Here is a 232,619-nt window from a genome sequence, read left to right on the forward strand (position 1 = left end):
GTTGGCAACAGAGTGATTAACATGAATGAGCCAGATGATTTGACAATATATATCCCGATAAAACAAGTAAATAAGAGGGGAAAAGAGATAGCAAAGCAGTTGTAGCCACTGATTCTAAGAGAAATTTTAGAAAATAGCACAGCTCCAGCAAAGAAACTAAAAATACACATAGGAACTCTTAAAAAGAGGCCACTCACCTTTCCTTTCCAAACGTACCTAGAAAGTTTGTAATAGGAGAGAAAAATAATGAATAATTAATTCCCATTCCAAGAGGCCAAATAGACCACATTAAGCTAAGCCTTAGAATGAGAGGGAAATGCCCCAGTATTATTTTTCTCCCTAAAGTGTTCCATGTTAGAATTCGTCAGCAGGTCCATGACTTCTTAAATGAAAGGAGCCATGCATAAATGCTGTATTGTTTGCTAGTCCTGCAGGTAGATTATTTTTGTGCTGATAATTTTACGAAAGCAATTATATTCTCCTGTTCTTACCATATCCTCTTCTCAGTTCCCTCATTTTCTTGTCGCTGGGCCAAGAGAACCTCAGTAGTTCACACTAAGCACAAATAAATAGGAACCTCACACAACAGCCACCTGCAGGAAATGGAAAGGAAGATGGTACTTGGTTTCCAAGGCCTGGCTCTCAGGAGGGATTGGCTGTTTCTGTTGGGGGATTGTTAGGGTCAATGGAGGAATGCACCAGGCTGAAAGTGGTAAGGCATTATAAATGTATTAGGTTATTTGAAAACCAGATGGGCTGAGCCCCAAAATGGCACCAGCACCCAGGGACGGGGAGTCAAAAATTGTAAAGGACTCTAGGCAGGCTTTTTCGAGTGGGAATTCTCTGGGCAGATCCGGATCCTGGGCAAGTCCAGAGGGGAAAGTGACTGGTCTTAGCAAATGGAATGTGGCTTAAGTGAAAGGGAATGCAGGTTGTGCGCACCAGCTATGCTCCCAGGGTAGCTATTGCTCCCTAATAATAGACAAGAAGCTTTCTTAAGGCTTCAGAATGGTTAATTAGGACTTAGGCCACTCCAATAAAAATATATCCTGAAAAGGTACTGTTTATCCTCAGGTACACACATCAACACACACACACACACACACACACACACACACACACACACACACACACCATCAGCAAGGATGCCTGCACGACATTGACTTCCAATCCCTTCCCACCCAGCAGCAGCGGTTACAGTTGAATCAGCCCACCAGCCACTGTTTGGGAGGAGTTCATAGAGAGGACGGGCCCTCCTGTTGAACCACCAGCTGGACCAGGCAATGGGGGCCTCCTCGCCCCCTCCCCATCCTTGGAATCTACATTCCTCCGACTGTTTCCACAGTGGGAGCCGTTTCTCTCAACACAAGTTGAGAGAGTGAGGTGTTGGTGAGACCATCTGGACTAAATCCTGTTAAAACCTGAGAAGAAACCCTTAAGATTCTGGCGGGCAGGTGTAGAGATCTTGTCTTGCGACTGCCTAAGACAAGCCTAGTGAGGTCCCTTGTTTATTATTACACCCGCCACCTCCCAGCCTGGATGGTCAGCATGTCTTAAGAGGGGAGGTGGGGGGCAGTTTCAAATTTAACCCAGGGAAATCCTGAGGTTGCAATCCAACAACCTATTCTGCCTCCTCTTCTTTTTATTTCTTTTTGGTCCTGGTTCTGCCTCATTGCACTTTAGTTTCATTCATGCCTTATTCCTCCACTCATTGATCATTAACCACTCATCAAAGGCTGCTTGTGAGGCTTATAGTAAGACAAGCAGGACTGCTTATTTCCCTCATGGTGCTTAGGTCAGAGACACCGGAAAGGGAATCTGAAGAAGGTGGCTGGGAGGGGGGGGAGGAGGGGGGCGGAGCATGTGCCGGGACCCGGGTAGGGAGAAGCTGGCCTGGCCCCAGAGGAAACCAGGAATGGTTCTGAATGAGGGGACAGCAGATGAGCAGGTAGGTGCTCAGAAGGGCCTCCTCTAGGTACAGTAAGGAGTTGAGCTTTGGGGCCATTGGTGGGCTGACTACAGGAGAGTGAAGTGGCAGGTTGTGTTGTAGGGAGGTGTTTCTGCTCAGTGGATTACCTGGAGCCTGGCAAAGATACTGGCACTTTTCCTTGTCATTCACTAAGATGGGAGAGGAGGAGGAGAAGTTTGGGTCACCCTAGAAAATGCCAATTGGGCAGTTGGGTACAGGGGCCTGAAGCTCAGAACAAGAGCTGGATGCAGGCAAGAGAATGGGCTGCATGAGAATTTGGTGGAGGGCAAGGTCCAGCCGAGTTCAGAGGCGTTGCACTGCCCAGCTCAGATCAACTGCAGGGAGCAGAGAAGATGATGAGACATGTGGATAAACAGACCATAGGGAAGAGTGTTTTGAGCATCAGTTGCTAATTTATGCATAATCTTAATGAGGGGGTGAGGGGGAAGGAGGGTTCCTCAAATTTGCGGGTTTCTTTGTTGTTTGTTTGTTTGTTTTTACCAAAGAAGTGACAGACTCCACACACCAGCCTCCTGGGGGCCCAGGAGCTAAGCTGACTTCCCTGGAGGGAGTGAGGGAGTGAAACTATCATGTGATTGTCTCTAAATCCAGGCCTCCGAATCAGGCCTCTAGTCTCACGGGTATTTTCTAAGTTAAAATTAGATTAGCGGAATAGGATGGAGTAGCTGGGAGAGTCCCATCCCACAGGCATCCCTTCAGAGTGTGTATTTGGCTTGTCATCTCTTACTAAGTTTAGTTCATTAGAAATTAGGCATAACACACTGGTGCCCCTTTAGGCTGGGCAATCAATGGCTGAAGGTCCTGTTGGGAACACACATTCAGGCTGTGTCACATGTTAGCCTCATAGACCATGCTTGTATGGCACAACCGGATGTTTATGGCACAGCCGGGTGTTTATGGCACAGCCGGTGATATTCATGGGGAACCCTTAAGCTTTGTAAGACTCAAGTATCTTAATAGAATATTAAGGTTCTATTTAATATAGTCCAAAGTTCAGTCTACAGGATGTCTTCACTTAACATTCTCAGTATGTTCTTGGAAACTGCAACTTTCAACAAAACAATACATAACAAAACCAAGTTTCCCGTGGATTAACTGGTATAAACAAGAGTTCAGTTCCTACGGCATATTTCTGGTTGCAAAACATAACATCATCAAACTTTTAGGTAAAGACCCAAAACACTTCTAATATTAGACAGTGCAATAAATGCTAGCTATTCTTACATTTAAGGAAGATGAATAAAAATAAGTAAGATCATTATTCCAACCATCTTATTCCAGCCTCTCCAGCAGCTCAGGGAGCAAGGACGGGACTCCCTTCCATCACAGGGCCGCTCACACCTACACTCACTCAGACTGGACAGCGGGCACACATCCGCTTGCCTCACATGCACACCTCTGGGACGTGGGAGGAGATCCATGCAGACATGGAGAGAATGGAGAATGCAAAAACCACACACACAGTGGCCTGGAACAGGAACCCCTCATTTTTTTCTTCTCATCAACATTATAGCAAAATGACACTGAACTCAACAACATATGTGAGGACCTGCTATATTTGTATGTAGGCCAATTTATTGAAAATTGATGGTTTCTCTTTATCCCATTTGCACTCATTCCTGGCTTAAATCCAGGTCCTCTGGTGTCACAAGAAGAATTAAGCAAAATATTTAAAAAAAAATTACAGACCACAGAGCTCATTCTGGGTTGCCAGTAAAAGCCTCTGGCTGGGACGGAGGCCTTTCTCCTTTCTCAATGAGAAGATGCATGTGAGTCAGGGTCCTACAGCTTCAGAGGCTCCTGCTTCCAATGCCAGCCTCCTGTGGGCCCTGAGTCCCCAGGTGCTGGGTGTGGATTTCCCAGACAGTGTCTGCCAACTGCTGGCATCCATGCACCTACCTCAGTTTGTTCTCCCAGTGATGGGGTTGCTCTGGATCTCACCCTCTAAGAAACAGAGGACAGAGTTGGAGGGAGGGGCTCCTTCCACAGGAATGTGCACCCCAGTGGGTCCCAACCAGCCTCCTGGCCCTAGCACACACCTTATGAATTAAGCCTGCATCTTACCCTATACCATATTGGGTAGGGGAAGGGGGAGTCTGATCCCTCACAAGCCTGATTGAGGAGGACAGGTAGGGGTAAAAAAGAGTGGCATTTACAATACAACTTCCCTGTCAGCTGCAGTAAGCCACAGTCCCCCAGGCAAGAAATATGGGTGTAAGTTTGCTTCTGGTCTCTCCTTCATTCTGTCTGCAGTAACCATATGTCAGGTTTGCCCACCATGGTCCTGTTTTATGGCTGCTGTCTGGCATGCTTATTTATAGCACTTCGCTTTTCCTTCTCAAGGATGTCCTGGTTTGGATGATAAATTATATGCACTCGCCATCCATCTCTAATCTGTTAGCAACTATGGAGGATCCCTCCCCTTTAACACTCCCATGCCTATATCCCTGTTCTCAGTCTTAGGACTGACATCGCTGTTCAAGCTTCATCACTTAGTGCCTGTCTAAACCGTGGCAGCCTCGTACCTCCTCCTCTTCCAATCCACCTTGCATGGCCCTCTAAAACAAAGTTTTCAGCCCTGCCTGGTTTGGCTCAGTGGATGGAGCTTCGGCCTGCGGAATGAAGGGTCCCAGGTTCCATTCCAGTCAAGGGCACATTCCTGGGTTGCTGGCTCAATCCCCAGTAGGGGGCATGCAGGAGGCAGCCAATCAATGATTCTCATCACTGATGTTTCTATCTCTCCTTCTCCCTTCCTCTCAGAAATCAATAAAAATATATATTTAAAATAATAATAATAAAACACAGCTTTCAACATGTGACACACACCCAAGTGTTTAGGACAATGCCCAATTACCTAGAGCAGCTAAACCTAAATAATTATAATCCGTGTTCATCTCTATCTAAAAGCTTTAATTCTCTTTAGGCAAATTAGCTCCTCCCTGTAGTCAGATTAGTTCTTGACTGAGTCCATACCCCAAGCAAACCCTCACATCCATACTTTTGCACACACTTTAAAACCTTTTCCTGTCTCTCCAAGCCCTGGCTCTCCTCTCAAGGCCTGCTCACTCTTCTTCCTCTAGTGGAAAGAGCATGGGGTTCATAGTCAGGAAGATCTGAACTTGACCCAAGTGTCCAGGTATTAACTAACATACCTGAGAATGAAATGTACTTTGACATTTATGGCATCATAGACCCACTAAAATATACTGGCACTCTGACTTTGTATTGTAACACTGTCTCTCTGAGTCTTAGTTTCTTCATCTTTTAAAACAGGAGTAACTCCTGGCCCTAACTTGGTTTGGCTCAGTGGATAGAGTGTTGGCCTGCAGACTGAGGGTCCCAGGTTTGGTTGCGGGCACTTCCCCAGTAGGAGGTGTGCAGGAGGCGCTGATCAATGTTTCTCTCTCGTCAATGTTTCTAACTCTCTATTCCTCTCCCTCTCCCTTTGTAAAAAAAATTAATAATATATTTTTAAAAATAATTAAAAATAAATAAAACAGGAGTAACTCCTGGTTCTCAAGACTGTTGTGGGAATTACCTGAGGGAAATGCAGTGGGGACCCAAGGGGAGAGCATCTCTGTGGGAAGCTGGATTCCATGCCCAGCCTTTTAGGAACATTTGTCCAGAATCTCCTGGGAAGACCTGCACCACATGGAAAAAGTGTTGCAACAGAGACCAAAATTTGTGCCTAATAGAATTACATACAAATTCCCTGCAGTGTGCAGAGAGAGAAGGAGAAACTGGTCTCACGCCTGGGTGGTTTAACCACAGCACTCCACTGAAAATTCTGTTCAGCTAAAGCGGACATTTCTCCAGCCGTAATGGGTGAAGTAGCTTTTTGTTGGAAATGGTATTTGCAAGGAGAAAACGACAAAAGCAGTGTTGTCCTTAATTTGTTCTTAGGTAGCAAATCTTCCAGAGCTAATTCTATGTCAGATGTCCACAAATAGTTTCCTTAAGCATTGGGTCAGAGCTGGTGTTTTAATGTTGTACAGTTGGACGATGGCCATCCCTTATGAGAAGTCCTTTCCTTGCTTATAAAACTTTGCTCACTCCAAGAGGCCTGGCAAGCCAGCTCCCCTGGGGCACGACCTAGCTAACTAGCAAGGGAACCTGCCTCTCTCTCAACCACATCAGCAACCCCACACCCAGATCATCAAGGCTGGTGTTTATCTCTCGCTTGTGGACCTAATGCTGATTCTCAGTGAAGGGCAAGAGAACATCGGATAAGGGAAGCGAAGAAGAACCCTGTGGTGCAGGGTTTGAATGGGAGCTCTCGGTAAGTATGAGATACAAGCTCATATACTAGCTCCGACAACTGAAAGAGCTTAGAATTCCTGACACCCCATGGCGATGAGCTAACTTGGGGAGCAGGTGCTGGTTTCTGGCTATTTCCTATCAAAAAGAACCAGGGCTCCTTAGAGAGCTGGCTGATTCTAGGTCTGAGTTAGGAACATTTGGTGTACTAAAAAGCAAAGACATGTGTAAAGATGATTCACACTCCATGCGAAAAGGACACAGAAGCCAGCTCAAAGGGGATCCCACAGACCAAATCTGGGAAACTTGGGGGATTAAAAAAAATAATCTTGTTAAAGGCTAATACTTTGGGTTTTTTTTTTTTAATCACAATTCTATAGTGATTAGCAAAAGAGAAAGAGGAAAAGTTCTGCTTTACAAAAGATCATTAACAAATACAGACTAAATTATAGATTTAGAAAAGCACCATTTTGTAACTTACGTAAATAATTGATTCAGGCAATGATCATCAATGAATAACATGACTTATTGGGGAAAAGACTAGGGAAGAGAGTCTCTACACAGCCTCACAGGTTACTTTGCATTGGAGAGCTGTCAGTCTCCCCTAGCTGCATCTCCTCATGCTTGGCATCACCACTATCGGGGCAGTTGGACCTTATGAGCTCCCTGATCTAATGCTAAAATGTATCGGGAACATTTTACCCGAATCAAATCCTGACAAATCAAAGGAATCCCGAAAGAAGGATGATCTGCAAGTCTATCGACCTAGACCTTCAAAGCACGTGATATCAAGAACAGAGGAAGAGTTTGAGGAGAATAAAGAGCAATAGCAGCCACATCAGTGCTTGAAATTTGATTAGATTCTGGGTGGAAGAAATAATAGCTATCAAGGACATATGGAGAGACATTTAGGAAAATCTAAGTCCAGACTGCACGTTTGATAATTTTGTTGAATTAATATTGCTTTTCTTAGGTGAGATAATGGTGCTATGGTGTTGCAGGAGAACGCCCTTATTCTGAGCAAAGCAAGATGCAACACTTAGGGGTGAAAGCCATGGTACAGCCATCTGCTTTCAGCAAAAGGGAAGTATGTGTATATATATATAGACAGATAAATAGAGAGAGGAAACGGGTGTGGCAAGATCTTGGTGAATGTATGTGAGGGGTATCCGGGTGTTCTCTTTATTTGCCTGTGGGTTTGAAACATGTTAAAACAACAAAAATGTTTTTAGAAGACTTAATGAAAGAATAGAAAATAAATTTCTTAATAAAAATATTTTAAAAGACAGTTCCCTTCAATTTATTTTTTCCTTAAGATATTTCTCCTTTCCATGAACTCTTGCTTGTCTTAAAATCATTGTAACACCACTTAGCACAGGAATGAAATGATGGTTGAAATACTGTAGCAACAGGAAATTAAATATTTCTATTTTCTCCAGAGAACAGTAACTTACTTCTTTAATTCAACCTTTTTATATTGAACATCATCTATATACAAGATACTATGAGAGGCACCATGAGAGATATATAGATGAACAACAGTATGGTTTTAGCCTTGAAAGACTTAAACTCTAACACAAAAATGAACTCAGAAATCATTTTCTGAGAGACCATTATGAGCTTCACAAAAGGCAGGACTAGAAATCTAATTATGTATAAAACAGTCCTTGCAATAAAGAACCCCTTGTCTTTTGGGAAATACAGACACACATTAATTTCAATGGAATAAGACAAGATCAGATTAAAAGGTCTGGTTCTAAAAATTATGATCAAGCAATCAGGGACAACTTCAGAACAAAGAGTACCTCTGATCTAGGGCTTTAAGGGTAGGTCACAATATTTTCAAGACGAATTGGAAAGCATTTCAAGCAAATGGAACAAAACGTGCAAAAAGCATGTAGGTGTGAAATAGGCATGGCATATTTGGGAATCTGCAGTTAAATATAGGCACAACTGAAATATAGGGTATTTATCAAGGAGTAAGAGAGAGGGAGCTAGAAATATAACATGGGCTACTTGATAAAGAGCTTGTACATTATAATAAAGAGTTTGAACTATACTCTGTAGGCAGTGAGAAAACTTTGGAGGTGAGTGACATGATCAGATTCTTATCTTAAAAAGATAACCTGGTGGTGGAGTGGCAGGTGGATTGGAAGAAATTGAGGCGGAGAGATAAGGTAACTGGCATTTGTAATAGTCCAGGTCAGAGATGCCACGACAGGGACATGAAGACAGGGTAAATGCAAGAGACATTTAAAAAATACATTTTTATTGATTTCAGAGAGAGAGGGAAAGGTAGAGATAGAAACATTAATGATGAGAGAGCACAGGGGTTGGGGGGATGAGCAGAGGGGAGGGTTCCTGTTGTGTGTGTTGAAAGGGAAGATCAGCTTCTGACCCTCTCTGAGCAGAAGCAGAATCAACAAAGCTTACCTGGACTTAATAATCACTACTCACACGAAGCCAAGTTGTGCTTCCTTACAGATACTTGACACATAGGTAATACTTTCAACAATAAAGATAGAAAAGAAAAGGAAAGAGAAAGTGGTTGCTGAGCCTGGAGCTGCATTTCCTGGCACCCATTGCATGTAAGTACTAGTGAGTAAGCCATGTGACTAGATCTTGCTGAAAGATTGTAAGCAGAAATAATGGCCCTTCCAGGCCGAGATGCAAGTCCTTATCCAATCCACTGCTCCCTTTCTGCTAGCTGTTTAGGCACAGGTGACCTTGGCAGCTAAATCAAGGGTTAAGAGAGAGGGAGCTATGTTGAAGGCAGAACGTCTGTCAGCTTAGGCCCTGAATAACCACAGGAGCAGAACCACCATCCTCCCAATATGGCACCATGTTGGGTGCAAGAAACATCTTTAATATGGTAGGTGGTTGAGATGCAGGAGTTGGTTTGCTAAAGCAGCCGAAGTTACCATAGAACATGTTCTCTATAAATTCAACATCAAACTGTTTTTGTCTGAATTGATTTTTACCAACTCTGAAGGTATGTTTGTGATGGTCTGACTTATAGAGTATAGATTGTGTGATTAGCCTGGATTACAACATTTACTCTGGGAGGCCCAGGATGCTTTAGAGCTAGGCAGTTATTCTTTGAAACTGAAAATGACGGGAGAGAAAAGGCAATGCTAATTCAATCAACTTGCACTTTTTTTTCCTGTCAGCTCCTTAGTATAAGCAGTGTTTTTTGTTTTGTTTTATCTTCAACCAGCCAGGCATTGAACCCACCACCGAGGTATGTGCCCTGACCTAGAATCGAACCTGCGAACTCTTGGTGTAGGGGATGATGTTCCAACCAACTGAGCCAGCCGGCCAGGGCTGAGCAGTCATTTTAAGTGTGGGCCTATGTACTGTGCACATCTTGCAGACCTGTTCAGGTTTTCTGGCCACTCGGGTCCAAGAAGGTTGGCGGACTCCCCATAGGCCTGTGGCGTTTCACCCTTGAGAAGTCAGGCTGCGTATCTGGTGTCTCTGGATCCTCCTGCCACAGACTTAAAGGAAATGCTCCCCTACAGGATGTGGGTATTAATTTCCTACTGTTGCTACACCCAAGTTACCACAAACTCAGTCGCTGGAAACAACTTAAGTGTATTTTCTTCCAGTTCTGGACATCAGAAGCCTGCAAAGAGTCTCACAGGGCTGAAAGGAAGGTGTCAGCAGGCTGGTTCCTTCTGAGGGTTTACAGGGAGAACCCATTCCTTGCCTCTCCTAGCTTCGAGGTGCCAGCAGTCCTTGGCTTGTAGCCCCTTTCCAACCTTTTTAACTTTTTATTTTTTATTTTTTGTCACATCTACTATGGAGTCTGATCTTCTGTCTCTCTCTTATAATGTGATTCTATTGGTCCCACATGGATAATCCAGGCTAATCTTAAAACCCTCAATTTGATCTCATCTGCAAAGTCTCTATTGTCAAACAAGGTAACATTCACATCTTTGGGGGCAATTATTCAGCTGGCCACCGTGTGGGTCATAGCTTCGTAGCACCAGATGACATGGAAATGTGAAATCTCATCTAGTGAAATTCGACCAATGGAAACAGGAGACAGGACCAAGCCAGGAAATTTATTTCCTTTCCTCTCTGGAGGACTGCTCAGAGACAGGACTTCACCACAGCCTGTGCAAGGATATCCCACGTGGCCACACACATGCTCCTGCTGAGCAACTGGACTGGGACTCAAAGCAGTGGCTGGCATGGAAATACATCACTTTGCATAGCTTCCTACTCTCCCTGCCCAGGAACTGAACTTCCCAAAGCATCAGCAGTTAACCTCCATTCTCTAGGGAATCTCAGCTGGGGTGACCCTCAAATTGAAAATCATTTATTTATTCCTCCACTTATTTAAGAAAAAAAAAAATTACTAGTACCTACTATGTTCAGACACAGTTCTAGTTAACAGAGCGACAGTAATCAATACAAAAAAATTGCTGCTCTCACCAAGCTTATGTTTTCATTGGGGAAGACTTTCAATAGACAATTGAACAAACAAGAAACATCACTTAGAGGCAAACATGGGGATGCGATAAAGACCAGCTATTTTATATTTGAGGGTGTGGAAGGCTGTTCTGGAGAGGTGCCATTAATGCCGAGGCCTGACTGACAGTCATTGCACAGAACCGGGGGAAGAGAAGTGCTTTTAATGGCAGGTATCAATTTGCAGCCGATGTGCTTCTCACATGGGTGATTCCAAGTCGTGAGCTCTGGTTGAACAGCAGCAGAAATTTACTTTTAAAAAATTCATGACTCTTCCAAGCAGAAGGCCAGATGGTTTAAAATACGAAATAAACATTTCCAGCAGAAGCTCTTTACTAACCCATAAATGGGACTTCCTTTTTGTCACAAAGGGCTGCATTTTGTTTTATTTTAGAAATTAACTTTTTACTACATTTACACTGAGCACCATTGATGAGGAAGAACCATGAACTTAGATGCTATATGTCATTAGCTTCCTCACTGGATAAAAAATAAATTGGGTTATAAATCCATTTCCTTTAAGCTGCAACATATTTTTGTGTGGTTTTTAAAAAATATATTTTTATTGATTTCATAGAGGAAGGGAAGGGAGAGATAGAAACATCAATGATGAGAAAAAATCATTGATTGGCTGCCTCCTGCACACCCCACACTGGGGATCGAGCCCACAACCCAAGCATGTGCCCTGACCAGGAATCAAGCCATGACCTCCTGGTTCATAGGTCAATGCTCAACAACTGAGCCATGCCAGCTAGGTATGATATTTTTTGTTTTTATAATTAACTGACATTTGTATCATAGTATTTTATGTTTCATTTCATTTCAATTGCATTTGTAGATCAGTTTACATCTTAGTTCCGACTGTAGCATACAGGTATCATGGGCTTTGATGTCAGACAATATCTTATTTCTTCAGATCGTCTCTTAGTTATCAAATGTTTTTTTTTCATAACATTCTCAAAGGTATCATTTAAAAAATTATAATTGGTTGTTGCTGCTATGTAGAAATACTTTAGTTTTCATTTTCATTTATTTACTTATTTTTTTAGTTTAAAAAGGCTTGCTAACAGACAACCTAGAGAATTAACATGCTTGTTGCTTTCGCCACTGAATTTTGGAGTAATTTGTTACACAGCAAAGCTGTCACAGCAAGTTAAATTTTCTAAATCTCAAAAAGCTATGAACAATAGGTGTGTTAGAACCTACATCATGCTCACCGTGAGAACACAATGAAATGATGATGGTAATGCCACCCCTGGGACAGCCTGAAATGTAATGTGTGCTGAGCAAATGCTAATCAATGCCGCTGGCCACAATGGAGAGATGGTCAAAGGAAAACACATGGCAGTTAAGAAATAATGCTTGGGAATCCACACTCTGTTCATTTTTGCCTCATGGATTTTCTTCATTTGTGCACTGGTGCTACCACTACAAATATGCGTTTGTTTTTTTTCCTTTATTAGCGCAGTATTCTCCTTTGAACTCCCCTCCTTGCAGAGGGTCCAGATATTTTTGCTATGACACAATCAACTGCTGGTTTCTTATATTTATTATCTTTTACCCCCAACGAGGCTCTAAGCCAATGGTCGTCAAACTGTGGCTCTCGAGCCACATGCGGCTCTTTGGCCCCTTGAGTGTGGCTCTTCCACAAAATACCACGGTCTGGGCAAGTCTATTTTGAAGAAATGGCGTTAGAAGAAGTTTAAGTTTAAAAAATTTGGCTCTCAAAAGAAATTTCAATCATTGCACTGTTGATATTTGGCTCTGTTGACTAATGAGTTTGCCGAACACTGCTCTAAGCAACTTAAAGACAGTTCTTATGGTTCATTTGCAAACCCTACAGAAATATATATTTTAAAAAGCTGAACGGCAAGAATTTAGTAAAAGTTAAATTGTTATGGTTGTTGTGGATCCTTGGAATTATCTCAAATAACGAAGCCTATTCAATTTCAATGTCAAGTTACAAAGTAAACTTATAGAGAACAACTCCCCCAAGAGATCAAAGTTATATGAATTGCTTTTCTGGCTGGGTCATGAGGAATCATGAGAACTCTAATCAGGCAGCCGGTTCCCACCAAGCAAACATCTGGGTGCCTGCGGGGTAACAGACCCTGTTTATGTCTCAAGCTGCAAATCAACTGTAATCCTGCTATTAGTTGAAAGAGAAAACAAAGTCCCTGGGAAAAATAAAGACAGGAACCAAGTATATACTTGCTGAAACCCCTTCAATTTTCTCATGTAGCTTTCCTCCCCACTCAAAGCACTTAAAGCTTTATGAGTGTCTTTTTTACTTTGAGGGTTTTTTTTTACTTAAGACATTGTCCTCTGAAGATGGCTTTTTTTTTTTAATTGAAAAATTACTTATTGACGCGACCTTGTGTGCAAGGCCAAGCTTTCACCAGCGATGGGTCCGACCACTCATCTTGTTCCAACTCTGCACACACTCACGTCTCCTTGAGCTTGAAATAAGCCATGGTGGGAACACTGTCACCACGACAACCAGCAAACACTATGAAGCAGGACTGTCTCCCCCCACCACACCCCCAAGAACCCCCAATGAATCCCTACCAGCACATCACTTCTGGAGCTCCAGGTTCCGGGGAATTACCCCTCTCATCTTCTTGAGTACAGACACCGGGTTTCACCAGGAGACATCAGTTACCATCCTCACTGCTGGGTGGCTAATACCCCAGTTTGGGGGGCTGATAAAATAAGGATGAAACGACAGTGTGTGCTGTTGAGTCAGTCAGTTTGGCTGGAGGAGGAGAGAGGTGGAGTGGCAGGAAACAGAGGTCGAGGCAGCCAGGGCAGAAAACCCAGGGTATTGTGGTGCAGATTACCATTTTGCAGAGAGAGTAATAGTTTTGAGTAGGAGAGGCATATATTTGGATTTATGTTTTATAAAGATCCCTTTGGGTGTCTGGTCTATGGAGAATAGCATGTATGGGGGCTGGGTGGCACGAAGGTGGAACCATGTGAGATTCGTGAAGATGCTCTTTGGGGCCATGGCCCTGACGCCTGCTGCATGCCATCTGCACCTCCACGCCCTTCTCTGCCATGTTGCCAGACCAAATCAAGGTCCACTGCCCGCCCTTCACCTGTGACTTCCTCGAACCCTGCTTTTGCCTTCTTGGAGTCATGCTCCATGCCCACAAGAGCAGTCGAGATACCCCGAAGCCCAAAGCCTTAAACCCCAAACCAACAACAACAATCAACAAGACCCCATCTGAGTTGAGAGCCGCTCGGATAAAGAAAGCACACTGTAAGATATCCGCTAACATCTTTTATTGTCAGACTTTCTTGCAGCCAACAAATGATTTCACTTTCACATGGCTGTCCATAGGGGATAAGGCATTATTGTTTTCTTTGTGGGTAGACTTAATTGGCCTAAGGCTTTACAACTTTTCCCTGTGAAATTAAAAGTCCAAGACTAGATTATTTTTCTCCCGGTCAGAAATGCTGACTTATTTACAGGCACCTTTTCAGACCACCGTGATAAACTTGAGATAAAATTTGTGTTTTATGGTAAAGCCTCAGCATTTAATGTCAGGGTGCTTTAAAGACTTGCACATGTGTTCACCTCTGGGGAGCACAGCCCTTCTTCTGTATTCAACGTGGTTATACTGTTGATCCACCCAGAGCCATATGAGCTAACTTTCAAAGAAACATTTTTTTAACTTAAATCTTTTAGAAACTCAAGACTCCAAAAAGACTTCATATAAAACAGCCCTGGAGCCAGCTGTTTAAGAGTGGTTTATAAATACAGTTATTTGCAGGCTGCATATCTGTTTATAGCACAGCAGACACAGAATGCAGACTTTGCTACATGAATAACAAAACTGAGTCCAAATGCCGCTTTTGAAATACAGCAAAGATGGGGGTGGGGGTGGGGAGGTGGGGGGCGGGGGGGAAATCCGGGAATCAGTTTGTTAATATCACCACCTTATAAAGTAAAAACTGGAGACCATAACTCTGAACTATTAAAATATACAGACAGACTGTTTACACCATTGCACTTCCTCTTTCCCTTTGCTTTTAATACTCTTGAGACAATGATTAAAGTGATGGGTTTATGAACACAGGCATGCACAAGCTAGCACATTATACTTAAAAGATGAAACAAAGAAAAGAAAAAAAGTTAATACGCGTCCTCCGGGAAGGCTGCCAGCAGCACTCCGACTAAATACACCGTCCCCTTGCGCTCCCTGTCCCCCTCCCCCCTCCCTCACCTTCCCTCAAAGTCAGGGAATCAGGCGGGGAGGTTAGTGCATAGTTGATGGATAAATGCCCCCCCCCCACACACGTCCAGGCTTTGCCAGTCTCTCCAGCAGGCTGGGGAGCGGTCCCCTCAGTAGCACAGTGAAGGTCCAACAAGTTAAGGCACTTCTGGCTGCTTTGGCGGCAGCGCGGGTATGTTTTCCTCTCTCTGTGTTAAGGCATACGTCACCTAAGAGTAGTAAAGCTTTGGAAATCGGGTTAAGGTTGACAGCTTCATACATGATCACTGAAGCGGGCGGGGCGAAAGGTCCCTCGGGAGACACCTCCCTTCCGGAGGCTTCCGGAGGGCTCGGCACGCAGGGGCCGGCCCAGGCCAGAGCCGGGCATGTCCCGAGACCGAAGACGCACGGAGTCCCGCCTGGGTTCACCTGGAGCTGCCCTGGCTGCTGACGGAGCGCGAGGTGCTGTAGCGCTTCTTCACGATCATGCTGATGTAGGCTTTCATGAGCTTGGCCACGTCCACCACCTGCCGGGAAGCAGATGGGCACAGGGTCACCGGCGGGCCCAGCCCCACAGCCACACGCCCTCCCAGGAAAAGCCAGCACCAGCCTGCCGTGCCAATCCACAGCCCAAGGTTTGTCTGAAGCCACACGTTTACCTGCTTTTACCTATCCCTAGCCAGGGAGCAAGGGAACTGTGGCTTTTCCAAACGGTGTGCACCACCTGGTGGTGCTTGCGTGCAAACACGACAATTCTGCTTAACGTGAAACTGTCGGACTTTGCATATTAAAAACAAACCAACAAACCCGATGATGCTAATGTTGGCATCGCTAGGACTGGGATTTCTCTACCCTCCTTAAAGGAAGGGTGAACAACAGAGCCCACAATCAAGGCTGTGACAGACTGGATCGTATAGTTTGAGTCAGCGCCTCATGGTGCAACTGAGAAAACAGAACTGAGACTCCGAGGGATGGGCAGAGAGCGGCAGGTGGCCAGCTCTGCTCCAGGCCTGTGCGAGCTCGAATCAGCTCCTCCCACCCCCCTTTGGCCCATGGCTTCTCATGGCTGGCCTGGATCCCTGCTAAGACATACTCACTGTTTTCTACTTCTCGGTTCTCTCTTTCCTGCCAACCAACCAATCCCCTCCCGCATCACTGCTTGTCCTTACTGTCCTTACTTCATGCACAAATATCTCAGAGCAGTTCCCCGCTGTCCAGTGGAGTCCACCAAACCCTGCAGCCTGGCACCCGAGATCCCCTAGGCAACGGTCCCCACACCTCTCTCCATCTCAGGCCGGCCTCCTCCGCCATCCTTGGCCTGACTGCTCCTTCTAGCCCCTCCTCTCCAGCACTTAACAGCCAGACTGGCAGCGGGGATTCATCTCCATTCCCTGCCTCCACCCGTAGGCAGCTCCCTGTGTGGAGACTTCAATGGGCTTCTTCTATCATTGTCATTATTATTATAGTGTAAGCTTTGGAGCGGACAGCACACATATTTCAGGGGTTTTTGATGACTCTGTGAGCCAGAATTAGCTCTGCCCAGGATGGCCACATCCCTGGCTTGCTCCTGCTCCATGGACACCACAGAGACGAGTGTTACTGCTGCCATCAGCATCCACTGATCTTCCCAGACTCTATCACCAAACGATGTTTTTTTCTTGGACATCCATATAATTTCTCTCTATTCCTTTCCTCCCTGATATAAGGAAACCAGGTTTCTCTGTTGCAGAGGCATACAGAATAAATTTGGGGTGATCAGATTTCAGCTGGGAGAAACCTGAAGCTGGATAGGGACCGTCACACTGTCTTTTCCCAAGCCTTAGTGAGAAATATCCAAATAAAACTACTTGGTCAAAGGCATCAGGAAGTGGCGTATTATTTTTCTACTTTTTCAAGGCCATGGTTTGCCTCTTACCTCGCTGGTTTCAAAGAGCAGCTCCCGCTCATCCACCACGATCTTGTATGTGTTGGCCAGGGGGGCCCCAAAAGAGAGGATGTGTTCATACTGGAAGACTTCTAAGGGCCTCCCCTCCCCACGCTTGTAGACGGAGACAGCGTCTGCGCTGACACCCAGCCACAGGTCCTGGGGGAAGCCGCCTTCCTTGCACTGGGGATGAGAGTCAGTGTGTGGGTTAGATCAGGAAGCAATTAGAAGCACGGCACCCAGAAAATGAGACAGGCTTTCAGGCCAGCCTCTGCCCAGAATATGAAACACAGGCAATGCACATTTATGCCAGGGAACGGAAACACGAGGAATGGCATCTCTCTGAAGAAATCTAGGATCACAGAGGAGATTCTTTACATCGCTCTGCGCTGAACAGTTTTGGCTCTTTGTGAACAACACGTCTTGACAGGGAGCGGAGCGGCAGTGACCGATCTCTCTGGGGAATGACAGACTTGCCCGCAGGGTTCAGGGGAGGAAAAGAGAGCCCCAGCGCAGGGAAATCAACACAGGCTGATCTGAACCAGCACAGTGGCACCAGCACACACAGGAGTGACACCAAGAGCAGCCACTAGGACAAAGCATCTGATTTATACTCAGAAACCAATGTAATTCAACCAACCAACCAACCAACCAACCCAAAGACAGCACCCCATGGAAAGCCATGAAGGAACCTTGAAATATAAAATCAATCTGTAGATGTTTACACTCTCACTTCGAGGTTATCAAATAACATCCTGAATTGTGATAAGAAAAAAACGGAAGCCCATCTGGTCCCAGGGCTGGTAAGCTTATGTTAAGGGACAGACAGTAAGTATTTCAGGCTTATTGGCCACATGGTCTCTCTCACATGGTCTCTTTTAATGTGAAAGTGGCCAAAGATATATAAAGGAGTGAACATGGCTGTGTTCCCATAAAACTTTATTAAAAAAAAAAAAAAGAGGCAGGCATGGTTTGGCCCTCAGGTTGCAGTTGGCCAAGACTGGATCTAAACCATCAGTAAAAAAAAAAAAAATTAAAAAAAAAAGGTCTACTTTCACAAAACAGAAAAATTTAATGGCTAGATTCCAATATGAAACAGAAATGCGTCCCTAAAAGTACTCATGGGGGGAAAAAAGGTAAAATAATCCAAGTATATACAAAGTTTTGAATATATCGTTCTAATTTTTAAAATTTACCTTTAGTGGGTGGGTGTTAAAGAGTAAAATTTGGGGGGCTCTAAGAAAAGAGGGAGCGGTGTTCCGACCCATCCTCCCTCCCTGCGCACTTGGCCATGGGTGCCCTGGTCTATGCCTGGTCCCCGAAGCAGCCACTGCCGCGCACCCGCCCAACAGCCGGCTCTCACCTCCACGTCAAAGAGCGTGGACCCGTAGCCGGGCCACTCCTTGATCACGGCCATGTACTTGGCCATGGCCTGCTCCTGGCTCATTCCCTGGAACTTCTTCCACTTGTCGATGATGCTGGCGCGGGCCGAGGAGACCTCTTCCTTGACCCACATGTCCAGCATCTGCTCCTCCTCCGCCTTCTGCCGGCCCCCGGCGCCTGGGCCCGTGCGGAAGCTCCGCCGGAGCGTGCCCTCCAGGAAGCTGGTCCGCCGCTGCCGCTCGCATGGGGCGCAGCTTTTGGTGGCCTGGCTGATGCGGGCCTTGAGCCTCTGCAGCGAGTACACCTCCTCGAGGGGCGGGACGGTGCTGTGCAGCGAGTAGTCCCCCTGCAGGTACTGCAGCCGCAGGGCCGCGAGCACCTGGAGGTTTTCTTCGGGGGCCGGGTAGTGGCCGTGGATGACAGCTTCGTGGGCCTGGAAGGAGCGGGCACAGCGTTAGGGGCAGGCACAGGATGCCCGCCTGGCTCACACCTCCTCTGTCACATGCCTCTCAACTGTCACCTTCTCTGAAAATGGTACCCTGACCCCGCTTCCCTGCTTCCCCAGCACGGATACCATCGAACACGCATCATTTTATTCCTGATTGTCTCCCAGCCGAACTAGAGCAGTTCCTGGCACAGGAGTTCAACTAAAATGGGCATAAGTTTCACCTACAAGTAGCTGACCCAACCCATGTGGGGAAGGTGACTGCCATGTCGAATTTTTAAGGATTAGCAGTCAATCTACAAAGGTAGTAGCAATGTGTTCCACCCCTGCTCTCTGATAAAGGAATCTGTGTCTAAAAGTTCCTTTTAGCCCAGCCAGTGGTTCAGCATCAACCAATGAGCCAGAAGGTCCCAGTTCAATTACCAGTCAGGGTATATGCCTGGGTTGCAGGCTGGATCCCCAGTACAGGGCGTGCAGGAGGCAGCCCATCAATGATTCTCTCATCACTGATGTTTTCCTCTCTCTCGCCCTCTCCCTTCCTCTTTGAAATCAATAAAAAAAAGAATATTTTAAAAGAAGTTCCTTTACCTGTTCAAACATAAACGCGAATTCCACGCTGTCTTTCGGCACGTTGTCCGTGTCCAGGAAGCAGTAAAGCTTGAAGTAGAATTTCCAGGGAAGGTCGCCCAAATCGGAGGTGGCAGCCAGCCTACAGACAGAAGTCAAGAGACATTCAGGAAGCAAAACGGGAGGCAGCCTTGGGTGACCCACCGGGAGCTGACTGCATTCTCTGCAAGGATGCAGAGCTCCTGTCCATGCTCAGACAGCCCAGTGGGCAGAGATGAGGATGGAGAGAGCGAGAAAACAATAAGAGAGAGGCTTATCGGAGACCTTTGTGATTTCTCCTGTACCAGTGCTGGAAGCCATGCCTTCATCCGGGTCTCACTTGAACACAGCAAACAGGCAGCCTTCAATTAAACAGTGCTAACAAGTATTTTTCGAGCGCCCCAGTCTAGTTAGTGCCAGCTAAGCTAAGCATTATGCTGAATCCATAGAAAGGAAAGAAACTAAGGTGATTTCTTCATTCCCAACCCTCAAATAAACTACAACATTTATACAAATCCACATGAATATCACGGAGGCTGTGTTCATATGGAGCAGGAATATTCTTTTTTGCCATTAAAGGGACATAAGAGGCACAGATCAAAATTAAGAGTTCCAAGAGAGAGATAAAGAGTTCTAAGTTGGCTTGTGTCTAACTAGCTCTGTTTCAAAGCTAAAGAACAAGAGAAAACCTATGAACCAGGAATACCAAAGCAATGAGTAAAAGAGGGAACAGAAGGAATGGGGCAAAGGAACAATGACAAACTGAACCATGTCTCGGACAGTGAGTGGCTTTTTCTAGGAATCAGAAAATCAGCCCGCCGAGATGAAAAGCCAAGCAAGCGTCAACACAGGTAAAATAAAACAAACTCTAGTGCACACCGAGGCCGGAAATGAAGTTCAAGCCCCCTACTCTTGTCCTTAGCTGCTTTTAGTTACTCGGCTGGCACTTCGGGAGAAGGAACTTACTTTTCAAACTTTGCTAGCACGTCGGCGACGATGGTCCGGCTCTCGATGGCCTTGTCAACTTGCCCGTTGGACTCGAACAGGGCGAACATGTTCCTGCTGTCCTCCATGGCCAGGCCTCTGATCAGCTTCTCCACCACCTGGAAGACACGCCGAGGCCGTCAGCGCCCAGAGCTGTGCTTCCGGAATGTGCCTTCCTGGGAACTTGGAGGGAGCTGCCAGCAAGTGAGGGTCCAAAGAGCCTCCCCAACCGTCCTGTGCGCCCACCCGGAATCCCAAAGGTGCCGTTTCTCTTTTGTTCTCTTGAAACCAGTTTCATTAGCTCTTTCTCGGCAAAAAGAACACAGGGAGGGGCAGACATTGGGCCAATGTCTTACAAACCCATACGAGGAGGAAAAACACATGAAAACGGAAGCCCTGTGCCTCAAAAAAACTCAGAGAGAGAGAGAGAGAGAGAGAGAGAGAGAGAGAGAGAGAGAGAGGGAGAGGGAGAAAGGGAGAGAAAGAGAGAGAGAGAGAGAGAGAGAGAGAGAGAGAGAGAGAGAGAGAGGAAATTTTAGTCTCCAGCATATCATCAGTTTGGCTCAAAAAAATTCTTATAAAAATTAAAACAACAACAACAACCTGCAAGACACAGCAGTGACTTCTACTGATGTATCTTCTATATAAGAAAATTTTGGCCTTTACTTAAATGTTAAAGGAGAGAGAAAAGCCGAAACCGGTTTGGCTCAGTGGTAGAGCATCGATCTGTGGACTGAAAGGTCCCAGGTTTGATTCCGGTCAGGGGCAAGTATAATACGTTGGTTGCAGGCACATCTCCGGTAGGGGGTGTGCAAGAGGCAGCTGGTCAGTGTTTCTCTCTCATCGACGTTTCTATCTCTCTCCCTTCCTCTCTGTAAAAAATCAATAAAAATATAAATAAATAAAAAAGGAGAGAGAGAGAAAAAAACAGAAAACAAAGAAAAGGTGTTCATTTGAGTGAATATTCCAGATATTCATGTGGAAATAGCAACACCTTATTATAGAAGTGTGAAACCCTTGCCATAGCGGACAGCCGAATCAGGGTGGCCATCTCTACGAGATATGCCAGTGCTTGTCAGATCAGCAGGATTGGGACTGTCACAGATTCACGGGCAGTTGATTTGCTGTCTCTACTCAGCTTCAATACCCATTTTTATCTCTTCACACCGTGGCTGGTTGCAGGAGACGTCTGTTTCCGTGTTTACTGAGCAGCCACACTATGTGAATCGCAACCTGGCACGACAGCCGATCTGACTGTGCACCAGGCACCGCATGGGCAGCGAGGCGGGCGGCCCTCACCTCGCCGGCCGTGGTGTGGGAGTTGATAGTGATCTTGCAGGAGCCGCCGCCGTGGCAGTACACCATGGACGTCATTTCCTGCCTGTGGATCAGAGCTTCTATTTCATCGCGGGAAGGCACAAACTCTCTGCACTTGGTTTTCTTAAGAGATTCGTAAATGAAGAGGGCGTATTTTTCCATCTCGGTTCCTGGAAACTGTTCCCGTATCCTAGGAGACAAGTACCAACTGTTAATTGCCAGACTGGGGACGACTGGCGGCTGGCGGCTGCTTCGAGTGGCGGGCAGGCACCTGGTGGTGAATGGAGCAAACACCAGCCACGTCCTGGCAGGGGCCCAGCACAGCCTGTGCAGGCTCAGTTAAAATACAAACAACAACCCCAAAAGCCAGTGTTTGTCAGAAAGCAATTTCCACCTCGGCAGGGCTGTTGCACTTGAGAGTGTTGCCTCGGATTGTCCTGTGAAAATGGTTTTCCACCGTTAATCAGGATCTGAACCAGTTTCTACCAGTGTTTCATCTGGAATGAGTACCTCAGTTCGGAGGGCTTTCTCTCTCTATGTGACTGTAGTCGTTAAATGTATCCAATGTTCTCTGACACTTAGGAAACTACCCTGAAGGCGACCTGGTCCCTGACACAGCCTCTGTGGCTTAGACAGACAAATGCTGTCTGTGCTCCCTCTGAGCTCACACCAGCCACCCACCGGTCTGACCCAGAGTCCCTGACCCCACTAGGTCGAGGTCCTTTGGATCCGAACCACAGTCCATCACACCACCTGCGTGAACAGCTCTGCCCAGGCCATCGCATACCTTTTCCTCATTAAAAATCATTTTTAAATGTTTAAATGTTAGTACACATCAATGTTCTATTCGTTTCAGGAGTACAGCTTAGCCGTTAGGCATTTATATACCTTACAAAGTGATCCCCCGGCTGCCCCCTGTAAGTCCGGTATGCACCTGACACCATTTATAATTATCACAGTATTAGTGACTGTATTTCCTGAGCTGTACTTTACATCCCCTGACTACTGTGTAACTACCCACCAGTACTTCGCAATCCCTTCACTTTGTCACCCAGGCCCCTTCCCCTCTCTTCTGGCAACCGTCAGTTTGTTCTCTGTGTCTATGGCCCTTTCTGCTTTGTTGCTTGTCTATTTTGTTTTTTAGACCCCACGCGGCAGTGAGATGCTGCGGTGTCTGTCCTCAGCTCGTACCTTTTCAGGTGGAACTTGAGGTACTTGAGGATGCTCCGGCTGGGCAGGAAGGTGCAGCTCAGACACGTCAGGATCTGCCAGCTGCACAGGTTGCCGGCGCTGCCCGGGTGCGGCACCTTGTTGGTCTGCTTGATGAGCTGGCAGTACAGCTCGTCGCGCAGCGGACGCAGGTCGTGCCCCGTCTGCAGGATGCCCTGGATGATGGGGATGGGGTCGGACATGGACTCCAGCTGCTGCAGGGAGTTGAAGATCTTGATGGCTTCATCCTGCAGGGTGGTGTAGCCTTTGTCCTTGAGCACTGGGAAGAGCAAACCGACAGGGGTCACGCCAGGGGGGCCAAGAAGCATGACGTGAGCAGCAGGTGAGAGGAAGGAGCGGGGACAGACAGCTACGCCATGACACAGCGCTCACTGGTCTTTGTAACTTTGAGTCGGCTGGAAAAAGCTGTTAAAACACAGAAGGGTGCCCTGGCTGGTGGCTCAGTTGGTTGGAGCTTCGTCCTGTTCACGGGTTCGTTCAAAATTCCCAGTCAGGGCACATACCCAGGTTGCAGGTCCGTGCCCAGTTGGGGCATGTGCAGGAAGCAAATGATCAATCTCTCTCTCTCTCTCTTTCTCCCCCTCTCTCTCCCTCCCTTCCCTCCATTTCTCTAAAATCAATAATAATAAAAACTATAGGGGCAAGTTATGTTCTGTAAATCACAACTGTTTATGAATTATATAATTACATAACTGTCTTGTTAGGTAATTAAATTACTTTATCGTACAAAATTCTTACTTAAAAAGTTAGTCTGTTGCCAATTGGTTCCATAATTGGAAAGAAGACTGTAGCATTGGCTCTTGGCGATATTACGGTGGCAACAGTCCTCGCACCACTACAACCAAGGGGTGCTGACATAGCGAGGGGGCTGACGGGGAAGCAGGCCCAGCGCCGGGAGTGGTAGCCCGGGACTCACGGTTGAGGTTGATGTCTCCGTAGGGCAGGGGCAGCAGCGGGGAGTGCAGCGGGTGGTGGGTGTGCCGGAGGATGGGGTTCCGCTTGTAAATCTGCTCCACGACGTCCGAGTTCAGGCAGTTCTCCTGGGCAGCAAAGGGGCTGTTACAGAACGCAAGCCAACGCATGGCAAGAAACATCACTGCACCTGTAGTCTCCTACACACCAATGTGTTCCCAAAGTCTACACCGTCCAGCACACCTGAAGAGACCCCAGTCTGTGTCTGCAAACAAGCCACAACCACACTGTGTAGACTGCTAAAGGGAGGGCTACGCAAACACAGAATTTACCAAGCGTTAGGCTCTGGTTACAGAATAAAAATGGAGCTTGACTAATGCTGATGCCTTGATGTGCTGAAGGTGACAATTTGGAGCGACTCTGAACCACCCAGGTGGGCTCGGAGGCGCCCTACCTTGATGTCCTGAATCAGCTGCTGGGTGGGCGTGTCGATGGGGGCCTTGGTGTCCGTCACGTTCTGAATGGCGCTGGACCACCTGGTGGCCTCGTTGAGCAGCTTCGTGTAGAGGCGATAGCAGTGCTTGCGTCCGTACACGGTGACGTTCCAGTAGCCTGCAACACGCACCGCACACACGTCAGCGCTGACCTCTGCAACCAAGGCCACGCTCCTGCACCTGCGTCCCAGGAGTCCAGCCGACGCCACCTCCACTGAGCCCCTTTAATTGCTTAGTGCAATAGTCACTGCTGAACTTGTGCAGGTGCCTGGCCCTGCCCTGGGCACCTTGGTATCCAAAAGGCGGGAGGGGTTCACAGTGAGAGAGATAGACGAACATAAGCTAAGTAAACCCAGAATTCAATGTGCAAAGTGTAACATTTGATCTGGATGGAAAATGCATAAACGAAGCCCCTTTCATGGCTCCTGGACTAGAGAGAAAACACTGCCCACAGCTTTCTCCTTCTCCCTCCCTGTTCTCTCCCTTCTCACACTCTCCCTGAAAACACCTTTGCTAATAATAAGCCGCTTCTGTGCTCAAAACAAGCTGTCAGTTGGAATAGAGTAACTAGTAACTAAAAACATACCAGTATTTTTTACATGGAATAGTTATATTTTTAAAGGAGCACAAAATCACACCTAGCAACATAAATCAAAATAAGCCTGGAGCTATTCTGTATAATACTGAAAAGAAAAGATAAAGGAAAAAAACCTAGCTTACCCTCTATTTTATTTAAGTTATGTTCACTGGCAGGGTTTACCTTTTTCCAGATTGCATTCTGACTATCTTGGCAAAAATGACAAAAACAATGAAACTCAAGCAAATAAAAATAAAGCTTCCTATAGGACAATCTTCATCGGTTTAACATGTTCCTGTTCTCAGAGGACTCTTTCTGCAACCCCATCCATCAAGACCTCTTTACGATGGTTTAAATACTAAGTGTTCACATACTAAGCACAGACAGCCTCGGAAGACAAGTCAGCCAGAGAAGAGCTTCTTTTTTTGGGGGGAAAAAAGCACACCCAGAGCAGACCCAGAACCCTTATGAGTTGATGCGGCCGTTTCGCGCCCAGCTCGCGCGCTGTGAGCACACGGCCCCGGTTACCTGTCTCTTTGAAAACCTTCTCGTCCGGGGGCACGACCGAGCAGAGGCTGTTGAGGACCAGGGTGCCCAGCTTCAGAGCGTTCTTCTCCGAGCTCTTGTAGTAATCCAGGGAGTTGTGGGTGAGCACGAACCACCGCTTCTTCAGCTTCAGCGAAGACACCTTCGGGCTGTTCTTGACTTCTTTGTGCAACCACCCTGGAGAGCAAGGGGAGAGTGAAAATCGAGAACCAGGAAGGGAAACGCCAAACACCAGGTGATCATTGGCTCCATGCTTACAAACGATTTGCTAGAAACGACCCTGATCGTTTCTGCCTTATCTCTAGCAAGTCAATGGTTTGGAAAAGCTGCTCAACACGGAAATAGTGCAGACGCCCATGCACATGAGAGCAGGAGTCCGTGAAAAGGAAAGTGTCGCTGGCAGTCACCTCTGACAATGAATTCCTGGCCCTCCACGCGGGTGTCGCCCTTGGACCGCTGCAGCAGTGTGATCCAGTGGTGCATCTCCTCCGGCGTGTCGGCGTTGCAGTGCAGGACCCGGTTGGCCGTGATGATCACAAAGGAGTTGGGCCTGAGCGACAGGGCGAGAAGGGAGTAAAGCCGCTTAGTTCGCGGTGAGCGAGATCTCCTCTGTGTAAACCAGGCCTGAATGCCCTGCTTCGGGCTTACGGGTCCATGGGGACAGACGCGGCCCTGCTATTTGTGTTTTAAGGTAAGGACGGCGAGCCTTGCTCATTTCCGAGGGATTTATTTTATGCATCATTAACCTTTTCACTTGGAGCGACACGTTCTGCGGGCCCTGGAAGGGAACATGTGTCTCCGTGCAAAACTTTCCAGATGCAACTGGGTTCCGGGAAGGCTACCTAGGGTGACCGTGGGGGAAAATTTTGTTTTGATGACTCTCCAAAGTAAATCTCTTCCTGCCTCTGGGGCCTGCCCTGGGTGATATTTCTGTGCGTCTGCAATGAAATGTCAGGCACCAGTAATAGGAGATCAGTGAAAAGGTGTAAACGGAATATCTTACACACTTCATTATGCCGGGCACAAAAAGCCACCTGGGTCCCTGTTTTCGAAGCAATCTAACAGGGGCTCCTTTCCCAGTCCGGGGTGGCATAATAATGGAAATTTACTTTTCCCCTTCCTCAGTGCCTTGAGCCTCTCACAGGTCCTTGGCTCATACCAATTCCTCTATCTAACCGTGTCAGCTAGGGACTGCCTCTCTTGCAAGTTCAAGTGCAGCGAAAGTTCGAGGAAAAGGAAGATTAACAAGAGTGTAGTAGGCAGAAAAAGACAGGTGCTCCTCAGCAATAAAGATTTGTCTATAGCTGGGAAGGGAGAAAAGGTGGGCAGTTGAGGAGGAGGAAGCCAGAGTAGAGATGGGAGTTCTAAGCATGGATCACACACCCCGCCTGAGGGAGTGAAGGGCTGGAGCAGACTGACACGGATGAGGCAGGAGTGCCACCGTCAAAGGAAGGATGTGGGCTCTGGGTATTGCCTGGCCTGACACGCGTGTGGCAGGTTCCTGAGCCAGGTGTGGGAAGGTGCAGGGAGAAGCCAAAACAAGACCTACGGTCCAGGAGAGCCTTCATCAACGGGGCCATGACGCTCCAAAACTCTAATGCTGCCTAGTGGACACTAGTTTTGTTGTCAATCTGAATACATTTCACTTTCTGTAGCTGTTGCTAAAGGTAGGAGCTGATCTGATTCTTACTCAGAGTTCACAAGCAGCAAAGAAAACCAGAGATGATAAAGGGAGAGGTCACTGGGACAAGGACTTCTGAGACCATCTCCGAAAAGAGGATAATGCCTTCAAAAACCAATGCTACTCTGAAGGCGCAGATAAGGCAGACATGCTGAGGAAAAGAAATACATGTGGTTTTATTTATTAATACTCTACATATAAATGCCAATCAAAATATTTTGAATTCAGCCCTAGCTAATGTGGCTCAGTGGATAGAGCATTGGCCTGTGGACTGAAGGGTCCAGAGTTCAATTTTGAACAAGGGCACATGCCTGGATTGTGGGCTCGATCCCCAGTGGGGGGCGTGCAGGAGGCAGCTGATCAAATGATTCTCAGCATTGATGTTTCATCTCTCTCCCTCTCCCTTCCTCTCTGAAATCAATAAAAATAAAAATCTTTTGAATTCATTATTAAGTTTAGAAAGGGGAGCTACACCCTTTCTGGAAAACTGTGCTAAAACACTGTTTTCTTGCACAGGAATTTTCCTCCTGTATGAATGCTGAGTTCATGCTGTAATCAAATAAAAACTATTTCTCCTACATGTGTTTTTTTATTGTTTTAAAGGACTATATACATTAGGTTTTCACCATCTCCCCCAGCGCTCCCAAAGAGACAAGAAGAGGAAATCTTTCAGATGAGGAAATCTTTCAGATGATGTAAAACTGGGTACCAAGAACGAAGACGGTGGATTGCTGAGGTTGACCTGGTGGGAACATGGGGCTCAGAGAATTCTCACGGCCCCAGAAAGAGGGAGGGGGCCCAGGAGCAGAGAGATGTGAGCGTGTGCAGGTGACCAATTACTTTTGTTTAAAGTCACTTCTGAGCTCACCTGTCAGGGCTGTCGGAGGCACACACGGAATCGATGAGCCCCACGTCCAGCGTGCCCTGGAACAGATGGGGCAGAAAGGAGAGGGCGTGAGAGAACCGTTCAGAGGCAGAGCTCGTTACCTTAATCCCCCCAGACCACGACCCTCCAAGCAGGCCAGCAAAAGGCTCCTAAGAAAGGCAGTTGGTGAGTACAGACAGCCTCCAGGCAGGACAGGTTTACAGTTCACTCATCAAAAACATTATAAATTAATCTTTCTGTCTGTTTCTTCTTAAAGTGCCTTCAGCGAGGAGGGTCTACGCACTTCTTTTGGTAATAGAAAGGTTCTGATTTAGACGAAGGTCCGTCACTAAATTTTATATTCATTCTGCTAAGAAACTTGGACGTTAATTTTTTCTTACGAGAAGATGAGATGTTATTTCTAAAACAAGATTTCTATGGCTCCATACAGACGAAGACAGAATACCATTCAAGATTCACTAAGTCCCGGTAGAAAAAAAAAGTGTAATGTGCTCCCGTGATTTGGTAAAAATTGGGATTTGTTGTTGTTCTTGTTCTTTTAATGGTTTGAAGCAGAAGAATTGGAACCTGTTACTGCTTCTAATGTATAATTTATTCTGTTCTTAGGAATGATTTTTTTTTAGCCAGAATATTCCTGTTTTAATCTTTAATTACTATTCTGTCCCTTTAAAAATAAAGATTGCCTAGAAATTCCCAGCTCCCTCGCCTCCCTCGGGGCATCGCCTCCCCGCCACGGATGCTCACTCACCACGGCGTTTTGCGGGTTTGCCTGCTCATCGTGCATCTCCCGAATCTCCTGGTCTGTGGATGCGTGGACCTGGCTCAGCACGCTGAACCACTGGCTGTGGGAAGGAGAGCGGCTGTCAGCAGTGGCCAGCCTCCGCATTTGCACAACAGCAATGCCCTTGTCCATGGAGGAAAACCACCGGGCCTCCGACCGACGGTGCTGTCCACTTGCTTACAGGTCAGGGCACATGGGGGTTTCCCACAACCAAGGAGCAAAGGTAAGAGAAAGAGCCGAAGTACCCATCCGTCCCAGCTATCGCACTTTCAGATCACTGGAAGGGCTTCCCTCCAAGTCCCACAGATCTTTACAGTCATTTAAAAACGACTATTAAGTTCCTAGAGAAGTTGGCAGAAAACATGAAAACCTCATTTTACCCAGAACACTTCTGTGAAAGATCCTGGTGGAAAGCCTGGGAATATTCAAGTGCTTTTTCATGTTTGAAAAGTAAACTGGAAGGGGAGAAGGCCACTAATGTAGGACTTTCTCAGAATGGGCACTTAAGTCCAGTTCCCTCCTCACCCTCAGGATGGGGGTTCCAACCATCGGGAGGATTCCTACTAACGTGAAGGAAACCACAGGAGAGATGGAAATAGAAAACATTGCTTGGAGTTGAAAATGGACATTCATTTTGATCATTCTCCATTTCGGAAGAGTTTTCTCGTTTCCACCAGAATCAGATAATAAAGGAAAACATGTCAACCCCAGGAAAGTCAAACAGAACAAAGGTTATGATGTAACTAGAAAATCAATATATGCTTAAGGAAAATCACCATGACTATCTCTCTGTCCATCCATCTACCCAACATTTATTAAGCAGCTACAAAATGTGGGCAGTACCAAACAGGAGAGAAGCTAGGACGCCCTCCTCCTGTAGGGGGTAAGTAGTCCTGGAAATGTAGGGGGACCCTCTGTAAAGTACATGACTGTCTAACCACTATGCTGTACACCAAAGTCATATTACATGTAAACTGTAACTGGAAAAAGAAAAGACATACATACATACTCCTACTAAATAAGGCAGAGTAAGTACCTAACACATGGATATTTAAGTAAAAAAGTAGCACCTATATATCAATATAAAGAAAAGCCATGGAAATTATTTATGGAAAAACACTAAAATCTATCACCTGGGATTCCTGCAGAAGAAAAATGTGACCATGTGCTTGAAAATACCACAGATTCAACATATACAGGGAGACATGGGCAACTTTGAGCATCAATTTGCTCCGTTGACTCTGGTTAACCCAGAGGCAAGATTGCAGTGGAAGCTCCAAAATATCCCAATTAAACACTAAAAACACATGCAAGATGGAGGCTGCAGGGATCACTCACACACACACACCCACACACCCACACCCCCCCCCCCCGCCACACACACACACAGCCCACAGAAACAAAATCGGCCAAGCTTTCCATCAGTACAGAGTAACTTGGACTCTGAAAGAAATTTTGAAAGATGTGTTCCACTGGTCAGAGGAAAAAGTCCTTGGCTAAAATCTTCCACATGTTAAATTTAGCAGGTTCATCATGGCACCAGACACACCGGGCAGCTGCCAAGTGCTGAGCCTGTAATCCAGCTGAAAGCTGTGGGCATTCCTTGGACTACAAACAAAAACAACAAAAACCTCCACACGTGGTCGCTATGCACCCCAGACAGAACGGTGGGCTACAACCCCAGGTTTGCTTGTTTTTCCAGTTTGTGCCCGAATCTGTGGATCTGGGCAGGGTTGCGTGTTGTCCCCGGGAGAAGAACTACTAGTGTTTTCTTTGCCCTTAATGCCGCTCGCCACGGTGTTGTGTCAACACAGAAGCGTTCAAAGGGCAGGCCCGGTGATTTGTGAGCTGGAAAGGGAAGAATGTCAGCTGAAGGATGTCACCCTCATAAACTGGAAGGTCTTTCTCTGGCATTGCTCAGAGTGGATGACAGAGATCGGCAGCATCACCCTGCAGGCTTCAGAATACGGCCTGAAATACAGTAAATTCTCTAAGCGTTAACTGTCTCTTCTGGCCTGCTGAATTCTTCCGTATCAAGTCTAAACACCTTCCAGATGTCACTGCACCCTCATCCGTCCAAACGGCCGGTGGCTGATGCTCCTGTCTCTTCAGTCCTTCAGCAAACACAATCTATTCCCTTTCAAAGCTCAGAAGCTCCAGGAGGGCGGGCTCTGAGCTGAGGGTTACACAGGCTGCTGGTGACACTAAACGCCTGAGCTGGGGAGACAGGGTCCGGGAGGCGGCTCTTGAAGCTGGAAATCCTGACGGGGTGCTATGCGTGGCCAGGCCTGCTCAGTGAAGAAATCCCCAGGGGACATGCACAGCAGTCTCTTAGGACGCAACAGTCCTTCACCCATCCTAACGGGAAAATGCCACTGAGCAATCAATCAAACCTTGTCAGAGCCAGCGGGGTAAGCAGTGATCTGGGTGACACCCAGGTCTATGGCGCAGGAGCGAGGAGGTAGTTACAATGAGGTCGACGCCACAGTGCCCGCCTTACCTGGCATCTTCGGGGGACTCTGCGATCAGGTGGAAGGTCCTATCGGCCATAATGATATCAATCCCGTTCTCTTTGCTGGTGTTATCTATGATCTCTCTGCAGAGGGGGAAGCGCCAAAAGCAAATCAGGAACACAGAATTCTTAACAATTGGTGAGAAAAGAGATTTGACCAAAACTGATGGTTGAGCTGCACACCTACTTAAGCCTCATATGGCCTCTAGGGGGAGCCAGACTCCTCTCTCCTGCAGAGGGGGGCAGGAGGACAACTGGCCTGGTCAGGGGTACAAGCTTCCCAGTCTTCTCTAGGGAGGGGCCCCTCTCTCCTCGCATTGGCATCACAGGGCCTGGCCCTCCTGTTTGACTTTCCACTTTTTCGGGAATCATTTTGTAAAGCTGATCATTCTGGATGGTTATTTTTAGGACTCATGACTTCAAGAGTTCATTTGATCTCTCTAAGCCTTTATTACCAGTTTTCTAAATACATATGGTTGCTCAAGTGGAGTTGGCTACAGATTATGATAAAGTTTTATGCTTAGCATCTAGTTTTCAGCTGCCCCTAATTCCAACATTTCCTGGAAATCTTACTTTTTTTTTTACAAAGGGGATTTGGAAACACTGTATGTATGTATGTATGTATGTATGTATGTATTGTTGTTAATCCTCACCTCGAGGATATTTTTCCATTTATTTTTATAGAGTGTGGAAGGGATGGGGAGAGATAGAGAGAAACACTGATGTGAGAGAGACCCATCGAATGGTTGCCTCCCGCACACATCCTGACTGGGGCCAGGGATTGAGCCTGCCACCGAGGTTGAGTGTCCTTGACCGGAATCAAACCTAAGACCCTTCAGTCTTCGGGCCAATGCTCTATCCACTGAGCCAGGGCTGAAAAACCTTACTTAATTTTTTAACAAAAATAATAGGGCTCAAATGCTTTGCACAAAGAGGGTGACAGAGAAAGGGGTCTTCTTGGGTTCAAAGACCAGCTCTGCTTTGCTCATTGCTGAGAAAGAAGATGGTACATATTTTCTCCATGGGAAGAAGACAAATGCTTCATTTCAGAAAACACCTCATGTGGGGGAGATGATCAGCAAGTACCAAAAAATGGGAAAGGATGGTCAAAAGTAAAAACTCTGTTGTAAAATAAATAAGTTGAGGGAATGTAATGTACAGCATGGTGACTACAGTCAATAACACATATTGCATATTTTGAAAGCTGTTAAGAAAGTAGATCTTAAGAGTTCTTATCACAAGAAAAAAATATATAACTGTGTGCTGATAATCATTTTGCAATATATACAAATACCAAGTCTCTAGTTGGTACACCTGAAACTGATATAATGCTACATGTCAACTAGATCTTTAAAAACAACACAGGAAAAAACACAAACACCTCCCGATTGGCAGTCAGCTCCCAATTCAGCACAGCTGGGAGTGTACAAGAATTGAAAGTGATATGTTGACCAATAAAAGGATGATAAAGAGCCAAAACCAGTTTGGCTCAGTGGATAGAGCGAGCACATCGGTCTGTGGACTGAAAGGTCCCGGGTTCGATTCTGGTCAAGGGCATGTACCTTGGTTGGGGGCACATCCCCGGTAGGGGGTGTGCAAGAGGCAGCTGATTGATGTTTTTCTCTCATCAATGTTGCTCTCTATCCCTCTCTCTTCCTCTCTATAAAAATATATTAAAAGAATAAATAAAGAGATTCTCAGCCAATGGTTCAACCATGATCCCTGCAAACAACCAATCACGGCTCCAGTGGGCTAGTTCCATGTCCAACCAGCATCGTGCAAACGAGAGCCATGTTTGCATGTAGCCACAGAAAGGGACCTGTTCACAGGTGAAGTCGCTCCCCTCATTTCCTCCCCAAGCACGCCACTGAAGTGAACGGTTGGGACGCACTCAACCCGTATGGAGCCCCCTGCCTCAGTGAGCTCGGACCGGCTGGCTTTGTGGCACCAGCAGATGATCCAGCTGCCCCAGAGCACCACCCACGGGGCCCCTCCAAGGCTCATCAACCTACTTTGCCGTCCGGATTTCCACGGTGCCCTTGAGCTTCTCCTCGCTGTCGTTTTCAAAGTACATCAGCTTGGACTGGCGGAGGACGAACCAGCGCCTCTTCCAGTTCCTCCTGGACAGCGTGGAGGAGCCGCCACCCTTCTTGTGGAGCCAGCCTTGCTTGAGGGCCTCCTGCTTGGAGCGGAACCACAGGAAGGTCTCGTCCTTGAGGACGCACCAGCGGCGTTTCCAGGAGTTCATGAGGCCACCTGTTCCCCGCAAGATCGGGAGAGAGGGGTTTAAGAAAAGCCAATCAAATGTAATGACAGTAGCAGTGGGTCTTAAGGCTCGGCCTGCCCTTTATTTTGCCACATGTGACCTGCCCTCAGACACCCCTCAATGAAGGAAGGTGGCATTGCCGGCCTGTTCAGGGGATGCTGCCTTGATATGACACTTGATATTGGCTGGATGACACAAGAATGTTGTCCCCTTCGTATGCTGACTGACATCGAACCCTGCAATGAGTCAGGGGCTTTGGGACGAGAACCACTTCTGTATGTTTACCTTCAAATGCCCCCAGAGGGGAAATCAGTTTAAAATGGTTTCAAAGTTTATACATTCCTTCCTGTTTGGTCAACATAACATAATATGACTTGTCGGTGATTTTGTAGGTTAGCAATAAATTCTAGCTTACAAAGGAAAATAAAATAGACATGGATATTGAAAGTAGGTATGAAGAAGTTATTTTTCTTTCACATATTAGAAATAAATGTAAATAAAGGACCTCAGATTAACTTCTTCAGTGATTGTAGATCTAGATCTCACATTGGAACAGATAAGGCAGTGACAACACTGCCATTGTCTGGTGTGCAGGGAGCACCTGCTTCGTTGAGCAACACAAACTGCCACCCTTTCCAGTATCTGGAGCACTGCTTGCTCACCTGGCTGGGAAGTCTTTGTGGTCATGCCAAGCTCCAGAGCCATTTCCTAACAAACAGCAAACTTGCCAAAGACTACCAAAACTTTCTTTCCTTTTTGATTTGTGACTTTAATCTGGGTTTCTCAAACAAGCCCAGAGGAAATGGCAATACAAAGTTATTCTATTATCTTATTGTCTTTAAATGATAAAGGTTATTCACAGTTGTTTCAAAGACAGATTACAACAGTCATCACCATAGCACTCACTGCCAGTGTATTCACTCTGTTGCTCTTATACTGTCAATAGGACTCATGCCCAGCCTTTCCTCTGCAGTTTTGTGTGCTCTCTCAACAGGCCTTCATTTAGAGAATTTGATGCAATGCTATGAGTTTCCAACTGCAAATACCTTTAATAAAAGAATGGGCTGGTGAAAACTCAATTTATGCTCATATCTGGTGGTTAATTTTCTTTATTAAGTAGAGGGCCAGTGCACAAAATTCGTGCACAAGTGTGTGTGTGTGTGTGTGTGTGTGTGTGTGTGTGTGTAAGTGTCCCTCAGCTCAGCCTGAACTATCTCGAAATCCGGGACCTTTCAGGGGATGTTCCACTGCTGTTTTAAACCAGCAGTTGGACATCCCTCTCGCAACCCGGAACCATTGGCTCCTAACTGCCCACCTGCCTGCCTGATCGCTCCTAATCACTCTGCATGCCTGCCTGATCACCCCCCAACAACTTTCCTGCCTGCCTGATCACCTGTAACTGCCTCTGCCTGACTGCCTGATCCTTCCTAACTGCCCACCTGCCTGTCTGATCACTCCTAACCACTCTGCATGCCTGCCTGATCACCCGTAACTGCCTCTGCCTGACTGCCTGATCACTCCCTAACTGCTCACCTGCCTGCCTGATCAGCACCTCAGCCAAGGCGACCCAGCACTGACTGCCGAGGGGGCTGCAATCAGGCCCGGATAGAGGCTGGGAGAGAAAAGCAGGGTCTGATTGCAGTCCCTGTAGCACTTGGTGCTGGGCTGGCATGGCAGAAGTCAGTCCTGCAGTCAATGAACATAGGATCTATTAATATCTCTTTAAAAGGAGTTGAGAATATAAAGTACAGTGTAGAACAATTACTTATATTATTTCACATAAAACTCTTTTCAACTAAGGTATTTTCCTTTATTTGAAATGTATCTTTATTGTTGAAAGTATTATAGATGTCCCTTTGTTTTAGTTTTTTCCCCCCCGTTGATCTCCTCCACCCTCCAACCGCCCCTTCCAGACCTTCCCGAGACTATTGTCTGTTTCCATGGGCTATTCATTCCTATCTAATACATATAAATCTAGAAAGATTTAGAGAAAATAAAATAAAAGATATGCCAGGTAAATATTGAACAGAAGAGTTGAATACAGTCTTGAAGCCAAAACACAACTCATGAGATAAAGTTAGTCATTGTAACATAACAAAAGGCTCCTTTCACTAAAGAGATAAGATGGTTCCCAATACTTATACACATAATAGAACAGTGTGGGGGTTCAGAATAAGCCTCACCAAGATGTCTCAGTGGTATGCATATTTTTGAGCTAAGAGCAATTTTAGCTTCATGTTCAAGTGAAAATTCTGCCCCTCACTTTTAACTACCTAAAAATTTTGAATTAGAGGCCTTGCCTATAATAACACATTATCCTATATAATAAAAGGCTAATATGCACATCGATCAAACAACAGAACGACCGGTCGCTATGACTTGCACTGACCACTAGGTGTTTAATTTAGGAGCTGTCCCCTGGTGGTCAGTGTGCTCCCAAGGTCCCCAAGGAGTAAGGTGCAGTGCAGTACATTCCAAGTTCAACGGCAATCCCAACGTCCAACCGTAACTCTCATCACTGGTAACCGTGGCTGTCAACTCTGTCCTAACACTGCACCAACCGAGGGTAGTCGGGGCAATGTTCTCCCTGGTGTTACCGTGTCACCCAGGTCACCTCATCATGGCATCCTCCCCGCAGCTAAGGACCCTGACACTAGGTGGGAGGCAGGGGAGGGTGGTATTTCCAACCCCCTCAGTCAGCCTCAGTGAAAACACAGCCTCCACACCCCCTCATCCCACCCAGACCCACGCGCCCTGGTGGCTGAAGCTCCTACCTTTCATGAACAGAAAGCTGTGGAAGTAAGGCAGCGTGACGCAGCTGTACACCGAGTCCCGTCGGTAGGAAAGTTCATCGTCCGTGTCGAACCTCGAGTCAAAGTCCTCTTCACTGTCTTCAAACTGGACGAGGAGGAGAGAGCAGAGGTGAGCGAGAAAACCAGAGAGCGGGCACAAGCGTGCCCAGCATCTACCGGCATCGAGAAAAGGAAGAACCACCGGCAAAGAAGCCACACACAGTTCATAACATTACAGTGGTGTGGTCGCCAAGACACTCCCACGGTCCCTTGCACGGATACAAAAAATGCTAGACATACTTTAACCCAAAAGCCATCTCCTCGAAAAACAACCCGGCTATTTAAAGGCCCAATTTTCATCAAACCAGGCAAAAGTTAACTGCCTTTAAATTACTGAGCTAAAAATATCGAGGCATAGAAAGTCAAGGCAGTGCTCAATACATGGCTAACACAGCGGTGGGGGTAGGGGTGGAGTTAAAATTAAGTGATAAATAGCCCTAGTCGGTTTGGCTCAGTGGGTAGAGTGTCCGCCTGTGTACTAAAGGCTCCCAGGTTCGATTCCTGCCAAAGACACATGCCCAGGTTGTGGGCTTGATCCCCCCCCCATCTCCTACCAATAGGGGGCGTGCAGGAGGCATCCAATCAATGATTCTGATCATTGATGTTTCTATCTCTCTTCCTTCATCTCTGAAATTAATTAAAAAACATACAATATACAATATATATTATATACATATAATATATATAAATATATATATATAAAACAATGTTTCTAGCTCTCTATCCCTATCCCTATCCCTTCCTCTCTGTAAAAAAATCAATAAAATATGTTAAAAAAAAAAAAAAAAAAAGTTGAAACCGGTTTGGCTTGGTAGATAGAGTGTTGGTTACAGACTGAAAGGTCCCGGGTTTGATTCCGGTCAAGGGCATATACATTGGTTGCAGGCACATCCCCGGGGAGGGATGTGCAGGAGGCAACTGGTCGATGTTTCTCTCTCATCGATATTTCTAGTTCTCTATCTCTTTCCCTTCCTCTCTGTAAAATATCAATAAAATATATTAAAAATAAATAAATACAAAAACAATAAAAATTTTTTTTTTAAAAAGTGATAAAATAAATGCAGACTCTGGAAAAGACATGTGTAAGCCCTGAAAGATGCTTCCCTTCCAACCAGAACAAGCTAGGACATCCTGTGATGGGGGCTGTGAAGCTACTGTGAGCCAAGTTCTCCAAAATGCCCTCGGCTCCTCTGGTTCCAATCAGGGCAGGTCTCGTTTCCCGACTGGCTGCAATGCAGGGACAGACACAGCCAAAGTCTCCTTAGGCTCTGGGCAAAATGCAGCGCTGGGCTTTGTGTCTGATCTACAGCAGACACATCCAAGTTCCATTTACTAACCCGACTGATTGCCTTGGGGAAGAGAGAAAGTGGTTTGAGATCGGCTTTAGGAGCCTGACTCTGAAATCCTGGCCTGTTCCAAGGGATGGGGCAGCGGGGCTGTGGCTCAGGACAGCTCCTATCTCCGTGGGGGGCCCCGGGGACCCCAGGGGAGAGGGTCCTCACCGAGGACTGCGCCCCTTCGGAGCTGAAGCGGTAGGCCCCGGAGCTGTTGTAGGTGCCCACGGAGCACCGGTAGTCGGGGGACCACTGGCTGCCGTAGGAGTTGGAGAAGGTCACGCTGCTGCTGGAGGTGACGGCGCCGTCCCCGTAGTCGTCCTGGTCGAGGTCGTAGTCGCCCTCCGGGGAGGGGAGGCCCCCCGCGTTCTGGGGCAGGCAGTAGGTGGGCTCCCCGCTGGAGGAGCTCTGCTCGGAGGGGGCCAGGAGCACGGTGCTGTCGGCACTGGGGCTGGTGGGCACCACCGTCTCGTTCATGTAGGGGTCCTCCTCCGAGGACTCGTCGCTGGTCCGGATGCCGCTCGTGCGCTGGTCCGAGTGGCCGTGCTCGCTGGGGTTGGGCGAGTCCTTGAAGGCGTCGTCCTCGGCCTCGAAGCCCTCGTCCACCTCCTCCTCGGGGTAGGGCTGGCTGAAGTTGAAGGTGGGCTTCTCCCCGCTCGTGCTCTCGGCGAGGTCACCCAGCTCCCCGGAAAACTCGCTGCCCACCGACAGCGAGCGCTCGATGTTGCGGACGCACTCGTCGATCTCGTCGAAGTTGAGCGACTCCAGGAACTCCTGGGCGGCCCGGCAGGCCTCGTCCTCCAGCCTCTTGAGCTCCTGGTCGCGCAGCTGCTGCAGCTTCTGCAGGGAGGCCTCGGTCAGGGACAGCTCCTGCCGCTCCTTCATGCGCTGCAGGTCCTCTATCTCCTTCTCCAGGCGGAGGATCTCTTCCACCTGCTTGTTCTCCTTCTGCTTCTCCAGCTCCCGGTGGAGTTCGGCTTCCCTCTGGCTCTTCTGCAAGGCTTCCAGCTCCTGCCGCTTCCGCTCTGCTGCCTCCTGGACAAAAGGAAAGGAGGCGTGAGGTGTCAGCCACAAGAGAACAAGCATGGCTCCTCCTCTGCAGTGACCAACCACCACATGCTGTTTTTGGGCTACAACTGTGATCACACACACACACACACCCCCAAGTTGATATGTGGAAGCCTTAGCTAACCCTCAGGAGCTCAGAATGTGTCTGTATTTGGAGACAAGAGCCTTGAAAGAGGCAATTAAGCTAGAAGAAGGTTGTGAGGTGGGTCCCTAATCCAATCTGACTGATGTCCGTGAGAGGAGACTGGACACAGAGGGACACCGGGGGTGCTGGCACAGATGCAAGACCTTGTGATAACACAGCAAGGAGGTGGGCACTGCCAGCTAAGGGGACAGGCCTCAGAAGAAACCAAACATCCAACATTTTGATCTTAAGACTTCTAGACCTCCGAATGGTGAGAAAATAAATTTCTATTGTTTAATCCACAGGGCTGTGGCACTTTGTTATGGTGGCCCAAGCACACTAACACAATAGTTTAGAGAAGTTACGCTGTCATGATTCACACTAACATCTTGGACATGCACTAATTTTCACCCAACTGGAACGGGTTAGAAATTGCACTGTAAACATTGCTCCTAATGTTCTTCCTACATCTCCGTAGGAAGACACTTTGAGTCAAAGTGTGTGAAGTGGGAAGGAAATGGACGGACGACATGCCACACTGTCACTGCATTTGTTACCTTTTGGGCATGGAGCTCGGCTTCTCTTCGTGCCCTCTCTCTTTCTCTAAAAATAATAAAGAAAAGACAGTAAAAATAAACAAACATGATGGGGGGGGAAAAAAATCCCAGAACCACTTGTCAGAGACTGCTCATTTTCTTTAAAAAGCTATGCTAAGACAACTTAAAAAGCATGATGGACAGGGCCTCTTCCTTTGGCCAGATACACCAAATGGCCAGATTATTATGATCTCTGAACGCATAATAATCTGGCCACTCAGTATATATCCTATATAATAAAAGGCTAATATGAAAATTGTCCCCTTGATCAGGAGTTTGACGAGCAGGCAGTCTGGCCAACCACCCATGCACGAATTCCTGCACAGGGCCTCTAATATATATATATATATATATATATATATATATATATATATATATATATAGAGAGAGAGAGAGAGAGAGAGAGAGAGAGAGAGAGAGAGAGGCCTATGAAAATTGTCCCCTTGATCAGGAGTTTGACGAGCAGGCAGTCTGGCCAACCACCCATGCACGAATTCCTGCACAGGGCCTCTAATATATATGTGTGTATATATATATATATATATATATATATAGAGAGAGAGAGAGAGAGAGAGAGAGAGAGAGAGAGAGGGGCCAGATTATTATGGATTCAGAGATCATAACATAATAATCTGGCCATTCAGTGTATTTACTCTGTGCATGAAATAAAAACACACACACAGAACCAGCTTCTCAATGCTACCAAGACATTTTACATTTGGGCCACCAGAAGCTATTGTTCCAATAGCAGGTTGGGCAGCACCCCTGGGGATCTCTTGCGGGGAGGATGGGTACTGAGCCTCCACCTCAACAGGTGTCCTCCTGTGTCATCCGAGGGCGCCATACCTTTCCTCTTGCTCCCGCCTCCTCTTCTCCTCTTCCTCCCGTCTCCTCTTTGCTTCTGCCTCCTGCTTCTCCGCCAGCAGCTGTCTGTACACCCGCCGAGCCATCTGACCTCGGACCTGCTTCTGGAAGACAATGGCTGCCCTCCGCAGGTGCAGAAACCGCCTCCTCAGCAGGAATGCTCTGTAATTCTTCTGGATCATCACCACGCAAGAAAGGACCTTCCTGTATTGCTTTCTGAAAACCAGAACAAAGACACAGCACAACAGAATAACTGTGGAGGCAATGAGGCTTCGAGGCCTTCCAGTGAGTTTCCGTTGATGCCACAAAACAAAGGAACTGGACCTCGTTTGGGAAGATGCTCTCATTATAGAGTCTGCCTCGAACAGGAGGCCCCTTTGGGCAAAACCAAGGCAGAAGAAAAACAAAAGAATAACAACAAACAAAAGAAAAGCAAGAACCCTATCATGATCCTGGCTGAAAATAAACACATCATCCCTAATGCCGACTTTGAGAAGTTCTGGCAGGAAGCTGGGTTGTAAACAGGACCAAAGAGATTTTTAAAGATATATTCCCCTGTTCCTACGGGGCGGGGGGGATGGGGGCACGACGACGATGACAACAACAACAAAAAAGTGGCCACAGCAGGACAGCTATGGACTGCAGAACATGTAGCAGCGTGGGGTCTCAGGTGGCATGCTGGTCCACGGGAGTGGACAGAACTCAAACGCACATGAAAAGATGCTGTCCTCTCTGGTAAACGCTGAAGGTGGGCCTCTGTGGACCCAATGAGACACCAATATCAGCAGCCAAAACACCAACGTTAACAGCCAGGCCGCCTCTGGCTTCCGTATGCCAGAGCGATGAACCTGGGAAGCAGTTGAAGCATCTCAGTATGGTCCCCTAATCCCAGTGCTCTAATGGAGAGGTTAGGGCCCCCTTTCCTACTCTCTGCCCAAGGCAAGCTAACTAGGCATCTGGCACTGGAAGACAGGAGCACTGACCTGGGACTCTCCTTCGCCTGATCCTAACCTCCCATCCGGGTCCCCTTTAAGGAAAAGCACTCGACCAGCCTATCCCACCTGATGGATTATATTGGGAAGGATGCATGGAACTTAATGCCTGCTCCCCTCTGATGCTTCTTACCGTGCCAAGTAGCCCAAGACGTGGGCCCGGATCACCATGGCTGCCCGGGTAACTTCCTCCTCCCGCAGCTTCTCCAGTTTCTGCTCCAGGGATTCTCGAAGGAAGACCTGTCCAGGAGGGAGTGACACGTCAGATCCAAAGCAGGTGGCTGGTAAAAGGCAGGCATCTCTGAGTCAGAGATATTGGGGGGGGTGTGTATGTTGGGGGGTATGTGTGTGTGGGGGTGTGGACGCACTAGGGGGGACGGCAGGGAGTCTTAGGCCTTTTCTCCCTTCGCCTTAACTCTGCTCTAAGCTCATACAGCCACACTTTACAGCCGCGTGCTTCCCCACTCCCCGTGGGGAAGGGCCTTGTTGTTATTATTACTTTTCAACAGAGGCATAAACTAACACATAACACTGAATTAGTTTCAGGTGGATAGCATCATGATTCAGTATGTATACAGTCAAGGAGGGAAAATTTTCCTCCCTACCCTCCTTTGTTCTTTGGGCTGATCTAACAATTAAACTGACTCAAGACAGATGAACAGGAGGAAAGACAAATATAATTACGTCCACATGGAGGTCTCACAGCAATGGGCCCTGAAGTGACCAGAGCAGGCAGCTTAGATGCCAGTTGTAGGCACAGAGACGATTTTACTCATGACGATTAGACAAAGCAAAGGAGTTTGTGTGTGGGGCAGCAAACGAAGGAAGTAACCAGTTTCTCCCTGCAGCCTTCTCAGCCTCGACTCCCGCCTCTGGCGATAAGGATGAAGTCATCCTCCTTGTACTGGGAGGACACTTTCACACGGGGAGTCGCAGCCTGCTTTCAGGGGGAGCGCGGGGGAGGAATCAGAGTGCCTCTTTTTTGCACAGCTGTTTCTCAAGTAACTTTAATAACTTCTGAAAAAATATTTTTTTTGGGGGGGAAAAATCCCTCAATCAAGATACCATTATGTTCTCTTGAGGGCACATTTTCCCAGAAGCTGCTCTGCCTGCTTCCGGACGTTGGGCCAGAAAAGGAACTACCGTATTTTCTGGCGTATAAGACGACTTTTGAAACGAAAAAAAGTCAACTGAAAATCGGGGGCAAAAGACCAAAATTGCACAAAAATTATCTGCAGATCTTGACGGCAAAGTAAGTCTTTTCTTTGAAGTGGGGTGTAGTCTTATACAGCAAATATAGGCCTAAACCCATGTTTTAACTGTAAAATTAGGGGGTCGTCTTATACGCCGGAAAATATGGGTAAAGAATCCGACCACCTGTGACCCACGGCCTTACCTACGCCTGCCCTGGGTTCCTCAGCATGGGTAAAACCACAAGTAACGCTCCTAAGTAATTTTTTTGTGCAGTCCTATTATTGCAGAAATTACAAGAAAATCCAGATGCTCATCAGAGGTTCAAGGCTTTAAATGCAAAGACATTCTGACAGCAATACCAACCGACACACACGCTAGTTGCATAATTAAGTCAAATGGTGGTCCGTTTAAGGTCAAAGTCACTTAGTGTACACAATTTACAAGCTCTGTTTACATTTACTCCCCAACTTTCTGTGAATTGATAAGCTTCCTTCCTACCTCTTCTTCCAGAGTTTTACCAATCACAACTTAAGTCTTCTTTAAAGCTCCACTTTTTGACTACTTCCCTGATCATGTCAACTCACGGGGAGTTCTTCTCTGGGGAACCTGTGTTCTCCTTCATTACAGGATGACTCTTCAGTTGCATGTGGATGTCTGCTCTCCCAGCAACACAGTGAACTGAGGGCCATGCCCATGTCTTTATGTCTCTGTGTTCCCTGTGCTATGCTATGCCAGCTCCACAAGAGATTACAACAGGGCCAAAAATGGGATGAGGTGAGATGACAGAGGAGGGGCTTCACCCAGTTTTAGGGTGAGCTTTTGGGATGGGGTACCCGAAGATTGTCAGAAAGGATTCCTGTTAAAATCTACATTTAAGTTGGTAAGTGAAGAATGAGTTGGATAAATTAGGAGAGGGAGCAGAATTCTAGGTAGAGAGACCCATAAACCTGTGAGGACACACCGGGAGATGACCCCCCTCCCCCCAATGAGTTACTTTGCTTATTATGAGCGGAGTGGGTGGAACCTGTGACTTCCTCTAACCCACAGAATATGGAAAAGGTGATGGGAAGTCATTTCTCTGAATATGTCCCCTTATATAAGACTCCATCTTAGGAAGGGTTGAGGAAGGGGGGGTCATGTGGTCAAGAACTTGGGTAAGGGGGTGTCTAGAAGCAGAAAGCAGCCATATGTGGTAGCCAGAAAGCAAGCGGGAACCTCACTCCCCCAACTGCAAAGAAGTGGAATCTGGTACCACGTGATGTATTGCAGAATTGTACACTGAAACCTGTATAATACAGAGGCAAAGGCTGCCCTGGAAGGAATTCTGCCTGCGGCCTGGAGACCCTGAGGGGAGCCTCCAGTACTGTGCCTGGACCCCTGACCCGCAGGTACTGACATAATTGTTTGTAGCCATTTGTTTCACAGCAATAGGTCACTGATACAATACCTCTGCACACCATCTCTACCCTATTAGATGCTTGGACCTTAAATAATGCCTGGCCAGTCAAAATAACTCAAGAGCAGAAGAGAAAAAATGTCCATTATATGCTTTCCCCCTTGCTGAGTCGCCCTGAGGTGATGCAAACACTGGGTATTGCCCCCACATTGGTCAATGTTATGATGGACTGGATGTCTGTGCCCCACCAGCATCTTATGCTAAAATCCTAAGGCTCAAAGTGATGGTATTTGGAGGTAGGACCTTGAAGAAGTAATGAAGTTCAGGAGGGTGAGGCCCCATGATGGATTAGTGCCTTTATAAGAAAAGGAAGAAAAGGGAGGTGAGGGGAGGCAGAAGGGAAAAGGGAGATAAATGGTGATGGAAGGAGACTTGATTTGGGGTGTAAACACACAATACAATATACAGATGATGTACTGTAGAACTGTATACTGAAATCTGTATAATTTTATTAACCCTAGAGGCCTGATGCACGAAATTCGTGCAAGGGGCTCGGCCCTCCCAGCCCGAACTTTGTCCAGAAGGTCAAGGTTGTTTGGCTGTGCAGTCTAATGAGCATATTATGCTTTTATTATTATAGACGTTACCCCAATAAATTCAATTGGGAAAACAAGAGAGAGACCAGAGCTCACTCTGTCACCCTCCCACCCCCATGTGAGAACCTAGCAAGAAGGCAGGCATCTTCTCAGACATGGGGCTGCCCAGCACGTCCCAAGCACCGAGCTGCCCAGCAACTAAAGTCTGCTGGCTGCCTGAGAGAATACAAACACAGAAACACTTGGGCCAATGTTTCATGGTGTGCCCCAAGAAAAACAGAATCCCTGAAAAGTCAAGGACTTCCCATAAATACTGTTTGGAAGACAAAAGATTAAGTCGGGCATGATCCCAACCATATCCTTCCAACGCAAAAAACAAGAGGCCAGCAGGACCATAGGACACGGAGCTGGGGGCTGAGAGGGAGGGGTGAGGGGTAGAGGGGAGGGGTTCCTTCCCTGTGGCTTTACCTTGGTCTTCCCCAGCTGCCACTCGCTGTGGGAGGAGTCATAGAGCTGCAGCAAGGCCGTGCACTTCCCGCGGATGTCCTCGGGCACAGCCACGTTCTGCATCAGCACTTTATACCTGCAACGCAAGGGGGCCACAGGGGCCAGCGTCACCTTTCGCTGCCCTCCCTCTCCTCCTGATCCCTCTGAAAAGAAAGTGGATCTATTCCGCTCCGTCTTGCCTCTTGTAAAAGTCCTGGAAGGGTCTCCGGACGGCATAGCCAGCCTTGCGGATCCTCACCGTCTCCAGCATCCCCGAGTACCGCAGCTGGTTTAGCACAACTGCCTGGTCAAACTGGTCTGGCATCTGAAACACGCGGAAGGTGAGAGATAAAGTTAACCAGGCCACCCCACCACTGTGCTACACACCCACACCCACCCACCCACCCCACACACTGAACCTACACCACAAACAAACAACAAACAAACAAACAACCGCCTTCACAAAGTGACTCCCACCCCCAGAGACCCATCTCTTTGCTTCAACAACCATCACATTCTCACCCCCCCCAAGCTGTCAATCCTGCCCATCCGGGAGCCCACTTACTCGTACCCTTGGATTTTTTTGGAAGCAAGTCCCAGCTATCACACTGCCTCACTTGTAAACATATCATTATCATTTTCTCATATCACAACCACATTATCATACCTTAAAAGATACCAATGATTCCTTGATATTAACAGCCATGTCTCAATTTCTGATTGTTTTACAAATATCATAAATGCACCACCATATTTAATTCTATGTTTCCCAAAGAATCCAAAGTGTCATACAGATATCCCTTTACTTACTTTTTACACTTCAATTTCAAAGCACTTAAAGACATTTCTAGTTAATAAATACAGTGACCCAGTGAGGAGGAGGGAAGGAATGGGGGGTGGAGAAAAGGGACAAAAAAGAAGAACTTTAATTGTCTCAATTTCCAGTCAACTACCCCATTTATGGAGAGCTCCATACCATGATGACTAAACAACCGAATCCCAGGACATGCAAATTCAAGACAGAGGAAATCAAACCAAGACCGAACATTCTGAAATGTATTCTCTTATCCATTCAGTTGCCAAACAAACTGGCATTGCTCACAGGACAATACAGCCTTTCAGAGTGAAGCCCAAAAGTAGGCCACTTCCATTCACAGCTCTGTGGGCAGTGGTTCGCCTTTTAATTCCAGCACGCATTCCCTTTCATTAATCTGAAGTTTGTTACCCTACACAACTGTGTGTAAAATGGCTGGAAAATAGTGCCATGGGCTAGAAGTACATTGATTAAAAGTGCAAAATATGGAAAGTGGCTCACATTTGCCATGAATAAAGTTGGTCATTAACATAAAATGAGGCTGAGAGCCATGCAATTCTGTACGCGTTCCAAACTAGCAACACATAAACTTAAAGAATGCTGCGCCAATCTCCCTCCCAGCTTTTGACGGAATAGCTGTCATCCTCTCCAGCGGCTGACTTATACTTAAGTTGACTTCTGCAAACACCGGTCAAATTGTCTTAACTCAGCAGTATTCTCCCTGGGGATAGCCAAGTTAGGGCAAACATCCCAAGAATTGTGCCTCAGAGGCTTCTAGTCTTGATTATTTCAAATATCCTTTGAAAAGTGGAAAAACATAAAAGTAAGAAAACACAATTACCCTTAGTTACTGTTCTTCCTTACTATTTGAATTAACAACACAGAGAGAGGCAAGCTGCCCTGAAGATATGTGGTTAAAATGCTTGCTTACATTTATTTGGTAACATAATCTGACCAGCTGCAAAGACTAGTGTAACGCTAATATAAAACAAACCCCAGATAAAGCCTCAGACCTAGTCAACTTTGTTAAAGTCGTAACCAGAGGAACCTCCACACTTAGCATGCAATCACTGGATGCTCTAAAACTTTTTAAATAAAGAATCTCCTTCAAGCTTTCACCATTCCTGACCCATACCGTTTCCCTTGCTTCTTTTCTGCCAATCTCTAACAAAGTCCACACAATTCCATAGTTTGGCACTAGTTATCAAAACATTCTAAACTGGATTGCTAAAGGGATGCCCCATCCAAAAAGTGCAGCAGCACTTACCATCATCCCCGTGTCTCCGAGGAGCATTCCACTCTGTTTGGCTCTGGGGCCAAAATTCATATGGAACGCGACGGCCGCGCTGACCTTTCCGCCACAGCCAAAGACACTGAACAATAATGAGCACCATTCCTGCGCTTTAAAAAGTGCCCGGTTGCCATGACAACCCCTTCCATTCTCGGGCTAATTAGTGTGGTGTGGTTGTAGGATTTCATATGGCCCAGGGAGGGGCTGGAGGGGAGAGAGAGAGCCGCGGAGAGTGGCCACTCCTTCCAGGCACCCACTGCGATTGTGTTTCTGCCCTTGCGCAGAGAGGGAACCGGGGAAAGGGGGGGTGGTGTCTATAGGCAGAGTGTTGCAAGCCACGCTGCCATCGTGAGGGGGCTAACCCTGTATTTCCACCGGTGGTTCTGTCTGGAGTTCCCACTTTCTCTTCTGGTGAACTTAGTGTTCGAAGATGACCCAGCTGAAGACGGGACAAGCCACAAACTGAAAGGCACGATGGATGCCCTTTAACACTTCAGAGTGCTCCCCAGGCTTCGCTGGTGAGTCCCTGTCCGGAGCTGAGCTGGCTCCCACAAAGACCGCCTGCAGGTACTCACAGTGAAGTTTGGATGGCGATAATTAGGGTGAATTTTGGGAAATAACAGCCTGAAGCCAGGGCAATTATAGTCACAGGAGTCTGGTCTTAATCCATTTACTGGATGCTAAATTAATAAACACCTCTGCATGCAAAGGTCCATGATTCATGCTTGGAAGGGGGCGGGATTAAAGAAAAGGTGGAAGGTAGATTTTTTTTTTTTTCTTGAATCAGCTCCCCCTAACAGCAAAATACATTTGTCATGTAACTGATAAACCTACGTCATTATTACCTTAGCTGAGTCCATAGTTTACTTTACATTCTAAGTCTGGGCGACTGTAACATGATATAGAGCCACCATTAGGGTTGCATTCAGAGAGGTTTCCTGGCCCTAAAAACTCGCCATGCTCTGCCTATTCATCTCTACCCTCCAACTGCTACTAGCCACAGATCCTTTTACTGTCTCCATAGCTTTATAAATCCTCACCTAAGGATATGTTTATTGATTTGAGAGAGAACAGGAGAGAGGAAGGAAGAAGAACGAGGGAGAGAGAAGAGGGAGAGAGGAAGGGAAGAGAGGGAGGGGGGAAGAAGAAAAATGGAGAGAGGGAAGGTGGAGAAAGAGAGAGGAAGAGGAGAGAGAGAGAGAGAGAGAGAGACAGACAGACAGACATCAATTGGTTGACTCCCACAAGCACTCGACTGAAGACCTAATCTACAACCCAAGTATGTGCTCTGACCGGGGATCGAACTCACAACCTTCCTGGTGTATGGGACCATGCTCCCACCAACTGAGCCACCAGCCAGGGACCCATAGTAGCTTTTTTCAGACTTAATTTCTTTTACAGTTTTAGATTTCCCATAATCCCCTGCCTCTCTACTCTGCACAAACCTCAGAGGGGCACAATTTTGTTTCCAGGGGCCCTGCATTCAGGATGGTGATGGGCACACCAAACATCACTACTTATAGAGTAGAAAGCCTAGTACAAAACATAGGAAAGATTAGAATGGACTTCCTCAGCATATCCCCAGTGGGGGGTGTGCAAGAGGCAGCTGATCGATGACTCTCTCTCATCGATGTTTCTAACTCTCTATCTCTCTCCCTTCTTCTCTGTACAAAATCAATAAAAAAAAAAAAATATATATATATATATATATATATATATATATATATATATATATAAAAGAATGGACTTCCTCGGGAATATAGGAGAGGAAAATATATATATATATATATATATATATATATATATATATATATATATATATATATATATATAAAAGAATGGACTTCCTCAGGAATATAGGAGAGGAAATACTAAGGAGAGGAAAAACCCCAAGTCCGATCCAGAGTTTGAGCTCTTCAAGCGCGGATGGGCCATTCCCCGCAGGGAACATAGCTCAAACGAGCACTGAGAGCCGGGAAGGAACCTGGCCTGTCCCACAGTCCGTCTGAGGGTGGACACAGGAGGTGGGGAGGGACCTGGGTGATGGTGGACAAGGCTCAGCCTCCATGGCCATTGTTTCCGAGGTAAAGGCTTGGAGCAGGGGATGAACATGGCCAGACTCTGCCGAAGGACCCCTTCCTGGCAACAGCACAACTGGAAACTGGGTATATTTGATATCATGTACATCATGAAATGTTATCCAGCAACTAAAAAACAAAAAAACAGTTCTGGCCAGTGTGGCTCAGTGGGTTGGGCATCGTCCCATGCACCAAAATGTCACCCGTTTAATTCCCAGTCAGGACACATGCCCGAGTTCTGGGCTTGATCCTGGTACGAGGCATGCAGGAAGCAGCCGATCAATGTTTTCCTCTCATCATCATTGATGTTTCTATCTTTCTCCCTTTCCCTCCCTCTCTGAAAGCAATAAACATAAAATAAATAAGGAACCAAGCACTGATACATGCTACAATATGGATGAGCCTTGAGGACATTACACTAAGTCAGCGGTCGGCAGCAGCTCTGTTGACTAATGAGTTTGCCAACCACTTGGATAGGGGCTTAATCACAAGGAACAACAACAGCCTATAATGACTGGAATAGAGTGTCTAGGTCAGTAGTTGGCAAACTCATTAGTCAACAGAGTGATTGGAGCTGCAGTTTGCCGACCACTGCACTAAATGAAAGAAGCCAGCTCAGAAGACTACATGTTATCTCATTTCGTTCATATAAAATGTCCAGAACAGGAAACCCACAGACAGAAAGTAGAGCAGTGGCCGCTTAGGGCTGGGGACAGAGAGGAGGGAATCGCTGGGAAGACGGGGGTTTCTTTCTGAGGTGATACTGTTCCAGAAGTCACTGTGGGGATGGTTGTGTGCACTGTGAACCACGGAATTGTACACTCTGAAGGGCTCCGTTGCATGGTAGGCGAATTATATCTCAATAAAGCCGCTCTTTCCTTTGTTGTGGTTGTGTGTGTATTGCCTTCATTTTTGAATGACTTTTGTTTTTTCACAAGACAATGTTTTAAAAGCCAGGGAGGCACGGAAGGATTCAGACTGGACGAGAAGAGATGGTACAGGACCGAGTTTGCATCCTGGAGACAGGATTAAGTATATTTGGTTTCAGGTAATTTAACTCCACAAAAAAAAAAAAAAAAAAAAAAAAAAAGAAAAACCTTTCCTCCCCTACAACCTGAAAAAGTAAGGTTTCAGGATGCCTAGACAAAACAAATAGAGCATGCTAAGCCTTACGGGCAAGCCCTGTCTTCTGCAGCTTAAAATCTAAATAAAGGGCCACAGGACAGCGGAGTGATTTACGACGAAAGGACGGAGAGGAGTCCATGTATGCTGCGTTAATGAATCTGATTACCCTGCACATCACCTCGCCTTCCATCATTTCATAAACTCGGCACACAGGAAGCAGGAGGTGTGGCCGCGGGCTTGGAAGTCATCGCCTGTCTACGGCGTGGGGACGTTCACGCTGTGCTTACTTAATTAAGAAAATAGAGTGAGTTTATCATCACCTTTGGACCCTGGAGGTTCGAATGCTCTTTGCTATTTGAGAGAAATATCTCACAGAAACCAACCAAGGCCCTGGGGAGCGGGGTGGGGTGGGGACCCAGCCTGCCACTCAGAGGCCAGTGGGGTTTGGTGCGGACGAGCCAGGGCTTTCGGGAGAAGGGATTTTTCTCTAAAATGATGATAAAGCCGAAACCGGGTTGGCACAGTGGATAGAGCTTCGGCCTGCAGACTGAAGGGTCCCAAGTTCGATTCTGGTCAAGGTGATGATGTACCTTGGTTGCAGGCACATCCCCAGTAGGGGGTGCACAGGAGGCAGCTGATCGATGTTTCTCTCTCATCCATGTTTCTAATTCTCTATCTCTCTTCCTTCCTCTCTGTAAAAAAAATCAATAAAAATATATTTTAAAAAATAAAATAAAATAAAATAAAATGATGGTAAAAGTCACCCATGCTGATGTGGCACTGTATTTGCAAGTCATGGAGCCAGGTGATGGCAGGGCAGTCAGCACTAGGGGTGAGGGGAGACCCCTGCCTCCTGGGAGAGTAATACAGGCCATTCGTCACTCTGAGAGAGGACACGCTAGACAAGGGCGTGGGACAGGCACATAACTGACTCTTAAGGCACTCTGCCATCATCCATCGTTAGGCAATATCACTTAACTGGATCCATGAGATTCAATTTTTCACAAATTTGGTTTGGGTCGGGGGACACCTCTCTAGAATGACATACTTTGACCATACATTTGTAAACTGACAACCCTATATATCACTGTAATTTACGGATGGACCATGTGCCAAAGGAACTAAGGTAAGGTAAACTGAAAATACAGCGGTAAAGAGGGAAAAGAGTAGAAAATGCACTGTGCTCCCCCTTCTGCCTTGGCTGACAGGAAGCGCAAAGTTAAACTTCATTCTCTTAATAACTGTCATTAACCAGGTATTTTATATTGCCTTCCTTTTTGAATGACTTCATAGATGTTAATCAACAGATGTCTCAATTCCTTTAAGCAGCGTATATTTTAAAGTCCAAAATAGCCATAAAAATATGTTAAGGACATTAATACATGTTTAAAAGAACATTTCTATTGTTCACCCTTCAAAGACTTGCTGTTGATTTTACACACAGAATTTCCAATTCTTGTGTAACAGCCTTGCAGGAACCAAGGCCTCTTTCGTTTATGTGTGTGAGGTACCAGCAGCCATCCTTCACTGCATACACCACTGGACCACAGAAACCTGACAGGGCTGGCTGCGTGGGAAACATTCTTCCACTTTGTAGATGTGGACATTGGGACTGAGCGAGGCTCAATGGCCTGTGCAAACCAGTTGTAATAATTTGCTTAACTCAAACCATTTGTACTCCTGAAAACATGTAAATCAAATGTGCACAGACCAAACCTATTTTCCTACTGATGTTATAAAAATTGGTGGCATATTTCCAAAGGATACAACTCTCAAAGCAATGAGTTGGAAACTTCTTTAGGGGAAAAATTATGCTGGAAACAAGAATTCTTTACTGTGATAAGCAAATACTGCAGAGCAGGGAGGGGAGAGACTTTGCAACAAGCTTTATACGGATTTAACGTTTTAGGTAGACTGTGGTTGCATTATCATTAGGGGATCTGCCTCTATCCCAATTCAACTTCAAATACAAACAAGAAAAAAACAAAAACAAACAAACAAACAAAAACACACCAAAAACCCTTACCTGTAACAACCCTTCATCAGCTTTATAAAGTCAAAGATTCCGAAAGTTGGTCATGTTACACAAGCAAAGTATTATTCCCAGCCCTATACTGATTGAGAAAGTTTTACTAATTAACAACAAAACAAACAAAAACAAAAAACTAATTAAAGATCTAAGGCCTCTCGATCCTTATTTGCTCTCTCCACTCCATCAAACTCCCAAAAGCAGTGAATACATTTTGGATAAGAAATGTATCAGGCTTTGAACAGTTTTCAAAGGCATAGTTACTAAAACACGATACGATTTTCCTGACCTTGCACAGGCAGCCAACAAAAGCCAACAGAACTGGCGAGGGAGGTTCCTCTCCTGGGCTGTGAGACACTGGACACAGTTCCTGCCACCTTGCTAATTCTCGCCTTTTGGTGGCAGAGGCAGAAACGAATTTTCCCTGGAGGAAGGGCAATGCCCTCCCAGGTAAGGAGCAGGGAGCAACACAGTTACACGACTGGCAAGACGGGCAAAAGCCATGAGTTAGTCCTGAAATTACTCACAACCCAAGCACAGCCTTCCCACCACCCCTGCCAGTCAACAGCTATCACCCTGAGCGGGAAGCCCCCGCTCTGGTGTGCTCGCCTCTGAGCCACTCGAACCCCACTACTTAACGGGAAAGGGGAAATCTGAACATAAAGTCTACGCAGGCACACATACCCATGCACGAAGACATCTGTCTGAGGCACAGCTGGTCCTGCTACTTGTGTTCCCAAACTCCCAGCACACCCACATCGAGACAAAAGCTTCAACTGCACTATCAAGGCCCTCCCCTAATATGTTCCCTCCCCAGTCCGTACACCCCTACGCACACCCTACGTTTGAGCCAGATTATAGATAACTATTTCTGGACTAAAATCTTCACTTCCTGCCTTACCTCAGCTGAACCAGCCTTAGTCTCGCCACCTCAAATGTTCTCCCGTTGTCTTTCCCTGTTGAGTGTGATCCGTTTCTCAGATGTTCCTTCTTCAATAAACTGTTCCTGATGCAGCCAACAAGTAATCCCCTTTCCCTGGGTTCTTGGCACATGAGGTGGCCTTGGCCAGGCTTTCCCTCATGTCACATGCTTGCATATCCATTAGACATAGGGGATTATAAAGTTGTAGAGGGCCCCCTGGGAAGGCACATGGGCATTCTTTAATTATTGTCAGCTGAACCCAGTGGTGTTGGCAAAGCCTTGCCCTGGAAACACACCTTGCCAAAAGGGCGAGGATGTTGTCAACTTGACCTTCATTTCAGCCCTTGGTGTGGGGAAGTGGGTTTTGATATCTAAATCCAGCTAGCACTCGGAATGATCAGCACCTACTCCAGAATGCAAATAATCTCCTTTGTCTTGACTTTTGGTGAAATTTCCTGGTATTTGGGGGAATAAATTAAACACGCTGCATCAGCTCTGGATCACTCTCTCTCCACCCGAAGAGGGCAGTGGTCTATTCAGCCCTAGCTTTTCTTTCTATCTGTGTGTTGCCTCTTTCTTTTCTCAATCCCCAGCCACCTCTACTCAGGAATTGGACCCACTCTCTAGCCTCGCTGGATGCGGAAAAGAGAGAAAATAGTTACATAAAGTCTTCCCCTGGCTGGTGTGACCCCGTTGGTTGGGCATTGAAGGGTTGCCGGTTCAATTTTTGATCAGGGCACATGCTCAGGTTGCAGGTTTGATCCCCAGTCAGGGGCATATGGGAAGCAAACAATCGATGTTTCTCCCTTCCTCTTTCTGTAAAAATCAATTTTAACATCTGTTTTAAAAAATAGCACTACCTACACCTTAAACAGGAACTGTTTCCATTAGCATAGAATTAAGCACTCCACATGTATGATCTCACTTAATCCTTATAACCACGCTATGAGTTACATCAGACCACGTTGACCAAATTGAACGTGTGATATAAGGCAAACAGAGCAACCATTCAGGAAATGCCATTAGCTGACATTTGCTCAGCACTTCACACTTTCTGAAGAACTTGTACTAGACATCATGTGCTCATCTCTACCCCCTGTGAGGTGCACAGGACATTAATACTTTTATTAAATAGGTCCAAAGAATGTGAGGGACCGACGCCACACCCACAGTAGTTACCAACCCATAGAAGCAACAGATGCCCACTTCCAACATCAGAATCCCTGCAGATTCTGTCAAAGCTTCCCTGGGACACTTATCAACAAGTTCAAGTCCAAAGTGACATCAGGTGTGCAGCTGCTAGGATCATCTGTGGATGGTTGATCAAGTCGGTTCTTTTCTGGTGCATGGATTGGCTTGTATTTATGAACCTCTGTGGCGGCAGCAGCAGTAGCATCACTTACTTATACTACAGTAGCAACAGTCCTAGTAACGGCAGCCACAGCAGTCCTAGCAACAGTCCCTGTTGAAGGCTACCATGCCCCTTCCGTACTTACTATATGCCAGGCACTATGCTTGCTATGCCATGCTGGCTTTATTATGTCAGCAACTCGGTATCAGATGGGTATTATCATCACCCCATTTTATGGATGTATAACCTGAGGCACAGAGAGGTTAATGACCTGGTTTAGGGTCATAAAGCTCATGCTTATGCCAGGCAGAAGGAGCATGATTCCCAGCCAGCACGCTGCCTGTCCCGTTGGGTGCCACTCAGGAAAAGGGGGAGGGCGAGTTCCCCCGGTTCCCAAGTATTCACCACTGAACAATGGAGTCTGTTTCCTGGTACACTTTTCCTGGATATTCTTGAATGAAACACATCACAATAGCTAACTTGGTAGTGGACGTTAGGCCCAAACAGAAATCAACTTCTGTGAATTAAAACGCAAATAAGACAATACATTGAACTCATTTCGTTAGAGCGGAGGTTGGGAAGGACAACTCCCAGCCCCATAGATTCTGCCACCTGTTTTTCTAAATAAAGTTTCCTTGGAACTCGGCCATGCATTGTCTGTGATTGCTTTCACACCACAGTGGCAAAACCTACAATGTTTACTATAAAAAAAAGCCTGCAGACCTGAATCAGAGAATGAAAGACAGGCTAAAGAATGCACTCAAACAGTGCAAATGGAAATTACGTGCTAAAGGTAATTATACAGCAGATTTGGGGGGAGGGGGGAGACACACAAAAAATAATTAAGTTATTTCATTAATAACTTTGAAATTTACTATGTTGAAATGACAGTATTTGGGACATACTGGGCTACAACGTATTTTTAATACTAACTCACAAAACTAATTCCTTTCTACACTTTCAAATGTGGCTACTGGAAGAATTTTAATTTCCTATCTAACTCACATTTTTTTAACTGCTAAATTAGGCTGAGCCTCTGGTCTACCTGGACCAGTGAACGAACAGCAAGCTTGAAGTTATAATTTTACTAGAGGTCTGGTGCATGACATTAGTGCACTGTGAGGGCAGTGTGTGCGGAGGTTTCTCTCTGCCAGACCAGGACCCCTCAGGGGATGTCTGCCTGCCAAAGAAGTTATAATTTTATTTACTTCGGTTTCATATTCAGAGAATGCTTTATATAAATGAACTGCAAGACCACTTTATTACTAGGCTTATATAGATACTAAAATGAAATATATCACTTCTTATGAAAAAGTTATCTAGCATTCAGAGATGAAAAACACCCAAAGGTGAAACAGAAGAGACCCCATGAGTAGTTTTCAGGAGACTAACAAACAGAACTCTAGACAAATGTATTAGGGCATGAAGAATTTCCATCCACTTCAAATCAAGACAGTGTTTCTCCAACAAAATATATTAATTTAATTTTTCCTAATAAACTTCTATTTAGTTTCCAGAGTCACTCAAAGATTCTTAGGATGTTTGTTGGCACTGAACTCTGATTCTTTAGCACCTATGTTAACATTGAAACAGAGCACCATTGGGGGAGTTGGTAAGAAAGCTAGACTGAAACGGGAATACACACTCTGATTCTCTCCCCTCCCCCACTCCCACCTCCAAATTGGCAAATCTATGCTTGGAAAGGCCAAGTCCCCAAAGTGCAATTCAAGCACTCTGTCTTTTAATTGCTTCCCTGGGACACAGACTCCTTTGAATCTCAGCTACCATTGTGCACATGTCACACACTTGTTTCCAAAACCTGCAAATGGCCTGAAAACCACAGTATGGAATGCTTCCGTGAGCTGCAAGAATGCAAGCCCACCCTCCTCCGAAGGTCTTTCTTCCATTCTTATTCCTTTCCGGTTTCCTGATTTTAAGGACCGCCCGAGCACCTGCAGCTCGGACTTCTCTTCCTCTCCTTAGAATACTGCACGCTGCTGGGCTTCCTTCCCTCCTCTCCTGCACGCAGCGGATGCAGAGGCCCCCAGTCTGCCTCCAGCCCATCTGTGAATCCCCAGGAAACTGGAGGAAGTTCTCCACCTTCATGCCTGCCCCTCCCCTCTGGGGGACCAAGGCGCCTGGGGCTTTCCTGTGGACAACCTCTGCCACAGGGTGTCCCTGCAAAGAGGGGAACCCCTGGATCGATGACAGTGGAGCTGGTGTTTAAGTCTCAATACTGAATTTAATTCCTTCCTGAATTAAGAGCGAAACAGCAGCCCTAACCGGTTTGGCTCAGTGGATAGAGCGTCTGCCTGTGGACTGAAGGGTCCCAGGTTTGATTCTGGTCAAGGGCATACCTTTGTTGCCGGCACATCCCCTGTAGGGGTTGTGCAGGAGGCAGCTGCTTGATGTTTCTCTCTCATCAATGTTTCTAACTCTCTATCCCTCTCCCTTCCTCTATGTTAAAAATAATAATAATAATAATAAAAATAAATTATATATATATATATATTTTTTTTTTTTTTAAGAGCGAAACAGCAAATAAATGGTACCTAATATTTAAATAGGGGTTACTCCAACCAAGAATTTTAATTAAATCTCAAATAATCCGATTGAGGCAAGTAGACAAGCCAGAAATATACATGAAGGAAGTGAGCAGATACAGTCTGAGTGACAGGCCCAAAGTCATGTGACTAGTAGGCACTAAGACCTATACCTAGATTCTGTGCTCTTCCTCCTCTTAGCAAAGCCAGAAGGGCACGACTCCACGTGTGGCCTGTGATGGCTGCCGTCTGAGATGTCTACCGAAAACGGGAGGAAGCACTTAGGAGCTTCACAGCAATTTGACATGGCTGCTTAATTTTTCTTGTATTCAAAAGTCACAGTGCACCACCAATTGGCAACAATAAAAAAGAATGGCTCTTTCACCACACAGTTTAAGAAGTGCTGCTCTAGAAGGTACCAATGTCAAACTGAGCACTGCTTTTTAAAAATATATATGTTTTATTGATTTTTTACAGATTAGAAGGGAGAGGGAGAGTTAGAAACATTGATGAGAGAGAAAGATTGATCAGATGTCTCCTGCACACCTACCAGAGATGTGCCCGCAACCAAGGCACATGCCCTTGACTGGAATCAAACCTGGGACCTTTCAGTCCACAGGCCAAGGCTCTGTCCACTAAGACAAACTGGTTAGGGCCTGAATACTGCTTTTAAGGATTTTTTTTTTTTAATATTTGTGTGCCCACAAATCTATTATTGTTATGTACTTTTAATTAATATTAAATAAAGTACCAAGCTCCATAGATAAATACTAAGCTCCATAGATAAGGAAAATATATTTTACCTAAATTCTTCCTCAGTACTTACAAGTGCGAAATGTCTATCCCAAAATCTGATATCACATCCTGACTAAAAGTTCTCCAAACTGCACACAAGATAAAATCCAGACATTTTTTTGTATTTCAATCTTTCCATCTTCATACCCTCCACTCCTCATCTAAAGTTGTGATACTGTTATAATTTAACCTAATGCTATATAATAACAGGCTAATATGCAAATTGACCGAACAGTGGAATGACTGGTCGTTATGATGCGCACTGACCACCGGGGAAAGATGCTTAACGCAGGAGCACCCTGGGGGTCAGTGTGCTCCCACAAGGGGAGCACCATTCAGCCAGAAGCTGGGCTCACGACTGGCAAGTGCAGTGGTGGTGGCAGGAGCGGGCCTAAGCCAGCAGTCGGACATCCCCTGAGGGTTCCTGGACTTCAAGAGGGCACAGGCTGGGCTGAGGGACCCCCCCCCCCAGCACACAAATTTCGTGCACCAGGCCTCTAGTAATTAATAAAAGGAAAGGAGCAAAGATAAGGCCAAATATGGGTTGCCCAGTAAAGTCTGGGTGAAATAGGAAATGTACTTGGCTGTCAGTTCACACCTGGGAACAGCTAATTGGCTGGAATGGGCATGACCACTGCAAGTGGGGGAAGATTTGAGATACCTAAACAAAGGATTTTGCTGTACTGCCCTCTTGTGCTCTTGCTCTCTTGGCTCCTGGCTTTTGGATCTCTCACACTCCTACATTAGCCCATGTGCACCGACTAATGGAATGCAACTAGCCTAATGCTATACTGGACCCAGCTCCACTGGGGAAAGAAAACTCCGGACACTGGCTTTGCTTCTAGCTCTACTGAATCCTCAACTGCACCTCTTCCAGGGTTGGGTTAAGGGAAATGGGACTTGGCAAACCCAGACTTGTAATTCCACGAAAATAAAAGCTTTCAACCACATATCATTCTCCCATGGGGAGGTTGGCGGCCTCCGGAAATGCTTATTCCAGGGGCACCCCGCTCCCAGGAGCAAGGGAGAAAGCCCATCCACGCGTTTCTCCGATAACAGTTTTACTCAACCCTCACTCGTTCATGGAACGCTCGCTGCACTCAGGGCAGCTGGCCTGGGAGTGAGATCACTCACGCCAACCCTGCAAGCCCCTTCACCTTGGCCAGATGCTCTCCCAGCTTCCTGCGGAGTGAGGCTCGGCCACGGGCCCGTCTGGGCCTAGAAACTGGGAAAGGTGAGGCAAGCCTACTCAGGGGCTCCTGAGAAAAACTTTTCCCTTCCTAGTAAAAGAGCAACCCACTGAGGCACCGCATTCCATTCATGGGTTGGTATTTACTCTCAGGTGCCAAGGTCTTTGTTTGCTTTATTCAGCAATGCATCCTCCCAGGCACACAACAGGTAGTCTTATTGTTGAAAGAAGTGACTATGGAAGTGCCGTGAGGATGGGATGGTTGAAGGACCAAGAGAATCACAGAGGCATCTATGCAAAGACCTGAAATCGCGGAGCCGCTTAAACAAGCGCTTAGTATTAAATGTGATACTTGTGTGTACAAGCTGTGTAGGTCACTGGTGGTCCAGTTATTCCATTTTTAAAATTTTTTTTTTATTGATTTCAGAGAGGAAGGAAGAGGGAGAGATAGAAACACCAATGATGAGAGAGAATTATTGATCGGCTGCCTCCTGCATGCCCCCTACTGAGAATCAAACCCTCAACCTGGGCATGTGCCCTTGGCTGGAATTGAACCTGGGACCTTTCGGTCTGCAGGCTAGTGCTCTATCCACTTAGGCACACCAGCCAGGGCGGTGGTCCAGTTATTCTGTGTCTTGTTGCTGAAGAGTCCGAGTCTGCCCAGAAGGAGACTGAGGGGTTAGCATGTGTGTGTGGTAGACAATGAAGAGATATCGTGGAAAAAGGGAAGGAGGGGACACCAATGGGGAACAGGCTGAAACTCCAGAAGACCAAGATCTGTGGTGATCATGAGAGGCTGGGTCTAACTTAAAACTGTATAGTGGTTAATGCTGGTTAAGTCTCCAAAGGCAATTCAACAATGGAGCAGGGGTCAGCAGTGGCCCTAGGAGCCGGTATATTATGCCAAAGCCAGATGAACATCACTAAGTTGTGGTCAAGTTCAAGTCTAGGTCAGAGAAGTGAGAATCAAAGACAGAATGCACGGGCCCACGTTCTGTTGGCCACAGTGAGAACCACTAGGTTGTGGTCTCACCTGAACCAGCCAAAGAGCCGATGGCCTTGGGATGGGGTCGCTTTAGGAATGCAGTTCTCAGAATACGGTGAGGACCTGCCAGAGGGAGGAAGACAAGGAGAAACAGGCACCTTGGAGGGCAGGTGAGCTGGCTAATGACAGATGCTCTCAGTCCTTCTGTGGATGGCACGGTGAGGTCATGCTGGAGTGGGAAGGTTGACATCAGGTTCTGGAGTGTGGGAAAGCATGGGGGAGTGGGGTGAGGGAGCAGGGAGGCCCCCTCCTCTTCCTAGGCTGGCACGAATGGAAACCAGGACCAATCAAAAAGCACAATGCTCGATGACTGGCAACACGATAGGACCTGCGACAGAGAGGGGCACGTGGGCACTATCCAGATAGGCAGTCTGGAGGGAGGAGAGGTCAGTGAGCCCAGAAGCCGCAAGTTCATGACTAAATGAATGGCTCACCAGCTCCCTGATCCGGGACATCGTTTTGTGTCTGGACTCACTTTGTGTCCATTCAAAGCTGGACACTTAGAATTTGATCACTTTTTAAAAAATAGGTATGTCGCCCTGGCCGGTTTGGCTCAGAGGATGGAACATTGGCCTGTGGACTGAAGGGTCCCAGGTTCGATTCTGGTCAGGGGCATGTACCTTGGTTGCGGGCACATCCCCAGCGGGAGGTGTGCAGGAGGCAGTTGATCGATGTTTCTCTGTCATCGATGTTTCTAACTCTCTATCCCTCTCCCTCCTCTCTGTAAAAAAAATCAATAAAATATATTTTAAAAAAATAGGTAGTTATGTTCCAATTTTATGAAGTTTTTAAAAGGCCCGCCAGTCAATGTAATTGAGGCAAGGGAATAATGACCTTCTACAGGGGGGTCATGGGGAGACCAGGAGAAAGGAAGGACTGAGAGGCCCGTGTGGCAAAAAGGAGCAAGTCCACCCCGATTGGGGAGTAAAAGCAACAGGAAGGTAAGAGGCTGAGTTGGAGAGACAAATTTAAATTTTGGATAGATCCCAGAAGTGTAACATTTGGAGTTCTCCGTAGTTCAAGATATTAAAAAAAAAAATTAAAAAAAAATTGATCCTGAAAGTCAATAAGTATGTGTTGAAAGAGACTCAGAAAAATACAAAGAAGAAGGGAGCAGGGACGAAAGGCAGGAACTAAAGACTAGTTCTAAATCAACCCAAAAGCCCAGGTAAAGACTGAAGGGCCAATCCTCGGTGTCAATAAAGAAAACAGAAGGTCCAAGCCCCGGCGCCAATCCCATCTGGCAATCCTTAGAGCGGCCTCCCTCTGGGACATGACCTATTGCCATTTTATTTAATGCTCGTAATTAAACCCTTTTTATCTTAGCGAAACCCTAATCTCACTCTGTTCATCATTATGAACATTTCTGCTTCTCAGTCCACCCTACTGAGCAGGTCATACATCGTCCCTTTATTCAGACTCGCTCTGAAAATCCTGCTGAGAAATACAAATTAGAAGAGAAACACAAATTAGGAGGCAGCTGTCCCTCTTTGTAGACTCCGGTAAGACATCAGTCATGCAAATGCTGAAAGGGCCCTGGAACTTTGCAAGTCACCTATGCCGGCACCTGGGCTCTGTGAGATGATAAGGATGTCGAGGTAGAAAATGAAAGGCAGGGGATGGGGAGGGAAAGAAGCAGCCAAACACTCTCCCTCGCCCACAGCCGGGAGAATTCGTCAAACATGCATTTTCTGTGCTTGGCCAGTTATTACTTCTATTTGAGGCCCAAGTGCACAAAATTCATGCATGGGGGTCCCCTCAGCCCAGTCTGCACCCTCTCCAATCCAGAACCTGTCAGGGGATGTCCGGTGGTTTAGGCCTGATCCTGGGAATCAGGCCTAAACCGGAAGACAGATATCCCTCTCACAATCTGGGACCTCTGGCTCCTAACCACTCACCTGCCTGCCTGCCTGATTGCCCTTAATGGCCTCTGCCTGGCTGTCTGGTCGCCCCTAACTGCCCCCCCTCCCCTGCTGGCTTGGTCACTCCCAACTGCCCCCTCACCAGCCTGGTTGCCCCATACAGCCTGCTGTTCAGTCGTTTGTTTGCCCCTCACTGCCCACCCTGCCGGCCTAGTCACTTCACACAGCCTGCTGTTCAGTCGTTGCGTGAGGGTGTCCCAACCAATTTGCATATTCCTCTATTATTAGTATAGACAAAGCTCCACTTCATCTCAGTTTCCTCCTCTATGAATGAGATGATGGGGTGGGGTCACTAGTCACCATGGCAGCACAAACCAGTTTACAGATATCACCAGGAGAGCATACTAGCATGGGTTCTTGCTTTGACGTGTTTGAATTCAGAGACAAAAATCCCTCCCACTCCAAATTTTTTTAAAGTTAGAATACAGAAGAAAACAATGTTCTCAGAGACAAATAAGTAAAAAGCCAAATTGGGAAGGAAGAGTTTGAACTGCCATGAAAAGTGTGAAAAATAAAATGAGCACCTCAAAATAAATCTGAGCCAAAAACCAAATGATGGCAATTATTAGAAACAGCGTAAGTCCACTGGATTCATGTTAGTTGAGAGCTGGAAGGGGCCTGAGAGATGACCCCATCCTATCAGCACCCGTACACAGGAAGGCGCTAAGATGAAGTGACCACTTTCCAGTTGCTAAAAAATAAAGCCAAGGCCCTGGCCAGTTTGGCTCAGTGCATAGAGTGTTGGCCTGAGGACGAAAGGGTCCCAGATTCGATTCCATTCAAGAGCACATACCTTGGTTGCAGGTTCCATCCCCAGCCCTGGTCGAGGTGTTGGTGAGAGGCAACCAACTGATGTGCATCTCTCTGTCCTTCCCCTCTCTTCCACTCTCTCTTAAAAAAAAAATAAAATAAAATAAAATAAAAAAAAATATATATATATATATGTATGTATACATACACACACACACACACACACATCTCCATCCTTGGGATGAGGATTAACAACGAAAATAAAAAATAAATAAGTAAATTAATTAATTAAATAAAGAAGGAGAGAGCTACCTCTTTGAGAATGGATATAGCTGATTTATAAATATTCATGAGTGTAGGTTGGGCTATCAGAAAGAAAAAAAATCAAATGGAGAATCTTACTTGGAAACTGCTGAAAGCGTCTGCCCTGAGAAAACTGGGAAGTATGGGCAAGCCCTTGGTGGATTCTACGTTCCAGAAGGAACAGGAGGCCTGGTGGGGAGGGGATGCGGAACGGCCCTGCTTTCTAGGACTCCTTTCTCTTGCTTATTCATGTATTAAAATGGACATTAGCAAGGCCTAACGGGAAATTAGCCAGCCCTAGATGCAGCCAATATCTGTTACGTAGAAATGAGGGACACCACCACATAGTCCGCTGAGCAGCTGGGAGTTGCTAGGAAACAGGAGGTCAGGCGATGCTCAGAGGCCAGGGTATTCCCAGCCCGGGCCTGGAAAGGACTGGCTCAGGCTGCACTCTGCGCATCGCAGATCAGAGACCAGGGTCCCCGTGAATGACTGGAACTGCCCCTCAGGGTGAACTGCTCGCTCCTCTGTAATCCCGCACTTTTCTTCAGGACACTGTGCCTGGACAATAGCATGCAGGAAGGAGTTTCAAGTTGAAGACTACTTCAGCGACTCGGCAAAATGGCACAAAATAAAAAACGATAGAGAGCAAACGTGCTCCTAGGTCCAAGACAGACAGGAAACACACGTGGGACAATAAAACTTTCTCCTCACCCGCCCTTAGAGGAACGGATTTCACCCACATCTTTAGTGATCCAACCGGCTTTACCAAACCCAAGTCCCCATTCTCGGGGCGAAGGATAGTCCCAGGGTTCTGAGCATCCTTTCCCCGTGAATTTACTTATCTTTCTCTACACCATCCCCCAAATGAATGCATGTCCCTCCTAAATCCTAGTGGAGGGTGAGGTGCTGAGTTCAGTCAGTGGGGAATAAGTTAAGTGACGAGTCCCAGGAGGAAATGACCTTTAGGCTGGGACAGCCACACAACCGTTAGCATCAGCCGTCTCTGCCCTGTCACATCCCTTGCCTCTGTCCGTAATGACAAGTATGATCGTTATTATGTATTAGCCATCATGACCATCAGTCAGAATCTGAACGAGGATCCAGACATGATCAGTTGAACCACCCTAAACTGGGTTCTTAAATGACAGAGCCGTGGCCCGTGAAAGACAGTGGTGCGGCATTTCCTATAAAACTTCACCCCGTCCCATGAGACACGCCTCCCGTGTCTACACCTTCATCAGACACTCAAGCCTGAGCCGTTTGGAGAACAACCCATCGAGTCATCCCATCAACCACACACTGCCTGAAGGACGACAGACTGCCTTCTTCCCCAGCAAGAGGCCACAACATCGACTTGTTCTCTGAGAATTATGAGAGCTTTATGCCCTGGTGTATGTAGAAAAGCAGCCCCAAGTTCAGTGATTGCTACAATGTCACTGCGCTTGAGGAGGGGGAAGAGGGAGGGATGTTGAATTAGAGTTTAAATTCTGTGATTCAAAACAAAAACTGATTAATCAATTAATTAATTAATTCTGTGATAAAGGCAATAAAACTAGGGGACCAGGATACACAGGACCAGTTGTCTATAAACACTGGTGAACTCTAAAAACCCCTCCTCAGTCTGCCTCTGCATTCCCCTTATCAGTGATCGAAGACCAGACACCAATGGATGAACAGAAACAGGAAAAATTCAGACATGATTGGTTCTTCTCTTCACTCCCTGGTCCATTTTATTAACTTGCACCCACCCCTCAACAGAGTTAATATTCCACATCAGAGGGTCTGGAGGTTTATTCCTTTAGACCTGCACATCGGTGCCCCCTCCAGGCTGTACCCGAAAGCCCGTGCTTTCGGCATGCTTACCAACACAACCAGAACAAAGAACAAAAAAGCCTGGGCACCCAGGCCAGTTGCTCAAGGCCCTGCCACTATTCCCAAACTGCCTCCTCAGCGGTTTAAAACCTTTAGATCAACATGCTGCAACAAGGAAGAGTGCGGGAGCTGTGGGCAGGCCAGGTGAGCCATGGGGAACAAGCGGCGATTGTCCCGCAGGCAGTCTGTTAAAGGAGCACGAGAAGGGGAAGGCCTGGACCGTGGACACTGGCAGGGCCGGAAGTCTGTGTAAACCAGGACCCGCCTCAGCACAGCCCCACCCAGAGTGGGCCCCTGAGCAGCAGAGGCCTAATCTCGGATGCAAGGAGGCTGGTCCCAGAGATGGGCAGTGACATCCAGCTTTGCAGTTTTTTAAACTTCCTTGCACACCTTGCACACCGCTGGCCCTGAGGACTGACAGGCTGTGTCCAGAATCCAGGAACTGCAAATCCAGGGATTCGCCCACTGCCCGCCCCACCTGGTCCAACCTGCCCTCCCACCTCTGCTTAGGACCGCATTCCCCTCATCTGCAAGGTGCCTCCAGCTGTGAGGTCCAACACGAATGGGATAAAGTCAGCGAGTCAGGCTCGTACAGGCCCGTGTTTCGTACAGGCCCGTGTTTCGGAGTTAACACCAAAACAAACACCCAGAGGAGGAAATGAAAGGGGAGCAGGCCAATTTCCCTTCTGCCGTTTCTCCAGCCACAAGGAACGGATTAAGCGAGTTTTACCTTTCGCTCTCATTATCTTCTGGGGTTTATTGATTCATTGGCTCAGCAAAACTGGTCCCGGCTTTCTCCTCATGTAATTGTAACAACCTTAAACCGTCCCGTCGAAAACAAGATCCAGGTATGCCTACAAGGATTTCCCATTCAAACCCTTGTTCTTTCCCTCGCCCCAAGCTTAGAAAACCAGCTAGCTCAATGTATGAAAGAGACTTTTCAAAGCGTCACCAAAGAGTACCTAACGCAGGTGCTGCCAGTGAGGTTTCCATCATAATAAATACGCAGAAGAGCGGGTGCGTGGGGGTGGAGATGGAACAATATTTTTAACTGGGGTACTTGTCTTCCACGTCACGGAGGCAAACTCGGAGTCTATCACACTGTCATTCCAGAGCCAAACAGCATTCCCTTTGAAGTCCAGTGCTGACGAGTGAAGCATGTGGCACCCTCTAATGAGTTGCTCTGTCCTTTCAGAGCGGCTGAACTAGGACAGCCATTCATTGGAGAAAGCGGGGAGCGCTGAGCAATTACGTAATCCTGCAGGCCATGCTGATGCTGAGGGTGCCCAGCCCCCGCCCCCCCCGCCCCCTCTCCACCACAAGTAACGTTTCTACTACCACTTACTAGGAAAGGAAATAATAATATATGTTTAACTTAATGACTCAGTCCATCTGGAGAGCGTTAAATGCTACTCAATTTTCTACTTTCACCCCATAGTCAACCGTAAGGCGCAGGGTTCAAAAGCCCTAACGGGAACTGTAATAAACACGGAATTGCATATAGATGCCATTTTTACTGAGCAAAGAAACAGGGGAGGGGGAGAGTAAAAAATAGTCAGCATTGACACCTTAACCGGGTGTGATTGAATCAGGGGCAATTGTGTCCCCTGGGGCATGCAGACACCCGGGGGGAGGGGCTGGTGCTGGCTCCAGGGCTGCTGCTACACAACCTGGGATGCACAGGAAGTGCCCCCAGCACTGAACCGGCCCGTCCGAAATGCCAGTGGTGCCAAGGCGGAGATGGGGTCACTCTATTGTGACCCAATAAATAAGAAAACGGTGAGAGGAGGCAACACAGAAAGAACGTGAGATAGAATTCTGAGCACATTTCAATATGAACTGCTGGCCAGGTGACACAGGCCAGCACAGAACTAGAAACTAAAAAAAGAAAAAGAAAAAGTAGGTTACAAAACTAGACTCCGAGGCCACCACGTGGAGAAGGGCTTTGGGCCGGAGAAACACAGAGGATCGGTACTCACGTTGGCTGAGGGTGGAAGGAGAGAAGCGAGCATTCCTTTAGAAACCTGACAGGTGCGGGGAGAAGCTGCGGCCGGGCCTCCATCCAGGGAACCAAGCAGGAGTGAGAGGGGGAGGGGATGCTCCGGCAGAGAGGTGCCAGGAAGGAGGCGGTGCCGGCAGAGTCACAGGCCCGGGGCGGGGGCGGGAGTAGGAGGGCCGGTGGAGAACACCGCACCTGGAAGCTTTAGCAAGACAGAGGCCCGGGCAGATTGGATGGCACAGCGTCCGCAATGAGAAAGAGGGCAGGGAATCTTGGTTGAAATGTTTGGTTGTGAAAAACGACTGTTCAAAGGAAAACCCTATTCACTCTCACCTCCCTTTATTTTATATATATGTATTATATATATATATATATATATATATATATATATATATATATATGTGTGTGTGTGTGTGTGTGTGTGTGTGTGTGTGTGTGTGTATTTTACATATATATATACACACACACACAGACACACACATATCTAGATTGATAGATACATAAGTAATTTCTATATTTAATATTACATTAGAATATTTAGATGTACTGAGTACAAAGAGAGTGTGAGCAAGGAGATGGAACCCTGGGAGAAGGAACTTGTGACAGCACAAGAGAGAAAAATCTGATGGGATACGGTCCCAGGGAGGCAAAAAAAAAAAAGCGAAATCAAGAAGACAGAGATCACCCATCCGAAAGGCTGCCACAATTTAATCCCCAGCTCCTGAGTGCATTAATCGTAGTTTCTTAACTACTTACAGACCCCGGAAGGGAAGTGTTGTTAAAAAGAAACACAGACCAACAGCCCGTCCAACCCTCCCACTGGCAAAGGTCTCGCACTATTTTAAGTTTCATTTATTGGATTATACCATTGACGTTGTCAGGATATTTTCCATTTGTATTTCACCAGTTTGGAAACTTCTCATTTATGTGCTTTACTCATTTTCCTACTAAAATCTGTTTTATTCCTTATTGATTTGTTAGGGCTCTTTATTTATTAAGGTTATAAATCTACGGTTTTAAATGTTGCAAAAACTGTTTTCCTGTTTATTGTTGCCTTAATGAAGAGCAGTTTGCCCATGTGTGTATATATACATCAAAGCCATAAGGCGCATGCTGACTTAGCAAATCGACTTCTGAGACTTTACCTAAGGAAAGATTCTTGAATGTGCACACTTACACACATTGATAATACGACAACACTGCTTAAAATAATTGAAATAATCCAACAATAGAAATTTGACGGAAAGTATAGCCACTAGCAGAATTCTAAATCATGAAAAAAAGCACGGGAATATTTTAAGACACAGTCATTTTTTTTAAAGTAAGTTACAAAAATCAAGATAGAATGTGACCCAAGTGTAAAGGGCGGAAAAAAGTCTATATAAACACAATGTAAATAGGATTGTCTCCAGGTGGTGAAATTATGGGTAATTGTAATTTTAAGGTTTTTGCCATTTTGCCTATTTTCCTGATTTTTATAGTCAACAACTATTGCCTTTTTATTGGGAAGGGGTGGCCACAAAACCCAGGAAGTCGTCTGGTTACTACCTTTCCAGCAGCACATCTGAGTATCAGGAAGAGCCCACCTGAGCAGGAGCAGGGCCTCCTCCAGGGTCAAAGGCTAGCGCAGGGAGACGCGGATGAGAAGGCAGGTGCTCAGGGCTTCCCCCAGGGAGTGAGAAGCCCCAGGGAGCTTAGGCGGAGCCCAGCACTATCTCAAACCTGCCCTTTGTTCCAGAGTAAAGAGGGGTACCCCAACTTTCCAATGGGACCTTCACAGACTCGCTGGGGGAGCGGTGGTGGGTTGCAGACTGAGGGCACTGACAGAAATCACCCACTCAGGAGGCCTGGGACTGCCAGTGGAAATGCTAGCACAGGGCCACTTAGGCTGGAGATCAACAACAACCAGGAGGCAGGCAGATGAGCTGGGGCTGGGATTCTATTTGGGTGCCACCCAGAGCCCATCAGGATCAGCCCAAGTACAATGCACAGCCCCAGGGGAGCCTTGGCTATCTACACAGTGGGAGCAGCAGAAAACATTAACCCATTTTACCAGCTCGCATCCCGGGAGAGAAGCGAGCAGGGCAGACTGGGTAGTGTCTTCTGAATGTACCCTTTAACATGCCATGGCACTCATCAGAGAGAGTGAAGTACTACTCACCAGAGAGTGAGTGTATCCATAGTCCAGTGGTCGGCAAACTCATTAGTCCACAGAGCCAAATATCAACAGTATGACGATTGAAATTTCTTTGGAGAGCCAAATTTTTTAAACTTAAACTTCTTCTAACGCCACTTCTTCAAAATAGACTCGTCCAGGCCGTGGTATGTTGTGGAAGAGCCACACTCAAGGGGCCAAAGAGCCGCATGTGGCTCGGGAGCCGCAGTTTGCCGGCCACTGCCACAGTCAAACCCTCTTGCAAGTCGCAATGGGATTATGGAACCAGGGACCCAATATTCAAACACAGAAATGAGGGCGAGAAAACGCTTTAGGAGAGGCAGAAATCTTTCCCAGGACTTTACTCTCAGCTTTTCTCTTACGTTGTAATTAATTTTATGTCAGAATAATTACTATTAACTTTTTAAAAACTGATGGTAAAAGTAAAACCATCTAACATTTGGTTTTCAATGAGCACTACAAATTATTTCAATAGAAGCAGGTGGTGCTAAGTAGCCGCCAGACACATTATTATTCGTTTCTTTTAAATGTAACTCCATTTCATCTGAAAGACCACCTTCTTCACATTTAAAACTGTGACTCCCTTAAAAAGGCACTTTTAGCAACTGAATAGAAATCAACTGAACACATTCATGTGTCCCCTAGAGGAGGGGATTAGCATTTCAGCCTCTCTTTATTATGTTCTTTTCTTTGGAGACATTTACTTTGGGAAATCAGGGAATCTCTACAAAACGTGCCTTATCAGGTTTCTCCAGGCAGGTTGCAAAAACCCGGCCTGTGTAAACTCGCTTAACAAGCACAGAATATTCACCAGATGACCATTCAGCTCCGGTAACTTCCCCCATTCCCGTACTGGTGCAGACGCCAGTTTATAAGGCAATTTACAAAAAGATGGTTATCCTTGTGCAGATTTCTTAGTCATACAAAGCACAAGGAGAAGCTGCAGGACTGTAGTGCATAAACTTCTGAAGAGAAATCTTTTGAAATAAAAGAAACCACCACTCACACCCTCCTCCACCCCCTCCCCACCCCCTCGAAAACATACCATCCAGATTTTATCTGATGCAATAAAACTTCACTCTCAACGCTTCACCTCTGGCCGACTGCCATTCAAAAATAATATGAAAAATTATCTTTCCTTCTAAGAGATGAATTCTTTCTCCAAAAACACGTTGCATGATCAGTGCCTTCTCTAGTAAGTCTGCCCTGTTCTTGATTTTTACAAAGCATGAGTATCGGTACACGTGATCAAAATCAGCACTTACCCATACGTTTGGAAACTAAATACGGTGCTCACAGTGACGGCAAAACCTGTTCCCGTGAGGTTTAAAAGGAAAAAAAAAAGCCCTCTGCAAAACGTTACACCATCGCATTCACGGCAAAGGCACACACAACGCTTCAGCGGTGCAAGTAAGAGTGAAACCCCTACCTTGTGTGTTGGCTCCCCCCCTTCAGTTTCGGTCCCCAGTAAATGGCCGCATCGTTAGCAGTCCGGACCAGGAGCCTGGGAGCCGACAGACACAAAAACGGGCTTTCTGCAGCTGGCCGGAGCTCCCAGTCTTTTATGTGGTGTCTTGGGCTCTGCTTGCTTAATTCATTCCTCACTCTCCTACTGAAAGGAAGTCCAGCCCGGCGAGGCTGGCGGGGGAGGTCTTGTCTGGGGGAGGAAAGCAACCAACCACCTTCCATGCACTGACAAAGGCCAGAGAACCCTGATTTTAAAAGATAGTGATAATAGTTGTTATTATTATTTCTTTCTTTTCTTTTTTGAAAAAAATAAAATAAAATGCTCCAGGACAAAATCAAGTCGGTTGTGACCTCAGAAAGTCTACCCTGAGAACAACACTCTTCCCTTGAGCGGAGCTTCACTGACCGCTATTTATCCTGGTCTTTACATAGCGCCACTGAATAGTTGCCATGGCAACTCAGTAAACAGGATTCGAGTGACCACCGAGGGGCTTAGTGGCATTGTCTTCTTGAGGGAGAAGAATGGTAGCCTTAAAGCTTCCTTTACTGAAATTTCATGAAAAAGCAAAGCTCCCTTTTCACAGGTCCTCTTCTCTGTACGTGATGTTCTCAAAAGTCCAAGATGCTCCCGTATCAGGACGACAGACAGCAGGAGTGGCAGTCAGGAAGACAGGAGGAATTGTGGAGGCTCCCCGATGCCAAGGGGGCACGTTTCAGCAAGGAGGCAGCGGACATGGAACCCTCTCGAATGGCTGTCAGGCTAACCGAACGCAGGGAGGAGGAGCAGGGGCTGATGATCCATTTGGTTCTAAGGCAATCCTAGCTCCCTGGGCTTTTGCCCTCCCCGTTTTTCCATTTAGTCTAAGTACATAAAACATGCCATCCACATTGTATCCGGTGCAATGAAACTTCGTGCTCAGTGCTTCACCTCAGGCCAATCACAAACTATCCTACTCTTATAAAAATATTACTTTGAAAGAGTTCATCCTATTGTGAAGAGGGTATGAAACACTGGGCATTTGGACACATCGTGATGGTATGCATCTGTCAGAGATCAAAGACCTGTTCCGCACAGCGGACCTCTGTGATTCAGTGAACTCTGTGATTCAGTCCTGGTCCACTAATGATAACAGAGGCGCCACACTAATTTGAGAAACTGTGTGTGTGTGTGTGTGTGTGTGTGTTGGAGGGGAGAGAGTGATTGATATAAGAACTCAACTATATCCTAAAATTTTCTGTACATTTTAAAATGTCTAAAAATAAAGTCTGTTACTTTAAAAAACTCGAAATAAAAATGTCCATCCCATAACAATGTCAAGGATTAGAGGCACCCGTGGTTAAAGATAAATACAACAATCTACTAAAGACATGTGAGTTAAAACCAAACCCGAAAGGGAAAAGACCTTAGAAAGATTTTCCACGATTGGGCTGAAATTAAGAGGTTAACCTGTGAGGACGCATACTGTCCACATTCACACATGTAACTCGTGTGTGATGTGTTTCACACCGTCAAATGCGGCTGGCTGCATGTCCACACTACGTCCTTTAATGCCTCCACCTGCTCCTCAGGGTGGGCACTGTCCTCACACACGCTGGAGGCACCCGGAAACAACCCCCAGGCCCCCAGCTGCTCAGTGACAAGAGGCTGGACGGAAACCCAGGCGCACACCTGTGATCCGTTTCTGGTTCGTCCCATGGCTCTGTGGGCTCCGCACATGCGCTTCTGCAGGGGCCTCCCACACTCACAGGCCTGTGGTGCATCCCAGCCCGCGACCAGGACCTCTCCTGCCCCTGCCTCACTGGGATCGGAGCAGAGCCACCATGTCCTTGGCAGGGAGCACGGATGACCTAGTTACCAAGGCCCTGCAGGTAACCCTGCATGAAGGGAGAGGGCTGGGGGCGGTGGGAAAAGTCACAGGGGAAGGAGCGGACTAAACAAACACGAATGAGGCGCACACCGTCAGCAATAAGACAAGCAAAGCCCTACAAACCCAGGTACCCCCAGGAGCCTGGAGATGTTGGACCATCGTGCGCTGATGTCTGAACAAAAATTCTGAGATAATGTAGGAGGTGTTTAGCAGAGCAGGGAAATGTATATTTATTAAGGGTTTAAAAATATTTGACTCATTATTTGTGGAATCTAATGAACAAAATGAATTGGCCAACAAAATAAGATGGGAAGCAGGGAAGGCGTGGGGCAGACTGGCATACCTCAACGGGGGGCTGGGGGGACAAGAAACCAAAGAACTTGTATACTTATATGCAGAGCCCATGGACACGGGTCTTTAAATCTTTATGCCTCTGGAGGCAAAAGGCTCACGTGTCCATAATGCATGCTCATCGTTGTAGATGCTCATCATTGTCACGCTGTGTGTGGCTGCGGGCTGTCTAGGGTGCTGTCCAAATGGGACCTAGTCAGAGGTCAACAGTACTAACGTTAAAGACAGGGATGCAGGCCATCATGGTTCATTTAAGTGTAGGACAGTGGCATTCTCCAACTTTCCTCAAAGACTGTGTGAGACCCTTGACAGCCGCATATCTCAGAGAGACAGAGCTTCCACAAGGGCCAGCCCTAGCTTGGCAGCTCACTGGTTGGAGCATCGGCCCATATACCAAAAGGTTTCGGGTTCAATTCCTGACAGGGGACATACCTAGGTTGCAAGTGTGATCCCTGGTCTGGGTGTGTATGATAAGCAACTGATAGATAAACGTTTCCCTCCCTCCCTTCTTTCTTTCTTCAATAAATAAATACTGTATTTTCAGGCGTATCAGACGATCGGGAGTATAAGGCGACCCCCTAATTTTACAGTTAAAACATGTTTAGGCCTATATTCCCTGTATAAGACTACCCCCCACTTCCGAGGCAACACCAGTTCTTTTTTTAATAGACCGCCTCTCTGACTCTGGTCAATCTGAGCAGGCTTTTTTTTCGTTTCAAAAGTCGTCTTATATGCTGGAAAATACGGTAAATCAATCAATCAATCAATAAACATATCCTTGTGTGAGGATTTTTTTAAAAATGGCAAGAGCCAAACCTTATGTCTCCAGCTTCACTCTCCTCTCTGACATCCCTTTTTCCAGCAATAGGACTGCAGTCTACCTCACAGACCACACAGGTCCCCTCCGCGGGGGCCTGGTCTCCAGCCCGGCTCCGGGTGGCCAGCCCTCTGCTCTCCCTTCCCCTCCTCTTTTAAATAAACAGCTCCGCTGGCCTGTCTCCAGCCCAGAGCTCCTCCAGCGACTGCAGGCCTGCCTTTGGGAAGACCTGACAGGATGGTTCAGGATATTGTCACGTGGGTTAAAAAAGGAGAGACAAAGCTGCTGAAATCAAACTGGTCCCCGCTAGCAATGGAGTGCTCCCCACCCACAGCCATGGGGGGAGAGGCTGCCAGTCCCGCTCAGTGGGAGGTGACAGCTGCCCGGCCAGGGTACACTGCAGGGCTGTGACGGCAGACAGTCCGTTCTCACACCTGGGAAGGCTTCCTGATGTGTATCTGGTCTGTTCCCTTCATTAATTCCGTCCTGCACCTCCTCAGGGTTTTTCTGAGGAATGTTAATGACAGACTTTTCTAACTGGAACTCATTTGCTAAAATACCTGGACGGGGGAGGGGAGTTGGTAGATCACAGGCCCTGGGTTACCCTTGGGGGGAAATTCTGAGGAGGCAAAGCAGGTTTCCTGGCATTCAGGTATCTCCTGGGCTTGTTTGGGGCACTTTCTGGCCAGAAACTGCTACTGCCCAAGCAAATGCAAGAGAAAATGCTAACTGGCCACACCCTCATCTAAAAGTCGTTCAATAGGGAAGTCTGCTGTTTGCAAACTGAAAATTCCGAGGCGCGTGGAGGAGTATATCCTTCAGGGCTGCCTAGGATAGAACACTGGATCCAGGGCTGTGCTTTTTAAAATTCACCTTCTAAAGCAGCACCAGGAGGACTTTCCAATGATGCCAGGCAAGAGCCTGACCTACAAAACATAGCATTAGCTACCAGTTGTTTGCAAAGAGAAAGAAGTCCACCTATTACTATAACTGAACTGACATAACTGTTCCATTCTCCCTGCACGCACCTGCTTTTCAAAGCAAAATACAAAACCTCGCCATACTCCTGCAAAGGAGTTCCAGATGCTAGAGGCCAAAGCACCCACATTGGGGGGTAGCGGGGGGGGGGGGGGGGGGGGAGACAGCCAGTCTGGCAGCCTGGGCCAGGGCTGTGTGCTCACACTGGCCCCAGGCCTCAGGGAGTCTTGGTTATGCGGGACATGCTGCTGAGAGCTCAAAGCAACTACTTTGCTTTTTCTAAGGCCACAGACTTGAGAACCGCTGTTCTTATTCTTTTCTGGTCACAGAATTGCCAACAAACAAACAACAAAAAACGCATTAAAAACCCACAAACAAACTGTAGAATCTGCCAAAACCCATGGTCCATATTCCAGAACAATACACAAAGTACCTTCATGCACATGTATTTGAATAAATGCTCTCAAGCCGGTGATGAACAACTCACTTGAGAAGGGTGGGAGGGACGCCGAGGGGAGGAGACACGGCCGCACCCCTCCTTCCCGGGAACCCACATGTCCCATCTTGGGGCAAAGGAAGGCAAAGTTTTCGCTGTGAAATTTCTAGAAGCATCTATCTTCGGACAAAAGAGTATTCATAAAAAAACTCCAAACGAGGACTGTGTACACGTCATGTAACCATCACCAGTAACACACCTGAATTTTCAGTGGAACCAACTGAAGGTTGAGCGAGGCATAATGTAGTATCTCTATATTCTAATTAGCATCGTTACACTTAAAAAATCACACCTTCATGTCAGGCCTCACAGAAGTTAGTTCTTGTGTCTATAAAATGTCACCAAGACATTTTTTTCGAAGTCTGTACAACCCGTCCCTTGGTGTGTTGGGAGTCTGTGTCTGCCGGGTCAGGAGAGGAAAGGGGTGTGAGCGAACACAAATGGAAATGTGAGCTTGAGCTGCATCTTTTTTTTTCTTAATTCCCACATGACAAGCCCATTTATATTGTCTTATAAATACTGCCCTTTGGGGTTATAAAGTGAAATAATAGCTTTTTTTATAATATATATATATATATATATATATATATATATATATATATATATATATAATAAAAAAGCTATTATAACTTAAAGGACTGTCTATTCTTACAACAATGCTGAGATAGTAAGTCCCCCATTTCATTGAATCTGAGATGCCACCGCTAAGAAAGAAATATAAATGTCTTAACTCATTTTTCCAAACTCATTATTTCAACCTAAAATATATATATATATATATATATATATATATATATATCCATATCCATATCATATCTCCAAAAATATTCCCCATTTTTCCTCCCTTCCCCCCATTCCTATTTTTCCTAAATGTCAAAACCAAAGCAACTAGACACAATCAAATCCCAACGAGGAAAAATAAACATCAAAAACAGAGTAATTTATTTTTTTACTATTCTGGCTGCAGACAATTTTCAATTCAAGAGGGCCTAATTTAAAAAGCTATCACAAAAATATGTATTTTTTTAAAATCAAAAGCTATTACAATTTAAAAGAATGTCTATCCTTAAAATAATGCTGTGCTAGTACGTCCCCCGTTTCACTGAATCTGAGATGCCACCGCTAAGAAAGAGCAAGGGCCTGCACTAAACTCTGGCTTGCCAAAAGCTGTAAATCCAGCCCGAGCTCCAAGACCTTAAGCTGGAAAAAACCATGCATGTTTAAGGATGAAATACAGTATTATCATCTCCGTTACAAAATCAGAAAAGAAATGCTGACAGGTGTTAAATAGCTCCTGTGGTTATAGACTCCACATGACAAGTCCATTTATACTGTCTTGTACATACTGCCCATTGGGGTTATAAAGTGAAGTATAAACCAGCTGGAATGACATGTGGTTATGTCTTAACCATTAATTTCCTACATAATGTCAAAAAAGCTATGTATTGCTTCTGTGTCCTTTTTTTTTTGTGGTAACCTAAAACACTTTTTAATGTAAATGTGAAAAATGTCAGAATAGATGCATATTACCGTATTTTTCGGACCATAAGACGCACTTTCCCCCCCCCAGAATATACTTTAAAAAAAAAGTTTTTTTACTTGCCCGGCTCTGTGTGGTCTCTGTGTGCTTGCCCGGCTCTAAAATGGTTCTAAATGCTGCTGTTTACTTTACAGGGTTGATTACATGTGTTTATGACTGTGATGTTGGGTTTTAATGCATATAAAATATTTTAGGACACTATTTGTTTCAGAATCTTTTTTTCTTCATTTCCCTTCTCTAAAAACTGGTGCGTCTTATGGTCCGGAGCGTCTTATGGTCCGAAAAATACGGTAAGTCATCACAGATCTTCTAGGTAAAACCAGTCTCGACCACCCTAATGCCTTATACGTGCCAATTCTCACCACTGTACTACCCAGTAAGGTAACAAAATGAACAGGTTATTCTTTAGTAAAGAGAACATACACTTCCGCCTTCCGAAAAGGCAGAGGATTCAACTCTAATTCTTATAATTAAACATCTTATACCATAAACCAGGAATCCCTGTAATACTAAGTCAAAGGCAACTGGTAACCACTATATAAAGATCTAGTCCCACCCAGCCACATTATCAGAATCTAACACAAAATTCATATGTCACAGTTCAGGTCAGGTTCCTTATCTTAATGCTTCTGAGGATGACACCTGTTTTTCAACACGAGGGGCCCTTGACATTACTATAATACTTTGTGGGGGTTTACCTCTCTCCAGTGGGGGCTACTAAGAGCTGATATTCGCCAAATCAAGATAATTTCACATTTTTAACAACACGCTAAGGCAAGTTGCCCAGTTGAGTCTTGGACTGAGCAACTACATCTATATCTAATGCTAAATTTAAATTTTCTTTGTTAAAATAGCTTTTCCTTTTAAAATTCCCATTATTTCTGATCAGGATATGGCCTTCAAAGCTAAAATCTCAGAGCCTACATAAGAAAACTCATAATGACAACCTTCCAGGAGTTTTCAAATTACTTACGACCACCTAAAGTCCTTAAAACACAGAATACAGACACTTCATCACATATAACAACAAAGCAAAAGAAAGCCAAACAGAAAAATCAACCACCAAAAATACACCAATGATTTCTTCTAAAATAGAAGCTTGCCCAAGAATTTCACATCAAGTGCTTAAGACAAAAAAAGAAAGAAAAAAAAAAAGTGAAGGCTTTACAGTGTTTCCTTTTCAGCTAGACTTCTTTAAAGCTGAATGGCATCATTCAAAAGCAGCCAAAAAGACCCAGGAGACAAAGGGAATCTTTCCATTCAGCAACGTTAGGTTATAATAATGCCGCATACATCTCCAACCATCTCTAATGAATGGACTTCGGAGAAACCCAATCTGTAAGTCACCACCCCAGGAGGCAGTGTCCTCAAAGACGGGGTCTCCACCTAGAACCGGCCCCTCTTACCTTCTGCATGTTGGGCTTGACACAGCGAACAAAGAAAGGATTAGAGGAGCTCAGGGTTGCCATCAAGGAATGCAGTGAGTCCTAATAGAAAGTCAGAAAAGTGCATGTCCATTTAGTCTCTTAGTATCTCGTTCTTTAAGTTTCTCAGCACCTTAGACACTTACCAGAAACAAACAAACAAACAAAAAACCCTTAATCATAGGAATAATAATGGTCTTTATTTTTAATTATGTCATTCTAAGATAAAATAAAGCGAAAATATAATTCACTGTCACTGAAATTATTGCACAATATAGTATACAAATTTTATTTGCTACTTCCTTGAAATAGAACCATTAAAAAAATAACATTATTCTGTTAACCAGCAAAAAAAAGCATAGGCTACTTCAATGGTTAGCATAGAAAACCTGAGAATTATGAGCTCTCCCACTGTAGTTATTTGTCCAAACTCATTATTTCCATCCAAATGACAGCCAGCACCTCGCAGGTCTTGGACCTACAATCTCCACTCTAACCTTCAATTTCTGTAATACTGTTTTCTTTTTTTAGTCTTCTTTAAGATTTTTTTATTGTGAATTTTTAACGTTTACCAAAGCAGACAGCATGCAACAAATACTCATCATCAGCTTTAGCTAATCCCATGTCCTCTGATCCCTGACTCCATCTGTACTATGCCCACCCCTTGCAGAAAAGTAAATCCAAGACATTGCTTATTTCATCCCTCAAAATTTCAGTATGTTCTATTAAAGGATAATCACTTTAAGAAATATATAGATAACCATACCCATATCATCCTAAAAGATTTACCATGAATTCCTTAATGTTAACATTAAAATGTGCAATTGTCTCATTTCACATTAAACTAGTCAACTGTCGCAAATTTCATTTTAAAATGCTTTGTTCTTTGAATTTGTGTATTGTAGTCGGTTGAAGTATCTCCTAAGTCTCTTTTAATTCATTGGGTGCCCCTCCCCCACCCCATCTCTCTTTTTTCTTCTTACAATCTTGCTGAGGAAACTGGGCTGTCTGTAACACTATGTTGATTAGTTACTTCTCTGCTTAAAAGCTTTACGTTTTTCACAGATGACAAAATGTCCTGGCTTCCATGCCCTTCATATCCTGGTACCAGCTTAAGTTCGTACAAGATGCCAGGTCAGCTGGCCTGTATCTATGCACAATCCTCCGGGACAGGGCTCATCCCACTCCTGCCTCAGGAGTCCTTCTCTCGCCCTTGTCTCTACCTGGTAGGTCCACCCACTCTTTCCCGTTTCCTTGATTCCTAGTCCAATTTAGTCCCCAAATATCCACAAAGCCTTGCAAGAACCTAGAAAAAGAATGTTCCACAGGGAGAGTAAAAGGTAGGTTTTAGAGTCAGACAGACTTCCGCTTAATTCAAATCCTGCTCAGTCCTCAGGGGGATTGAATGGTTCTCCATTTCTCTAAACCTCAGCATTCTCATCTATAAAATGGGGACAATAATGTATATTTATAAAATTATGAGAGAAGTGAACAAGATAATGTACATAAAATGATTAGCCCAATGCCTTGCATGTAAGTATACATAATAAATGGTAGCTATTATTATTCCATCTTATCTCACCCTCATTGCCAGCCATGTTGGGTGTATCTGGCTCATCACCAACCACATTGCACAACAGACCACACACAGACTCCCACTGATGCATCCAACCGTGAGTAAATAAAAGCCCCATAGAGGGCAGAAGTTCTAAATGTCTGTTGACTGTCCAGCTGGTGTGGCTCAGTGGTTGCATGTTGAGCTATGAACTAGGAGGTCACAGTTCTATTCCTGGCCAGGGTATATGCCCAGGTTGCCAGCTTGATCCCCAGTAGGGGGCATGCAGGAAGCAGATAATCAATGATGATCTCTCATCATTGATGTCTCTCTCTCTCTCTCTCTCTTCTCTCTCTCTCTCTCTCTTTCTCTTCAGTGTTCCCCCTCCCTCCTTCCCACCATCTCTGAAGTAAATAAAAAATATATTTTAAATGTCTGTTGACTGCTGTGCTTCCGTATCTCTTCACATTAGGATTAAACTGAAAAAATGGTCATCATATGCTCTACCTCTAAACTAAATAAAATGAAAATAAAAATGTTCCTTATTTTCCCTGCATCCTGAACTATTTTGACAAGGTAACTGATATTGATCTTATTTAAATGTGCACTTGGTTATTATTCCTAGTTATGATATTATAAATAGACCTGAGAAAAAATACAAATATTCAGACATGGGAAGAAACAGACACAATTTCCACATGATCATCTGGATACAAATCAGAGAGAGCCATGTGGCCAAACACAATCCCACAGGGCAATTCCTAAGGAATGCCATTTCATAATCTAAGAATAAGCAGCAACTTATTTTTTTTTTAACAGCGAGAAAACTATGTACTATTTCTGGTTTATAGGATGATTTACAAGACAAACACTGGCTCATGGAGCTCCTGTTCCTAACTCCTATTTCCAATTCTTAGATCACGGGAACAAGGAACCATCACAGCCAGCAGAGGACACTAACCTTGAACTGTGAGCTGACTGTGGGCCGCCGGTGCTTGCTTCCACATTTCAAGGTGTCCTGGTTATTGCGGCTTGAAACGTGTTCGAATAGGTCATAAATGAAGTCGAATCTGTGAGAGCAAAGAGCAGGGGACCACGAGGGACACATACCCAGTTATTAGGTGCTGGATTACTGTAATTACAATGCATTTTCCCACTGACGGTAACACACCGAGGCCTGGAAGAGCTACGACAGCTCCAAAGATTTCAAACTAACCCTGCATCAGGCATTGAAAAAAAACCTGGTCGCCTTCAGAGCTCTAGAGTCTTGCAGAACAGTGGATTGGATGAAAATGACGCAGCCCAGGGTGCAGTTAGGAGAGCACCACCCCAGCTTCTGCAGCCTCGACTTCCCTCCGGTTGGAGGGACATATTGTTTTGCTCATCTCAAAGTGTTGCAACATCCATGCATTTAACAGGTGAAAGGTGCTAACTCTAGAGTGAGGCAGACTGGGATGCGAATCCTGCCTCTGCTATTTCCAGGCCATGTGACTTGGGGAGGATGGTGGTCTCTCTCCAAACCTCAGTATTTCCATCTGGAAAATGGGGCTAATTTTAAAACTTACCCCATCACTCTGGGGTGAGAATGAAACGAGAAAATACACAAAAGGCTGAGCAGGGTGCCTGGCACATGAAAAGCGCAGAAGTTGATAGCTATTCCTGTTACTAAAATGTTGTATAGAATTCATTGTCCCTACTAATAAAGTAGAAAGAAGGCTTTTCAGTAACTTCTCTTTATCTTCCTTGCAAGGAAAACATTTTGGGCTATAAAGTGGGGCATTGGCGGGGGGATGGAGGGTGGTTTGGTGGCTTCATTGAGACCAGGAAAGATGGGGACAACGTCTAGGCATCCATAACTCCCAAGGTGGCAACGCCAGTGCTTCCTCTGTCACATCTCACTTTGCCCCAACCCTTTCTCAACTGTGTCCCCGGCTGCTACTCCATGCTCGCCCCCACATGCTTTGAGTGCTCTGAAGGAAAGCTCTGGTTCCATGACACTGTCACAGATGAGCTTCTCATTACAACAGAATGCTTCCATTTAACATCAAGGTGCGGCTTTTATTTAAATGCATCACAGTAACCCAGAAACCTCTCTGGTAGATCATATGCCATGGAATTTTTAAAACATCGCCGCTTTTACAGATCTAAAAAGCTCATCTAAGAGTAAAAATGGCGACATTGTGTAAATAGGGAAGGAGAGTGAAAACACATCTGAAGATGGACTACTTCCAATTCTGAGCTTCTAGGCTGACACTTGCCATGGCCTCCCTTCCCCTCAGTACTCAGCTATTTAAATGACAGCGTGGCCACCTGGTCTTGGCATTCCTAAAAGTATTACAACTTTAAAATAATTGGGCTACTTTCCTTACTAAGACATTAAAAATTTATTTGTGTTATATTCACTCAGGATCTGACACAGGTTCTGAAAGCTTTAACAGGCTTATTTTCCTCCCTTTTTTCTCTCACAAAGTCTCCTAGTTTAGTATACACACATAGCTACGCTAATCAACTATCGACTGAATGGTGTGGATTTATAATTCATACATGGATAACTGACTGTGTAATAAACTTATCATTTGAGCTGAATGGATACTGGTTTATTTTTTCCTGACAGCCTTTGCACTAACTACAGACACAGGGGTCCTACAGACCCAAGGCTGACATCAATTTAACCGCAGCCCTAAACTTGTCAAGAAGAACCTGGGTGATACTGGTTACAATCTTGAGTTCTTGAGCCAAGAAGACCAATCTAAACTGGTGAGATCTTGGGCAAGTCACTTAACTGCTCCACGTCTCAGCTTCCTCATCTGCATAAGGGGATTCATAATAGCATCTGAGTCATGGATTTGCTGTTCTGCCAGCACCTGATTAAATGGTAGTCACCGCTATTCATATATCTGTGGTCATTTTATTGATGAACTATTGCCCAGGGAAGAAGAGAACAGATTAAGTTGCTTTCATAGTCATTGTTCCTATATTTGTGAATTAAAAGCATTTGCACAAATATTACTTTGCTCGCTAATGATGTCTCAGGGAAGAGACAGACATACCGGCTTTCCCTGAGCAAGTTGAGAAGGTCATCTCTGAAGGTATCTCTGTTCTTCTCCAAGATGCCCCGGACATCGTACTGCACCTGATTTTAAAGAAATAAACGCGTGAAGGTAGAACGGACCAAAAGAGCAATTTCAGGGGATAAGCATGAAAGTCCCTTTAAAGACAGGCCCAGGAAGAAAAGTCCTATGAATATATTTATGATTGGCTTCTGGAAGTATTATTTCTCTTCATACCAACTGGGCCAATGTCAATAAGGATCTTAATTAAGAAGTTACCTCTCCAGCGTAGTGTTTCACTCCAAAATTGTTGACTGCGACTCTGGGCTTCACGTAAAAGTGGTTATTCTAATAAAACAAACACACACAAATGCCTACTTTTACTTACTGGTGTCCACTGAGTTCCAGAGGAAACTAACTACAGCAGCCAGTGAAAGCAATTTCAAAACCAGTCATATATCCACCTAGACGGTGATACACATAAGGTAAACCATGTCCCTCCTGTCTGTGTCATCACAACAGGCTAAAAACACAAAATTCTATACTCATAAACATGGGCATAATGTGACAAACAGCCCCAAATCTACCCCCGCGGCTTATTTTGATTTGATTTGGTTCTAACAATCGAAGAGGAACACCATTGGCTTAAGAGGAAAAAAAAAAAAATTATATGTGAAGGCACAAGGGAGGCCAAATCTACCCGTTTGGCTTATTATAACTTAGTTCTAGAAATCGAAGAAGCGCTCCATTGGTTATGTGAAAAAAACAAAATTAAATGTGGAGGCTCAAGGGGGCCAACAGTATTGAAATATCTCGAATGTCATTTTAATCCACAGATCTGCTATCCAGACAAAACTAAGAATTGGCAGGTAATGACATACAGCGTGTTGATTGTGTAATTTCTCCAATAAGGTGCTGTCCGTGGCTTGAGGGAAATGGCTTTCTTCATTGATCAGGGCCAGGAGACCAAGTTTCTAGAAGAGAGAAAGAAGGCTAAATGAATTAAAAGTGAACATAATATGCTTCAAAATATTTTAAGCTCCTTTCCTCTCTACTCTGTATCAAATAAATGGTTAAAAGAAAAGGCACAGCCCAAAGGTGTGGCTCAGTGGCTGAATGCTGACCTATGAACCAGGAGGTCATGGTTCCTTCCATTCCTGGTCAGGGCACGTGCCCGGGTTGTGTGCTAGATTCCCCATGGGGCTTGCAGGAGACAGCTGATCAGTGATTCTCACTCATCATTGATGTTTCTAACTCTCTCCCTCTCCCTTCCTCTTTGCAATCAATAAAAATACATTTTAAAACAGAAAATGAAAGGCACAGTAACTCTTTAATTGAAAAAATGCGAAATAGTACTTCAAAGAAATCCAAAAAATTTAAATGCCACATAAACATTAAAAAAAAAAAATTGAACCCACCACAATTTTGGGGACAAAACTCTTACAACTGGCTGGTCTCTTACTGGTACTGGCAAGGCCTTGATGCTGACTTCGAATCTATGTGAGTGAAGCGGCTCTGCCCACTGCTGATCCTAAAATACTGAGTTCAAGCAGACAATAGACTTGAAGCAGCCAAGTGTTTAAATCCAACCTTGCACATTTACATTTACTTTTCCAAATGGTCCATTGTGTTCTAAACATTCACATCTTTGATGTGCGTGTTCACACAAGCTACTTCGTTCCCATAAAGATGAATCAGCCCAGCTGGACACCCTGGGGACTGAAACGACTCTTCTCAACAATACATTACCTTCTCTATCAAGTCCAGGCATTCGCCATTGTCTATCCAGTCGATATCTTCCCACACTAATCCTTCTCTGTAGAAAGATTTAAAAAAGCTGAGTTATAGCAACCTGTACCTCTTTAATTTAGTGGCTAAGTAAAAATAAGAAATTGAAATAGAATTGCGTGAGTGCTTACCTGCTATATTCTAGTTGTTCTAAGGAAAAAATATGCTTGTTGAAATATTCCTGAAGTTTCTCGTTTGCATAGTTTATATTGAACTGTTCAAAGTGATTAACCTGAGGGAAGAAACCATTCAAAAGGTATCTTTAATGCTCTCGCTATTACATATGAAGAGGAAAAAGATCTCCAGAAAAAAAAAAAATCAGTGTTTGTTATGAAAGTTTTGCTGAAGATCAGCCAACAAGTAGGTAGAAAATAATGCATGTGTCCCACCCGTGGGAAGCATACCTCAAAGTTTTCAAATCCGAAGATGTCAAGAATGCCAATAGATTTAAAGTCGTCTTTGCCTTTGATCCTGCTGTTGATCTTCTTGATCACCCACTCGAAGCATCGTGCATAAAGTGCCATGGCCAGGGAGTCCCTGCTGTCTACTGCCTGGGGGTGAAGGTGGGGGGAGAGGAGACATGGTCATCATCATGTCCCTGACCAGGGTCAGCCAGCAGGCAGATCCGCCCCTCCCACTCGGGAGCTCTTGCGAGACACATGTGGCAGGGGTGGCACCATGCACCCAACGGCAAGTAAATCAGTGCAACCTCGGAAGAAAGGACAAACTGGAGCTTGCCTGTCACTTGACAATAGGACTCACCAAGGATACCTTTAAATACAGGCTCCAAAGTCAACTCTGTATGTTGAGTTTAGGTGAGAATCTGAGCTGATATAATAGGGTTACAAATTTTATCGGGTTGAAAACAATAATTAAGACTGTTTGCATTTTACCTTCTTCTATTGTACTTTATACACATAAAAGTTTCCTTAATGGGATATGGTTAGTAGTTTTGACTTATCTAATCAAGAAACAGGTATTACACGGGCTAGAGCATATAACTGGCTCGAGGCCATTACGGAGGCAAAAATAAGTAATACAACATTTGGTTGCATGTTTTCATGTACAATAACGTCTTACAGCTCATGTTTACTTAGTTCTTATTCTGTTCCAATCAGTAAGGACTGAGAATATACACTGCATGGCCAGATTATTATGATCTCTGGACGCATAATAATCTGGCCACTCAGTTTATACCCTATATAATAAAAGGCTAACATGAAAATTGTCCCCTCGACCAGGAGTTCGACCAGCTGGCAGGCCGGCCAACCACCCATGTCCCCTCCCCCTGGCCAGGCTGGCCAGAACTTCCACCCCCAACCCATGCATGAATTCATGCACCAGGCCTCTAATACACACACACACACACACACACACACACACACACACACACACGCTCTGAGAGGCCAGATTATTATGCATTCAGAGATCATAATCTGGCCATTTGGTGTGTATTTTCTTATGACCCTTACAAGAATCCTCTGAAATAGGTCTTACGGAGGAAACTGAGGCACAGTGAACAAACTTCCTAAGAATAGACAGAGTAGTGAAAGGTGGAAGAGTCAGGACTCAAACAGAGGCCATCTGCACCAGACCCAACCCTCCTAAAGAGGCAGCTACACGGTCTCATAGAAACAACTGAATAACTTATCTATTCCCCTCAAGGCGGACATCTTTATTTTGATTGTGAACCACAGTTACTTATCTGAATGAAAGCCATGGATCTGAAACCCCAGGAGTGTCATTCAAATCCAGCCTGGATAGCAGAGAGCGCGTACCTGCTGCACGCTGAGCGGCGTGAGGATCTCCTCCCCCCTGAGGAACATCGATCTCTGGGTCAGAGCGTCCGTGAGCTGCGTTGGGTCCAGCCCAAGTAACTCTGCAGACCTGCCCAAGGCTGGGGATGGAGAACAAAGTCAACGTGGACTCCCAGCCCCCAAGAGGACCAGGCCAAAGGGACGGCCAGGGGGTACAAAGCTAGCCACTCACAGCAACACATGAAAGCAGCAAGCGCCCATGAATCCCTCAGCAGAATTTATGGGACATACATTCTATTGTAAGTTTGTCGTTCCTTTATCAAGTCCTAGGTTAGTGGCAAAGAACCTGGAGCTTGGACCAAGTGCAATCCATAGACCCCAAGATTAGGGGGGTTCCCAAGACACTGTAAGAGGTTTGTGAAGTCATAACTATTGTCAATGGTAATATCAAGATGTCACTTGCTCTTTTATTCTCATTCCCTCACCAGTATACCAATGATTTTTCCAGGGATTACATGACCTGAGGTATCTCGAACAAAATAAATGCAACAGCAGATATGAGAACCCAACCGGCCTCTATTACATTAGATATTAAAGAAACTTGCAAAAATATAAGACAATGTCACTCTTCTTACTGATTTGTTTTTCTTGGAAAATAGTCTTCTATACAAATATTGTATTTTAATATGCAAAGGGTTTATTATGGTCATTTTGCAAGGCCTGCTTCATTCCTGATATTGTGAACACCACCAACAGGTAAGACTCACAGTTTTAAAAGGAGCTCTCTCTCTCTGGGGTTCTCCATCACGTTAAGATTATTACAAGGTGCTGGGGCCAAACAATTAAGAACTACTGGCCTGCAACCCTGGGCTCCTTACAGCCATTTGTACTTGACCTCATTAAGTTCCCAGCCTCCATGCCCTCTTATAGTGCTTCCATCAGAACAGTTTAAAAATAAATAGAGAAACCGCTCCAGGAAAATGACAACTGACACAGCTATGCGTGCGTGAACTCACTCAATCTCTACAACATATCCCCGAGGCACTTTACCAACAAGAAGCTGCTGGTGTTGAGGTGATCAATAACCCAGGAAACAGCCCGAGAAAAGGGGGCGGGGACAGGAGGGGCGACCTTACCCGTTTTGAAGGAAACCTGCGCCCCACCAGCAGTGATAAATTCTATGTTCCCAAGATGCAGTATGCCAGCAAGCAGCCTCAAAACCTCTCGGACTTCCTCCTTGCTAAACTGCATTACGTCCATTGCCGTCTGGAAGAAAAGTAACGTGTTTCATTGTCTATGTGTGTGTGTTTTTCATACTAAAAAAAAAATTTTAAAAACGCCCATTGCTCAACAAAATTACCAAGTAGTGTTCTAAAAGGCGAGAACATAAGAAATAGATGTATGACCAGTTTTAAAGATAAAGAAGAACATGAGGTTAGGAACTGTAGAATGTTGAGGAAGAGCCTAATCGATGACACAAAACTAAGTATCCGCCTAATGTACAAGCCTCTTAGTTATGCCACAAAAAATTATATTTCCCCCTTCAGATAGCAAAGCATGGTGGAATATTTATTTTCTTACACGTGAAAATAGGAGGGCAATTTGGGAAAGCTAAGCCTTCCTGAGAGTTCTGCAGGATCAAAACTATGGGGCTTGTCCTCATAGTTACTCACAGCAGGAACCCAAGGAGGTGGAATAAACTCTATAATGGGAGAGTCTTTGTATCCTCTTACTACAGATACTGGTGGACCTAGGCATGGACCTGGGTCTATCTGCCTTGGACATTCTTTGACATCTCTACTCCTCATTTCTCCAAAGGGTTCTTAAGGTCTTATCTTGGCCTCTGGGTAGTAAATGGAACCTTTCATAATGCTGTTTGGGGGGAAAATAACAATCAACAGGCATCTACCTACAGGAGTATTGTAACCAGCAAGTATCTAAACAACTTTAGCCAGGAGTCTTCTCGATCCCATCGAAGATGTGGTCATTTTCTATTGGGATTTAGGAGCTATATTCATGTCAGGAACTCTGCACTCACACCCACATCCACAACTGAGGACAAAATTGGCGACAAGGCTCCTGAAATGACCTACAAAGAGGACTTGGGCCTGGCTGGTGTGGCTCAGTGGTTAAGTGTTGACCCACAAACCCAGAGGTCATGGTGCAATTCCCAGTCAGGGCACATGCCCGGGTTTCAGGCTCAATCCCTGGTGGGGAAGGGGAGGTGCAGGAGGCAGCCGATCAATGATTCTCTCTCATCATTGATGTTTCTATCCCTCTCTCCCTCTCTGAAATCAATAAAAACATATTTTAAAAAAGAAGAAAAAAAGTGCACTTGGATCTGAAATCACTGCTCTGACCGCAGGAGATGTGGGAGAAGGAAATCATGAACCACTTTGAAGCAATAGAAATCACAAAAGGAAACAACTGGAGATTTTAAAATGTGAGACACATCATTTCTTTACAAGGAAAAAACAGTGAAGCTGAAACAAAGGGCAAAAACAATAGACAGGGAAACAAAATTAAAAGGGGAAAAATGCAAGGGAAGGAACAAGAGCTATATTGGGAGATACACACGCAACAAAAATAAAATAGGCCCTTCTTACACAGGAAGTGCAAATCCACAGAGAAATTAGTCTCCCATCTTAGAAACGAAACATGCACAAATTAAAGAAAATCGGGGATCATTTCTGTTACATTAGCAAGTCATTTCTGAAGAACTGACCTGACATGGTGAAAATGGCGTGTTTAGGCACTGGCCACTGGTACTATAAGTGAGTATAACTTTTTGGAAAAGGAGATTATGTGGCAGGATTGCGTTGGGCCACACGTGCATACACTCTTACAATGTTTAGAGGTTAAGGAATTTTCTCATGGTTGCATTAGCAAGATTCAAAGTCCAGGAATTTGTTATTTATTACTTTCCAAGGACATTTAAAAAAAAAATAATTCCCCTGTGTAATCTTCCATAACTTCAAAGATGAAAATTTGTTCCAAGGAAAATGTTGACAATAATAAAGTTTTGCAACATGTCACTACAGCATTATCTTAACACTTTCAGAGAATTCTAACGAATAGAGTAAATAACATTGTTAGAATAGTATATCGTCTTTAAAGGAAATTCTCAGCATCATGTAGAAACATGATTATATTTTGCTTTATCCAAAGAGTAAAAACTACATTTTTTAACCATAACTAATAAAATCAGGATGGGAAGAAAACTTACAAAATGAAAAATATGGTAGTATTGGTAGGCTCATAAACACTGTGTTGTATCATGTCCTTTAATGTTGTTGACATCTTTCTGAACAATAAATGAGACTATTATGCAAATTGCTCAAATGAGACTATTATGCAAATAGCTCTCTACCCAATGGCATACCACTCCCAATGCGGAGGAATGAATTGTGTTATGTGGGATATGGATGAGCGAAAGAAGGTAGACACAGGAGAATACATTCTGTGTGATTTCATTTACATAAAACTCTAGAAAAGACAAATCTATGCCACGTATGATGACTGAAAGATCAGTGGTTCCCCAGGCTGGTGGGGTAGCTGGGATTGTCTGGGTAGGGAACAAAGAACTTCTGGGGTTCAGAACTGTCCTTTATGTTGATTGTGGTTGAAGGCACATGAGTGTGCAAATTAAAAATTCACTGAAATGCATACTTTACATGGGAGTGTTTTATTTTATGTACACTATAGCTCAGTAAAGTTTATTACAAAAAAAATCAAAGACCATGAATTGTTTAATCAATAATGAGAAGACTCATTTCAGGGTACGAACAAAACTTAATGCAAAAACAACTATTAGTCAAGTGTTTATCAATAAATAGGCCTATGGAAAAATAATTATTCAAATTTATTTATTCTAAATGCAAAGAAATACGGCTAAGAAATATAGAACAATTTATTATGTCCAGGACTTTAAAACAGTGGTCAGGATCAAGTCAGACATCAGCAAAATAATTTTTAAAAATCACCTATGCTATGCAAAAGTTAGTATTTTCTTTTTCCATGATGAAAGTTTTCCTCATATTACCAGACACAGTCAATACTCTTTTGTAAAAATGTTCTAAGCTCATCTTAGAATGACCACAGAAATGAAAATATTCACTGCTTTAAGTCACCTTCCTGGACTTGAAACATCGATAAAAGAAAGAAGATTTTTGAAAACCAGTCTACAGTAGCAGAAAATTTCAAACAGTCAAATGAAAAATGTCAAAAGATGCCTATGAAAAAACTGTTGGCTGCCGAGGCCGGTTTGGCTCAATGGATAGAGCGTCGGCTTGGGGACTGAAGGGACCCAGGTTCGATTCCGGTCAAGGGCATGTACCTTGGTTGCGGGCATATCCCCAGTAGGGGGTGTGCAAGAGGCAGCTGATCGATGACTCTCTCTCATCGATGTTTCTAACTCTCTATCTCTCTCCCTTCCTCTCTGTACAAAATCAATAAAATATATATATAAAAAAAAAAGAAAAAAAAGAAAAAACTGTTGGTTAAGTTCTGAGAATACATACAATGTAGAAATGGAGATTCGAAAACAGATGGATAAAGTGTGCTTACTGCATTAATAAACTTGTGACTTCTTCACTTTCAAGTCCAACTCTGAGCGAATTAATTAGTGAGGAGTGCGGTGATAAGTGGTAATTGCATTAATAACTCTATGGGGTAATTTAATGGTTGCAACCAATTATCACCAGCGTGGGAGTGGGTGCCAAAATTGCTAGCCAGAGCTCCATCCATTGTCTCTTACTGTCCTATTTACGATATTTTTAGTAGCAATCTCCACCCCTAGGCAAGAGTAGCACTTTAAGGTTTATTATAATTATCTTATTTTCTCAACAATAGGGCTCAAGACTTAAAAAAAAAAAACAACCCTGGGAAATTCTCAGTATACTTTAGAAGCACTGAATAGCAATTTAGTTATGAAACTGGCACAGTTAGACAACATATTTTCAATAAAGTCTGTGCTAAGCCCATAAAAATTGAATGTTTGTGAAAGTGTGTGTGAGAGATGTTGGGGGTGATACAGTCCCAACCATGAAGGACTGAAGGTAGCGAGGCTGTCACATTAGAAAAAAATAGAGAAGATTGGCGAATTGAGGGTCATTCACTGCTAAAAGGTACATCTGATCTGCTCAGAAGTCAGTTGTATCCCAGGCCAGCCTGGTTTGGTGCTCACAGAATCATAGAGGTCTTTTTTTTTTTTTCTTTGCTCCATTGGTGGAGATTTCATAGAAGTTGCAGGCTGTCTTCCTTTTAATTTTTCCTCAACACTCTGACTTACGTCTCTCACCTTTGCTTTCCCTCCATCCCCTACCTACAACAGTAACTTGCTCCGGGCTCACTTCACTCGAGTGTCTAGGAGATCATGCAGTGCGTCCGCCACCAGAACCACAATTCCCAGCATCTGCTCCCTGCACTCTCAGTTTCTGCTTCCGGCCCAAGGCCCCTCCCTTCCTCTCCCTCAGTGCAGGGGGCGGGCGTGGACTCTGGGCTCCTGTTGCCAAGGCAATGCCGCCAGCATCCCTGCCCTTGCCACTATGGGCGCCACCATCTTTGTTGTGGAGTGATGGTTAATTTACATATTACCCTTTTATTGCATAGGATATGATTTTTAGGTTATCATAATAATAATTACAAAGTTGGGATGCTTGCTGTAAAAAATGTAACACAGAGACTGGTAAAAAATATATACTATCCTAGAATTCTGCCTCATGGGTGATATTTTTGGTATATTTTGTTCCAATATTTTTCTGCATATATAATTATTACCTATACATGACATACATTCAGGGTGGGGCAAATGTAGATTTTACAGTTTGTTTGTATGGAAAATAATACAATAATTAATAAATAATCAAAGAATAAACTCTGTTTCGCATACTCACAACTGTAAACTTACTTTGGCCCCACCCTGTACATATAATGCTTATTATTTAAATAAAAAGATTATAGTGCTACACACCACCTTCCTTAATATGTAATAAGCAAGTTTTCCCATATTATTAAATATACGTGAGCATGTGTTTTGCTTGTTGCCATGGCTCTTATTCTATGGATTTAACAAATTATTAAAGCCATTCTCCAATTCACGATTTTGAGAGTTTAGGGGAAAGAATCCTATTTTTTATCTATTTTATTTATTTATTTATTTATTTATTTATTTATTTTTAATAGATTTTATTGATTTTGTACAGAGAGGAAGGGAGAGAGATAGAGTTAGAAACATCGATGAGAGAGAGTCATCGATCAGCTGCCTCTTGCACACCCCCTACTGGGGATATGCCTGCAACCAAGGTACATGCCCTTGACCAGAATCAAACCCGGGTCCCTTCAGTCCCCAAGCCGACGCTCTATCCATTGAGCCAAACTGGTTTCGGCAGAATCTTATTTTTTATAGAAAAGAATATTTTTCCTCCTTTCTGAAAAGCTGTTCATTTATATTTCTTTTCCGACAACATTGCTTAGCACTTCCAGAAGAAGGAAACCACATTTTCCTGATTTCAAAAATCACCAGCTATATCGTCTTCGACATTTCTGACGAGTTCACACTAAAAGGTAATTGCAAAGTAAGTATTAGGATCTATTAATAGAATACTTTTAAGTTTGTTGTGTATGTTCACAAAGCCAAATTTATGTCTACACTTTTCTTCCTTTCTGGAAGACAAAGCCTTTCATCATAAGACCACATTTCAAATGTCAAAACCTATCATTTCAATTTAAAAATAAAAGCTACCAATCACTGAAACTAGGGCATGTTCCAAAAATTAACTTGCAACTAACAAGAACAAACAGTTCTGAATCAGAAAATGGTGCCCCAAGAGGAAAACCATCAGAGCACCTTCTCCTGTCCGGCACTCAGGACGAGGGCAGGCCTCACTGCCAGTGCCCCCTAGTGGCCAGTCAGCTGGTCTGTCTCACCTGCAGTGAAACTACCACTTAGATAAATAGGAGTCTGTCCGTAACCAGGAACAACGTCCTATCACAGGACATTGGGCAGCTTCAATAAATAAGCAAAATATTTTGTTGAGAATTTGCGCATCTATGTTCATTGGGGATATTGGCCTGTAATTCTCTTTCTTTGTGGTGTCTTTGTCTGGTTCTGGTATCAGAGTAATGTTGGCTTTGTAGAATGAGTTTTAAAGTGTTTCTTCCCCCTCCACTTTTTTGGGGGAATAGTTTGAGGATAGATACTAATTCTTCTTTAAGTATTCGGTAGAATTCCCCTGTGAAGCCATCTGGTCCCGGGATTTTGTTTGTTGGGAGTTTTTTTTATTACCGCTTCAACGTCATTGCTACTAATTGGTTTGTTCAGAATCTGTTTCTTCTTGGGTTCATAGGACTCTGTTCCCATATCATTGTTCATAGTATTTTTGAATGATTCTTCGTATTTCTGTGGTGTCCACTGTAATCTTTCCTCTTCCATTTTCCGACTTTATTTGTATTCTCTCTTTTTTGCTTGATTAAGTCTTGCTAGAGGCTTGTCAATTTTATTTGTCCTCTCAAAGAATCAACTCTTAGTTTCCTTAATCTTTTCTATTGTTTTTGTTTTCTATTTTATTTATTACTTCCTTCTGCCTTACTTTTAGTTTATTTCCAATAGCCAAGATGTGGGAGCCATGTAGGTGTCCACTAATAAAAAAAATGTGGTGTGGACACACACACACACATACACAATGGAATATTACACATCAATAAGAATGAAATCTTGCCATTTGTGACAACATGGATGGATCTAGAGGGTATTAGGCTTTATGAAATAAGCCAGAGAAAAACAAATACCATATGCTTTATTCACTTATATGTGGAATCTAAAGAACATAAATGAACAAAATAAAAACAGACTCACAGAAACAGAGCAAAGGGATAATCACCAGAAGGAAGGGGGGTGGGAGGATGGTTGAAAGAAAGGGGACTATAGTCAACAATATTGTGGTAAGTTTATACGATGACAGATGAATACCATACACAGTGGGGCGATCACAGTGTAAAGTATATAAAAATTTAATCATTATATTGTACACCTGAAATTAATATCACCAATATAAGACTGCATTTCAACTATACTTAAATAAAAATAAAATTTAATAAAAGAAAGCAAAAATAAAACAAAATCGGAAAAAATCCTGAGACAAATCTTTTTTGCAACTCATCAAAAATAAGAATGAGTTTTTTAATTTATTCTAATGTAAGATCTTTCGGCAAAGGGAGTAACGCAGTAAATGAATTGTGAATGGAGAAAAATCTGAGTCACGAGAGACATTGAGGGAGCCAAAATAAAATTGGGAAAGAAGAGAAATACCGTTCCTAGACAATGGTGCAAATGGAATTATTTCTGTTTTTAATAAAAGTTTTATTTGAAACAGAAAATAAAATTTGTTCTTTTTATGTCACTCTTAATAAGGGAAAATAAGAAAGTAACTTACAATTACTTCCCTAAAGGATTCCTGGTCACTGATTGTCTTGTCTTCTACGCATCCCGACTGATTCAAGTAGTGGTAGTTTTCTGGTACAGATAAATAAAATTCTTCTACAAAAAGGAGAAAACAAAAACATCAGTACTTGACTGGCCAGGATAAGACTGAATCTGAGTTTTTTACTTTGTAATGTTAAAATCAAGTACATAAATAATTCTGTGCTTGCTCTGGCCGGTTTAGATCAGTGGATAGAGCGTCACCCTGCAGACTGAAGGGTCTTGGGTTCTATTCTGGTCAAGGGCACATGCCCAGGTTGCAGGCTTAATCCCCAGTGGGGGGGGGGGGGGGTGCAAGAGGCAGCTGATCGATCATTCTCTCTCATAGATGTTTCTAACTCTCTATCCCTCTCTCTTCCTCTCTGTGAAAAATCAATAAAATATATTTTTTTTAAAAATGAAAGAAACTCAACATTGTCTATAGTCTCATACATTTTGAATCAAATGATGGAATATCAACAAAGTTCAAACAGATGTCTTCCCATTCCTGATGGTTTTTATAAAGGGAAAGTGAGTGACTCACCTCTCTGCTCGCCCTCCAGCCCTGCCAGCAGTGCATAGAATATGTGGTAATTCCGCTCCCCAGGATTTTGCCTTACTACTCGGTTCTGTGGAAAGAAATCAGATTTCTATTCAGAGATGTTTTCCCCTGCTTAATTAACAGAAAACAATAATTTCCGAAAATTGTAATTGTGAATTAAATCATGTCTACTTACTTTTTCTAATAAATCTTCATGTGAAAAGCAATGGCAAGTCAAGGAACAAAACCAGGATATGACCCGCTTAATTATGCTCTCATTTTCTGTTCTTTGTTACCCAAATAATTACAATTCCCCAGTCCACTGATATTGAGACTTCCAGTGCCAAAAGATAAGCCCTGAAAGCATAGACTATTTCACCTAAATCCAATTTCGAAAAATTGGGCAGAACTGATTTCAAACAACAGCTGATGTTTCATCAGAAATCCATTTTTTCAGGTTATGAACAAGATATCAGAGATTTCCAAGAGAAGAATGGTTCTTTATCCCCTAGAATAATTAATAGGTCAAACACAGTAATAATAGAGCAATAATTGGATAGGAAGAACCAGACAGAAATGTTTCATTCATATTCTTCATCCATCCCTTTGACAAGAACAGTTCCTACTTGTGGAGTCAAATACTGTAGACAAAAAATAAATAGATAACGAAACAGGATACAATCTACAATCCTCCCGCCCTGAATATTTCCCTTCTGGCAGATGTTCAGCTGAACGAACTTCCCAAAGCGACTGGAGTTGTTGTTGTACACGGTCTTTGCGTTGCCAAAAGCTTCCATGATGGGGCTGAAAAGAAGTCAGGACAGCAGCAGTGTTAATGAGGACAGAGCTAAAAAAAACAGCAAGGATAGTCCCTACAGACGTCAAAACACACAAGTGCAAGAAAAGTCTGAGATCAAAAGGACCAACGGTGGTTATGTTCCTTCACAGAAGAGCCCGGCTTCCAAAGCACTTACTGAAGTGGGTTTATCAAGAACATCCACCTTGAAGGGTAGCTCTCAGGGCTGGTTGTGAGAGTACAGGATGCGTCACTGAGTGAAGGAGGCCAGGAAGGCTCGTCCCTGCACAAATTGCTTGGGCTTATTTAAGCCAGCCAGGGATTGCACAGAAAAAGCTCCTTTATAATTCTAGGAACTGAATAAAGCCCATCCTGAAGATTCTACCCATTGCTTGTGTCTTAGGAGTAACTTCTTTGGGTCATCTCTAAGTGGTCAGGGATCAGTCAACTTTTTTCTGTAAAGATCATTGGGAGTCTTCATTCCAACTACTCAGCGCTGGCGTGATTGCTTGAAAGCAGCCAAAAATGAACCGTGAACGAATGTGTCTGGGTCCCAGTAAAATGTAATTTATAAAAACAGGCTGCAGCCGAAACAGGTTTGGCTCAGTGGATAGAGCATCAGCCTGCAGACTGAAAGGTCCCAGGTTTGATTCCAGCCAAAGGCATGTACCTTGGTTGCGGGCACATCCCCAGTAGGGGTTGTGCAAGAGGCAGCTCATCGGTGATTCTCTCTCATTGATGTTTCTAACTCTCTGTCCCTCTCTGTAAAAAATCAATAAAATGTATTTAAAAAACAAACAAACAAACAAAAAAACAAACAAACAAACAAACAAAACAGGCTGCAGGAGGGAGATGAAAAACATCCTGGAGCTGGATGGTGGAAATGGCTGCACAACCTGGTAAATGTACCTAATCTCGTACTTGGGAAAATATTTCAGGTTAGAAGTTTCATGTTATGTGTATTTTACTACAATTTAAAAAATAAGTTTGAATGAAAAAATAAATAAAACCCACCAAAAACCAGTTGCAGGATCTGGACTAAGTTTGCAAACTTCTGGACTAATTTCTAAAGAATCTTCTATATATATATATATATATATATATATAAAAGGCTAATATGCAAAGTGTCCCTGCAGGAGTTTGACTGGGATACCAGGAATTATATCACTCGCTATCATATGTGCTGACCACCAAGGGGGTGATGTGGAATGAAGGAAGGCCCCAGCTGGCAGCTGGCAGCCTCTAGAGACCCTATCTATGCATGAATTTCAGGCACTGGGCATCTAGTAGGATCTAAAAGTCTCTATAGGTTCTAAAATATTATAAGGCACAAACCAGACTCTGGGCAACTGCATATTTTAAAGATAATTCCAGATGATACTTCACCACACAGTCCTCTTTCAGTCATGAGGCTCACTGCCATTGGATAGATCAGTAATTTTCTGCCACATGAAGCTACAAATAAGCGACCTGCTCCCGTGGCACTTCCAGGGGCAGAATGCAGAAGAGAGGCTCATTTGTCTCCATGCTGAGCCCCTGTCCCCCAGTGGCAGGAGGCAGAAATTCCTGCTGATAACAAGGCCTCCAAAAAAGCCGGTCAAGGACTCTGTTAGAAGGAGGCCTTCCCAACTCAACCCTGGCCCAAGGATGGAGGGTCAGGTTCTGTTGCTTGGGTTTCTAGAAATTGCTATGTGCATGTCAAGACCTTTCCTTGAGGAAAGAGAAGTCAAAAAAGAGAGAAAACAGATCCACTAGTTTTAACTCTTCCTTAAAAAAGCCATACCCTGAGGAAAGTGAATCCTGTTTGCTGGAAACGAGAGAGATGATGAAGAAATACCTGCTTTCAAGAATGGCTTGTTCAACACAGGATGTCTTCTCCTTCAAAGAGAGTTCCAAAGACTGTTGACTGATGACCGATAAAAACTTGAGGATCAACTTTGTGCTTTCGGTTTTACCTGCCCCGCTTTCACCACTGAAAGACAAAACGTGAAAGTTTGTGCTTCTATAATATAATTTCCTTCACAAAAACCACCTTGGTCCATGTCATTGCAACCCATCCACTGAACAACTGGTGAAAGGTGGGAAGAGAGAGCTCAAAATGCCTGTTTCAAGAACTGAGTTGAATGAAAGGAGAAGTCCTTTGTCCCGCTGGCCTCAAAGGGCATATGAGGTCAACAGAACTACCTTTGCTAAGATAAGGTAATTAGATGGATGGTGCCCTTCATGGGAGGGAAGGCCTACTAGCATACCCCAGACACCTCAGCAGGGCCAGGCTGGTCACAGGCACTGGGTAAGACATTGCTAAATGAGTAAGCCCATTATCAGCGTGTTTCTGGGGCACTTTAAGCAGGTAAATGTGCATGGAAATGCAATCAGCCATACATATTATTGAGGGGATGGAGAATGGACCCTCAGGTACTCAACCCACACTAAGTCATTCTATTCCCAGGATTGTCCTAAAAGGGAGGCAGTAGTTAAGCTTAGTCCGAATTTAACACCAGATCTGTCTGTGTCCAAAGTCCTGGAGAAACCCTACTTTAATGTCGGTTAAGGAAAAGGTATCAAAGCAATACAGAAGGGGAGGGGGGTGGGCAATGGGAGAACTGAGAAAGGTACAAGCAGTACCCTAAAGGACTGGCAAACACCAGCCAGGCAAAGAGAAAAGGGGAAGGACTGGGTTTAGACAACCATGTGAGTGAGAGCACAGAAGTCAGATGACCTTGGAAAGGTCTACAAGGGAGTGCGGTTCTGGTTAGGTCAGCAGGACTGAGGAGAGGCAGTGGAGAGAGGGAGCCAAAGGATAGAGTTTGACCATTCAGAGGCACCTGCATGAGACAGAAGGCAAAGACAGCGCATCAGAGTCGCTCTGGAGTTAATGCTCCAGGAGAGAGGGTCCCTTAGAGAGATCAGCTGCCATAATAACCCAGGCGTGTGGTGGTAGGTCCTGGACAAGCCCATCTGGCTGGAGCCGGAAAGGAAGGTATGGGGATGCAAGGGATCTGAAGGGAAAACTTAATTTTGTTTAAGGCACCATGCTTGGTACAGTGGGAAGAGCAGAAGTAGTAAAAAGGCAGAGAACTTGCAAAAACCCAGGACATGAATAACAAACAGTACAGCAATGCCACCGACATCACGAGGCAGCATGCTGGGAACTGCTACATGGGCGGCATGAACAGATGAGCTCCATGCTCGTTGTAGAGAAGAGCTCTGTGAGTGCCAAAATCTAGGAAGTTATCACCAGAGAGGAATGTTGCTGAACACCTGGTGAATGATTAAGCGCGTGTAATAAAGGAGAGGAAATGACTCAGAAATGACATCTCTGTGCCCTGCTGGGTGCCATAGGCCCTTGGGGCATCTCCATTGGTCCAGGCCGGTTGCAGTCATTCCATTCCCTTTGCAGGCTGGCCAGGACAGGCGCCAGCATTTCAGCCAAAGAGCTGAAGTGTGCTGAGGGCTCCCGGGGAGGGCGGCATGCACACCAAAGAGAAGAGGTAGAAATGTCCTCCCACCCCCTGCTGGCTGCAGACAACAAGCACCCGGGAATCCACACCCACCTTGAGAAAGTGAAAGCCAGTGGGGGCAGCTGAATCCACAACCCTGGAATCACCCTGTTGTCTTGTCTGAGATAATAAGAGCCATACAAGCCAAGCCAACTGTGGTAGGGTTTTTTGTTACCAGCAAACAGAATCTCCCCAGCCCCGGACTTAGCCTTCCTCTTCCCATAGCTGGCCCCTCCCCAGCCCCGTGTGGCTGGCAGACCCGAGGCATTCAGCAAGGATGCACCGAATGAACAACACAGAACCCAAGAGAAATTTACAAGAAGAGATTTAAATAATTTGATAGTAAAACACACACTCACCTCTCTAGTGGCTGTGGATCATTGAATTATGTTAACAAAACAAACTCAAAGGCATGCGTTCTCTAGTTAAAACATGTAAGGCAGAAATAAAGTTATAATACATGTTCCCCAATCTCACTCCCCATGCTTCAGCTCACAGAAGGAGACAACATTTGCACCTCCCTGTGGTAAGAATGGCGATCAGCAACAGGGACCGAGTTTGGCCAACTCAACAACGGAGCAAGAGGGACATGTGCTGCTCCCATGTTGGTGGCTAACACCCCTGGTGGTCCTCTGGACTCTACCTGCCACCCCTGCCACCCAGGTGCCCTCAGGAATAACATGTCTCATAAAGACAAAGTAACACCGAGTCAAGCTGAGTTTCTTCGTCTCCCATGTCGGAATGGGAGATGAGCAAGAAATAGAGCATGCTCATGGTACACCCCTGAGATTCGGGGGCTGTTTGTACAGCAATCAGCCTACCCTGAGGAACACAGCACAGCAACAATACAATCTTGAATATATCCTTCAAACTGGACAGGAAAGACTTGGTAGAGAAGAAAACCCAGGACATTCGCTGCCATTAACCAATAACTGATATAGACCTACATCAATCTTCAGCCCCCCTTTTCACATTGGACCACATTTTCTGCAAGTGTCTCCTTTAAGTACACCTGTTTGGGTTCATCTGGGTGAATGTGGGAGAAAAACAAGCGTGGAAGAAAAGTAAAGCTGAGGTTTACGCCATGCTCTGCAAGCTCTCCACCTTGGCCGCATACTAGATTTCCCTAATATGTGGGTCGTGTTGGTTTGACCCTCAATAATTTTGCTACTGTTATGAATCGTAATGTAAACATCTGTGTTTGGGGGTCGTGGCATTAGAAAAGCTGAGAAGCACTGATTTAGATGGAGGGTAAGGATTCCGTAAACACCTCTCTGGGAAAATGCAAAAATATGCTCTGCGATTAACTGGATGAAAATGAAGAGAGGGAATGGGAAGGCGAGAGGAGGGGTCAGGATTTCAGCCAAAGGGAAAATAGAACACACACACACACACACACACACACACACACACAGCCAAATTAACAGGACTAATTGAACCCTCTGGTTCATTTCGTTTTGCTCACTTTGCACCCTGACTGCCCTATTGCTTCGGTTTCAGCGTGCGGAGCCTTTTCTACCACTAGGTTGTGACTCACTTATGCCACCCCCTCCCTGATTCCAGCCATGTAAAACAGTAACTCCTGCAACAATTACGATGCTATTTCACCTTCACTTGGAGCAAACCTATCACTTACATCTCCAGTCCTACTCTTTTCTCCTCAGCCCAGGGCAGTGAGTCCTAACCCTTGACGCCAACCCGACTGCAAACAGAAACATAGGCTTCCGCGAAAACGCGGTCACCCAGATGAACCCAAATGAGCTTATGCTTTACAATGATAAAAATGGGAAAATGAAAAAACAAAAAACCATAACCCAGAGTACCGACGCGGGCCTCGCAGGCCGTATCAGATGTTTTGAGAGTTTTATCACTGGCAGAATGGGAAATCACAAGACCAGTGGTAAGCAGGAGAGGGTCATGATCAAGTTCAAGGTTTTAAAGAATCACTGTGCACAGTGCGGAGTGTGGGAAATGGATGGAGGGAGCGAGGGAGGAAGTGGGAAACAAGATGTGAGAACAGATGAGAAGTGAGAGGCCCAGGACTGCGGAGGGAGAAAGGAAGAAGGGCTGGGGGCCACCCGGTCAGGAGGGGTGGTTGTAAGCAACAGGGAGCGTGGGAATGACTCCTGAGAGCCGGGAGCTTGCTAGCATGACCTGGGCATTGGTAACACAGGTGTGCACAACTGTCAGTACTCATCCAAGTGTACATGGAAGAGCAGCATGCGTTGCTATATGGAATTTTACTTTCTAGATCCAAGAATGATTTCTTGATCTCAGGCTTGGGATCTCCAGAAAGGGGAAGTCCCACTTGCTGAGGATGTAAAGCATGAGAGGAGAAACACACTTCTGGGAGAAAACGAGAAAGGATGTAGGACATGCCACCCGAGAGGCCCAAGAAACACCTGTGATGACACCAAGGGCTCATGGACGTGTGTCTGGAGCTCAGAGGAGAGACTGATGCGGGAGGTGTTACAGTCTGCGGTCAGGAAGATCTGAGAGGAAAGGCAGTTGTTGGAACAGGAGAAAGTGGAACATGACTGAGGGGAGGCGTGCCCACAGAGCCAGGAAGGAGCCCCATGGAGGAGATGGGGGGAACATGTGGTGTAACGGGCCATGAACCAAAGGTGCATGCATTTTAAAAAAATATTTATTTACTTTTTTTATGAAACACACTAGAAATTTTGGATGATGATGCCAAACAGCCAAAGCATCGGGACAGGCAGACTTCAGAGATGGAGGAGCGAAGTCTCCAGGGGAACAGGGGAGGGATCTGGACTACACAGGAACAAAAGGGCCTCTGCCACAATGGGTTCCTGTAGCCACCCCACAGGCCGGTTCTCAGACCAGTGCAGGTGTGTGTCCGAAAACGATGGCCCCCAAATCTCCTCAGCTGCTCATTTTTGTAAATAAAGTCTTATCAGAACACAGCCCGGCTGTTACTTGTGGACTGTCTATAAACACTTTCACACTCCAAGGGCAAAGCTGAGCAGTTGGAACAGAGTCTCGCCCACGAAGCCTGAAATATGTACACACTGGCCCTTTGCTGACATCCCAAAACATCTCCGTCCTGTCAATCAAATCTCCTCACTTCACATAGTTTTCTCAGAGTGTACACCCACCACTCCCTTGCTTGTAGAAGACCAAGAAGACGTCTGCATTGCCCAGAGGATTCAGTCCAAAGATCTTAGCAAGCTGGACAAAATCCTTAAAACTTCAACTCTGTCCCAGGAATTAGGATTCTGATCTAAAACAAACACTGGGAAACTCAAGTTCAAATCCTGTGTCTGTCGTTCATAGCTGGTCTCTTTAGCAAGTTATTCAGAATCTGAGCCTCAGCTTCCCCAAAAGCCTGGGCTTTCCTGAGGATCACACATAAGCCTGTCTTCTCAATAAATATCAGTTCCGTCCCTCTGTCTTTCCCCAGCTCCTCCATCCCCTCAGCAAACCCCATAGCCTCAGAGAGTACCTTCCACTTCCTAAGCATCCTTGTTTGGCCAAATATCACTGTTTCTGCAAATGCTCTGTGTCCTTCCTCCCCTCTCTGCTGGCTGTCTAACCACCTGGTCACATGTCACCTTCTCTGTGAAATGCCCTCTTGGCACCCTCACTGAGCAGCCATGTTTTCTATTAGAGCATTTGGCAGGCTAAATGGAAATTATTTACATCAGTCTCTTCCTGTCAGAGTAGAGGTTCCTGAAGGGCAGTGATTGGGTATTCTTCTTTTTAAGTCCCCAAGCCTAGCACAAGACCCTAAGGTATGACATGAGCACGAGGCACACCCCGCACCTTATTCTGGTTGGCACCTTTCTGGTCCAGGGTGCAAGTTTTGTTCGCTGTTCCAACTCAATCACTTCGAAACATATTACGAGAAAGAGAAAAACACCACACACCCAATCATCATTCCAGAATCTAAACGACAGTTAAAAAGAAATTGCTTTGGTTTTGGAAAACCAAAAAATGCAAAGGATGCAGAGCTCCTAAATACGTGGTTGTGGTTGACAAACTGCGGCTCGAGAGCCACATGCGGCTCTTTGGTCCCTTGAGTGTGGCTCTTCCACGAAATACCACAGCCTGGGGCGAGTCTATTTTGAAGAAGTGGCGTTAGAAGAAGTTTAAGTTTAAAAAATTTGGCTCTCCAAAGAAATTTCAATTATTGTACTGTTGCTATTTGGCTCTGCTGACTAATGAGTTTGCTGACCACTATCCTAAACCAATAGTTGTTCCTTCTGTCCATCCTTTGATTGACAGCTGTTGAAGGCAGGCCCTTTGCCAGACGCTGTCCTGGACAAAGGTGAATGAGCCACAGGCCTTGCCTGCACTACATCTCTTAAAAGATTACATACACTGAAAAGACCATCATCAACTAAACTCTGCCTGCCCAACACAATGTATGCAAAACTGACGTCAATGCAGAATGTAGTAGGTCAACCAAGATTAAATGCTGACCTGGTCTGTTAGATAAAAAAAGAATTCTCAAGTAAGTTCTAAACTTATGTATTGAAAACGATAATAGTGTGAGCATTCTTCATTTAAATGTGCACAAAAAGTGAAAACTATGCTTAATAGAGAGAGGTAAATGACCCTGAAAGTAAGACCAACAAAAGAGGCTTGAACTGGAAGCTGAGAGACATGGCATTGACACCAACCAGCTGGGGGCCTTGGCCAAGTGATGAGGGCTCATTAAGGGAGAGAAAAGTTGATGTAGGAAGTTCTAATTCTAAATAGGCTTATTTTGCAGCCACCAGGGGGCAGACTATGGCTGAGGAAATCTAAACAGGGCTCCAGTATCCTGCTATTTTTATTTTTATACTCAGCTTTCTCTACGTTCCAATAGCCCAGCCCTCACTTAACCCACACACACACACAAAAAAAAAACCCTGCTGGAGAGAGCTATTAAAAGCCAAAATACATTTTAATGAGAAATCTTTTTTGAAAAACTGTTTCCTGAGTTAATTTAGATAAATACAGTTAGTTTTTTTCACATCAGCATGGCACAATGGGAGCTTTCTGTTAGGGATCCACTTCCTCCCTTCCCTTCCCCCAATCCCTCCACCTGACTTTTAAAGACCACAGACTTTGGCATGAAAATGCCAACCTTTTTCCGTTTTATTGCGCGCGCGCGCGCACACACACACACACACACACACACACAAATGCACAATGATCTCATTTGACTTTTCACTTTCTGCCTAAGCTGCTTGCTCTGTCTAGCAAGTGATATATTAGTCATGCTCTCCTTTCCCCCCCCCCCCATTTAAAGTAATAAGCACAAGCCATTATCAATGGCAAATATTCAGGTGCCTAAGTGTGGAAAACAATTCCATCTTCTTAAAATAGATTAAGTTCTCTTTCTTTCTGTTAATCTTATAAACTAGATTCTGTGACCTGAAATAGTGACCTTAAACCCTAACTTCTGAACTTTTGTGAAGTCATCTGAAAGAACCCAGAAATAGTGCCTGTAGTCAGTCATAAAGCAGCCCACTTTATTGAAAATATGACTCTTAAAAGCTCTGTTTTTACATGAAGCAAGTAGCTTTATTTTCACTAACTGCAAGTTATAATCCTTCATATTTGTTTAAATGAATAAATTGATAGTCCCTCCAAGTGGATTCCACAGCCCAGCACATCAGCACCAGTAAGGCGATGGAGAAAACGAATATCAGCCGTTAAAGAGGCCGGGGTGTGTGTGTGTGTGTGTGTGTGTGTGTGTGTGTGTGTGTGGAGAATGAGAAAGGTACTGTTTTGTTGTTCATATTCATATCATGCCAATTTGTTACAAAAGCAAGGAGCCAAGAACCAGAGTTATGGGCAAAAACTGCCAGTGAGGAGAATACACCCTTGACAGCAGTGTTCTGTGTACGTATCATACCGAACCCCCGCATCAAAGGGCTGTCGGGAGGTTTCGATGAGCTGACGCCTGGACAGCTCTGGGCACAGTGCCCCATACACTTAATCCTTCAGAAACAAACAGCTGTCGCTTCTTAGCCCTTTTCTCTCGGGTACCACATAGGGAGGGGTGAGCACCTCGAGAAGATCCTTGGCTAGAGGCTCCCCCATTTCCTTTCCCTGAGGTTTCCATGAAGGGCCTGCAATAGCATGTCTGCCTACCCCCTACTCCCCACCCCATGCCCCACAGGACCAGGAGCACTTGTGACAGGCTGGCCTGCTTCCCGCCATCTGGAGCTGGTTTCCCAGAGGAACTGCTGCCACCAGTTACCTGGCTGCACCCTGACCAGGTGGGCTGTCTGTCTAATTCGGGACTGCCGTGTTAGCGATCCTGATCGGCGGGAAGTCTTCAACGTCCATATGGCTGTCCATCTGCCTCCCGGGCCTGCCTTCCACTCAACTAGAAACCCAGCGGGGATGTGGGATCTTATTTGTTAGCTTCCCCAAGTGCACCCCCTCACCCCCACCCCCATTTTCTCTTAAAATAATCGGGTTACTTTGCCACAGGTTGGGGCTAGAAAGCCATCTAAAACAGATATCAAAACCTTTCCCGGCAGTTCTGTTGATACACCACTGGTTCCCATGTTCCAGGAGTGAACGCCTGGAGGACAGATGAATGAAATGCCTGGGACTGCACGGAAACCCCACTGAGAGTGCCATCAGCCCGCCCTCCTTGGACCCCTGCCAGGGGTGTGCTGATCGTCACCAGGAGTCCCATATAAACAACTAAGAAGGTCCAGTAAAGATGTCACTAGAATAGAGGTGACAAGCCACTTTGAATTAGTTAATAAAAACAAAGAAGTGGGGTTTTTTTTGGTGTTTTTTTTTTTTTTAAAGAAGACAGATTTTTTTTTTTTTTTTCCTTTTTAGACAGTTCCTAGCAATGAGGGTTTTGACATTGGGGTTTCTGGTGGCTTATTCCAATCAATGAGGAAGACTGAGCTGAAAGAGATGGCAAGACCCAACCTTCTCAAAAAAAAAAAAAAAAAAAAAAAAAAAATCCAATAAGCATGCTGTCCTATCATTTCCTAAACATGTAACAACAGTCCCTTTTCTATAGCCAATTCAAAGGTACGCACTGAGGAGTGTCCAGTTAAATCCACCAAAAAGTCTTCCATTTGGGAGATGCCATTTAGAGCAGCCACCCTGTATGCGGAAAAAGAGGCTTGCTCAAACCTGCCACGTGCAGTCTAGCACCGTGGTCGGCAAACTGCGGCTTGCGAGCCACATGCGGCTCTTTGGCCCCTTGAGTGTGGCTCTTCCACAAAATACCACGGCCTGGGCGAGTCTATTTTGAAGAAGTGGCCTTAGGAGAAGTTTAAGTTTAAAAAATCTGGCTCTCGAAAGAAATTTCAATCGTTGTACTGCTGATGTTTGGCTCTGTGGACTAATGAGCTTGCCGACCACTGGCCTAGCACCCTGGAGTATCGACCTGCTCAGGAAAAAAACTATGACACTTCCTTTCGTCCACAGGAAGCACCGGCCTCACACCTAGAAGCTGAAGCGTAATTCAGGCAAATTTCCAAAAAGAAACAAACAGAGCAATTGCTCTAACTAAAGCGAGTGCTTCATGTCTGTTGGAAGCTGCAGGGACCCAGCCATCACCCCAAACAGAAAGCTTCGCTGAGCGCCAGGCGCTGATGAGCTTTCCCATGAATGTGCTGGGCGGGCATGGGTGGGGGGCCCCTGGAGAGCCGCGGGGGAGACCCGCTTACCTGATGAGGACGCACTGGCTGTCGTGGCGTTTCCACAGGCAGCGGTAGCACTCGTTGGCCACAGCGAACACGTGCGGGGGCAGCTCGCCCAGGTGGCTCTTGCTGTAGCGCTCCATGGTGGCGCGCTCGTACAGGCCGGCGATGGGCTTGTAGGGGTTCACGGAGGCGATGATGGAGCCGATGTAGGTCTGCAAGGACAGGGGCACGGTGACTCAGGGTCCTGGGGGGTAGGTAGTGGTTATGGTTGCATAACATGCCAAATTCATTTTTTTTTGTTTGTTAATTTTTAAATTACAGTTGACGTGCAATATTATGCTAGCTTCAGATGTCCAACCCCATGATTAGACATTTATATAACTTACAAAGATCACCCCTGTAATGCAAACGTATTGAAGGCGGCACTGAACTGTATACTGAAAGTAATCAAAATGGTAAATTTGGTTGTGTGTGTGTGTATTGAACCTCAATGTGCAAAGGGTAACAAGAACGCTTGAAAACCCTGGGTAGTCAGTCATTCCAATGGCTCCTGAGCGCCTGTCACTCAGCTGGAACTGAGCAGACAGACAGGCGGTCCTCTCTGGAACCAAAGCCAGGCCAGACGTTAAGCTAGATCTTCAGAGCAGGAGGACAGGCCCCTGAGCTGTGAAACCGGAACACCCCTTGCCCCCTCCGCATGGACGTAAGCGTTCGTTTGCACTTCTGCAAGATGCCACCGAAGTGCGGCTGTTTGGTTCCCAGTCTCAGGCCCCAGTGAAGAAGCCAATAGGGAGGGGGAGGGGAGTGCGGCAGGGCCACCAGCCGGCTTTTATGGCATGCATGCCATGTGCCAAGGGCTTCAGGGGGGCCATGGGCTGCACTGTGCCCCCCATTCTTATGTTGAAGCCCTAAACCCTTAGATATGACTCTACCGTAGATAGAAACACAGCCTTTAGAGACACGTTGAAGTTTACCAACAGAGTGGGCACTAACCCAATCTCACCGATGTTCCTACAAGAGAAGAGGTCTGGACACACAGAGAGGCGCCAGGGATGTGTGCACAGGTAACGGCCAGAGGAGGACACAGCACACTGAGGAGAGAGCCCTGGGAAGTAACCGACTCCGCCAGATACCTTGATCTTGCACTTCCAGCCTCCAGAACCGTGAGAATATCAGCTTCTGTTGTTGAAGCCACCCAATCCATTACATTTTTTTCACGGCAGCCGGAGCAGACTCATACAGAGGGCCTGATCCCTTTTACAATCACAATAACCCTGGGAAGTTCAATGTTATTACTCTCCCTGTATTTCCAATGAGGAAACTGAGGCCTGGAGAGAAAATTCCATGGACAGCCACACAGCCAGTAAGTGGCAGAGGTGAGATTTGAACCTTGGCGACCTAATGCAAAGCCCACTCCCATGCATGGGCAAGGCTGGGCAGTGCAGCAGAGCAGGAGGAATGCAGGGAACACTAGACAGAAAGCAGGAAACATCCGGACCGCATCTGTACCACATTACAGCAATTTGTAATCATTTATATTCACGGTGACTGCCAGGAACATCAAGCAAAGGATCTACGTTCCAGATAACTGTTCTCAAATGGAAGGGGGTCTGTAATGTGTTTGGGAAATATATTGAACCAAAAAAGGTTAAAAACATAAACGGGGTATTACCATATGACCTAATGATTCCTCTCTTAGGTATATGCCCAAAAGGATTAAAAACACATACTTTAATAAAGACAGAGCAGCATTGTTCATGATCGCCTAAACATGGACATAACCCAAATGTCAATCAGGATGTGGAATATCCATACAAGGGAATATTCGCCACAAAAAGACCAAAGTACTTGCTCCTTGATACCTGCTGCAATGCAGATGAGCCTTGGAAACAGTATCCAATTAAAGAAGCCAGACACACAAGTTCACAAATCCAGAAATAATCAGATGCATCATGTTCCTTCACCTTCATAAAAAGTTTTAGAGTACACATCTTCAGATGTCAACCCGAACCGAGAAACATGCTCTGGTGACCATCACAGACCACTGAGTAAAGAACAGAATAGTTTCTTTAGAGTTCAAATAATAAATACCCGTGCCATGATAGATAGTAAATTCAACAAATGGACTCCCGTGTACCATAGCAAACAACATGTACCTGACGTCAAACAAAGGATTATGAACCAAATGCAATAATCTGAAATATTTTATTAAAGAAAAAGGAAAGAAAGCAAAGAATGTGCTAAATGTGTGTCTGGCTGGTGTGGAGAGAATTCCATTTTGTTTTTTATTTTTTAAGATTATAGAAAATCGCCGAAACCGGTTTGGCTCAGTGGATAGAGCGTCTGCCTGTGGACTGAAAGGTCCCAGGTTCGATTGCGGTCAAGGGCATGTATCTTGGTTGTGGGCACATCCCCAGTGGGGGGTGTGCAAGAGGCAGCTGATTGATGATTCTCTCTCATGCATGTTTCTAGCTCTCTATCTCTCTCCCTTCCTCTCTGTAAAAAATCAATAATATATATATATATTTTTAAAAAGGTTATATAAAATCTTGCCTCATGTAGAGTTAAAAAGGCCTCTCTATTGCAAGAAACTCTATTTAGTACCAGAGTAAATTAGGCTCTTACAACATGAAGGCCCAAGGTTAGCAATTTCACCTTCTCACTAACGACCCAAGTCATTTCTCAAAAGGCTTGTCACGATTTTAAATCACAATCCAGTCTATATGTTCCCAAAACAACTCTACCTGACATGTATAATCGTGGGGCTCCGAAGATGATATTACCTGCGTCAGGACATCATCACAAGGCAGCCTGGAGGTGTGGGCAGGGCAGGGGCGCTGTGCCCCCTCCTCTGGCCAGGGGGCCACTGGGCAGAGGATGGTAAGCACTGCCCTGCAGTCACCGCACCAGGGACCGCTGTCAGGCTGCGGGTCTGCGTGACCACCTTCACCGCACACCCACACACAGAATGGGGATCACTCCAGATGCTGCCAGTCTCATTGTCAGCGGCCAAAGCCTCCACACCCTGGAAGCTTCGCTTTCAGTAAACTCTAGAACATTTCCCTTTCCCGCCCTCTCCACCGCCCGGCCTCGCTTGCTTAGATTTCCATAAACGCCTCCTTCCTCGCTGGTGTCCCACGTGGCCCTGTATGCTCCATCCAAGCTCCACACTGGACCAAGAACATCTGAAGACGAAACTCTCCTGCTTAAAACTCTTCATCCCTCCCATGACTCTCAGGGTCAACCACACCAGGAATGTTCTAGAAGGGAGTCTGAGTGGCTCAAGAAGGTGACAGGACACCCCATGTTCTACTCTATTATCCTCATTACAGTTACAGGTGTGAGGGGGCGGTTCAGTTCCTTGAGGGTCTTCAAGGATAAGGACTCATTGAGGGTTTATTGCTTGTGCCCATGTGCACCCCAAACAGCACTGGTGAGCCTCCCTAAACACAAGTGTAAAGTAACATGGCAACAAGAGCAATGGTTCCTAACGCTTTACCCAAAGAAAGACCTTGTGTGACATCTCAAAGGTCCATCAGCAACAATACTCTCTGCCCAGACAAGACAACTTATTTTCCCCACCACCTTACATATACCACGTTGCATGAGTGCTTTTGTCACTAAATAAAGAACAGATTCCTTGAATAAAGGAAGTTCAACAGGTAACAAAAAGTAAAGATGGCGACTGGGGAACGGAAGGGCAGGAGAACGAGGGAAGCAGAGAAAAGGTAGTACAAAACCCTGAGAGCTAGGAGGCGACGTTTGTTGCTTGTACCATTTACCACTCTACAGAAATGTATTGTTACTGCTCTAAAATGGGCCCTGAGGATGCCCCGTAGTTAAGATTCTAGGCACATGCAAAATGAAGTGGGACTAGAATCTGAATTCCGCATGAACCAACAGCCTGGTCCTTCTAACGGCTTTCCAGAAATAGAAAGTACGTTCTATTTTAAAGCACATAAAACTTTTTTTTCCTGCTCAGACTCAGAAAAGTTCCACATAACTCACCAAGAAACACAAATCCTTGCCCATTTTAATAATCTGGAACAGCTGGGGCACGCATTGCTGCAAATGGTTGGGAGGAGCTCACTATACTTCTTCAGTCCAACATCTACCAATTCAAGGCTTTCAAAAGACATAACAAGGGTATAATACCTGCTCTCCAACCCTAGACAGACACACACACACACACACACACACACACACACACACGCACGCACACCAACTACAACTAAGAAAGCAAACAGCCCCACCCGAAGCCTCGGCTGCAGAGCTGTTTGGAGACAGGAGCAGTCCTGCTACTGTTGGGAAGTGGCTTCTCCAGCACAGGAGCCGATGACTGGACGGCAAGGTGTGGCCAAGTCAGAAGCTGGAAGTCCTCAGCTTGGGGCTGCCTTCTCTGGGACACCCTTCCGGGCCCAGGATTCTGATCAGTAATAACACAAACCCTGTCTGTCACCCCACACAATTGCTCCATAACACTGTGGCATAAATCGAAGTTATCTACGATGGTTCCTGTTAATGAAAACAAAACCACAACTGCTTTTTGTCACCTGTTTCTTCACAGTCACCTCATGCATGACAAATGGCACCAGAATGGTTAATCTAGAAATCTAGGTATCATCCTGCAGAAATGCAGCCTGCCTGCACTCAGACTAAATCACTTAAGATTCTCTCTCTCAGTATCTTCTGAATTCAAAGCCCTCCCAGGATTGGGTCAGAACCCCATCATTTCCCATCAGGTTGGCTGGTCCCTTCTCCTCCTACACCCCACCCCCATCCCCACCCCCCCGCACTCACCCATCACCCTGCAGCCAGAACTCAAGTGTAAAGCTGTTCCCTGGAGCCCTCACCAATAAAGCCGAGGTCACTGCTTTGCACAGAGAGCCCTTCCTCACCTGCTCCTGACCCCCTTGTCGGCCCGCCACATGCAACCTTTATCTCCGCATCTTCAGTGTCCTGCAATTGGACAAATGCTTAACATTACAGGATTCCATGCCTCTGTTCGCGCTGACCTTCGCGAGGAATGAGGCACCCTCTTCCTGGACCAAAGTCCCCAATGAATGCTCGTAGACTCGGCCCAACTGATGCCCGGGCTGGAATCACTTCCTGACCCTGTCTTCACCGTGTCCTTCCAAGGCCCATTCTGTGTTCCTGGTAAGTACTTTTGTCTCATGTATTGTTACCCCGAGCCACTGGTCAATGGTGTGCTGTGTCTATCTTCCAATAAACTGGGAGGTCCTGCAGGGGCAGCGTCCTTCATTTATCCAATCTTTCAAAAAGCAACTACCTTGAAGAAGGGTAATTTGCACCCTCGGGGCCTAGCACACATCCTGAGACAGAGGCAGGCAGAATCGGTGTAGATATGCTGGGAGCCCGAGACCTGACCACCAACCCACCTGATAACCTCACACTGTAAGGGTTTTCTATTTCTCTAAGCCAATACCTTCTACATAACAAAACTGTTTGCCATCACTGCCAATTAAAAAATTAAAAACCAACACCATGAAGCATTCAAGGCTGCTGAACACCACATCACAACAGAGAACTCAAGCTGTTACTGAAGTCAAGCTCTTACATTTAGAGGTGACATTTCTATTTTATTCGAGTGGCTTTCAGACTAAAATCCCTTCCTTGCTGAAAGGAATCTGACCCCAAGAGAGGCAGAGAAAAAGAACAAAAAATCACGAAAACTAAGTTTGTAATTGCCACCACCATGTGCTGACGTGGAAGTGGCCACTCAAAGCATAAACGGTTGGTAAAGTTTAAAAATACATCCCCAGTCAGACAGATGGTTACAATCATCTTTTGGCAACACCAGCTCTTGACTTCATGGGAGAAAAAAGAAACACACACACAAAAAAACGGGCAAACCACTCTGGACTCAGCTGTTCCCGGTAGGAGACACATGCCAGGCCTACTCTCATCCCACCACCGGCCATCTCGAACCCGTGAGAGGAGGCTGTTACTCGACACTGGCTTTGGAAAGGAAAAGAAACAAACCAAAAATAAAAATAAAAATAAAAGGTCTACTTTGGGAAAACTCGACTGAAGGAAATGAAATGCAGATTTCAATCCCCATGTCCAAAACGTACCCTCCATGGCATGGTGTCTGTCTAATGCCTCAGTCCACCTGCCCCCTGCAATCAGTAGGTCTTCAACTGGTTGTTGCATTTTTTTTTTTTTGTCTTGTTTTGTTTTATTTATACTCCCATAAGAATATCTTTCCATTGATCTTTTAGAGAGAATGGAATAGAGAAAGACAGAAAAACATCGATGGCAGAGAAACACACTGATTGGTTGCCTCCTGCACACGCCCCAGCCAGGGCATGGGGCCAGGGAGGAGCCTGCAACCGAGGTACCTGCCCTTGACTGGAATCGAACCCGGGACCCTTTTGTCCACAGGCCGACACTCCATCCACTGAGCCAAGCCGGCTAGAGCTGTTTGCTGCCTTTTAGAAAAGCTAACACCTTTGGCTTGACAGAAACAGGCTTCAAAGTTAATGCGGGAACAACATCAAACACATTTACAGATTCTGCCTGGAACGCCACCTAACCGAAGAAGAGTATTTTTGAAACACCTAAAAATACGTTAGCTGTGAAGAACCTTTGTGCTGACATGAGCACTTATCCTTAGACACAGCCCCACGTCGTTAAACGGGCTGGCTTGATTCTGATCTCTGCCCTGTTTGTACAACAAGACCAACAAACTAACCAAGGGCTGGGTGGACCAGCAGGGCCTCCTCGGAGCCGTCTCCTGCCCCATAATTGCAGGCGCGCCCCGAGCTCCCCGCAGCTCTCCCCCTGATGTGGTTTGGAGCCATTCCTTCAGGGCTGGGGCAGGAGTCTCCGTGCAATTGACCCAGAGCATGACAAACCCTTTCCTGAGGAGAATGGGGCTTCTCTTCCATTCGGAGGGAAACAGAGTGGCCGCACCACCGGCCTAGTGTGGCAGGCCCTCCCCTCTGGACACAGAGCTCACCTTCAAGATAACAGACGCTTCATCTACTCTTGTCAACACTGTGTTTAGATCCTGGGCATATAACAATTTGGAATGGTCCAGGCTCCAGAAACTACAATACATCGGGCATCCCAAACCCACCTCCCCGCCCTCCCCTGGCTGCCTGGACCAATGGTGCCAGGGTTTCAGGGGCTTGATGAGGGGGGTCATTAAAGCTAATCCTGTCCCTTTCACCTCCCCCTGACTCCTCATATCTGTTCTTATCTTGCTCACTACCATGTATACCCTGGTCTAAAACCCTCGGCTCCTCACTCTTGAATTACTGCAACACTCTCTAAGCCAACTGACTCTCTAATCTCATCTCACATCACCTTCCTATCAATTCTTTTAAAAATCGCTCTCTGATAGATTCTCTCTTCATTAAACCATTAACAAAGACGGCAGAGTCTGTACAACACTGAGCCCGAACTTTGCTGACCAGCTCTAAGGAAGGCAGGTTTCTCCACCTCGGCCCTCCTGACATCTTGGCCCAGGTGACTCTTGGCTGTCCTGTGCACTGCGGGACCTTTAGCAGCATCCCTGGCCACCACCTACCAGACACCATTAGCATTCTCTTCCTTAGCTATGACAACCAAAACTGCCTCCAGATATGGCCAGCTGTCCCCAGGGGCCGCATCACCTGCTTGAGAACCACTGCTTCGGGGTTCCCTGACCCAGCCTGGCTGCCTACATCCCAGAGTTCCCCAACAAACACCAGATCCCAATGTAGTGAGGCCATCACCAAATTCACTGTCATCTGTATCTTCATGCGTAGTGTCTCACTAGGCTTTCCTTCTAACCAGCTCTCAGTAGTGTCATCACGGCCCCTGCGCCGGAGGGCTTTCCACACCCAGCTCAGGCTTCCTACTACCTCCTCGTACCACAAACACACACCCTGCCTTTCCACTCCCTGAGTCTTCAGGAACTTACAGAGTGAGGCTGTCTTCACCAGGTTTCCTCAGTGGAAGGAAGGGACAGAGGAGGGTGGGACCGTCTCCCAGGGATGAGACCATCTGGAAGCCCAGAGGCAAGAGATTCAAGGTGGAAGCTTGGGATGGGTTCGCAGGTAGGGAGCAGAAGTGCTGAGCTGGGCTCTCCCCTGGGGAGTTAGCAGAGGACTGGAATGGCTGACGTGGTGGAGCCTTCAGCAGGAGGAACCTCGAGTTCCACGAAGGGGTCTCTAGAAGCTGGACTAGCCCTCAGCTGCCAGCCAGCAAGAAAGCGAGGACCTAAGTCTCGAGGGAGCTCTGCCAGCACCAGGAATGAGCAGGAAGTGGGTCCTCCCCCAGAGCCTCACCTATGCTGTAAGTCAAGCCATTTTTCCCCTCCTTTAAATATACAGACGGGCATCACTCAGAGTTGAGATAGAAGGTGGAAAAGCCGTGCTTTTCTCACAGGGGGCACCCGACAGTAGGCACCCACTGCCAATGGCTTCAGCAGTGATAAGAAAATCACGGTGGCCGCTTTATGGATAATAATCTAATTATCCAAGTCTCAAAAGGAAGGCATGTAGGTGAAATTAACTGAGTCGACCTGCAAACTGGATGTACAAAAATCCTATGTTTTTCCCCTCAAAGGAGAGGAAAAAAAATCTTCACTTCAGGAAAACAACAACAAAAACAAGATCCTAAAAACAGGGTTTTATGGGCAATTTATTATTATTTTTCCAATAGCACTGGTTTTTACTCATTCATGTGAAGTCACCTGAAATATCTGTTGAACTTAAATGCTCATTAATGTCAATGGTCGAACAAACCCATTTCAGTGGAAACTCAATATCCCACATAGTTAAGTCACTTCAACACAGCCTCACAACAACTCCCACACCAAACAGTGCTTCATTTTGTCAATTTAAATCCATTATTCCTACCATATTATAGTGTCTTTACCTGTCAAGTGTACACGAAGAAGAAAAACTTTAGTTAGATAGAGGTTGCACCTGGAAAATAAGTTTTGTTAACTCCATATACATGTTCAAAACTGCTGGGTCTCCAGTGCTCCTATGAACTCCAGGGTTGCCAGTATCATGCACAGCACACGAAAGCCACACTATCCGACTATCTTATTAATTCTGCATAAATCAGGTCAATCAATGTGTCACCCTGTGCACAGACCATGCATGTTTAAATGAACATGGCAAAAATATTCACTCTTCTGAACTGTGTATCACCATCTGATGTGAAACAATGAAGCAAATCCCAACAGTATATACAAAAATAGCTTTGCATTTACAAAAGATTGTTTCCCCATGCTGTTTAATCCAGCAGCTAACTCACTGATTTATGCAACTTTATTGAAGAAAAAGAAATCAATGACTAGCAGAGCTATTAGTTGATCACTCATCCATTGACAACATGCATCATTTATTAAGTGCTATATGAAACAGTGCATTGGAAGACAGATTAACTAATAGCTCCGAGCCTCCTAACAATTTAAAAGGAAATCACAAAATGTTTGAGACCTTATTATGGTACACAAAGGATGTTTGACTTCCCATTTCCATTCTCAGCAGAATAAGAACAGGTCATTCCTTTGTTGACATGCAGAAGAGACATCACATTTTCTGTTCTGCTGATGCTAAAAATTCAATACCAGCTCTCCAGCCACATCAGTGAAGAGTTCAGAGTAGATCATGTGACCTCAGATCTCTAGCCATGGAAGAGGTGGATGCTGCTAGACTAGTGCTGTTTCCTTTGATGGAATAACTGAGCACCCACCTCCCTCCCACTCAGATGATCTCTTCAGCATGTTAGTCAGATCAGCCAAGAATGGTTTCGTCTCATAACCAAAGGAGAGTGAAGATATTGGCCACAAAATACACATGCCCCATTTTTTTTTTTTTTTTAAATTCTGAATCTTGGGCAACTGTCCTCTTGTAACTGCTTTACCGTTTCTAAAAGCAGTTATTGTCCCAAGCTAAAAAAACTAGAGTCTTCTAAGATGAGCTTGAGAATGAATGGAGGGAGGTAAAGAAAAAATAAAACTTAAAAAGATGAGGTCTCATAGGGGAGTAGCCGGATAAAAAATTTAAAAAAGGAACAGTATTGCCCTAACCCGTTTGGCTCAGTGGATAGAGCATCGGCCTGTGGACTGAAGGGTTCCAGGTTCCATTTGGGTCAAGGGCATGCACCTTGGTTGCGGGCACATCCCCAGTAGGGGGTGTATAAGAGGCAGCTGATTGATTTTTCTCTCTCTCTATCCCTCTTCCTTCCTCTCTGTAACAAATCAATAAAATACATATATTTAAAAAGGAACAGTAATTTCAAGTTTATCCCAACTATAATGCAGGTAATTCTGCCTTTAAGGTAGCTTCAGATGGCATACTCGGAGTCCATTCCCGACCTATTCTCTTGTACTTATCTGTCTGTTTTTTAGATCCCTGCAATCTCTGGCACACGGGGGTCATCTGGATTTGGATCACACAGCAGTGAACAAATGGATAAAAGCATTTTAAAGCCTGGCCGGCTTGGTTCAGAGGTTGAGTGTTGACCTTCGCACCAGGAGGTCATGGTTCGATTCCCAGTCAGGGCACATGCCTGGGTTGTGGGTTTGATCTCCAGTGTGGGGTGTGTAGAAGGCAGCCAATCAATAATTCTCTCTCATCATTGATGTTTCTATCTCTCTCTCCTCCCTTCCTCTCTGAAATTACTTAAAATATATTTTTAAAAATAAATAAACACATCCATCCATCCATCCTGCCATCCATTGGGCAGTATTTTTCCCCTCCTAATTGACTTATCTGTGCTTGACTATTAAACGTAGAGTAAGGACCTGCATGAAAAGAGGTGAGTTCTGAAACACTCACCTACAAGAGACATGCACCAATAAAAAATATTCCAACCTAGCTTCACATTTCATTACCAACCAGAACTGGTTCTTTCTGATATGTATGACATTTATTATACAAACATTTATTGCACAACCACCAGGTGCCTGGCAATGTCCTTGGCTCCAGAAAGACAAAATAAGTAAGTCCTTGACACTCTGAGGAAGGAGTGTGCTATGTAAACAAGTAGATACATGGAACTGTCTGATACCGAATGCTGAAAGCACAGGGCAGCAGCATGTGGGAACTCGGACACCCGTGAGCATTCCCTGGGAAGGGGGCATTCACTGTTGCCCATGAGATTTCTGAGATGGAAGCAGAGGAATAAATGTGCGACCTGCCAGCACATGTAAGACACAGTCTACACAGCCACCTTTACACAGGCATGGAAGCACGTTACCTTTTCTGAAGAACATATGGAAAACATTTTAAAGCTGAAGACTTAGTGTAAGCAAACTCAGCACGTCAGAGGACTACAACATGATGAAATTTCTCTAGACAGGTCTGTTTGAAAACATTTGGCAAACATTAGGTCGATCTGGCAAAAATGACACTTTCCCAATGCAAAGAGAAGGCAAATAAACATGTTTGTTAAAAAGGTGAATAAAATGAAGCCCCAAACCTCCAAATTTCTCATTCCTCCTCTTTCCCAATTCTTCTCTCCTGGTCTAAGGTAAGTAAGTTGTAGGGTCCTAACTCCTAAGCGTGCCTTAAGTATCAGTTAGTACCTACTAGCTTTTCCAAAAGCTGACATTACTCTTCATCATAATCACAGACACATATTAGCCAAGTTCAGTGTAACTCCGAAAGGACAAAAATTATTCAAAGATGAAGGGTTGTCACACAATATTCAAATGTTTTATTAAAAGCTATATGAGCCGAAACCGGTTTGGCTCAGTGGTAAGAGCGTTGGTCTGTGGACTGAAAGGTCCCGGATTCGATTCCGGTCAAAGGCATGTACGTTGGTTGTGGGTACATCCCCGGTGGGTGGTGTGCAGGAGGCGGCTGGTAGATGTTTCTCTCTCATCGACGTTTCTGGCTCTCTATCTCTCTCCCTTCCTCTCTGTAAAAAATCAATAAAATGTATTTAAAAAAAAAAAAGCTATATGAATTTGAACTTGATAGGAAAAATAAACACACATAAACAGTTGCCCCAGTCTGCTGTAAAAACCTGCAAACAGGCAGATATAAAATGGGTAAAATCTGCAGGCCATTCTACCTTGATGGATAATGCAATACATATGTACTTTAATGTAAAAGATGGTTATTACAGGAGTGAGTTTTAAATACTACTTTATAATGCAGAAATAGTCACGTTATAAACATTGAGAGAAACATGCGCATGTCCACTTCTTATGGTCATGTCTCCATTCAAAACAGATCCCACAAGTACGGTAGATGGTTTCCCTTGAATCCAAATATATCCCTGGGTGGGATCCAGAGAGAGACAAAAAAAAAAAAAAGGAAATCATAAAAGGAGAAAAAAGCTTACGCTCAGGTACATTGCATTGCAAATCCACATTTTCCCAACCCTTAATTGAGGAAGTCAAACCACTCCTCCTGCCTTCTTTGTACAAACACAACGCATTCGGGAGAAGAAAGGTCACAATACCCTTCAATCTAAGTAATCCCTCTAATAAAATCAAGGCAATAAACACAGAGAACATGACTTATCGAGCCTCGTTTCTAATTTGGCAAATCATTTTTAAACACATAGTTTTACTTACCTTAACCAGAGGTTCTCAAAAGGCAGGAAATACTCATTGAAAACAATAATTTTGAAAATAGAACTAGATTTATCGGGGGCTTCACTTTGTAAGTTATAGAAATGTCTAACCACTATGCCGTCACCTGACACCTGTATAACACTGAATGTCAACCGTAATGGAAAATTAGAAAAAAAAGACAGTCAAACTTGAGGGGCGTTTAGAGGGCATCGAAGCGGAACTTACGTAAATCTGGTCTCTCTTATATCGCTGGTGCAGGTTGTGCATGATGGAGCCCCCGTGCAGCTCCGTCAAAGTGGCCATGTCCTCGACGCCCTCCTCATTCGTGGGGTGCATAGCGGTCACCTTCTGGTGCGTAATTGTGCTCTGCTTGTATGTGAATACCTGAAAGAGGGGGTGGGGATGAAGTCATTGGTTATCAACAGCAAAGCGTTTCTAGAAGTTTCCTGAACGTACTGTACAAACAATACACATTTCAGCAACAAGATCCTGAATTGGCCAACACAAAAAACAAACTGCAGAGAACTTTTTCATTTTCTTGGTGCCACCCATCTCTGTTTAAGGGAATAAATTGTCTTGACAGTTGCTGTTCGATGTTCTTAAGAGACATGAGTTCGGGGCTAACCATCCTTTGGAAACCACAAAAATTATAATCTTACAGTTCACTTCTCTGTCTATTTCTCCAACTGATATAAATCATTTAAGAAACTGGTTAACCGAGCTTTTCGAAAACAGTTTGGTTTCACTGCATAATGTTTCACACGGGATCATATATTTCAAAGCTTCATAATAACATTTTCCCATTGAAGTGTTACGTCAGTTCACTGTATGTCTACAGATTTGTTCAAAGATTGGAATGCATTTGCACAGGAATGTTTGAAAAATATCCTTGGATGCTCTCCCCTCACTATCAGGATATATAACATTCCTGTGATCTTTAGGCAAAACAAATTCCCTCTCAGATCCTGTCTAATAAAAGAGTAATATGCAAATTGACCATCACTCCAACACACAAGATGGCAGCCCCCATGTAAACACAGATAGCCAACACTTCACACTTTTATTACATCCATCCAAAACAAAACAAGAACTCCAAGATGTCAAAAACAAAAAAACAAGAAACTAAAAGACATGAAAACATGCAGTCTTCATATATACCCATTCTCACGTGTGCATATACACACACCAAACAACCTTCTGGAATATTTGCAGAACTTATGACTGGGAATTCTGTTTTTAAATATTGACCAGCTGCCTACATGGCAACAAATGATATGTTATTGCAAAAAGAGAATGACACACCAAAAAAGCCAAAGTACCAATTCGATGGTTTTCCTAGGCCACGGAAAATGGCATGTTTTCTTTTTCTAGAGAAAAATTAAAACTTCAGCAGTGGCATTTCTTCCATGTAAACCACAAGAGCGGTACAAAACCAGTCCTGAGAAACTGCTCAAGGCCAGGGCAGACACCCTGCTCGCCTTCTGAGGGCCAGCCACTCTCCCCAGCTGTTTCCTGTGCCGGGACACCCACCAGGAGACACACCCCTCCCAGCAGCCCCACCCCTGGAGAGGTGGCCAACCCTGCCACGTGAGCACCCACAGGCTGGGGCAGGCCTGGGGCCCGGGGGCGGGGTAGGGGGGGGGTAGGGGAAGTGCTCAGGGTGGAGTATGCCAGGATAGCAAGGTGGTAAGAAAAATGCACAGACACATTCAAGAGTGTGGAAACACTCAGGACACCCACGCTTGCATTTTAACTCATAAATAGCATGGAAGAAAGTTAAACAGAGAGATGTAGGCTGAAAGTCCAGGTAGTTATGTTAGGGCAATATGGAAAACCCCAGAAGCAACAGCCGGACCCTCTGCCTTCCCCAGCTTTCTACACAGGCACGTTTGCCGGAACCACCACCACTGGGCAGGTTTATTGGTCTTCCATGGGAAGTGACTGTGAGGGTGGGTGCAGAAGCACAACTGGGTGGGGCCAGACAACCTCTGGTGGGCTGAGTGCACAGGAGCCCTGTGCATTCCCCCCTTTCTGCTCTCAGCACTCCCAGGAGGGTCTCTCCTCGCTCTGTTTGCTCAAAGCTCCTGCCAACACCACTGGCAGACAGGTCACTTAAGTTCCCAGAAAAGTCTTTCTCATAGGAACCAAGACATGCCACTGAAGCCAGCAAAACTACTTCCTCACCACCAGCAAGTCCTGCCCAACATGAAAACAAACTACTTTTTCCACGAATTGTCTGGGTAGATGGAGAATCCAAGAATTTGAGGACAAAAATAATTTAGACTATTAAAATTATTGTCTGTATTTCTGTTGATTCTGCTTTAAAAAAAATAATACACACGGTACAACACTTAGACACTAAAATATATATGAACAGTGATTAAATATTTATGTCCTATGTAAACATTGCATTGTTTTTTAATGTGCTGGGAGCAGCAAGACCATTTGTGAGCACAAGTAAGCCGCTCAAAACTGATCACATGGCCACAGAAAAAATGGCCGTGACCTGAAAATAGAGTTCCCCCACCTTCTACACTAGTTTCCTTAGATATTTTCTGGAATGCACCTGGGCCCGTGCCCATTCCAGGAGAGGAGTGATCAGGAGACCTAGAACAATCCTCATAACCTCAGGGAGAGGAAATCATGATGGAAGAAAACAGTTACATCAACAAGAGGTCTGAACAGAAAGAGAAACATTCTGCTAAGATACAGGAGTGCAGCTGCTCAAAACAATGATTATTTCAGAGAAAAGGGGAATCGTAGAGAAAATGTATTTGTGAAGGAAAGGCAAGGATAACCATCCACTTGTAAAAATATTAGAATGATGTTTGGCACATCAAAAGTGCTAAATAAGTGATAAATTAAGAAAATTCATTCAAGCAAATATTTTCTGGTGTGTTAGGAATATAGCTTACATTCCAATAAGGAAAGGGGGGATGGAACCAAACATGCTAGCAAGTATATAGCATCACAGATAGTGAGGAATGTCTATGAAGACATCATGCAGGTTGGGGGACTAAGTACCAAGACAGGTTACTTTATATTAGGTATTTTGAGCCAGCCTCACTGGTAGGATAATGTCAAAGTAGAAACTCTATGTAAGTAAGGGATGAAACTAGCCCCCTGAATTCAGGATGTTAATGCATACAGAGTGAGGGATACATGCTATTTGTATGGAAAATAATAATCCTATATAATAAAGATATAATATGCAAATGGTCATTATGCCGTGAAGCAGAGAGCTACAAGTGGGCAGTGGAGAGCTACAGGAGGGGGTAGGGGGAACTACAGGAGGGCAGGGCAGCAGGCAGAGAGCTACTGGCCAGCTACTGGTGCACGGATTCGTGTGCAGGGCTACTAGTACAAGAATAAACCCTGTGTTTCGCATACTCACAAATATAAACCTACTTTTGCCCCACATGATTGAACTTTCAAAGATTTCAATGGGTTGATAAGACCAACAATCTTATTCAAGGATTTCTTTAAATATATATTTTTATTGACTTCAGAGAGGAAGAGAGAAGGAGAAGGAGACATAGAAACATCAATAATGAGAGAGAATCATTGATTGTCTGCCTCCTGCACACCTCCTACTGGAGATCAAGCCTGCAACCCAGGCATGTGTCCTTGACTGTAATTGAACTGGGGATCCTTCAGTCCACAGGCCGATGCTCTGTCCACTGATCCAAACCAGGTAGGGCTCTTATTCAAGGATTTTTAAGGAAAGCCCTTTGAATGATAAAACTCATTCCTATGTACAGTAATCAGCAGGGTATTTAGTTGCACAAGATTATGCAAAATAGCAGAAAGGAAAATTCTAGGTTTAAAGAATGGAATTTTTCTTCAGGATTTTTTCAGGAACAGACAATTGCCAACATACAATAATAAGATGTATCCCTAAAAACCCAACCCAGAATAGACTGAGTTACTTCAATGGAGCATTTATTGGGAGAAATGTAGTGAGGTTACAAAATGGAGCAAAATAGGGAAGATTAAAAGACAGGATATTAATTCAGAGAAAATGGGGCCTCAGAACAAATAGCTCCTGTTACAGAATTACAAGCCTCTGGTCACAAGATGGACTGGGTTAAGCGTAGGGAACAAAGGAAACCAATCAACACGATTGGAAAAACAACTCAAAGGAGGCTTGCCCAAGGCTGGGTCCACTTCTGTATGAAAAGGCACGGAGTCAATTAATTAGATAAAACAGCTGAGCCATTATCCATCCCCTTTTCTGTTTAACCTTTAGGATAGTACACATTGCAAGGCAACCCACCACACTTACACAATAGTTCCATAGCAAGGAGCGATGTATACAGACTTTCTTGAAGTTATTAGGCACTTTCACTCATAAAACCTAACTTTCTGTTGAAGAGAGAGAGGGAGGGAAAGGAGAGGAAAAAAAGACATCATAATGAGAATGCAGCATCCTTTGGTTGCCTCACACCCCAATCAGGAACTGAACTCACAACCTGGACTTGTGCCCTAACTAGGAATCGAACCTACAACCCTTTGGTGCATAGGACAATGCTCAACCAACTAAGCCACACTAGCTAGGTCCGAAACATGGTCTTGGAGTCAGATCTGGATGGATTCATTTCCCCTAGATCTATGCTACCTACAGCTCAGGAACAATGAGTAAGATAACCTCTGGCTCACAAGTTTCCCCATTTGAAAAGTCAGAAAGGCAATAATAATACCTAACTCAGAGAATTACTGTGAAAACAAAATAAAATAATGTAGATAAAAGTCACAGTACTTGGCACCCGATAGAGTAAAAGTTGCTGTTTTTGTGAGAGGGATGTAATGCTAGGAACAACACAGAACATTCTATAAGGAAATAATCAGAGACTCAGCACGGAAGGGGGAGCTCCCACTGGCCCAGCTGTGCGGGAGAAGGGACTGAGCCAGAGGGAGGGCTGCACATTTAGTTCTTCGTATTCCATAGCGATCTCTTGACTTGTGTGCTGATGAAAACTCTTAGACATAACACTTGCTTCTTCTGTTCTAATCCCTTCGCATAGATCCGGGTGGCCTTGTTCCCATTTCCCCTGGAATTCTACATTTTTATCTGGGGATGCCTCTCAATTTATTTCCCTTCTTTCATTTGCTGACTGTCTCCTTGACTCACAAATTAAAGTAGAATACACGACAAAGGTTAAGACATCTGCCTCCTGACGCGGCTCAAATGAGCAATCATGTAAATAAAAAATGAGCTTCCTTGTGTTAAGCTTCACCGACTCAAGCTATGCTCTTAGGAGTCTAAAGAAGCCGACCACTTAACTGGAAATCTGCCTGGCCTGTTAGTGTGTTGCTCTGTCGCAGAAGCCTGGAGAAAGCATTTGGGGCATGAAAATGTAAACTCCACTAGAATGTTCCATTGGGATCTAATCCAAAGCAAAATTATACATGCCTAATGGGGGGGAAATGGTGCATTTTCGGCTCAAATTTGTCAAGAGACTTAGGATCCTAATTACCATGGCACAGGGGATTAAAATAACCATGATATAAGTAAGAATCTGTTGCTTTGACCTCCTTTGGGTGAGTTAGTTAGATAACCGACTACAAAACACAGATAACGCAAAGATGGGTATCTTCTTTTCCAGAGACTCACGCTAGTTTGTGAGATTAAGTCCCTTAAACTGTCATCAGGTTTCTGATGCCCAGGGCAGCACCGTGCACAGCTTTCGGGCACAGAACCAGAGTGAGGAGGCAGGCTGGGCGGAGGATAGGTACTGACTGAGTGCTGGCTGCCTGCACCGGGCACATGCGTGTTACGTTACCTCGCTTGATCCTCAGGGGAGAAGAAATGCTGTTGCTCATTTTTTAAAGGATGAATTCACAAAAGACCAGAGAGGTTAGGAAACCTGTCCCACAGCACAGAGCACAGCTAGTGTGGAAAAGCATGCCTGTTGGAGGGACACTAGTTAAAGATGGGCTTTGCATCCAGCTCTGCCAACTGACTGGCTGTGCAGCCCTGGGCACAGAGTGGAGCAAACGGGAAAGAGCTCTGTGGCCCTCTGAACCCCAGATCTGGGTACAGAGGGGAAAGGGAAAACACATCGATGCTGGGTTTAATGTCTCATTTATTCCATTATTTCTCATTTACTCTCTTTAGTTCCCCAGTCCTCCATGCCATGCTGTGAGCGGGACCCTGGGAATACAATGATAAAGTAAACACTCCTCCGTCAAAAAGCTTACCATCCACAGAGGGATCAGAAAAACAAACAGGCAAATCCTACCCACGTGGTGGGTAAACAGGAAATTCCCAGGGCACAATGGGAACTGGTCAGGTGGGACAGAGGGCAGCCAGGGAAGAGCAGACACAGAGGCAGGGCTGCACAAGGCAGGTGCTTGGTAGAGCGCGCGGGGGTGGGGGTGGGGGCGGGGGCAGCGTGTGGCCCAGCGTCCTGCAGTGGCACTTGGCCTCTGACCCGAAGGAGCTAAAGGCCACGTAAGCAGCTAAGTGGGGGCTAAGTGGGGGCAGACACTCTCTACCTACTCACCGTCAAGGACAACTCTACTATCAAACCTAACACTGACACTGCCTTTCTAGAGACCAGACACAAAGAAGAAATCTCACAACAAAACTCAATTCAGTGAGACCAACTTTTTTTTTTTTTTTTTTTTTTTTTTCAGAGAGGAAAGAAAGGGATAGTTAGAAACATCGATGAGAGAGAATCATCGATCAGCTGCCTCCTGTACACGCCCTACTGGGGATGTGCCTGCAACTAAGGTACATGCCCTTGACCAGAATCGAACCTGGGACCTTTCAGTCCGCAGGCCGACGCTCTATCCTGAGCCAAACCGGCTTTGGCGTGACCAACTTTCCAGAAACTCCTCAGGAAGGCCAGGTCTGAGTCTCTTCTGGGGTGACACTACAAGCACTGTTGTCTCCCCATGGAGGGCCTCTCCCTGCTTTCACATGCACAAGTAATGCACCAGCAATGACATGCACAACCCAGGAAAGATGAGGCTCTGCAGGTGAGCCCGAGCAAGAAGCGCTAACCACTGAGCAGGGATCTTCCTAATGGCCCGGCAGAGTCTGCAGCGGACAGACAGGGGTGAGAACCCGAGAGTCCAACACACCCAGGCAGTTCCTCTGTGGACGCTTGTCTGCCGCTGGAGAGGCAGAGCCACTTCACACACAAGCAGTGCTAAAGGCACTAGCTCGCCTGCTCTGGCAACAGCCTGCTACCAGGAAGGCCTACATGATACACTGGCCCAGACCCCTCCTGGTGAACTTGAGACAAAAGTGAACTCACTGTGAGGGAGTTGGCACAGTTGGAAGGAATGGCTAACACACACACTCACACACACACACACACACACACACACAAACACCAGCAACTATACTCTGGAATATTCATTTCAGATAATAAAAAACACTCATTTGCACAAAAACTTAAATGTTCACGGCAGCTTTATCTGGAATATGCAAAAGCTGAAAAAGTCAGTCCCAGAAAGTTACAAGCAGTATGATTCTATTTATATAATATGTTTGAAATGACACAATTATAGAGCATGGAGCACTGGTGTTTGCCAGAGGTTAAGGGGAAGTGGGTGTGCTGTAAAAGGCAGCATGTGGGGTCCTGGGGCTGAGGGAACGCTTCTATATCTTAACTGTATCAGTGTCAACACCCTGGCTGGGATCGTGTGTAAGATCAGTGTGTGTGTGTGAGTGGGGGGGCGGGGGTGGGGGGAGATTGGCAAAGGGTCCTGGGATCTTTCTATATTCTTGCTTACATATGCATGTGGGTTTACAATGATCTCAAAACGAATGGCGTCTACATATATAGAGGGGAAAAACTGGAAGAAAATATATCAGAACTCCAATGATGGGTTGCAAGTTTTTGGTGTTTTAAATTTTGTTTATTTCTATGACACTTTTCTAAAAATTTTCAACATTTCTAGACTTACAAAGATAAATCAGGCCAATCAATATAGCTATCAATGAGCATATCTGGATACATTCAACTGATTCAATTAAAAAAAAATTGTTTTCAAAAAGCAACAAAAACAAAGCAAAATTAAATACTAAACTTCCACCAAGAATCGCAAACTATTAGAAGGAAAGAGGGCTTTCCTCTTCTAATCCACTGGTCTTATGTGTAGTAAATTTCAGCCCAGAGATGAAGAAATAGGGATGGGGTGAAAGTCCAGGAACCCCAATTCTTGGCCCAAACATCACTTGGCACCTGGTACCTGTCTTATGTGTAAATGTCCTGGTCTTTGTTCTAATTTTGAGGACCCCTTTCTGATGTCTTTATTCTGCATCACGAGCCAGGACCCTTATAGCATGACTTGAACCTCCATTCCTACAATTCTGACCCGCACTGATGTTTCACAAGCATCTCCAAGAAAAGCAACCAGTAATTCCATCTCCTTCTCATCCTGAGCTACTTCCTTCCTTATCCCTTCCTCGGGGAATGATACCTTCAGCACCAGCTCCAAGGCAGAGACCAACATCAGCCGACAGTCCCTCCACATCTCCTTCCACGTCCTGCTGATTAGATGACCAACATCTCCTCTCCACTCCTGCCTCAGCCAGGGCTCACTCCTCACGTTTTTCATCCAGACCCTTACCTACCACAGTTTTCTCATTAGTATCTCTGCCTCCAGTGCCCCATGCCATGAATTCCTACCGCTCAAGTTGCAGTCCATGAAACATTTAATTTTGAGTTTTAATAATTAAAAAGGTTTATGGTGGTTTTTTTGTTTGTTTGTTTGTTTTTGCTCTGGCCAATGTGGCTCAGTTGGTTGGGTGTTATCCAATGCACCTTAAGGTCGCCAGCTCCATCCCAGTCAGGGCACATGCCCTGATTGTGGGATCAATTGTTAGTAGGGGCTATACAGGAGGCAGCCAATCCATGTTTTGCTCTCACATTGATGTTTTTCTCTCCCTTAAAAAAAAAAAAAAAAAGTTGGTTTGTTTTTTACTAATTTTAATTTTAACAATAAATTTTCCTAGCACTGATAACTTGGAAGTGAAAGACATTTTCAGAGAAATATCTCTGGTTTCTTCGGCTGGTGTTTCCCAAAGTGGAGTTCACTAGGCTCCATAAGGGGACACGGCTCTAGTCTGAACAGTATCATCTTTGGTAAGCTTGAACCTCACTCGGCTCCCCACTGGCCGAGCAATCTGAACTCGCTCTAGTGACTCAGTTCTGTCACCGTCCACTTCATCATATACAAGAGAAGGAAAATCATCACACATATACCTCGCAGAGTGGTAGGGAGATAGTTCCTGGAGCTGAGTAAGCACCTCAAGTATTTCCACTGTGGGTCCTGTTACTTTTATCAGTGATGTAATCTGATCCTGCCCAGACAGAATTCTCAGTTTGTTCCCAGTCACTCCCAGGATGAAGAGTAATCTCCCTAATGTGGTTTCCTACAGTGCCTTTCCTGCAGGCCCGTGCTGCTTCTCCACCAAGCTGACTCTGGCCCTGTCTCTAGCCCTCTCTCCTACCCCTCCCGCCTTCCACACTGCAGTACACTCTCCTGGGGTCCACCCTTCCTTCCTCCTGGTCACTGCTCTTCATATCTCAGCCAGCACCCCCAGCCTGAGCGAGGGCCTTGCCCTCCCACAGCACCCTGCATGGCACCTCTCCTGTCACCACATTATACTGTGCCCTCTTCTTAAACCTTTATTACCTTTACTGGGGTGACATTATTGTACTGGTCTTGGATAATAAAATTATATTGATTTCAAGTGTAAGGGGTTAATATCCAAAATATATAAAGAACACATACAACTCAACGACAACAACAAAAACAATCCAATTAAGAAATGGCAGAGGACCTGAACAGACACTTCTCCCAAGAAGACATACCAATGGCCAATGGATATACACAATCTCTTTCTCATCTCTTCCTGGGAACCAGGGTGGCAAAACTTTGAGCTCCTGCTGGGAAGTGGCTGACTTCCTGGAGCAGCATGAGGAGGATCTGGGGCTCCAGAGGGCCAGCAGGAAGGAGGGCAAGACAGAACAGTGATGTCTACAGCAGTCAGGGCCACGCCTCCAGCCTTGTCCTGGACCAATCGGGGAGGACCAAGCTTGTGAAAACCTCGGGGACATTATCGCCTACTGACCCATCTAGCACCACTGGCTTACTAACCGTCTGCTAGAGGGATGGCACCAGCTGTCCTTCTATGTGCAAGGAGTATAGAAGGTGCACCTCGCATTTGCATGAAAAACCTAACTCCAAAGGCTGAGTTGTAAATCAGCATTTTCGTTCCCGACTGCCTTGAAACTGCCTAAAACTGAATACTGTTATAGTAACTCCTTAGCTGCTCTAAAGTGAAATGAAAAAAGCACATTTGGGCCAAAATGGCACACATCTTAAAGTTTTAAAACAAAGTCACAATCAACTTTATGAATCCTAGCTTTAAGCACTATGTTCCAAGTGGCAAGTAAGAGATAGGAAGCAAGGCACTTATTCATCCAGTGGACAGTGATAGAATGATTCCAGATTCCAGACTGAAACCCAAAGTCATTTTTGGCTGTTAGTTTGGTGAAATATCTACAAGGGGGGCCAGGAGGCCAGCTTGGCTCAAACTTATGGTGCAAGAAGCAGAGGAAACCAAGTCCTCTGGGAGATAATAGGAAAGGCCAGAAACAAAGCACGCAGCTTGGAACATGCAAGCATTGGTTCCCACACTGTCCCTGTATGCTAACCCAACCCCTACTGCCAAGGAATCCTCTGGAAATGTCAGGGAAATGCTACTTTGATTACTATAAGGACTAGGAGGAGGCAGTAGGCTGGAAAGAGAAAAGACTAAAAAAATATGGCATTAATTGATGGCAATGATCCCTTTAGAAATATATATATATTATATATTTAATAAGAAAAAGTAATACTATGTACTGAGTTTTGGACCATGAACAACTTAAGGGGGCTAAAAAAAATGATGCTTGCTTGTTTCTCCCTGAAAAGTATCAACAAAGCAATACTGTTCCTCTGAAAATGTCTGTGAATGCAAAGGCTATAAGAGCCTTGCACACCTGCTGTCGGAAACCAGGTCCAAGTATCTGAAAGCCAGAGTACCTGAGGTTTAGAAAGACTGATGGAGAGCTGGTTGGAATCTTGGTCTCGGCAACAGGACAAAACCAGACGCATTTCCAAATGCCATGATGGGCTGGCAGGAAAGCACCAGGTTGAGTATAGCAAGGCACCTGCAGTGTGGCCAAATCAGGGACACAGAAAGCTACAGCTCGGGCTGAAGTAGAAAACGTCAAGTCCTAAGTCACCAGCCATCGCTTGCTTGATCTATAGTACACTCAGTAATTGTGACGGGTCATTATAGTCTCTGGCATCCCACTGACCCCAATTCAAACCCCTGCTCATATTGTTGCCTTGTCCAGTGAAGGCCGTGATAGGAGAGAGAAACATCCACCAGTTGCCTTCCCTACATGCCCGACCAAGTATTGGTCTGAAACCCAGATATGGAACAGGCAGCTTTTCAGTGCACAGGACGATGCTCAACCAACAAGCCACTCCAGCTGGGCTGATATTTTCTATAGCCAGAGGGAAAAGTTTTCTTTAATATGGAAAAAGATCTTTCTTTAATCTATTAGTAGAGACACGATTAATAAATATTTAATGCATAAGTCCTCAAAAATCATTAAATGAAGTGAACTGAGAATTTTATTTCAGAAATACATGCCAATAGGCCCTTTCTCAGGACTTTCTACTGCTAGAAAAGACCGGTTGCTATGATGCGCACTGACCACCAGGGGGCAGACGCTCAACACAGGAGCTGACCCCAGCTCATAGGCCACAGGCAGTGTGTGTGTGGGGAGGGCGGGGGGCTGTTCACCCCGCCAGCTGGTAGTTCTGCAGAGGGAGGCGACCAGCGGCAGCAAAGGCAGAAAAGTTGAGGGGGGAGCTGGTGAATGCGCGGCAGGAGGCTGGCCAAGGTGGGTGCCAGCAGGGCCCCCCCCAGTTGCCTCACTGGTCACCCCACAGATCAGCCCTGATCACCAGCCAGGCCTAGGGATCCTACCCATGCCCAAATTTTGTGCACTGGGCCTCTAGTTGTGAATACGCTGTTATATGAACCAAATAGTATAGAGCTTTTTTTTTTTTTTACTGAACTAATCTATCAAACACAGAATTTATTCAGGCAAAAATGAGGTAAAACCAGAACTCCCAGAAACTTTCACACTGTTTTTGTTAACTCTGTGAGGATTATAGGATACTGAACTAGCTCCCAGGATAAGAATCCTGTTTCGAATTCATAACCCTTTAAGAGGATATACCTGCCATTCTAAATGAATAACTGTGAGTGAGAGCATCAAAAAGCACCAAGGATGGATTGAATGTTTTTTATTGTTTTTTAAATCCTCCTCTAAAACGTGAATTCAAGCACTGGTAAGCACACTAGACCAAGAATCACTGTGAATACCTGGGTGGGCAGTAGTGAGTCCCAGCAAAACTCAGCATCTTTTAGTTCTCACATTGAGACATTCGCAGTGGGCTTTAGCATGCAAAACAAAATCAGCACTGTCACCTTGCTTTCCTGGCTTGTTTCTGAAATTTCACAGAATACCTGGTTAAGTCAGGGAGCTGTGTGTGGGACCAGAAGGTGGGACCCGGAGTTACAGAGTAAGACCCAGAGCAGAGGCCAGACTGAGGCTGGCGTAGTGAGAGGGTCATCCTCCCGCTGTGGTGCCTCCAAGAATTCTCAGCAGAACTGTGCGTAGTGCTGCCATCTGGTCCCTCCCTCAGAGGGTGTGGCTGGGTAGAGGTCTGGAGTGGAGCCAGTCAAGTGGGTGTTGGAATCAGCTATAAAGACAAGAGCAGGTGACAGCTGGGAACCATGGAGCAGCACCTGAGACCACGATCGATCACTGTTATTACTAATGTACATATGTAGCTGGGTGTGACTGGATGGGGAAAAAGACTCCAGAAAAGCCAGCACCAACAGATGTGGATCTGAACCCAGGGTGCTGTCAGCACATGAAGACAGACTCCACACGACATGAGCCAACTGAGTAGCTGGCAAGAAGGGCTTCAGGATGTGTGTGCTGGGTGACTTACCAGTACATGTGCAGGGAAACAAAGCTAGGAGGAGGAAGATTTTAGAGACTTTAGCAGCAATTCAGTGCCTAGGTGGTTAGAAAACCAAACCAACCCCCATATTCAACATTTCCTGTAAGTCCAGGGTTCAAATCCCAGTTCCCCCATGCCCTCGCTTTGGTGAACCACTCTGTTACAGCTATAGGGGCTTTGTGCTTTAATTGCACACTTAAAGTAGGAGTCTGGGTGGCCAGGGAAAGATGGGTGGACCTGTGGATAAGACAGAACTGGGATGCACAGTCCAGCAGGCTCTGACAATCCCTGGGTAGATTTCCCACTAACAGACTGTAACTCAGCCATTAAGAAGGAAAAGTAACACAGCAGAGCCTGAGCACTCCTGCCCTGAGACTCTCTGCTTTACATTTTACTTGAAACATTTGATTTTTTCCCCCCTGCTCTTAGAAGCCTTTGTGACAAATACTGTGGTCTTGGTACTTACCGCTAGGGGAACGGGGTGGCCCCTCCCACACCATCAACTACACCCCCTCTACGGGGTTCACATGGCTTCGGAGGAGATGCTATAATTGCCAACAAGGTACAATAAAAAACAGGCCATAAGCCTTTCTTTACAATGTCTGGCTGCCACAAATAAAGCCAAAACCAATGGATGCAGAGTTGGGGGAAGGCCCGATACAAAGAGCTAACTTTGTTTAAAAAGTTAAAATAAAAAAAAATAAAAAGGTGATTTACAATGTTTAGAAGCTGCTTACATCACCCTAGGGACCCAGAAAAAAATCTGATTCAGAAACAATGCAGGTTTTCAAACGAATTCCGCTCTGAAGTCTTTTGCCGTGAATTAGAAGAACTGAGCTATTACGGGTAATTACTCCGTGGATTGAGCTAAGCTTATTAGAATAGAGGCCATGTTTCTGTACAAAAGGTCAAAAACAAATTATTAACAACACGAACAATTCTGTTAATCAGGCTAACGCTCGCCGGGAGGGCGGCATTTTCAGATTTTAGAGGAACGGCTTAAACGTCTTTGCTCTGGACTGACACCAACATTGGCCTCTGCACATGTAACACCCTTTAAAGTATGCATGAGCGAGTGTGAAACAGCATGTTCATGTGAACATTTTAATTTTCCCTATTTCTCCGCGACAGAAAGGATGGTTCTGTTTCAGGAGCTCCATGGACCCTCCCAGCCGAGCAGCCTGCGGCCCGAGACACGAATAGCTGATCCCGGCGCTCCTTCTCCAAAGCAAGTGCGCTTCGGACTTTTAATACTGGAAGCCGACTTCGGTGCCAGCTCTTCCCGCAAATGCTTTTCATCGATAAGCTTTTTTGCAAGTGTGTCTAATAATAAAGCCCATGATCTCTTTGTCCCAGCCTCATTATTTCAGACCAGGGCAAGCTTGGGGGCCCGGAGTGTTTTTAACTGGCTGGGCACACAGTAGCCCACACTCAGGCACGGCCCCGTTCCCCGCTGAGATTAGCACAATATCTGATACCCAGACAAAGAGGACAGAATCATCGAAGCTGAGAGACTAATCTTCTGGAGGGATTGTTAGGAGCGGGGGTAGTATTACACAATAAATAGATAATCAGGGAGCAAGGGCAGCCTTGGTTCCACAGTGTAAAAATAGGCCCTAAAAAAAAATAGCAGGTAGAGAAAACTCTCTACACGTATCTGCACACTTCAGGGTATGTGACCCACACCTGTCCAAGCTTAGAAAAGTGTAATTTCTGATGCAGATGTTGACTGAGATGGAGGTTTAAGTCTGCTCACCTGCCTTTTGCCAAAAGCTCTTTTTGTTCAAACTGTATTGACTCCGTGCCTGGCATGTTCAAGGAGCTGAAGAAATACACTGAGTGGCCCGATTATGATGGTCTGTGAATGCATAATAATTTGGCCACTCAGTGTATATCCTATATAATAAAAGGCTCATATGCAAATTGTCCCGACTGGGAGTTTGACCAGCAGGCAGGCCGGCCAACTGCCCATGTCCCCTCTCCCTGGCCAAGCTGGCCAGACCCCACCCATGCATGAATTCATATATCAGACCTCTAATATTCTCTCTCTCACTGAGTGGCCAGATTATTGTGACCTTTGAATGCATAATAATCTGGCCACTCGGTGTAAAGACAGATGAGAAAGACAGATGAGAGCTGGTCAAGGGAAGGGGCGGATGAAGAAAATGATCCTGAAAATGCCCTAAAAGGCGCCATAACGAAGGTGCAGGGAGACCAGCTCCACCAGGGAGATCCCCTCCTCACAGAAGTCCCGGCACCTTCAGTGATACGAGCTGACAGAAGTCAGTCCACTCCTCAGAACCGTCCTTCTGTCCAAAGGCAGGAAAGAAACTCCCAGGCACAGGCTGTTGTGCTCATCATCCAGGTGTTAACAATGCCCACGTTTACGGGACCTGGAAGACTGGGCATCGCCTGTGCCAAGGGAAGATTCCCGCTATCACTTGGCAGAGGGCCCATGCGCTCAAGCACCAAACTGTCAGAGGCTTGTTTCCTTGGCAATCCTGCTACGGATTCTGGTTCCATTTCCCTGTTTTGTCCCATTCTTCTAGTACTCTGAGCCCATGGCCATACATTCCTGCAGCCATTCCCTGCCATCCCCGCAGCCAGCCAAAGCCACACCCAGAGAGACCAGTGCGGCACCGGCCTCTACATGTCATCCGGCCATCCACCCGCTCCAGTCTAAACCCTGTTCTCCATTCCACCCCTCCCTTCCAAATGCCTATGGCAATGACCTACTTCCCATTAGTTTTGTAACTCATGTGTGTATCTACATGCACATATATGCCTACACACACACACACACAGATATACATACATAATTACGGCAGTTCTTATCTGTATAATATGGCAATCAGCCCTCTGGGAAGGTGCTCTTCAAATCCCCATTTTATAAATAGGAAAACTGAGGCCCAGAGACCTTCAACAACTTGCCCTAGGTCAGTGGGTGGCAGGCAGAGCTGGGGAGTCAAAGGCCCATCCATCAGAGTGGATCTATTTTGTAGGTCAGTTTATTTTGATCATTAGATTCCCCGTATACGTGAGATCATGTGATGTTTGCCTTTCTCCGACTGGCTTATTTTGCTTAGCATAATAATCTATCTAAACAGTAGCTCCTGCGTGCCCATTGTTAAAAATAAAGTTATAAACAGAACAGTATTTTAAAACTGCATCTACGCTCAACACTTGGACTCTTAGTATAGCACACCAAATGTATACTGATGGGTTAAAGCAGACTTTCTTTCTAAAGAAGTAAAATAGTCACAGGAAATGGGATGCCAACACTTAACCAACAGCTTCTCGGTCTTCTGAACTTCCTTAATAGCATCAAAACTAGTTTGCACAAGTTAGGCAGAAGGGTTAAGTGAGGATACCAATAAATAATAATTACATGGTTACATAAGAACTTTAAATACTTAACCCATATTCCTTCATTATAATTTATCCCAACAAACAAAAGGACTGACGCACAAGAGGGAAAATTGGACAAAATAAGCAAAGTGGGTTGTCCCAAGTCCCTCAATGAATCAGCCAATCACAACCAACTCACTTCTTGTTTTCTGCTCCCCTCAATCCACCTGAAGAACTCTGCTCCATATTTCTATCAGGCTGTCCCTGTGCACCCCTAAAACTATTCTTTAAATCATATTACTAGATTAAAAAATGTTTACAAGCAATTTTATCTACCTTTTTTTCTTTGATTAATTAATCCCTTACCCAACTCAGTGTTGAGTATTTGGACCCTGAGTATTACTCACAAATCACAAGGGGGGAAAAGCCATACATTTCACTGCTATCAGGCCCACATCCCATATGAACACAAATCTTTAATTTTCATGTAGTTTTTCACTCTCAGACACCTCACTGAGCTAAGAGGAGCAGAGAACAATGATTCCTGAAAATAAAGATTGCATCCATTGACTCCATGGTTTATCCACTACACTTTCTCCAACAAGTTGCCTAACTGACTTTTTTTTATAGTCTCAGTCAAAAAGGGCAAATGTATAGTGATGAAAGTAGTTATAGTAAGAACAGAGAAATATGAACAAATGAAGCAGGAAAACAATTTAACGTTTTGCTAGTTAGTCTACCAAAACAGAAAGTCTACTTGTTTTCTGAAAAGCAACAGATGGTCTTAAACCATATTAACACAAAACTGACATAAACAAAATTCTAGAACCCAATCTATCCTCAATGACTAACTCCAACTTTCCCCTGGTATATTAGTTGTTGCCCTAAAAGTGTGTCAGCCCAACTATGAAGCTAGGTGAAAATTACAGCAGCACTGAGAGGTCGTGTTATGTTGACTAGATTATTCTCAGTTAGCGGTGTTTAAAGCCAGCTCTGAAGAAGTCCAGGTTTCACAGAAACAAATGAAGAAACGAGGGGGGTGTTTCTATCCATTCCTCTTTCTATTGTTTATAAAATCTGTAAACTCCCAGTAGCATTGTATTTGAACAAAATAACTCCATATATATATATATATATATATATATATATATATATATATGTGTGTGTGTGTGTGTGTGTGTGTGTGTATCTTTTTTAAATAACTCTCTTAATTATCCTACCAAAACTTATAACTGAAGCCATAACTAGCTGCATTAAAACGATCAAAACCCTTATCTTTAAACAAAAGGAATGAGAGTAATTTAGAATACCTGCTACCGAACTAAACCTCTTGCTGAGAGCAGGCTCAAGAATTACAAGCCTGGGGTTGGGAGTGCATTTTCTGCTCTGAAGCAAAAGATCCCAATTGTTGAATTAATTGCAGCAGGGACTCTGAACACTTAAGTGGAGCTGCTCATTATCAGTAGCCAAACAGGAAATATAAAGACAATGGAATTAATTTTTCCTAAAGCTTAATTTCTTCCATTTAAGGTGTTATCCTTTTGGGTGAAATTATGTCCTTCAACACACTGAAACTGTATTAAAATTGTCTTTAAAAAATAAAGTGATGGCCCAGGAGTTATGAAATATAAAAGATGGGCAAGCTCTCTGCTGGTCTCCTGGAATTTCTGGGTGGAGAAAACCTGGGAATCAAGGGGCTGCAGCATCCAGGCCCCAAAGAACAGCAATGCAGACTGATCATGGCTAGGTGTTCTCATGGGCTGTATTATTGACTATATATATATATATATATATATATATATATATATATATATTATTGATTTTTCACAGAGAGGAAGAGAGAGGGATAGAGAGTTAGAAATATAGATGAGAGAGAACCATCGATCAGCTGCCTTTTGCACACCCCCTACTGGGGATGTGTCCGCAACCAAGGTACATGCCCTTGACTGACTGGAATGGAACCCGGGACCTTTCAGTCCGCAGGCCGATGCTTATCCATTGAGCCAAACCGGTCCGGGCTTGATTTTGTTTTTAAAGTAAAACGAGGCCAAGCTATTGAAGGATCAATTAGACATTACCATCTTTAAGTGTCATAAGACTAAAAGGATTCAAATTAAGTTTCCTTCACAGCAAGCTTTTCGCAACACTGAAAACCACTTTGAAGTCACGGAAGGGTGACAGCTACTCCTGGTTGTGAGACAAACTGTACTAGAATGGACCTGCCAAGTCCCTTTTCTCCCTCTCTCCCCCCACTCCACCCCACTCCGACCCTCCTCCACCCCCAGTGCCACACACACCCAAGCAGAAAGGCTCAGAGAGTCCATTACTATAAAGAGAAATTTCCTAGATTCTGGTCATCGTGAAAGCACAGATTTCACTGATCAACTTCCAAAGCCTTTATTATCTTGGTTCTTTGTTGTCAAAAGTACAACAAACCTCGTTTTTACTGCACTTCACCCATGTGGCATTTTGTACAAACCAAAGGCAAGACCTTCTATCAGCAAAAAGAGCACCCCTCCTTTACTGCAATCCATTACAGAGGTCTGGACCTGAACCTGCCATACAGGCATGCCTGCAGCTAAAGGAGGATGAAGAGAAGCTTGACTGGCCTACTGGTATTAAAAGGAGGGGAAATCGTCACTGTGCAAGGCCTGCCATGGGAATGACTCTCCCTAATACGTGGTGGGCACTGAGTATATAGGACGTGAGCACATCCCTAGGCACGCTCACGCATTCCCTCCCTCTTCCTCCAGACACCCCTGAAAGCCAGTATTCCCATCACATCTCCCAGATGGGAAAACAGAGAATGAATGTCATGGAATTGCCCGAAGCCGGTGGCAGGCATAGCCAGGACTCCGCCCTCTATCACCAGTCACATCTGATCTCTAAGATGCTTCTCTTCAGGCCATTCAAGATAAATCACGTACCCGTGGCCTCACACAGCTGTAATTAAGTTGAGAACACAGAACTCATCTCCATTCCTTCATCCACGCAGTATTTACCCAACAGCGCCTGTGTGGCACCGATCTGGAAGGTGATCAGAGGAACAAACACCGTGTCCACCCCAGGGTGCAGAGTCCAGGAAGGGACACACGCACAACCGCACACATTTTTTAAGGTCATGGAGAAACAGGAAAACATCCAAATGGGACTCAGAGGGGGGCCCATATCCCAGAGAAAACGGTGTTGGTATGAACTGAGCTTCACAGATCTAAGGACCCCAATGAAAGGTAACCATATAAAAGGAAGCGTCCTTCTGGCTCAGCGTTCCCCAAAGTGAATGCGTGTTCGTTAACGAGCACCAATTTTATGAACGGCTTCTCCTGAGGTGTGTGCAGCATTAATAAGCAAAGCATGCAAAGGTGTTTCTTTACCTGCAGAAATTATGATGAAAGTAGAGGCTGATGCACGAAATTGTGCAAGAGGAGGCCTTGCTTCCCCTGGCTGCCAGCACTGGCTTCCCTCGGGCACCAGGACCCGGGCTTCTCTCACAGCCCCAGCTTCATCCAGAAGGTCATCCAGAAGGACGTCTGGTCTAATTAGCATATTACGCTTTTATTATTATAGATGCGTGTGCTTCATTCCTGGTAAATAATGTAGCCTTTCCCACACTTAATGTAACCCACCCCGCACCTGCTTCTCCAACCATCAGTTAGGACTCGTGCTCCCTAGTTGTCTGTGGGGAACACTAGGAACTAATACTGCCTTTAATGAACCACCTGGTGCTGACACACAGAAGGAAGAACCAGTCTCTCCTCCAGACTCCAGGGCCAGTGCCTACACCAGCGGGACGGGTCCTGGTTCACATCACTGACAATGCTGCTGAGGAACCAGTGCTCAAAGGCAGAGACCACGGCTCTTTCTTCAATTCTGCCTTGGGCCTGAGCATACTTTGTGGGCACAAGTGTTTTCTCAACTACATTGGAAACATGAATATTATTAAGGAAGGTTAATTAATAGCAACGAGAAAAAGTGCCCTTAAAGTCTTTATTCGAATAAATTCTTTTTAAAGCTTCACCCCCCTCCCTCCTTCCTCTTGGTAACTGGAAAATGACTTCAATCCATACTCTGCCATGACACGCACTTTCTGATTGCTCCAAACGAACCTGCACTTGGAGATTGAATCCCCTCCCCCACCTTAAAGAAATACAATGGCTTTTCCACGGGTAAGTAAAAATCAACTCAAAAATGGCTTGTAGGCATAATCTTAAGAGTAACTGATTAACTTAAAAGTCAGTTCTAACTAAAATTTTATTAAGGGCAGCGTCTATGTGTGCCATCTAAATAAGGCACACATCTATAAAAGCACAAACTGGCAAAGATTAAAGCTACCTCTGAATCAGGAGGATACGTTTCAAGATTGCTGCAGAGTTTGTGTTTGGGAGAGAAAACATTATCCCACAATTCACTCATGCACCAAAATATTTCAAGATCTAGCACTCTTTCCCTATATACTCTGAACTCAAAATATAGTTATATGATTCAGACATAAGTTAAGCATCTGGAACAAAAATAAAAAGATTAACAACAAATTTGGAGAAGCATTCAATGGTGTTAAATAAGTGTACTTTTTTTCAGAGAACACTTGTTCACAAAATATTTGAACTAGTAAACTTGGTCACGGAAAAAAAAAACATCAACTTATGTTCTTCCCTAACGTGATTTGAAAATTTTCCAACATTTCAAAGCAGCTAACATACACACCAAGCCACACTAAAGAAATTAAGATGGCAGGTTGTGTACATCTGCTTCGATCGGAAAACAAAAGACGTGTGCTCTTGCGAGCCAGCAGAATAAAAGCATGTAAAAGCAGATGGCTTAGTCTCAGCACAGAGTAATCGAGAAGACTGACATCAAACTGTTGATTCAGCAAGTTTGATCCTCATGGCAACTTCAGACCCGGCATATAGACAAAGGAATGCTTTTAGGGGAGTGAAAAATTAATTGGCCTTCACCAATACCCCTCAGAGTATCAGTCATTCTGCCCAGCCTAGCCATCGTAGTAAAGATGTTTTATCAGAAAGCACCATCAATTCCTTCAGCTATTTCTTGTTTATACTGGCTTGACAGAGTCAATCTGACATTCCAACTCCAATCTAATACTCTGCTTGTACTTTTCTGAAAAAAAGAATTTTCAGAAAGCAACATGAGAGAAATTCTCAGCTAAAGAGCTTGACAGTGCCATTAGCAAAAGGAAGGGACACTGGCAGGGAGAGAGATGGTTATAAAGCCATTGCATAGGTAAGCACAAGCAAAAGGCAGTTCTGACACCTCTAAAAACAGGGGGGGAGGGGGGAGGGGGGGAAGAAGTACATAATGCATTCTGGGTTTTTCCTGCCATGTAAAAATGGCTTTTAACTGTGGACTACACAGCAATAAAACCTTTATTTCCACCCTGAGGTCCCTTTTACATTTCTGAAGCTGAGGTCTTTCAGGGAGAGAATGAAAAGTGCCGTTCTGTTCAGGTGGTTTTTGTTTTATTTTGTTTTTCCGCTAGAGAGGTGACCTGAGGACTCTTCCCCCAGCTTCCTAGCCTTGTTTTATGCTGCAGAGTCAGGTCCTGGGACTGACAGACCCGAAACTGCTTCTGTCTCTGCAATGGAGAGGACGTGGTAAGAACTTAGATCTTTATAAGTGACATTTTAAAAACTGGTATTTTGGGTTGCATGATTGTTATGATCAAGACGAGACCCATAAATGAAAGTGCCTTCCGAACAGGGGAGAACTATCTGAATGCTGGGCTTCTGCAAGACTTCCTCACAGGGATGATGGGAGGCAGGGACCTTTCGAGATAAGGACTGCAAAACTGTGATCATGATTTCTCTTTTATTTGCCAAATGGGGTCCTCTGGAAAGATTAAATAATACACACTTAGAAAAAGCGACAAGTAGCAGTTAGTACACAAACATAATATGCTGTTCCTGGTTAATTTAGTGAAGAAATCAGAATTTGCTAACCATCAGTTAGGATGGATGAGAATAGAAATATAGAAGAGACAGAGACAGATGTGGTGAAAAAGCCCTAAAAAAACAAGTCTGCAAGCAAGTTTAGGCACATTCAATGAGAAGCACAGTTGAGGATATAAGTTAAAAAAGGACCCAAAGTAACAAAAAATAGAGATTCTAAGTCAGAGAAGACATTTACTGATTACTGTCATGAACTATTTTGCATAACAGCTCAATCATGGATATATAAAACAGCCCTCCTCTCTCCATGCATATGTACATCAACTCGTTCCTCATTCAGGCCCTTATTTTGAGAGTTACCCCAAATACATTCATTCACAAGGGTTAACTGGGCAGCTGGTACCAAAAAATTAACTCACTCTTTTTTGCTTCTGATTTTCAGACATTACTTGAATTTCTTTTTCTTTTAAATATATATATTTTTTTATTGATTTCAGAGAGGAGAGGAGAGGGAGAGAGATAAAACTTCAATGATGAGAGAGAATCACTGACTGGCTGCTTCCTGCACATGCCCCACTGGGGATTGAGCCTGCAACTCCCTGAGTTGGAATCGAACTGTGATCTCCTGGTTCACAGGTTGATGCTCAACCACTGAGCCATGCCTGTCGGCATGAATTTGTGATTTCCTGTCGTGATTCCTTCACGTCTTTGGGCTCCTTCGTGTTAGTCTCCAGGGTTCCAGGCGCCCCTCGGGACCCTCAGCGGAAGACGGCCAGCAGAACCATTCAGGCCCGATCCGGAATGAAAACCCTTCTTTGCTCCCAATGCCTGTTCTCTCTCTCAGGTGACTTTAATTAAAGCACTCTGACTTTAATTAAACCAACTCCACTCACACATCAAATGACTCCACAAAACTAGGTGGTCCCCAATGCCCTTTCCTCCCCCAAGCTCCCCGAGTTTAGCAGATACTAAAAAAATGCTGGAGTTAAAATGAGCTGTGCAAACTTCCTGGGCAGCCACAGAGGTGTGAGGGAAAACAACAGGAAGCTGTACCCACAGGGATCCCTGCGGACTGGTGAGGGTGGAACTAGAAGGAAACGGTGATGACTTGACACACCGCTAAGAGAATCTCAAAAATCCATTATAAAAATCTTCATTTCTTCAAGCTACACCTTCTCTAAAAGTCGCTACACTGCTACAGCATCGTCAAATGTCCCGGCCGCCTGTAGCGATTACCGTCCATCCCGTCGAGGTCAGGATGGCATGGCGACACAGTCTCACCTGCACAAGGAAACACGTGTGACGCGCTCTCACCGGCCTGCACAGAAGAGGCAGAGAGATAACGACTCCGGACAGCCCTCAGGTCTAAAACCTATGGCCTCGCCACTCTTTCAAGCAGGACAGGGGCCAACGCTTTCTTCTCAATGGCTAAGCTCGCCAGCCTCCTTGCTGCTGTCCAACCTGTCGAGGTAACTGTGTCCCAAGACCTGACAGCGCAGGAGGGTCATCCCGTCTGGACCGAAGGCCATTCTTCCAGAAGGAAAGAGTAGCTGGCCTGCTCGATTTAAGTATCCTCTGGGCTTTAATTAACCTCCAGGCTAAACAAACCACCCCCTGGGCTGCTTCTGGGGAAAACAGGTCTCTACGCCTTGGGCCTCTCAGTCTTCCCAGAACTACACAAACAACAGTGAGCCCATTTTCAGATGTGAGGCCATAACTAGAAGTATTGCCTAAGAGAAAGTTGTTAAACTGTTGTTATAATGCAAGTAAGAATTATCTCACGGCCCTCAACTATTATCCTGACCTCCAGCCTACACATTAAAATATCACATTTAATATTTCCAATTTAATTTTAGAAACATTAAATGTGTGACCATTATTAACCGTATAAAAAGTGGGTACATATGGCTTGCCATTCTTTTGCTATCCTATAAAGCGGTGATATGCAAATTGACCCTCATGCCATCACAAGATGGCTGCATCCATAGAGGAGATGGGGTTCCTATAATGAGGCATCAGTAGGGACCTGAGGCTGAATGGCGCCAGGCTGCAGTGGGGGATGTGAGGCTGTGCCCCTGCCCAGTGGGGCTTGACTAGGGACCTCAGGCTGCACCTCCCCACCCCAGTGCCAGGCAACCTCAGGTCCCATCCCCACCTGACAGGGTTAAATGGGGGACCTCAGGTCATGTCCCCTCACCTGGCAGGGCTTTATGGGGGAGCTGAGGCTATAACCCCCAACCCGGCAGGGCTGGCCAGGTCTGGATCTTGTGCAATTTCAAGATGCACACAGATGGGTGGGGACTTGACTCTGGGTCCCGTGGCACACCCCCAACTCTGACAGGAGGAATGTTTTCAAATACATTTTACTAATTTTCTTTCATCTCTGGCACTTCTATTATAGAGAAAGGGCAAATAGCAATATTAAAATATTTCCTCTAATTCATTTCCTTTTAATGTGCACAAATTTTGTGCACTGGGTCACTAGTCTAAAAGTTGTTAACTAATTATATAGACTATAATTATAGTCTATATTTTTCTTTCTACTTAGCTTTAAAAGACCATTCCTTCTCAATACAAGGTGGCACATCAATACAATGGAATACTGTTCAGCAACAAAAAGGAATGAAGTACTGATACATGCTAGGACATGGATGAAATGGAAGAACCTTGAAGACATTGCTAAGTGTAAGAAGCAGGTCACAAAAGATTATAAACTGTATGATTCCATTTTTATGAAATGTCTAGAATAGGCAGATCTGCGATGACAAAACGTATTTGCCTAAGGATGGGAGCTGGGGGTGAGGTGTGATAGGAGGGTTTAGGATGATGGCTAAGGGGTACAAGGATTCTTTCTTTCTTTCTTTCTTTTTTTTTTGGGGGGGGGGGGGAGTGAAAATATTCCAAAATTGATTGTGCCGATGGTTGTACAACTCTGTGAATATAATAAAAGCCATTAAGCTGTGTACTTAAAATGAGTAAATTGTGTTAAATTAAATTAAAAAAGAAAACAGTCCTTTTCATTTCAGGTCTAAGCCCAAACTTATGAAAGTTGTTAACTAATCATATCCCAGGCGTTAAAATGCGGCTACAGCCTCTTTTACTCTCTTAGCTAGAAGTAACATCTGCAAACTATTTTAAAAATCTCTACCAAAGATCGCCAAGGGCCAACAATGTTTACTTCTGAGTGTAACTTCCCTCAAAAGACAGGAATTCTTCTCTCCATGGCACTGACACCACTGCAGGGATGTCCCAAGCAGGAGACCCCAAAACAAGCCTGGGGCTCGGATGCCGACATCCACGCTCACCAGTGACTCTTCCGGTGAAAGTTCCTGAGGCCCAGGCACGACCTTCTAAGGCAAGTTAAGTCCTTCTGATGAAGGGTGGGGAGGAGGGGAAGAAGCATAATACATCTGTTAAATTAAAAAGAGGCTTAGCCGAAACCGGTTTGGCTCAGTGGTAGAGCGTCGGTCTGTGGACTGAAAGGTCACAGGTTCGATTCTGGTCAAGGGCATGTACCTTGGTTGCGGGCACATCCCTGGTAGGGGGTGTGCAAGAGGCAGCTGGTCAATGTTACTCTCTCATCGATGTTTCTAGCTCTCTATCTCTCTCCCTTCCTCTCTGTAAAAAATCAATAAAATATATCTTTAAAAAGAGGCTTACATTGTAATTACGAACGTTTTTTAAATCGCATTATGCTAAGCGAAATAAGTCAGTCAGAGAAAGATAAAGATCACATGATCTCACTCATTTATGGAATATAATGAACAACACAAACTGATGAACAAAAACAGATCCAGAGACAGAGAGGCATCCATCAGACCGTCAAACCTCCCAGGGAAGGTAGGGGAGAGTGGGGGTAAGAAGGAGAGATCAACCAAAGGACTTGTATGCATGCATATAAGCCCAAACAATGGACACAGACACCAGGGGGGTGAGGGCATGAGCTGGGGTGGGGAGGGGGCGGGGAGGAGGGGAGAAGAATACATATGTAATACCTTAGTCAATAAAGAAAACAAAACAAAGAAGAGGCTTAAATTGTAATAACGAACATTTAAAAAAAAAAAGGGGGGGGGGGGAATGCTAACACTGAAAAATCTAAAATTTTAATCATCCTGGTTTATCACTGCTCCAGGAAGGAAATTGGGTTAATCGGCCGGGACTTGCCCTGTACAGAGAGGCCTGCTGGCAACCCTCTCCGGTGGCCGGATCTCTTTGGAGCCCTTTGTTACAAAGCTTTCTGGGCCTGGGGACAGCATATGCTCCGGCCCATTGTCCTGGGAGTGAGCGGGTCTCAGCACCACCCAGCAAGCATCTGTCCTCAGCTCCCCGCCAAGAGCGAAAGCAGATGACGGGAGCAAGCCGCCATGAACCCTGACACGCAGGAAGATGGATGCATTTCAGGACAGAAGATCATTCCAGAAGACAAAAATACTCGCTGAATTCTCCAGGGTGAGCTACTCAGTTACCCTCACTGGCGAAGACTTAGAAATCAGGATAATTAATCCAGAATCAATACAAGACCCATTTGGAACACCCGAAAAGCAGCTGAAGGCCGACTGGAACTTCTGAAACGAAGCCAGTGCCAAATGCGGAGCGTCTAATGCGGTCCATGTGCTGAACTTACAAACGTCATCCCGGCCTCAGAGGAGACTGCGCAGCCTGCAAGCAAGCCTTCGTACGGGAAACCCTTGGGGACATTTTTCTCTTCAAAACTCTACGTGAACACTCAATACCATCATATCATACACTGCACTGCATGCTGCAATGATTTAGTCTTAAAGCAAGTTCACTAATAAAAGGTTTGCGAACACACATATTTGAAAATAAGCACCTAAGAAAGGACTGTTCAAAATGAGATGTTTCTCAGCGTCTTTTTAAAATACCAATAAGTCATTCAACGTAAAGAGAGGGGAAGAGGGGCGTCTGATTGGACGGACGGACCTCTTGTCCTAGGGAGACTTGGTTAAACTCCCAGGTTCTGATCAGGACCATGACTGAGGTGAGGCAGAAGCCGGGGGCACTGTGGAAGGATAATAAGCCTAGTCTGGATGGGGGTCATGCAAATGCAACTTGTGTGCATCCCTGCACCCTACTCACCCCACCCACTCACCCGGTCCTGGCCCCCTTTCTAGCTCCTGGCACATGTTCTCTCTGCAGGGTGCCATGCACAAAGGGACACAACGGCATGTTAACCTCAGGGTGACTGGAAAGCTTGGGAGTCCTCACAGCAGCTTCTAAACATACAGAACCTCCGCTTCCGTCTCCGGCTTTGGCACCTCGTTCAGAAAATAGGGGCTGCATTTGTGCCTACCCGCAAAGGATGAGTTAACAACTTAACTGCTCTTCAATATTAAAAATAAGCACGCGGTGCCCGAACTGGTTTGGCTCAGTGGATACAGTGTTGGCCTGCGGACTGAAGGGTCCCAGGTTCAATTCCGGTCAAAAGCATGTACCTTGGTTGCGGGCACATCCCCAGAAGGGGGTGTGCAGGAGGCAGCTGATGGATGTTTCTCTCTCATCGATGTTTCTAACTCTCTATTCCTCTTCCTTCCTCTCTGTAATAAAATCAATAAAATATATTTAAAAAATAAGCACACAGTGTCAAAATTTACACAGCACCTTCTGAGCATGTACAAGCACAATCAGCTCACTTCTGAAATACTTCCTCGGACGTGTTTGAAAGTGCTGAGCCCATAACCCACAGGCTGTGTTCTTGTTTTTGCTGTGCCTGGGAGTGACTTTGCATTGACCCAAAAAAAAAGCCTGGGCTGCAGACTAAACCACCGGCAGGTGTTAGCCCTTAAAACCAAGAACGCCAGCCTGTCGCGGGCCTGACAGGCACTGTGCACCATGACCCACGGCTGCAGCCGTCAAAAGCTACTTGGACTGCGCGAGCGACCATCTGTGCTTCCATAGAACATGCTTTGAGGAGAAGACTGTGTATCAGATGCTTTTACTTAGAACATGGATTTAAAATTTTTTTTTTTTTTTTTAGTGCACACACAGCCTGCCTAGCCCGCTTTGAGGAGAAGACTGTGTATCAGATGCTTTTACTTAAACATGGGCATGGATTTTTTTTTTAATGCACACACAGCCTGCCTAGCCCCATACACTGGTTCTCAAAGGGTGGCTTCAGACCAGAGCAGCGCCCGGGAGCAGACACACCACTGTCCAGGCCCCACCCGAGCTTCGCTGAAGCGGACGCTCTGGGTGGAGGCCCAGGACTCGATGGCTGAACAAGCCGTCCGGGTGGTTCTGAGGCTGGTTCAGGCTTGAGCCGCTGCCCTACAAGCAGCAGGAAACGGGGCTTTGCCACTGATGCGTTTTATCCTCTTGGGCAAGCATCCTCCCCTCCCAGGGAAAACACAATATTTGGGCCTTCATGAACCAATCTGTTTGTGGGGGTCACAGCACGGATTCCTGGGCCCACCCGCTGAGAAGCTGTACCACTGGGCGCAGGACAGAGGCCCAGGATTCTCAATTAGCAGCCCTTCAAGTGATTCCAACCTGCAGCCAGGACTGGGAACCACTAAAGCTCCCCCTTCTTCCTCCTCCCCCTACCCCCTGACCCCTCTCCCCCCCCGCTGCAGCCCTAAATAGCATATCAGAAGTAATTGGGGAAAAATGAGCCCTCGATCAGGGTCAGCAAACTCTCCTGCAGAGGCCAGATGGCAGGTCCCCGGGGCTGCCCGGCTCTCCGTGCCTGCCGCCGAACACGTCCTAGTGACAAGCCAGCGAGTGGCCGTGGCCGAGGGCCAGCACCACTCCATCCAATCTCAACTTCTTATCGTTTTCGCGTGTCATAAAATAGGATTCTTTTGATCCCCCCCCCCCAAACATTTAACAACGTGACAGCCGCTCTGAGCTCACAGCCGGTAAACCCAGGCTGCGGGTGGGGGCCGGGCTGCCGTCTGCGCCGAACACGGAGTAATTACATGCACTTTGTTGAGCTCAGGAATGCGGTGTCCCTGACATGTGTAACCTCAATACAAACAGCTGCCTTCAAAAGGGCTACATGTTACTTTAAAAAAAAACAAAAACAACATACTAAGGCTTAACACGGCAAAGTATAGAGCTTGACGAACCACCCAGAAACCATGTGCTGACCGTTCCCCTGACCTCAGGGAGTGCCCTGGCACTCTCCTCCCTTCACACTGCTTAGGAGAAGCCCTGTAGCAATGTTCGTCACCTTTACTTGTTGAGTAGCCTGAGGCGGAAGCCAGAAGTTGACGCTTTCACTGCAGGGCTAAGCAGGATAGCCCCTCTCAAGCCAAGGTGACCCACGGGGCCTCGGCCCCAGTCCTTTCCAATGCTGGGCGCCACGTGGGATTCTCCCTGCCCCTCTTCACCCGCATCTCACCCAGCCCAGGGGCGGTCAGGTGCATCTCTGGAGGAAGGGGGGTGTCAAACACCAGAAGGCCGGCCCTCCCAGAGCCATGGCCTTCCAGGGCAGGGAGCAGCCCCGTGTGAAGTAAACAGCAGATGAGAGGTGGTGAGAAGAGGGAAGAAAGACACTCCCCAATGTATCGCAGGTCAAAATACCCACGGTGTTCATGGTTTTCCAATTTCAACATGATCAGATTCATCCCGGGAACTCGGTTAAACTGAAGATCCCAGCACCATGTTCACGGAGATGTGGGCTCCCACAGATCTGGGGTGAGGGCCCCCACGATTATCACACATCGAGAAACACTGCAGTGGGTTTGGGACATTTAAATCCCAATGCCCCACGCTCGTGGCATATCCCCACGTGAGAGGGCGGGAGGGAGCAAAGAGGTGGAGATGGGGAGATGAGGAGCAGGTACAATGCCCTGCAGAGAGAGATGGACGGGCAGAGGGAGCCGCAGTCACAAAGAATGCGTACCCAGGAGGCATTTCACAGAACCATGTGAGAAAAGACTTCCAGAAAAGGAGCCGCATGGGAAAAACCAAGGCCCAGGAATCCTGGGTAACATCAGCCCCAAGTCCACTATGCAAAAGCTGTGCCCTTTCAACAACTTTTAAGGTAATATTTTGAGATGAGGCTCCCTCTGTCTCTGAAATGGCTCTGAATTTGGCCACTCCCGAAAGGGCACCCAAGAACCTTTTGAAAAACACACCCTGGCCTGAGTCCCGGCCCAGACTCGGATTTCGTGATTGTGGAGCAGGGCCAAGGCTCTGGGTACACGCTGCCCAGCGAACTGTAACATGCGGCCAGGCTGATAAAGACACCGTCAGGAGAAGCAAAAGCAAGTCTGTGCACACAAGATAATGAAACTTTTTTTTAAAGTGATTTTTGCTGACCCTTATATTCCCTGTGTCTAGAGCAGTGGTTGGCAAACTCATTAGTCCACAGAGCCAGATATCAACAGTACAACGATTGAAATTTCTTTGCAGAGCCCAAATTTTTTTTAAATATATATTTTTTATTGATTTTTTACAGAGAGGAAGGGAGAGAGAGAGAGAGTTAGAAACATTGATGAGAGAGAAACATCGACCAGCTGCCTCCTGCACACCCCCCTACCGGGGATGAGCCCACAACCAAGGTACATGCCCTTGACCGGAATCGAACCTGGGACCTTTCAGTCTACAGACCGACGCTCTATCCACTGACCCAAACTGGTCTTGGCAAAAGAGTCAAAATTTTTAAACTTAAACTTCTTCTAATGCCACTTCTTCAAAATAGACTTGCCCAGGCCTTGGTATTTTGTGGAAGAGCCACACTCAAGGGGCCAAAGAGCCGCATGTGGCTCACAAGCTGCAGTTTGCCAACCACGGGCCTAGGGCAATAAAACAAAGGTGGGGCGGAACTGGGGGAGCCACCACAAAGAGTGACTTCAAGAGAAAGCACAAACGTCATGACAAGAGTATGAGGAGCCTAAAGAGAGAAAACAAATAACCTGTATGAGAACCGAAATTGTCAACCCCCATCACCAGTCTCACCTCATCCTCCTGCACATCCTCCTTAAGAAGGGAGGTGATCAAATGGGAGGACGAGCCACCATGGACCCAACCTCCAGCTCTGTCACTCATCGCTGACCAAGTGTGGACTTGAGTACATGTTATTTCACCAAAGCTCCATGTCCATATCACTAAAATGCTCATAATCACGCCATCCTCATAGAGTATTTGTGAGGATTCAGAAAAATGCTCATAATCACGCCATCCTCATAGAGTATTTGTGAGGATTCAGACAGAATGCACCAGCATGCTGCCAGGTGGAGATGCCACTCAACCAATGGCATCCTCTCCCCTTGACCCGTCCTGAATGCCAGCCCTGCTGAGGAAGCTGTGGCTTAGAAGTGAGGTGCCCCCTTTTCTCACAGCTCTCCTCTCAAGGAGGTGATCATGGGAAGAATGCAATTCCCTTACCTCACCGTGGTGGCATCCTAGGCTGGAACTCTGAACACACGTGTGAAGTCAGAACCAGGCAATAGAGCTTTCTCAGCACTGCGGTAAGTACACAGGTCTTTGGAGATGGGTTGGATACAGCAATTCCCCACCTCTACCATCAAGTCTTCAGGAAAACTGGTTGTAAATGAATTTTTGAAATAGAATGCAAATCAGTCACACACTGACAATTGCCTGAATTGGTTCTAACACATTGCCTCTGCTTTTCCTGCCGAAATCACACCCAGCGTTCAATGGTTCCCAGGGATAATTTCTAAATTGTTGTGTTTCCAAATAAGGTCTTCACATACATTTTTCATACAATGAAACTTATAATAAAAGCATAGTATTTATTTAAGCCTCAAAAAAAAGAGCAAGTTTTGATTTAGCCTGAGCTTAGCACCCAGCGTTAACTATTTTCAGTTCTCGTGGGTAGCTAAAATGCTAGTTAGTGTCCTGCTTACCTTCAAGTATGAACAACTGAATTTGCTGAACTAATCATGGAACTAAAAACGAGTCCAATGGCACAAAATATCTATCAGCTCTTCTCTTCATGCCTGAACGATTCCATTGCAAGACCAGGATTCTCGCTGGTTGTAGGAAGGGTCTGGGTCTGGATAGGCCGCAGGCTTACACCGGGCACAAGTCAGCCGAGCTACCCCAATACAGAACCTGGAACCCAGAAGCCAACCAAAGACAGGAGGCACAGGCAGGTCAGAGGGAGGCTTGAGTCCAAAGAAAGAGACCAAGCCTAAGGAGTGGGAAGAAGCTCATTCAATAGATCCAGGGAGGAAAGAAGACGTATCCACAACGGAGCAAGTCAAGTTGGCCAAAGGAGGACAGGAAGCCAAAGAAGGTGTGACCCAGGGCAGAGGCCATTTGCTCTCCTGCAAACAAAATGTTTCGTGTGTGTATGTTCCACTCCAGCTTCATGGAGCGGTAAATACCTCTAATAGCCATCCATTCCTCCCTCCCCATCCAACCACCCGCCCAGTGCGAGGGCCAGGCAGGGAGGGGCCTGGCTGTTTAGTTCAAGGGAGGTGAGGGTGGAAGACAAAAGCTATGTTGTAAGCAAGGGCCGGAAATAAGCTGGATTGCTAATCCACTTAAGCTACATCCACTTAAAGAAACAGGGAGACTGACCCCAGCAGCCAGGAGGGACTCAGGTCTTGCCATTGGGATTTTCCAGGAGCTGGGAAGACAGCAGGAAGCAGAACAGAAACCGTGTGCACCCTTGCTAGCTGGGGTCCAGAACACTTGACCCAGCCCACAGTCCTTAGAACACCGACCAAGCTTATAGTGTTTGTCGCCGTAAACTGCTTCCTGTCTCAGTGTAGAGGTGGAAGCACATGGAATAGCAATCTCAGGTGTCAAAATGCCAAACCTTGGGAAAATATTCTGAACCGAAATCAATATCCACCTCCTCCCTCTCAAAAAAAATGAAAATGCAATTCATGTAAGTTTGAAGCTTATCACATGAAAGAAGTTGGAAAAAGCTCAAATGATCTCCAATGCCCTTTATTTCACTCCGGTCCTGTGAAGTCCTCAGGTCCAAGGAGGGGAACTGGTGTGTCCAATCCATCTCCAAGTTTATAAACCGCCAGGGTAGGCATCACACAGCGAAACTCCCACCCCGATACTCGCAACACGAGGCTTTTTCTTCTGTCACTTGTGGTCCTTTAAGACTCGCCATTTCTTTACTGAAATGCTATAAAACAGTCTCAGCAGAGCCCACAGCATTCTAATGCCTAGCCTGGCTTCGTATTTGTTGAGGGCCTCCCCAACCGGGCTTTGCTCCTACGGTAGTTGCTACAGACACAACAATGAGAAGGCCCCCTTTTCAGAGAGCTTGGTGGGGAAAGAGAACGAAAATCAAATCAGCACAGTGACTGAATGGAGAGGTCGAGAAGTTCTCTCTGGGAGGGTCTCCCTCGGGGTGTTCATCCGTGGGTGAAGGTGGAGAGCTAGGCGCACTCTGCAGGAACCAGATTCCCAAAAGGGGGAAAGACGAGCCCCCAGGCTGCCTGAGCGACAGTCTGCTCCCAGGCTACAGTAAGGGAGCATTCCACCCAGAGCTGTGACTTGAAAAATCTCACATGTTTTTCTCTGGAGCTAAGTACACTAACAAGCCCTAGCTGGTTTGGCTCAGGGGATAGAGCATCGGCCTGTGGACTGAAGGGTCCCGGGTTTGATTTCAGTCAAGGGCACATGCTGGGTTGCAGGCTTGATCCCCAATAGGAGGCCTGCAGGAGGCAGCCAATCAATGATTCTCTATCATCATTGATGTTTCTCTCTCTCTCTCTCTCTCTCTCTCTCTCTCTCTCTTTCTCTCCGAATAAAAATACATTTTAAAAAATTAAAGTACACTAATAAACAAGCTGACATCATTTTTTTTTCTATCATTTCAGAGTGAAAATTAATGGAAACATTTGACTTCCTATCTCTGAGCCATAGATGCCAAACCAGATTCTCAGAAGAGGTCTGGAGGGCCAATCACATGGCTTTCAGAACACAGAAACATGATTTTTTCCCACTCCAAACCAAGCGAGTTGGACTTGGTCTTCAAAGCAAGACTGAAAGCCCCCCTGGCGCTCAGTCTCTGGAGGAAAATGAATTCTGATTCTAAGAAACTCGTGTCATATCCATCTCAGAGGCGGGTATTTCCAGGATGAAACAGCATATTGTGGGAAAAGAACAGAGAATTTAGAAGTTTCCCAGCTCTGCGTTGTCCCTTTAATACAGCTGCACTGTTTTGATTGAAGTGAATTCCAAGAATAACAGATGGGCCTATACTGAAGTTTCAACAAAAAGAGCCAAATGCATCTGATTCTTAAAAATTGCCATTTGTCACCATCATGCCCCTCGTTCTCCCTAATTTCTGAATGATTGTGCAGTCACCTTCCTCTGGGGAAGGGCCCTCTGCCCATCCCAGGCAGTACCTCCAGTACCTCCCCCCCATGTGCACATCCATGGCCAGTGCCCAATGCTCAGTGCTGGGCCGCGGTCCTAAGTCACCCAGGAATCTGGAACTGAGTAAAGCTATTGCTTCCTAATGCTGTCTACTCCTTAAGAAAAGACACAGACAAGAATTTCTAACATCCTCTTATTTCTAAAATCGGCACAAGAAAAGCATCCAAAAGGAAGGTAGCTAAAAAATAAACTGTATAGAAAGTCAGTACTTAATGATTATAGAGTTGCTGTTTGGGGTGAGGAAAAAGTTTTGAAAATGGATAATGGTGATGATTACACACGCTACAGATGCAACTAATGCCACTGAATTATATACTCAAAAATGGTTAAAATGGCCAGCTTTATGTCATTTATATTTCCCACAATAAACACAAACACTCAAACATGACAATATGAAAAAACCCAAGCTCCAGTTCCAAAGAATAAATTGTATATTAATTCATTTTTCTTTTACCTCCAACTTGGACACTTGCAGTAGAGACCCACCGAGGCAAGTTTTTTAAGCATCAGAAAAACGGAAAACCACAAAAGGAATGCAAAATGTCACAGCAGTAACAAACAGTGAAGATGGCAGTGGTACTGCAAGAACCAGGGCTGCATATCATTATAGGGACATGCTTTGCCCTTCACCTCACCTGCAGAAACATGACTCTGTTTAACTTTACTGTACATCACAAAAGTTCTAGCTTTCAAGTCATAAACATATAGATAAGCTAAAACACAAAATTAAAAGAGGGCCACATAAAATTGCCAATATTCAACTCTCTCACCCTAGAGAGATGGCGATTTCATATGGTTCAACAAGACCTCCGCAGGTTCATTTGGTTGGAAGCAGCAATTGCAAAATATGGGACATCTGAGACTTGAGAGACCATAGAAGCCAAAAGACACAGCACCTATGTTTCTTTCCTGTCCAGAAAAAAAAAGTGTATAAGGTTTCTCCCAAATACATGCATTAATATAAAAATACTTACACACAAAAAAGGACATAAGAAAGTTTGAGGAGATAAAATATACTTTAAAAATAACAAAAGGGGACTGGGTGAAAGAGGTGAGGGGACTAAGATATTGAGAACGGTTATAGTTTAAGCCTCGGACTGACCTGCTAGCAAAGTCGCAAACAAGTCCCAGCTTGGAGGGCACAGTCCTCTAAGCATGATTAAGCTCGATCTTGTGACTGCTCCCTAGATCTTTCCTGGGTAGCTAATGGGCTGTGGGAGGGGCAGCAATTTGCTGCCAAAACAAGTGAAATTTACAACATTGTAAATTACCTTGTTTGTCCCTGACTATAAATAAAGCCTCAGCTTTGCAGTCTGGATCGGTTCTGTGGCCTCAGCCAGGCACAGAAGATCCACCTAGACCCAGCTTATTCTCTTGACTGTCCCTTTTCTTCATCCTTCACCAGCCCTCCCTCAGGCTCGCTGAACCCTTGGCTGTGCTGGTGCGGCACACTAAGTAGCCCAACTGGTAATTATGGAACAGTCCCAAGGAAGTAGGTGCAGCATAGGAACTACAGCCAATAATCCTATCCTATATAATTCCTATATAATAAAAGGGTAATATGCAAATTGACCCTAAGGGCAGAATGACCTGTCATTATGATGTGCACTGACCACCAGGGGGCAGATGCTCAATGCAGGAGCTGCCTCCTGGTGCTCAGTGCGATTCCACCGAGGAGCAGGCCTAAGCTGTTAGTTGGACATCCCCTGCGAGCTGCCAGAGGAATGTCTGACTGCCAGCTTAGGCCCAATCCCCTGGGGAGCAGGCCTAAGCCAGCAGGTGGACATCCCCTGAGGGCTCCCAGGCTGGGAGAGGGCGGATGCCAGGCTAAGGGACACACCCTGCCCCGAGTGCATGAATTTTCATCACCGGGCCTCTAGTACTGTAATAACTATGTATGGTGGTGTCAGATGGGGTACCGAGAATGTTTAGGAGCACGCTATGGAAAGTATATGATCGTCTAACCACTAACCTATATACCTGAAACCAATACAAAATAAAATGGGGAGTGGGGGAGGGGAATTATGTCCAGGACAGCTGACTAGGAAGAATGTCTTGCTATCCCTGAGTTTGGCATGTGGCCCCTAGAGTCCAAGGACACTACTTCTGTATCATTAATACTGCCCTCCATACTCCTTTTTCTCCATCTTCGTAAGTTGAGGTCTGTCCCTCTTCCTCCACCAGTAATAGCCTGGAGACTCTCTCCTGGGCTGTGAGCTACCCTGGAGACTCCAGCTGGTCCCTCGCTGCTGGCCACCTCACTTGGGGGCAGTGCCAATGGTTGCTCACATCCCACCGGCTCCTGGAGGAGGAGGGGGTGGGAGGGACGTCTGTCCCCAGGCAGCTGCCCCTGCCAACAGCTGGCTTTGCGTGTGAGGCCTGGAATGCGGCTCCCCTGGCTGCTGAGAAGCACAGGCATTCCTGGGCCCTTGGGGCCAGTTTGTGCAGTCAGCTCCCTTTCATGGGAGATGTCTCACTCGGCTACACCTACGATCCATCAGCAGTCAGACTCGACTCGGACCCCCGCTTCCCCCAAAAGGTTGAAATCACAGAGTCTAGTTGTCCAATTCCTGACAACGTGTGGTCCCGCTGTTATTTGGAGCTCTAAAATGGGACAGAGCCGTGCGGCAGGCCGCAGTCAGTAAGCCAGCACTCAGCAGGCCTGGGGCAGATGTCTCCAGGACACAGGAGTGCTCCAGAGGGAGGGGGTGGAGAGGTCAAAAGGCCACATATGTCTGTAGGCATTCAAGGGACACAAAAAAGGAACCCATGGGGGCAAAGTGGAGGGGAGAAAGAAGGAAAAAAAAAAAAAAAAAAAAAAAAAAAAAAAAAAAAAAAAAAAAAAAAAAAAAAAAAAAAAAAAAAAAAAAAAAAGGCAGTTGGCCATGGAAGAAAGTGTGAAAATTACTTTAAAAAATTATTAAAAATCACTACACTGACCCATTATCAAGTTTCACAACATTGGGCCCATCTTATATGAATTCTAACAAGCCAAACCAGAAGGTCAAACCAAAAAACGGTAGAGACAGCTTTGAATGAGAGATGTGATTATAAATAATGAGGATTGTGTTTCCTGTGTGGCCGGGTAAGTCTTTCTAGGGGGGTGACTTCAAAGTGCCAGGCAACCTAATAGCCTTTTCCCGGATTAATAGAATGAGAAGAATAACTTTGAAAAACAACGTCTAATTATGTTTGTTGCAAATAAAAAGTGAAGGGCACGGAGGAGGGCATCTATTTGTAGATTGGGACAATTACATCTCCTGCCAGTAGAATATTTCAGAAGATCCCATACAGAGACTGCTCACAGAAAATCCTACAAAATCATTGCATGCCGTAATAGTCCTAAGTTTACTGGGATACGTTAAATAATTACCCTTTAAAATATTGTACAATTAGGTAGATTGATCTCTCTCTAAGCTAGGGGTGTCAAACTCAATCAGAGAAGGGGCCAAAATCTAAAATCCAGCCTAAATCGCGGGCCGAATGGTTTACTGAACAGTCATAAACTGTCATTGTGATGGAAACGCAGCGGAGTGCAGTGATGACAGCGCGGTGCGGGCCACATTGCAAGGCCTGGCGGGACGGATTTGGCCCGCGGGCCTTGTGTTTGACACATGTGCTCTAAGCAATTTCAGAGCAGTCAGAGATAATAGTTCACTCTCCAAGTGAAGAAAAAAAAAAATCTAATTTAGAATTTATTGCTCAATTCTACAATGTGCATAAAGGGTGCCACTGTGATCACCCATGTGCCTGGTGCATGTTCCAGAAAAGACAGCCTCACGTCAGAAAGGGTAAGACTGGAAGGCGGCACTGGACAAGCGTTGAGCGCCCAGCCACATCTGCATCCGGCAGAATCCTGGTGCCTTCTAATTTGCCTCTTCTCAATCTCTGTCCGGAGCTTGTTATCTGGGACGATAAGCTAGTAATTTTGACATTTCGGGGCATGTGCTGACCTGCCCGTGTACTGCCTCCTCCTGAGGACACAACTATGCATATTTTTCAACCAAGTGTGTTAGCTTGTCACTTGCACGTTTTCTTTTTCCTTCTGCAAATATTTGCTGGTGAGTGTAGCATAAGTTATGAGTCCACGGGGAGTATTTCGGTCCTCCGTATTCCGAGGACCCATCAGCAGCAATTAAAATGTTCGTGTGGGATGGAATGTTAAGGGAGCTTTAAAACTATCTCCCTTGCCAAGAAAGAACAGCTTGCATGAGTGTGCAAAGTTCTCAGAGACTGAAGAAAATAAGAAAACACGGCCTTTTGTGCTGCCTCGCTATCGCCTATGACTCCCAGGGTCCAGGGGGTTCCGCTGTAGGAGTTGAGTCACACGAGGCTCTCCTCGGTCTCTAACACTAAAGAGAATTTTAAAAACTGCTTTTTCATTCACTTGAGGATTATTAAGCTGCAGCCAGCACCACCCCTGGCCACGCTCAAGGTGGAATGGTTGTTGGAAGGGAGGACACCAAGAAAAGAAAAGCCTTGAAAGACCGAAGAAGTATTTTCCAGCTTTCTCTCTGAAGTCCTCCACCTTATGTTTACCGTTGTTTCCTGCAAGGAGGCGGATGGAAGAGGTCGAGGAGACTTCCCTGCCGTAACCATGGCCTTAAGGTGACTTCCAGGAATGTCTTTAAATTCTCACTCCTCCACTGGGGCTCAAGAACCAGCAGCATCGAGTCACCAAGGAGCTTGTGAGAAATGCACGACCCTCAGCCCCCTCCCAGACCTGCCGATCAGAACTGGCATGGGAGGGAGCCCCCCACTGTGGACTGTGAACAGCAAAGTTTGAGGTGCTCTGCTCTGGGCCAGAGTCATTAGTTTTTCAAGCCGTCTATGTTTCTGAGAAGTCGTATTTTGGCAACATAAATTTTTCATCAAAAGACTTTTTAAAGATATTAAAAAAAAAATACCCATTGGCATGTTTTACCAGTTACCAACTGACTTCAAACATTAATATCTTTTATGTGTGTGCACAAAAATATACATATAAATATAAAAGTTACCATCCTGACCATTAAGCAAAGGTTCAGTGGCATTAAATCCACTCACACTGTTGTGTAACCATAACCATCACCACCATCCACCTTCACCGCCTTTTCATCTTCCAAAACTGAAGCTGGACTCATTAAACAATATATCCCCATTCTTCCCTCTTCCCCAGAAACAACAATTTATTTTCTTTTTAAAAACAATTTATTCATTTTATTTTTTAGAGAGAGAGAGAAAGAAACAGCGATGTGAGTTCAGAACATCTATCAGCTGCCTTCTGCACACCCTCTACCAGTGATTGAGCTTACAGCCTAGGCAAGTGCCCTGACTGGCAAGCAAACCAGCAACCTTTTGGTGCACCGGAGGATGCCCAACTGACTGTGCCATATTGGCTATGTCAGAAACAACATTTTTTTAACACCCTTTTATAACATTCCAAATTGGGTTGAAATCAGCCAATGCCTTGGAAAGTTACTATACATCGGGCTTGACTAGGACAAGGAAGGCCATGCTCGGCATCTTTGACCGGATTCCTTCAAGAATTTATCCCAAAATAAACTGTTCAACAAAACAGATCCAGAGACACGGAAGCATTTGAACAGAGTATTGAATCTCAGAGGGAAAGTGAGGGTGAGGGGGTGGGTGGGTGGGAAGAGATCAATCAAAGACCTTGTATGCATATGAGCATAACCCAGGAACACGGATAATAGGGTGGTAAAGGCCAGGATGGGGGCGGGGGCAGGCTAAAGGGGGTCAAAAGGGAGAAAAGGAGGACATATGTAATACTTTCAACAATAAAGATTTAAGAAAAAAGAATTTGTCCCAGCCCCATTAAAAAGCAGGTATTTCTAGGCATCGGGAGCAGTAAATGAACTTCTGCTCCTCGGTGACCACGCCACTATGCCCCACAGTGAACTTGTAGGTCAAGTAAAAAAGGAAACTAGAGTCTTTTGGCCACTGCCAGTTCTTGATCCTAGTCTGAGCCCAATTCTTTCGATCTCATCTCACTTTTCTCATACTTTAAACCCTGCAATTCCTACACAAATCACCGAGCTAATTATACTTGTTAGACTTGGGAATGACAGAGTAGACAACATTAAGACCAAGTATTTGAAGACGCACTGAAGATCAGAAGTCCACGTTGAGCGCTGTTTTCATGTGTAAGTACACGTTATTCTTGCTTCGTTCTTTCTAAACCCACAATCCATAACTACTGTCAAGAGTAAACAGGACGGCTCCCTGACCATCCCATCCCATTTCCACCCTCTCAGAGAGCTGTCCCTGGGCTGTGACACAGGCTGCCGACCACAGGTCACAGGCAGGAGCACCACAGAGCTGCCGAAGGTGCCATGTGAGAAGCCTTCATCCACCAAGCAAAGCGGAAATGAGGACAGAAAGTGTCTTAGAACCTTGAGGACAGTTAAGCAAAATAAGCCAGTCACAAATAAATGGCAAATGTTGTATGGTCCCACCCCTATGGATATGTGAAGCAGTCAAAGCAACAGAGACAGAAAGTAGAAAGGGGGTCACAAGACTAGGGGAGCAGAGATGCGGGACCCGTGTTTGGTGGGTATAGTTTCCATATTATGGGAAGAAAGATACCTAAAGCTCTGTTGCACTTCACACTCCCGAACTGCACGATAAAGTGCTTAAGATAGTAAATTTAATGTTGTGTGTATTTTCACCACCTTTTTTTCAAAAAAGAGGGGAAGATTTAAAATATTATCTTTGGGATGAAAAGATAAGTCAACAACAAAAATAATAGCATTATAAATCTTTTAGGAATACTTATGTCCAACTGGTACACTAAGTATTGTTTTCCTTTTTTTATTGCATCTTGAGAAGTATGTACGGGACCTGAAAGGGACTGGATTCGTGGGGCCAGTGAGAAAGAAAAAGGCGGAAGTCAAGGGAAGACAGAAAAATGCCGACCAAGCCTGCACTTCAGCATCACTGCAGCGCCTGACCCTGAGGGTCCGCAGAAGTCATCCCGTCGGTTTATAGGTCACACAACACGACCGGACAACCTGCTGGGAAAGGAACCAGGCTGGGCACCAGTGCAGCGACCACACCTGCGAGGGCTGTTAAACATGAGATCCCTTTGCCACCTTCTCCCGATGCCACCCCCCAATCTACGTCCACAAAACAGAGCTATCGCCTCACACCACCAGATGAATTCTGGAGAGCCATTCAAGACTCAGATGAAAAAGCATCTGAGGAGCTACAAAACAGCCCAGGAAAACACTCCTCAGGAGGCCAAGAAATGAGACAGGTACCACCCCACGGGGACCAGCTGGGCTGAGAGGCAGAGCGCGCCCAGCACTGGCCTTGCAGCTTTCATGCTCAGCACGACTTACCAATGAGACTCAGAAACTCTGCGTTTTAAATACTGGCATATGACATCCTCTTACTCCTTTATGTCTTAAATTTTGACATGTGCTTCTGAGGGAGGAACCCATTCGTAATATTAAAATTAATCTCCATGAAAACGGAGAGACTGGGCCCCTTTCACAATTATTCAGATACAGTTGAAAAATTTGCATATAACTTTTGACTCTCCCAAAACTTTATGAATAGCCTACTGTTGGCCGGAAGTCTCACCAATAACATGAATAGTCGATTAACATACATTTTTGTACATTTATATACATTATATACTGTATTCTTACAATAAGGTAAGCTAAAGAAAAGAAAACGTTAAGAAAGTTATGAGGAAGAGAAACCACATTTATAACATTTCTTGGGGGGGAAAACACAAAAATCCAGGGCTGCCTGGCGTGGCTCAGTGGTTGAGTATATAGACCTATGTACCAGGAGGTCACGGTTCAGTTCCTGCTCAGGCCACATGCCTGGATTGTGGACTCGATGCCCAGTGTGGGGCAAGCAGGAGGCAGCCGATCAATAATTCTCCCAATATCGATGTTTCTCTCTCTCCCTCCCTTTCCCTTCCTCTCTGAAATCAATAAAAATATACTTAAAAAAAAAAACAACACAAGAAAAACCCATGTATAAGTGGCCTGCATAGTTCAAACCTGTGTTGTTCAAGAGTCGGCTGCACAATCAATGAGCCAGTTTCTTATTTCGGTTTTCAGTGACAGGGCTTTTCATTTGTTTTACACACAAAACGGAGAATCAGGAGCAGCAGAATTCCCACACACAGAAGGCGCTTCTGCAGCAGCTAACAAGGTAGATAGGGAGCAAGGGGAGGGGGGGAACTCCATGGGGGGGCACGGACAAGGGTGGTGGTTTAATCAGTTTGATTCTTACAGGAATCAGGACACCGCCACACTCGTCTCCCTGGCAGCCAGTATCTCCGATCCTCTAGGAATAGTTTAAGAATTCTAAGGGAAAGTGGTAATAAGGAAAGCAATGAGCAAGCATCAATCTACTCGGACTTTTCCTCCAGCTGCTTGCATTCCATACTTCTGATTCTTGGACACGATCCCCCAGGAGGGAGAGCGGCCAAGTGGAGCCGAGTGGAGGCTCAGTGCCGCCCCGGCTGGAACCTCCGTGCCCCCCTGCAGAACACACTGCGTCGCACACACACTCCAGACGCGCACTTGGCATTCCTCGGCGAAGGGACTGTGCTCACCTGACCGTAGTCTGTCTGGAAGACTACGACGCCCTCCGCACAAGAATTGACGGTACTCGGAAAGTGCTGGCCATTTTCTCTCAGCCAGACCCGTGCTCCCTGTAAACAAAATAAACAGAATTTAATGATGCATTTGGTGGCAAAACACCGCCCTCGAAATTACTGTGACTATGGCATTCCTTTAAAAAAAGAAACTATTTTGCCCTAGCCGGCTTGACTTAGTGGATAGAGCATTGGCCTGCGGACTGAAAGGTCCCAGGCTCGATTCTGGTCAAGGACACATACCCCAGTTGTGGGCTCGATCTCCAGTTTGGGGTGTGCAGGAGGCAGTCGATCAATGAGTTTCTCTCCTTCTCCCTCTCCTCTCTCTCTCTCTCTCTCTCCTTCTCCCTTCTTCTCTGAAATCAATAAAAATTTATTTTAAGAAAAAGAAACTTTTTGAAATGCAAATGTTCTTCTCAAACAAGCAAAGAATGACTCTTCAGAAAGTGTCATCTGAAGCTTTACCATAGAGAGGTGTGACTGAGAGGAGGCCCACTTGGACAGAGAGAACAAAGAAGGGGCTGAGAAATGGTAGCCCCTGTGTTACTGAGTGCCACTGACTTAACAGGGATTGTCTCATTTCACAAACACAACTGTTAAGGCAGGAACTATTATCATGCCCAGTTTACAGATGGAGAAATAGAGGTCCAGAGGTAAAGTTTTATGCCCAGCATCTCAAGACGAAGAGAGAACTCAATCCCAGGCAGTTGGCTTCCAGAAACCACAAATTTGGCCAAGTCACTACTTTGCTTCACCCCAAGTTGAGAACTCTTGGGACCTGCGAGGGCTCCCATTTTCCTGGGCCCAAGCCCCATGTACGTGCCGTGCCCTCTTGGAGGGCATCAGACTTCCTACTTGTACCAAATCCATGAGCCAACTGGATTCACCAAGAGGGACTAAGGTTTTAGTAAATATCGGAGCCCAATCCACTGGTAGGAATGTGGGTAGGATTCCAATAGACACCAAATGCACTCCAAAGTCTGGGGTTGGAGTCCAAAAGATAACTTCCAGACACCAGTTTTAATGAAGGGAATATTTTTTTGGCATTGATTACATTTCCATTGTAATTTCCCAAGTGGACAAACGAAATAAATATATTTTTAGCTTTTTTTCCTTTGATTTCACAACATAGAAACTATTTGTTTCCAAGAAGGAGTTTGTAAAGGAGTTTGAGGAAATTACTGGGTGTTCACTAGTCATTCCAGTTATAAAGAATTGCCTTCATGATGTATACCCCTATGATGGACAGCTTTAGTGTCTCATTACGTTATTTCTACCGCGCTCAACCATTTCATCAACTCCAACAAAAATGAAACTGGAAAAAATATACCAAATTATAACTTGACATAGCACTGACACTGAACAACTTCTTTTTCTACAACTTCCAACCTCATTTCAATAGCCTGCGTAATTTCTGTTTTAATTTGAGCTGTTAAGTGAAATATTTACAATACACTGGTTATGGTATGTGAAACTTCCAGTTTAAGGGGTTACTACTGCTCTGTTAACACAGAGTTGGCAGGAAGTAATACAGACGTATACTGAATTTATGCCACTTTTGCTCTTTATAAATAGCAAAAACAGTAGCATGCAGTAAGGGCGTGCCATGAGGTGTCCTGGCATGCGCTAACAGCCTCAGTGACACTCCGTATCTAATACTAATCCTCAGCCAGATAGGAACCCCTCCCCTGGGAGGAAACTGAAGCTCCGAGCCTCACTTCTTGCCTGATGTCAGTGAGTGACCAAGCCGGGTCTCAGATCTCTCCAATCCCTAACCCCAGGCTCGTTCCACACATCACACCAACTCTATTTGTCTCTTGAAATAACTCACAAATAAATCAAATGTATTAATAGATTAGTCAATAATTAAAGTATAATACAAAGGCCCCTTTAAGTGGCCAGTTATCACATACAATCGTGTCCTCCCTCTCTCTCTCTCTCTCTCTCTCTCTCTCTCTCTCTCTCTCTCTCTCCCTCTCTCCCTCTCTCCCTCCCTCCCTCCCTCCCTCCCTCCCAGAGGCAAATTTTAAGAAGATATACAAGTCCAATTTAAGTTACTCCCTTGGTGCCACTGATAACCAGACAGGACACAAAATGTTTGCTGTGACACCACTGTCACTCAGGATCCAGGAAGTCACCTTGAGTTGGATAAAGGCATCTGGGGCCAGCGAACTGGACCCAGGGTCTCTTGATCCAGAGAGACCCAGAGGCGGGGGCCACATGTGCATGAGGTTTTACATGCATTTCCAAGATCAACAGGGTGGCTGAGGCCTAAAGTTGAAAGGGCACCAGCTCACATGATTCCCCGAGTGAGTTCTGCAACTTTCCTAGCATCCCCTATGGCAGCCCCACGCAAGGCCCTCCCCACGGGCACCCATTTCTCATTATTATGGGAACTTTAAGTTGTTGACCCCATCCTTCCTTCTATCACCGCCCCTCCAAAGAGGAGTTGAAATCCTCCACGATCGAGGTGGGAAAGACCATCAGAAATGAGTATGAGGGGTTTCTCCATAAACCCTGAAGTCCGCTTATTTAAAGAACACGCCTGACACCAGCAGCGGCGAGTTCCCATCTCCACAGGAGTGGGTCATGTACTTCCCTCCGATGCCCAACGCAGGCCGAGATGCTATAACACCCAGAGACAATGAGAACCAACCGCCGGACCGTTCTGATTCTTTCTTAGCAAACAGCTGCTTCCAAAAAGAACACGTACTTTGGGCCTCCTCTAAGACTGCTCTCTCAGATATCAGTCCACACCAAACCGTGCTAGTAGTAATGCCCGAGAAAAAGATTTCCAAGAGCCTCAGCTACCTTTTGCATCTCCTGTTGATTTTTTTTATTTTTTTTAAATTTTTTTTAATATATTTTATTGATTTTATACAGAGAGGAAGGGAGAGAGATAGAGACTTAGAAACATCGATGAGAGAGAGTCATCGATCAGCTGCCTCTTGCACACCCCCTACTGGGGATATGCCCACAACCAAGGTACATGCCCTTGACCGGAATCGAACCCGGGACCCTTCAGTCCCCAAGCCGACGCTCTATCCATTGAGCCAAACCGATTTTGGCTGCATCTCCTGTTTAATTCACACTTTGAAGTCGGCATCATTTGGAAGCTCTGAAATACTTACACACGTGTGCGCACACATGCGTGTACCCATGTTCAAACAGAAATTTTCAAAGTCATGGAAGGTGAGAACTTTTGCTCATTAGGTAAAATCATAAGATACTAAATCAATGGACCACCATCCCAGATCCTGGGTCCAAACACCTGCATCATTTTTATCAAAAAAGGCTTCCATATACACATTTCCCAATTATTAAAACTGTCTATTTGGTAAAAGAAAGTTAAGGTTTTTATTAGGGAACATTACTGACTTAATTTAATTGTCACCAGGATTAATATAAGCCTCCGAAATTATAAACTCCCAGAAACTATAAGGCACACAGCTTCTACTTGAGTTTTGTTGTTCCTGTTTACCTTTTCATGTGAAAGCGCCATAAAGCTTTTTGTTGACACAGTGGGCCATGGTCAAACACCAGTTCAACTTCCTTAGTCCAAAGGTTTTACTCAACAGGTGTGAAGAATGGCTGATAAGCAAGTTTTATGAAATATGGCCCCAAATAGAAAATTTAGGGCCCCCAGGCCAGTTTCCCTACACCTGTGGCAGCTGGCTCCCACGGGTAGGGAAATGCATTCAAAACTCCCTTTGTTCTTTGAAAAAGTTTAAACTGGCCGTTTTCATAGAATCGGAATTGCAAAGTAAAACCGTTGCAATGAGTGTTTTCACATAGATAAACTGTTTCCTGGCCTTTTCTCTGAGTCTCCAGACTTTCTCCTTCCATTCTGTTGGAATAGAACACATATGCCCAGGTCCAGAAAAGAGGCCACCCACAGGTATTTGAAAATGAAGTCACAAGCAGACATTTACCAGACCATCCAAGTTTGAGTGGGAAAGAAAAAATTGCCCAGCATATGCAAACCATTATATTCTGTCATGGTGAAATAAGGCTGATAATTTAATGTACAATGCAGGCATATGGAGGAAGCGCACAATTTGAGTAAAATATGCCTTTATAAGAAGGTAGAACAAGTTCAGCCATAACACACACATTTTATTAACACTTGGGCAAGTTTTCATCTTAATCTCTGAGATGGATATGTGTTAAATTTAACAGCTAAATACTTTTCTGCACATACTCAGCAGTAACAGTTTTACACTATGAAGCCCTTTCCCATAAATTTCCATCTCCTTTGATCTTCAGAGCAATCCTGTAAGATATAGGGAGGCAAGAAATATTAGGTCTAGTAATAATTAATGTCGTTTTCTAATATTTTTAAAATCGAATTTATTTAAACAATACAACAAAATTTAATCAACAATATAGTTGCCGTTGTTTTCTACTACTTGTGCCCAACGCTCAGGAAGCATTTTAATCCCTCTGTTGTAAAATTCTTGTGATTTTGATGCAAAAAATTCGGTCAATGCATTTTTGAGGCATTCTTCATTATTAAATTTTTTTCCAAGAAGAAAGTTTTGCAAAGAACGAAACAAATGGTAATCGGAAGGGGCAATATCAGGAGAATATGCAGGTTGAGGGAGAACTTCCCATTCCAACTGGCGCAGTTTTTCAGCAGTGATTCTTGCAGTATGCGGTCGTGCGTTATCGTGGTGAAGAATTACGCCCTTCCGATTAATCAGCGCGGGTTCTTTTTCTCTTAAAGTTTGGGCTAACCTTTCCAATTGGGCACTATACACTGCACTTGTAATGGTTTGGTTAGATGGTAAAAGTTCAAAATGAAGAATTCCTTTAAAATTCCACCAAACACACAACATCACTTTTTTCGCATGCAAGTCAGGTTTTGGCGTGGGCTGTGGAGCCTCATTTTTGTCCAACCATTGAGGCCGCCTTTTCAAATTAACGTACAGCACCCATTCTTCATCTCCGGTAACAATTTGCTCTAAAAACGACAAACGGTTTTGACGAGAGAGGAGCGAACTGCAAATTGTGACTCTTTGATTACGGTTGTTGACGGTCAACTCATGAGGAAGCCATTTCACAAACTTTTGGACTTTGCCAGGTGCACGCAATTGATTGGAAATTGTTTTTTGTGAACAATTTAAAGTTGTCGCAAGCTCTTGTTGGGTAATTTGAGGATTTTGCACCAAAAGAGCTTGAAGAGCTTCTTGATCAAAATTGGACACACGGCCTCGACCACTCTTGTCATCTAACAAAAAATTTCCCTCGTGAAATTTCTCAAACCAAGGCTGGCATTTTCTGGCGCTAACTGCATCTTGACCAAGAGCACTACAGATGTTTTTTGCAGCCTCACTTGCTTTTCTTCCTAATTGGAACTCATAAAGCATGCAGTGCCGAATATGCTCTTCATCCGCCATCTTCTTAGCCCTAGTTTTGCAACAAAAACCAAACCAAACACCAACTTTTTCAAGCAAAACTTGTTAATTGCACTTCACACGTTCTGTAGATACCACGTGTTTGAAGGTTATGTCAATACAAGTCAACGCCAAGCAAGATTTTAAGCGAATGTTTAAAAACGACATTAATTATTACTAGACCCGATACCATCCCTTCTTCAAAAGTGAGGTTCATAGGGGTTCCACTTTCCATTGCCAACAAATGATTTTCTAGCTATAATAAAAAAGGACAGATTATACCAAGTGTTGGTGACAATGTGAGATAGTGGTGAGCATGTAAAACAAAAAATTTTTCCACATAATCTTACCATATGTCCCAACTATTCAACAGCTAGATATATACCCATTCAAGAAAAAAAAAAATTTTTTTTTGAGAACACCATTATTTTTATTTATTTTTTTCATCTCTTTTTTTTTTTTAATTGATTTTCCACAGAGAGGAAGGGAGAGAGATAGAGAGCTAGAAACGTCGATGAGAGAGAAACATCTACCAGCTGCCTCTTGCACACACCCTACCGGGGATGTGCCCGCAACCAATGTACATGCCCTTGACCGGAATCGAACCTGGGACCTTTCAGTCCGCAGACCGACACTCTACCACCTCAAGAAAAAATTTTTAAAAGTCTTGCAAGCAAATAGTCATAGCAGCATTATTCGTGATAGCCAAATACTAGAAACCAATCAAATGTCCACCACTGGTACAGAGACAAAATGTGATAAATCCCTACAAGAAACTCTTCAGTAATAAAAATGAATCACTGATAGAATCAGCAGATAAAGTTGAATCTCAAAAACTTCATGCTAAGTGAAAGAAGCCACACACAAAAGAGTACATATTATAGAGTTCCGTTTACATGAAATGTTCAGAAGAGGCAAATCCATAGACAGAGAAAGTAGAACAGTTGCCTGGTGCTAGGATGGGAGGGACACTGACTGTGAGCATGGAAAATAGAACTCAGGGGATGATGGAACTATTCTAAAGCAGGACTGTGTTAATGGCCACACAACTGTATAAATGTACAAAAACTCATTCAACTGTGCACCTATAGTGGGTGCATTTTATTGTATGTCATTATACCTTGTAGTTTCAAATAATCTTTAAAAATTAATTTCCCAGTTTATATACATCTCCATTGTACATAATTATTTTTAACTATCGGTATTCCATAATTGGAAAAACTCAATCATGTTTCTGTATTTGAGTAATGGAAGTAATCAAGAAACATACAAAAGAAACCACTCAATAAATATCAAACCCATAACAATTAATTGTAAAGGTTGTGTTAAAACTCAAGAGTTCTGAATTGAATTAATTAGTATCTGTTCTCCACAAACATTGACCAGGTAGTCTTGACACCACACAAGACATGCCTAAGATAATTGAAAGGTGAGATGTCTCAAGGAACTCAATTATTGTATATAATAAAAGCCTAATATGCTAAGTATCCAGGCAACCAGTTGGCCTTTCAACCAATCAAAGCATAATATGCTGATATGCTAAGGCTACTCAACCACTCGCTATGACATGCACTGACCACTAGAGGGCACACAGTAAACCAGTTGACCAGTCCTTATGATGTGCACTGACCACCAGGAGGCAGACGCTCCGACCAGTAGGTTAGCTTGCTACTAGGGTCTGGCTGGTAGGGACTTAGCGAAATGGGCTGGACACACCCACAGGCCAGGCTGAGGAACCCCCATTGGTGGGTGCATGAATTCATGCACCGGGCCTCTAGTTAATCAAAAGTCCCTAGCCAGTGCCCCTCTGGCTCCTTCCTCATACCACAGCTATGTGAGGTAGTTATACAAAGCCTAAAATATTTACACAAAAATGGCCCTCTGAATAAAAGTGCTTATTACTACCTATCTTAAGTAAAGAAGATTAAAAATTACCACCTAGATTTCAACCTCTTATTGCCCTTTGAAAACCTGTGATATTTCTCTTTTGGATTTAAAAAAAAAAAAATTATTTTCCTGGCTTTGAAAAAAATTAGGTTTAAAAATATGGTAAGAAAACCACACCCTTGAAAAGTAATAATGATGATGGACTTTAAATACCATGCTGTGTGGCATGTTCTAATTATAGATTCATGGAAAAGAGAATATTCTTCAGCAAAGCACACAACTCAATCTAGACCCAGAGCAGGGCACCACACCTACTTTTGTCCCACAACCGCTTACTTGGCCTATGGTAAGTGTCGCGGTTCAGGGTTCTCTAACAATCTACGTGAGAGTCACAATTTGGTCCCAAAATGTGATCTGCCTTTTTTTTTGGGGGGGGGGGGGCAAAGAGATCAAATAATTCTGTAAAGGATAAATTAAAGACTATTTAGATATGCAGTAAATTGAGCAGCTGAGAGAAATTTCACACTTTTTTGCCTGTAGTGAATTAGTAAAGAAGCAACCCAACTTGGCCTAAACGTCTCCTGCGGAAGGCTGGGAGGGTGGGATCTTGGTTGTGAATGATGTTGAATTCCAGAAGCCAGATATGGGCCATATATTACAGTACTAAGGATTTAAATAGCACTTTTTCTCCTGTTGATTATGAATCAATATTTGTGTATGTTATGAAATGATTACTACAATTTGTCTAGTTAACACCCATCATAACACATAGCTACAAATTTACTCTCTTGTGTTGAGAACTTTTAAGATCTCCTCGCTTAGCAATTTTCAAGTACACAAGACAGTATTATTAACTGTGGTCACCATGCTGTGCACTCGGCTCCCAGCATTTATTTTATAACCGGAAGTTTGCACCTTTCTACCCTCTTCATCCATTTCTCCCACCCCCACTTCTGGCAACCACCCATCTGCCCTCTGTACCTCTAAGTTTGGTTTCTTTTTATTTCGCTTCCACATGGACGTGAGATGTCTCCTGTTTTATTGTCTTTTTTTTCCTCTTGGAAGTAGGAATACGTTTTCAACTTAACAGATGTTATTTTTTCCTAATCCTTATTACTAAAAGCCACTTCAAAGGACGCAGGGCTTTTGTAACGTCCAACGTTCTAAAGTTGCTTTCTCAGCTTCGGCATTATTGAGGCTGTCCCAGTTGACAACTGTGGATCTGGACCCATACAAAGTTCTGAAGGAGTTCTCAAAACCATTCACTGTCCAACACATCATTAGCTGAAAGCAGACTCTCTTGTAAATTCTGGGAATTTTCACAACCTCCCAGAGTAGGATCAGCCCGGGCACAGCACACCTGGGACAGATGTAATTTGCAGGGACTCTGAACTGAGTGCACACAGGAGGGTCTGGTGCACAATGGGATTCAACACGTCTGCCAAGCCTAAGGGGAAAGCCTCTGAGGCAGCAGGGTAGAGGGTGGTACCAGAGGGACTCCTCTTCCTCCGCTCTGTCCATTGGGCTGTTTCTGGGTTTGTTTTTCTTGTTTCTTCCAATGCTTTTTAATGTTCATTAGTACTGACTTTTAATGTTCTTATGCAGGCCATTGGAACTGCTCACTGTGCTTTCCCGGAGCTATTTCCACCCTAAGTGCTTGCAAACCCTGTCAGAAAGCTTGGACACAGAGAGGATGAAGACACGACATAATCACACCACAAAATAAGTACGAAAAATGCAGCGTGAACACAAGCAGCGGGGACAAGAAGTACAGCCGGCTGGGGATAGACACATGAGATGGAAAATAAAGAGGAAGGTGGAACCTCAGATCCTCCCACTAAAGAATCTTGAGGCCCTGGAAGTAAAGTGAAGAGGGCGGACGGCAGGCTCTCCAAGCATCCCGCAGCCGTGGGTGGTCCCTGAGCCGCTGCAGCTCGGTGCAGAGTGAGGACCCACAGCGCTGAGTGAGCTCATGACTCATGCCTGAGTGCAGGGTTTTAGACCTGAGCCTGGCAACCGGTTCTGTACTGTATCCGATTCCACAGAGCAAAGCTCCAACTCAGCCCGGGCTCTGGGTCTCTGAATGGAACATGGGCAAGTATAGGCTCTCTCCTCAAAGGCCAGCACCAAGCACTGAGGAGGAAAAAATAGTATAGGGGCTCAAAGAGAAACTGTGAGCATACGGCCCCAAAAGTTAGAAATGCGGTGTGGGGATCCCAAGTCTGTGCCACTTGACTGTCGGTTGTGAGACAGCGATGGAGTTTGTTTCCTATACAGGCAACCCCAAGAACGACAGTCCTGCCGCCACTGGACATGATGCCACCATTCAATTCCGGAGGAGCATGAGTGGTTGACACTCCACTTCAGGACTCTCAGGACTCAATGGCATAATCTGCCTCCCCTCCCCAAAGATTATAGCAGAAATGTTGGGTTATTCCCAAGGCTGGTTTATAGAAGTCTTGAAAGGTGTTGCTTTTAAATAAGAAATGCATTCAACTATTGTTTGTAGCTTTCAGCTTTGTCATTATTATCATCATCATTAACATCATCTCTTGGGATTGCCTATCATCATCATCATCCCTTGGGATTTGCCTATGGGCCTGGGATCACTTATAGCCCTATTTCCACAGGAAGATTAGTGTCCCAAACAACTAACTCAAACACACCTACAACACACTATGGCTGCTAACTGAGGCCTGTCTGCATGCTTTGCTATCAAGTTCACAGACAACCCATCCAAGTCTTTGGCCAGTCCTGTCTCCAGTGCACCCAGCGAGAAGGATCGCATGGCACCAACGTTCTTTCCCATTGTCCTGCCCCTAAGGTCAAACTCTGTCATCACTACCAGCTACTTAGAAGGGCAGCTTCCATGCAGAGGGCACAATACAAACTGAACAGAGTAGCTGGTGGAAAGGGAGGAACCAGAGGAAAGAAAATGGAAAAAAGTATCAGCAAGAATAAACTAACTTTTATATCTAATAAAGACTCATTGGCATCCCCCACTTCCACCCAAAGAAAAACAAAAGCCAACTAGACTAAATGGCAAGATGCCTACAGGAGGAACTATGCCCCTGTAAAGAGATTATTCTCATGATTTTAGGTATTCAACTTGACAATTGATTCAGTCCTGATTTCATATTCTGATTTTCCCTACCTTCCTTGCAATTCCTTGAAATAGCTTTTCAGTTAAATACAGTGATTAGAAATACAAGAAACAATTTAACACTGAAAGAAATGAGACATCTCCAAGTTGCTGAAACAATCTCAACACTGTAGGAATATGACAATCCAAGGAACAAGAATCTAATTACTCCATCTATTAGCCAACCCATCATCACATAGCCAACAAGGTGTTTAAAAAAACAAACAAAAAACACACACACACACACAAAAAAAAAAAAAAACAACAGAAAATGGACCTAAGGAATCAGCCAACACCCCTAAAATTCATTCAGTATGTATAAGTCATTTACCCATAAGTCTGTCCATCCGTCCATCCACCCATCATCCACCAGGCCACCTTTCCACAAACCCATGCTTCCCACAAATATCTTTTAGGCTTCCTATTTCATATTAGCACTACAAAACAGTATAAAATGGCCCCTGCTCTGAAGAGCTTATAATATTGATATATTAGAAGTAAACTATGCCTATTCTAAAAAGCTTCTCTACCTAGTTTTTTTGTTTTTTTTATGAAAAGAATTTTTTAAAATCCTCATCCAAGGATATGTTTATTGATTTGAGAGAGAGAGAGAGAGAGAGAGAGAGAGAGAGAGAGAGAGAGATTGATAGGTTGCTTCTTATACGTGCCTCAACAGGGGACCAAACCCATAACCTAGGTATGTGCCCTGACTGGGAATCAAACCCACAACCTTTTGGTGTACAATACAATACTCCATCCAACTGAGCCACACTGGCCAGGGCCCACCTAGTCTCTTTCAAAGGGAAAAGTTATGTAACACAAGAAGCAGTAGAATAAGACAAGGAAGAAAAGCAGGTAAGTGGGGGAAAGCTATGCAAATTTAATAAAATGAATAAAACGGTTCTGAGTCTAAGGACTATAAAAAACTTGTGGAAATCCTCTCCAGGAGACATAAAATAGCTGTTTCAGAGCTGCATTTCATCCTTCCTTTTAGTGAAACAGTAGGAGATGGGAATCAGAAGGAGCAATAAAAGCCACCTCACGGTGTTTGCACTCTGCACGGCATGTAGTACCGGACGGCCTTTATCTCCCCTTTTCTAGGGTTCATTGTCCTTTCCTCTTCTTGATGTGAATATATTAAAACAAAAACAAAAAAAACAAAAAAACCCAACTCACAAATAAACAAAAACTGATAAAATTATCTTGATGAAATCCTGGCTGTGTTCTGGCTACCATCTGTTTTTAGCAAAAAAAAAACAAAACAAAACAAAAAAAAACAAAAAAAATACACACACAAACTTACCCAGAACAGGAGTTCACCAAAACTTCATAAAAACAAACGACCCAAGTACACGGTGGGAAGTAAATAAACTTAAAACAGCTAGTTCTCGTTGCTGTCATGTCCGTGCTAATGAATGCCTCTGCAGAATTTCATTACATTTCAAAAATAGTTAATTTTTTCCCCCATAAAATCATACTTCCTGAATGTAAAGGTGCTTAAAAGGTAATCCCGTCCAATCCAAAAAAGAACAGATGGGTGTTGATGAGAATGTGGAGAAACAGACCTCTCATGTGCTGCTGGTGAGAATGTAAAAATGGTGCAGTCTGGCAGTCCCTCAAAGTATTAAACACAGAGCCACCCTATGACCCCGGAATTCCACTCCTTGGCACAGCCCAAGAGAAATGAAAATATATGTCTATACCTCAAAACCAGTGCACAAATGCTTGCAGCAGCATTAGTCAGTACAGATTTTTAAAATATGGTACAACCACATAGTGGAATATTACTCGGTGATGTAAAGGATGGAGACCTCACCCATGTGACCCCATGGAGGAGCCTTGAAAACATGATGCTAAGTGGAAGACGTCAGGCACAAAGGACCACTTATGATATGACTCCGTTGATATGAGATATCAGACAGTAGTGGCTGGTCTCCTAGGGCTGGGTGTAGGAGTGACCGGGAATAGGTATGGTTTTTCTTGATGGGGTGATAAAAATATTCTGGAAATTAGAAGTGGTGATGGTTGCATTACTATCAGTGTCTACCAGTATGAGTATACCAATATATACAAATACTAGTAGTTAGTGAATATACCGAAAACCACTCAATTGTACACATTTTTAAAAGGGTGAATTTTGTGATGCGTGAATGATATCTCAAATGAAAAAAAGAGAAACGGAAGAGACAGACAACTACACAGAAAAACAAGCAGACCCATGCCTGACTCCCCTTGATTAAAGTCCTAAATCAGTGGTCAGCAAAGTGGCTCACGAGCCACATGTGGCTCTTTGGCCCCTTGAGTGTGGCTCTTCCACAAAATACCACGTGCGGGTGTGCACATGCAGTGCGACTGAAACTTTGTGGCCCGTGCGCAGAGGTCGGTTTTCGGCCCTCAAAATAAATTTCAATCATTGTACCATTGATATTTGGCTGGGTTGACTAATGAGTTTGCCAACCACTGGCCTAAGCTGTTTGGAGGATCACAGGTCCGGTAATCTGTAGAATGCCCCTCAGTTGATGCTCGTCTGGGGTCTTTTCTCAAGGTTAAGACTACAGTAAGGTGGTTTCCAAGGATGGCTCCAGGCAGGCGTCACAACGCCTGAGTGGGAATCCTGGCTTTCCTGCGTCTATTTGAATGCAGTCTGGGCCAAATGAACCACCGGGGACCTCAGTGTCCTCATCTAAGAGGAGAAATAAACACCACCTACCTCCCAGGTAACTCTGAGATGAGGATGAGCAGAAAAGCACAAATTCCCTAACGAGAGCAGAAGTGCCACTGACCACTGAGCCAGGAAGACGCTGTGCCAGAGACACAGCCCAGCGATGAACACGCGGCAGACTTGCAGTCTAACAGAGATGCCGCCGGGTCATTTACACTTGATGCCACAGGGCTAATTTGGAGACACAGACACAGAGAGTGCTGGAACCTGGGGGTGCTGACAAGGAAGCAGGCCTCCCAAGATCTGGGTCCTGAGGGATGAATGACTAGGACAAACCCTACGGGGCAGGTGGAAGCATCAAGATGAAAGTCCCAACGATGCAAATTAGCCAAGTACCAGGTAACTCGGCTCACCTGCTTCACTTAATCACCAGCTGTAAACTATTAACAGCTGCACACAATGGAACAACGAAGGCATTCACCTTTGTTCAGGCCAAGAAAAGAAAAAAGTCTTAGACTCAAACCCATCAAGCGCTGGAAACCACTAAGGTCTGACTAACTGACTCCACCCTGATCAATACAATAGACTGTAGGTCAAATTCCACTGCCTTGCAAAGCAATAGATTTTTTTTTTTCTAACTATGTTTTTACAAACACAAGAAACAAAACACAGCAGCCACGTCGTTTTGACGTATCAACTTTGCATCCCATCTCAGTTCCAAAGACCCTCGGGTCACGCAAAACTTGGACATTCTCAACATCTCCTGGAGTTGATTAAATGGTGGGCAGAAGCAGGGGCTGCAGACTGTAGTTAAGACCCACTGGGGTGGACCAGGAGAACAAGCTGTATCCGGTGGGCTGAATCTGTGGCCTGCCAACCAAATGTGTGTGTGTGGGGGGGGGGGGGGGGGGTGTTCAGAGCAGGTAATACCAAGCTCTGAGATCTGAAGCTTAAAGAAAGTTCCTCTCACTTCCTCCTGGCTCCTGGTCAGCTTCTCCCTGCCCCTGGATGCCAAGCCCCATCTAGACCAAGTGGCCCCGGTCCACATGCAGGGCCCTTTGCTCCCTTTCTCATTCCCAGGAGGTCTCTCACGACCTAAGAGCTAGTGGTGAGAACAGGCTCCGCCCAGCAAAGAGGCTGCTTCCCAGCGAGACCAAAGGAAAGTTCCTAGGAGTGGAGTCCAGTCCTTGGCCCCTACTGCATCCTTCCCACACTACTCTAGCCACAATTTCAATTTCTCTCTCTCTCTCTCTCTCTCTCTCTCTCTCTCTCTCTCTGCCTACTCAGTACAAAGCCTGACTCCTGGCTGGAAGCAAGGGCCTGCCTACAATAAACACCCCTATGGTGAACCCGTACAGAGGAGCTCCTCCCCTAGGACAGGATGGGTGGGCCTGGGTGCAGGATGAGCAGGCCAAGCAGGGCTGGGCGAGAGCTCCACCCAAGGAGGCAGGATTCTGCTCCTAAGCCATCCACCTGGCCCCACGGCTTCTCTCTGCAAAACAGGGCCCCGTGCCACACTGCACAGGCTCACGGAAGGGAAGTCACTGCAGGCAGAGGAAGTCATAACTCACATGCCAGGCCAAGCACCTGTCCAGGAAACTATCCAGGGATAGAAACGCCCGAAAGGGAGACTCTCATCCTTGACTTCACAGCAGAATCAAAAGCACCGAAGCTTTTTAATGTCAACAGAGTCCAGGGGCCCAGTCCAGATGTGCACTCCTAGGAGGGCAGGCGCTGGATCTTCTGTGTCTCCACTGCAATTGTGGGCCCAGTGAAGGTGAATAAAAGCTGAGGGCTCCTTCCCTCGTCCCCATCTACACATTCACCAATTCAGTGACTCTCAACCCAGGAAACAAGGGGTCTGCACAAAGCAAACACCAGCTTAAACAAAGAGCACTGCATTTAAAACCATGAAGCTAAGCAGCTGCCCTCGAGAGGAAAGCATTAGGTCCCAGCAAAACCAGGAACAGGGTGCGGAAGAAAAGTTAAGTTAGTTACTCTGTCACCAAACAGAACGCCTTGCTCCTGAGTTATGTACTATGCCAGTGGTCGGCAAATTCATGAGTCAACAGAGCCAAATATCAACAGTACAACGATTGAAGTTTCTTTTGAGAGCCAGATTTTTTTAAACTTAAACTTCTTCTAACGCCACTTCTTCAAAATAGCCATGGTGTTTTGTGGAAGAGCCACACCCAAGGGACCAAAGAGCTGCATGTGGCTCGTGAGCCGCAGTTTGCCCACCACGGACCTAGAAGGTCAGAACCAAAAGCATCCAAACCCCTCACTTGACAGGAAAGAGAAAAAGCCCCCTCGCCCACCCCAAAGAGGTTAGTTTAATCAAATGCCAGGGGATCAATGAAAACCAGCAAGGATCAAATGTTCTCTGTCGGTGGCTAACCCAGAATTCAGAAAGATCCTGGGCAACCCACCAAATGCTATGGAGCACTTGATGACTGTCACTAAAACTCTCCAGGCCCTCCTCCTAATCTCAAGAACTCCTTGAACTCTTTTTGTTCCAAGAAAGAGCTGACCCGCAAGTCTGTGTGCCCTCCTGCTGTCATCAATCAGGCCTGGCAGATAAGCAGACTTCTCCTAAGAAACTGCGGGCAGGCAGGGGAGGCCGGCCAGCAGAGCGATGGAGGAAGCAGTGTGTTCTCCTTGGGGGACTTAACGCCGGCAGCTCCCAGACTTGGAGATAAAGCCTTCAGGAGTTCCTGCCTGCTCCCTCTGAGCCCTGCTGGCCTCCTGGCTCCGTGCATCTTGAGACCAAGGCTCACAGCAGGATTCAGGCCAGCCACGTGTCAGATTTTAAACTTTCTAGCCACCACATTTTATAAAGGAGTAAAAAGAAACAGGTAAAACTTCACTAGAATACTACCTGTTCTTTAACCCTAGAGGTGCGAATTATCCCTTCCTCCTGTCATCAATATAAAAATGTATGAGTGAGAATTCTGCATGTTTTTCATGGTAATTCTCAAAGTCTGGGGGGTATTTTAGACCCTGCACATCTCACTTCAGAACAGCCGGATTTTAACGGCCCACTGAACTGGATCACCGAGTTCTAGACCAGGGGTGGGCAAACCGTGGCTCATGAGCCACATGCGGCTCTTTGGCCCCTTGAGTGTGGCTCTTCCACAAAATACCACGTGCAGGCGCATGCGTCCAGTGTGAGCGAAACTTTGTGGCCCGTGCGCAGAAGTCCGTTTTCAACTTCGGTGAGTCTATTATGAAGAAGTGCCTTTAGAACACTCAAGGGGCCAAAGAGCCGCATGTGGCTCGCGAGCCTCGGTTTGCCGACCACTGTTCTAGACACTAGAATCTAGAGACATCATTACATGTGAGCTAAATCGGGGGGGGGGGGGGGGTCCCCTTTGAGTTTGCTTTTTCTCATTTGAAGGAACATACTTCCGCAGGGACAACCAGCAAAGCTGTGTATGAATTATTCATCATCTCACCTGCCCCACCCTAACCTATGCAACATTCACTTGGGGAAAGAAAGACCATTCTTTTTCTCTAGCTCTGAAATAATAAAAGCACGTGATAAATTAGAACTGCTCCAAGAATGTAAATTCGGCATGCCCACTATATAAGATGATTAAACAGCACTGAGGAACTTGGCACATAAATACCCGTGACATTTTTTTTACCCAAGGGAGGAAGAAAAACATATCTGTTTACAGTAATATAAAACTAGCGGCAATCCCAACAGCAATGTTTTAGAAATTCTTGAACTCTTGATTGCATATGTCAGCTCATTAACTGAGTTATTGGTGATTTAGAGTGAAGACAAACAAAACTAGGCAGTTAATTATATATACATCCAGCAGCAGAAAGCATGTGCTTTCACCCCAAAACTGCCCCCTCCTCCTCCCAACCATGACTAGATATTTTTAATGTGATAACAGAGGAGGAGGAAAGAGTCTATATGGCAAATGCGTTTTGAACTGGGGTCTCCGTGAGCTCTGGGTTAGAAGGGGAAGGTAACTGAGCAGCAGTGATAACTGGCCTGTAGTCTGGAATAGGGATGAGAACAAAGACTGACTGCAGAGAACACTTGTAAATCACCCCTCCTGCCTGCCCCCCAGGACTCAGCAGGGAGATGAATTGCTCAGACAGACAAACTGGCTTTTCAAAACATGGGCTGCGCCATCCAGGTACAAAGACCCAGTTAGACCATCTGTTCTCATCACCTTCCCATGTCCGACGCCTCCGCCCTGGTCCGACACCCTACCCTGTCCCTCTTTAGTGTCTGCAACACCAGGAAGCCAGTGTGGTCCTTGCAGACCAATCCCTCCGGTGGCCTGTGGACCGTGGGCACTCTGGCCCCTGCCTCCCCGCCTCCAGCCTCGTCTGGACTTTTTTCTCAGGTCTCAGCCATGCAGAGCCTCTCCCCACTACTCTGCCAGCGATACCATTCACCCCTCTAGCCTGGAAACCAATATCAGCTCCCCTGGGCGGCCCTGCCCTGCTTCCCCAACACAATCACCTCTGCTCCTGCACCTCTGAACCCGGACGGAGAAATCAGTGCTTAAGTAGCTCCTGGAGGAAGAGGCAGGACCACCTCTGCAAAGCAAGACAGAAGGACAGACTCATAACGAAGACCCGAGAACACGGTGGTGAGCTTCAGCATCAACTCCACCCATCCCATCTGGACTCTTGGCCAGGAGAGTGCATCTGTCTTTGACCAGCCCTCTCCTATTAATAATGACCTTGACCTTTTGTGTCCAACTCACTCCCTTGAGCTTATCTCTCCAGCACTGAAACAGGTGGGAAGACTGGCGTTACAGTTTCTGGGGTTCACACTTGTGGAAGCCAATAATACAGTGATAGCTACCCCCTACAACACTTCAGATCCTGATTACCTACCAGCGCCCGCCTCTGCCAGAGTCCCTACAATGACAAGTCAGTGCCAGCGGACCCAGGGACCCAGGCACCGATCCGCTCACTGCCCAGCCCCACCGTGCTGCCTCCTGCTGGCCAGACAAGTTTTCTAGATGGCAGAGGGGGCACAGGATTTCCACCACCACCCCAGCCAGAGTGCCTGGCTCCCTGGCAGCTCCAGAGCCAGACCAACAACATGAGGCCATAGTTTCCACATGGGTGGGCGTTTCTTTAAAATGACTGAGTTGAGAAGTGTTTGTTTTTTCAGCCCAGGCTGAGGTATACAAGAGGACTTTCCAGAGCTCTGACCTGGTGTTCTGTTTCTCCCACGAATCCCAAGGTGGGGTCTCCACGTTTAGCAAACTCTTTCACCTAGAGAAGCACCACCACCCAAAATTCCAAATGCGTTCATTCATTCTACAAATATTGACTTAGCCCCTGTTGCCAGTCTCCGGGCCAAGAAAGACAGAATTTAAGGATGAGGACATGGGCTTCAGAACCCAGCAGCCCAGACTCCAATGCCCCGACGGGCTACCTTGGAGAATAACAGGCACAGCAGACATGTCTGCCAGCCGCTGTTCTAAATACTTCACATGAGCTAACTTTTTGTTGTTTTGTTTTGTTTTTTAAATATATTTTATTGATTTTCTTACAGAGAGGAAGGGAGATAGAGAGTTAGAAACATCGATGAGAGAGAATCATTGATCAGCTGCCTCTTGCATACTCCCCACTGGGGATATGCCCACAACCAAGGTACATGCCCTCGACTGAAATCGAACCTTGGACCTTTCAATCCGCAGGCTGACGCTCTATCCACTGAGCCAAACCGGTCTCACCATGAGCTAACATGTTTAAGTCTAACACCAGCAAGGAACACAGACAACTAATATTGCCCCCTTTAACAGATGTGAGAAATGAGGCACAGAGCAGTTAAAAACTGCCCTGAATCCCACAGGTAGTGGCACTGGGTGGTTTGTTTGTGTGTTTTTTTTGTTTTTTTTTTCCCTTTCTTTTATTAAAAGATCTGCTTTATTAAAGTAAAATGTATACACCATCAAATTCTCATCATTCTGCCTCTGAATTCCTCATCATTCTGCCTCTCCCGTCACCTGGCTTTCCTGAGACACCATTTCCTATCTTATGAATTAAAATTGCGAATCAGCTCCGATCCCAGAGCAGCGAAGGGGTTAAAGTCAGGAGATGCAGGAGTCATTGGATGTGGATGCCTGGCAGAGAGAACTGCTCCCCAGCCTGAAAAGGGATAAGACAGTGCGCTCTCAGAGTTTAATCTAATCAGAGACAAAACCCGTGAATGCAGAAAACAGCCATAACAAAATGCAGGGAGATAAACGGCACGGGAAGCGCACAGGAAAAGACAAAGGGCGATTGTGTGTTTGGAGGAGAGTCAGGATCTGTGTTTCTGGAGCTAAGTATTTGTAAAAGAGAGGACGTTGGCTTGGCTATCAGGTCAAATCGCCTAAAACACAAACTCCGGAGGGAGCCTGAAGCATCCAGAAGGCGAGTTTTGCATATGTGACCAGCATAACAGGAGGCAAAGAATCACGTCTGCTGGAGACAGCGGTCTAAGCCCTTTTTGGAGGGATGGGTCTGACCGTCTCTAAACAAACTGACACGCACATGGCTTCCCAGCTCTCAGGAAACACTTCCAGGAATGAAATCAGTATACTCCACCTCAGCCATTCGTCTGGCCTCATTCTGCAAAGCTTGGGTTGTTGTCTGCGGAGAGTAGGCATCGCCCTCAGTGACCTTGAAACCCTCCTCCTCTTCAAACTGTCCCTGCCTTGCAGCTGGAGTCCCCTGCCAGTGCCACCTCCCTGCCCGCAGCCTTCCCCTGGGGGCAGGAGCCGCCCTCAGCCTGCCAGGGCAATGCACCCCTTTCAGATCCACTGATTGACAAGCTCCCCGAAAGTTCCTCTCTAGGGGTTGCCAAAGCCAAAGGCAGCATTTACCTTAGACCCGTGTTTGGCAAATTGTGGCTCGCAAGCCACATGCAGCTCTTTGGCCCCTTGAGTGTGGCTCTTCCACAAAATACCACGGCCTGGGCGAGTCTATTTTGAAGAAGTTTAAGTTTAGAAAATGTGGCTCTCAAAAGAAATGTCAATTGTTGTACTGTTGATATTTGGCTCTGTGGACTCATGAGTTTGCCGACCACGGCCTCAGACGTAGCTCGCTTTCAGAGACAGCGTACGGTTCTCAGGAACCCAACGACACCACCGATCCTTTGTTTGCTGTAAAGAATAAACTCCCTCGCGAGGGGAAGAACTAAGAAACGTAATCCCTGATCTCAAAGATACTAAGGGTCTCGGAGCCTTTACACACGTCATCCTGTGCACTGGCCCACACGGGACAATGTATGGGCCCAGGATGCGCGCTGTGGGGGCTTAAGAGACGCTTCCGAACAAAGTGACACCTGAGGAGGGAGAACAATCCGGCAATTGTTGAGTCCGATTTCCTGTTCCATATCTTCCAAATCAGAAACAAACAAAAAGAGGGAAGAGAAGCCCCCACAGATTAGGATGGACACATCCTCAAAGCAGTCCCTGTCAGGGGCAACAGAGATTCTTATACTTGGCATGTTCACAAAAACGGTAAGTCTCTCACACACCACCCATATCCGGTATTCATTTACAGGTGCTGAAGGCACCCACCCCCTGGGCACCCACATCCTCAAGGTACCTTACCCCCTGAAGGCACCCACACCCTGAAGGTACCCATCCCCTGGGCAGCCACCCCCTGAAGGTACCCACCCCCTGGGCAGCCACCCTTAAGGTACCCAACCCCTGAAGGAACAGCTGCTCCCAGGCCTTGATCAGGGCATCCCCCAGGGTCACTAAGGGTAGGGTTCATACTGGTCATCCCCCCACAACCCCATGACCCCACAGCCACATCTCTATAGACTGGAACGAGGAGCACAGATTCGCCCAGGACTGAAGGAAGAGCCTAAAGCAGGTTTCCCAACATCAGTGCCGCTGACATTTGTGGCCAATTGATTCTTCACTGTGAGAGGCTGTCCTGTGACCTGCAGGAAGGTTAGCAGCCTCCCTGGCTTCTGTTTACTTGGTACCCTGCCCCTAACTCAAAACTCAAAAACTTGTTAACCCTGCAAATATTGCCAAATAACCTCCAGGGGGTGGAAAATGGCCCCACTGAGAGCCAATGTTCCTTTAGACCAGGGGCTATTTCAGGCCCATCGAGACCTCCGAGAAACAGTTTCATTTATTCAATTTTTTTTTTTCAGTTTTCAATCAAGTTTTTTGATGAAAATAAAACAGCAGTTTCTCATCACTGTGCATTCAGACTACACACTTCTGAATGGAGAGATCAGCCTTTAGTGAATTGATTTTCTTAGGACAGTTACAGCTCTGAACTAAATTTATCCAAACTCTCAAGGGGAGTGAACTCAAGGTAACAAATGAGAGCAGTGGGGGCCAGGACAGGAGTGCTATCTTAAGGCCATTATGAATCATTAACTACCCCAAGGACCAGTTGCCTGAAATCAGCATGGCCGAAACCACCCTACCATCTCTACAAACCTCCTCCTCCACCCCCATCCTGAAGGTGTCTGCCATCATTAGGTGGAAAACTGACTTTCTAAACAATCCCATCCCCTGCATCAAAGAGGTGCCAGAACGCTGTGGATCTGCCATCAATGTCTCTGATCTACCTCTAGGCTAATGTGGAAAGGAGAAAACTATGTATATTCAAGGAACCAAGTGACTGGAACTTGAAAACATGCTAAGTGAAAAGTCAGACACAAAAAGTCATATACTACATGATTCCATTTATATGAAACCAAAGGCCCAGTGCACAAATTCATGCACAGGTGGGGTCCCTCAGCCTTGCTGGCGATGCTCTGGAGGATGGTGACAGTCTCGCCCAGTCCCAACAGGGGCCGATTGGGGCCGGCCGGCCAGGGGCAGGGAATGTCGGAGGTTGACTATGAGAGCACACTGACCACCAGGGGACAGCTCCTGCATCGAGTGTCTGCCCCCTGGTGGTCAGTGTGCATCATAGTGACTGGTCAACTGGTCATTGGTTTGAACAGGTGGTAAAAGTCACATACATATATATATATATATATATATATATATATATATATATATTTTTTTTTTTTTTTTTTTTTTTTTTTTTTTCCCCGTAATAGGTAAACCCATAGAGACTTACCTATTCTGGCAGTTGCTGGGGATGGGGTGAATGAGAAATGACTCTTTAATGGGTTTGGGGGTTTATCTGGAGGTTAAATTAGGCCATAAAGATGAAGCCCTGACCCAATAGTATTAGGGTCCTTCTGAGAAGAGACACCAGAGACCACACTCACACAGCACAGTCTCTCTCCCTTCTATGCTGAGGTCACAACCACAAGGAAGCTCTCTGTAGGAAAAGAGCCCTCTCCAGAAATTGAATCGACCAGCACCTTAATCTTGGACTTTCAGCCTCCGGAACTGTGGAAAGGAAGCGTCTGTTGTTTAAGCCATCAGTCTGTGGCATTCGGTTGTGGTGACTCAAACTGACTAAGGCAGGACAACTGTGATCAAACCCATTTTACAAACAGGAGCATGAGCCACTGAACAGTGACTAGCTTGCCCAAAGTCATGCACTGGGCAGTAGGAGGACAGTGTGCCTCCACAACCTTCCCCTCTAACCTACCCTCTGAAGGGGAGTCCTCAGCTGCTGTGAGTGAATGCTAAGTGAGAGAGGGAATGGGACAGAATGTTAGCATGGCATTCAACTCTCCAGACCTCACAGCTCTGCAAAAAGAACAGAGTGAACTTTTAACCGTTTTCCCCTTTCAAAGACAAAATTATCCAGCTTCCATCCCAAGTAAAAATGTAAGGAATGGGCCAAAAAGACTGAATAACATGGGGAGCCATTCTGAAAGTGCAGAAATGTAACCTAGATACCATCCTCTCTAAAACAGTTTCACAATATAGTCAATATTTTTTGACACCCTCCCTTCGTGGTCTTAGCCTCTACAACAGCGGTTCTCAACCTGTGGGTCATGACCCACAGGATGAGAACCACTAGCAGGGTTGCCTAAGACCATTGGAAAACACAGATATTTACATTACGATTCATAACAGTAGCAAAATTACAGTTATGAAGTAGCAACAAAAATAATGTTATAGTTGGGCATCACCACAACATGAGGAACTGTATTAAAGGGCCGCGGCATTAGAAAGGTTGAGAACCACTGCTCTAGAGAGTACAAGCCCCAGTCAAGTTTTGTGTGGCCCACTCAGTAAAACCCAGGATGTCTGGCCCTGCCCGGATAGCTCAGTTGGTTGGAGCACAGTCCCGATGCGCCAAGGTTTCGGGATCAGTCCCTGGGGAGTGCTCATATACAAGAATCAACCAAAGAATGTGTAAACAAGGGGAACAACAAATCAATGTTTCTCTCTCTCCCTCTCCCTTTCTCTCTCTCTCTCAAATCAATAATTTTTTTTTAGAAGCATATACTTTAAAACCGTGTTTTGCACTACCTCTCAACATTTTCCAAATTGAGATAATTCTAAGACATCTACATATCTGGCCTCTCTTTAAAAACTAGAAGGCCTGGCAACACTGAGCTTTAACCCTAACCCTAACCCTAACCCTATGAGCTTGTCAACCACTATCACCACCAGGCCCTATTGCCCACAAGCTGGCTCACTGCACTCATTTTCCTTACCTGTTGGGCCCTGTGGTCCAGTATCTTCAACTCTTTTACATACTGCCTCATGGATTCTGGGTCTCAATATAGGTTTTAAAAAATATATTTTTTTGTGCATAGTGCCTCCATTCAGCGTAAGCTTTTGAAAGGAAGTGTTTCAATTTTTAATGGGCTTGTCGAGCAACGCTCTTAATTAAACTTGGCTCCAATCAAAAAGAAAATGAGTATGTTCTTAAGCCAGTCTTGGACATACTATATTGAATCAAATCTTAATTCTGACCAAATGGCAGAATAAAGCCCTTTTTAAAAGCATGAATTTTAGCCATTCAAGTGAGTCAGTTCAGTATTCTATTTATAGCTGCCAGGGGTTAAGGCTTCCAACAGCTTCCACCCGCCATCCTGCCCCACCACTAATGCCAGTGCACACACCCATGCGTGCGTGTGCATGCATACACCCACACACCCATACATGCACCACACACACACACACACACACACCCCATGTCACCACCTTGATATTGAATTTCAGCCTCCAGCAAGTCAGACTTTTTCCATTACTTTGGTTTGGGATAATTTCTGAGCTAAAGGCATGCTTCCTGGCTGGCTGCCAACTGAACTCCAGAATGCAAGGAAATTCTATGTATCCCTTAAAAAACGAAAACAAACAAAAAAGACTGATTATATCTTCCCTTTAGTGTTTGTCCAGCTCACAAAAAGGAGCCTACATTTCTAACAGCGCTTCCATTCTTTTGTGACTCCTATCCTAACACAAATATCAAAAATTACTTGCTTTCCCCAGATATAAAACAAACAGCTTTCATGTTCAGAATTGAAAGGCGCTAAAAACTCACCAAATAAAAAAGGTACAAGCAGCTATCAATGTTTTCTTAAAATGCTTGCCAATTACTTTTAAAAAATCCAAACCTTGACTAGCAATAGCACAGGAAGTGGGACACACGGTAATTTTGCCAGGAAATCCAGGCCACTGTTCCATAACTTGGTGGTGAACATTTCAAACTATGCTGTCCTGCTTCTCCCCAAGGACACCTGACACTCAAGACTGAATAATTAATTTCAAGTTTCGCCAGGAGGAGAATCTCCTCCTTCCCAGGCCTGTCTTGGAGAAATTGCATCTGCAGGGCGGAGACTCCTGCTAAGAACTGCCATCACTGAGACCCCAGGATGGCAACCAGTCAGAGGTGGGGCAGGGGGTCAGGAGGGGGCGGTTCTACACAGAAGCATGATCCCCCTGGGCAGTGGCCTAAGCAGGGGCCGCTCTGTGTGACTGGGGTGGGCGTGGCCAGGAGACCACCAGCTCTGGAGTCAGAACAAAAGTGACCAGTTAGAACCACGATACATCCATGGGTATTCAAGTTCAAAAATAAGGACAGCAACAACAAGAGCTCTAAATACAACAGGCAAAGCCACGCCCATACCCACTTGGGGTACGCAGGGTAGGGCGTGTTGAGGATGCTGCTGAGGAGGCACCACAGAAGGAAGAACCTCCATCATGGGGGTGCTCTGTACCTCAATGTTGAATTTTTTTTTTTTTTCCTTTCACTGAGGCAAGAAACAAGATACGACACCCATCTATAGCCTGGGCTCCTCACTGGAAGCAGACACCGGGGGCCATGGACTTGGGCAATAAAAATGTCCGGCAGAGCAACATTTGTCTGATCCCCATATTAGAGCAGCCAGACATAGAGGACTCACCATTGGGATCCACTCTGCTGATCCCACCTGCTGGCCACACAGTCACTCTATGTGATTCTGACCCGTGACACCTTCCAAGGAACTTCATGAGCTTCTGCAGGAACACCCTACGAAGCCCGCAGGGACCCATTTGTAAAAGAACCGAATGATGATATCCGTCATCAGTAAGTCTAGGCTATCAGAGAGCAGCCAGCAAAAGAGCAAATCACTATATCCCATCGCATCTCAGGACCAGGGAAGTCCCAGGAAGCCTAAGTGGCCCATCTATGTCACTGTTAATTCTGTAGACCTGTTATTTTTGTTGAAGCCACCGTTTTTGTTTTGTCCACTTGCAATGTTGAGTTTCTAGCCCCCGATAGGTCCTACATTTGAGGGAGCCCTAGACAAAACACACCCTTAATCTGGGTACACAAGCCATGACAATAACCTTGAAACATGATCGCTGCCCAGGGTGGGATCATATTGCAGTAAGAAAAGTCCAAACATTTGATAAATCCACAGAAATTCTTGCAGACTGGCAGTGCACCTGGCCGGGAGACCCTGATAAGCTCTTGAGACATCAACTCAGAAGGAAAAAAAGTGAACACAGGCTCCAAAGTCACACAAACAAACTTGGAATTCCATCTCCCAGCTGTGACTTAACTAGTAACTTAGTCTCTCAAAGCCACAACTGGTCAACTCTACTGAGATTAACAAGAGTTGCGAACATGCAGAGGATGTACCGTAATTGCATGATGTATATGAAGGGTTTAGCATAGTAATGCTACTAAGTTAATGTCTCATAAATATACTGTATCTTGTTAGTTTTAGAAGTTTACAGCGTCTGGATAAACCTTAGGGACATTTCAGGTTCATGGGTTAATCAACAGTACCTCCTCTGAGTCCTCTGGTGCCCCCTTCATGACATCATGGTCTCAGTAAGGCCGGGGTGAGAATCCCACTAAGCCTAGATGTCAATTTTAGCATAGCCTTAGTCTCACACCTGCCGGGTCCCTCACAGGTCCCTTCACACACCAGAATCTTGCTGAATTCCACCAACAGTGGTCTTTTAACAAGGTGATCTCTAAAGCAAAGAAACTGCTCACCATACTCAGGTTGCTTATTAATCTGAATTAACTGAGTGGGGAGAATAAGTACTTGGTGCGGGTCCCTTACAAGTTCAATGGCCTTGGTCAGAGTGTTAATGATGACAGTGTCATCGCTGAGGCCTCATTACCGACCTATCAAGCCCAGACTTCCATCAGGAACCATCTCCAGAAACCTCATTCCATGTCAGGGTCAGCTAATGCCCAACAAAATACCCACTCAAGTTAACCGTGTGTCAGCAGATAGTGGCACAGACCCTTATTCTAACAAATGAAACACCCCATATGGAGTCCTGCAGAGCCCATTTAAATGATTCCCAGTCGATAAACAAAGCATGGCCGAAACCGGTTTGGCTCAGTGGATAGAGCGTCGGTCTGCAGACTGAAAGGTCCCAGGTTCAATTCCGGTCAAAGGCAGGTACCTTGGTTGAGTAGGGGGTGTGCAGGAGGCAGCTAGTCGATGTTTCTCTCTCATGGATGTTTCTAACTCTCTATCCCTCTCCCTTCCTCTCTGTAAAAAAATCAATAAAATATATATTTTTAAAAATAAAATAAAAATAAACAAAGCATGCATGACTCTACAGTTCATCTAGGAAGATGCCTCATTGACAGCATCTTACATGTTAAGAAGCAGCAAGGTCCCAAGAGCATCAGATTAAATTGTGTTCTCCTGTCCTGCTAGAAGGGAGAGGGGGAGAAGGTGAGGAGAAACATAAAGAACTCACTCCTACCACAATGTACACTTTAAACTTCTTACAATTTTATGTCAATTCTATCTCCATAAAACAAATAAATTTTTTTTTCTTAAAACCGCTCACTCCTAAAACCGCAGATTGAGCCCAGGAACTTTAAAACAAACCCAACTTAATTCCCCTCCTGCCAGCAGGTTTGGGGAGCGCCAGCCGTAAGGGTGTAAACTTCTAAATAGCCTCCCAATTATTTTCAGCAAATGAAGAGTTCTCCTGGCTCATTCAACAGCCTTTATCAAGCTTTCGGTGATTCATTCCTGTGGCTTGCGAGGAAACAACAGGCCAGGTGAAAATTAAGCAGGAAGAGGAAAAAAATCACACCCTTACTCATCCAAACTGAGGTGTGGCCTTTCACTGGTTCCAAGAAGCTGCCTCTTGTTTTATCAAGATGGGTAACCTGAGTGCTGGGTTATTATCAGGGGAGGGAGGTCCAGGGAGCAGAGTGCAGATCCCTGATGCTGGCCCGCCCAACTTCCTTCCGTCTCAGAAACACACATCGGGTTTCCTGGTGTCCGATGACACAACTTGTCCAACTGTCTATTTCCCCTTAGTTTTGGGATCAAGTGCAAGCTCATAGTTAAGGAAGCCAGGAAAAAAATAACTTTATATCTCACTATATAAATATACATTTTTATACCTAATAAGTGTATTTACTTTTCATTAAATACTATAAAAATAGATTTTGGAATAAATTAACTAACATAGCCCTAGCTGGTTTGGTTCAGTGGATAGAGCGTTGACCTGCAAACTGAAAGATCCCAGGTTCAATTCTGATCAAGGGCACACGCCCGGGTTGTGGGCTTGATCCACAGTAGGGGACTTGCAAGAGGTAGCTGATCAATGATTCTCTGTAATCATGGATGTTTCTATCTCTCTCTTCCTCTTCCTTCCTCTCTGAAATCGATAAAAAACTTTAAACTTCTCACTTGAAGGAAGGTCAATCTCCCAAATAGTTCCTTAAAATTTTATTGCTTGCTATGAACCTAAAATTCCTTTAAAAAAAAAAAAATCCCTGTAAAAGAAATTTATCCCTGAATGGGAATGAAGCGGCACTTCCCCCCTCTTTGCTGAGGAAGATATGAATAGCTCAAACGCCCACATCTGTGATGAGGGCCGCTGACATCCACAAGGCCGACAGCAGCTGTCCGCTCTGCAGATGACAAGCAAGATTCACAAAACTGCCCACAGGTTCCAAAGCAAACATGCCTCTCGCGGCATCACTTCGCGGGAAGCTGGGGGTTGTCAGAAACAGACAAAAGCCAAGACAAATGACTTAGGAAATCTAGTGTGACCTTCGCCTTCAGTAGAGATGCTCCCCAGAGAAACCTATAAAAGTTTCTTTGGAACTAGTCTCTGAATCTTCTTCCCAAACAGTGTTCACCTACGAGTGCTCACTTGCTGCTATCACATTAACAATCAGAGGACTGTGTTTTCGCTCTGATGGATTGAAGGAAAGTTTCTATTCCTTACTCCAGTTGCTGGCAAAAATGGGTAATTCTTCCTCTCTTGCATCACGACTTTGGAGAAGCAAATACACGTTCCCAAAGATCCCCACACAGATGCTATCCATACCTCCTTCTATTTACAAGACCCACTACCTGCACCTCCACATGAATCCAAGTCCATCTTTGGGTCCAAATCCTGGTTCCACTACTTCCCAGCTGTGCGAACTTGAGAAAATTACTCAACTTCTAAGACTCTGTATATCTCCTATGTAAAATGCAGAGGAGAATGGTACCAATCACATTAAGACTGTTGCGGAGATGAAATAAATTAATCCACATAAGGTAAGTGATAAACCAGTTAAAATAAAATGTAGGGGACATGAAGGCTGAACAAAAAAATAACCCTGGTTAAGCCCCAGGGCTGAGTTCCTTTTTGAAAAAATATATTTGTATTGATTTCAGAGAAGAAGAGGGAGACAGAGACTTTAAAAACATCAATGATGAAAGAGAATCATTGATCGGCTGCTTCCTGCAAGCCCCACATTGGGGATGGAGCCTATAACCTGGGCATGTGCCCTGACTGGGAATCGAACTTTGATCTCCTGGTTCATAGGTCAATGCTCAACCACTGAGCCACACTTGCGGGGTCTGAGTTCCATTTATTCAATCTGTTACCAAAGTCCTTCAGGATATCAAATCCTAATGATACATCATATTTCTTCCTTGGACAAATAAACCACTGACGACTTAGAGAACACTACTAGAATAAATATTTTTTCTTTAAAAGGTAATTTTGTCCTCTGTAAGGTAAAGATAGGATATAGCCTTTATATAAACAAACAAACAAACAAACAAATAAATAAATAAACTTCCAGAATTCTGCTTTCCTGGAGGGACTAGCTCTTCAACTTCATCAAACATTTTACAATAACTCAAAAGGAAACCCTCCCGGGGCCTTTAGCTCTTGAGGATAGCCCATTTCCTGTCTCATATGCACAGGCCAGTTCTAAAGATTACCATTTAGGGATCTGGTGGGGGTTTACGAGGCTGTGGGGATTTTTAAGAGACTTAAAAGACACAACCTGAGTTGTATTTCTGACCCCATCATCTGTGGCAGATTTTCAGTAAAGTAACCCAGTTCTCTGTGTCTCCGGGTAAAAGGAATCCACTTGATATCGCAGAAATAACAGGAGCGTAAAGACTGAGCTCCAGCCCTGTCAGAGCTCTCTGAACTCCTTGAGGGAGGTTGTCCACTTCCGAAGCACACTTTCTGAGCATGGCATACAACTGCAAATGAGCAGGGCCTGGGAAAGTCAAGCTAGGATGAGTTTTGCTCCCCATTTTTACTCTTAGAATCGATGACTCATATTTTAATTTTTTAAAAATGAAATACTGAGAAATAATTATGTTGGAGAGACAGATGTCCAAATGACCCTTCACAGCTTAGGCAAAACAGCCCCTGCCTGGCTTTCTCTCCAAAATATGATAGAATCCACTCATCCTACTTTCACAACCAAGAACTCATTTTATCCAATGTTTTTTCTTCTTATGGTAACTTTGAAAAAAACATGAGACTCCATCTTTGAAAAATTTATAGGAAAGACACAGGGCTTTTGCAACGAGAACCTTAAGTGAATACGATTTAGGACCCAATACAGAGTAAGGTAACCTACCAGATCAGCACAAAGGCAAGAAGGAAACTCATGGCTGGAAAATACCACGTTACCAAGAGGTACATCCAAGAATTCCAGTGGTTCTCAAAAGCTGAAAAAATTAAGGTCAGAAATTACAGTCTGCACCTGACTTCATATTTTTGAAGTTGAACTTGGCACCTATTCTTGAAAGAATCCCTGGAGAATGAAAATCTTTGGAAACACAGGACTTACGATTCACAAGCAGTATTCTGATGACCCCAAGGCAAAAATGTGTAAAAGTGTGGGGAGGCTGCTAACTTTTATCTTCTTAAAAATCTGAAAGCAGTTCAGCAATAGTGCCCACTGAAAACTCCACGTCTGACAACACATCCACTAGATGTGGAAAATGCCCACAGGCAACTTGGCCTTGGAAAGATACATGGTTTCCAAAGAGAGGCTCCAAGGGCAGCGGTGGAAGAATTAGGAAAGATCACCAAGAGCAAACATGTGCCATCAGAGACCAGGGCTGAGACCATCCACAGACTCCTATTCTCAATTACTATGTATGGATTGGAAGACTGGACAGTGAAGAAGGCCGATAGGAAAAACATTAATTCTCTCGAAATATGGCATTGGAGAGAGTTCTTCAGATACCCTGGATGACCAGAAAGATCAATAAGGGATCCCTCAATTAAATCAAGCCCGAAATATCGCTGGAGTAAAAACTGACAAACTGTCCTACTTTGGGCACGTCATGATAACGCAGGGTTCTCTGGAAAAGACAACAATGCGGGGGGAAATAAAAAGCAGCAGGAAAAGAGGAAGACCAGGTATGAAATGGATGGACTCCATTTAATTATAAAAAGAAAAAAGGAGCCGAAACCGGTTTGGCTCAGTGGTAGAGCGTCGGTCTGTGGACTGAAAGGTCCCAGGTTCGATTCCGGTCAAGGCCATGTACATTGGTTGCAGGCACATCCCCGGTAGGGGGTGTACAAGAGGCAGCTGGTCCATGTTTTTCTCTCATCGACGTTTCTAGCTCTCTATCTGTAAAATATCAATAAAATGTATTTTAAAAAGTAAAAAAAAAAAAAAAGGAGCAAGATCAGAGACCCAGGGGGTGACAGACAGAGCCTAGTAGGTTGGCACAGTAATTGGCTATGTGTGAGAGTAGTTCCGATAGTGTCCCAGGACTTGGGTATCGGGATGGCCCAGTCCCTGGCTGATCAAGTGGGTGGAGGCTATTGCTTCTCACACCTCCTACAGGATGACCCCTCACTCTGCCATCACCATACACCTGACTCAAGTCAGGGCACTGTCAGTGGCCTTTGATTTCCTAGGAATCAAATCCCCTTTCCATTCAGTCCTGCTGAGATACTGATGGATGATAGAAATGCCTTTTTTTTTTAAAAAAATATATATTTTATTGATTTTTTACAGAGAGGAAGGAAAAGGGATAGAGAGCTAGAAACATCGATGAGAGAGAAACATTGACAAGCTGCCTCCTATACGCCCCCCACCAGGGATGTGCCCACAACCAAGGTACATGCGCCTGACTGGAATCAAACCTGAGACCTTTCAGTTCACAGACCTATGCTCTATCCACTGAGCCAAACTGGTTTCGGCAGGAATGCCTTTTTTTAAAGTTTTTCTTAAAATTGGTTTGAGAGAAAGGAAGGAAGGGAGGAAGGGAGGAAGGGAGAAAGAGAGAAACATCGATGTGAGAAACATCAATCAATTGCCTCTAGCATGTGCCCCAATCGGGGATCAAACCTACAACCTGTGTATGTGCCTTGTCCGGGAATCAAACCTGCCACCTTTTGGTGTATGGAACAACGCTCCAACCATATATTTCTCTAATGCTCTGGGGAGAGGATCTGAAAGGGAACTTAGGGAGTAAGAGGTCAAACTCTAGAAGGGGGACCAGTAAAAGCCTTGGACGGAGGGTACAGCCAGATGTGGGTATTCTAACCAGACCAAACAACTTAACCCACGACTTAGATGATAATCCAGGATTTAGGGTTTGGATACTAGTGAGACTCAACTTTAACGTATGGCCATGAAAGTATGGACACAGCAAGTGATTCTCAACTGGAGCCACTTTGCAGCCCCTTCTTCCCCAGGGGACATGTGCAATGTCTGGAAATGGTTTTGGTTATCACAGCTGAGGAGGTGAGTGCTACTGGCATCTATGGGTTAGAGTCCAGGGATCTTACTCAACACCCCACAATGCACAGGACAGCTCCTAAATGCAAAGGCTGATCCAGCTGAAAATGTCAACAGTGTTGAGGTCGAGAAGGCTCAGAGGGAGGGCACACTTATCCACATCTGCAAATTTGGGGCTGAAAACCACCAGAGGGCTGAATACCCTGGCCCTGAGCCCAGTCATTAAAAGAACAAAATGGGGGAGGAAATAAACAGAGGCAAGGCTGCATGCAATGACAACATCGTAGAAGATGCAGTGCTATTGGCACCTAGCACTCAACACTTTGATTTCAAAGTTCATGGAAAGGCTTCCTAGGGGTAATTCATAAGAATAATAAGCCTTCAAATCAAACACACACACACACACACACACACACACACACACACACACACACCAGTGCTGCATGTCACCCAAATCCCTACAATTAAAACAACCAACCAACCAACCCGTAACTGTTGTGGCCCAGGATTAACGCTCAAGGATACTTACAGTGCAAAGGAATGAGAAGTAAAAGAAAAATCCATACAAATAACACCCTAAAAAAATGGTCAATGGTTCCTCACGCAGCCCAAGGCTGCATCCCTTATGTGTGTTTTGGTCTGAATGAACATTAGCAACCACACAGAGTTTTCTGGGGGCCATCCATAAATCACCAGCCCTGCTAATAACTGAGAAGAATGCCTCTCTCCTCCACCCAGACTTCCAGAAGAACCTGACAGTGGCCACAGAAATGTTAATATCCTCTGGTAAGCAGCCCATGTCACCAACAAGAAGTTACAAGATCCCTCTTATCATAAGTACATCATGACAGAGTGTCTGGCTGTGCCTGCAGTGAGCTGCACTGGCATATCTCACAAAACTTTTTGTGCCAAATGGTAGGAAAAATATGCCAAACTCTTTGATGAAACATCTCCACCTTGATGAAAATGGTATCCTTAAGACATAATCAGACAAGCATGCAAATGACACAGGAACAAGACTGTTTGTGTGATGTCTTCTGTAAAAGCAAACAACTAGAAACAACCTAAAATGGTCATTTAAATGAGGATACATGCTCAGGAGAGATGGGCAGGCCCACTCTTAGAACTGGACACCTAGGACACCTGCCTTGGGCTACAGGCTTTAGAGTGCCCTGTACATCACAAAGGCACACACACACACACACACACACACACACACACACAGTTAACAGAAGTTCCGCTAAGAGCTAATCATGGTCTTGGGTGAAAAATATTATTAATTTCAAACTTGCAGTACTGGCAGTAATTTGATATGAACTATTACTTACCATTAATAATACTAGCAAAATCTTCCCCCAACCCCAAACAGAATGAATTTAGCCATTTCACTTTAAACATGTGTTTTTTAAAATATTAAAGAAAAAATTTCCTCAATCAAAAAGGAACAAATGTGAAACATGCAACAAAATTGATATTTCAAGAACATACTTAAAAATCAGATAAAGGAAATAAAAATATTTGTATGACTAGAAAGGAAAAAAATTTACACACACATGATCCCCAATCATTTTTATGTAAACGATTTCATGGCCAAGGTGCATGTATAGTCTCCTCTGAAAATAAGTTTTTAATAAATTAACTTCTGTGTTCAGTTTTCTTTATAATACGCACAGCACTGAAAACTTTGAAAAACAATTTAAGAAATATTTAATGGGCCTAAAGATCGTTTTAAGGAATAGTATGGCTCAGTGGTTGAGTCCCAACCTATGAACCAGAATGTCATGGTTTGCTTCCTGGGTTGAGGGCTCTGTCCCCAGTGGGGGGTGAGCAGGAAGCAGCCAATCAATGATTCTCTCTCTCATCATTGGTGTTTCTATCTCTCCCTTCCTCTCTGAAATCATTTTTTAAATGGTTAGATTCACAATGACATTGACAAAATAAAATTACAAAATTATGTAAATACTATAATATTAATAATTTACCATATGCAATCCTATTCCTTTGTAAATATAAATATGGCTATATGAGTTCTGTTGACAATGCCAGTAACTAATGCTCAGATTTAACAAAGCAGGCCTTCTCCAAACTGAAATTAATACAGAAACAAATCTAAGAACCACACAATGACTCAAGAAAGATTTTCTACTTTGGTGCTACTATCAATAATACACAAATTATTGTGAACATCATGACCACAATAAAATTAGTGATTCTGCTGAAATATGGGAAATCAAAATAGATTTAAGTTCCTTTGGCCTGGTGGACACATTTTCTGAAAGCCCTCAGAGCGAAAGCAGCAGAAAACGTTCTTCAAGGGAAGGTTCCTGCTCGCTGTTATTATGATCACCCCATGAGCATCCACAAGCTAACAAGTAGACCACAACTGATAGCAGAAACTGTGGGAAAGGAGCGGGAATCTATACTGGAAAGAGGAGATTCCATCAAGAAATCTGATGGAGGAATACTCCAATAACTGAGCAGTAGGATTGGAGAGAAAATTTATAGTCTTCCAACCCTTTCTTTTCATAAAATAAACACTTCTCAAAAATCCAGTTTTCTAAGCGCCTTCTTTTACAATCTCCCTACCATCCTCAGTAAGCTGGGGCCAGTGGCTTTAGAAGTCACATAAAAAAAAAAAAAAAGTCACATTTTACAAAGAAATAGAAGATACTTGTCTTTCCTAAGTCAAGAACAAACCAAATAAAAATTAGCGGCGTCTTCAAACGCTGATTCAGAATTTCCTGCTGGGTTCCCAATGTTTCTGGGGTGTGGATCACTTGTTTTCCCAAACTCTCATGCTGTTTTCAACTCAAAAATCACTTACTAAGTGCCTACTCTACAGGGCACTTTGGCTAAGGACACCAACAGCAGAGAAAAGCACTGTGAAGAGCTGTGAAGAGCACCGAGGCTCTGAAGACCACTGGTCTGGGTTCCAATCCTGGCCGTCATTTCCTAGCTGTGTGACACTGGGCCAATAACTTAACCTCTCTGTGCCTCACTTTCCTTACCCATACGGTTACTAAATGGATTAAATGAGGCAGTGAATGTGAACTGTTGAGTGGAACATGTGGGGCACACATAGAGAGCACTCAGTAAACATTAACCTTTATTTATCACTGTCTTCAGAGAACTGTAAAATGCTTTGTAATTAATAAAAAAGATATGAATATCTCCCCTCCCGTGATACAAAGAAAAAAAATCTGTACTTGAGGGGAAAGTAAAGGCTATTCAAGGATAGAATCCCATCCTTGAGGACCTTTCAGTGCAAACGAGGTGATAAAATCTGTAAATGGGATATTTAACCTCTCCAGGCTCTGTTTACTCACTTAAGAGGGGGTGGGACCAGAGAAGGTATGTAAAGCCTCTAAGGGCAGGAGCAAATTCCTAAGATGACCAAAAAGGCAGAGTCAAGTTCAGAGGAAAGAGAGGTAGGGGTCAGCGTGAACTAGACCTGTCAGAGGCGGTTTCGAAAGGCAGTCGGGCAGGCAGGCCATCTGATCAGCGGCAAGGGCGGCCTGCACAGAGGTGCGGGCAGGGCTGGTAAGGGAGCTCAGGAGCCCCATCCCGGGGAGGGGATGAAGGAAGACAGTTGCAAGGTCAGAAAGCCTGGAAAACCAGACTCGGGAACGTGAACTTGATTTTGTAAGCAATCTGGAGATGCTTTTAAGACAGAATTCTGGAAATACAAACTCTGTGTTGTATTGTAGAGTGTACAGGTTGAAAGGGAGCAGGTTAATATATGCAATCCAGCACCAGAAACAATCCCTGGGAAAGCTCTAAGGCCTGTGAGTGCTGGGATTCACTTGCCACGGACAGCCGCCCGAGCTTCATTGCTCAGTTACTATAACTAAACCCTTACTATTAGTCACCCACCTACCCCGTGCCAAGGGATCTGTAAACCTTATCTCTAACTCCATGCAGGGTCAACACCATTTTGCCCAATTACAGACCAGAGAAATCAAGGCCAGCAAGGTCAGGTAACCAGGCCAAGCTCCCTCAGCGGGGAGGGGGACAAGGGGCTCCCCAGAGGCCACATCTTTCCTGCTTTGGGGATGGGGTGCTTTCCCTCTGCCCAGGGGCCTTTCGGCATGAGGAAGTCTTGCCAAGCTTAATGCAGACTTCACGGGTTACTCATTCTTGAAATGTTCCCTGCAAATGAATGACATGAAAATGTACGTTACATGGCAATGGCCCTGAAAGCAAAATTTTGCAAACCCATTAACCCAAAAGGTAGCCTCGCCCACGAACCTCAACAGAAGAGCACCTCCCAGGCTCCTGTCCTTACAGGTGACCCCTCTTACAGCCAGCAGAGCTAGAACAGCAGACACTCTGCTCGCTCCCTCCAGCGCTCTGGTTAATACTATGAAGGCCCTGCCCAGGCCGGTCTGTGCCTGGTTTTGTAGAGGCCACATGGCATGTGGGGAGCAGCCCTTCCGCAGCCTGGCCAGGGAGATCTGCTGGCAACAACTGTCTTGCTTGCAGCTGCTCCCGGGGCTTTGCTGTTCCCAACGTGACAGGGGCCAAAAAATGTACTTGACAACAGAAATCTTTGAGGGTGTGCAAAAAAAGGCAAGACACTGTAACCCCCCGGTGAGAGAAAGCACATGCTCTGGTTCTATTATACAGCCATCAAAAGGGTGGGTGCTTCAGGATCTGGTGAGACAAGGCACTTCCCGTCGGCCTGGGAGAGATGGTTTGCGGGGAGGGAAGGAGCTGCCAAAAATAAGAGTCTTGATTTTTTTGGGGACAAAAACAAGAAATACCAAGAAGCTCTAAAACCCAAACAAAATAAAATTCTATGAAAAAAATAAGCTCAAACAGTCTTAGCACCTTAAAAAGCGCTTTGAATGCCAAAGCCGGTTTGGCTCAGTGGATAGAGCATCGGCCTGCGGACTGAAGGGTCCCAAGTTCGATTCTGGTCAAGGGCATGTACCTTGGTTGCGGGCACATCCCCAATGGGGGTTGTGTAGGAGGCAGCTAATTGATGATTCTAGCTTTCTATCCCTCTCCTTCCCTCTCTGTAAAATACTTTAAACAACAACAGCAATAACAAAACAACTCTTTGAACAACTCCAGGTACAAACCAAACCCAAACTGTGTTGAGGAAAAAGGTGTTTCCACTGAGCCTTTTGCGAGTTGAGTTTTTTCAACCTGGAGTGAACCAGGCCATAAGAAATAGTGGGGAACATTCTAGTTGTACTTAATGATTTATCCCTCTTAAAACATTCATACTACTTTCTGTTCCTGGATGTCTTAGTATTATATATGTGTGTACATTTTACATATTTATTCTGAAAAATCAAAGTGTATGAATGTCCCATGAATAACCCTCAAAAGAGAGCTTTTGCTTGAACAGCCATTGTACCACTCCTCTCCCTAGAATGGAAAACAGAAAAGTCAAGCTCATGTATGAGTTCAACTGGTAGATGCTTATTTGCCCACCAGTGTCCTTATTTGTCCACCTTGGCCCTGGAAACAGCATCCACTTCAAAATATCAACAACACATTTGCACAGTCATCTGGCCGCTGTGCTGGTTGAGATTGTTTGGCTATTTTTTTAATTGCTTTGGTTACAGGCATACCAAATCTAGTTGCTGCCTAAAGTAAACTTTTTAACAACTTACCTCTAAATGCTAAAAAGCACACACCTCGTTTTCCCAGAAGTGTACACACAATTTACTTGAGCGCAGCCATAAATATCTAAAGGCAGACCATGAAGAAACAAACTCTATTAGGGAGCGTGGGGTACTCAGTTTCTCCAATCCCAGGGTACACACACTTGGAAGTCAGCAGCCATCAGCTGAGGGTTGCGAGACTCACAGATGTCTGCTGCTTACTTACAGCAGAAACTCCAAGGCCAGAGGGCTGTGCATGCAACACACATGAGAATTCATTCCACGAGGCAACTGCTTTCTGGGTACAGCTAGGTGGTTCTCAAGTGGCGGTGATTTTGCTCCCCAAGGCTCATTTGGCAATGTCCGCGGACATTTTAGTTGTCACAACTTGGGGGCTCTCCTAGCATCTAGAAGCCAGAGATGCTGCTCAACACCCTACAACGCACAGAACAGTCCCCCTAAAACAAAGAATGAACTGGCCCAAAGTGACACTGGAACCCAGTTTGAGAAACCCTGGCCCTGATCTGAGTAACCGCTCCAAGAACCACGTAACTCTTATTTCCTTATTATTTGGCCATTCATACATGAAGCTAATACATGTAACATTTCCTTCAATGTTTTGTTCACAACCGTTAGCATTAGCTTCAAGTTGTCGTCGAACAAGAAACAAGTCAACATGCCCAAATCACAACGGGAAAAATTACCAAAGAACAGGACACCATTAGTGAACAGGACACACGTCCTTGGAAATATCACTTCCACACTTACTGTTTCTACTCTCATGGGACATAACAAGATTTTCTTCACTGGGAAGTTTCAGAAAAGGAGGCTCTGTTATAGAACACTAAACAGAGAGACTAAATTAGGAGTTTATTTTCAATTAATACAGCCATGTGTGGCTGCCCTCATTGCCCTGCTGGCCTCCACCTCAGGGGCGGAACTTTGAAGGCTGATTAGAAATACACCACAGCATTAAAAATATAACTTTAAATAAATGAAAATATCCTCAAAATGAACATTTCCACCAGCAACAGAGGGGAAAGGCTCTGGATTCTATGAACTCTTCAACCTTGGGCAAGTGACTTAATCTTTGACTTAAAATGCTTCGACTGGGAAATGAAGGGGATGGATGATCAGTAAAAGCCAACTCCAGTATTACATTCATCACTGAAATAAAATCCAACCACCAGGTGACCTTACACTGAACCAAAGTATAGTGTAAGGAACAAGTTTTTCAACCTGAAAATGTGAGAGGCATCTGTCCCACGTTATCTTGAAGTTCCCCCCACTCTCACTAGGGGGCAGAGTTCTTCCCAAGGGGAGGCCACAGACCCCCTGTAATGCAGACAGGCTTCATGGAGACTGAGATCCCAAAAAACTCAATACAAGTCCTATATCCTATCATGTCTTCTAAGGAACCAGAACAGGCAAAAGCAAAATAAAGGCAAAAAAAGTTAAGAATGAGTGTCCTACAGTCAGCCTAGGTTTTCTTACAGATAAAAGCCCACTGGTCTTTCATCATGGCTTAATCTGCAAAAAGTTCTCGTACCTTCTTGCAGGCAAGAAGTTCTACGGATTAGGCCAAGACCGGTTTGGCTCAATGGATAGAGCGTCGGCTTGGGGACTGAAGGGTCCCAGGTTCGATTCCGGTCAAGGGCATGTACCTTGGTTGCGGGCATATCCCCAGTAGGGGGTGTGCAAGAGGCAGCTGATCGATGACTCTCATCGATGTTTCTAACTCTCTATCTCTCTCCCTTCCTCTCTGTACAAAATCAATAAAAATATATTTTAAAAAAAAGAAGTTCTACGGATTAGAAAACGCTACAGTCTCACATTTATAGATTTCATTCTCTAAAAAAGGGTAGAAATACATATTAATGGATGTCTAATTCACTATGAAAAAACTGGGTATTACTATGACACAAGAATATATTTATCACTTTGGCCATTATAAATAGCTGTCTACGTGGGCATCCCGAGAGCAGAATGACTTCTATCCAATCAAGTCTGAAAAAGCAAGTCAGGGAACACAGATGCAAACCCCTCCCCAACCTCATTTGCAGGAACATTCCAGAACCGTCCTGGATTCACAAAACACCCTCCACCCCCCTTTCCTGGCTTTCCATGAAAAGTCACATCTGACTCCCTTAAGTCAACCAAGTTTACTTTTGAGCCACTTCGAACCTCCAACTTAAAACAGAACTTTATTAAATAAACACAGCCAAGAAAGGAAAGGGAGCCAAGAGAGGACAGTACCGCTGGACCCAGAGGGAGAGACAGGGGAGAGGGCTCTCCTCCAGTCAAGGATTTCAAGTCACAGAGGTGTCCCGTCCTCCGTGAACCTAAAAAGGAGCATCCGTTAAATCTTTTCTAGATGGCCAAGGTTAGCCCTAAATGATTTTCTTGACATTCACATTCAAAAATCTGCCAAGGGCAGTCAGCCACAAACACCTGATCTTTTGATCTCACCCCCCGGGAGGATCTCAGACCCTGCAGAGCGCTTGCTTCCAGGGGAGAAGTGCAGGTCACACGCCAGCGGTCCGGCGGGCGGAGGACACGGTGAATGATTAAACTGGCCTTTCCCGCTCACCCTTCATCGCAGCCGCCTCCCCTGGAAGGGTTTGCACCCCGCGCACAGGAAGCCGGCACGTTTTTGTGTTTTTTTTTGCAAAGGAAATGCCAGACCTTTCTTGGAGAAAGGCACGTCCCGGCGGAACATTTTACGGGGCTTCCTGCACCCAGGTAGCCGGGCGAGCACCAGTCCCCGGCCAGGCCCGGGGCGCCGCCGCCGCCCCCTCCGGCGGGGACCCGGTGAGCCCGCTCCCCGCGCAGAAGGGAGCTCACCTTCGCTACCTCCCGGGGCAAAGGGGGAAGGAAGCGCGGGAGCAAACAAAACCTGCCTCGGCTCACTCATCCCGAGGGGGTGATTCCAGGCGATTCCCGGGAAGCCTCGCCCTCCAGGGCTTAGGGGCAAGGCACCCAGGCGGGCGCCCGGCGCGGGGGCAGGTTCCTCCCTCCAGGGCACCCCGGCCAGGTCCGGGCAGGAAGCGGGGAGCCCGCGCGGGGCCGCGGGCGCACTCACCTCGGGGAAGAAGTTGTCCATTGTTCCCGTGCGTCTCCCGACTTGCCCGCGTCGGGTGTCCAGCTCCAAGAAGTCAGCCCGGCGGAAGGTCCGGGGTTAGAAACCGTGCATGTCACGGCGCGGCTCCCAGGCACTCTGCAGCCCTAGGGGTCCTCCCGCGGCCATCGCTTCATCCCCCGGCTCGTCTCCAGCACCTTTTGTCTGCCCAAACCCACTTCTCTAACTCATCGGTCCCGAGCGCAGCCTTTGTCTCCTCTTCTTCCTCCAAGTTCTTCACTTCTGGGCGCAGCGCACGCGAGCGGAGAACAGCTGGTGGCACATTCTTCCCCGGGGATAGGGGGATCGGCGGGGGGTAGGGGGGTTGGGGAGTGCTCCCCCTCCCTCCTGAGCTGCGGCCCGGAGGCGCGGGGCGCCGGCACGGGGACTGCGGCCACACAAGGCGAGCCCCGGAGTCGTTTTCCCGGTGCGAGCGCCGCCGCGAAAAGTATTCGGGCTCCGCGGCTCAGCCGGCTCAGCGAGGAGGCTCAGGGACTTGCAGACCGGGAGCACAAGCCCCGCCCCGATCCGCACAAGCCCCGCCCCTATCCGCTCTCCAGGCCACGCCCGCCAGGCCGCGTCGCCCCGCCCCTCCAGGAGCCCAGTCCGGGAGCCAACCCCGCCCCGCGCTTCCTTGGCACGCCCCGCCCCGCCTACCACCCAGGCCCCGCCCACTCCGCTCCTGGGCTGTAGGCTCCGCCCACTCCGCGCCTGGGCTGTAGGCCCCGCCCACTCCCCCGCCTGGGCCGCTCCAGGCTCTGCGGCGGCGGCGGCGGGCCGGGAAGGCGGGTTCCCAGTGGCTCCACTCCTGTCCCCGCCTCCCCACCTAAAGGCTGGCGGGGGAGTTGACTTTCTTCCTCGGGTGATAGAAACCAAATAGTCGCCGGGGAGGAGGGGCGGAGAGATTCTTTTGTGCCTTTGATCTCCAGCAGACCCTGGAACCCGCTCAGCGCGGATCTCATTAATGCAGCTCGGCCAGAGGAGCGACCCCGGGAAGGAAGCGCGGTTCGCGGAGCTTCCCCCTGCGGTGGGGTCAGATCAAAGCGGTGAACGGAGGCTAAATCAGAATTTCTGGAAGCTGCTTTCTTTCCCGTCTTGAGTTTCTCTCCTGCGGTCAGGCTAACAGACGTTTTCCTAGCCGCGGGGCGGGGGAAAAGCAGTTTTGTAAACTGGAAGAGGGCGTGGCCAATTGCACCTTTAAAAAAAAGGTAACCTTGTTCTGGGACCTAAAGGAAACAGAGATAAGAAAGTCGATGGACGAAGGATCGAACCCACCAGGTACGGGCGGAGTCCTGGTTTCCTGTATGGCAGGTCCTCAGACTTGAGCGTGCACAGGAGTCACTTGGGAAATGTGTTCAAGGTTGGAGGTCAGTGGGGCGAGCGCTGACCACCTGCATTTCTAACAAGACCTCGGAGGGTGTCCCCTGTTCCTGTGCAGATGTGCGAACTGAGGCCTGTCTGTCACAGGCAGAGCAATGCAGGACAAAGGTTTAGAAACCTCTGTAACGATTTTAAAATGCTATGACATCCTAACGCATGATCCTTGGACTCTTTGAACCGAGTTTAAACCAGTTTGGGTGTTGTCAGACTGCATGATGAGTCATATACCTGGCACAGCAGGGATCTCCTATTGGTTCCCAGCAGATGGGAGACAAAAATGACTGGTTCTTCACCACAAATAGTTAGAAACGCGCTCTCTGGGATTTGCCAACTCATGCTTTGAAAGTCAAGCCAGAAAGTCACTCCTTCCAGTGGAAGCCTACCAGATGCCAAGCCGCTCACTCTGCTTCCAGTTCCCCGGAGCCATGGGTGTGACTTCTTTCTAAGACTGTTGAAGGAACTACATCGTGTTGTAAGGGACGTTTTATTGATGTCCTACCGGTCTTCAGTTGGGAAAATGGAAGCTCCTTAAGAAAGGGAACTTCGATTTCAAATTTTTATCTTCCTCTCTTTCTCAAAGAATGAATGAATCCTTGTGTGAAACTCCTCACGTTTATAACCCTTCTCAGAGCAGTTCCCCAGCCTTAATATTTATTCAGCCGGCCCCCCTTTGGAACATGTCATGGTGTAAATTTGTGATAGTGCACTATGCTATAGTTGCCCTGTTTCGTAGGTCTAGACGCTTAGGCCAATAAAGACTGTGTCCCGGATGGAAGATAGAGCCAGGATAAATAACAGCAATCCCTGGCACTAGTCAAAGTGCTTAGTCAAATGAGTCCTCCTGCCACCTGCGTTCAAATATGGGAGCAGAACAATTACCGTCATTATGCTATTATTAATCTGTACAGAACATCTTCCAAGAGAAATTACCAGGCAGCTTGTTCAAGTGGGTGTGTGGGTGGGTGGGGCGCTGGTCCCAGCAACAGCCCAGGCACTGAGTAATGTATTGGGCAGTCTTGGCCATGAGACTTACCAATATTGGATCATCAATTGCAGCCATTTACCTCACTAATACATGTTAGTAATAGAGGAAGCTAAGGGAGAGGGTGCAGTGAGGGAATAGATGGACACATTCTCCTCCATTTTTATAGAAACCTAAAACTGCTCTCAAAATAAAGCCTTAAGTTTTTAAAAGTCACATTTTTGTTGATTTCTAAGAAGATGTAGTTAACTACCCCCCCCAACTTGACTCATATGAAGAATATGAGCCAGATCCAATCCATAAGGGTTGAATTTTACTAACTTATTATAATTAAAAAGTTTATCTCACCTGGGACTGTTGTTAAAAAACAAAAACAAAAAACAAAGTATGTTTCTTAACCTCAGGTGTGGGCTGAGTGCCTAAGAATCTGAATGTTGGTAAGCACCCTATTAGGCAATTCTGAGTGTGAGAATCACTGCTTTCGGTTGTCAGAATTCATCAGATTTTCCTCATAAATATATATTTCAACAAGATGTAAAGATAAACTGAACAGTTAGGCTATTTGCTAGATAAACAGCAAAGGTCATGTTACATATTTTAAGCTTTCTAAAAAGGGTATCCAACTTGCATGTATTTGGGGTTGAATCGGTTGTTTAAAAGAAGTCTTACATTTACAAGGGCTTTGACAAAATTGGGTCAAGATGGGGAAATATTTTAAATCAATAGATTTCTAAGAATGTCCACTTTTGTTGCCATTTTTTAAAAGTTAAGTGCTTCCTTTCAAGGATCTGTGGAATCCGTTGGTCAAAGCTGTTTGGGCTAAAACAGTTAAACCCTGTCTTCTGAGAAGTAACAGAGGCTCAGGAATGTTAATACTCTAAGGCAAAGTTCCTTCCCAGTTATCCTACTTATTTCTCAAAGGCACCAAGTTGATGGAGTGTTATATTTTCAAATTAAAACATCAATAAAGCTCAAACGACATTCTCTTATTTAACTGCACAAATTAATCCGAAATTGACAAAACTTTATCTTAATATAGGTGGGACCATTTGCCACTCTAAGGGAGGATTATGTATGCATATATGTGAGTGAACTGCTACAATGGTCCTGTTTTGTTTTCCACCAAGAGTTTGTTTTTAGTGGAAATGGGTTGTCTTAACTTCCTTTGTGATTTCAAATTGCTTTCTTTGCTGTTATTCGGCTGCTTTTTAGCAGTTCTTAATCTGGATGTGTTTAATGTGTAGCGTCTTTCCCATTACCTTTGTTTGTATAAAACACTCACCTCTAATTGCTCCAATCAGAGTAATGGTTTAATTACTAGTTACAGAAAGGGAAAGTTCTAGAAGTCTCTTTCACACAAATTAGAGGTTAATAACTGACACAACTGTAAAACACTGTTCTTCAAGGTTAACAAAACAACATTTCCTCCTTTCAGGTCACTTATAGACCTGGATGTTTAAAAATTCACTTGTGTTTGTCTTTTTGAACAAACAAAAATTAAGGGAATTTTAAACATTTGTAGACATGTGTTTCTTTTATTTCTCATAACTTGCAATTCAAAAATCTGGAAGGACATTTTTTTTTCCCACGTGAAACTGACTGTGAAAGATTTCTACAAAAAGAATAAAATTGAGGAGGGGGGAAATTTGAAACGATTCACCTTGTAATAGAATTAAACAAGTGCAAAAGTACAGAAATAAAGCCAGGATAAGACACTCAAAAAATTAATTTGTAAACGAGATGAGCGAGGGCACTCAGTGGACAGTTGATTCTGACTAAATCCCAATGATTTCAAAACTGCAAGAATGCTTTCTAAATTGAGAACCCACACAAACACAGAGAGTTGTTTTCATAAATTAATCCACGTCCATTTATAGTGGTTAGTCCGGTCTTGCTGAATGTGATAAACAAGTGGCATAAATCCTGGGAACACTCGGTGATGGCCTATTCTGTTCCACAGCTCCCCTCCTTCCCCATTTCTTTTATCTGCATGCTCCCATCTTTTCTTACCGAGATTCCGAGGCTGACTCTCCAGAGTTACCATCTTTCCACCTCTGTTGTTACTGTTGATTAGGCTAATGTTAACCACTTCTGAATCTTGTGCCCTCACATATTCCTCCCCTTCCTGAATCTTTCTGCTCACATTATCCAAGCCAATATATGTGATTGTGTGTATTTGACTTGAAAGTAGCTGTTTTTTCCCCCCACCTAATTGCTCCCTGAACTGTTAAGCCATCTCCTTTCAAACCCCTAATTTTTCACTGTCTACACTTCATCTCTAAACAATCAACTCCAGCGCCTTACTGTTGTGGATTGGATGCAGGTGAATGACCATTGGAGCCTTTATTAGCGGCGGTGTGAGCGACTAGCCGGGCGACTGCTCTGCCATTCTCCATGCAGGGAGACTAGAGAGCAGCAGCGACCCTTAGTGCAGGACCACTTTTAAGCACATTAACCACACACTGTTTTTGCAGAGCAACCCAAGACAAAACAGTTTTTCCTAAGCTATGTCAGGATCATGACATTGACGACCATGCTATTCACAGGGTCATCCTGTTCTTCAGAAAGCTGACAGTGTTCTGTGAAAGAAAGCTTACGTGCTGGGAAGGGGCCATGAGACCGTATCTCAAGGCCTGGCCTGGTGTCAGCACTGACAACTCCATCTGGGGCATAGTCCACAGCCTTTCTGGAAGCATGCTCAAAAATTCCCACTCTCTAACGCTTACAATAGGATTTTTGCCCTTCATCCCACTCCCTTGAAGGTAGCCATGATCTCAAAATAATCAAGTTCAATAGCTTGTCTCAAATTTCATTTTCCTTGACATTAGCCCTCTTGTGAAACTCATCTTGGCTTCCAGGGCCATCTTCTACGTGCTAGAAGGTCCTTACATTGTGAATCTCTTCAACCAATCGGAAAACCTTCAAGTTCCATTTGCTCCAAAAATGTAACTTCAGTTCTACCAGTTGGATGTCCCCACTGAAGATTTAACCCAGGAAACAAACTGCATGTTGGTGGCCCAGGCATGGCAGAGTCAGCATGTTTTTGTGGCCTCTGACCAGGCCTGCTCTGTGCTGTGGTTCTACAAACTGTTTCTGGAAGCTCTGCCTAAAGCCCAAACTCCAGTTCTGCCAATGATACAGCAAACTTTGTAACACTCTCTAATAAGTCTCTCTTTGTTCTCTGAAATAGATTTTGCTGCCTACAATTTGCCAATACCTTAGGAGGACTGACGCCTGTAGATTGAAGAAAGTGGACCACTGTGCTTGGGAATGCATTCCTCAAAACAGTCTATGGCCCTTTTGGTGCCAGGACTGGCTAGGTCTAGTAGTGCCATCCAGGCCACCCTGGACTCAGATAAGGTCCTGTGTAGGCTTTACTCTCCGTCTTTTCCCATTTGGGGCCCTCATGACCCCCTATGGTGCACATGGTGTCATCCAGAAGTTCAGAGCTGGCATTTATTGGGGACCCGATGGAGCTTGTGGATTCTCATTGGGGACAGAGGCAAACTGCAGTACTCTTTTCCCCTAACAGTCCCCCAAGGGTGGGACTGTTGGACTTAACCATGTGTGTGACCTCCTGTGTCAGGCTCACCTATATGATCTGACAAACAGTGGTACTGCCTGGGTCTATAGCACCCTTTGCAGTGGGGAGGTGGCAAGGGTCTTTACGCTGTGTGGCCCCACCCTAGGCATACAGAACAGTTATCCTACTCCCTTCACTGGCTCAGAGGCTCACATCAGGCAATCTTCCCAAGTTAACTGCACTTACATTCTTCCCAGGTTAACACACACAAACACACACACACACACACACACACACACACACTCACACGGGTCCCACACACCCTCTGGGCAACCTCAAAGGGCAATACAGAAGGCCTATGGCTAGCATATAAATGAAAACTTGAGGATATGACTCATGAGATACATCACAGGATCGATTCTACACAAACTCTTCAGCAGCCTGGCAAAGCCTTGTTTTCCAAGCTGACGTGGCCTGAAATCACCACTATTGCTCTTGCTTCTTTAATGAGTTAGCGATGTTTAGAATGTTCTTTCCCTAATGTTTCCATTAAATGCAAGTGTGCTGTTGCCGAGAGTATTAGGGGGAAAATCAGCTGGGTGCAGAGAGTTGTTTATATAAGAATGTCCCGGACAGAGTTGTATAGAATAGTTAGCTGGACAAGGCATCAATGCCTTGAGGCAGGAGGCAGGTTGAGTGACAACTGCATGGCAGCCACTCTTTATGTTAGTGACTGTTTCTCTGTATGAGCCACCTAAAAGGAAATGGATTCAGACAACAGTGATTTATAATTTCTCACAGTTCTGGGGCTTGACTGGACTTGACTGGGCTTGATGGCTGCTGATGGCAAGTGAACCAACTCTCTGTCTCTCTCTCTCTCTCTCTCTCTCTCTCTCTCTCTCTCTCTCTCTCTCTCTCGCAGCTTCATGCAGACCGGTACTCCGCTGTGCCTGGTCCTAGAACAGGGCCTTCCTCACACAGCAGGAGCCTGGCTGGGGCAATAGGGACAGCTGGCCGCTCTCTCCATGTGTCTTTTTCCACACTGTGGAAATCCCAGGATTCATTTATAGTATGTTCACTTGCATTTCATGCATTAACAATGTTGTGCAACCATCTATTTAGTTCCAGAATATTTTGATAGCCCCAAAAGCAAACTTCATACCTATTAAGCAGTCACTGAGATTCCCACTAGCCTCTGACAACCACTAATTTGCTTTCTGTCTCTATGGATTTGCCTATTCTGCATATTTCATATAAATGGACTCATATATGCCTTTTGTCCCTGACTTCTTCAATTCAGCGTAATGTTTTTCGATGTTCGTCAATGCCATAGCGTGTACCAGCACTTCATCCTATTGAATGAGTAGTCCACACCTTGTTCATTCATTTGTCAGCTGACGGACAGTTTGGTTGTTTCCACTTTGGGGCTATCCTATATAATAAAAGGGTAATACGCAAATTGACCCTAAAGGCAGAACTACTGCAGGACCCAGTCACTAAGCGCACTAACCACCTCTTGGTCCCTTTCCCCGGCTGGCAGGCTCCAATCACTTGATGGCAACCAGGGAACCGGTGGGGGAAAGGGGTGTATATGGATGCAGGCAGGAACAGGCCAAGGCCCCACACCAGCAGTTGCCCTACACACAGAGGACAGCGGGGACAGGGCTGGTGAGCAGGTAGGAACAGCCGATCTCTCAGTCCCTTCCCCCGGCCATCAGACACCCAATAGCAAAAGGGGAATTGGGGGTGGGTGGCGGTGGGGGACAGGCTGGCTCTGGGGAGCCAGGGAAGATGGCCCTGATTGTAACCAGGCCTAAGGACCGTACCTGTGCAGTAATTTTGTGCACTGGGCCTCTAGTTGTGAATAATGCTGCTGTGAACACTTGTATACCTCTTTCTAATTCTCATACCCAGGAGTGGAATTGCTAGGTCACATGGTAATTCTATGTTTAGCATTTTGAGGAGCCAGCAAACTGTACCCCTCGTGGCCATTTTTAATCCACCATACTCTCCATACTCATTGATGTGGAGATATGAATAAATAAAAGTTACCGTATGTTATGTTTCATCTGTATGTTACAGAAATTTAAAACAAACAGTGGTTTAAGGCAGGCGTGTTTATGTTTCCTTCACAAACAAAGCCTAGAGGCCCAGGATGTTCCATAAGGTCCCCAGGGGCCCTGCCTTACAGCAGGCTCTTTCTGTGGGTGTCCACAGGGGCTCAGGCTTGCAGTTTGAGAAGGAGGTTTCAGCTTCCTAAGCAGCAGGAAGCAACAAAGGACGATGACTGACCAGGGTTGTGGGGGAGTGTGTGTGTGTGGTGGAGGGGGTGGGGCGGGGGGGAACCAGGCCTGCTGCCTGTTAAGGCAGATTCCCAGGAGTCATCACACAGCACACTGACTCCTATTCTATTGAGCAGAACTTAGTCATCAGTTGCAAGGAATCCTGAGAAATGTAATATTCATTCTAGGTTCTTCTTTACTCAGCTAAAAGCTATTACTTGCAAGAAGGAAAGGATAGATACTAAGGAGCAGCTGCCTGTCACTTTCCATCTGATAAAATTAATCCTGTAGAAAGCTTTGAAGAAAAAAAACAAACAAAATGTTTAACAGCTGTTATCTAGAGATAACAAGGACCAGGACAATTAAAAAATTGTTTTTGGGCCCTGGCCAGGTAGCTCAGTTAATTAGAGCATCGTCCTGATATGCTAAGGTAATTTATAGGTTTGATCCCTGGTCAGGGCACGTATAAGAATCAACCAATGAATGCATTTGGGTGAAAAACAAATCCATCTTTCTCTCTCTCTCAATCAACTTAAAAAGTTATTCTTGACCCTTTTCTGTATTTTTTTTGAAAATATAGATATCTGTGAAATTAGAAAGTAATTATTATTTTGAAGAGCAAAATACACATTTCCTCTGTAAGAACAGAACTTCATTTCTTTTTCTATTCTTTTGATTACTTAAATTTTTTTTCTATGTATGTATGATGCAGGTATGAGAAATATAAAGATGAATAAGTCAGGGTCTCTAATGAAATTAATAGAGCAGTTACACAGAAAGATACTAAAAGGTAATTTCAAAATGGCTATGGACGTTTCCATAAGAGGGCTAGGGAGTTAAAAAAAAAAAAAAATCAAGGAGAGAGAAACATCTATCAGCTGCCTCCTGCACACCCCTTATTGGGATGTGCCCATAACCAAGGTACATGCCCTAGACAGGAATTGAACCTGGGTCCCTTCATGCCGCAGGCTGATACTCCATCCATTGAGCCAAACCAGTTAGGGCATGTATTTGGAGATAGGGTCTTTAAATAGGTGATTATGTTTAAATGAGGCCACTAAGGTAGGCTCTAATCCAATCTGACTACTAGTCCTTATCAGAAGAGAAAATTTGGACACACAGGAGATACCACGGATGCATTTACAGAGGATAAGCCATATGAGACGCACAGAGAAGGCAGCCATATGCAAGCCAAGGAGAGAGGCCTCAGGAGAAACCAACCCTGCCAACATCTTGCTCTTGGACTTCTGGACTCTAGAATTGTGAAGAAGAAAATAAACAACAACAACAATGTCTGCTGTTTAAGCCACCCAGTTAGGGGTGCTTTGTTATGGCAGCATTAGCTAATTAATACTGGAGTCAGGAAAAAAATTCCCAGCGCTGCACTTGAACCAGGGCTCTGTGGATGAGTAGGAGTCTACCGGGTGGAAAAGAGAAAAAAGTACATTCTAAGCAAAGGGCACGCTGAATGACCCAGAAGTATAAAATATTTTCAGCATAGAGTATCAAAAGTTGTTTAGGGGATGGGGAGAGAGATCGATTGTGTATGTAGTTATAGGAGATAAACCTGGAAAGTTTGTTAGAAGCTTCTATTAAATTGGTTTACAATCAGCAGTGTACTGGTAAATGACAGCTGACCTTCTTGGGAAGATAACCCTGAATTATCCACAGCATGTGCCAATTTCTGTGGTGTAAATGCTCTTACCTGATTTCAAGCCACCATCACTGAACATGGTTGAGAAGAGATGCACAGAAACTCATCATTAGATAGTATTTCCACCATATACATAGATATAGTGGACATAATCTCAAATGCGTAGATAATGGCAAAAATGCACCAGAATAATTTGTAAAACATGAGTGTTGAGTTATTAAGATTTAGTGTTATTTACTTAACTATAACTTTATGTAACAATTTTGAATAATGGCTGTGTTTCACAACTGGCTCACAGAATTCTGAAAAGTTTACAATCTGTTCTCTGAGTCAGTACGAGAACTCTGCTGTTCCCACTTACTATTTCATAAATTATTGAACTTGCCTTTGGGGGGGTTAGGTCTAAAAAAATGTCAGCATCTGCTTGAGGAGATTACATATATGCATTCAAAATGAACTTGAGAGAGAATTGCTAAGAAGGTAGAGGGTTGTGCAGAAGAATCTCTGTGGCTGTGGCTATAGTTTCAGGGATGGGGAACATCTGGCCCGAGGGCTCTTTAAGGTCCGAGAAATAATTTGGTCTGGGCCTGCTAAGGCATTAGGCCTGAGTTAATTAAATGTTTGGTCAAATACAGCAGACTAATTTTTAAGCTGATGATTTTGTATGGCCCAAGACTGATGTCATAAGTATCCAAATGGCCCTTAGCAGAAACAAGTTTTTCCGCCCCTGGATCATCAGAGAAGGTGGGATTAACTTGGAGTGAGGGTGATTTTTTGGAATACAGAAGGAAGATAAATATTTCAGGGAAAGGGGAGATTGATTGTAAGATGGAGAGGACAATGGAAGAGGGAGTTTCAAATTCGATGCCCTGTATCAGCTCAGTCCCTTAGTAAACTGGGAGATCAGGTGGTTTGCACATTTATGCTGAAAAATGTACTGGGTTAACTCATTATCTTGAAAGGCAGAGGATTACAGCCTTTAGAGATCAAAGGATTCTGGCTATTACATACCGTTGGGTGAGAGGGTTAGGGAGAGGAAGGGCAGTGTATCCATGGTGATGCAGGATCAAGTTCAGGTCAGGCACAAGTGGGAAAGGCATCAAGAGAAGACACTGGGAACACCACACTCACTGGACTCACAGATGAGGGCTCCTCCATATTCTCTTTCAAAGCCATCATCCAACCTGCTGCTCTCACCAGACTGCATCATCTCCTCCCCATTCCCCCTGAGTCCCTCCTCATCCCTCCTCATTCCAGCATCTCCTTCCGCATCAGACCTTCCTGCTCAGCAGACAACATGCTCTAGTAGCCTTTCCTTAAATCTCAATTAAGACACACCTTGCCCTGGCTGGTTTGGTTCAGTGGATAGAACGTCGGTCCGGGTTCTATTCCAATCAAGGAATCAACATACCCAGGTTGTGGGATCGATCTCCTATTGTGCCGGAAGCAGCCAATCAATCTCTCACCATTGATGTTTCTATCACTATCTCCCTCTCTCATCCTCTCTGAAATCAATTAAAAAAAAAGAAAGAAAAGGACACATCTTCCCCCAGCTACAACCATATTGTCTTCTCAGCGAAACATCCCAGGAATTCTCTCCTCAGGGGGTCTCCACTGCCTATCACCCCTTCTTCCTCAACCCTCCCCACTCTTAGCTGTCATTGTCACCAGTGATGTCTCTGTTCTGCCGCAGCTAGAATGACATTTTAAAATTAACTCAACAACACTTTACTGTTGCATTTAAACTCGGCAAGGAACGTTTACACTTAGCACCAAATAACAGCTCCTTTAGGCTAAGTAAGTCCTGCAGGACCTGGCTCCTGTGTCTTCTCTCCCTGATGCTGCACCCATACTGGCCTCCTGGAGCACACCAACAAAGCTTGATCCTGCCCCGGGGCCTTTGCACACGTGTTTCCTTCATCTGCAATGTTTCCTCACCTTCAACTCACTCCCATTCACCGCATGGCTGCCTGTCTCCTCTCTCAGTGCTCAGCTCAGGTGCCCTCCGGTCAGCCCATCTAATTTGCACCGACACACCTTTCATACTGTAACACACTGCTCCACTGATTTATTTTTTTATTTTTTATAGCATTTAGTATTTCTTGGAAGTAATCTTGTATAATCCTTGTTTCCCTCAGAGGTCAGCCAACTGTGGCTTCTGAGTTAAATCTTTCACAAAGCCCGGTTTTGAAATGCATTTATATTGGAACAGGTACACTCTTCATTTACAGACTGTCCATGGCTGCTTTTGTGAAGTCAAAACAGAAGCCTTATGACCCACAGAGCCTGAAATATTTCCTACTAACTATCCCTTTCAGAACAGATTTGCTGGCCGCTGGTTTACTTGCTTACTGTGATTACGAGTTTATTGTCTGCCTTCCTCTACTAGAATATCAGCACCTTGAGAGCAGGGGGTGTGTCTATTCCATAATGAAGGATCTCAGGCACTCAGAAGGCTGTCTGTCACTCCTGCATAAATGAAAGAGTGATAATGAAGGGGTGAAAATGAAGGGGTGATAGTACTGTTAGTTAAAGTACTTGGGTGTTAACATTGGCCAAACCTAATAACAACAACAGTGCTGTTAGCCCTACTGGTGATAAGGGCTAAGGGCACTGCTAGAAAAGCTTTCTTTGTATTCTGTTATTTACCCATTTTATACAGGAGGAAACTGAGACTCACAGAATTCAAGCAATTTGTCCCTCTTCCCACTGTTGATCAGTGCTCACAACTCCATGAGGTCTCTCAAGTCTATTTCTTCCTTCTGTCCTACCCTGGATAGGTCATAAACTTGAGGTAGGCAGAACTGGGTTCATAATTGAACTTTACTGCTCTACAACTTTGTCCTTGACAATTTGTTTAACCTGAGGCTGGGAGGTTATCACCCATTTCCGAGGATTGGACGGATTGAGTGAGATGGGTGTACCTGATGTCTAACGCAGTACCTGAGACATACTGGGAGCTCAGAAAGGTAGGTTCCCTTCTCTCTTTCATAGGACAATGAAGGACAAGTTTCAAAGCACCTGGTAGGTGGGCGGGCGGGCAGAGTGTGTAGAGCAAGTTCCCTGCCTGGTAGCGATTGTGTTTTCACAGCTGGGACAGCCTCACCTGGAGCAGGTGAGAACACACGCCGGCCCCCAGCTTTCTCCTTTTGGCTCTGGCCACTTAGCTTGAAGGAAAACAAACCCACCACCTCTTCAGCTGCTTTCTCTTTTGAGAGGCAGAGATCTCTTTAGGCTCCTGTTTCCACCTTCTCATACCAAGTTCCCTTGTTCTGGTCACTGCCACGGAACAGAGAGACGTTGAAATGAAACACCATACTCAGCAACCTTCTAGTAAGAATTCACTCTCATCCCAACACTCCCAGGATTCCCACCAATGCAGGTCAGCCACACAAAACACACAATAAAACAGAATACCAAATAATCGGGGCTTCTGTAGGACAGGAACTTGTTTTTCTCTCATTAAAATAAGGGAGTGAGCCAAAACCGGTTTGGCTCAGTGGGTAGAGGATAGGCCTGAGGACAGGTTTGATTCCGGTCAAGGGCATGTACCTTGATTGTGGGCACATCCCCAGTAGGGGGTGTGCAGGAGGCAGCTGATCGATGTTTCTCTCTCTTTGATGTTTCTAACTCTCTATCCCTCTCCCTTCCTCTCTGTAAAAAAATCAACAAAATATATTAAAAACAAACAAACAAACAAACAAGGGAGTGAGCTGTCTGGGACTGTGGCAGGGACTCCAAAGCCCCAGGTCCTTTGTTTTCCACCAAGCTGATTAGAATGGGTTGAAGAGACAGTGGAAGAAGAAAACAGGATGGCATTGAGCACAGACTTGCTGGGAGTTTTGTGATCAATAGAAGCAGAGACACAAAGTGGTACCCAGGGAGGAAAGTAAAGACACAGGAAAGGTTTTATTTTAAGATGAAGAAAGCATCCATGTTTGGAGGCTGGTGAAAATGGCTCAACTGAAAGGAAAAGGAGATAGACAGAGGGAGGGGAGCATGGCTGGAGAGAGATCTTGGTGTTGGTGAGAAGGGAGGAAATTTACTCCCCACACCGGATGGTGCATGAGCTGACTAGGAAGCAGGGCTCTGAGGAGCAAAGGGCCCCTTAGCTTCGAAGGTGGGACCAGGAGGGAACTGATCAGGGAGCTCACCCAGCTTAAGCTCCTGGGACCTCTCTCTAGGAGTGTCTTGTAGGGCGTCATGAGGCCATTTGTAAATGTGGTCCCACAGTTCTGTAAGTCTTTTATGAGATCTTCTCATTGTAATCGAGTCACCATAAGATTGCTGTATTTTTATACTTGGTGTCTACTCTGTCACATCTCTGTACGTTCTGGGTATTGGGGTGCCTTTTGGAGACCTGTCAAAGCTTGTGTAAGGGGAGGTTAGTAGTGTATTAGTGTGTTATCCAGAGAAACAGAACCAATATGAGATTGTCTGTCTGTCTGTCTGTCTGTCTGTCTATCTATCTATCTATCTATCTATATATCTATCATCTAGACCAGTGGTTCTCAACCTTTTTAATGTGATCCTTTAATACAGTTCCTCATGTTGTGGTGACCCCCAACCATAAAATTATTTTTGTTGCTACTTCCTAACTGTAATTTTGCTACTGTTAGTGAATTCTAATATAAATATCTATGTTTTCCAATGATTTTAGGTGACCCTGCTAGCGGTTCTCAATTGAGAACCCACAGGTTGAGAATCGCTAGTAGGGTCACCTAAGACCATCAGAAAACACAGATATTCCCTCCTGCATCAGGGAACGACAGTCTTTGTTCTATTAAGGTCTTCAATTGATGGGATATGTCCCACCTACATTATGGAAGGTAATTTACTCAAAGTCCTCCAATTTAAATGTTAATCTGATCTCAAAATCACTTTCACAGAAATACTCAGAATAAGGTTTGACTACGGTGCAGCCAAGTTGACCTAAAATTAAGCATCACAGGTGGGATATTATATTTTGTGTGTGTTTGGGAATGTTTTCTCTTTGTCTTTAAGTCAATGCTAACTGTCCAAGTGCCCTTCAGGAATATTCCTGCCTTGTATATTGCTGACTCTGCTGGATGGAAAGCTGGGGATGTGAAACCAAAGGTCTCATGAAGACAGGACCATGACCCACACTGCTCAGCACCAGACACAGAGGGAAAACTGAGTTTGAAATAAACAAAACAAGCCTGGGAGGAGTTCTTCTAAATCTGACAGCTCATAGGGAAGAGAAATGTGAATGAAGTCTGCCCAAACTTGCCAACAATCCTAAAAATGTAAATGACATTGACATTATTCCTGGTGGACCGGAAAGAAAACTCTCCGACATTAAATTATAAAACTAATTTCTATTCATTGTGCGAAAGCAAGATGAATTATCATTCTTATTCTACCAGCAATATTATGATAAACAAACTTTATCATTTAAAGAAGAGATTAATGAGTATGCCACCAAAAAATGTAGCAAAATGTTATTAGAGATGAGTGTTCATGAAAAACAAGCTTTTATAAATTTGCAATTTTTAGCAATTTATTTATCCTACATAATGCTTACTTTTGACCCAATGGTGAACTTGTAATTTTATATTATTTCTAAAAAGGGTACCCCAAATTGCGTAAGCTCTCAGCCCCACAAAACAAGGACCTCTGGGATGGCTAAGGAGAAACCTTTGGCGGTGGCAGAGAGTGGGGGGCTAGGGGGGTGGGGGTGGGGGGTGAGAAACAGGAGGGCTCATGGAAACGAGAGAAGAGACTATTTGAGGAGGGAGTGGCTATCTGTATAGAGTGTTCTGGGACTTCAGAGTCATCACAGTCCAAAACCTCTCACCTGCTCATCCAGAGGTTCTCTGGAAGTTATGCTTGGTTTAATTTTGCACTGCTACCAGCTTTGAAGTTCCGGATAATCTTGTCTTTGATCTTGTGTTTTGTAGGACATGGCGCAGGTGAGCAGAGGAGAACACACAATATGTGTGTACCCAGCCATTTCTTGCTGCCCAGTGTGCATGTAGTGTACATAAATGCCCCGTGAGCACAGGATTCTGGAATTCAGTTTAGGCTCTGCATGGGAGTCCAGTGAGGCACAAAGTGAGTTCAAGGTGTCATATGTCTATGAGTGAGTCACGTGGGAGAGGGGAGTGCTGCTAGCCCAAGTGGCCTCACTTCTGTTCAAATCAAAACTTGCTCTGAATACAGAAAGAAAGCAATGGTGTTTGGAGAGTCACAAGCCACTGAGGAACCCTATCATACCCTGTTACTTCCCTGTATTCCCCAACGCCTTGTGCTGAAAGTGATGATCTAGAAGGAACAGAAAAGCAACTGCAGCGCACTGTCACTTTGCATTTCAATCCTTCCTGACACTCATCAATTCAAAGGTAACATTGTGATTAAAATGTGTGCACAGCAGGAAGTGAAATTAAAATGGTTCAGTGAGTTTTGTGCCTCATTCCTACTGTTTTTTTGTAAGAAAAAAAGACACATGATACGTGGACAAACAATGAATCATGTCATTTCAGTGATTTTTTTGTATGAGTCAAATGTAGTCAAAATAAAAAATTGGCCTTCCATCATGTAAAGATGGGCAGTAAAATTCCTGCTAATGAATCAAATGTTTATCTTCCCTTTACTTAGAATGACACTAAATAGCAACTAGGAAACACCGTGACAAGCCAAGAGAGAATACAGAAGGAAGGAAAAGGCTTTTTACTTTAGTGCTTCAAGTGGCACTGTTTCTTCTCTCTCTCTCTCTCTCTCTCTCTCTCTCTCTCTCTCTCTCTCTCTCTCTCTCTCTCTCTCTCTCTCTCCAAGGGTCATGCATTTTCATTTTGAACTGGGCCCCATAAATTATGTAGGTAATCCTGACAACCCCTTATTCTCAGCTACTTCCACAGTAGTCTTACGTGCAATTAGGGAAGCGGGGGAGGGCTGAGGAAGGGCTCCAAGTGGCATAGTGTTATTTTAGGAGGGGTGGGGCGGACCAGGATTTGGTGAAGGAATGCACTTCAGAAAATAAGCACACAGATGAAAGGGCCTGGAGACATAGTGTCTCAACATTCTCATACTGAAATGATTGACAGATATGCTATTTTAAAGGAAGAAAGAGAGGGACAGACAGACACATGGGCAGGAGGGCCACGCTTCCTTCCTTTTTTAGTAAATATAACATGTCACACAAATGAAACTGAAGAATTATAAGTGTAAATAATAATGACAGGCTCAATATTGTTGACATTGTTATAAACATTATATAAAAGATAAAATATATATATTATCCAAAAATCAGTTTGATGAGCTGATGGATGTTTAAGAAGACTTTATTTTTATTAACTGCTCATAAAAATAAAGTAAGCTACCATGCCTCATACTTTTAGATTTCTTAACATAAATATTTTATGGAAATTAAAGTAAACCAACAAATATCAGAAATAATATCAGAATCAAATATGATAGCCCTGCTCTTCTTTAGCAAATTTCAAAAATTTGTTTTACTTAAAAGGTACTCTAAAGAAACATAAAATATTTTGGATTAGTGATATTGAAGGGTTTTTTTCTTTTTCTTTCAAAAATCCTGAATATGTTTTTTCAGAAAGTTTATTGTCTCAAGAGAGAAAATGGGGGACATCTGTAATACTCTCAATAATAAAGATAAATAAAAACAAAGAGCGAGAGAGAACTAAAATTAATGGTGATATTTCCCAGGTTTCCTGATGATCTTCTGCTTTTAATCTCCCATCAATCAAGATAGCCAAATGACATTAAAAAAAGTAATCAAGTGTGTCTAGGCTTTGCCACCTGGGTCATGTTGAGTCAATGCCATCTGTCAAGGAGTAAGACTTGTAAAGGCATGCACCCCCCATTTTAAAGGAAACTGCAGTCAAATTTCCCCAAGCACTAGGCAACATCTGGTCTATACTTAACTCATCATGATTTCTCTTATCTCATATAACAGTTTAGTAGGAGATAGGTACTCCTCTTTCATGTGCTATTAACCAACACATTAATTTACTAATTATTTATTTATTTTTATGCCCTGCAGTGCAAGGGGAAATCTTATATAACATCAAAAAAAATTATTGAGCACTTATTTTATTCTATGTTATTTACCTGGATTATCTAATTTAATGCTCCAAATAACACTACAAGGTCGATATTATTATACTACTTCACAGATGAAGAAACTGAAGATGACAGATTTAAAAATCTGTACAATCTCATGTAACTTGAAAGTGATAAAGACAAAATTCAAACACTGGTATTTTGATTCTGGAGCCCACTGAACTATGCCAGGCTTTCTCCTCAGGGAGTCTATTAAAGTATCATAATTTGCTTAGTTAATATATAGAGATTAAAACTAGAAAAAGAGGCTTCTGCACAAATTTCTCCTCCTTCTCCTTAAAAGATGACTGCATGCTTGGGTACCTGCTACATTTGATTTTTAAAAGGCAGGTGAGCACAAGGGAAATATAGTAAGGTATGGCAAGTCTAATGTCATTTGTCTCTGCTCAGGATTTTTGCAGTCAAGCTAAAACCATTAGAGTGCAATATAATTTCCCTTTGCTGTCCCAAGTATGAAGAAATGGTCTAATAATGCCAAATTAATATTTATATGAACAATTTTAGAATCTTTAATAATCAGATGATCTAGGAGTATTTAGTAAAGAATGTGTTGTTTACTATAAGTTGGTTTGGATTCCCAAATTGTCACACTAAATTAATTAAAAACATATATGTATATATGCATACATATACTATATATTTATTTTTAAAAGTATATAATTATATGTATATTGATTTCAGCGATGAAGGGAAAGGGAGAGAAAGACAGAAACATCAATGATGAGAGAAAAGATAGATTGGCTGCCTCTTGCACACCCCCTACTGGGAATTAGGCTGGCAACCTGGGCATATGCCTTGACTGGGAATCAAACTGTTACCTCTACTTATATATATTGACACTCAACCACTGAGCCACGCAAATTGGGCAACTAATTTAAAAAAAATTTTTTAATTGATTTTTTTACAGAGAGGAAGAGAGAGGGATAGAGACTTAGAAACACTGATGAGAAAGAAGCATTGATCAGCTGTCTCCTGCACACCTCCTACTGGGGATGTGCCCACAACCAAGGTACATGCCCCCTGACTGGAATCGGACTGGGACCCTTCAGTCCGCAGGCTGATGCTCTATCTACTGAGTCAAACCGGTTAGGGCAGGCAACTAATTTTTTTAAAAGGCTACTAGAATTATAATGAAAATATTCTGCGAAACTTAACTAAGTACTTTGAAAATTTTATGGCTAAGATGAAGAAACATAGTCTGAATGATAATGCATCTATATGTACTACAGAGTTGGATGCACTGGTCCTAATAAATGTTTTCAACTCAGTAATTTTGAAAAAAAAAACCAACAACACAGGAGACATACTTATCAGATTTTAAAGTTATCAAGTATGTATTGTATATCATGACTGGATCAATATTATTAGACTTTGGGAAAGTCTTAAAGACTTGGTCACCATAGAAGAGATGAAATTTAATGGGAATACATGAGAAGTTCTCTGTTCAGATTTTAAAAATAGACTGATTCATAGAAAGAGTTTGTTATCAGTTAGGATAGACTAGATTAAAACAAATAAGCTGCCAAAGTCCAGGACTTATTTCTTATTCACCTAATGTACCCACAGTGGGTCACTTGAGACTTTTGCTCTATATTTTCCTCACCCTTGGATCCAGGCTGATGGAAAGCTATCATCTAATTGCTGTCATGTGTCAGAGAAAAAGCTCTCATCTCTCAAAGTGCTCAGCAAAGCTATATAGGTCATCTCACATCATGCTGACCAAGAAAGTCAGAGGACCACATCTCACTCTAGAGGTGGAGGTAGGTATACTCTTACCATGTGTCCTGAAGGAGGAAGTCCTAATGGCCATCACAGGTCAGACCAGTCACCATAGCTGTTGATGAGAAAAATAGCATGAGGGTTTTAATTGATGGCAAAACTTGGTTGATGGAAAAATGAACGTAGTCTTAAAGTGCCTTGATGGAAGTATCTGTGATAGGCTGAATAACAGCACCCAAAGACACCGAAATCCTAATCCCCAGAGTCTGTAAATGTTACCTTTTGCAAAGGGTCTTTGCATCTGTGATTCCATTAAGGATTTTTGAGACTGGAAGATCATCCTGGATTTTCTGGGTGGGCCTTGAATCACAAGCCTCCTTATAGAAGAGAGACACAGAGGGAAACTGAAGTGATGAACTTTGAAAGGACCAGCCCTGTTGACACCTTGATTTTAGTTCAGCAAGATTTATTTTGCACTTCAAACCCCCAGAAATGTAACAACAAATAAGTTGTGTTGTTTCAAGCCACTAAGTTCTAGGTGAAACAATCAGAAAAATAAAGAGGAGCAAAAGCTCATTACAAACAGAGTTGTTGAAGCTGCAAGGGATGTTTACCTGAAAAAGAAAAAACAATGGAGGCTTTCTTATGTAAGGGTTGGCTCCTAGACTTGGGTGAGGCCTGCTTTGTGTGGACACAGAAGCCAGAACTCAATTAGTGCGTGGCGTGTTATAGGGTTTGGCTCATGACAAAAATGAAGCTTGATCACATTAGAACAGGCTGCCTTGCTGCCATTGGATGGAGGCATAAATATGCTAGATGACCACTGGTCAAGGACACTGTCAGAATGAATCCTGTATTGAGTAGGTAATTTGAATAAATAACTTCTCAAGTTACTTCCATGATAGGTTTTTTTTTTTCTTTTCTTCTTCTTCATATACTAGAGGCCCGATGCACAAAATTCATGCAAGTGTAGGCCCTTGGCAGCCTTGTGGTCCTGATTCCCCCCCCAAACACTGGTCATTCTGGAAGGTCATTCCACTGTCAGGTCTAATTAGCATATTAGCTCTTTGTTATATATGATTTAGTCCTGATAGTTACCTGATGAGCAACCCATGGTGGTTCACAAGTGTGGGAGATCCTGGAGCTATGCCAAAAGGGGCTTGTTATTGGCTCCCTGGTTGGTAAAGTTATCCGTCAAAGGGAATATGTGTAGTTCAGATTAGAAGTCATTCCAAATGCCAGGAGGCAGGAAGATGCCCAGTCAGAGCATCTAGGAGGAGTGACGAGGCAGAAGACATATTGTTCTATGTCATAGAGCATGGTGAGTGTGAATAAGCCTGGCCCTTAGGTAAGCTGAAGCTCAGATGGGTAAAAATGGACCGTTAGTTCTGGAACGAACGCCACGAATACTCCTAAATACAGTATTTTAAAATCCCATGGTCAACTGTATAGCCTGTGAGTCAGCAGCTTCATTTCCAAAATCAGAATTCCTCACTGGAGTTCAGTCCCCATTTCTTCTCTTCGCTTGGAGCATCAGATAACTTAGGTGTCCAAAGCATTGCACAGACAAAAACATTACATTTTTCATTTACATACGAGAACATGCTAATGTGACTATTTGAAACTAAATCATATTCACAGATAATATAATCATAACATTCTATCTGGTAGGATAAATATTCTTTGCATTTTTCAGTTTTCCCCCAACATTTGCAGAATAGATGCATATGATTTCTACATCCAGAAAAAAATATAAGGTGAAAATAAATAAGAGGATTTGAGATATTTAAGAAGTATTTATATCTCCTTCTTTCCCTTCACCATATCAAAATAACAACTGAATTAATTGCTCCTTTCGAAGTTATTTCCTAAAACGAGGCCAACTGGTTAAGAAGGAAATTTAGAACAAATACAAGGAAATAACTTCATGCCACTTGTGGTCAGCTGGAGGAATTTGCTGTCACAGAAGGTCAAATGGTCTAAAGCAGTCGGATGACTTGAAGGCGTTTTCAGGGTGCAATGGCTGGAGGGAGGCAGGCCCTCCCACCCCCAATCGGCAGCTGTTAAGAGGAATGGAGATGTCCAGTTTTAGGGTGAAGAAAATTCCAGCTGGAACTGGTAAACAGGAACAGTCTCTGACCTTGATTTGAATATCCAGAACAAGACGCTACTAATAAATTGCTCATTCAAACTAAAGCTACTTTCTGTTTTACTGTCATTTTGACCTCTGGTCTGCCCTATAGACTCACACTAATGCGCCATGTGGCGGTCATTGTTATTCATGGATGCACTTGGGTGTTGAGTGTACGGCACCCTGCCAGGCGCTGGCAACATGACAGCAGATTAAAAGCAAAGCACTCAGAGTCTACCAAGGAAAACAGATATGTTAAAAAAAAAATTATAGGACAGCCCATTAATGCTGTGTCACAATTAAGGATAAAGTGCCTTGGGAACCTAGAGCTGATTACCTTTGCTGAGTTGGGGATCAGGAAATACGTTTTCCCAAACTTTCCTAAGGTAAGAATCATCCTTGAACACTTGCTGGCAAAAAAAAAAAAAAAAAAAAGACTCCTGGACTTCAGCTCAGAGCCCCTGAAGGAGAAGGTCCAGGGAAAGGTGGGGAATCTCAATGCCCACCAAGCACCCTGGGGGATTGTTACCAGAGGGCCAGTTGGAAAACGGGTGGGTAGAGGGGAACAGGGTTCACCCAGTACCGTGGTTGGCAAACTCATTAGTCAACAGAGCCAAATATCAACAGTACAACGATTAAAATTTCTTTTGAGAGCCACATTTTTTAAACTTTAACTTCTTCTAACGCCACTTCTTCAAAATAGACTCACCCAAATAGACTTGCCCAGGCCAGAGTATTTTGTGGAAGAACCACACTCAAGGGGTCAAAGAGCTGCATGTGGCTCGTGAGCCGCAGTTTGCTGACCACTGACCCAGGATAGAGAAGTATGTCTCAACTTTGTGTGTGCATATGATTCTCCCGTGGGCATTTTAAAAGGTCAATTTTGACTGGGTTGGGCTGTGATTCCATTTCTAATCACTCCCAGTTATGCCAAAGCTGCTGGTCAGCAGGTTGCATAGGACTTCTCTATTGCCTTTATGATAAAGCACAAACACAACCATCCGTAATCCAACCTTTCACCTCTCTGGTCTTATCTTTCGTCCATTCCATCCTGTATTCTGTTCTGACAAACTCATCTGTGTTTTGTCTACAGACATTCGCAGGCATCTTTTCTCCTACCCATCCTCTCTTTCTCTGGTTAACACACTTCTGGTCCCCAGATTGTGGTTCCTGGGCATTTTTTTAGGCTCCTGCTTCACTAGCGTTTTCTTCTGGAAACAGCCTGATACCTTGCATAGAGCAAGGACAGAATGGAATTTTTTGGATCCCTTTGACAATTTAATATGGAGTCACTGTCAGCCATGACAGCTATGTCAAGTGCTATGTCAAGACAGGTAATGGGTGTAATGGGAATGCCCTTAGGAGGAGCCCAGAATGCTCTAAACCACAAGTCTGGACCCTTGGGTAAAGACTCCATCTGGACACAGACATGAGTGGGACTGCTGCCCATTGAGGGCTCTGAGAACTCTGACTCTCAAGCTTGGCTGTACTATGGGCCACGCTGGGAATCCTGCCAGACTTCTGCTCCACTGGACAGTGCTGGCCCTGCAGCCACCTGGCCAGAGACCCATGCCCGCCTTGCCACCTGTGGAAGCTACCAGGAGCCCAGACTTCCTGCCAGTGGCTCACTCTGCTTGCTTCTATCGCTGAAGCTCCCCCTCTCTGTGCATAACCTGCATGGGACTCTATTGGCTTATTGGGAAGGTCTCCCCTTATAAACCTGGCTTTGTGCAAAGACACAAACATGTGTGAGGGACTTTTTTGAAGGGACAATCCTTTGCTCCTGACATGCTCCCAAACCCGAGTTAGGCATCTTTTATTCTCCCTGCCTCACTGATTGGTAATTGGGTGTTTGAGGGTTGAACTCATTATTCCCAGGACACACAGCCTAGCTGTAAGGGGCTGTTTCAGAAATGGATGCTCATGGTTAAACTGAATTAAATTGGAAGCCCACATCAAACGGATTCAACTTGAAAGTCGTGCAAAATGTTTTTGGGACCCGAGTAAGAGGTTAGTGTGAGCAGTGCGGTTAGCCATGGGAAAAGCAACTAACAATAGAGTGGGCATAAGGGCTCTTGCAGAGAGGAATCTCAGGTCTAACTGTTTTTGGGGTCACAGAACCGTTAAGATTCTGATGAGAGCTATGGGCCCTACTCCCTGGGGAAAAAAAAAAAAAAAGTCCATACAAATAAAAAGACACACAAACAACACTTTGCAAAGGATTTCAGGGAGTTTAGAAACCCGGAGCCCAAGGATCCCACATTAAAAACCTGACGTTGAAGGAGATCCTGCGGGGAGAGTAACTGTGGGCAGAAGAATGGATGAAGTCAGGCCTGGCCTGTTTTAAAACAAAGGTATCGGAACAGGGCTGCGCCCATTGGCCTCTGTACCGTCTGCGGCTGTTTGGGAGCCACGCAGCCACGGCTGAATGGTTGCAGCAGAGGCCTGGGAGCCTGGAAACCAGAATGGTTCCGGCTGGCTTTTTCAGAGAACACTTGCTGAGCTCGCAATTAACTCATAGGAGCATCACTGGGAGGAGGCTTGAGAGTTTTGTAAACATACACTCTGCTGTTGGCATCCTTTAAAAACAACAACAACAAAAAAAATAAAATAAATAAATAAATTTAAAAAAAAAGGGATTATACATTTTAAATTACTCTCCTTTTTCCAGGTTAAGTAAATGAATTAACAACCATAACAACAAAACTCAGAAGAGAGATTTTTATCTGCCACCTCTTTCCAATACATTGCACAGTTGTGGGGCCATCTGTCGTCTCTGCTTTTACCACTGGAAACAGGAAAACAACAGAAAACTAAAATGTTGTCTTTCTGTAAACATGTGTGCTTTTTTTTTTTTTCACCTTCAAAAAATTTTGTAAGGTTTAATTAGCACATCTCTATAAAGTGCTTTGGTATTTTGAAGATGATCCATGAATGGATTTATCTGGCCTAAAATGAAATTGTTAAAATAAAGCCACAGCTGGTTGGAATCAGTGCCTTTGGTTTCTTGGAGACCTGGATTTTAGAAAGCATGAGTTAACCACCAACTACAGTGTAGGGTTCACTCTGGAGAATATTTAACTTCCTCTTAAGATTTACTTTAGATTCTAGGAAGCAAGAGCAGTAGAATGTGTAACCTGAGGTACAAATGTAATGGATAAAAATGTATTCCTCCTTTAAAAGTTTGGGTTTTTTGTGGAAATTATTGTCATCATTTGGAAACCTGTGAAGCTGATATGATTTGAAAAAAAAGGATCATTTTAAAAAGCAGCAATCAGTTTCATGTTCTATCTGGAAGAAACACGTCTGAGGAATCCCATGAAACCCATGATCCAGTCTTTTGAATACGACAGAAGAATAAATTGTGAAAATAAAACAGAAAGAAAGGTGGGGGATAATGCCATGTAATTTCCGATTTTAATTTTACCGTGAAGAACATTTCTGTTAGCCCATTTCAAACAAGGACCTTATGTTATGGATTTATCTTCTCATTTTAGGAGGTACACGGTCTTTTCTTCCCTTCCTGCTTCCTTTCCCCTCTCCTCTCCCTTAACCTCAACCTCACTGCATCCTCCACACACCTCATTTCTCATGTGGACGCAGGGGGTGATGTAACTGCTGTCGGCTGAGCCGCAGTGACGCTGACAGCCGTGGGAGGGAAGCCAGGCCTGCGGGGATGAGTCTGTGCAGGGGTGTGCGTGGAGCGGTCTGACTAATCCGGGCGTGGTGCTGCAACCCGCGGCGCGACCGGCAGAAACCACCGCCGGTGCCTCCACACTTTGATGGGCTCCACATGTGGACTTGCTCGGGGTGTGAAGAAGGGATGATGAAATTCAATTTGTTGAGATAAAAGGAGAAGTCCATGTTCTTACTTGGAGGGCAGAGGATGCTGTTGCCTTGGTGAACCATCCACGGTTCTGAGTATAGAAAGCTGTGGTATCAGTTCTAACAGTTGGACGTATATGGGAGGCGTTGGGCAGGGCCCTGGGCTGTGTGAAGTGAGTTTCTTCTCAGTTGTGGCATCGCACAGCCGTCCCCTCCCTGGTTCCCAGACACAGCCTTGGCAGCCCAGGCTGCTCAGGGAAGGCCCTGTCTATTCTGTTAAGTAGATGAACACCAACTTGTTCCCATTTATGATTGAGTTTTTCCTGGAGAGCGGGTAACTGCTGTGTGGCGTCTGACTATTTTCTGTCATTATTCTTGTAGGGACTTTTCTGAGGTGCTTGCTCATTTCCTGCAGCTGGGCATGACTTGTTCGTTATTTCAAAAAGCCAGTCTCTTTCTTGCCCATCAGTCGAGAACAGGATAGAGGGGAAGTGGCCAGTCTTCCCTTCAGCTAAATCCCATTTCTCCTCTGGTAGAATTCCATTATCCTTCACTTGTCCACTACATTTTCCTCTCCCTCTTCTGTGTCTAGACTCAGAGTATCAGAATGAATGGCAATTTCATGTATTCGTATTTTTTTCAGCACCTGCCATTTCTGTCATATTTAGCAAGAACCACTCTGGAAGCCTGAGTGAAGAAGGGAAAGGAGGAGAGATTAGAGGATGTGAGCAAAGAGGAAGACAGGCAGAAAACAGAAATAGGGGAGAGCTAAGGAATTGAAGGAAGATGAAATGAAAAGGAAAAGGGAACATTGTGAATGTGTGTGTTGTTTAAATATGAAAGATGAATTCAGAACCAGTGGACAATGATTCTGTCGGGACATGCGGGGCCAAGCATATCGATCAGTCTTTGTCTCTCTCCTCCAAGATTTTCCAATGATGAGCCAAATTCAGCTGTAAAAATATAGGAAGACACATTTGTCTTAGGCTGTTTATTGTGTTTCCTGAGATACAGGTGAAGAGAGCTTTGTGTGGTGAACACACACTACAATATACAGATGATGTACTCTAGAACTGTACACTTGAGACATATATATTTTTATTAATCATTGTCACTTGAATAAATTCAGTAGAAAATATAAAAAGTAAAAGTAGTGAACACATTTTACTTCTTTATGAAAGAGCTTCAAGTGAATGGATGAATTTAAAATCTAAAAATCTGTGCTCTTTTGCTTCTAAATCTCTTTTCTGTCTTGGGGCCCCAGCTGGGGGCCCTTCGGACATCCAGGTCTCAGGAGACAATCTGTGGGCTGTGCCCCATCCTCTCCAATGTCTTAGCTACCAGAAAGCTGGGAGGAAGAAAGGACGTATTTTCTCCTCCCTCCCAAAGCTGTTCATGTCCTGTTCTCCAGTAAACGATTATAACAATCGATCTCTGTGTGGTGAATAGGATGCTCATTCCATGCTCCTGTGCAGGACTGAGCAGAATTCCTTTACACATGACCTCTTTTCTCTTCATGCACAGTCATCCCTGAGCCACAGGGCGGCTGTGGTCCCAGGTCACTGCCTCTGGCAGCACACACTGTGGTTGGAGCAGAAAAGTGAGAGGGACTTGACTCCCTACAAGGCTGCAGTGAGCTTTGTGCAAGGTAAACATGCACCGGCCTTGAAGCAGCAAAGGAAGCCGGAGAAAGGAAGTGTGCCGGTGGGTGCCTGGGATATTTTTGGCCACAATGTCCTCACTACCTGCTCTGCCTGTTCGTGTCTACTATGATGTTTACGGCAGCGTGTAAAAGAATGGCTACTAAATTGGGATATGATGAACTTCTCAGCTGGAGAGAGAACTGGATGGATCAGGGACACATTTGTGACTTGAGATGCTCTGTTCTCCTTGGGGTTACGTGTAGATGTTTGGATAAGGAAGGGGAAACATACTTCCAGAAAACAAACAGCTTAGCCGGGCCCAGTGCACGTAAGAAAAATAGAAATGTTTGAAGTGACCTTTATTGTTGTTTTGTCTAAAAGAGAATTGGCTCAAGGCTTTGTCCACTTCATCATCACATCCTTTTAAACGTTTGGTTTGGTTGGTGAGTTTTTTTCTCTCTCTCAAGATTCTGTTTTATTTCAGTGAGTTTTTGGTGATTTTGGGGGGTGGATTTATTAGGACACTGTTTTGGATTTTGATCCCTTTTTAAGACCAAAGGCGCTACTGGGTTGTCCCTGAAAGGCAGTTGGAAAGCTCCATAAAACCTCTTCTAGCATCTGCCTTTTAGGGATGAAGTCAAACTACAAATGCGGTTGTTTCCAGACTTGTCAAGAGCCTCTAGCAGTACAATTCAAAATGATTTAGGCCTGGACTGGGAGGAAAAGATGAATGCTTTCCTCAGAGAGAGGCCATTGGGGGTCTAGATGGAGGGACCTCCGGGCAAACCCAACTCTTTAGAAGGATTATTAGTGCGTGAAAAGGGGAGTACAGACAGTTCTGGTAGAAAATCCCTTGTAATTACCCCACCAGGAATGTTCTCAGGATGTTATTAAAGAGTTTTTGGGACCGATTCAAAGGGGTTGAATGATCAATGGTTGACCTTTTATCCCAAGGAGAATTTCACCAAAGCTAAAGTCCTTTTTCCTGATAGTTTGCCTATCAAGAGAGTAATAACCAAAAAGCAGTGGTTCTGGTGCCAGATGGTTACTAGACTTCATATGGTGATCGTGTCATAAGGTGTATAAACGTCGAATCACTACATTTTGCACATGAAACTAATATAATATTGTATGCCAACAATATTTAATTAAAAATTGTTTAATGGAAGTTTAAAATG

The 232,619-nt window shown here is 45.0% G+C and overlaps 1 protein-coding gene across 3 annotated transcripts; it reads right to left on the bottom strand.

The window, feature by feature from the left end:
* Window positions 1-14,739: 14,739 nt before the first annotated feature.
* MYO10 (myosin X) lies at window positions 14,740-204,702 on the bottom strand. 3 transcript variants are annotated; one of them, XM_036411035.2, is made up of 41 exons: window positions 204,164-204,702; window positions 162,997-163,095; window positions 119,995-120,153; window positions 107,241-107,428; window positions 97,917-98,051; window positions 95,963-96,087; window positions 95,480-95,493; window positions 95,287-95,371; window positions 94,717-94,820; window positions 87,421-87,550; window positions 86,306-86,424; window positions 84,932-85,078; window positions 84,659-84,759; window positions 84,489-84,555; window positions 83,621-83,713; window positions 83,019-83,087; window positions 82,740-82,822; window positions 80,651-80,759; window positions 78,117-78,197; window positions 45,187-45,311; window positions 44,969-45,083; window positions 41,448-41,554; window positions 40,305-40,538; window positions 39,420-39,465; window positions 37,839-38,705; window positions 36,259-36,382; window positions 33,231-33,474; window positions 31,207-31,302; window positions 28,674-28,767; window positions 27,908-27,963; window positions 25,766-25,908; window positions 25,341-25,535; window positions 24,196-24,353; window positions 23,746-23,869; window positions 22,791-23,088; window positions 21,582-21,789; window positions 20,265-20,401; window positions 19,281-19,401; window positions 18,228-18,680; window positions 16,856-17,047; window positions 14,740-15,467 (listed from the first exon to the last, which is right to left on the bottom strand). In XM_036411035.2, the coding sequence occupies exons 1-41, from the start codon at window positions 204,182-204,184 to the stop codon at window positions 15,366-15,368; spliced, it is 6,168 nt and encodes a 2,055-aa protein (XP_036266928.1). In that variant the 5' UTR covers window positions 204,185-204,702; the 3' UTR covers window positions 14,740-15,365. The 3 variants fall into 3 exon arrangements, with proteins under 3 accessions (XP_036266928.1, XP_045427506.1, XP_036266929.1); XM_045571550.1 differs by lacking the exon at window positions 204,164-204,702 and adding an exon at window positions 171,396-171,414; XM_036411036.2 differs by lacking the exon at window positions 162,997-163,095.
* Window positions 204,703-232,619: the final 27,917 nt, after the last annotated feature.

This window comes from Pipistrellus kuhlii, unplaced genomic scaffold (assembly GCF_014108245.1).
Source record: "Pipistrellus kuhlii isolate mPipKuh1 unplaced genomic scaffold, mPipKuh1.p scaffold_m20_p_4, whole genome shotgun sequence".
Classification (NCBI taxonomy): domain Eukaryota; kingdom Metazoa; phylum Chordata; class Mammalia; order Chiroptera; family Vespertilionidae; genus Pipistrellus; species Pipistrellus kuhlii.

Bases quoted from the DNA above. Each gene is read 5' to 3' on its own strand.
- MYO10 (XM_036411035.2), bottom strand. From the start codon at position 204,184: ATGGACAACTTCTTCCCCGAG. The intron at 27,964-28,673 runs GTGAGTGAGCAT...CATCTGTTCCAG, and splicing joins CAAACCCGCAAAACGCCGTG to GGCACGCTGGACGTGGGGCT. The intron at 23,089-23,745 runs GTGAGTCCCGGG...TGCTCTTCCCAG, and splicing joins CGGAGACATCAACCTCAACC to TGCTCAAGGACAAAGGCTAC.